At 42.7% G+C, this 288,358-nt stretch overlaps 1 protein-coding gene and 1 non-coding gene across 6 annotated transcripts; both read right to left on the reverse strand.

The window, feature by feature from the left end:
- Positions 1-12,331: 12,331 nt before the first annotated feature.
- On the reverse strand, positions 12,332-12,469 carry LOC119925999. The gene has a single exon (XR_005449918.1). It is a non-coding gene; the product is annotated as a small nucleolar RNA SNORA7 (small nucleolar RNA).
- A 52,119-nt stretch (positions 12,470-64,588) lies between these two features.
- On the reverse strand, positions 64,589-240,089 carry SPEF2 (sperm flagellar 2). 5 transcript variants are annotated; one of them, XM_038744378.1, is made up of 37 exons: positions 240,022-240,089; positions 220,373-220,475; positions 208,532-208,784; positions 207,468-207,638; positions 202,478-202,618; positions 199,561-199,625; positions 196,975-197,164; positions 192,784-192,972; positions 187,152-187,339; positions 184,108-184,276; positions 173,237-173,456; positions 171,882-172,012; positions 166,479-166,515; positions 163,226-163,302; positions 160,926-161,029; positions 155,781-156,037; positions 142,533-142,635; positions 140,562-140,719; positions 135,494-135,646; positions 130,689-130,760; positions 128,895-129,028; positions 128,073-128,200; positions 127,812-127,950; positions 126,830-126,967; positions 121,358-121,509; positions 116,484-116,661; positions 114,030-114,177; positions 111,026-111,154; positions 105,640-105,778; positions 96,945-97,174; positions 85,610-85,716; positions 83,868-84,050; positions 80,796-80,888; positions 77,950-78,135; positions 72,235-72,420; positions 71,884-72,006; positions 64,589-65,224 (listed from the first exon to the last, which is right to left on the reverse strand). In XM_038744378.1, the coding sequence occupies exons 1-37, from the start codon at positions 240,077-240,079 to the stop codon at positions 65,150-65,152; spliced, it is 5,307 nt and encodes a 1,768-aa protein (XP_038600306.1). In that variant the 5' UTR covers positions 240,080-240,089; the 3' UTR covers positions 64,589-65,149. The 5 variants fall into 5 exon arrangements, with proteins under 5 accessions (XP_038600306.1, XP_038600308.1, XP_038600307.1 ...); XM_038744380.1 differs by lacking the exons at positions 64,589-65,224; positions 71,884-72,006 and having other exon boundaries at positions 72,305-72,420; positions 78,036-78,135; XM_038744379.1 differs by lacking the exons at positions 64,589-65,224; positions 71,884-72,006; positions 72,235-72,420 and adding an exon at positions 76,577-76,628.
- Positions 240,090-288,358: the final 48,269 nt, after the last annotated feature.

Genomic DNA, 288,358 nt, shown 5'->3' on the forward strand with positions numbered 1-288,358 from the left:
CACAGTCTCAATCCCCATTTTACAGATGAGGTGACTGAGACACAGAGAAGTGAAGTGATTTGCCCAAGATCACTTAGACAAGATGCGAAGCTGGGATTAGAATTCAGGACCTTCTCACTCCCAGGCCTGTGCTCTATCCATATCGCCAAGTATTCAATGCATATATGCACTATGTAGAGATCTCATATTTATATTTGATTTGATTTAAATGGTAGTAATGATAGTTTAAAGCCCTACTGCCAAGTACTGAACTAAAGCCCTCGAGTAGATACAATCAAAGCAAATTGGACACAGTCCCTGTCCCACATGGGGGCTCACAGTCTAGGGGGAAGGGAGAATGGGTATTTTTATCCCCATTTTCCAGATAAGATAATTGAGGCACAAAGAAGTTACATGATTTACCCAAGGTTACACAGCAGGAGCACTGTTTACATTTTTAAAAATCTTTTTTATCCATCCCTTTACATTTTTGGCTTATCGAATATCAATCAGTAAGTAGCACTTATGCAGTGGCTACTATATGCAGAATGTCAGAGAGGGGAGAAGAGGAAGAGGCTACAATCCCTGCCCTCATAATCTAAAAGGGAAGAAAGGCACTAAATCATTTACAGCTAAAAAGAAGAAGAGAATTCAAAAGGAGGATATGTGGAAAAGTAAATGATTAAATAGTTGGGTGTGCAAATTGATATAGGCCAATATACTGTGAGGGGGAAAAGTGCTGAGGTGATGGCTGGGAAGCTGTGCTCTGGGGAGAAGAAAAATTAAGTGGGAAAATCCCACTTTAATATGAGGAGGGCTGTAGTCTGGGAGATTTGAATGGGATGGGAGTTCCAGGAAGCAGGGAGAGTGGGAGCAAAGGGAGGGAAGTGGAAGCATCAACAAATGATGGGGAGATTTGCTCAGGAGAATGAAAAGTGCTCACTGTGAGCATCATCATCTTTGAACTGAAGGGCAGCTCTAATTACTGATGGGAGAAGGGAATGGATAAGTAAAATGGAAAAGACACAAGAGTATGTCCTCAAGCCAGTGGTCAGGAGTTTCTGGTCGATGCACAGAGGGACCATCCAAGTCTTTTGAGGAGAGGGAGAGAGAATACGCAGAACATCATTCAATTTCTATGCACTTTTCTCTAGTTGATTGTAAACTCTTCTAAGGGCCAAGACTGCATGTTTAACTTTTGTTGTATTATTTCAGCTGCTTGGTATGAAACTCTCCATGGAGTTGGCACTTAATGGATATTGTTAATATCAATATTGTTATATGAGAAGTACTCGGGTTGCCAACTGATAATAATTAGAACCACTGCAGCAAATTCAACAGACATGAGGCATTTTTTGGAACACATAATAATAATAATAATAATAATAATAATGGCATTTATTAAGTGCTTACTATGTGCAAAGCACTGTTCTAAGCGCTGGGGAGGTTACAAGGTGATCAGGTTGTCCCCCGGGGGGCTCACAATCTTAATCCCCATTTTACAGATGAGGGAACTGAGGCACAGAGAAGTTAAGTGACTTGCCCAAAGTCACACAGCTGACAATTGGCAGAGCCGGCATTTGAACCCATGACCTCTGACTCCAAAGCCCGGGCTCTTTCCACTGAGCCACGCTGCTGCTTCTCCTTCTTCTTCTTCACACACGCTTTTTTAGCTCCAGGAAGTTTCCTAGATTCTGTTGGGGGGGTTGAGGAAGGTTATGAAAATGGAAAAGGATATGGTTCCTGCACTCAAGCGGCTAAAATCTAAAGAAGGACATGGAACAAACCCTGGTATGTGAGCATGCTTGTGATGGAGAACAATAGTAGTTGAAGTACAACTCCCGCCCCCAACCCGATAGAAATATAAATTCCAACGGGCTCCTGGGGAAAATGAAGTGAGTGGAGAAAGGTGGGTTAACTGGGCAAAACTTCATATAAGAGGTGGGCTTTTAGCCAGCTGCCGAAGAAGGGGAGTGGTACTAGACTGTAAGCCCACTGTTGGGTAGGGACCATCTCTATATGTTGCCAACTTGTACTTCCCAAGTGCTTAGTACAGTGCTCTGCACAAAGTAAGCACTCAAATACGATTGAATGAATGAATGGTACATGTGGCAGAGGGAATCCGGCGTGGGGGGGAGAAAGCCATCCGAGCAGGGGGCACAGATGAGCATGGCTTGTGGGTGAAGCAGGAAGCAATTTGCTTCCCCATGACCCACACGCTGGGTCCTACCCCTCTCCCTTTCTCAGCTTTCCCTCTGTTCTCTGGCTCCTTTTCCTTCTGCTGGAGACTGGAAGCTCCTTGAGGGCAGGGACCGAGTACTGTACTGTATGCTTAGTCCAGTGCTCTGCACACAGTAAGTGCTCAATAAATTCCACTGATTGATTCATTGACAGATTGAGCAAATAATGTAAGATAAATATTAGTCCTATTGACTTGTTAGATTGTCCTATTGACTTAGATCGTAAGCTCACTATGTGTAATAATAATAGCAATAATAATAGTAATAATAGTAGTACTTCTTCAGCACTTATGTGCCAAGCACTTTACTAAGTGCTGGGGTGGATACAACATGGCTCAATGGAAAGATGCCGGGCTTGGAAGTCAGAGGTTGTGGATTCTAATCCCGGCTCTGCCACAGATCAGCTGTGTGACTTTGGGCAAGACACTTGACTTCTCTGGGCCTCAGTTCCTTCATCTGTAAAATGGGGATTAAGACTGTGAGCCCCCCGTGGGACAACCTAATTACCTTGTGTCTACCCCAGTGCTTAGAACAGTGCTTGACACATCGTAAGTGCTTAACAAATACCATAATTGTTATTATTATGATTATTATTGGACACAATCCCTGCCCCTCATGGGGCTCACGGCCTCAGTCCCCATTTTAAAGATGAAGTAAATGAGGCCCAGAGAAGTGAAGTAACTTGCCCGAGGTCACACAGCAGACCAGTGGCAGACAGGAATAGAACCCATGACTTTCTTACTGCCTGGCCCGTGGTCTGCCTTCCAACTCTGTTATATTGTACTCTCTCAAGAGCTTCGCACAGTGATCTGCACACCAGTTAGCAGTCAATGCATACAATTGATAAATGTGATTGATTGATCGATTGACCCGGTAACCTTGAAATCTGACCGGTAGTGACAACTAGACGGGAGTGACAACTAGATGGCCTAGGTTTGGCAGAAAGAAGACACAGCCTTCCCACCTTGCTCTCATTCTCTGCCCCCTGTAGAGCCTGGGGAGGGCAGGGTGGGCACAGCGGGCACTTATCTAGAGGCTTGGGCGATAGTCATGGGTTCTATTCCTGTCTGCCACTGGTCTGCTGTGTGACCTCGGGCAAGTTACTTCACTTCTCTGGGCCTCATTTACCTCATCTTTAAAATGGGGATTGAGGCTGTGAGCCCCATGGGGGCAGGGATTGTGTTCAATAATAATAATAACAATTATGGTATTTGTTAAGCACTTACTATGTGCCAAGCACTGTTCTAAGCACTGGGGTAGACACAAGGTAATCAGGCTGTCCCGCGTGGGGCTCACAGTCTTAATCCCCATTTTACAGATGAGGGAACTGAGGCCCAGAGAAGTCAAGTCTGACTGTCCCTTCAGAAGGCCATGGCTGCCCAGGCGAAAGGCTGCTGGAAGAAGGGAGGAGATCAGGGAGAGGATGTCTGCTACCTACCCCAGTGCTTAGTACAGTGCTTGGCATGTGGTAAACTCTTAATCAAAACCATTATTACTGTTAATAGAGAATGGGTGGGAGGCGTGCAAACAACCCACAGTATTTACTGAGCACCTACTGTGTAGAGTATTGTACTGGAACTCTGTCTTGTCCAGAGCCCTGAACTGAGCACTTGCTGAGTGTGAAGCACTGTACTGAGCAGTGGGGCGAATACGGTAAAGTAAAAGTAAAAGCTGCCATTCCTAGTCTCTAGAAGTTTACAATCTAGCAGAGTTATTTGCTTCCCTCTCTAAAGCCAGGGGATGGCTGGAGCTGAATTCTGACTGTCACCCTTGGACAGACCCTGACGTGATTGTTTTTAGTCCCAAGATTCACTCTGATCCCACTCACACTGGCTTCCAGATCACAGCTCTCCCCATCTTCAAAGCTCTCCTAAAATTCCCCTTCCTCCAGGAAGCCTGCCCAGATTAATTCACCACACCATTTTTGTGTCTTCCCATAGCCACCATTTGCACTGAAGTGTTTTATTCCTAGTCTTAGTTCTTATACCCATATGCATATAGTTATTTGTGTATTTAATTATTTATTCAGCAAATTCACCTTGACATATTTGTACTCCTTCAATGAAAATCCTTGCTCTTCCTCCTGCTTCCACTATTTGTAAATAATTTGTGTATTTTCTCTCTCCCCTTTCAGATTGGTAGTTGGCAAAGGCATTTTTTTTGTATTGTCTAGTTTTTGTTGTCTTTTCCCAAGTGCTTAGTACAGTATTCTGCATTCTGTAGATGCTCAATAAATACCATGTATTAATTGATTGATAGACCCTGTCCTGTCCCCATGATGGAACTTTTGAGATGGAGAGTCAATAATGATAATAATAATAATAATAATGATAGTATTTGTTGAGCACTGACTATGTGCTGAGCACTGTTCTAAGCATTGGGGTAAGCAGTGAGCCCACTGTTGGGTAGGGACCATCTCTATATGTTGCCAACTTGTACTTCCCAAGCGCTTAGTACAGTGCTCTGCACACAGTAAGCGCTCAATAAATATGATTGATTGATTGATTGGGGTAGATACAAGGTAATCAGGTTGTCCCACGTGGGGCTCACAGTCTTAATCCCCATTTTACAGATGAGGGAACTGAGGCACAGAGAAGTCAAGTGTCTTGCCCAAAGTAACACAGCTGATCAGTGGCGGAGCCGGGATTAGAATCCACAACCTCTGACTCCCAAGCCCGGGCTTTTTCCACTAAGCCACACTGCTTCTCTGAAGGGTGGATACTGGGGGAGGGTATGATGAACTGGTTCCAGCTCCACTCGGAACCAGTTTAGCTTTTCCAGAATTCCCATCTCCTCTCGGGAACCAGTTCAGCTCTCCCAGAATCCTTCAGTGCCTGAAGGGAAGCATGGGGATTCCAATGACACAGTGAAACAAAATCATTCAGGATGCCACTCTATGAGTCCATCAGATCCAGAAAGCACTTTTTTGTTCAACATCTGTGGGGTTTTGTTGCCTGACTTACTCAGATAATTTCCCAACAGTTACCTTTAGCACTATGCACTTTATTCATTTTCCATGCTTCTGTTATTATCAGTTGTAGCTATATGTTTCCTCCTGCTCCTCAAGTACATAAATGATGTCTGCATGCCTGTCTCCCCTATTAGATAATGACTTTAATCAATCAATCAATCAATCGTATTTATTGAGCGCTTACTGTGTGCAGAGCACTGTACTAAGCACTTGGGAAGTACAAGATGGCAACATATAGAGACAGTCCCTACTTTAAGAGCAGTGACCAGGTCTTTTCCTCTGATTCTGATCTAATTCCCCTTCTAGACTGCGAGCCCACTGTTGGATAGGGGCCGTCTCTATATGTTGCCAACTTGTACTTCCCAAGCGCTTAGTACAGTGCTCTGCACACAGTAAGCACTCAATAAATATGATTGATTGATTGATTAGACTCTCCCAAATATCCAGTACAGTGCTCTACACAGAACAGGTGCTCAATAAATACTACTACCGCTGGATTGATGATCTCACCTTTGTAGATTTTTTTTACGGTATTTATTGTTATGAGTCAGGCACTGTAATAAGCATTGGGGTAGAATTACGCTAATCAGATTGGACACAGTTCATGTCCCACATGGGGCTCACAGTCTTAATCCCCATTTTACAGATGAGGTAAAAGAGGCACAGAGAGTTAATTGACTTGCCCAAGGTCACACAGCAGATAAATGTTTAAAGTGCTCTGCACACAGTAAGCACTTAATAAATATGATTGAATGAATGAATAAGTGGTGGAGCCAGGGTTAAACAGCGTGGCTCAATGGAAAGAGCCCGGGCTTTGGAGTCAGAGGTCATGAGTTCTAATCCCGGCTCCTCCAACTGTCAGCTGTGTGACTTTGGGCAAGTCACTTGACTTCTCTGTGCCTCAGTTACTTCATCGGTAAAATGGGGATTAAGACTGTAAGCCCCCCGTGGGACAACCTGATTACCTTGTAACCTCCCCAGCACTTAGAACAGTGCTTTTCACATAGTAAGTGCTTAATAAATGCCATTATTATTATTATTATTATTAGACCCCAGGTCTTCTGATCCCAGGCCCAAGCTCTTTCCACTAGGCAACATGATCTGAATCCAAACAATTCAACTCTCCCAGTTTCATCACTTGCTCCCCTCTCTTTACGTCTTCCAATTTCATCTGTCATCTGATCCCAGGGAATTCCCCCTTTGGACTCGTGACCTCTCTATTCAGCTCCAACTTTGCACACATCTTTTTCTTGTTTATGTTCTTGCTTCATCCCACCAAAACTCTTTGCCTGGTCTTTACATATGCCCTTTTTTAATGGTCAGGGAAGAGAGAGAGGGAAGGACAAAGGGGCGAAAAGAAACAAAAAGAAGGAGAATAATGGAATAGACATTGTATCAGCATTACTTATTCATTTTCAAGAAGAGTACACTGGTGGCTACAGTGGGTTGTGGGCTGTTTCAAAGGAGAAGCTGGTTTGGCTCCGCAAGATGTTTAAGCACAGCACTTGCTGTGAAAGATGGTTAAAGTAGACTGTAAGCTCCTTGATTACTGGGACCATGTCTTCTAGTTTTATTTTTCTCTCTTAAGCACCTTCTATAGTACTCTTTACCCTCTACTGGTGCTCGTACAGTGCTTTATCCTAGTAGGCATGGTGAGGAGAAAGAGATAGAGAAATAAAAAGGACTGGAGAGAAAGACAGAGAGGAAGAGAGAGGGAGAGAGACACAGAAAGATTGAGGCAGAGGGGAGAGAGAGGGGCAAGAGAGAAGAGGAGAGGAAGAGAGAATGAGAGTAAGAGGGAGAGACAGAGAGAAAAAAAGAGACAGGGAAAGAAAAATAGAAAGAGGGAGAAGGAAAGGGAGCCAGAGAGAAATAGGAGAAGGAGGAGAGGAGGAGAGAGAGAAAGGAGGAGAGAGAGGGAGAGGGGAAAATGAGAAGGAGGAGAGAGGAAAGGAGGAGAGAGAAGAGAGACAGACAGGCACACTGGACTAATTAAGGAAAGGCAGATGTATTTTTGGAAGGAATTTCCCAGGGATAGAAATCCAACTGATGGGTTTTGACATGTATCTAGGGCCGTGATAACCATATCTAGGGTTGCTCCTTGCTGATAAAGCTGCTCAAGTCCGCTTCATACTAGGCCTTAAGCTGTGGGTTCACAGGTCAAGTGACTTGGGAAGCCCTGCTAATGAAGGAAAAGAAATAAACCGGCCCTTAAGTGAAAGGAATTATTTCCTGGCTTGAACGAGCCACAGTGGCTCCATTTACGTTGGCCACCTCTCCCTGTGAGTGATCCACTCTTCTGCACTTTGGATAATGGAAACTTGGGGTTTGTGTTTCTCAGATACTCGGCGAGGTAGAGCACAAGAGGGGAGAGAATTGACAGCTTGGTCTGAAGAGCAGAAGCGCCTAAATGCTGGAGACCATTTCTTACGCTGTAGCATAAGGACTCGGGTGCTCAGCCGGGTGTTTACTTATAGGCATGTTAACAAGCCACAGGAACAGAATGAACCTTTCTTCACCTTCCCTTCAGTTTTTTTTTCAGCCTTTTCCACTTGACTCTCACTTTGCCCAACATGTAGGCTCATTTTGATCAGAAACTTGGAGAGGATCCTGAGACAGGGAGGCAGAAGTTAAAACAACCCCAGATGCTGCAATCAGCGGACACGGCAGGTTGTGTGGGTACACAGTGTGGCTAGACCTTGTGGCTCCCAAGTCACCATTTCAGGTACACACGCACGAAGCGTGAATTTCACCATGAGCGGTGTCGTCTTTGAGCCAGAAAGGCAAATAGACGTATAGTTCACTGAATGTTCTGCTGCTTGCTGCTCTGTCCACAGATTAATTTCACTTATCTAGCTCCCTCATTTATTCGCACCTTCCATCTTCAAACTACGACTACTTGCCATTTTCTTCCCTCTTTTTAATCCCTCAGAAAATTTGCTCAAAAGCGACCACCGTTCCTGACACGGTTTGTGCCTTCAAAGGAACAGCAATGTGAGACAGAAAGATTTAGGTGAAGCAGCATGGCCTTGTGGAAAGAGTACAGACTTGGGAGTCCCAGCTCTGTCAGTTGCTTGCTGGGTGACCTTGGGCAAGTCACTTAACTTCTCCGTGCCTCAGTTCTCCCTCCTACTTAGACTGTGAGCCCCACTTGGGACGGGGACTGTGTCCAATCTAATTAACTTGTTTCTGTTCCAGCACTTAGAACAGTTGGTTGAGACATAGTAAACTCTAAGCAAATACCATTTAACAATTTTTTACCTGCTTCAGTCTGCAGTTACTTGCAGTTTTCTTTTTGCTTTGCTCCTTCACTTGCATAGGAATTGAAATTTGGGGTTCCACAGCTGAAATGAACAGATGAATAACTTCACAGGTACAATCCCTGCAGCGATGATTGTCTCACTGTGACCACGTTCACTGCAAAAGGGGGTCACAGCCCCCAACTCCGATTCGTTTTTGTTTGAGCAAACATTTAGTTGTAACCAGTCTATTTCAGCTTGCTTTGGTTTTACAGGGAAGAGATCTCTCATAATAGAAAACACGATGATTAACAATGAAAGAGGTGCGTTTTGCCCCTGCATTTTTATTTCTTCTAACTTTCTAGAAGGACAGTTTACGGTTACAAGAAATGTATGTACACTACAAGGGACAGAGAGGGCACCAACCTCATCAAATGAGAATCAAGCAAATAAGACAAAATGTAATTTGGAAAGAGGTTTGCAAGAGGAGGGTGAGTAATGGGGGAATTAACACCTTCTCAGAGCACGGAATGATAGACCAAAGCTTTTATGCTCCAGAAGGAGCTCCTGGCCATGTCATTAGTCATAAGGAGACGGAAAAGAGCACAGTGCTCTTCTGAGGGAGAAGGGAACTTCAAATGCAATGAAAATGTGATGAAGTATCCAAATGCGATCTGTGTTAAATCTTAGTCCATCAGTCCCAAGGCTATGATGGGATCAGAGAAACAGGGTCAGTGAAAGGGATCTCGGGTGGTCATAATAATAACGAATAGTGCCTTGAGTTTACTGAGCTCTTTAATTTCTCCAAAACGCTTTCATGTCATTTATTTCATCTTGTGCTCCCGGCAGCCATGTGAGAAAGGAGAGGCAGGTATTTATTATTATGAGGACAGTGTTTCCCAGAGAGGTTAAATTGTGTGCCTGAAGTCGCATGGCAGTTCTGTGGGAAAGCTGATCCTAGAAAGCCACAACTTTTGACTCTCAGGCCACTGCTCTTTCCACTAGCCCATGTGGCTGCCTTTCATCTAGCCCCTCCCTCCGCCTTCGGTCAAGACCTTACCTCAACCTCCCCGGAAGACTGCATTTCACACACTCTCCCCTACTGATTCCTAGTCCTGTGGGTTTAAGATCCCTCTTTTAAAGATAAGCTCATTGTGGGTAGGGGATGTATCTGCTTACTGTTATATTATACTCTCCCAAGCCCTTAGTACAGTCTCTGCATGCACAGTAAGCACTCAATAAACAAGATTGAATGAATGAATAGTAAATGTGTGGCATTGATTAATGCTTTCTAGGGACCAAGCCCTAGATCAGACCCAATCCCTGGCTCTTATTAGGTCCTGGAACATTTAAAGGACCTAAGATTATCCAGCCCAGACTACTGGAAAGAGAGGTTGTGAGAAGCCAGTGTTCAAATCCCACCTCTGCCATGGTCTGCTCTGTGAGAACTTGGACAGGTCACTTTACTTTTTTGTGCTTTTGTTTCCTCATCTGTAAAATGATGAGTGCTTATTTCAGTACTTTGCACACAGTAAGCTCTCCATAAATTCGACCGATTGGTTGATTTCTTATTTCCAGGCACCGAATGATTTTCAACATCCTTGTCTGGACTTTTTCCAAAATGCCTAAAGCCATTTCCACTGCAGAGCCCAGAACTGGAGTCATGGCTGAAGTATGAGGGTCTGATCACTGATGAAGATTGTTGACCTCCCCCATCCCCTGCAGCATGCTGAGACCCAGAGAGCCTAGGGCTTGCAGAGATGAGGGAACGGGTTTTCAAAATGGCAGATTTTGTTTTCCAATCCACCACAACTTTTCAAGGGAAGACTGGGGTCAGTTTGTATTTTAGGCAAACCAACTCACTCTTCCCTGGCAGCTCAAATATGACTGTAGAGCCAATGACATGACAAGGACAAATCATTGTACATCTAAACAGGACATAGACCAAAACACTTCTTGTTTTCTCCTTTGCAGGTAAGGCAGAAATGGTCTGCTGAAACTCTTCCAGTTACCTTTGTTATCTTACAGCGGTTTACATTGTCACTGAAGTGGTATTTTAACCATCACACGCAGCATCTGAACCAAAAAATAGGTATTAAGGTAGGAAACTACAGAGACTGTTTTCCTGTTTACACAGTTCAGACAACAGTTCTCTCTTGAAACAGAGACTAGTTTTGAAGCATTAGAAGCTACTTTTGCTGTTAACCCTTTTAAAGACAGAGAGGTTATCAGAGTCTGCCTCCAGGCCCATGTTACCTGCACTGACTTTCCAGAGCTGATAAGTCTGATGACTTGACCTGATAGCAGGGCAAAATTCAAGACCAACAAACCCTTGTTCTCGTTCTGCAGATTGCGTTGAGGGGATCATGTTGGCCATGGCCCAAAGAGATTTCCTCTTGTCCCGTTACTTGCTGAGCTGTTAATATAGCCTGAGTTGTGATGTTGGGCGTTGTGGTTAGCACAGTAGCTGACAGCAGTTTTAGCTCACAGATAAAAAGTGCTTATAAGCACACTGAAGAAGCATGAAGATCGTGCCATCTAGCACTGGCTTGAGGTTCACAGGTGTTGAGACACCATGACCCCTCTGCCCCATGCCCACCTTCAGGACCCTCTGTGACATCTGCAGTTAGCACCTTGGTAATTTTGTGATGAGTGAGTGGACTGTGGTTTTGTCTGCTTAAAAATCTCAGTGGCCCTGACTTGAAAGACTTGCCCCACTTATAATTTCCACTGAATGAACTAGAGGCCTTGTATTTTTTTAGTTATGATATTTGGATTTGGCAAGCACTGAGCTCGGCTCTGGGGTCTATACAAAATAATCAGCTCAGATATGTTCCCTGTTTCACCAGGGTTCATGGTCTACATGGGGCATGGCAGGCACCGAGAGCGGGAATAAGTTACAGACTGTTAATTATGGACAATGGGAGCATATAATAAAAATAATAATTGTGGTATTAAGCACTTTCTATGTTCCAGGCACTGTACTAAAGGCTGGGGTGGATACAAGCAAATTGGGTGGGACAGAGTCCCTGTCGACGTGAGGCTCACTGTCTCAATCCCCATTTTACAAGGAGATAACTGAGGCACAGAGAAGTTTAGCGACCTGCCCAAGGTCACACAGCTGACAAGTGGCGGAGCGGGGATTAGAACCCACGACCTTCTGATTCCCAGGCCCGCGCTGTAGCCACTAGGCCATGCTGCTTCTCATATATGCCGATCAAAAATTAAGAGCCGAGATAGGCAGGTAAGTAGGGATAGAAGTAGGCTTGTCCTGAGATTCTACTCTGCCCTGTGCCACGAAGGTTGGTAACCCATCCCTTTTGGACTGTGAGCCTGTTGTTGGGTAGGGACGGTCTCTATATGTTGCCGACTTGTACTTCCCAAGTGCTTAGTACAGTGCTCTGCACACAGTAAGCTCTCAATAAGTATGAGTGAATGAATGAATGAATGAACATCGCAGCAATCTCTACCAGTTGAGGACAGGCTGTTGTTGGCTCTGGAGTCTGGGGTGAGGGTGGTGCGCCAAGAAGGAGTACGCTTTTTTTTAATAGTATTTGTTTAGCACTTACTAAGTGCCAGGCACTATACCGAACGCTGGGGTAGATAGAAGCTAATCAGGTTGGACACAGCCCCTTTCCCACATGGGGCTCACACTATCACTCCCCATTTTGTGTTGTTGTTGTCTTATGCTGTCGAGTCACGTCTGACCCATAGCGACGCATGGGCACATCTCTCCCCAAATGTTCCACTTCCATCTGCAGTCATTCTGGTAGTGTATCCAGAGAGTTTTCTTGGTAAAAATACAGAAGTGGTTTACCGGACGTTCCTCCTTCTGCACAGTAAACGAGTCTCTGCCCTCCACCGTCTTCCACACCCCTGCTGCCCAGCACAGGTGAGTTTTGACTCATAGCAGATTGCCTTCCACTCACTAGCCACTGCCCAAACTAGCAATGGAATGGGTAGGCCTCTGCTTGACTTTCCCTCCTGTAGTTGAGACTGGTAGAGTCCTGGAAACTCTCCAGGTGCAACCCTGAGAGGGTACTCCCCATTTTACAGATGAGGCAATGGAGGCGCAGAGAAGTTAAGTGACTTGCCCAAGGTCACATAGACAAATGGCAGAGCTGGGATTAGAACCCACCTCAGCCATGTTGGTTACAGTGAAGACTTTCAAGGCACTGGGGAGCCTGAAGGGCATGTTTGGGAATCCCAAGAGATAGGAAATGATGCTTTATGTTCAACAGATTCAATGCCCACACAGTCTATTATTCATTCATTCAATCATATTTATTGAGCGCTTACTGTGTGCAGAGCACTGTACTAAGCACTTGGGAAGTACAAATCGGCAACATATAGAGATGGTCCCTACCCAACAACGGGCTCACAGTCTAGAAGGGGGAGACAGACAACAAAACAAAGCTGTATTACTACAGTAATAGTACTGTAACATAGTAGGTGTTCAATAGATTATAAATTCCTCAGGGACAGGGATTGTTTTTACCTACTCTGTTAAACTCTCTCAAGCACTTGCTAGGGTGTTTTGCACCCGGGAAGTGCTCAATAAATCCCATTGATTGACTGACTCAATACTACTGATTGATTGATTTGTTCAACTCTCCTATTTTTCCCAATCACTTTCACATCTCATTTTAACTCTGAGACATTCTTGTGAGTCAGGGAAAGGCACGCATTAATCATCCCTGTTTAACAACTGAGGAAACTGGGCCACAGAGAACTTAATGACTTGGCCAGAATCACACAGCGTAACGGGGCAGAACTGGGATTAGAACTCTGGTCCCCTGGCTCCCGGAGCCACGATCTCCGCTATGTCTTTGCTGCTTGTACTAGTCGAGAGAAGATGAGTTGCCAGTTCCCCCAGGCACGAGTGAACTTGGAAAGGGAAAAACAAAGTATGGGAACACTTGAAATGCAATGTTAGCATGAGAAATGGCGAGCAGAATGGGATTCTGAAGGAGCAAAGTCTGGAGTGTCTGTTATATTGTTACAGTGTACTCTCCCAAACGTTTAGTGCAGTTCTCTGCACACAGTAAGTGCCTAATAAGTATGATTGACTGTCTAGTGACCTCCTTTTTGCGGATCAAGGAAGCATAATGGGGGTGGGAGGCCATTTCGGATCTCCAGAAGTCATCAGGTGTAAGCACCAACTTGGAGTTGCCTAATTGCAAATAGGTCAGCCTGTGTTTGTGAGGGTTGCAGAATTGAGACATTTTCTAACCAAAGTAGGTCAGTTCACGGTAGCCTAAAAGTAGCCTAGATTTGCCTAAAATCTAAATCCCAGCCAAATAGAAGACTGAAGGAGAGGGAATGGTGTCCCCAGTCGGCAGCTCAATCGGTCAGTCGGTGGTATTGATTGAATGCTTACTGTGTGCTGAACACGCTGTACAAAGTCCTTAGAAGAGTACAGTTGATCCTTGCCTGCAAAGGGTTTACAATCTAGTTGGGGAGATTGCCAAAATAAATTACAGATAGGGAAGGGGCAGAAACTAAGGATATGCACTTAAGCGCTATAGGGCTGGGGGTGGGATGAATATCAAAGTGTTTTGAGAGTCTAGATCCAAGTGCAAAGGTGACACAGAAGGGAGGGAGATTAGGGGTGGGGAGAAGAAAGGTTAATCACAGAAGGCCTCTATGGCAGCATCTCTCCGCCCACCACATGGGCTCTGAGAGCAAGCATCTGTTGGTGCTCCCGTGTGGTGCCTTCTGACCCTTGGATGGCTCCCGGGGTTCCCTTGCCCACTTTCTTTTCCTTCTCCACCCCTCTTCCTGCCCTCTGGCTGACCACAAAGGATGCTCTGCTCTCACTTGCTGGGTTCTAAATCCTGGATCCACCACTTGCCTGCTGAGTGACCTTAAACAAGTCATTTCACTTCTCCGTGCCTTAGTTTCCTCATCTGTAAAATGGGGATTAAATACCCGTTCTCCATTCCTTTGCGCTCCATGTGGCGTGAGGACTGTGTCCGATCTGATTATCTTGTAACTACCCCAGCGCTTAGTACAGTGCCTGGCTCATAGTATGAGCTTATCAAACATCAATCAGTGACATTTATAGAGTGCTTATGGTGTGCAGAGAGCACTGTATTAATACAAACACCTGGAAAGTGCAAGACTTTGATAATAATAATAATAATAATAATAATGTTGGTGTTTGTTAAGCACTTACTATATGCTAAGCACTGTTCTAAGTGCTGGGGGGGGAATACAAGGTAATCAGGTTGTCCCACATGAGACTCACAGTCTTAATCCCCATTGTACAGATGAAGGAACTGAGGAACAGAGAAGTGAAGTGACTTGCCCAAAGTCACACAGCTGACAAGTGGTGAAGCTGGGATTAGAACCCAAAGTCACACAGCTGACAAGTGGTGAAGCCGGGATTAGAACCCATGACTTCTGATTCCCAAGCCCGGGTTCTTGCCACTGAGCCACGCTGCTTCTCCATGCAGATGGACACAATCTGCACCCTCAGTGAGTTTACGATCTATTTTATTGTGTATTATCATTATTATTATTTCCCATAGAGGAAATATGTATTCCCCAGAGGTGGGCATTTTACCCCCAGCATAGCTTGCACAGCCAGGATCTCTTCTCTCTTTCCAAAATGTGTGTTTTGTGCGTGTGATCTTTTCCTTTAGTCACAGTCCATTACAACAGACACACACAAAAACTCTGATAATACACTGTAGAGATTCTGTTAGAAAGTGTAGATGGGGGATGGTGCATTTCTCTTATAAGCCCTCCTCCTCCTTCCCCCACAAAACACAAACAAACACACACTTTTTCACTCAGGGAAGCACTTTATACATTTTTGCACTTACGATTTACCAAACCTTTCAGAAAATCTGAAACTAAACATCTGCCTGAGGAGGGCAGTAGAAATAACTTTCTCCTGACTAGAGGCTGAAAAGGATAATTGACAAACCACTACAGAGAGCTAGGTAAATGAGCAAAATCCTCTTATAAATAGGTACAAGTTTCCAAATAATACCTTGAATTTTCCAAAAGCACTTTCTCATTCTTTACCTCATTCTGTCCTCCTGAGATCCCTGGAGAAAGGCAGAGACAAGATAGTACTGCTCCCATTGTACAAAGCAGAGGTACAGAATAATAATAATAATGAAATTTATTAAGTGCTTACTATGTGCAAAGCACTGTTCTAAGTGCTAGGGAAGTAACAAGGTGATCAGGTTGTCCCACGTGGGGCTCACAGTCTTCATCCCCATTTACAGATGAGGGAACTGAGGCACGGAGAAGTGAAGTGACTTGCCCAAAGTCATACAGCTGACAAGTGGCGGAGCCGGGATTTGAACCCATGACCTCTGACTCCAAAGCCTGGGCTCTTTCTACTGAGCCATGCTGCTTCTCTAGCAGCATTATTATTATTAAAGTAATTAATAATAATAATAATAACATTTGTTAAGTGCTATCTTTGTACTAAGTGCTGGGGTGGATGCAAGCAAATCGGGCTGGTCCCTGTCCCATTTGGGGCTCACGGTCTCAGTCCCCATTTTCCAGATAAGATAACTGAGGCCCAGAGAAGTGAAGTGACTTGCAGACAAGTGGCGGAGCCGGGATTAGAACCCATGACCTCCCGAGTCTTCCCGGGCCCGGGGTCTAACCTACCACTACACCGAGCTGCTCTCGAACTCTCCAACCTGAAGAGTTGAGTGGAAATGCTCAGGAAGCCCAAAGGGTTTTTTTTTTTTTAAAAAATGGCATTTATTAAGCGCTTACTATGTGCAAAGCACTGTTCTAAGCGCTGGGGAGGTTACAGAAGGTTAAATGAGTTACCCAAGGTCACCCAGCAGTCTATTGGCAGAGGTAGGACTAGAAAGAACCCAAGTCCTCTGACATCCAGGCACCTGCGATTCTTCCAGATCATGTTTCCTCTCAGGCATCTGTTTGTGCTGGTAAGTGGAACAGGGGAAAATGGTTTCTCCACCAGATATGGAATCTGTAGTTCCGTGCAAAACTACAGAAACTGTTTGCAGATTCTAGTGAAAGGACACGGGCCTGAGAATCAGGCCTAGTTCCAGTTCTGTCAGTTGTCAGTTCTGAGGACTTGGGCAAATCACTTAACTTCTTTGACCCTCAGTTTCCTTTTCTTTAAAATGGGGATTAAATACCTATTCTCCTTCTTACTTATACTGTAAACCCCATGAGGGAGTTGAATATTGTGCATCAAACTCAGCAACTAGTACAGTGCTTGGTACATAATAAGCATCTAACAAATATCATGCTTATCACTACCAACAAAGTGGGTGTGTTCTGTAAGGAAGAGGTGGAGGAGTTCAGGGGTTTGTAGTAGTGATAGTATTTATAGTATTTATTTATAGTGCTATAAATAGCACTATAGTACTATTGATGAAAAGCAGCATGGCTCAGTGGAAAGAGCCCGGGCTTGGGAGTCAGAGGTCATGGGTTCTAATCCCGGCTCCACCACTTGTCAGCTGTGTGACCTTGGGCAACTTGCTTAACTTCTCAGAGCCTCAGTTACCTCATCTGTAAAATGGGGATGAAGATCGTGAGCCCTATGTGGGACAACCTTGTACCTCCCCCAGTGCTTAGAACAGCGCTTGGCACATAGTAAGCGCTTAATAAATACCAACATTATTATTATAGTATTTAAGTGCTGGGAGAGAATACACAGGTGGGAATTAAGCACTAGATTGTAAACTCATTATGGACAGGGAATGTTATATTGTTTTATGTTATATTGTACTCCCCCAACCACTTAGCACAGTGCTCTGCACACAGTAAGCACTCAGTATATACGATTGACTGACTGACATGGTCCCTGGCCCTCCTGGGACTCACGGTCTAAGAGTTTAAGTGGGGAAAAGGGTTTGGTGACAGACATATCAGGAGCGATGGTACCTTAAAACCCAACACAACACAAACGGACAAAACAGGCTCCAAGTCTCAGCAGAAGATAATAATAATAATTATGGTATTTGTTAAGTGCTTATTATGTGCCAGGCACTGTACGAAGTACTGGGGTGCGTACAATCCTATTGGGTTGGATACAGTCCCTGTCCCACATGAGGCTCACTTGCTAAATTCCCATTTTGCAGGTGAGGTAACTGAGGCCTAGTGAAGTGACTCACCCAAGGTCACACAGCAGACGTGTGGCGGAGCCGGGATTAGAACATCTGACCTTCTCAGTTCCAGGCCTGTGTTCTCTCCACTAAGCCACACTGCTTCTCCTAATGCCTTTGGGGAAGAACAAAGCCCATCAGTAACATTTGAAAAATGTAAGATGTGGATGCTTAATCAATCAACGGTATTTATTGGGCGCTTACTATATGCAGAGCATCGTACTAAACGCTTGGGAGAGTACACTACAACAGGGTTAATAGACAAGTTCCCTGCCCACAACAAGTGAAAAGGGTAGCCCAGTTGCAAATGACCCTAAAGGTGTGGTGACGATGAGGATGGTATTTGTTAAGCGCTTATTGTGAGCCAGGCACTTTTCTACTGGTGTAGAAACAAGCTAATCAGGTTGGACACGGTCTATGTCCCACGTGGGGCTCACAATATTAATCCCCATTTTACAGATGAGGTAACCGAGGTACAGAGAAGTTAAGTAACTTGCCCAACGTCATACAGCAGACACGTGGCGGAGCCGGGATTAGAACCCTTGTCCTTCTGACTCCTGGGCCTGTGCTGCCTTTGAATTAGGACAAAACAGATTTCGAACAAAAAGTGAAACATTCTGAGGAAGGAGGGGGTGAATTTTTACAGACTGATCAATCAATCATATTTATTGAGTGCTTACTGTGGGACCTGGACTTGGACTTGGGAGAGGACAGTGCAGTAGAGTTGGTAGACAAGATCAAAAATAGTATAAATCTAGAGGGGGATTTCTCTTCTCTGTACCTCAGTTTCTCCATCTACAGTAACAATAATTATGATAATTGTTGAGTGCTTACTATGTGCCGAGCACTGTTCTAAGCTCTGGGCAATGTTCTAAGCACTGGATCAAATGGGGATAATAATATCAGCCTCTCTCTGCCTCAGAGGGATATTGTGAGTGCAAAACCTCATCAAGATTTTGACTTGTTCCTGAAGAGTTAAAACTATGTTCTCCAGACCTGAAACATGGACAGCTGCTATCTCGAAATCTCAAAACCAGAAAGTGCGCTTGGCCCGATTCTCCTTGCCTACGCTCTTGTCCTCAAATCTGTGTGTGCGTCCTGAATGTTCAGATGTGGGTAGTGAGGGGGAGGTAGAAATACAATTCTGAGCGCCGAGGACAAAAGTTTCTGCCTCTGAAAGACCTTCCTACCTGACTCCAAATTCTGCAAAATAGTCTCCCTCTAATTCACTTTTTCTTTCATTCATCCATTCAATTGTATTCATTAAGCGCTTACCGTGTTTTTCCCTTAACAGACAGAGGAAAGTGGACACAATCGAGGTGAAAGAGAAACAGCATGGTCTAGCAGAAAGAACACAGACCTGAGAGAGAGGGGACCTGGGCTCTAATCCCTACTCTGTCACTTGTCAATCAATCAATCGTATTTATTGAGCACTTACTGTGTGCGGAGCACTGTACTAAGCGCTTGGGAAGCACAAGTTGGCAACATATAGAGACGGTCCCTACCCAACAGTGGGCTCACAGTCTAAAAGGGGGAGACAGAGAACAAAACCAAACATACTAACAAAATAAAATAAATAGAATAGATATGTACAAGTACAATAAATAAATAAATAGAGTAATAAATATGTACAAACATATATACATATATACAGTTGCTGTGGGGAATGGAAGGAGGTAAAATGTGGGGGTGGAGAGGGGGATTATGTCCATTATGTGACCTTGGGGAAGTCACTTAACTGCTCTGTGTGTCAGTTTCCTCATCTTTAAATGGGGATTTAATCCTACTCTTTTCTATTTAGATGGTGAGCCCCATGTGGGATGGTGACTGTGTCCAACCTGATTATCTTGCATTCACCCTTGTGCCCAGAACAGTGCTTGACACGTAGTAAGTGCTTAACAAGTACTATTATTATCACTATTATTATTATATTATTAGATCCAGAGAGTCATAGAGTTGGGAGGTACCCAGAAAAATAGTCTGGTCCAGTTCCCTGTGTCTGGGAAAAGGAATAACTAAAGCATCAGGATGCCTCTCTGCCTCCCAAACCTGAAACTTTGGTGTTATCTTCTATTTATCTCCCTCGTTCAACCCACATGTTTAATCTAAGACTAAATCCTGTCGGTTCTGCCTTCACAACATCGCTAAAATATGCACTTTCCTCTCCATCCAAACTGCTATTCTAACAATCCAAGTGCTTATCATATCCAATAATCTATTGACTGCTTGCTGTGTGACCTTGGGCAAGTCACTTAACTTCTCTGTATGTAAGTTTCCTCAACTACTAAAATGGGGATTCAAAATCTATTCTCCCTCCTACTTAGACTGTGAGCCCCTTTGTGGGACAGGGACTGACTGTGTCCAACCTAACTAACTTGTATCTACCCCAGTACTTAGAACACAGCTTCATGCATAGTAAGTGTTTAATAATAACAATCTAATAATAATAATGGCAGTAACAATAATAATCCCACCTTGACTACTGCATCAGCCTCCTCACTGACCTCCCTGCCTCCTGTCTCTCCTCACTCCAGTCTTTACTTCACTCTCCTGCACAGATCATTTTTCTAAAAACCATTCAATTCACACCTCCCCTCTCCTTAAAAAGCTCCAAGGCACCAAACAGAAACGTCTTACTAATGGCTTTAGAGCACTCAACCAGCTTGGCCCCCACATTACTTCATTGATTTACTACTACAACACAGCCCACATGTTTCACTTCTCCAACGCCAACCAACTCACTATACTTCGATTTTGTCTATCACTGTCGATCCTTTGCTCACATCCTTCCTCTAACCCAAAACTCCCTCCCCCTTCATGTACAACAGATCATCACCACCACTCCACCTTCAAAGGTTTATTAAAATCACATCTCCTCCAAGGGGGCTTACCTTACCAAATCCTCATTTCTCCTTCTGCATCACTTCTGCATTTGGATCTGTACCCTTTTAGCTCTTGATATTCACCCCACCTTCAGGCCCACAGCATTTATGTGCATATCCTCAGTTTCTTTTAATGTCTGTCTCCCTCTCTAGCCCATAAGATCCCCTCATCCCCCTCTCCATCCCCCCATCTTACCTCCTTCCCTTCCCCGCATCACCTGTATATATGTATATATGTTTGTACATATTTATTATTCTATTTATTTAACTTGTACATATCTATTTTATTATGTTTGTATGTTTGGTTTTGTTCTCTGTCTCCCCCTTCTAGACTGTGAGCCTACTGTTGGGTAGGGACTGTCTCTATATGTTGCCACTTGTATTTCCCAAGCGCTTAGTACAGTGCTCTGCACACAGTAAGCGCTCAATAAATATGATTGATTGATGATTGATGAGCAAGGAATGTTTCTACCTACACTGTAGTATTGTGCTCTCCCAAGCTCTTAGTAATGCCATAGCTACCATTGGTTGATTACTTGTTTGAGTGTTGGTCCAGTTACAGTGACATCGCATGCCCCTTGGTATCCTGACCCAGTAATTATCATCCTGCTAGTGCAGATGTGCTTCATTATGTCCAACTTAGATCTTTCTTGATACAATGCCAAACCATTTTCACTCATCCAGGCCTTGGAAGGCATGAAAATATCTGGTAAAGATTCTCCCAATCAACACTTTTCTTCTTTTTTAATGAGCACCTCCTTCCCCTCACCGCCCCCACCCCAATCCTCAGCCCTCCCTGGACTATGTATCCTCAGATCCTTCACCATTTCCCCCAAAAGCCAATTTTCCAATCATTTGATTATTGCTGCTCCTCTTCCCTGGACTCTCCCTGGTGCTTTTAAATCTCCTTTAAAGGGTAGCTAATAGAACCCAAACCATGCTCCAATACAGGGATGACAAATAGAGAATTACAGAGGTCACGTTACCGCTTGGATTTTGCATGTCATACTCTTGCTGATTCATCCCAGGACCAAGTTGCCTTTTGATCTCAGCCATGTCTTGACAACTCATATTCAGCTCCCTGTCCCCTATGACTCCCAGCTCTGTTTCTGTTGTACTTAGGTCTAGCCACTCTTCTCCCATTCTCTATTTGAGTTTATATTCAGGGCCCATTTGAACTCCCTTATACTTGTCCCAGTTGGGTTTCAGAATGTTTTTACTGGACCATTTTCCCCCAAATGTTTGTTAATTTGAATTTTATTTCCACCTTTCGAAGTGTTAGCCTCTCCTCCCGGTGACAAAGCATCTGTACATTGGCTAGGCATACTCTCAATTCTCTTGCCCACAGTTATAAATAAAGATAGTGAACAGGACTGGTCCCAGTGTTGATACCTCAGAGACCCAACTAGATACACCACCCACATCACCAAGGACCACCCTTAAATTGACCCCTCAAGACTGAAAATTAAAGTGGGATCATAGAATGTGGACAAGTGGAAAGAGCTTGGTGTTATGAGGCAGAAGAGCTGGGTGGTAGTCCTGGATCTGCCACTGACCTACTTGATAACTCGGGTAACTCATTTCTCTTCTCTGTACCTCAGTTTCTCCATCTACAGTAATAATAATTATGATATTTGTTGAGTGCTTACTATGTGCCAAGCACTGTTCTAAGCACTGGGCAATGTTCTAAGCACTGGATCAAACGGGGATAATAATGTCAGCCTCTCTCTTCCTCACAGGGATATTGTGAGTGCAAAATGAGATTACTGATGGGAAGGTGCTTTGGGAAAGTAAAAGTTGTCATTGTTTACCAAAGTATTACCCGTGCCTTAATTGAGAGAGATCTCCAGGAAGCCTCCAAGAGGTTTTAATAGGACTTGTTTGTTAAATACAAAACTAGCCAAACTAAGTTGGGCATTTGGGACCCTCTCTCAAGTTTTGACATGACAGTGCTTCCTGGATTCTGAGGAGGCAGGATGTCCTAGTGAAAAAAGCAGGGGCCTGGGTGTCAGAAGGACCTGAGTTCTAATTCCAACTCTGTCACTTGTCTGCTGTGTGACCTTTGGCAAGTCATTTAATTTCTCTGTTATTCCCTCATCTGTAAAATGCAGATTAAGACTGTGAGCCCTATGTGAGATAGGGACTGTATCCAATTTGATTACCTTGCCTCTATCCCAGAGCTTAGAACAACACATTCTTAACAAATACGCCCTGCAAAAAACCAGGGAATTCTAGCCACTAGAAGGGTGGTTTTTTTTCTACTTTTCAGATGACTGACAAAGCATAGCAGAGGATTGGCTAGGTTTCCTGTATATAGAAATACAGTGAGCTCCTTGTGGATGAGGATCATGTCTACCAATTCTTCTGTATTGTAATAATAATAATTATGGTATTTATTAAGCACTTACTATGTGCCAAGCACTGTTTTAAGCACTAGGGTAGATACAAGGTAATCAGTTTATCCCACGTGAGGCTCACAGTCTTAATCCCCATTTTACAGGTAACTGAGGCACAGAGAAGTTAAGTGACTTGCCCACAGCCACACAGTTGATAAGTGGCAGAGCCAGGATTAGAACCCATGACCTCTGACTCCCAAGAAGCTGCTTCTCTACTTTTGCAAGGGCTTACTATAGTGCTCTGCATACAGTAAGCCCTCAGTAAACCTAACTGATTGGTTGTTTTTTATGGTATTAGTTAAACACTTACTTTGTGTCAAGCCCTGTTCTAAACTCTGGGGTATTTATTTAAGCTCTGGTATTTATTGAGTGCTTACTGTATGCAGAACAAGAGTATAATGGAAGAGTATAATAAAACAGAGTTGGTAAATGTGTTTCCTGCCCACAAGGGGCTTACAGCCTAGAGGGGGAGACAGACATTAATATAAATAAGCATATTAATAAGTACTGTTGGGCTGAGGGTGAGGTAAATAGCAAATGCTTAAGGAGTACAAATCCACATGTAAGGATGGTGCAGCAGGGATATGGAGTAGGGGATAAGAGGGCTTAATGGGGGAAGGCATCTTGTTGGAGATACAATTTTAATAAGTCTTTGAAGGTGAGGAGAGTGATGGTCTGTTGGACCTTAATGGAGACGGAGTTGCAAGCCAGAAGGAGGATAAGAGTCGGGGTTTGGTGGTGAGAGAGATGAGATTGAGGTTCAGTGAGTAAATTAGTGTTAGAGTAGCAAAGTGTGTAGTAGGAAATGCTGACGAAGGAAGGGGAGGAATAATTGATTCCCCTGGAGGCTGCTGGGTATTGCTAGGTCCATTCTCCCAGGGTCCAGCCTGGAATAATGACCAGACTCCCAACTCTGCAGACTCCAAGAATCCTCAGCTCCTAGGGTGAGAGCAATGGTGTCAAGAGGCTGTAATGTTTCAGGTCAGGCATGTGATCTCAATCTCGTTAGCCTTTTTCTTTCATTTTGTCTTTCTTTTCTATCACTTGAAACTTTAGGGCCAGCTGCAACGTCACCATTGTTCACTCTCACACTCCTGCCTTAAAGGACTCACTGAAAAGGTGGATGATGCTCATTGCCTTCTTCCGTGCCTTTCCCTCAAATTGACACCTCTCACCAGTCTCCCTCCCTCCCTCCTCTCCCATCTTCCAATCCACACTTAACTCTGCTGTTTAGATCATCTTTCTATAAATGTCTCAACTCCCCAAAAGCATCCGGTGGTTACCCATTCATCTTCACATCAAATAGAGTCTTCTGACCATTGGTTTGAAGGCACTCCATCAACACTCTCCCTCTTATTTACCCATTCTTTTCTCCTACTTCACCTTAGCTGTTACTCTCCATTTCTTCCTTGCTCACTTTCTCGCTGAGTTTTGTTCTCCACTCTCCTTCTTCCAATCCCTCGCTCATGCCCTTTGTCTTTCCTGCAAATCCCTCCCCCTCTAAATCCACCAGATCACAGCACTTGCCATCTTCAACATCTTTCTGAAATCCTGACTACTCAAGAACATTTTTCTTGATTCATTTCTTCTTTGCCCTGGGTCACATACTTCCTACAGTCATTTTTACTCTCACTACTTCTCACTTGTCCCTATTATTTTATGTCTTCAACTATTAGAGTGCTTCTTCATCCTATTTGTAAATTACTTCACATCTTCACTGTTAAATTGTAAACTCCTTGTGAGCTGGTTAGGGCCTTCTTCCCCTCTATTGTACTTCTCCAAACTGTGCTCTGCACTCAGTAAGTGCTCAATAAATACATTTTTTTTTTGAAGTTTAAATTTGGCTTGTCATCCTCTTCTCCTCCTCCCCTCCCCATCACCCCTAATACCTCCCTCCCTCTGCTCTACCCCCTTCCCCTCCTCACAGCACTTGTTGTATATTTGAACAAATTTATTACTCTATTTTATTAATGATGTGCATATATCTGTAATTTTATTTTTTTTAATGGTACTGACTCCTGTCTACTTGTTTTGTTTTGTTGTCTGTCTCCTCCTTCTAGACTGTGAGCCTGTTGTTGGGTAGGGTGTGTCTCTGTTGCCAAACTGTACTTTCCAAGTGCTTAGTACAGTGCTCTGCACACAGTAAGCACTCAATAGGTATGACTGAATGAATGGATAATTTCGAGTTTCTGAAGCTCTGCTATCCAATACTAATTTATGAGAAAATCATTTTCAATAATGCTTCTTCTGCTAGGGTGTGATTGAAACCATTAAGTAAGGAAGTGAAAATTAAACTGACTGAAGTGCCAACTCTCCAGATATGAACTCAGCAACTTTTCAGCTAATAGACTTAACCTTTCTTGCAGGTATTAGAACTGTTGCTAAATCCAGATTAATATCTCTTCTCTCAGGGAAATTAAGGCAACTAATATAACACCTTAAATTTGTTGAGCGCTTTTATTTTTTCCTTAGGGCTTTCAAGTCCTTGTTTCAGTTTCTCCACATGACTTCTCTCTGAGGTTGGGAGAGGCAGGCAATGTCATCCCCATTTTACAGGTGAGGGAAAGTGAGGACCAGAGAGGTTAGGTGACTTTTCTCAACTCAAGCCCTCAGATTTCCAGACCCGTGTCCTTTCCACTGGACCTTGCTACATCCCAACAAAATCCAGATGTACAATATGAATCTTCCTGAAAACACTAATTTCACTCATTGGCTGTAGATTGATTTTTAGGGGGGCTATGGGTGAAATGTTCAACTCTGGCCAACATTAACTGGTGATTTAATTCATTCATTCAATCATATTCATTGAACACTTACCGTGTGCAGAGCACTGTAGTAAGTGCTTGGAAAGTACAATTCGGCAACAGAGACACCCCCTACCCAAGACTGGGCTCACAAAACAAGTAGACAGGTGTCAATACCATCAGAATAAATAGAATTATAGCTATATACACATCATTAATAAAATAGAGTGATAAATGTGTACAAATATACACAGGTGCTGTGGGGAGGGGAAGGGGTAGAGCAGAGGGAGGGAGTAGGGGCAATGAGGAGGGGAGGAGGAGCAGAGGAGAAGGGGGGCTCAGTCAGGAAAGGCCTCCTGGAGGAGGTGAGCTCTCAGTAGGGCTTTGAAAGGGGGGAAGAGAGCTAGTTTGGCAGATGTGAGGAGGGAGGGCATTCGAGGCCAGAGGTAGGACGTGGGCTAGGAGTGGACTGCGGGACAGGAGAGAACACAGTGAGAAGGTTAGCAGTGGCGGAGGAGCGGATTGTGTGGGCTGGGCTGGAGAAGGAGAGAAGGGAGGTGAGGTAGGAGGGGGCGAGGTGATGGAGAGCTTTGAGGTCAATCATGAGGAGTTTTTGCTTCATGTGAAAGTTGATAGGCAACCACTGGAGATTTTTGAGGAGGGGAGTGACATTCATTGATTAATTCATTCAATCGTATTTATTGAGCACTTACTGTGTGCAGAGCACTGTACTAAGTGCTTGGGAAGTACAAGTTGGCAACATATAGAGATGGTCCCTACTCAACAACAGGCTCACAGTCTAGAAGGGGGAGACAGATAACAAAACAAAACATGTGGACAGGTGTCAATTCATCAGAATAAATGTAAGTAAAGCTAGATGCACATCATTATGAAAATAAATAGAATAGTAAATATGTGCAAGTAAAATAAATAGAGTGATAAATCTGTACAAACATATACAGGTGCTGTGGGGAGGGGAAGGAGGTAGGGCGGGGGTGATGGGGAGGTGGAGAGGAAAAAGGGGGCTCAGTCTAGGAAGGCCTCCTGGAGGAGGTGAGCTCTCAGTAGGGCTTTGAAGGGAGGAAGAGAGCTAGCTTGGCGAATGTGAGGAGGGAGGGCATTCCAGGCCAGGGGGAGGACGTGGGCCTGTTTCGGTAGAAAGATAATCCTGGAAGCAGAGTGAAGAATAGACTGAAGCAGGGAGAGATAGAAGGATGGGAGATCAGAAAGGATGCTGATGCCGTAATCCAGTCGGGATAGGATGAGAGACTGTACCACCAAGGTAGCGATTTGGATGGATTTATGATCATGCAAGCAGGGAATGTGTTTACCTACTCTGCTGCATTGTTTACTCCCAAGCGCTTAGTGCAGCGTGCTGGACACAGTAAGTGCTCAATAAATTTGATTGATGTTACCCTACTAGGCCACATTTTTACCTTGTCCCCTGGGGGTTCCAGTAAAATCAATTAAACAATGGAATTGATTGAGCATCAATTGTGTACAGAGGTCTGTACTTTTATACTCAGGTGAGCCCCCTAACCTGATGATGATATAATAATAATAATAGGTTTGGGGTAGATACAAGATAATTAGGTCCCACATGGGGCTCACAGTCTAAGTAGGAGGGAGAGCAGATGAGGGAAATGAGGCCCAGAGAAGTGAAATGACTTGCCCAAGGTCACACAGCAGGAACAGTATTGAGAAGAGAATTCTAAATAAAGGAAAAATGTTAAGTGAATTAATAGCCTTCAAACATCCAAAAACCTCAACCAAAACAATATAAATACATTTAAAAAATGAATGAAAACACAATACAGGTACGTGATGAATTAGGAATATAAATATGTACCAATAATAAAAGCTTTTGAATTAGATATTATTTCTGTGTACATATGCAAATTTTCGAAGGCTATCTTTCACATCTTAGAAAACAAAAGGGCATCTTTAATTGAAGGAATAGAGATGGCATTATCTGTGCTAAGTAGATTGCCCTTGTTAAATCGAAATGGGCTTTAATCACTCTAATCAAGTAAGTCAAAATGCTTCAAAGGTTGAGGAGCAGCAGAAGGGAAGTATTTAACCCGAGGAAAATATCTTAAAGTGAGAGAGCCCATTAAAAATGACTGCTTTTTTTTTGTCAGTTTCTAGTTAAAAAAAAATGCTAAAAGAAGAGCCTTTAAGAACTTTAAGGGGGATGATTATATTAAACACGATACAAATCAGGTCGATTAATTCTGCTACCTGAAGCTCTTGGGGCTGGAGATGTGAGGTGAAGAAAGGGTCACTCATTGTGAGCAGGGCTTTTTCTCTGAAAATTCTTGGATCCTTAATTTCTGGATCTTGGCTTGATGGAAGGTGATGGGGAGGAAGCCAGTTGGTCCAGAAGGCTAAGCACGGAATAACTACCTGGTGGTGATATCTGGCAAAGTTAAATTTTAATTCGTTCATTCAATCGTATTTCCACTGGACCTTGCTACATTCCAACAAAATCCAGACGTACAATATGAGTCTTCCTGAAAACACTACTTTCATTCATTGGCTATAGATTATTTTTTTGGGGGGGCTATGTGTATTGTCTTTCCTAGTGTCTTTCCCTAGCTGAGGCCCAGGCTGGCATTGTTGCATTTTTTTAAAAAAAAGCATCTTTGCTAAGCGCTTACTATGTATGTGCCAGGCACTGTACTAAGCGCTGGGGTAGATACAAGCTAATCAGGTTGGACACAGTCCATGTCCCACATGGGGTTCACAGTTCAGCGCTTAGAGGGTTCGAATCCTGGCTCCGCCACATGTCTGCTGTGTGACCTTGGGCAAGTCACTTAACTTCTCTGAGCCTCAGTTACCTCATCTGTAAAATGGGGATTAAGACTGTGAGCCCCACGTGGGACAACCTGATCACCTTGTATCCCCCCAGCGCTTAGAACAGTGCTTTGCACATAGTAAGCGCTTAACAAATGTTGTCATTATTACATAGTAAGCGCTTAACAAGTGCCATTATTATTATTATTAATCCTCATTTTAAAGTAGAGGTAACTGAGACACAGAAAAGTTGTTATTTGCCCAAGATCACCTGGCAGACAAGTGGAAGAGCCAGGATTAGAAACTAGGTCTTTTGGACTCCAAAGGACTATGCTCTATGCTTTTGTGGTTGGCTATTAATTGACAAAAATGTCAACATTTCTCCCCTCTCGCTATCTGGGACAGAGAGCTTGGCTGGGTGTCCCCATGGTACTGTGATTTGAATAATAATGACAGTATTTGTTAAGCATATGCTATGTGCAAAGCACTGTTCTAAGCGCTGGGGGGATACAAGGTGATCAGGTTGTCCCTCATGGGGCTCACAGTCTTAATCCCCATTTTACAGATGAGGTAACTGAGGCACAGAGAATAATAATAATAATAATAATAATAATGGCATTTGCTAAGCGCTTGCTATGTGCAAAGCACTGTTCTAAGCGCTGGGGGGGGATACAAGGTGATCAGGCTGTCCCACGTGGGGCTCACAGTCTTGATCCCCATTTTCCAGATGAGGTAACTGAGGCACAGAGAAGTTAAGTGACTTGCCCAAAGTCACACAGCTGATGAGTGGCAGAGCTGGGATTAGAACCCATGACCTCTGGCTCCCAAACTCGGGCTCTTTCCGCTGAGCCACACTATGGCTTGCCCAAGGTCATGCAGCTGACAAGTGGTGGAGCTGGGATTCGAACCCATGACCTATCTGAGTCTCAAGCCCGTGCTCTTTCCACTGAGCCACGCTGCTTCTCCCTCTATATGGATCTACCACACAATACTTATTTTTTCATCTACTTGTTCTTTCTTATTCTTGCTATTACTAATCATATCTTGGTATCTTGGTTATTGTTCCTGGTACCATTATTTGCAATTAATTTCTGTCTGCCTGACTCCCACATTTAAGTGTAAGTGCCTGAAGGGCAGGAACTTCTATTAGAAGTAAAAGACAATCCCTGGCTTTCCAACTGCTTAGTATGGTGCTCAGCCCAAAGTAGGTGCTCAGTAAATACTACTGATGGCATTTGTTAAGTGCTTACTATGTGCAAAGCGCTGTTCCAGCCCAAAGTAGGTGCTCAGTAAAAATAATGATGGCATTTGATAGGCACTTACTATATGCCAAGCACTGTTCTAAGTGCTGGGGGTGGGGGCGAATGCACGGTGATCAGGTTGTCCCACGAAGGGTGCACAGTCTTAATATCCATTTTACAGATGAGGTAACTGAGGCTCAGAGAAGTTAAGTGACTTGCCCAAGGTCACACAGCAGACATGTGGGGGAGTCGGGATTAGAGCCCATGACCTCTGACTCCCAATCCCTGGCTCTTTCCACTGAGCCATGTTGCTTCTCTGAAAATGTTTTATGATAATAGAGGTGGGCCAAATAACACATTCTCAAGATATTATTTATGACTCTTTTTACTGATTGTATGCTTAGTACAGTGCTCTGCACACAGTAAGTGCTCAATAAATACGATTGATTGAATGAATGATTGATCATTAAAAGCAGGACTTAAGAACTGGAGTTTCTTGTTTTCTAAAAGTTCATTTGGTTCAAACTGCACGAAGCCGCTCCTACAGGTAATGCTATTATTTCTCAATTGACACTCAAGCAACGTTATTTCCTGAGTAATGCATGCAGTGCATTGTCTGAATTGCTTGGGAATATATGCTAAAAGTAAAAGCCATGGCTTCTGCTCTCAAGGAATTTACGGTTTAATTAATGTATTTCATTTAGGTTTATTTTGTAAGAGTTGTGCAGGGACACCTCTGACACTTTCATTTGGATTTGCTCCCTTTATTCACCCCTCCCTCAGCCCCAAAGCACTTATGTGCATATTTGTAGTTTCTTTATATTAATGTCTGTCTCCCCATCTAGACTGTAAGCTCACTGTGGGCAGAGGGCATATCTACCGACTCTGTTGTACTCTCCCAAGCGCTTAGTACAGTGCTCTGCACACAGTAAGTGCTCAATAAATGCGATTGATGATGATAGTGCTCTGCACACAGTAAAAGCTCAGTAAATACGATTAATTGATTGAATTGGGGGCCTGGGAACATAGCCCAAGGAAACCTGTCCTTATGACCAGGCTTTGCCCCTCTCACCCTCAAACGACTTGTACTTCCCAAGTGCTTAGTACAGTGCTCTGCCCCCAGTAAGCGCTCAATAAATATGATTGAATGAATGAATGAATGAACTCTCTGGCCTGAGAGGGAATTCTCCTTCCCATTGCTTGGAAAAAAGTATGGATGTGATGTTGGCAGGCTGTACAAGGAATACAGTGGATTTCTCTGCACCAGCCTGCCTCTACAGAGACATGTTGGGGCTGGACAAGGGTTGGGGGGGAGAGTAAAAAGAAGTTGAAACCCTATATCACCTAGGATTTCAATTCTTTCTCTTTGAATCCCCAATTTGCCCTCCTCCATTTTTGTTTACCATGAGAAACTTCAGCTTTGTGTCTATATTGGCCCTTTTCAACCTTAGCCTCGTTAACAAAGAATATCTAGGGGCAGGAAGTGGCTTTTACGTCAGCCACTTTTGCCAGGTAAAATGAAAGTGAGTAAAGCAGAGACCTTTTTTTTTTTTCAGATTACTCTGTGTAATTCTTTTAGAGTTGAATTGTTCAAGATTTCTCCCCACAACAAGGACCTCACGAGGGTAGAACCGTTCGATTTCTCATTTGTCTCTGGCAATCAACTGATCAATTATGGAGTATTCATTCAGTCATATTTATTGAGCACTTACTGTGTGCAGAGCACTGTGCTAAGCGCTTGGGAAGTATTTATTGTGGACCAACTGTATACAGATGCTTTTTTGAGTGCCTGCTGAATAACCTTAAATGGCCACCTATTGTGTACAATACTGCTGGATTGTGCGATATTGCTAGGTGCCTACTGTGAGGGGAGCACTGTACTGAACACCACTGTATTCAGAGCACAATAATAAGTGACTACTGAATATACTCTACTAGGCATCTATTACATCCAGAACACTCTCCTGTGTGCCCACTATATGCACTATACTGGGCATCCAGTGCTTGAAGTATACTCTACTAGGTGACTATTTTATGTAGGTTACTGTACTGGATGCCTATTGAGTGGACAGCAATGCTCTGTGCCTCAGTTTCCTCATCTGTAAATGCTCAGTAGTAGACATGACCCATGCCTTGAAGAGCTTAAACTCAAAAGGAGAGGTCATGGGTTCAAATCCCGGCTCTGCCGCTTGTCAGCTGTGTGACTTTGGGCAAGTCACTTAACTTCTCTGTGCCTCAGTTACCTCATCTGTAAAATGGGGATTAAGATTGTGAGTCCCACATGGGACAACTTGATCATCTTGTATCCTCCCTAGCACTTAAGAACAGTGCTTTACAAATACCAACATTATTAAATTATTATTATTGAAAGGGGAAGAAAGTAAACACAAATTACTTACAATGGGGGAACAAGAGGAAAAGCATAGATTCAATTGATAAATGCAGGAATATGGAAAGATTAAGCAGATGAATAAATAAGTGAAATCCATAGATTGATTTGCATATACCTACTAATGGTGGCTTTTATGCATGGTTGCTAAGGGAGGTTGATGGAATGATACAACCGGGGGTGGTGGAAATGATGATGATAATAATAATAATAATGGCATTTGTTAAATGCTTACTATGTGCCAAGCACGGTTGTAGGCACTGGGGTAGATACAAGGTAATCAGGTAGCCCCACGTGGGGCTCATAGTTTTCATCCCCATTTTACAGATGAGGTAACTGAGGCCCAGAGAAGTTAAGTGGCTTGCCCAAGGTCACAGAGCAGACAAGTGGCAGAGCTGGGATTAGAACCCATGTCCTCTGATTCCCAAGCCCGGGTTCTTGTCGCTAAGCCACCGCCTGTCTCTGGGTTCTGGGAGTCTCCCAAAGGCTTTGCCCACTTGAGATGGGGTACTGAATTTTCCTCCCCCTCTTGCTGCAGAGCTGTGGGACAACCAGGTTTCTCCCAATTCCCCCACAACAGATGCCGCATCCAACTCCTTGAGCAGCTCCTTCAATACACATAAGGGGTATACTTCATCATCATCATCATCATCAATCGTATTTATTGAGCGCTTACTGTGTGCAGAGCACTGTACTAAGCGCTTGGGAAGTACACGTTGGCAACATATAGAGACAGTCCCTACCCAACAGTGGGCTCACAGTCTGAAAGGGGGAGACAGAGAACAAAACCAACCATAGTAACAAAATAAAATAAATAGAATAGATATGTACAAGTAAAATAAATAAATAAATAATACTTAATTCCTACCAGTTGGCAGACTTCATTTCTCAAATTTTGATTTATTCACTCTACCTCCATCTCCTTTATCTCATCACCAACCCCTTTCTCGCATCCTCCCTCTGACCTGGAACTTCTTTTCCCTCCAGTTATGCCAGACCACCACTCTCACCGCCCTCAAAGCCACATGTCCTCCAAGAGGCCCTCCCCTATAAGCCCTCCTTTGCCCGCTCCCTCTCCCTTCTGCATGGTCTATACACTTGGACCTTTGGACATTTGATATACTCCCATCTTCAGCCCCACAGCAGATATGTACGAATCTGTAATTTATTTTGTTTACATTGATTTCTGTCTCCCTTCTAGTCTGTTAGCTCTTTTTTATGGTATTTGCTAAGCGCTTGCTATGTGCCATGCACTGTTCTAAGCGCTGGGGTAGATACAAGCTAATCAGACTCCACACAGTCCACGTCCCACATGGGGCTCATTCCCCATTTTCAGATGAGGTAACTGAGGCACAGGGAACTTAAGTGACTTTCCCAAGGTCATACAGCAGACCAGTGGCAGAGCTGGGACTAGAGCCCAGGTTCTTCCGATTTTCAGGCCCGTGGTCTATCTATTAAGCCATGCTGCAGTTCCTTGTGGACAAGGAGTGTGCCTATCGACTCTGTTGTATTGTACGTGTCCAGGTGCTTAGTACAGTGTAAACCAGCAGTCTATAAATAACACGGATACAGGAAAACCAAGCTCAAATGAGGCTGCATCTCGGCTGAAAATTGGGGGTCAGTTTTTACAGAGAAACCACCCCAGTGCGCTGCAATCCAGAAAGGACTGTATTTCTTTGAGCTGAAGCTCTGTAAGGATCATAAAAAATGAGGCTGAAGCGAAAACAGCATTTGATGCTGAGAACGGCAAATGTAGCATCTTAACAAAAGTGTGTGGTGTTTGTGTGTGTGTGCAGGAGAGCACAGTGTGGTTGGGACTGTGGGTCACGCATGGCCCTTTCGGCCACGTGCACAATTTTCACCGTTAGTAGCGTCTACGAGCATGAAAAGCAGGCTTCTCTATAGATAGCTGTGAGCCCGTTGTTGGGTAGGGACCGTCTCTGTATGTTGCCAACTTGTACTTCCCAAGCACTTAGTACAGTGCTCTGCACACAGTAAGTGCTCAATAAATATGATTGAATGAATGAATGTATCTCCTAAATCTGATGAGCCACAATGCTCACGTCTGCTGGGAAATTGTCTGTGAGACATTTTAGTTGTAAGCCCGATAAATGGGGTTTAAGTTACTAAAACTATCATCATTTGAGATGCTGTCTGTATCTACAGAGGGCCGAGCATAATTTTTGAAGATAAGCTGGTTGTGGGCGGAGAACGTGTACTAACTGCTTGGGAGAGTATAACAGAGTTGGCAGATACATTCTCTGCCAACTCTTTTATCCTCTCCCCAGCTTTTGGTACAGTACGCTGCACAGAGTAAATAATAAACACGACCGATTGGCTGATAAGATGATTTTCAAATAGAAAATTATCTTTCTGGCTTGAATTTGCATAGAGCAAATTCAGAGATCAGCATAAGTGCAAATGCTAATGGGTATAACTCTGCTGATAGGAGCATAAGTGTTAAGGCCTGGTGTTATTAGATCTCCAAACTTTTCTGGATCATTCAGGGCTTTTTTAGAGGCCCCTAGCTCAGACTCTTTCTGAGATACCCTGAGAACTCTTTTGGCAGAGGAGGGCACAGCTCAGCACTCACATAACATAATATAATAATATAATAATAATTCTATTTATTTATTTATTCTATTTATTTATTTATTTATTTTACTTGTACATATCTATTCTATTTATTTTATTTTGTTAGTATGTTTGGTTTTGTTCTCTGTCTCCCCCTTTTAGACTGTGAGCCCACTGCTGGGTAGGGACTGTCTCTATATGTTACCAACTTGTACTTCGCAAGCGCTTAGTACAGTGCTCTGCACACAGTAAGCGCTCAATAAATACAATTGATGATGATGATGATAATATTCATTCATTCATTAAATCGTATTTATTGAGCGCTTACTGTGTGCAGAGCACTGTACTAAGCGCTTGGGAAGTACAATAATTGCATTTTTTAAGCGCTTTCTATGTGCCAGACATCGTACTAAGCGCTGGGGTGGATACAAGCAAATCGTCCCTGTCCCACATGGGGCTCACAGTCTTAATCCCCATTTTACAGACTAGGTAACTGAGGCACAGAGAGGTAAAGTGACTTTCCCAAGGCCACACAGCTGACAAGTGGTGGAGCCAGGAGTAGAACCTGTGACCTTCTGACTCGCAAACCCATGCTGTATTTACTACGTCATGCCAGATCAGCTCCGAGTGAGTCACAGCAGGCCGTTTGGTGGTCAGGCGGGCGAGTAGGGAGACTTGTGTTTCATTCATTCATTCAATCGTATTTATTGAGCGCTTACTGTGTGCAGAGCACTGTACTAAGCACTTGGAAAGTACAAGTTGGCAACATATAGAGACGGCCCCAAACCAACAGTGGGCTCACAGTCTAGAAGGGGGAGACAGAGAACAAAGCAAAACATATTAACCAAATTAAAAAAATAGAATAAATATGTACAAATAAAATAGAGTAATAAATGTGTACAAACATATATACATATATACAGATGCTGTGGGGAGGGGAAGGAGGTAAGGGGGGGAGGGGGAGGAGGAGGAGAGGAAGAAGGGGGCTCAGTCTGGGAAGGCCTCCAATTTGTTGAGCGCTTGTATCTGTTAAGCGCTTACTATGTGCCAAGCACTGTCTTAAGCGCCGGAGTAGACACGAGGTAATCAGGTCCCACATGCGACTCACAGTCTAAGTAAGAGGGAGCACAGGTATGGAATCCCTATTTTGCAGATGAAGGAACGGAGGCACAGAGGAAGCGAAGAGTGTGGTTGAATAGCCCATCTACACAGCCTCCTCCTGGTGCTGTACTAAGTGCCGGGATAGACATGAGATAATTAGGTTGGACATAGTCCCTCTCCACATGGGGATCACAGTCTAAGTGGGAGGAAGTAGACTTCTAGACCGTGAGCCCACTGTTGGGTAGGGACCGTCTCTATATGTTGCCAACTTGTACTTCCCAAGCGCTTAGTGCAGTGCTCTGCACACAGTAAGCGCTCAATAAATACGATTGAATGAATGAAAGTAGAATTCAGTCTGTATTTTACAGATGAGGAAACTGAAACACAGAGAGGTTAAGTGACCTGCCCAAGGTCACATAGCAGACAAATGGCAGAGCTGGGATTAGAACCCAGATGCTCTGACTCCCCATCCTACTCATCATCATCAATCATATTTATTGAGCGCTTACTATGTGCAGAGCACTGTACTAAGCACTTGGGAAGTACAAATTGGCAACATATAGAGACAATCCCTACCCAACAGTGGGCTCACAGTCTAAAAGGGGGCGACAGAGAACAAAACCAAACATACTAACAAAATAAAATAAATAGAATAGATATGTACAAGTAAAATAAATAAATAAATAGAGTAATAAATATGTACAAACATACATATATACAGGTGCTGCGGGGAAGCGAAGGAGGTAAGAAGGGGGGGATGGAGAGGGGAATGAGGGGGAGAGGAAGGAAAGGGCTCAGTCTGGGAAGGCCTCCTGGAAAGGCCTCTCTTTCCTCAGGATCGTCTGGGGTGCAACAGGGATGTTGTCAGCCTTGTAAGCTCCTTGAGCAAAAGTAAGCCCCAAATGAATCAATAAATGGAGTGAATTAACTAATGTGTCAGTAAGTACTAAGCGTGGCTGAGATGATCAGGCCAGGTAGGTGAGGGTTAATCTAGGAAGGCCTCCTGGAGGAGGCAGCTTTCAGTAGACTTTGGAGGCGGGGGTGGGTAGAGAGCAGATAGGCATGGCCTCATGCTGTCATGCGGTGGCTCGGTGGAAAGAGCGCGGGCTTTGGAATCAGAGGCCAAATCCCGGCTCTGCCAATTGTCAGCTGTGTGACTTTGGGCAAGTCACTTAACTTCTCTGTGCCTCAGTTCCCTCATCTGGAAAATGGGGATTAAGACTGTGAGCCCCACGTGGGACAACCTGATCACCTTGTATCCTCCCAGCACTTAGAACAGTGCTTTGCACATAGTAAGCACTTAACAAGTACCATCATCATCATTATTATTATTATTATCCACTAAGCCACGCCGCTTCTAACCTAAATTGGAGATGTCGGGAAATAAACTCGGGACCTCATATATGCAAAGCGTGCACTCTTACCACTGAGCCTACATCCCATTCATTCACTCATTCATTCAATCGTACTTATTCATTCAGTCAGTCATATTTATTGAGCATTTACTGTGTGCAGAGCACTGTACTAAGCGCTTGGAAAGTATAAATAAGCAACATATAAAGATGGTCCCTACCCAACAATGGGCTCACAGTGTAGAAGGGGGAGACAGACAACAAAAGAAAACAAGTAGACAGGTGTCAATACCATCAGAATAGATAAATAGAATTATACCTATATACACATCATTAATAAAATGAATGGAATAATAAATATGTGCAATTATACACAAGTGCTGTGGGGAGGGGAAGGAGGTAGGGCAGAGGGAGGGGGTGGGGGTGATGGGGAGGGGAAGAGGAGCAGAGGAAAGGGGGGCTAGTCTGGGAAGGCCTCCTGGAGGAGGTGAGTACTCAGTAGGGCTTTGAAGGGAGGAAGAGGGCTAATTTGGTGGATGTAAGGAGAAAGGGCATTCCAGGTCAGGGGTAGGATGTGGGCCTGGGGTCAACAGCAGGACAGGTGAGAACGAGGCACAGTGAGGAGCACTTAGTGTGTGCAGAGCACTGTATTAAGCACTTGGGAGAGTACAATACAACAATAAACAGACACATTCCCTGCCCATAGCAAGATTGCAGTCTACAGCAGGGGAGGCAGATTTTAATATAAATACATTACAGATATATACATAAGTGCTGTGGGGCTGGGAGGGGAGATGAACAATGGAAGCAAGTCAGGATGACGCAGAAGGGAGTGGGAGAAGAGGAAAGGGGGGCTTAGGGAAGACTTCTTGGAGGAGATGTGCCTTCAATGAGGCTTTGTAAGGCGGGGAAAGTAATTGTCTGTAGGATCTGAGGAGGGAGGGCATTCCAGCCCAGAGGCAGGATGTGGGCAAGGGGTTGGCGGTGAGATAGATGAGATAAAAGCACAGTGAAGAGGCTACTATTAGAGCAGTGTAGTACGTGGGCTGGGTTGCAGTAGGAGAGTAGTGAGGTAAGGTAGGAGGGAGCAAGGTGATTGAGTGCTTTATAGCCAAATGTGAGGAGTTTTGGTTTTACGCAAGGTGGACAGTCTGCCACGCCAGTGCCCCAGAGGAAAAGGGGTGGGGAACAGGTGGAGAGGAGTCAGGATATTAATTATGCCCTTGTTTGACAGAGAGTTATGCAAATACTATGGAATAATACAGGCTTGGCTTAGCTACCAAAACAGCCTGCCCTGGTCTCGGATTCAAACAGTGCCCACAGGGCCCAGGTTCGTGCCAAGCAGTCCCGCAGAGGCGTGGCTGCCCCTTGGAGTTCCCCTGGGTGTGTGAGCCAGGTCCCATCCCAAGGAAGCCTGCATGTTCCCACATTTCTCTGTGGTAGCTCTGAGCGGTGACTGAGAAGTCAGAGGCCCTCCGAGCGTGGTTTAATCTGAGGAAGAGAAAGCTCTCGCCTCTCCTCTTGAAACCATCCCTGGTTGCAGATCTGAGGGCTCCGGAGAGGGGTCCCACCCAGGGAGAAGGTCTGAGGGAGTCCTTCCATGGATGCAGGTCCCGGAACAGTCCCCGTCCTCCTCCCAGCTGCTCCAGGTCTCCGCTCGCTCGGCGTGAATGCCAAAAAGGGATGTTTGCACAGGGGGAAATGATGAGTCACTGGTAGAAATGTTGGGGACAGGGAACATCAATCTGCGTTTCAAAAGCTCCGGCCAGTGCCTATCCCTGCAGGACGTGGAGCAGAAAGTCAGCGCTGACGTCCTGGGTCATTTGGTTAGTTGGGAGGCGGATGGGAGGGAAGGGCCCAGAGCCAATGACGGAGACGTGTAGCTGTCAAAGCATTGTGGTGTCATTTGGCTCTGAGGGAAGGCCAAAAAAAAACCCCTAAACTTTGAGAAAAGGATTAGATGAATTCTCCAGGGTTTCCCCTCTCTATGTCTGTGTCTGTGTCAGGCTAGTTCTTCCCAGCGAACAGGAATCACAAGTTCACACTGAGCCTAGAACCTGCAGAAGCCTGTAATTTCTCCAAAGTGCTATCACACTACATATCACAGTTTTTGTCCTCTGGCAGCCCTGCCAGATAGACTGAAATGAATATTAGTTAGTCAATCAGTCATATTTACTGAGCACTTTCTGTGTACAGAGCATGCTACTAAGCACTTGGGAGAGTAAAATATACCTATAAACAGACACATTCTTTTTCCACAATGAGCCTACAGTCTAGAGGGAGAGAGACATTAATATAAATAAATTACAGATATGTACGTAAGTGCTGTAGGGGTATATAAGTGCTGTGGGATATCACTCCCCCTATTTTACAAAAGGGCACACTGAGGCACAGACAGATTGAGTCCGTGCCTCCACCACGAAGTCTCTCAACTAAGAAACTCTAACGGGTCTGGCTTTTGAAAAGAGGAGACAGATGGCTTTAGAGACCTCAGTCTAAAAAGGGCTCTAAATCTCAACCTATCAAATACAGACTTGCAATAATTTTCCTCTACTATAGCCCAACCTCTTCATACGACCCTGAGAAGCAGCATGGTATAGTGGATAAAGCATGGGCCTGGAGTCATAAGGTAATAATAATAATAATGGTATTTTTTAAGCGCTTACTACGTGTGAAGTACTGTTCTAAGCGCTGGGGTTGATATAAGGTAATCAGGTTGTCCCACGTGGGGCTTACAGTTTTAATCCCCATTTTACAGAGGAGGTAACTGAGGCACAGAGAAGTCAAGTGATTTGCCCAAAGTCACACAGCTGATAAGTGGCTGAGCCAGAATTAAAACCCACAACCTCTGACTCCAAAGCCCCAGCTCCTTCCATAAAGCCGAGCTGCTTCTCTAGTCATGAGTTCTAACCCCAGCTCCACCACATGTCTTCTGTGTGACCTTGGGCAAGTCACTTCTCTGGTCCTTGGTTACCTCATCTGTAAAAAATGGGAATAAAGAGTGTGACCCCAATCTGGGACAAGGACTGTGTCCAACCTGATTAACTTGCATCCACCTCAGTGGTCAGAACAGTGCTTGGAACATAGTAAGTGCTTAACAAGTACCGTAATTTATTATTATTAAAATTATCGTTATTAAGTGACTTGCCCAAGTTTTCACAGCAGGCCAAGGACAGAACTATATAAAATTCTTTTTATTTATAATACTGCTACTGATGCCTGTTTACTTGTTTTAATGTCTGTCTCCCCCCTTCTAGACTGTGAGCCCACTGTGGGCAGGGATTGTCTCTGTTGCTGAATTGTACTTCCCAAGCGCTTAGTAGGGTCCTTTGCACACAGTAAGGGCTCAGTAAATGTGATTGAATGAACGCATGAATTGGAGGGGCCCTCCGATTCACATTCAATCTTTCCAGTCAGTCCATCAGTGGCATTTATTGAGTGCTTACTCTCTGCAGATCACTATGCTAAGCACTTGGAAGAGTATAGGACAGTAAGCAGATATTATCCCTGTTCTCAAGGAGCTTATGGTCTAGTACAGGAGACAGACATTACAATAAATTGCAGGTAATTTCCACCAGAGCACAGTCCCTCCTTAACTGAATTGGTTGTGTTGACGGAATTTTAGACCGACCTCTCAAACAAGAAACTATAATGGGTCTGGCTTTTGAATGGAGGGGGATGTTGGCTTTGGAGACCTCAGGCTAAGAAGGGTCTTCCCCTTCTAGACTGTGAGCCCGTTGCTGGGTAGGGACCATCTCTATATGTTGCCAACTTGTACTTCCCAAGCACTTAGTACAGTGCTCTGCACACAGTAAGCGCTCAAGAAATACGATTGAATGAATGAATGCAAGGGTACGGACTTGAAATAATTTTTCCTCTACTATGGCCCAACCCCTTCATTTGAGCTTGAAAATGAAAGATACTTTGCCTGTCTCCAACCTCCCAGAGCACACAGGCAAACCAGGCCCGTATTCTTCAACCCCCACGGGTTCTGGGGGCTGTCTTTCCAGCCCCACAGTGGCTGGTGGGAATCTGTTGGAATGTGTTAAGGATGGCTATGGGCTGCTTAAATCCAGATGGGACAGAATGTGGATTCTGAAGGATTCCAAACTGTGAGCCCGTTGTCGGGTAGGGACCGTCTCTATATGTTGCCAGCTTGTACTTCCCAAGCGCTTGGTACAGTGCTCTGCACACAGTAAATGCTCAATAAATACGATTGAATGAATAAAGGCCATGCCCTGGACCCCAAACTCAGCAACTCTGAAGGTCGAGGCAATTTTGTGAATGAAAACACATGCTATTGCGTGGTGAGAGAGGTTTGTTAGAACACCAGAGACTAGGTCTGCTGCACGTATTCACAAAGCAATTTTTATAAACAAGTTTTAAAGAACAGGTCTTGGACACTCTACTCCACCACCTCCCATGGGTGGGAGCCCGGGGTAATGGATAGAACACAGTCCTGGGAGTTAGAAGGTCATGGGTTTTAATCCCGGCTCCACCACTTGTCTGCTGTGTGACCTTGGGTAAGTCACTTCCCTTCTCTGTGCCTCAGTTACCTCAACTGTAAAATGAGGTGTGAGACTGTGAGCCCCACATGGGACAGGGATTGCGTCCAACTCGATTCGCTTGTAACCACCACAGTGCTTAGTACAGTGCCTGGCACGTGACAAATACCACAATTATTATTTTAGTAATTAGAATAATAATGTTGGCATCGAGCTGTCAGGCTCTCTGTATGTGGTAAACTGGGTTGGGGTCTGCTTGAATCCATCCTGGGAGAGGGGCTGGACCCTAAATCCCTTAACTTGGCCCTTTTCCTTCTGCTCCTGAGGCTGGGGGTGATGGGCCTCTGTGCCAGGTGCCAGGCTTCTGCCAACAAAGTCCAGCAGAAGTGAGACTCTAGGTCCTTACCAGATTTCTAATTTACCTTCCGAAGCAGGGACAGGAGAAAAGACCTGGTCTACAGTGTTGAAGGAGGCCTGGGCCTTCCCAGGGAGAGTGGATCATTCTACTCTCTCTATACAACATGGTGTAGTGGATAGAGCACGGGCCTGGAATTCACAAGGTCCTGGGTTCTAATCACAGCTCTGCCGTATGTCTGCTGTGTGACCTTAGACAAGTCACTTCACTTCTCTGGGCCTCAGTTACCTCATCTCTAAAACGGGGATTGAGTCTGTGAGCCCCATGTGGAACAGAGACTGTGTCCAGCCTGATTTGCTTGTATCCACTCCAGTGCTTGGTGCAGTGCCTGGCACAGAGTAAGCGCTTGACAAATACCATAATTATTATTACGGGACAATCTGGGAGGGAAGGGATGGAATCTTCAGGGGACTGGGAAGGGAGAGACGGGGAGAGGTAGGGAAAGCAGAGAGAGGGGTAAAGAGAGAAATAAAGAAGGAGGGGGACAGAGAACGAAGAGCCAACAAAGAAAAATGAGGAAGTGGGGAAGAAAAAAGAGAGGAGACAGAGGAGAGAAAGGAGAGGGTAAATGAGAAAGTGGAGAGACCCAATGGCATGCATGACATAGTCACCCTAGAGGAAGCAAGCAGCAGATGATGGTGAAGAAAGGCAGGAAGGAAGAGGAATAGTTGACAGCCTCCTCCTCCTCATCCACCTCAATTGCCACCACGACTTCTCTGATTGACCCTGCTTCCCTGGGGGTGTTCTTGGGAGGTTCTGGTCTGGGTGGAAGCAGCACCCACAGGTTTTGGTCATATTATGAAACACTGACAACACCACCCTGGAGGCCTGAGAAAGGCCCTGTGGTGGTCCCTTTGACCTCCCTGATTGGGGCAGGGCACTGGGCATCTGTTCCTGCACCCTTGCCCAGGTTTATACCACTTTGAATTTCTCTGATTGACCCCCGCCTTCCCTGGAGGTGTTCATGGGAGGTTCTAGTCCAGCTGGAATCATGTCATTCAGGTCACATCGGGAGCTCCTCCAAAAAGCCTGGGGGGAGTTAGCTCTGTAGCAGTGACACTGGTGGTGGTGAGGCAGTGGAGACATCTACTTCTTCCTTCTCCCCTTCCTCACTCTCCTCCTCCTCCTCATTCATTCATTCATTCAATCGTATTTATTGAGTACTTACTGTGTGCAAAGCACTGTATTAAGTGCTTGACACTGCACCGAGCCCCTCTCTTCTTCTTCATCTTCCTCCTTCTCCTTGTTGTCATCATCATCGTCCTCCACCTCTTCATGATAATAATAATAATAATAATAATGGCATTTATTAAGCACTTACTATGTGCAAAGCACTGTCTAAGCACTGGGGAGGTTACAAGGTGATCAGGTTGTCCCACAGGGGGCTCACAGTCTTAATCCCCATTTTATAGATGAGGGAACTGAGGACAGAGAAGTTAAGTGACTTGCCCAGTCACATAGCTGACAAGGGGCAGAGTCAGGATTTGAACCCATGACCTCAGACTCCAAAACCCGTGCTCTTTCCACTGAGCCACGCTGCTTCATCATCATCGACAGTAGCTATTAAATCCTTCAAAGGGGAAAATAAAGAACGAGAAATGGGAGGAGGAGAAAGCGGAGGAAAAAGTGGTGGAGGAAGAGGAAATAGAGGAAGAAGGGGGAGAGAGTGCAGGAGGAGAAGAAAGTAGAGGATAAGAAAGTCAAGGAGGAAACAGAGCCAGTGGGGGTGGGGAGTTAGAGAAGAAAAGGAGAAAGTGAAAAAGAATCAATCCATCAATCAATCGTATTTATTGAGTGCTTACTGTGTGCAGAGCACTGTATTAAGTGCTTGGGAAGTACAAGTTGGCAACATATAGAGACGGTCCCTACCCAACAGTGGGCTCACAATCTAGAAGGGGGAGACAGAGAACAAAACCAAACATATTAACAAAATAAAATAAATAGAATGGATATGTACAAGGAAGATTAATAAATAAATAGAGTAATAAATATGTACAAACATATATACATATATACAGGTGCTGTGGGGAAGGGAAGGAGGTAAGGCAGGGGGAATAGAGAGGGAGAGTAGGGGGAGAGGAAGGAGGGGGCTCAGTCTGGGAAGGCCTCCTGGAGGAGGTGAGCTCTCAGTAGGGCTTGAAGGGAAGGAGAAGGAGAAAGAGAAGGAGAAAGTAGAGGAAGAAGAGGAAGATGAAAAGATGGAGAAGGAAGAGAGCTGAGGGGAAGGAGAAAGTGATGGAGAATAAGATGGAGAAGGAAGGGGATAGAGGGAAGAAAGAGGGAAAGAAAAAGGAGAAGGAAAGGATGGGGTAATCTCTCCTCCATTCATCCTCTTCCCTGTTGCTGGTCCCCTGTGACAACCATTGAGACTATAGGGGTCCTTCCTATTATCTTGGTTGAAAAAATAAATCCTAATGGGTTGTTTCCCCACCCCCTAAAGTGGGACAATCTCACCTAATGTGAGGGTTCTGATCCCCTAGTTCCAAAGTAGCTGGACAAAGATTGCTGATGTAGACTTGAGTAGGCAACTCAACACTTTCCTCTGATCCCTGGTCTCTGAGCACCCCAAATCTCTGAACATGCACAAATGTCAGACCTACTTGGTCACCCCTGCCATCAGACTGATTTTTTTTAATGCCATGGTTAAAATGACCATTATAACCTGATTTTTAAAATGGTATTAGTTAAGCCCCATGCGCCAGACACTGAACTAAGCACTGTGATAGACACAGGTTGATCAGTTTGGACACAGTCCATGTCCCCCATGGTGCTTACAGCCTTAATCCGCATTTTACAGATGAGGTAACTGAGGCACAGAGAAGCGAAGTGATTTGCCCAAGGTCACACAACTGACAAGTGGCAGGATTAGAACCTGACTCCCGGGTCTGTGCTCTAACCACTGGGCCACGTTGATTCTCATGCTTGATGGGGGCATCTGCCATGTACGCCGTGAACCCTGGCAGCTCACTGCTTTGGCAGTCCCAGCACAGGGCCCGCTGGACTTCTCTAAACTTGTTTGGCTCAAGGAGGGCGTTTGAACCGGTTTGCAGGTATTTGTTAAGGTCTCTTCCCTGGATCTGAGGATGCAGCCCAGCCCCAACGGCTTCAGTATTATGGCCTTTATTCCTCACGGGGCTTGGGCACTCACAGCCCATTCTGGTTCCCAACACGTTCTGGAGGTAGCCTTCGCACAAGCCCCAGCCGGTCCTGGGGCTGACCGTAGCTAACCCCAGGATGGGTTGTGGGTGGCAGCGGCGGAGGCCGTTGTATGATTTCACTTCTTGGCCTTGGCAACTCGCTTTGCCAGCTCCTTGCAGCTTGTTTATTTCCCACAGTGGGGGACACGCCCGTGTTTATCTGCACGCGAGCACTCAAAAAAATCTGATTATTTAGGGGAGAAAATGGTCTGAAAGGACGCTGGGGTGGGCCCCGAATCATGAGAGCCAGAAGAGATGAGGTGGCCCAGGAGTAGGGGCTTCAAGGAACAACAGCAGGGATGGCGGGATGGATTAGGAAAGGAAAGGGAGGAAGACCCAGGTATGGAAGGGAAGAGCTGAGGGCGGGGAAGAGGAAAAAGTGAGGAGGTGAAGACCGTGGCCCTGCTGCAAAGGTAGTGCCTGGCACAAAGTAAGTGCTTAATAATGACCAAAATGATTGATTCTTATTATTAAAGGTAGAAGTGATTCAAGCCTTTCTTTTACTTTATTTGTATTAATGACTGTCTTCCCCTCTAGATTGTATGCTCACTGTGGGCAGGGATTGTGTTTACCATCTTTATGTTGTGATATTGTACTTTGAATATAATAATAATGGTATTAAGCGCTTACTATGCGCCAAGCACTGTTCTAAGCTCTGGGGTAGATACAAGGTAATCAGGTTGGACACAGTCCCTGGCTCTGCTTCAGGCTGCTGGCTGTTTGGAGGGGGGCCAGCTTTCTTTAGCTCTGCACCCTATTCCTGGGAAATCAGTCTCCCACCACAACCAATGGCTCCTTCTCATCTACAGAAGCAGTATGGTTTAGTGGAAAGAGCACGGCCTTGGGAGTCAGAGGTCCTGGGTTCTAATGCCGGGTCCGCCACTTGTCTGCTGTGTGATCTTGGGAAAGCCACTTAACTTCTCTGTACCTCAGTTACCTCATCTGTAAAATAGGGATTAAGACTGTGAGCCCCACACTGGACAACCTGATTACCTTGTATGTACCCCAAGCACTTAGAACAGTGCTTGGCACATTATTCATTCATTCATTCAATCGTATTTATTGAGCGCTTACTGTGTGCAGAGCACTGTACTAAGCGCTTGGGAAGTACAAGTCGGCAACATATAGAGACGGTCCCTACCCAACAGCGGGCTCACAGTCTAGAAGGGGGAGACAGACAACAAAACAAAACATATTAACAAATTAAAATAAATAGAATAAATAAATATAATATAAATATTCAGGACTCAAACACCCAGATTAGGGGCAGTGGTGGCTAAAATCCAAATTTCCCAGGAGAAATTTCATTGGAAATATATATCACTTGTCAAGAATTTTAATTATGAACGAAAGAAACCCCAGTAAATCTAAGAAGAAAGAAATCCAAGTTAATACTGAGTTTAAAATATAGTTACATAGTAAGTATAGTAAGTGCTCAGCAAATACCATTATTATTATTATTCTTATTATCTATAGCTTCCCTTTGTTCTACTCCTCTGGTGCTCCTGTGAGTTTAGTCGAGTTCACTCTCTCCTATTCCTTCCACATCTTTTCAAAAAAATCATCCCTTTTCCGTAGGTTTCTCCACATCCCCTTCCCTCCTTCTGGCCTCCTTAATGACGTCTTCTATGTTGTTCTGATGCTGAGAGATGTAACCCTTCAGTCCAAGGTCTTATAATGCCAGTCGTCTTTCGACCTCTTTCCTGTAAAGAACAACAATCCCTGATCAGGCACAGGCAGTGGAATGAATATACATGGGTTTGGATGTCAAGAATCCTAGTTCCGCCACTTTTCTGTTGGGTAACTTTGGGCAAATTACTTAGCTTCTTTGTATCTCAGTTTCCTCATCTGTAAAATGGGAATTAAATACCTGTTCTCCTCCCTTAGACTGTGAGAGCCTCGTAGAACAGGAACTGGGTCCTACCTGTCTATCTTGTGTTTAACAGAAACCACAATTAATTATTCACTCTAAAGTTTAACTTATCACCTACATTGGCTAATTACCAATGTCCAGGAGGCAAAGTGAAATATTCTTCACAATCCACACACTTACACATCCAAACACATGCACATGCACACAATCAGAAGACTCAACTGATAGGTTCACCACGACAGGTTCATGCATGACCTAAAAGGCAACTGTGCGCACCCAAAAACTGTACCTTGTTGGGGCAGCATTGCTCAGTGGAAAGAGCACGGACTGGGAGTCAGAGGTTATGGGTTCAAATCCTGGCCCCGCCAATTGTCAGCTGTGTGACTTTGGGCAAGTCACTTAACTTCTCTGTGCCTCAGTTAATCTGTAAAATGAGGATCAAGACTGTGAGCCCCCAGTGGGACAACCTGATCACCTTGTAACCTCCCCTATGCTTAGAACAGTGCTTTGCACATAGTAAGCACTTACCGAATGCCATTATAATAATAATAATAATAATAATTATTATTATTATTACTTTGATGTCTGCAGTGTCTGGCACTGTTTTCACTTTCACATGCCTGTCTCTCCATCTTTCTGAAGCTTCCTCTCCAAGACAGTCCCTCCTTTCTTGTTGGCGGTGATGCTTGAAACTGTGGTGCTTTCCAGAGGTGTGGGAACACATTCTTCTCCCTGCATCAGTTGTCTTCATGTTTTCTTCAGGTATCTTGGTTACTAGAATAAAGTAGAACTGGGCTGGGCTCACCGTACATGCCTGCTTTACTCCCCTGACAATGGGGGATGCATTCATTCATTCATTCAATCGTATTTATTGAGTGCTTACTGTGTGCAGAGCACTGTACTAAGCGCTTGGGAAGTACAAGTTGGCAACATATAGAGATGATCCCTACCCGACAGTGGGCTCACAGTCTAGAAGGGGGAGACAGAGAACAAAACCCAACATATTAACAAAATAAAATAAATAGAATAAATATGTACAAATAAAATGTCATCAAGAAGTTATCTCAGATTTTTAACGAAGTTTTCAGAGTAGCCAAGTCTACTAAGCAATCTCCTGGGTGCAGATATGCTGATGATGTTGAATGCTTGGACTCTGAAAGCCTTACAGAGGTCTTGGTTCTACTTCCTGTGCTTTTCCCACATCTGGTGTACCCCAGAGATCGTGTCCTTAGTGCCACACTGTTGCCTGAAGGCCCATTCTGATTCCAGGATCATTCAGCTAATGAGCCCCTTCGGTTACCGATCCGAGAGTTTGCTGGCTATTTTGCCAGCGATGGAAAGTAACTTAAGACATTGATAATAGCCTCAATCTGGATTTTTCACTTTTCCTCTTGAAGATGGTGTTGATGTTGACATCATTGAGATCGCGTGGTATTTCCTCTATGATTCAGCTGTTGAGAAGGCACTTCTCTCAGGGTCTGTGCGGAGTATGCTACCCAATTTTTGGGGTGTCTCTGCAAGAATGCCATTGAGGTCCAGGCTCCTCACCATTGTTCCTGGTTCGGACTGCTGGGGTGACTCCCATAAGAGTTAGGACATATGTCATGTCTTCTCATGTTACAAGATTTTTTTTTCTATGATTTGGAGGATCTCATTTTCAAGAGTAAAAGATGTACTGAGGAAAACACACACACACACACACACACACGTACCCCTCAAACAGTAAATATTTTTATGTTTATCTCCTCCTAAAAATGCATGCTTCTTGTGGTCAGGGAATGTGTCACTTCTCTGTTCCGTAGTTCCCAAGTGCCTACGGAGAAGCAGTGTGGCTCAGTGGAAAGAGCCTGGGCTTTGGAGACAGAGATCATGGGTTCAAATCCCAGCTCTGCCAGTTGTCAGCTGTGTGACTTTGGGCAAATCGCTTAACTTCTCTGTGACTCAGTTCCCTCATCTGTAAAATGGGGATTAAAACTGTGAGCCCCACGTGGGACAACCTGATCACCTTGTATCCCCCCCAGCGCTTAGAACAGTGCTTTGCATATAGTAAGCGCTTAACAAATACCATTATTATTATTATTATTACTACAGTGCACCCACACAAAGTGAGTGTTCAACAATGCTTTTATTATTTCCATTACGATCAATCCATCAATCATATTGTGTGCTTACTGGGTGCAGAGCACTGTACTAAGTGCTTGGGAGAGTACAATAAAACAGAGTTGGTAGACATGTTCCCTGCCCACATCAAGCTTACAGCCTAGAGGGAGTGACACACATTAATATGAATAAATATATTATTATATTATATCACATTATATTACATTATTATATCATATCATATATTATTATATTATATTATATTTCATATTATATAATATCATATTATACTATATATTATTATATTGCATTATTTCATATTATATTATATTACATTATATCATATTATATCATATTATTATATTATATTACATTATAATGTTATGTTATGTTATATTATATTATTGAAAATCAAGGCTGATGCAGAAGGGAGTGGGAGATGAGAGAATGAGGGCCTAGCTGGGGAAAGCCTCTTGAAGGAGATGTGCCTTCATTCAATAAAGCTCTGAAGGTGGAGAGAGTGATCGTCTGTGGGATATGAAGAGGGAAAGTGCTCAAGGCCAGAGGTGGAATGTGGACAAGAGGTCAGCGGTGAGATAGATGAGATTGAGGTGCAGTGAGTAGGTTGGCATTAGCGAAGCAAAGTGCATGGACTGGTTTGTAGTAAGAAATCGAAGATGTAAGGAAGGATGGGACAAGGTGATCAAGTGCCTTTGGTAAGGCGTTTCTGTTTGATGTGGAGGTAGATGGGCAATGACCGGAGGTTCTTGAGGAGTGGGGAAACTTGGATTGAATGGTTTTGCAGAACCATGATCCAGACAACAGAATGAAGTATGGACTGGAGTGGGGAGAGACAGGAGGCAGGGAGGTCAGCAAGGAGGCTGATGCATTCGTCAAGGCATGCTGGGATTAACATGGTAGCAGTTTGGATGGAGAGGAAAGGGTAGATTTTAGCAATGTTGTGAAGATCGAATCAATAGGATTTGGTGATAGATTGAGTATATAGATTGAATGAGGGAGATGAATAGAGGATAACAACAAGGTTATGAATTTGTGAGACAGGGAGGGTGGTGGTGCTGTCTACAGTGATGGGAAAGGCACAGGGAGGTCAGGGTTTAGGTGGTGGGAATATGAGTTGCTGACTTGTAATAATAACGATGGCATTTATTAAGTGCTTACTATGTGCAAAGCACTGTTCTAAGCACTGGGACGGTTACAAGGTGAGCAGGTTGTCCCACAGGGGGCTCACAGTCTTCATCCCCATTTTACAGATGAGGGAACTGAGGCACAGAGAAGCGAAGTGACTTGCACACAGCTGACAATAGGCGGAGCTGGGAATTGAACCCATGACCTCTGACTCCAAAGCCCATTCTCTTTCCACTGAGTCATGCTGACTTGTACTTCCCAAGCACTTAGTACAGTGCTCTGCACACAGTAACTGCTCAATAAATACGATTGAATGAATGAATGAATGAATGAATGGGGAGTTCTGTTTTGGGCATGTTAAGTTAGTGGTGTCTGTGGGACATCCAAATAGAGATATCCTGAATGCGGGAGGAAATACAAGACTGAAGAGAAGGAGAGATACTAGGGCTGGAGATGAAGATTTGAGAATGAGCCACATAGAGATGGTACTTGTAGCCATAGGCATCATCAGTGGTATTTATTGAATGCTTAAATCTATGCACGGCTCTGTACTAAGCGCTTGGGAGAGTACAATGCAAATGTAATGCAATGAAAGAGTTGGTAGGCATATTCACAGCCCACAACAAGCCCATAGTCCAGAGTGGGAGTCAGGCATTAATAATAATAATAATAATAATAATAATAATCATGGTATTTGTTAAGCACTTACTATGTGCCAAGCACTATTCTAAGCACTGGGGTACAAGGTAACAAGTTGTCCCACATGGGGCTCACAGCCTTAATCCCCATTTTATAGATGAGATAACTGAGGCACAGAGAAGTTAAGTGGCTTGCCCAAGGTCACACAGCAGACAAGTGGTGGAAATAGACTGTGGGGCAGGGACTAAACTTAACCTGATTATCTTTTACCTAGCTCTTGGCACAGAGTAAGTCCCCAACAAATATCTCAGTTATTGAATTGATAAGCATTGTCTTCTTTATGTTACCCTCCATTTGATTTCTCCTCAACTCTAGACACTTGGACCACTTTCTCATTGAATTACTTTCCAGGCCTTCCAGCTTTGACCCTGCCACTAACATATGACTCACCACAAAGCAGATTATGGTAATACTCTTTGAAAACAAATTGTATTGTGAAAATGCCCGGAACCTAATGCAAAAATCCCTTTACACCATACCCAAGCAACTCGAAGCATAATTGTCCTCTCAGTTGCCACAATTATAATTTTGTGCCATACGGGGAAAATAAAACTTCCTCATTCAAACGTATAACTTAGTCATAAGGCCAAAACAAGGTTTCAATGTACCCAGAGAACGATAAAGTAACATTTAGTAATGGGCTATCTACCTTGGAGTTCTCTCTTTACCTCTTCAAAAATTTCATGAGTAAAATAGTACAGAGTACTCCTGGAGTGTAGTAACAATAATAATAATGATGGTATTTGTCAAGCACTAACTATGTGCCAAGCACTGTTCTAAGTTCTGGGGTAGATAGGTTGTCCCACGTGAGGCTCACAGACTTAATCCCCATTTTACAGATGAGAAAACTGAGGAACAGAGAAGTGAAGTAACTTGCCCAGAGTCACACAGCCGTTAAGTGGAGGAGCCAGGTTTAGAACCCATGACCTCTGACTCTCAAGCCCGGGCTCTTTCCGCTAAGCCATACTGCTGCTTTGTACACTTCAGCGCAGTTGGTAGACAATTTCCCTGCCCACTAGGGAAAGCCTACAGTCTAGAGGAGGAGCGAACAGTCTAGAGGGTCTAGAGTCTGGAAGATCTGGAGGGTCTAGAGGTTCTAGGACGTTCTAGAGAGATCCAGAAGTTCCAGGGAGTTTCCAGAATTTCCAGAGTTGCCCGAGGTTCTAGAGTTTCCAGAGGCTTTGGAAAATCTAAAGGCTCTATATGTTGCCAACTTGTACTTCCCAAGTGCTTAGTACAGCGCTCTGCACACAGTAAGCGCTCAATAAATACGATTGAATGAATGAATGAATCTAGGGGTTCCAGAGGGTCTAGAAGGTCTGAAGGATATAGAGGATATAGAGTCTGGCAGGTCTAGAGGTTTCAGAGGTTCTTCAGGCTCCACCTGGGAGCAAATGAGTTTTCCAAGGAAGTGGGGTACGGACAGAGACTAGCAGGAAACCCAGAACTGAGCCTTGAGGGGCTCCCACAGTTAGGGATGGGAGCCAGAGGAGGAGTTCTCAAAAGGGACAGAGAATGAGTGGCCAGATGGGAGAACTGGGAGAGGACAGTGGTCAGTGAAGCTGAGGTTAAATAATATTTCCAGGATTAGGGGGTGGTTGATAGTCTCCAAGGTAGCTGAGGGGTTGAGGAGGATTGGGATGGAGTAGAGGCCCTTGGATTTGGCAAGAGGGAATTCGTTGGTGACCTTTGAGAAGGCAGTTTCTATGCACCTGCAAGTACACATGTAGACCCACTTGTATACACAAGTCCACTCTATTAAATGAAAAGGGAACATCAAAAAGGAAAAGGCCTAAATCAAATTCTTTTGCCTTTTGTTTTTCACCCGTTACCTTTTCCAGGACACTTGTTCTGCTGTGGGGTCCCAACATGTATCATTTTGTTGTACTAACATTTTTCTCCCTGACTTGGTGAAATCCCCAACAAACACCTCTCTCCACACTTCATCATTTCTATTTCTCCCCCTCAAAGAAAATTAGCATTCAGGGCAAGGGCAATTAATCAATCGGTGGTATTTATTTAATACATACAATGTGCTGATTACCGTACTTTGTGCTTGAGGTCCCTGTCCTTGGAGAGTTCACAATCTAGTAATCTAGGGCAGAGAGTTGAAAACATTTTCCTCTTGCTGAGGACATCACTTCTGTCAGTGCCTCAAGGTTACTATCGGCAGGATCTCTTATGCCCAAGGGTGTCAGAGACGGGGGAGGGTGCGTGGGTGGGGAGATGCGGTGGCCCCAGGTCCTTTGGGGGTGTTGTAGGATCAACCAGGGCCCCGAGTGCTGCTCATGTCTCAGGACAACATGCCACGGGGGGCCAACTCACTTCCATCCAGGGAAACAAATTTTGGAATGTAGTGAGAAAGATCTCCCACATTGAGAAAGATCCCCCTTAGACTGTAAGCTCCATGTGAAGCACAGGGACTGTGTTGGATCTCATTGAATTGTATCTACCCCAGCACTAATTGCGGTGCTTGGCGCCTAGTTAATGCTTAAAAAATACCCAAATCATTATTATTATTATTATTGTTATTATCATCATCATTATTATTATCCACAGCCCAAGAATTGTCCCCCAGTTTGTGAGCATTCTGGTGTTAAAATGAGGACAAAAAGTCAGGAAAACCAAGGGTTTTAAGGAGACAGTGTGGCACAATGGAAAGGGCAAAGAACTCTGAGTCAGAGGGCCTGGTTTCTAATCCCTGCTCCACCTCTTGTCTGCTGCAGCAACTTGGGCAAGTCATTGACTCAGTCATTAATTAATCATATTTATAGAGCACTGACTGTGTGCAGAACACTGTCCTAAGTGCTTGGCAGAGTACAACATAACAGAGTTAGTAGAAATGAACGTCTCTGGGCCTCAGTTCCCCCAGCTGTAAAATGGGGATTCAATACCCCTTCTCCCTCCCCGTTAGACTGGGAGCCCAATTTGGGACAGGGATTGTGACTGATCCGGTTTTCATGTATGTATCCCAGTGCTTAGTATGGTGATTGGCACATAGTAACCACTTAATTACCACAGTTATTATTATTAGTATTATTTGGCCTGGCCCTAAAGGTGGCTGAAAAATTAAATGGGGCCAAGAAGTTGAAACTTTGATTGAGTTGGCTGTGCTAGGAGTCGAAAAGTTGCTGGGGATGGAATACGAACACTTTAGGGTGCATCGTAGGAGGCGGCTGTCATGTGAGAAGGATGTTGTGGTTTCAGCCTGGTTTGTGGGGGCACAAAAAGGGTATGGCTGTTTCTAAGATAATGCTTAGTTACTTTGCCTCTGTGTGGTTAACATGAAGCGTGTAAAGATGCAACAGCACTTGCCTGGAAATGAAGAGTTTACTGCTCCTGGTTTGAGCACCATGTGTTACATGCCTACAACCTTTGTTTTACAAACCACCGGCTCCAGTTTTTCTTTCAAAATGTGTTTTTTTGACACAAATTTAAGAAATAATGTCATTCTCTCCTTAGATTAGCTGCCTCAAACACAAACAAAAATACCTAGGTTAGAGTGACCCACTTGCTGCTTTGTTTATAGTATGCCTCATAGCAGGGGTTTATACATAGCAAATTTACTATTGTAAAGAAGCTTTGATTTTCCTCCTTCATTCATTCATTCAATGGTAGTTATTGAATGCTTACTGTGTGCAGAGCACTGTACTAAATGCTTGGGAAGTACAAAGTGGCAACATATAGAAATGGTCCCTACCCAACATTGGGCTCACAGTCTAGAAGGGGGAGACAGACAACAAAACAAAACAAGTAGACAGGTGTCAAAATCGGCAGAACAAATAGAATTACAGCTATATGCACATCATTAACAAAATAAATAGAATAGTAAATATGTACAAGTAAAATAAATAGAGTAATAAATCTGTGCAAATATATACACAAGTGCTGTGGGGAGGGGAAGGAGGTAGGTTGGGGGGGATGGGGAGGAGGAGAGGAAAAAGGGGGCTCAGTCTGGGAAGGCCTCCTGGAGGAGGTAAGCTCTCAGTAGGGCTTTGAAGGGAGAAAGAGAGCTAGTTTGGCGGATGTGGGGAGGGAGGGCATTCCAGGCCAGGAGAAGGATGTGGGCCGGGGGTCGACGGGGGACAGGTGAGAACGAGGCCCAGTGAGGAGGTTAGTGGCAGAGGAGAGGAGGGTGCAGGCTGGGCTGGAGAAGGAGAGAAGGGAGGTGAGGTAGGAGGGGGCGAGGTGATGGACAGCCTTGAAACTGAGAGTGAGGAGTTTTTGCTTGATTCATAGGTTGATAGGAAGCCACTGAAGATTTTTGAGAAGAGGAGTAACATGTTCAGAGTGTTTCTGCACAAAGATGATCCAGGCAGCAGAGTGAAGTATAGACTGAAGCAAGGAGAGACAGGAGTTTGGGAGATCAGAAAGGAGGCTGATGCAGGAATCCAGTCAGGATAGGATGAGAGATTGAACCAGCAAGGTAGCGGTTTGGATGGAGATGTATACGCTTGCCTAAATAGCATTATGTGCAACCTTCTCAACATCTAACGGCATCTCAGGGTTACCGATGATGAGGTCATGGGATTCGGTCAACTCATCAGCAGACTCAGTCAGTCAATCATATTGATTGAGAATTTACCGTGGGCAGAGCACTGTACTAAGTGCTTGCGAGAGTACAATACAACAATAACCAGACACATTCTCTGCCCACAACAAGCTTACAGTCTAGAGGGGTAAGAGAGGCAGTGCTCGGCTTCACTGAGCCTTTCTGGGATGGAGCATGAGAAGAGAATGGATTATTATGACATATCCTGCTTAAATTACTGGCACCTGCTTCCTCACTGGCTCCAACCTCCCCCTCTCCAGTACAGACTTTACCTTTATGCTTGGATCATTTACCTTTATGCTTGGATCATTTTCCCAAGACATTCTGCACGTGTCTCTCCACTGCTCACAAAGCCGCAACGACTATTTATTCCTCTCTGAATCCTGCAGAAGCAGCAGAGCATTGGCTTTAGGGAACTCAATCTATCTCTTTCAACTTTCTTCTCCCACCAATCCTTGGGCAAGACACTTCACTTCTCTGTGCCTCAGTTACCTCATCCATAAAATGGGGATTAAGACTACGAGGCCCATGTGGGACAGGGACCGTGCCGAACCTGATTAGCTTGTATCTATCTCAGTGCTTAGTTCAGTGCCCAAGAGGGCTTCTTTCCTGCAAGATCCAGGATACGGCTGAGCCACAGCCGGAGTGGGAGGGGAGAGGCCGGCTTGGCTTCCCCAAGGTCCGGGATTTGGGTGAGAGGTGGAAGGGGACACCGCTGGGCTTGTTTGCTTTGTTTTTATAGGTACTCTTGTAAGCACTGGGGAAGATACAAGGTAAGCAGGTTGGACACTGTCCATGTCCTATATGGGGCTGACAACCTTAGTCCCCATTTTATAGATGAAATAAATGAGGCCCAAAGAAGTGAAGTAATAATAATAATTATGGTCTTTGTTAAGCACTTACTATGTGTCAAGAACTGTACTAAGCACTGGGGTAGATACAAGGTTATCAGGTTGCCCCTTGTGGGGCTCACAGTCTTAATACCATTTTACAGATGAGGGAACTGAAGCACAGAGAAGTTAAGTTGCTTGCCCAAGGTCACACAGCTGACAAGTGGCAGAGATGGGATTAGAACAAACAACCGCTGATTCCCAAGCCCCATGGTCTTGTCACTTGGCTACGCTGCTTCTCTGTGACTTGTGAAGTGAGTTGTCCAAGGTCACACAGCAGACAAGTGGCGGAGTCAGGACTAGAAGCCGGGTCCTTTTGACTGCCGGGCCCATGCTCTCTCCACTAGGCCATGCTGGGTCTGAGATTCATTCATTCAATCGGTATTTATTGAGCACTTACTGTGTGCAGAGAACTGGTGCTACTCTAGCCTGCTTTTGCCCCTGCCTGTTTCTCAGACCCCAGGCCGCCCCACATTTTCTGCAGGAGTCCAGCAGTGGGTGGAGTTCAGCCTGACCCTCCCTCGGTGCCCCTTTCCCTCCTGCTCTCTTGTTCCGACCCCCTGAGCTCTGGATCCCGGCTGAGGGGTGGCAGCGAAGCCAGGGTGGCTGGTCTGAGGGTGTCCTACCAGGAGGAGAAGACTCTGATGTAGGCTACCTCTGATTGACTGTGGGAACAAATTGACTTCCCAGCAACCACTGGAAGTCCATGGTGGAACTGTGTTGGGGTGACTGTCTCCGGGAAAGAATATGCAAGTGGATAAAAAAAATAAAGGCCCAGATCTGCAGGCAACACATAGTCAGCCCCTGGAGCTGCAACCATATCCTGGGGCCTCCCAGCTAGGAGTGGGGAAAAAAGGTGCTTAAGTGATCTTGGATAAGTCACTTAACTTCTCAGTGCCTTCAGTCCCCTCATCCGCAAAATGCGATTTAAGACTGTGAGCCCCATGTGGGACATGGACTGTGTACAACCCGATTATCTTGTATCTACCCCGGCACCTAATATAGTGCCCGAGACATAGTAAGTGCTTAACAGACTGTAGTTATTATTAATAATTATTATTAGTGAGCTGCTGTTAGGGTATTTCCTACTCTACACTTCCCTGGGGAGAAGTAGCAGTCCCTGTGATGAAAAGGCAACCAAATTGGAATGCCTTATCTGAATATGAAATACTATTGTGGTAACTTGCAATTCTCAATCTCCATTGTAAGAATAGCTGGTTAGCTCAGCTGGTCAGAGCATGGTGCTAATAATGCCAAGGTCGCAGATTCGATCTCTGTACACGCCACTTGTCTTTTCATATTAGTATCTGTCTCTCCCTTCTCAGTGCCTTCAGTCCCCTCATCTGCAAAATGTGATTTAAGACTGTGAGCCCCATGTGGGACATGGACTGTATACAATCCAATTATCTTGCATCTACCCCAACACCTAATATAGTGCCCAAGACATAGTAAGTGCTTAAGACTGCAGTTATTATTATTAATTATTATTAGTGAGCTGCTGTTAGGGTATTTCCTACTCTACACTTCTCCGGGGAGAAGTAGCAGTCCCTGTGATGAAAAGGCAACCAAATTGGAATTCCTTATCTGAATATGAAATATTATTGTGGTAACTTGCAATTCTCAATCTCCATTGTGAGAATAGCTGGTTAGCTCAGCTGGTCAGAGCGTGGTGCTAATAATAATAATAATAATGTTGGCATTTGTTAAGCGCTTACTATGTGCAAAGCACTGTTCTAAGCGCTGGGGGGATACAAAGTGATCAGGTTGTCCCATGTGGGGCTCACAGTCTTAATCCCCATTTTACAGATGAGGTAACTGAGGCTCAGAGAAGTTAAGTGACTTGCCCAAGGTCACACAGCAGACATGTGGCGGAGCAGGGATTCGAACCCATGACCTCTGACTCCAAAGCCCGGGCTCTTTCCACTGAGCCACGCTGCTTCTCTAATTAGACCTTGGCTAATAATGCCAAGGTCGCAGATTCGATCTTTGTACACGCCACTTGTCTTTTCATATTAGTATCTGTCTCTCCCTCTAGACTGTAACTCATTATGGGCAGGGGATGTTTCTGCTAATACTGTTATGTTGTACCCTCCCAAGTGGTTAGAACAATGCTCTGCACATAGTAAGTGCTCAATACCATTATTATCTTTCTATCTAATCTCTGTTGGGGGCAAGATGAAGACAAAATGAATTATGGCAAATGGAATTGAATTTATGCCCAAAGGAATGAATTTGCTAATGATCGGTGGTTTTACATCAGGTTTGCTCTGAGCCACCATTCTGGGGAGAGATGGCAGGAAAATAACGCTTTCTCCCCTACTGGCTTTTCCTTTTCAGATGAAAGAATATGTTCAATAATTAAACTGACCAATCAATCAATCACTCATATTTATTGAGTGCTTAGTACAGTGCTCTGCACACAGTAAGCACTCAATAAATATGATTGAATGAATGAATACTGTGTGCAGAGCACTGTACTAAGCACTTGGGAGAGTACAATATAACAGAACTGGTAGACATGTTCTGTGCCCACAAAGGGCTTACTATCTAGATGGGCCAAACATACCAGTTAAGATGGGATAGTCCTGGAATGCTGTTGGCTACTTGAGGCCATTTTAAGAAAATGGACCAAAGTCTTGGAATTAGGCCTGCTCTGGTTAACTGGTCAGCCACTTTGTATTGGAATCTAGCTTCTAGCTTGTTGAGAAGCAGCATGGCTCAGTGGAAAGAGCCCGGGCTTTGGAGTCAGAGTTCATGGGTTCAAATCCCAGCTCCGCCAGTTGTCAGGTGTGTGACTTTGGGCAAGTCACTTAACTTCTCTGTGCCTCAGTTACCTCATCTGTAAAATGGGGATTAAAACTGTGAACCCCACTTTGTAACCTCCCCAGCACTTAGAACAGGCTTTGCAAGTAGTAAGCGCTTAATAAATGCCCTAATAATAATAATAATAATAATTATTATTATTATTATTCCCTCACTCATGCTAAGTGTTTACTTGTCTGTGCCCAGTTTGCTCAGTACTTCACACGGAATGTGATCCAGTTATGCCCCATTAGGTCCCATAGGATCCTGGAACTTGTAGTTTTATTACCCCACAATGTCCTCTCTTCCATCCCCATCCCTGAGACAGAAGACATGCAAACATAGAATGGTGCTCTGATGTGCCAATTGTCATTACAGAAAATGAGATGAGTTGGTATTAAAAGTCAAAGGATATGGGGTAACCTAAATTTTTGGACTAATTTACTAGTTTCAGCCAAGTCTTTTGTCATTTGCCTATTTTATTTTCTTGCCAGCCCTTACTGACCTTTATGTGCTGCTTCAGCCTCCTCGCTGACCTTCCTCCCTCCTGCTTCTCTCCGCTCCAGTCCATGCTTCCCTCTGCTGCATGGATCAGCTTTCTACAAAAACTATACAGGTCAGTGTCTCCCTACTCCTCGGGAGCTTACAGTGGATGCCCATCCGCCTCTACATTGGTCAGAGACTCCTTACCACTGGCCTTGACACTGTCCCCTCCTGCTTTGTTGTTTCACTAATTCAGTCATATTTATTGAGAGCTCCCTGTGAGCAAAGCACTGTCCTAAGCGCTTGGGAGAGTCCCACTGATCTCCTGCTGCAGCCCACCCTGCACGGTTCTCTCCTCTGGCACCAGCTTCTTCGCTGGGGTACAATTTCATCTATCTCACAGCTGACCTCCTTCCCACATCCCTCCTCGCCCCCACACCCTTTCTGGTGCTCCATCCCCCTCCATATATGCCAAACCACTATTTTCCCCACCTTCAAAGCATTACCAAGACCACATGTCTATCAAGAGGCTTTCCCAGATTAAGTCCTCTTTCCCCCCGCTCCCTTGTCCTTCTGAGTCATTTATGGTCTTGGATCTGTGACCTTTGGCATTTAGTAATAATAATATAATGATGGCATTTGCTAAGGGCTTACTATGTGCAAAGCACTGTTCTAACTGCTGGAAGGAATACAAGATGATCAGGTTGTCCCACGTGGGGCTCATAGTCAATCCCCATTTTACAGATGAGGCTCAGAGTAGTTAAGTGACTTGCCCAAGGTCACACAGCAGACATTTGGCAGAGCTGGGATTCGAACCCATGACCCATGACCATGGCATTTGATGTTCATCCCACCCTCAACCCCACAGCACTTATGTACATATCTTTGTATGTTATGGATTATTCGTCTGTATTGCTGTCTGTCTCCTGCTTTAGACTACAGGCTCACAGAGGGCAGGGAGCGTGTCTGTCAAGTCTGTTGTATGTAATCTCCCAATCACTCAGCACAGTGTTCTGCACATAATAAGCTTTCAGTAAATACCTCTGATAGATTGTTTGATTGATGACCATTTCTCCAACTCTTTGAATTTCATTAATTCACTCACATTTATTTAGCACCGAGCTCAGAACCCCAAACTCATTCAATTGTATTTATTGAGCACTTACTGTGTGCAAAGCACTGTACTAAGCACTTGGCAGAGTACAATGTAACAACGGACAACACATTCCTGCCCACAATGAGCTCACAGTGTAGAGATGAGCTGCGTGCAGAGCATTATTTAGGGGTCAGTTGTATACAAGCCCCTGAATTGGGTGTCTGTAGTATGCAGAGCTCTGTCTAGAGATCAACTGTATACAAGCTACTGTCCTGGGTGTCTGTGTGCAAAGCCCTATTTGGAGGTCAACTGTGTACAAGCCGTAGTGTTGGGTGTCTGTTGGCAGAGTGCTGTTCGGAAGCCAACTATGTACAAGCCACGGTACTGGCTGATTGTGTGCAAAGCACTGCTTGGAGGCTGACCATTGGGTGTCTGTGCCCATGGCCCGGACTGGAGGTCAACTGTGAATATGCCACAGTACTGAGTGTTGGTGTGCAGAGTGTTATTCTTGGCACTTAGGAGCTCTGAGAGGAGTTTACAGTCCGACAGTACTTATTTCAAATCTGAATTCTACTTTTTAATATCCCTCTCAACTTCATGAGATTGGTCTCCTACCCAATCAGCTAGGGAACTGATGAAAATGCCCGAGAGCGCTGGTCTGGATAACCCTGGCTCTTGGTATCTTCTTCAGATGGTGGTGCCACCCCAGGCCACAATTTATAGGTGGCTTAGATGATTTTTGACTGGATCCAGCCATGGTTAGGTTCACACAACCAAACACAATCGTGAAAAGTCTGAATTCCCTAACCTGAGGCGGAGGTGGAGGCATGGTTATCCATGCCAGGGAAGACACACACTGTAGTTTCAGGAATATCAGTGCATATGAAGTGATACAAGAGGCATATAAATCCTGTCAGTGCTTTGCATCTGGGCTAGGATGAGTAAGTCATTTGTGAGACCACGTCCCAATTATCAGTCCAGGCAACATTGACTCTCCTGTGAGCTGACCCCACATTGACTCCTGGGAGTTGACCCCACTGCCCATTCCAGTTATCGCCCTATCTCCCTCCTACCCCTTCTTTCCAAACTCCTAGAGTGAGTTATCTACACTCACTGCCTCGAATTCCTAAACTCCAACTCTCTCCTGGACCCCGTCTAATCTGGCTTCCGTCCCCACCACTCCACTGAAACTGCCCTCTCAAAGGTCACCAATGATCTCCTTCCTGCCAAATCCAATGGCTCCTACTCTATCCTAATCTTCCTTGACCTCTCATCTGCCTTTGACACTGTCGACCATACTCTTCTCAACACGTTATCCAACTTTGGCTTCAGGAACTCCATCCTCTCCTGTTGTCCTCTTATCTCTCTGGCTATTCATTCTCAGTTTCCTTCATGGGCTCCTCCTCCCCCACCCAGCCCCGAACTATAGGGGTTCCTCAAGGGTCAGTTCTTGGTCCCCTTCTGCTCTCCATCTATACTCACTCCCTTGGTGAACTCATTCGCTCCCACAGCTTCACCTATCATCTCTACACAGATGACACCCAAATCTACATCTTCTCCCCTGTTCTCTCTCCTTCCCTCCCTTCAGGCTTGTATCTCCTCCTGCCTTCAGTACATCTCCACCTGGATGTCCGCTCACCACCTAAAACTCAACATGTCCAAGACTGAACTCCTTATCTTCCCTCCTAAACCCTGTTCTCTCCCTGACTTTCCCATCACTGTGGATGACACTATCATCCTTCCCATCTCACAAGCCTGCAATCTTGGTGTGATTCTTGACTCCGCTCTCTCACCCAACACATCCAATCCGTCACCAAAACCTGCCGGTCTCACCTTCACAACATCACCAAGATCCGCCCTTTCCTCTCCATCCAAACTGCTACCTTGTTGGTACAATCTGTCATAATAATGATGGCATTTGTTAAGCGCTTACTATGTGCCGAGCACTGTTCTAAGCACTGGGCACTGTTCCTCATCATACCCCGACTGGATTACTGCATCAGCCTCCTTTCTGATCTCCCATCCTCCTGTCTCTCCCTGCTTCACTCTGCTGCCTGGATTATCTTCCTACAGAAACGCTCTGGGCATGTCACTCCCCTCCTCAAAAATCTTCAGTGGTTGCCTATCAACCTTCATATGAAGCAAAAACTCCTCACTGTTGGCTTCAAAGCTCCCCATTACCTTGCCCCCTCCTATCTCACCTCCTTTCTCGCCTTCTACAGCCCAGCCCACACACTCCGCTTCTCTGCCACCGCTAACCTCCTCACTGTGTTCTCTCCTGTTCCGCCATCCATCCCTGACCCACGTCCTACCTCTGGCCTGGAATGCCCTCCCTCCACACACCCGCCAAACTGGCTCTCTTCCCATTTCTAAGCCCTACCGAAAGCTCACCTCCTCCAGGAGGTTTTCCTAGACTGAGGCCCCCTTTTCCTCTGCTCCTACTCCCCTCCCCATTGTCCCTACTCCCTCTCTCTGCTCTACCCCCTTCAATCAATCAATCAATCATATTTATTGAGCGCTTGCTGTGTGCAGAGCACTGTACTAAGTGCTTTGGAAGTACAAATTGGCAACCCCCTTCCCTGCCCCACAACAATTGTGTATATTTGTACATATTTACTACTCTATTTTATTAATGATGTGCCTATATCTATAATTCTATTTATCTATTTTGATGTAATTGATGCCTGTCTACTTGCTTTTTACTGTCTGTCTCCCCCTTCTAGACTGTGAGCCCATTGTTGGGTAGGGATTGTCTCTATCTGTTGCCAAATTGTACTCTCCAAGCATTCAGTACAGTGCTCTGCACACAGTAAGCACTCAGTAGATGTAATTGAATGAATGAATGAGTGGGACTGGTGCCAGACATTCCAGATTCCCTCCTTCCTGGCCCCATTTGAGCAGCTCCAGTGATATTGCCGACGAGGGGAGGGATATAGGCAGATGGCAGCCTTGCTATATTCATTCATTCATTCAATCGTATTTATTGAGCACTTACTGTGTGCAGAGCACTGTACTAAGCGCTTGGGAAGTACAAGTTGGGAACATATAGAGACGGTCCCTACCCAACAGTGGGCTCACAGTCTATATGACAGTGCCTCTGGAGAAGGTGTGGCCTAGTAAAAAGAGCATGGGCCTGGGTTCTTATTCTGACTCTGCCGATTGCTTGCTGTGGGACCCTGGGCAAGCGACTTCTCTATGCCTCAGTTTCCTCAATGGTAAAATGGGGGTTAATTACCTGTTATCCCTCCTACTTAGGCTGTGAGCCCCATGCAGGACAGGGCTTGGGTCCAACCTAATTAAGGTGTTCTTACCCCAGCGCTTAGCACAGTGTTTGACACCTAATAAGCGCTCAACAAATACCATTAAAACAAACAAAAATCTTGACCCTGGAGGGCAGTTCCAGTCAATGCAGAGATTGTGCCTTCTCCAGAAATCAGTGACAAGAGAGAGCCATCCCTCCATCCCACCTTCCCCACAAAATACCCTTCGCAAAGTCTAGGGAATTGAATGAATACTTGAAATAGGAGACGATGAGAGTATTCTTTTCAGGGCAAAGTCACTGAAATGTCACTGAGCAGTTTACCCAATGCTGGCATCAAACAATGAGGTTAAGAAAAATAAGGATGGAATCTGAGGCGACTGAGTAGAGGTGTGGGTGGACTGAAACCCATCAAATTACCTAATCAGAGGAGAGGATAGCATTTACAAGGCTTTGTAACGAAATTTCTATTCCAGTAGATGATGTTAAACTCTTTTCTTTTCCAGTGATTTTTAATTGGTCCTTAATTAAGACAAACACATGTTTAATTTGTGGCTTTGCTTTATTATCTGGAAACTTAGCATACATTGCACACCCACTCTAATATGTAAAGTAAACAAATTAAGGATCAATTATGCATTGTAAGTGAATGTCTTGGGTGTGCTCAATTAGCATTTGAAGAAGGCTGTTTTCACTGGGCTACTGTAATCAAGTCCACCAAAAGGAAAAAAAAAAAGCTATATTGGGTGCAAGATTGTGAATTGTAGTGCATGTGCTACAATTATACTACTATCGTAGATAGAATCTTAGTGCACATTCAAGAATAGTTTCTGTCTGTAAGTATATATAAGTTATTGTGACTTCCTGGATCTATTTAAAGACAAGTTCAAAATCAGATTCATTTTATTTTAAAGCTCCCTGTCATCATCTCCCTTTAATTCAAGTTACATACAGGCCTTAAAGTGTATAAAGATCTCTTTTCTAAATGTTACATAAGCCAGTGAAGGGTCATGTTTCAGTGTAAAATAATGCCATATATGACATTAGTAGGAAATCTTCCGATGATTCATTTCCTCTGTTTACAAAATAGCTTTTCTTTGTTGCACTTCTTTTCTTCATTAATTCTTGAAGCTGGAGTTTTCCCCTTCATTTACTTGATTTTGTTCAACTCTCTGAAGGATCGCTTTAATATCCTATGAAAAAAGTTTAAAAGAAGTAAAAAAGATACCACTTAGCGAATCCTTTAGAATGAAAATAAACATCCATTCTGGCACATGACCCGTCAGGAGATAATAGTTTTTCACAGAGATCTATAGTCAAATACTAATGAACAGAGGAAATGTTTGTAGATTCCACGCTAAATAAAGTCCCAGAGTACAAGATACATAGCGTGGCTCAGTGGAAAGAGCCCGGGCTTTGGAGTCAGAGGTCATGGGTTCAAATCCCGGCTCCACCACTTGTCAGCTGTGTGACTTTGGGCAATTCACTTCACTGTGCCTCAGTTACATCATCTGTAGAATGGAGATTAAGACTGTGAGCCCCCCGTGGGACAACCTGACCACCTTGTAACCTCCCCAGCGCTTATAACAGTGCTTTGCATGTAGTAAGATTTTTTTAAATGGCATTAGTTAAGCACTTACTATGTGCCAAGCACTGTACTAAGGGCTGGGGGTAGATACAAGCTAACCAAGTTGGACACCGTCCAAGTCCCACAAGGGGCTCACAGTCTTAATCCTCATTTTACAGATGAGAGAACTGAGGCCGAAGTAAAGTGAGTTGCCCATGTTGACTCTCCAGTGGGGTTGGGAATTAGAACTGCAAATGACTTTGCATTTTACCATAGTATCTATTTCTGAAAACTAAAGAACAGCACCCAATTGTAGCAGATATGGAAAGAACATTTGTTTCTGCATCATTTTCTTCAACCACACCTGTGGACCTAATAGCGATACTTAAGCAGTGTCCACTTTGTAAGGTACATGAAAGAAAACTGTCGGTATTTTAGGTTTCCGTTGCCTCTGATAGATGTCATGTTTTCTGTGAATACCTCGTTTGGATGGCTTCTTGTCAAGGTACTTTGGTAAACATGTCTCTCAGTACTCGGTTAAGGTGTTGTTAAAATTCCTTGTTCACTGACATAGATGATAAGATTGTGGGATTAATGCTGAGAAGCCATGTGGCCTAGTGGATAGAGCACGGGCCTTTGAGTTAGAAGGACCAGGGTTCCAATTCCTGCTCCACCACTTAGCTGATGTGTGACCCTGGCCAAGTCACTTAACTTCTCTGTGCCTCAGTTACCTCATCTGTAAAATGGGGATTAAGAGACTGTGAGCCCCATGTGGGACAGGGACCGTGTCCAGTCTGATTAGGTTATATCCAACCCAGTGTTTAGTACATTGCCTGGAACACAATAAGCAATTAATAAATTCCATTTTTTAAAAAAACACCAAGTTGTCCAAAAGAACATAAGCCGTTTTCACTATTTTTTTTAGGAAATTTAAAGATTGGGCCATTTTGATCATTTAGACATCTTTGGGCAGAATGAATGTTATGTTGCCAATTATGTTGCCAATATGTTGCCAATTTGTACTTCCCAAGTGCTTAGTACAGTGCTCTGCACATAGTAAGCGCTCAATAAATACGATTGATGATGATGATGATGATGAATATTCCCTGGGGAACTACAGAAGGGGCAGGGAGACTTTGAGACCCTCATGTCTCTTTAGGTTACCCTATGACTATGAAATCACTCTATGCGTATTATTGTTTAGTGACTTTTCCTCACTAGCATTTAATAGTGCTTAAGCCATCAACCTCTTTGGGCATGATCTTAACCTCAACATAACACTTCTCTGTTGAGAGTTAGTATTTGTGCCTTAAATGAGAAGCCTCAGGTACTTTTGGTCTCTGTTCAGAAACTCTTGCAGGGTTCTGGGGGACAGACTCACGGGCCTTTTCGCATTATCTCTAGACTATGAGCTCATTACGGGCAGGGAACATATCTGCTAATTCTGTTATACTGTACTCTCTCAAGCATCTAGTACAGCGCTCTGCACATAGTAAGTGCTCAGGAAATACTACTGATTGATTTAATTGAACTAGGAGGATTTCCACCTTTCACCCAGATTGAGAGATCCCGGCAAAAAGGTCATTATTAAGCACTATCCAGACAACATTTCAGTGGAAGTATGGGAACACTATTTGCCTTATATGACCCAATTCTGGTCTCTCTGTTTGCTGCCGCCATTGTGATTTGACTCAAGTACTCAAGTCAGGCAGTGTTGGGCAAGTACACTCCCTTCCTCCAAAGAGTATTTAGATGATTACTTCGGTTGATCACATGATTAAACACCCAGAGCTGCAATTCTGTTGACACAATAACTACAACCAATTTCCCAGTGCATATAGGGCTGACTTCTTGTCACCAGGCAACGCCCATTATCAGAAACAGAATCCCTCCCAACGTCCAGCCCCTCCCCAACCCATTTTCAAATATTTAGTCTTCCTAAAAGTGTTTTTTGTTCAACTGTTATGGGTTCATTTGTGCAGGTTGCATTTGCCACTATTTATAAAAGGCAAAGTCACAACACTTTAACCTTGAAAACCACACACACTCTCTATTTATCTACTGAAGATCTCAAAATAACTTCACTGTGGTTAAAGTACATTTTATTTTTTTTTAAACACGTGGATATTTGGAGAAAAGTTGATGTGTGTGTGTGGGGGGGGGGGGGTGGACACTACTGTGCTATTTTATGACTCTTTTAGGGAATCTTTGCCAGAAGAGGGACAATATTAGCCTGAGATTGTCACTGGAAGCAAATCTCACGCTCAATAAGTGGAGAATGAACAACTCTTCCAAATGATCATAAACTTGATCACCACTCTGGATTTCACCTTTGGGTAAAACTATCAACACCACGATCATTTTGGTTCTAATTTGGCCCAATCAGTCTGGATGAAGGCCAAAACCGATCTACTTGGTTATGAGGCCAGTGACTGAAAACAGAGGTAGAGAAAGAGAGGCTCCTGCCGTCTGAATAGCTAATGAGGCATTTTGAAAGTTCTGTGATTATTCCTAAAGTAGGTATAACAGATTAGGCTTTCTACAAAAGTGGCTGAAATTGGGAATGGGAAGAAAATGAAACAGAGGACATGATGCCGGTCTAAACCAATTAAATCAATAAATGTGGGAAATTCCAAATTACAAGCTGTCTTTGATGACTTTGGAATTGCCCAGAATTGTAATTTGAATTTATTGGAAGGAATAAATTGAAACATGCCGAATTGGAAGATAGAGATATCATATTTGTATGTAGAAAACTTGGTGAAATCACATTGAATTAGCTATTTCTATAGGCAATAATACATAGTATGCTGCCTATTCCTAGTATATTGGTGGAGATCCATTTTAATTATCGTTAATGAAGATAATGAAAATCATGACTATGCTAGGAACAATTACTGAACTGTGAAGAAATTCACAGTTTAGCACAAATTGGGAGAAGCAGCATGGCATAGTGGAAAGAGCACAGGCTTGTAAATCAGAGGGTCTGGGTTCTAATCCCGGTTCTGTCACCTGTCTGTAGTGTCACCTATGGCAAATCACTTCACTTCTCCATCCCTCAGTTTCCTCTTCTGTAAAATGGAGATTAAATCCTATTCCGACATAGTCCCATGTGTGACAGAGACTGTTTCTGACTTGATTGATTTGTATCTACCCCAGTGCTTAGCACAGGGCTTGACACATAGTAAGTACTTAACAAATACCATTTAAAAAATTGATTCTAGGCACAAAGAAGGTGATAACAAAAAATTTAATAGTTCCATAAAGTGCTGGAAAATGCCAACAGTGGGTAAAGTAATTTAGCAAGGATTAAACAATCAGGGATATAGCCGAATCAGAAAGCCTGCTCGAAGGAGAGATGTGGACACAGACTGCTTTGAGAAGCAATTTCTCTAGTTGAAAAAACAAAAAACAGTCTTTGTACATGGGGCAAGGGGACAGAGGGACACTTGGACAAAAACATAGATTGAAGTTCATTCGATGGTAAACAACTGGAAGGATTATGTCTTTTAATCAATTAGTTCAATTACTGGTATTCATTGCACGCTTGTACTCTCCTAGGTATGCAGTACTGTGCTCTGCACAGCCTAGGCATCCAGTACAGTACACAGAGTAGAAGCTCAAAAAAATGTTATTTAAATAGGAAGGGCAACAAAATCTTAGAGAATTTGTTTAGGAAAATGACTCTCTACATCTAGCTTTGGCTTTAGATCTAACACTGAAAAAAATAAAGAGATTAAGACTCCCAAAGTATAAATTGGTTTTCCCTGTACTTTGAGGAGAGCCATGACAGGTGAGAAATGAGCTCCACAACTGATCTGACTTTTTAAGGTAAAATATAAAAAAGACATAAGACAACAAACAAACCAGCTCAAACTCTCTGTTCACTGCACTTTGAACTTCGGTACCAAAACTAAGACCAAGAAAGATATAAGGCCAAAGGAGATGTTTGTTGAGAAGGCATTTCAAAATTGGTGTTGGAGGGAGGCCTCCAACCCCCGGCCTCCCTTTCTTGCTGCTGGCTCGAGGCGTCTGAGGAGTATGACCTTGGCCAAGTCACTTCTCTGGGCCTCAGTTCCATCATCTGTAAAATGGGGGTCAAGAATGTGAGCCCCAAGTGGGACAGGGACTGTGTCTAACCTGATTAACTTATATCTACCCCAGTGCTTAGAACAGTGCCTGGCACATAGTAAGTGCTTAACAATTACCATTATAATTATTATTATTATTATCATCCAGAATATCCTGGTCCCATTTGACCAATTCTATGAAAATGACCAGTTCCTAAGGAGTCTATGCTAATTTACCAAACAGTTGCCTTAGATGGAGCTGGGTTTTATCACTGAGCCCATGCATCCGATCAACACCTGTTATCTTGCATCTAGCTCAGGGCTGAAGAACTGTCCTTAACACAGTCTTGTCTTCAGGAAGACAAGAATGTATTAATATACACTGGTTAGCTTATGCAGGTAAGAAATTGCTATGGACAATACACCTGGGAAATCAGCCAACACACCTAGTCACAAAAGGAAAATAAAAGCTTGACAGAGAAAGCGGTGTACTTCTCTTATTAAAACATTACATTGTTTCTTTGAATCAATCAATCTATCAATCAGGATTACTAAGCCCCCTATTGTTGTAGAATACTAAATGCTTGGGAGTACAACACAAGCAAATGACACGTCCTCAAGGAGTTTACAATCTAATGGGGGAGATAGGTAGGCAAAAGTTATCTTGAAATGACCGTAGCAGGAGAAAGCACAAAAATGCATGTGGTAGTAAAAATATGATAGATGAATTTGATGATAGAATAAGTGAAAATGAGTAGTGCCATCAATCTATAGGTTGACATATTCATTAATAATAATAATGATGATAAAATAATGAATTCATTCATTCAATCATTTATTGAGTGCCGTGTGCAAAGCACTGTACTAAGTGCTTGGGAGAGTACAGTATATCAATAAGCTCACCTTCTCCAGGAGAACTTCCCAGACTGAGCCCCCTTTTTCCTCTGCTCCTTCTCCCCTCCCCATCACCCCGACTCTCTCCCTCCCTTCCCCACAGCATTTGTATATACATATACATATTTATTATTCTGATTATTTTATTAATGATGTGTATATATCTATAATTATCCTTATATTGGTGCTATTGATGCCTGTCTACTTGTTTTGTTTCGTTTTGTTGTCTGTCTCCCCAGTTCTAGACTGTGAGCCCGTTGTTGGGTAGAGATTATCTCTATTTGTTGGTGAATTGCACTTTCCGAGAGCTTAGTACAGTGCTCTGCACATAGTTAGCGTTCAATAAATACAATTGAATGAATGAATGAATGAACAGACACATTCCCTGCCCACAGAGAGCTTAGTTTGGGAGACGGATGTAATGGGATAAGGGCTGAATTCTAGTTGAGGAAACTTTCCTGGAAGAAGCACTTTCAGAAGGGTTTTGAAGATGGGCAGACTTATGGTCCTGTGAAATGGAAGGGAGAGGGAGTTTGAGGAAGCCAGAACGGTGTGAGGGATTGGAGCCAGGAGAGTCCAGAGCAAGGAGCAAGGTAAAGTTTCAAGGGGAGTTTAGGAATCACAAGGAATATGAGGAGGGGTGTGGCAGGTGAAGAGAGCCAGTTTGTAAGAAAGAGAAGCTCTTCCTCCCCTCACCTTAGGGTCTGTAATCTCCTTGTGGACAGGGTATACGTTGACCTATTCTGTTGTACTTTCCTGATTTGTTCATTTCATTCAATCATATTTTTTGAGTGCTTACTATGTGCAGAACACTGTACTAAGCACTTGGGAGAGTACGAAATAACAGTTAACTGAGACATTCCCTGGCCGCAACGAGCGTACGGTCTAGAGGGGAGACAGACATTAAGATAAATAAATAAATGACAGGTATGGACATAAGTGCTGTGGGGTTGGGAGGGGGGATGAATGAAGGGAGCAAGTCAGGGAGATGTAGAAGGGAGTGGGAGAAGAGGAAAGGAGAGCTTAGTCAGGGAAGAGTGCTTAGTACGCTTAGAACAGTGTTTGGCCCATAGTAAGCGCTTAACAAATACCATCATTATTAGTACCTTGTATTGCATACACTAAGTGCTCAATAAACGCCACTGATCGATTTTCTGTTTACAAAAGTATTAAATACTTTTTTTAAAACGAAGCTTATTTTACACAATCCATTCAGTGGCCCGCATACGTAAATTGAGAGTATTCTTTCCCATTGAATTTACATCTGGGAAGAGTATGGAGACTTTCCGTATTCTGAAAGTGGTTCGCTGATAATACTTACAGGAAGTTTATATTTCTGAGTGCTAGAAATCAAGTCGTGAATGAAAGGATGCTTCAAAAGAACTGCAGCTGAGATTGGTTCCAGGTTGTCAGCGCCTAATTCCTTGTATACTTTAGTGAAGCGCTTCATGAAAAGAATATAAGATCAATTAATTTGAGAAAGAAATGCAAACAAATCCCAAGAAAAGGCACATTTTAGAATGATATGCTTTTATATACTGAATTTGCCTTATGCCATGCACTCTAATCAAAGTTTAAAGTTGTTCCAAAAAACTTTTCACAATGCAATATTTAACTATGACCTTTTATGTCTTGGTTTGTAATTTAAGGATTTATAAAAAAATTAACCGACCTCTTCATAGCTGCCCTCTGCTTTTTGCAGATCACTAAATCTGTGGTTGTCTTCTACTTCATTTCCTCCATGTTGGAACACTCTTAGTAACGTGGCAATGGGAATTTTCTCCTCGTTGGCACCTTCTGGAATTTCTTCTGTTTCGGAATAATTCTCATTTGCCAGTTGATCCGTGGAGGAAAGAGTCTGGGAAGGAACATTGGTAAAACAGTGTTTCAGTTCTTTTTTAAACAATCTAAAATTTAGGTTTCCAAGAAGTACACATATATTTAAGAGGGCCTAAGGACACAAAAATTCCAATCTTTTGCAATGAGAGGATTTTTGTGCTAGAGCAATCACAATATAGATAAGCAATTGGGGTGTACTACAAACTGTGCTGTAGTCAAAACCACAACTTTCAAAACACTGGACACTACAGATTTTTTCTGCTTGTGCTTCTCTTGTAGATTATAACTGATAAATGCTAATTTTATAGGCTTTCTTAGGAGTTTTTACCCTCAATATATGGTATCTGTATATTCCAATGTGTCTTCAGATGTGGAATAAAAAATTGGAAAATATACACACTTGGAGAGACCAAAATCAGTATATTTGGGGAGCAAACTAGGATTTGAGCTGTTCCATAGCTGCCCATAGGCAAATAATCATGTCAGTATGGTCCACTCTAGTAAATGGGAATGATTTCCAGGCAACCTGCAGAACTCTTTCACAAGTTGGTGAGTGTGAAATTTTCACAAGTGTGAGGTGCTAACGGGAAGACTAAACAGAGATGTCCTGGAGGCAAAAGGAAATGGGAGTTTGTGTAGCAGAAGAGCTAATAAATCAATCGATGGTAATTATTGAGCACTTATTGTGTGCAGAGTATGTACTAAGCTCTTGGGAGAGTACAATACAACATTCATTCATTCATTCAATCATATTTATTGAGCGTTTACTTTGTGCAGAGCACTGTACTAAGCGCTTGGGAAGTACAAGTTGGCAACATATAGAGACGTTCCCTACCCAACAGTGGGCTCACAATCTAGAAAGGGGAGACAGAGAACAAAACAAAACAAATTAACAAAATAAAATAAATAGAATAAATATGCACAACTAAGATAAATAAACAACAGCATGGCCTAGTGGATAGAGCATGGGCTTGGAAGTCAGTAGGTCATGGGTTCTAATCCCTGCTCCTCCACTTGTCTGCTGTGTGGCCTTGGGCAAGTTATTTAACTTTTCTGTGTCTCAATTACCTCATCTCTAAAATGGGGATGAAGACTGTGACAGGGATTGTGCCCAACACGATTTGCTTGTATCCACCCCAGTTCTTAATACGGTGCCTGGTACATAGCACTTAACAAATACCATTATTATTAACAAAGTGGGCAGTCCTGTTCTTTGCTTAAAACAAGCTTACAGTCTAGAGAGCCAATGAGAGAAGCAGCGTGGCTCAGTGGAAAGAGCACAGGCTTTGGAGTGAGAGGTCATGGGTTCAAATGCCGCTCCTCCAACTGTCAGCTGTGTGACTTTGGGCATGTCACTTAACTTCTCTGTGCCTCAGTTACCTCATCTGTAAAATGAGGATTAAAACTGTGAGCCCCGGTGGGACAACCTGATTACTTTGTAACCTCCCCATTGCTTAGAACAGTGCTTTGCACATAGTAAGCCCTTAACAAATACCATCATGATTATTCTCTGTGCCTCAGTTAACTCATCTATAAAATGGGGATTAAGACTGTGAGCCCCCCGTGGGACAACCTGATCACCTTGTAACCTCCCCAGCGCTTAGAACAGTGTTTTGTGCATAGTAAGCGCTTAATAAATGCCATCATTATTATTATTAATGAGATAGATTTGGGGGTGAGAGTGGAGGAGGTTCCTAGGAGACCCGCAGCACTCAAGTACATATCCATAATTTATTGATTTATATTAATCTCTCTTGCCCCCTGTACACCATAATCTTGGTGTGGGAAGGCAATGTGTCCACCAACACTGTTATAGTGTACTCTCCCAAGCTCTCAATACAGTGTTCTGCACACAGAACATAGATAATGACGGTTTGAAAAACTGATATTACAGATGATGACACTGAGACTCAGAGAAGTTAAGTGATTTGCCCAGGGTCACACAGCAGGCAAGTGGTGAACCAAGCACTTGAAGCCAAATCTCCTGGTTGCCAGCCTCGTGCTGTTTCTAGGGACAGAAACCCAAGCAAAATTTGTGTTCAGAGTCATAATAATAATAATGATAATTACGGTATTTGTTAAGCGCTTACTATATGCCAAGCATTGTTCTGAGCGCTGGGGTAGATGTGAGGTCATCAGGTTGTCCCACGTGGGGCTCAAAGTCTTAATCCCCATTTTAGAGATGGGGTAACTGAAGCACAGAGAAGTTAAGTGGCTTGCCCAAGGTCACCCAGCAGACAAGTGGCGGAGTCGGGATTAGAACTCATGTCCTGTGACTTCCAAGCCCATTCTCTTTCCACTAAACCACGTTGCTTGTCTGAGTCAGACACATCAGATCCCAGTGCAGCTGGATGATGAATTTCCAATGAGACCAAGGAAGAGAAGAGCTGAGGCTGGGTAAAATGCATGAAAGACTGATGATGAATTAAAAACATCCAGAGCTTGTAAGGGCATTGGAGTGTGTGTGATGGAGGGGGGTGTGTGTGTCATAAAAGGTCAGCCTCAGTCTAGCATAGATCATCAGGAGATAGTGATTTTCAAAAGCCAGAATGTCAGAAATCTAACACCTTGAACTGTGCGAAGAGAATCTAATGCTTCAGCAAAAATAGTAAGCAGAAATGAGTTCAGCAGTAAGTACTCAGAGTACCAGTCACCAAAACTGTTGAATGCGAATATAATGCTCAGTTTCTGGCTGTATCGCAGGAGTCTAAAACAGCTTTCATTCATTCATTCAATTGTATTTTTTGAGCACTTACTGTGTGCAGAGCACTGTACTAAGCGCTTGGGAAGTACAAGTTGGCAACATATAGAGACAGTCCCTACCCAACAGTGGGCTCACAGTCTAGAATGGGGAAGCTTCTGAAGATATGCCAACAAACTTTGTTCAGAAGTTACTTGTCTTGCTGATCAAAACAGAGCAGAAAAACATTTCTAAAACTGCCTGAATCTTGGCAACATGCTACCTACTTAGACATCACAGATGCAAATATGGCCTTCACTACTAAGCATAACTCTTTTCCAAATTCCATTTGTCTAGACGTTCTCCTAATTCCTGGTGTTTTGACTCCTAGGCTTTTCCATTCTTAAAGAATACATTTTGAAGCACATCAAAACGATGTTATGGAGGAGTATCGTAGAGGGGTCGTGTCCTCCCCTGGGAGCGCCCTGCAGTCCGTTGGGATACCGCTCCCCTCATGCCCTCCCAACGACCCCTGCCATCCTAGGGTGGAGTGGGTGGGTCAAGTGGTGACCCCTACAAGGTGATCCCTGGCCTGGGCCCTAACCTCGGGTGCGACAGGGAGTGAGCAAGACCACTCCTAGGTTTTCCCAGGCAACTGGCCCACTGGGCCATGGTGCCTACCCTTAACAAAGGGGAAGACCTCCTGGAGGTAAAAAAAAAACCTTTACCTCTTCACCTTCAAGCTGAACAGATCATCTGTAGGTAGTGTTCATCTAAAGAAGCAGTGTGGTCTAGTGGAAAGAGCTTGGGCCTGGGAATCAGAGGACCTGGATTCTAATCTGAGAAGTAGCGTGGCGTGGTGGCCGGAGCATGGGAGTCCAAAGGTCATGGATTCTAATCCCGGCTCTACCACTTGTCTGCTGTGTGGCCTTGGGCAAGTCATTTCACTTCTCCGTGCCTCAGTTACCTCAACTGGAAAATGGGGATTGAGACTGTGAGCCCCACATGGGACCGGGACTGTGTCCAACCCAATTTTCTTATGTCCACCCCAGAGCTTAGTACAGTGCCTAGCACATAGTAAGTGCTCAACAAATACCATTATTATTATTATTATTATCATGATTATTATTATTAATCTAGGCTCTGTCACCTGCTGGGTGACCCTGGACAAGTCCTTTAACTTCTCTGTGCCTCAGTTCCCTCATCTGCAAAATTGGGGAGTCAATGCTGTCCTCCCTCTTACTCAGACTGTGAGCTCCATGTGGCACCTTATTATCTTGTGTCTACCCTAGCTGTTAGTATAGTGCTCAACATGTAGAGAGCGCTTACTAAATACCACAATTTTTTAAACCCACTGAAATTTCCTTCTCTTTACTCACTTCTTTTGAGAATGAGGTCAGCTCCCTTCTAGAGGTCCAGAGCCCACTCTCCCCTCCCCTGGATGGCGGGTTCTGTGGGCCCTCTTCTTCACTCATCAGGAATGAGATGACCAGGGGTCCAAAGTCCAGAGTTAAATGACCAGGCGCTCTTTAGAAGTTACATGAAGGCTTAGATGGCACATGCATTGAAAGAGCAGTTATTTAATATTTGTTTCATTTAAGTTAATCAATATGGCAGAGAATGTAAGTCCAGTTGTTGGTAACTATCGATGGTAAAATAATTGACTTCAATAGCAGAGTATAAAATACAAATCTGTGGGAGCTCCCCTTTTAGAAAATCCCCTTTTAGACTGTGAGCCCACTGTTGGGTAGGGACTGTCTCTATGTGTTGCCAATTTGTACTTCCCAAGCACTTAGTACAGTGCTCTGCACATAGTAAGCGCTCAATAAATACGATTGATTGATTGATTGATTGTTTACTGTTGTATTGAACACTCCCAAGCATTTTATACAATGTTCTTTACACAGTAAGAGTTCAATAAATACAACTGAATGAATGAATGGAGGAAAAAAAAATAATAATTTTGGTATTTGTTAAATGCTTACTATATGCAAAGCACTGTTCTAAGTGCTGGGGAGGATATAAGGTGATCAGGTTGTCCCATGTGGGGCTCACAGTCTTAATCCCCATTTTGCAGATAAGGTAACTGAGGCACAAAGAAGTTAAGTGACTTGCCCGAAGTCACACAGCCGACAAGTGGCGGAGTTGGGATTTGAACCCCTGACCTCTAACTCCCAAGCCCATGCTCTTTCCATTAAGCCACGCTGAAATGAAAATCGGAAGTGTAAACTGAAGCCATGGCAGTTAATATGCAGATAATTGTTATTGGGTAGCACACTTTATGAATGTTGTTTATGTTTATTGTTCTCTCCCAAGCACTTAGTACAGTGCTCTGCACAGTCAGAGTTCAATAAATACGATTGAAGGAAGGAAGGAAGCAATGGATATCCAAAGCAAGGCTGTGAGACACTGAAATGTAGTTTGAATAATAATGATGGTATTTGTTAAGCGCTCACTATGTGCCTTGTTCGAGTCAAACAAAATAGGACAGGCTTGATTCTAATTGCAGGCACATCTAGATGTACTCCTGGGCAATGTGGGTTCCGTTCAAAGCAAGCAGACTTGGAGTGGCTCACATTCCTAGAGTAAACTATCAGACCCCTCTTACCTGCCAATACTGGATGGAGCCTATTTAGTTCCCTCCAGTAAGAATAATGAGAGATGGCTCCGATTACCAGACCTCAAAATTGCATCAGAATTGCCTTTCCATTTTAAATAATGGTTGGTCTTATGCAAAGACATCTGCATAAGCTGTGGCTTCTTTCATTACAAAACACTACTGGGCTACCTGTGCCATGGAATAGCAGACGTGATTTCTCAAAAGGTAATGACAGGCGTTCCTGGCACACCACTAAAGCTCATTCATACCGTGTATTTTTCAGAAATTGAAGGACTCTCTTCTTTCTTTCGAAAGATGTGCGTTCCAGTAGCAATACTCAGGGCTCTATAGATACCTTCTGTTGCATCAGGGTGACATGCGAAATAAAGAAGCATCTGCATATAGTCCAGTTCTGGGGGGATTTTTTGGGTATTGGCAAACAGAGTAAAGAAAAACTGTAAAAGAAAAAGAACCTCCATTAGTCCTTCCCAAAGTTCACATATCAGAGGCCACATATCTATACTGAACATGTATCAAGCTGAGTGTATCAGCGGTTTGAAAGGAATGATAACTTGGAACTTCTTGAAGACTAGCAGGGGAATAAAAGCAAGGAAGGCGAGGCTTGCTGGTTTGTAAAGCAGAAAGGCATCAGAAAAAATGGCTCTCCCTGCAAACTCTCATCCAGGCAACTTTCATAAAAAAGTCTCTGTAGGGAGGCTTTTCACCAGAAAGACAGCAGTCAGATGGTGGGGGCAAAGAGAGTCACGTGGAGCGGTACAAAATAAGGTGGAAAGCAAGGAGTGAATGGGCATTTGGGTGTCATAGAGGGAAGTAGGCTGCAACTGTCAAAATTAGAGGATGTGAAAGCATGAATGAGGATGTTGGTAGCGGTGACCTATTTTTCATTTTTATTGTTCAACAGTGACCTACTCTCTGGGAAGATGAACTCTGATTTCAGCCCCTGAGAGAGCTGCAGCTGGAAGGTGGGGAGGCGAGATGAGCTGGGTCAGTGGTGAGGCGTTGGCTGAGTGGCGGAGGGGCCCCACACGTGGGAGAAGGAACGCTCTGTAGATCCCCCTGCTTCTGCGGCCAGTGGCTAGTCATCCTCCCCAGCTCAGTTCTCTCAAATAGTCCGGGCTCCTTAGGCCCAGCGGGGCCTCTGACCTCTGTCTTCCTCCCCCCACAGCGGTTGTTGGTTGCTTCACAATTAGTTGATCGGTGGCATTTATTGAGTGCTTACTCCTTACTTCTCCTCCTAGACTGTAAGTTCTTTGTGGGCAGGGAATATGTTTGTTCATTGCTGTATTGTTCTCTCCCAAACGCTTGGCACAGTGCTCTTTCGACACTCAGTAAATATGATTGACTGACTGACTTGCCCAGCATGACATTAACCTCTTTGGAGGGAGCATTGGAGTTAGCTGGTACTATCATTCATTCATTCAATCGTATTTATTGAGCGCTTACTGTGTGCAGAGCACTGTATGAAGCACCCTGCCACCAGATTTCTAGAAAGAGTTAATCTGTCAGTCACTGGTACACCAGTGCCTCTGTGCCTCAGTTACCTCATTTGAAAAAGGAGATTAAGGCTGAGAGCCCCATGTGGGATAGGGATACAATTTCCTTGTATCCACCCAAGCGCTTAATACAGAGCCTGGCAGATAGTAATTGCTTAACAAATACCATAATCATTATTATTACCGGTTTTGCTGCTGGATTTTGGGGCTGCCTCTGACCAAATCCTTTGGGTTGGCTCTTTGTGGCAGCAGACTCTGGGGTTTTTTTAATGGTATTTGTTAAGTGCTTACTATGTGCCAAGCACCTTACTAAATACTGGGGTAGATACAGGGTAGGACATAGTCCATGTCCCACATGGGACTCACATTCTTAATCGCCATGTGGGACATGGACTGCACTTCATACGGTGCCTGGCACAGAGTAAGTACTTAATCCCCATTTTACAGGTGAGGTAATTGAGGCACAGAGAAGTGAAGTGACTTGCCCAAGGTCACAGAGCAGACAAGTGGCAGAGTCAGAACTAGAACCTAGGTCCTTTCAACTCCCAGGCCCATGCTGTAACCACTAGGCTCAGCCCTGAGCGTCACCCATATAAGAACACCCTCAAGGATTCAGGTTCGTTGTGGGAACCCTGAACCTCTGGAACACCATATTGTACCGTAGATAAACTTAACCTCAACCCACAGATTCGAGAGGAATCGGACCAGGTTGGTCCCGATCGGAAGAATTTAATCAGGCAACAGTAATCTTGTCCTTCCTTGCCAGTTCTCAGTTGAGGACCACAGGTGGTAACTTTGCTGAATTCCAATGTTCCCTTCTCTCTCTCTCTCTCCCCCCTCACTTCAGACAGTGGCCAACATGGTGATGGAAAGGTGGCTGAAAAGTCCAGTTGCATAATTCCTTCATTTCAAGTCTTTTGATAAATGGAGTTTCTGAAAACTGGCATTTAGGCTGTTCATCTCAGTAATAATAATAATAATAGTAATGGTATTTGTTAAGCGCTTACTATGTGCAAAGCACTGTTCTAAGCACTGGGGAGGTTACAAGGTGATCATGTTGTCCCATGGGGGGCTCACAGTTTTAATCCCCATTTTACAGGTGAGGTAACAGGCTCAGAGAAGTGAAGTGACTTGCCCAAGGTCACACAGCAGACATGTGGTGGAGCCGGGATTCAAACCCATGACCTCTGACTCCAAAGCCCATACTCTTTCCACTGAGCCACGCTGTTTTGGTGGAGCCGGGATTTGAACCCATGAACTCTGACTCCAAAGCCTGGGCTCTTTCCACTGAGCCCCGCTTCAGTCACCAAGGGATGCCATTTTCTGGTTGGGACTTGAGGTGAACAATTTCTATCAGTAATTCTGAAAGTTGCAGGTCTCATTAAACTTGAAAGATTTCATGCGTAACCACCAGGGTTTTTTTCACAGGTTACACATATCACCAAGGGAAATGAAGAAAAAATGGCTAGGTAAAATCAGAGATAATCAATACTCCACTAAAAGAATAGTCCAAGAGGAAGGAAACAGTAAAACCTAACAACAAACCAAAAAAGAAAGACTTTCCCAACTCTATACATTCTTTGCAGATTCCAAGTCATTACCGTAATCAGGTGCTCCAGTCTGTTAAATGGTAGAGGTTCTGTTGGATCTTCAGGGATTTTTAGGTCTTCCTGGCCTTTAAACCACAGTCCAACCTACATCATAAACAAATGCAGTGAAAAGAGTTCATTTTTCCCCCTGTTTAGGTGAAGTGTCACTGTTCTGTTTTAAAAAACCTAAGTCAATGAATAGGCAGTGTAAAAAGTACATCTTTGGGCAAATCGTTTACAGAGATGTGGGATGAAAAGCAAAGAATTGCCTCTATGAAAGAGAGACAAAGGGCAACTAATCTTCATAAACGCTTGGTTGTAGTTGGTAGACCACGTCATCTTTTCTGCTCTTTCATTATTTGGGTTATTCTGAGCAGGATCAATGATATCCTGAAAGCAGGAATCTTTGGTGAGTCTTCTCTGGGCCAGAACCTAATGTCCCTCCAGAGGTCCTTCTGTAATGCTAGCTTTACAGATTCCAGCTTACTGCGTAACAAGGAAACACAGGTCTTGGCGGGGAAAGAGGGACATGACTGATCGAGCGGCCCTCGCTGGGAGATTGCAGAGTAATCACACAGTTCTCAGGGAACTGGGGGCTGTGGTGGGGATGGAGGAAGTGAAAACTACTGCAGCCCATCTCATCCCGGATTCCAGGGTGGAAACTGCCAATGCCACCAGTCCTGCCCAACTTCAACACTGTTGTTTCACGTCCTGTCCGCAAGTAATGGGAACAAATAACCTGAATGGAAATTCTCCTGATTCTAACTTTTCTTTACAGAACAAACGTGTAAACACAGTAAATGTGTTTTACATCCTGGAACTTCTGACTCACTAATCCCATAACAGACGCTCTGGACAACAAGAGATGAGTCAATAAATCTACATCAAAGAATTCCACGTGAGTGTGACTAAACAGCTACAAATGACAGAGAGAGGATATGAATGTGGTAGAGTAGTTACTTGATCATTTAAATGTAATCTTTCTTGCCACAATTACTTCATTTAGGGCAAAGACATAGCATCCTCTTGCTTGACTTTCAAAGGCCAGCATTTTGCTGCACTTTTGAAATTAGCTGATAATTAGGTGAATCAGTCATATTCTTTAAATAGTGGTTCAGCACACTTCAGGCTACAGTGAAAAAGAAAGAAAAGAAAGAAAGAATACTGAACAGGGCTAGGGTGATGGTGGGTGAAAGCCTTCAGTTTTCCGCAAGAGTGCCTTATTTGGCCAGTGGAAGTTCAACCCTGTGCTATTTGAAAGTGAGTTTTTGACAACTCTGGAGAAGATGTTAGGTGAACATTTCTTGGATAAAATTTGTATTTATCCTTCTTCAGTTTGAAACAATTAGAATGCCTATTCGCTAAGGAGTGAGAAAAGCTTAAAAGGCAATTTGTGGTTTTCCCATAGGATTCAGGAGTCTTTCCCATTTTAATAGACCCTGATTCCCTGAGGCCTTGCATCCTAGTGGGTGTTCATGCCAGAGAGGAAGAAATAGTTTTTCCAGCATTTATCATTCTCAAAGTACTTTCAAAAGTTGTCACCAAGGTAGGTTTGAATGATTATCACTAGATGTATATCAATTTATTGGCACAGCTAAGCTATGGAAAAATGATGATGATGATGATGATGATAATGACATAGACATTTGTTAGGTGCATACTATGTACCAAGCACTGTGCTAGGTGCAGGGCTAGATACGAGATGTTAAGTGTTCTCATCTCAGCATTGTTTTAAGGTTAATGTTCAATGAGAGGTCCACTGGCTAACTCGCTAGAAGTCTACCATTTTACAAAACGAGAGAGGAATTTCCTCAGGAAGACCAAGTTTAAAGAAAAATAGCATTGCTCTTGAGGTGCTATTTTCAGAACACACAAGTCATTGATGAAGTTAGATGCGTTATGCTGATTCCAATTTCACCAATCCCTCTTTGCTTCTTGAAGGCAGCATTCTGTTGTTTTCCTGTGGTTCACCTACACATATAAGACAAGGAAGTACTGTGGGCAAAACTGAGGGTAGGGCAAAGAAACGGAGAGTGGGTTTTGTTTAATAGTTTTGCATGTACACTGTTGCTATATTAAACTGCAGGATCCAACTTTCACCAAGAAATACCCAGTCAGATTAGCAAGAGTTTTGTTTTTCTTCTTCAAAGGCTTGAAACTATACGAACCCATTGCCAACATTTTCCAACCTCATCATGTTTGTGCTTTCTGGTATCCTGTGTAGTGACACACACTGTATGCTGTGTAGGCGGATGTAGTATCTAGAGATATCTTCACGTGTTCACTTTTGACTGCCTTTCTATGCTTTCTCTGGACATGATTTACAAAGTTTCATCTCTCGGAGTGCTTGGAGCGGTAATCCATTTTAGACGTGGCTTTACTTGGGAAACAGTGTGAGTCCAGGGCAAACTTCCAGAGCCAAACTCTTTGGTGCAGTCAAGGGTCATTAAGGGGAGTTTTTCCATGTCTCCCTTACCCAAACCTTGTTCCTCCGCAGCTTTGTCAAGCCACATTTTTCTCCACCTTTTGTGTCCTCCAAGAGGTATTTCTTGATTAATCACCTCACATTCCCAGCCACCTCACCCCTTCAACCTTGTCAGCACCTACATATTGATCAATTTATTATTTTTGATTTTGACAATGATAATCACTTTTGTCTTTAGAGCTACTCTCTCACTCTTAGCTATGGTATATTTGGTCAACATACTTCTATTTCTAAACTCTTTAGGGGCAGGGATTGAATTTTTTAATTCTTTTATATGATTCTCCTATACCTAGTATTGTGTTCTGCTAATGTAAACACTCAGTTTATACTGCTTATCCTGAAACACTGTGGAATTGGTTGTACTTCCCAAGTGCTTAGTACAGTGCTCTGCACACAGTAAGTGCTCAATAAATACGATTGATTGATTGATTGATTATGGTGCCCTGGTGCCTGTTCAGTGCTCTAACTGATTTAAGCTCAGTCGCCTTGACTCATGCGTGTAGATCAGTGCCCAGAGGAGTGAAAAACATTGCATTTACCATCAATTTTTCTCATAAATCTTATATTAAATATCATTATTGAATAGAATGAAATAGAACCTGATTATACTGCTCCTGGGAAACCATGCCGGAAGCAGTTTTGTCAATAATCCTGAATCTTTGCAGTGTGTTGAGGAGCTCCATCTCAGTGGGTAATGGCCAAGGTTGGGCAGCTACTAACAAGAACTTACGCCAGTTTACAGCCTCTGAGCTTGCTGCTAACATGGATGATATCCCTTGTAGCTACAAGGAAACAGAAATCAGTATGAATATATTCGTGTAGACCTATGGCATTCAATGGTACTTTGCTTAGGGAATACCAAATCTCATACGCATTCTTATGAAGAACCTAAGTTTTTGAGTGACAAATATCTTTCTCAATTCATATTGATTATGGTGGGCCTGGCGTTATCCCCTCCTCACCCCCAGGCTATGACTCTTAATTATAATAATGATCATTATTGTGGTATTTGTTAAGCACTTATTACGTGCCAGGCACTGTACTAAGTACTGGGGTGGACTAGCAAATTGGGTTGGACACAGTCTCTGTCCCACGTAGGGGTCACAGCCTCGACCCCCATTTTACAGATGATGTAACTGAGGCACAGAGAAATAAAGTGACTTGCCCAAGGTCACACAGCAGATAAGTGTTCACCTCAAGTCCCAACCAGAAAATGGCATCCCTTGGTGACTACTGAGACGAACAGCCTAAATGCCACTTATAGACTGTGAACCCACTGTTGGGTAGGGACCGTCTCTATATGTTGCCAACTTGTACTTCCCAAGCACTTAGTACAGTGCTCTGCACACAGTAAGCGCTCAATAAATACAATTGAATGAATGAATGAAAATTGGCGGAGCTGGGAGCTGCTGTTATATTGAGCCACTCTTCTATGATGTCTACAAAGTCTGTGCATATGAGGTCACTCCATTTTGTAATTCTCTTACTGACTTTGGTGGTAAACTTCTAAAGACTTTAAGTTGACCGTACTTTTTATAGAGATAAGATTTGCTAATTGTAGAAATGGCCCCTGGTCCTGTAAGCTGACGTAGATGCAGCGTGGCTCAGTGGAAAGAGCGCGGGCTTGGGAATCAGAGGTCAGGGGTTCTAATCCCAGGCTCCGCCACTTATAAGATGTGTGACTTTGGGTAAGTCACTTAGCTTCTCTGGGCCTCAGTTACCTCATCTGTAAAATGGGGATTAAGACTGTGAGCCCCATGTGGGACAACCTGATTACCTTGTATCTCCCCTGGTGCTTAGAACAGTGCTTGGCACATAGTAAGCACTGAACAAATACCAAAATTATTATTATTATGTGTGACAGCACTAAAAACCTTTGATTAACCATATAATCAGGGAAAAATTTGAAAGTATTTATTTACTCATGAGCAATTCAGAGCTCTTCCTATTACTATAATTCCCATTTTTCTGAATTAATTTTGAATTAGACTCAGTTCTCATCACTGTGATCCACTGAGAACTCTGCAACACAATAATTATTTGTTCTAATAACATTTTTGTGGATTTAGAGTATTTAGAATTCTAAAAATGCATCTTGTAAAGTGGCTTTCACCTGAAGACAGCCAGCAATCTGCAGCACTCATTCAGATCTGAAGTCTAATGGGAAATCTGAACTGTGGGATGAATAAGTGCTTTATCTTGGGGTACTCACTGAGACAATAAAAACATCAGGAAATCATTTATTCCCAGTCCTCTTCCTTTACTACCGTCTACGGGCTCGAAGTTTTATTACTCCAACATCAATAACAACAACAAGAACAACAAAAAGATTGAAACCCACTTCATGCATGGTGAAGTGTAGCCAAGCATCAGGAAGGTTGTTTGATCCAAGATTCAAAGTCACCAGGTCCAACAGAAGGTCAGTGAATGTTTTACTTACTATGAGACCTAAACAAACAATGAAAACCACTTTATTAAGGGGGAATGTATTATTGTGTCTCAGTTTTGGTTTTCTGTGATTTCAGAATAAATTCAATTCAATTCAATCGTATTGAGTGCTTCCTGTGTGCAGGGCACTGTACTAAGCACTTGGAAAGTACAATTCATACATATTCATATAATCATAGCATCAGAAAGCTAAACTAGTTCTCAAATGGTCATCGAGTTTAACTCCCAACCTCCATGGAGGTCAGTTCTTACGGCATGAGGGTATCTAATTTTCACCAACACCAATGCTCACTGACTTTTCCTATTTATATCCTCTGCTAACTGGAGCCCCATTCAAAATCTAGAAATTTTCCTGAAAGGTGAAGTTCCAAGAGGCAGCCAAGTGAATGATAGGAAGTCGCAATCAATCAATCAATTGTATTGAGCACTTACTATGTGCAGAACACTGTGCTAAGCTATTGGGAGAGTACAATATACTAATCTGAGTTAACATAAATACAAATCTCTGTATCCCACAGGATAGGCTGCAGGAGGGTTAGCTTTCAGGGTGCACTACAGTTAATACAAAAAATTACCCTTCCTACTTCTTCTATCTTGTTTTAAATCTATATCTAAAAATCAATCATTGATAACGGTATCCTTTAACATTTTAACTGATAAGATGCCAAAGTTTTCTAGGGAAAACCTAAGTAAAAACAATGCAATGTGCATCTTTCTGATTAAGCCCATAGCTAAACCTCCTTTTGCCTTTATTCCTTTCATATGTAAACTAAATAAAAATTAAAGCCCATGAAAGATGAGAAGGAAACCTAAGGACTATGACCTGAAGATGTATTAAAAAATCACAAATTTTATAGTTCTATGACTGCTTCATTTGTTAACTTTTTTTCCTCTCGGTTCCCTTTTCATTAAAACAAAGAACCTCTTTTGAGCATAAGAAGAATATTTAAAAACAAAACATGTCTTGCTTTTTTCTCCCTTTACTGGTAATGTCTGTGAGAATGTTTTAGCAGAATAGAGTACTTCAGCATATGTCAGCTGCTGAAACATCACCAAGTGCTTATAACCTTTTTTTGGACTTGTTCCCAGAATGAGTTATTTCAAAGTGTCAAACACACTACCAAATATTATGTTTTAATTATTGAATCAGTAATGGTTTATTTATTTAGAGAAGCAGCACAGCCTAGTGGATAGAGCACAGTCCTGGGAGTCGGAAGGACCTGGGTTCTAATCCCAGCTCTGCCACTAGTCTGCTGTGTGACCTTGGACAAGTCACTTAACTTCTCTGTGCCTCAGTTATCTCATCTGTAAAATGGGGATTAAGATTGTGAGCCCCATGTGGGACATGGACTGGTTCCAACCTGATTAGCTTATATCTACCCCAACTCTTAGTACAGTGCCTGGAACATAATAATAATAATAATGATGGCATTTATTAAGCATTTACTACATGCAAAGCACTGTTTTAAGCACTGGGGAGGTTACAAGGTGATCAGGTTGTCCCACAGGTACACTTAACAGATACCACTAAAAAAACAAAAATCCTGCAAAAAACTACCTAGGTGTTTCTGTGCTTAGTAGGAAGAGAGAATTGTATGCCTAATTTTTTACACTCTGGACTGATAAGCATGGATCTGCTTTACTCTCTTATTGCCATTCACACCTGGGTGGCCTGAACATATCTTTTTTTATGGTATTTTTTAAGCGCTTATTATGTGTCAGACACTGAACTAAGCTCTGGGATAGATACAAGCTAATCAGGTTGGACACAGTCCATGTCCCACGTGGGGCCTAAGGTATTAAGCAACGTTTTACAGATGAGGTAACTGAGACACCGAGAAGTGACTCACCCAAGGATATATAGAGGACAAGTGGCAGACCTGGGATTAGAACCCAGATCCTTCTGATTGCCAGGACCATGTGCTATCAATTAGGCAACATTTTCCCTCATCTTTTTCAACAAGGGATAACACGAGTCAGTCCGTTCAAACAAAAAATGGCTTAGAACATTTTGGAGAGATACCTTTTGTAACTAGATGCATTCCTTTGTCTATTCGGGTTTCTTCAAGGTCCGAAGTACAGAGACATTTTTCTTGATTTAGATATAAGTAAAGTGATATAGTACTGTTTTTATTTTAATTATATGGTTCAAAATTCTAAAATCCTCGGATAAAACATATCCAAAAGTATTAGTTTGAGGAAATAATCATTTCTTTTCTTCATTCAGTATTTCAAATTGCAGGCCCAGTATCTAGATTCCTTCTTTCTTTGATCTGAAGTGGTTTTGTTGTGGGGAAACTCTCTCTTCTATTTCTTTAGAACAATTCTAAGTGTCCTTTAATGTAGAAATGGCAACAAAATCGTCCCATGGAGGAATATATTCAATAGTATCCATACAGCACAGTTTTCTCAAGTGAATGATTTCTTTTGACCCTATGTGTTTATTGGTGTTTATTACTGGGAGGCAGGAGGAACACAGGACTGGGAATTAGAACCCAGGTCTCCTGATTCCCAGTTCTGATTGGAATCTGAGTTCAATTGCCAGCTCTGCCACTTGCCTGGATGACTATGGTCCAGGCACCTGATTTCTGTGGGCTTCAGTTTCCTCACTTGTAAAATATGGGTAAGATACTTGCCTTGAGAAACAAAGATTACGTCCAATCTGATTATCTTGTCACTACCCCAGTGCTCAATACAGTGATAGGCTAACGAAGAGTACTTAATAAATACTATTCTTATTATTATTCGGTCTGCACAGCTCCCCTAGTAGATTGTAAGGCTAGGGCCATGTCTTCTTTTATTGGATGCTCCCAAGTTTTTCAGTATGCAGTTGGCACTCAAAAGATATTAATGATCCGTCCTCTGAACAGTTGAAATTATCAGCCCATCAATGAATGATATTTATTGAGCACTTTCTGTGTGCAGAGAACTGTTTAAGGGCTTGAAAGAGTACAATACAATAGAGTTAGTAGACTTGATCCCTGCTCTCAAGGAGTTTACAGTCTAGCAGGGAAACAGACACTAAAATAATTTACGTAATCCATGAAGGTGAGTGAACTCTTAACTGAACAGATATCATGACTGTGAAGTGTTATGGGGGATAAAAGAGTAAACATATTTCTTTTTCTGTAAATAAAGTCCAGAAGCATATTAGGATTGCTGGGAGGTGTAGCAAGCAACATTTCTCTGGGACTGTAATTGGATAATATGAACTATTTAAATGATAAAATGCCATTTTTCACTGACTTTAGGAATTTCATCTAAGGGTTTCAGTTTTTAGGCATCTACAATCAATAGGTCAATCAGTGGTATTTATTGGATGCTTACATGTTGCAGAGCACTGTACTAAGTGCTTGGGAGAATACAATACAACAGAGTTGGTGGATACGTTTCCTGCCCTCAATGAGCTTACAGGCTAGACCGTACGGTCTAGAGTCTGTGCAGTGCAAATGGACATTTAGTCACACAATTACTCGATTTCCATTTGTAGACACACATTTAGTAACTAAGACAAATGCACACTTGAATTTGGGACAGGAACTAAAGTTTCCAAGAAGTTGGGGGAAAAGTTTGGCATCATGTATTAATGCCAGACTTTCTGTAACTAAGAATGGCACTGCGACTATATGGGTATTTTCCTTCATCCCCAAAAGATCCCTACATGGATTAATAACAATTTCACTGATATCATTCTATTGCCAAAGAAGGGGGCTCAGTAAAGGAAAGGAAGTACTTTAAGAAAAGGCTGCAAGCAAGTTCCCCAGAAGATACAAAAATTGTTGTCTTTGTCTTTGGGCCATGTTGTCTATTTCTTTGAGAAGGGGGAAAAGAGGAAGAACTAGAGACAAGACATGCCAAAACAAGTTGAAATCTTTCTGCTTTGATGAAATTTGGTTTATACTTTTGCTTTGGAATTTAACCCTGGTAATTTCTCAAGAAATTTTGTCAAAATATCTTCTTTGTGTGAAAAATAAGAAAGATGAGACTGAGGAATCTTTCTCAACTAATCATCACTCTCGCAAATACTATCTGCATCTGAACTTGAGGAGCAGTCTGATTTAGTGAGCTTGTGGTTAGATGGAGACGTGATTTTTCTCTGCCAAGCAGTATTCCACAAGTGGATCGCTTTCTTGGGGTCGAACTTGTTGATGTCTGGTGAGTTCAACTGAATTATCAAGAGATCTGTCATGTTCTCCGGCTTGACTTTAAAATGCATTTGTGACTTGGCAAGCTTCATCTGACTGAAGCCACGTTCTGCTTCAGCTGAACTTGCAGGAAGAGTCAACACCAGGTCTACTAATGTCAAGATATTAGGGTACTTGTGTGAATAAACTGAATTTACTAAATCCCACGTTAATTTCCTGATGTTCTGAAATCTAGAAGACAAAATAAAAACAATTAGAATCATTGGCTGGGAGCGGGGGTCATAGGCCTACACACACTCATTTATAGGCATCTCTAATCGATTCAAACAGCCTTTTTACTTACCTCTCATAAATCTCTAATTTCAACATGCTCCATTCTGTGTCCACCTCCTCCACCTTCACACTGGCCCCCTCCAATACAGATTCGTAATGCTTAGTAAGAATTGATACTTCGCGTTCACCAAATTCTACAACAAAGACAAAAGACAATTCTCAAAGTATGAAAGAATAGGGCTTCAAATCCCCCCCAAAACACTGCCTACCTCTGATTTACACACCTTACCTTGTTTGATCTTGCCTGGCCACAGTTTAAAACTTCCAATAGAGGTTGCTCCTACAACATCTTGGCTAGCATCCCTGAAACAATCTTGTAGCCTCTTCATAAGATTCGCTAACACTTTGCTTCGTACAGCAACGATGTTTCCATTTCCAATGAGGTGGTTGCCATGAAGATGCGTGATTGAATCCACCGAACGCTCCTTCGGACCCAATCTAAAAAAAAAAAAAAAGAAGAAAAATATCTGCCTGTGCCTTTGATAACATGGAAGCATGTCTGGTTTGATCGACCTCTGTTATATGAAATATCCTACCTCGATCGATACATGTTGAGGGTCTCTAGTGTTGACTGCAAGGTTGCGAATACATCGGCTATGGATGAGTTCCTGTCATGATTAACCCGGGAAAGAATGCCGAGGACATTAATGACATCCAGCAAAAAGTGAGCAAACCTGAAAATCTCGGCATTGAGAAGGAGCTTTAGAAGTCCTTTGGCTTTCTGGTCACCGGACACACTTCCACCATCTTGGATCTGCAACAGCAGTGAGACGAAAGCAGCTTACTTCATGACACCAAGGACCGAAGTCCTCTTAAAAGAAGTCACGGAATAAGGCAGCATTTCAATTCCTTACCTTCCTTAAGTGCAGGACGATTGCTGAGTAGCCCTTAAGGAGGACTTGGAGGGCAGTCTGCAGGCGAGGGAGCCATCTGTCACCTCCAACTCGAGAAGGAATCGTGGGGCTGAGCTTAAGGTCTTCAAAGATGGATATCAGAGAACTCTTATTTAGAGGCGAATTGTGGTAAAAGTAATGGATCTTTTGGAGAAGGTCATTCACGCTGTTGTACAGTGGAATGCTTTGTAAAACTCCTTTGTAGGCCAGCTCAAGGAGGTGGGCAAAACAATAGACTGTTTGCACACAAGGCTGGATTTCCTTTAACAGCACGACTATCCCATTGTCCTCCCCTAAAGCTGCTCCATCACTTCCAAATCCAACCAGCTTCTTGGACCAGTCTGTGCTTGACAGATTGAGCTGAAGGTTTACTTCCAGTGTCTTGACAATAGCGTTCTTTACAGTTGAAGGATCGGTCTTGTCCAGAGTTTGAACCCCCACAATTTGACAGTGGACTTTGCCTGCATAAGCAAACTGTACATAAACGACTTCGGCCTCTTTGACCGTGTTGTCGGTGGCTCCGACGCTAATGAGGGAAAAGAACTTGCTTTTTTCGAGTTTCTCTCTCAGAATCCTGCGTTCCACTTCGGCGATGAAATATATGAAGGTTTTGGCTGATCTGTTCGTTCGGAACACCGGGCCGATGTCCACGCCTTTCATGTCGTCCAGTTTACACATCCAGACGAAGTCTCTGAGGGGGCGTCCCGTCTTGGCAAGGGCATGGCATGACCGAAAGAGATTCTCTATTCTTCCCAGAGTTACTCGGCTCAAACGCTTTATCATCTGCTCTGAGGCTGCTTCGCTCGGGTTGGAGATTTCTGTTGCCTCCATCCGCAAAGCCTTAGCGTGCGCTTCGCTGTTGTTATGTGCATTTAAGAATTCCGTTCGGAAGTTGTCGGTGCCATAAAAAAAGCTGACTCGGTGCCCCCCCCGAGTTCACTCCGTGTTTGCGACATAGGCCACAGAACATCATGTCTGTGTCGTCATCGTACACTAGCCAGGGGTATTTTTTTAACCAGATTTTCAGAAATTGAAAATTCCTCTTCGGTAAGTAGTATTCAAGGTTTTTCTGCCTTTCTCGTTCTTCTGTGAATTTTCTTATGTCAACTGGTGTACCGTTGCCTTGAAAATACCTCCATGGTGTTAAGGCTACAGTTTTCAAAAAGTACATTAACGAAACATACAATTCCCCCACCCCCATGAGTCTTTATAAACATTCTATCCTTTTATTCCCTTTCCTTTGCTTTTCTCTCATTTTATATTCACTAGGGATATCAGTTAGTCTCCACATTTCTGCAGCTTATTTTGCCCACTCTTCTCCTAGTCTCTCACTCAACTTCAAAATTTTATCCTGTATTTAATCTGTTTCCCATCAAGCATTACTTATTTCTGTTATTTAATTTCTATGTTAAATCTTATTTTCCCTCTAAATCATCCTCTAAATTTTCCTTTCCATGCTGTTTAGTTTGGAAACTTTTTTGTTTAATTTGGGAACATTTTTTTTTTTTATTATTCCTAGGTGTTATTGAAATTTTTGTTTTCTTGCTAGTCCCATGTGATTTTTAAGGTCAGATTTCACAGTGGTATCCGCTTGGACACTGGGTGTACAATTTTCTTTGGATTAAATCTCAATGTGGGCAGGGAATGGGTCTGCCAATTCTATTGTACTGAATTCTCCCAAGTGCTTAGTCCAGTGCTCTGCATACAGTGAATGCTCAATAAATACCATTGATTGATTGATCGATTGGTTGATTGATTGATTGGTTGACTGATCTCATGTAACCTTTTGTGCTCCATGAAAGCTGATACCCAACTGGCACACAACTCAGGAACACCTGAGGTAGACACACTGTGACGCACTGCATAGAATTCCAAGTATTCTATCAAAATGACATGAAAAAAAATGATCTGCATAAATCTGACTTCATCAAATGGAAATATAATTGCTCCTATGTCCTAAACAAGTACAATTCCTAGAAAAAAATGTGTAACACCAGTGTTCTGAGAGAAGCCACAGTCCTTTTGCAGAACTGGGAATTCAGAGGAAAGATGGATGTAGAATGAATATATAAGAAAGGATATTCCCAGCTGAAATTTAGTTCTTGTTTGGAGCAGACTGAGGGCACTTCATGCATTTTTATTCTAAAAGGTCGATGGGGATTGAGAACATGGGGATGCAAGTGGGGAAAGGCACACAGTTGCTGCTTTGGACACTAACCGTCATCCTTGTTCATCCTCTCTGCTTAGCTGGGCATCAGGAGCATGGAAAACCAGCAGTGATAGCTGGAGAAAGGAAGGGGGATTTTCTGCCCAAATTTCAAAAAATGCTTCCTTTTGCATGTGCAATGTTGTGGGTTACCTAAGGGGAATAACCTGTCCAGACACAGAATCTTGGAAGGACAGCAAATTGCATTCTTCTATGTGTTGTCAACTTGTACTTCCCAAGTGCTTAGTACAGAGCTCTGCACACAGTGAGCGCTCAATAAATATGATTGATTGATTCTAATCTTAAACTGTATCAATCAGTCGATCAACCACTTGTCTCTTGTATGACTTTGAACAAGTCACTCAACTTCTCTGTGCCTCAGTTGCCTCCACTGTAAAAAGGGGATTAAGACTGTGAGTTCTATGTGGGACGAGGACTGTATCCAACTTGACTAGCTTATATAAAAGAGCATGGGCTTTGGAGTCAGAGGTCAAGGGTTCAAATCCCAGCTCTGCCAATTGTCAGCTGTGTGACTTTGGGCAAGTCACTTAACTTCTCTGTGCCTCAGTTACCTCATCTGTAGAATTGGGATTAAGACTGTGAGCCCCACCGTGGGACAACCTGATCACCTTGTAACCTCACCAGCACTTAGAATAGTGCTTTTCACATAGTAAGAGCTTAATAAATGCCATCATTACTCACTTTGTAACCTCCCCAGCGCTTAGAACAGTGCTTTGCACATAGTAAGCACTTAATAAATACCTTATTATTATTATCTACCCCATCACTTAATACAGTGCCTGGCACATAGTAAGTACTTAACAACTACTATACTACAGAGCACTTTACTAAATTTTCAGGAGCCTATGATGCAATAGAGTTGGTAGATATGATCCCTGCCCTCAAGGAATTTATAGCTTAGTAGGAGAGACAGGCACTAAAATACATTTCAGAGAGGGGAAATGTCAGAGTGTAAGGATATGCGCACAAGTGTTGTGAGGCTTGGGGTGGGGTGGATATCAAGTACTTAAAGGGTACAGATCCAAATACACTGGCAATGCAGAAGGGAGGGCTTAAGATAGGGAAGATCATTTCTTTCAGTCAGGGAAGGCTCCTTGGAGGAGATTTGATTTTAGCTGGGCTTTGAAGGTGGCGAGAAATTGCTGGTCTGCCAGATACGAAAGGGGAGGGAGTTACAGGCTAGAAGGAGAAGATGGTCAAGGGGTCAGTGGTGAGACAGAAGAGATGAAGGAAAAGTGAGTAGGTTGGTGTTAGGGGAGCAGGGACCGTGGGCTGGGCTGCAGTAGATCAGTGAGGAGAGGTAAGAAGGAGAGAGCTGATTGAATGTCTCAAAGCCAATAGCAAGGAGTTTCTCTTTGATGGGGAGATGGACAGGAAATCATTAGAGATTTCTGAAGAGTGGGGAAACATGGACTGAATGTTTTTTAGAAACAATGATCCAGGCTGCAGAGTGAAGTATGGAGTGGAGAAGGGAGAGACTGGATGCAGGGAGGTCAACGAGAAGGCTCACACAGTAATAAAGGTGAGATATGATAAGTACTTGTACTTCCCAAGCGCTTAGTACTGTGCTCTGCACACAGTAAGAGCTTAATAAATACGATTGAATGAATGAATGAAGTACTTGGTTAAACAGATTAGCAGTTTGGATGGAATGGAAAGGGTAGATTTTAGCAATGTTATGAAGTTAGAACTGACTGGATTTCATGACAGATTGAACATGCGGGTATAATAGTAGTAATAATAATAATAATGATAATAGGGACATTTGTTATGCACTTTCTGCGTGCCAAGCACTGTACTATGTGCTGGGGTAGATACAAGATAATGAGGTCCCACATGGGACTCATAATCTAAGTAGGAGGGAGAACAGGCATTGAATCCCCATTCTGCATATGCGGGAACTGAGGTACAGAGAAGTGATCTGACCAAGATGAGTCGAAGATAATGCTAAGGTTATAGGTTTGTGATTCAGAGAGTATGGTGTTTTTTTCTACGACGATAGAAAAGTCAGTGAGCTCAGTTTTGTTCATGAGGTGTTGGTGGGACATCCAAGTAGAGATGGCTGAGGGTTGGAGGAAATGTGAGACTGCAGAGAAGGAAAAAGATTGGGCCTGGAGAGATAGGTTTGGAAGTCATTCATTAGAGATGGTCGTTGAAGCCATGGGAGCCAATGTGTTCTTTAGAGTAGTGGGTGTAGCTGGAAAATAGAATTATTGTGATAACTGTGGTATTTGCTAAGGGCTTGCTATGTGCCAGGCCCTAGACTAAGCGCTGGGGTGGATACAAGCAAACTGGGTAGCATACAGTTCCTGTCACGCATGGGACTCACAGTCTTAATCCCCATTTTACAGATGAGGTAACTGAGGCACAGAGAAGTGAAGTGACCTACCCAAGGTAATACAGCAAAGTGGTTGAGCTGGGAATAGAACCAAGGTCCTTCCGACTCCCATTCCCGTGCTCTATGCACTAGGCCATGCTGTTAGAACTGAGGCTTAAATGAACTCTACTTTGTAGAAAATTACTCTTGCTGTAGATTAATTTTCCTCAGAAACACTAGGTCTTTTTGCCCAGACTAGTACTTTCTATATTTTGCAAATATGAGTCTCCTCATATACTTGTAAAATACTTAGGGAGCAATGTGACTATAGTGGAAATAGCACTGGCCTAAGAATCAGAGGATCTAGATTTTAAGCCCACCTCTGCCACTTGTCTGCTGTGTGATTTGGGGTGTCAGTTAACTTCTCTGTGCCTCAGTTTCCTCATTTGTAAAATGGGGATTAAATCCTACTCCCTCCTACTGAGACTGTGCCACTGTCCCCATGTGGGACAGGGACTTTGTCTGATCTGATTATCACTCCTACTCACTGATTATCATTGCTATTACTACCACTATTACTACTAATAATAGTTGGATTTTGAATTAGACAGGTCAATGAGAACTGAATGCCAAGGCTCTTCTTTTGGAAATAGCCTGAGAATCCCAGTAGAGATAAATATAAATATAAATAAACAAGTAATAATATTATCCTCAATAAATCCATCATAAAAGTATGGATCTAGCTCTTTTTCTAGAGGCATCTTTTTCTATTTTGGGCAATTTTAAGAGAAATGTTTTTTCCATTTTGAGTAAGCAATGTGTTTGTGTAAAAGGGAATCGAGAAATGTTTTCCCTACATCACAGGGCCAGGGATTGGTGGTGAGACAGGTGAGATCAAGACACAGTGAGAAGGTCAGCACCAGAGGAACAGAGTGTGCAGGCTGGGATGTAGAAGGAGAGAAGGGAGGTGAGGTAAGAAGGGGCAAGGTGATGGAAAGCATTAAAGCCAATACTGAGGAGTTTTTGTTTGATATGGAGGTTGATAGACAACCACGGGAGATTTTTGAGGAGGGGGGTGACATACCCTGAACGTTTCTGTAGAAAGATAACCTGGGCAGCGGAGTGAAGTATGGACTGAAGTTGGGAAAGGCAGGAGGTTGGAAGGTCAGAAAAGAGGCTGATGCAGTAATCCAATCAGGGCAGGATGAGAGTTGTAAAATGCCAAAGTCAATAGTCACTCTGCTATTCGAATTTTACATTCACATTGTTTCTTTTATGATTTGACATAAAATATATGGAATGAATTTACCTACCTTTAGGTGCCACCTGTATAAACTGCTTTTGAAGAGTGTTGAGCTGAGATATGGTTAGCTTTCCATCGACCTCTTTCTCTACAGGTGGAGGGCGGGGAGGAGGACTTGGATCTGGGATGACTTTCACATCTTTACTAATGAAGAAGCCAGCTTCATTTAAGATGAATTCAGGTTGAATATTTATAGAGGTTTCAATATGATGGTGAGCAACTTCAGTTAATTTTTTGATACTGCAAAATGGAAACAGACATTTAGCTTCACTAAAATGCCATGCTGAAATAATGCTGTGCACATATATACCCACGTGCAGCATAAAAATAGATTTTAAAATTAAATCATTAGGAAATATAAATTTTCAATTCCCTGGAAATTTACATAGTCTTTAGTATTGAGTGTCTGAAACAATATCACTGGCACATCTTCTATACTGTGAGCCTGTTGTTAGGTAGGGACCGTCTCTATATGTTGCCAATTTGTACTTCCTAAGCGCTTAGTACCGTGCTCTGCACATAGTAAGCCTCAATAAATATGAATGAATGAATCTTCATATTATTTATTTAATAGCTTAGAAGATCTTCTTTCATTGATTCATTCACCTGTATTTTTATTAAGCACTTACTTGTGTAGAGCACTGTACTAAGCACTTGGGAGAGTACAATATAACCATAAATAGGCACATTCCCTGCCCACAGAAAGCTTGCAGTCTGGAGGGGAGACAGACATTAGTATAAATAAATAAATTGCAGATATGTATGGAAGTGCTGTGGGGCTGGGAGGGGGGATGAAAAAAGGGAGCAAGTCCGGGAGATGCAGAAGGGAAAGGGAGAAGGAGGCCTTCCCAGACTGAGCCCCCTCCTTCCTCTCCCCCTCTTCCTCTTCCCTATCCCCCCCAACTTACCTCCTTCCCCTCCCCACAGCACCTGTATATATGTATATATGTTTGTATGTATTTATTACTCTATTTATTTATTTATTTATTTTATTTGTACATATTTATTCAATTTTATTTTAATATGTTTTGTTTTGTTGTCTGTCTCCCCCTTCTAGACTGTGATCCCACTGTTGGGTAGGGACAGTCTCTATATGTTGCCAACTTGTACTTCCCAAGTGCTTAGTACAGTGCTCTGCACACAGTAAGTGCTCAATAAATACGAATGAATGAATGAGAAGAGGAAAGGGGGGCTTAGGGAAAGCCTCTTGGAGGAGATCATAATAATGATGATAATAATAATGGTATTTTTTAAACACTTATTATGTGCCAGGCACTGTACTAAGGGCTGGGGTAGATACAAGATTATCAGGTTGGACAAATTCTCTATCCTACATGGGGATCACAAACTTGATCCACATTTTACAGATGAGGTAACCGAGGCACAGAGATGTTAAGTAAATTGTCCAAGGCCACCCAGCAGACAAGCTGCAGAACTGGTATTAGAGCACTTGACCTTCTGAAGCTCAGACTGGTGCTCTATCCATTACACCATGCTACTGAAGAAGATATGCCTTTAATAAGGCTTTGAAGTTGGGGGAGAGTAATTGTCTGTTGATTTTGAGGAGGGAGGGCATTCAGGGCCAGAAGGAGGACATGGGTGAGAGGTCGGTGGTGAGATAGATGATATAGAGGCACAGTGTTAGCATTAGAGGAGTGAAGAGTGTGGGCTGGGTTGTAATAGGAGAGTAGTGAGGTGAGGTAGGAGGGGGCAAGGTGACGGAGGACTTTAAAGCCAATTATGAGGAGTTTTTGTTTGCTGCAGAGGTGGATGGGCAAACCCTGGAGTGTCTTGTGGAGTGGGGAAACATATCCTAACCATTTTTGTAGAAAAATAGTCTGGACATTAGAGTGAAGTATATAGAGTGGGGTGGGGAGAGACAGGAAGCTGGGAGGTAAGCAAGGAGACAGTCTTGTTAGCTTAACATGTCAGATTCCTAATACCACTGAATAAGGAAGAAATTAACAGAGAAAAATTGCATGTTTTTTTCAGAAGTAACTTCTCCTACTACTTGTGTGAAAAAAGTGTCAAAATCTTCTATTACTCATCTAGTGCACAGTATTTATTGACTTAGACTGTGAGCCATGTGGGTCAGGAACTGAGTCCAACCTGATTCTTTCATATTCATTCATTCATTCATATTTATTGAGTGCTTACTGTGTGCAGAGCACTGTGCTAAGTGCTTGGGAAGTACAAGTCAGCAACATATAGAGATAGTCCCTACCCAACAATGGGCTCACAGTCTAGAAGGGGGAGACAGACAACAAAACAAAACATGTGGACAGGTGTCAAGTCACCAGAATAAATAAAAATAAAGCTAGATACACATCATTAACAAAGTAAATAGAATAGTAAATATGTACAAGATATTTCTTGTATCTACCCCTGCACTTCATACAGTGCTTAGCACTTATTAAGTGCTTAGCGGATACCATCATTATTATTGAGCATCTACTGTGGGCAGATCATGACATTCAAAGGTGGGGGAGTATAAAAGAATAAGTAAATATGGTTCTAACCCTACAGGAGCTTACAATCCCACAGGGGAGCTAGACACTAAAGTGAATTACAGGTAGGAGGAAGAAATAAGAGTATAAAGGTGTATTTCTAAGTTCTGTGATTGGGGAAGGAAGAACAGAGTAGCCAAGTAGTTAGATGGTGCTAATAATAATAACGACATTTATTAAGCACTTACTATGTGCAAAGCACTGTTCTAAGCGCTGGGGAGGTTAAAAGGTGATCAGGTTGTCCCACGGGGGGCTCACAGTTTTAATCCCCATTTTACAAATGAGGTCACTGAGGCCCAGAGAAGTTGAGTGACTTGCCCAAAGTCACACAGCTGACAGTTGGCGGAGTCGGGATTTGAACCCATGACCTCTGACTCCAAAGCCCGGGCTCCTCCTAAGCACTTAGTATAGTGTTCTGCACACAGTAAATGCTCAGTAAATATGACTGACTGATTGATTGATTGAACGTTCACTGGAAATCTAATACATCTACGGTCAAGAGCTGAAGAAGGTAGAGGAACAGCTATTGGGTTGATACGACTTGTAATGTGGATAATTAATTGGGGATGATTGCTGGAAGAGGTGGGATTTTAGGAGGGCTTTGAAGGTGGGGAGGGATGAGGGCAGTAGGATCTGTGGGGGCAGGAAATGCCTGACAGGCTGGGGAGAAATTTTATTCCATTTCATTCATTCAATCACATCTAATGTTGAGAAGCAGCATGGCTCAGTGGAAAGAGCCTGGGCTTGGGAGTCAGAGGTCATGGGTTCTAATCCCTTCTCTGACGCTTGTCAGCTGTATGACCTTGGGCAAGTCACTTGACTTCTCTGTGCCTCAGTTACCTCATCTGTCAAATGGGGATGAAGACTGTGAGCCCCACGTGGGACAACCTGATAATCTTGTATCCTCCCTAGCACTTAGAACAGTGCTTTGCACATAGTAAGCACTTAATAAATGCCATCATTAATTAATTAATTAATGTCCTGAAGTGGTAGATGTAAGGGAGGATATAGGGTGGGATGATGAGAAGTTAATCAGGGAAAGTCTCCTGGAGGAAGCGTGATTTCATAAGTGCTAAGGAGATGGAGAAAGCAGTGGTCAGCTGGATGTTAAGGGCATGGTGGAGCGGGGGATAAGGGGTGAGGGAATGTTCCAAGAATGAGGGATTTTGTGAGTACGAGCTTGGTGGAAAGAGAGAAAAGAATTAGGCACAGTAAGTAGGTTGGTTTGGGATGAACAAAGATTATGAACTGGGGTGCGGTGGGAGAAAAATCTGGATAAGTAGGAGGAGAGAGCTGCTTAAGTGCTTTCAGTCTGCTTGAATCAGAGAGAAATGGTCAACCATTTGGAGTTCTGAGAGGTGAGGAGGCATGGGCAAAGTGATGTTATTTAAAAAATGATCTGGGCAGCAAAGTGAAGTATAGACTGGAGGCAGGGAAGTCAGACAGAAGACTGATGCAGCGTGGCTTAATGGATAGAGCGTGGGCTCTGGAGTAAGAAGGAACTGGCTTCTAATCCCGGCTCTGCCACTTGCCTGCTGTGAGACCTTTGGCAAGTCACTTCGCTTCTCTGTGCCTCAGGTTCCTCATCTGTAAAATGGGGATTAAGACTACGAGCCCTATGTGGGACAAGAACTGTGTCTGATCCAACTGCTTTGATTCTACCCCAGCACTCAGTATGGTGCCTGGCACATAGTAAGTGCTTAACAATTCCTATAATTAATAATTATTATTATTATGATTCAGTAATCAAGCTATAGGATATTGCAAGAGCCTGGGTCAACATGGTGGCCATTTGGATGGAGAGGAAGGGACAGATTCTGGAAATGGTGTGGAGGAAGAAGAATTGACAGGATTTGGTGACAGGCTGAATATGGGGGTGAAATAATAATAATAATAATGATGGAATTTATTAAGCACTTACTATGTGCAAAGCACTAAGTGCTGTGGAGGTTATAGGGTTATCAGGTTGTCCCACGGGGGGCTCACAGTCTTAATCCCCATTTTACAGATGAGGTAACTGAGGCCCAGAGAAGTTAAGTGACTTGCCCAAATTCACACAGCTGACAATTGACAGAACCGGGACTTGAACCTATGACCTCTGTCTCCAAAGCCCGTGCTTTTTCCACTGAGCCACGCTGCTTCTGAAAGAGAGGGAGGGGTCAAGGATAATGTCAAGAATCCTGGCTTCAGAGTTGGAGAGGATGGTGGTGTTTTCAACTGTAAAGGGAAAGGTAGTTGGAGGAGAGGATTTGGGATGGAAGATAAGGAGTTAGTTCAGTTTTGGATATTGATCTTGAGGTGCCAATAGGTTTATCCTGGATGCAGAAGGAAAGGTGAAATTGCAGAGCAGGAGAGAGGTGAGGTAGATATAGACTGTAAGTTTGTCGTGGGCAGGGAATGTGTCTATTAACTCTGTTATAGTGTACTCTCCCCTGCACATGGTTAAGCGCTCAATGAATGATTAATTGATTGATCATCATCAACAGGAAAGGTGAAATTGCAGAGCAGGAGAGAGGTGAGGTAGATATAGACTGTAAGGTTGTCGTGGACAGGGAATGTGTCTATTAACTCTGTTATAGTGCACTCTCCCCTGCACATGGTTAAGCGCTCAATGAATGATTAATTGATTGATTGTCATCAACAGAAATGGTAGTTGAAGGGTTTCATGATGGCTTGACAGAATTTGCTCTACTGCATGTAAATCGAGCGCACCAAGTGACACGATAGAATCGCCCAACTGGGTCTCTGCAAACTTTAAATGATAAAATTGCCGGGTTTTCTGAGAAAGGGGAAGAGGGAGGCGGGACTTTGATCTGGAAGTCACATCATCATCATCATCAATCGTATTTATTGAGCGCTTACTGTGTGCAGAGCACTGTACTAAGCGCTTGGGAAGTACAAGCTGGCAACATATAGAGACAGTCCCTACCCAACAGTGGGCTCACAGTCTAGAAGGGGGAGACAGAGAACAAAACCAAACATACTAACAAATTAAAATAAATAGAATAGATAGGTACAGATACATCTCAGGTTGCAGGCAGAGGAAGGTGTCTTGACTATGCCTTTCAGTGCAGTCCTGCTGCCCAACCAGGACAAAATGGAGGCTGGTGTTTAATGAGACAGGCTACAACCCCGGAGAAAGAGTTTAACTCCGGAGATGAGATGGAGGTGGAGAAAGGGGGAATGGGGGCAGACAGGCAGAGGAGAGAATTCACAAATATTTGAAGTAAACTCTTCTCCCACTCTCAACTATTTCGACTCTGCCTTTCGTCTCTCTCTTTGAAGCAAGAGTCAGTCAATCATCAGTTTGTGTTGAATACTGTTCTGGGAGATGGAGAAGGGGGGATGCAAATTTTAATATCCATCTAAAACAGAATAAATTAAAGCAGTCCTTTTTTTTTTTGATCTGTTCATTATTCTGACCGTCCACTCTCATGCCTGACCTGACGGGAGCTGATGAGCTCCCGGAGGGAGTTAGTGTAGACTGAGATGAGAAGGAGACCCAGAACAAGGAGACCTCCACAGTTAGATAGTGGAGGACAGCAGAGCAGCAGGTTTAAGAGACTGAGATGGTTCAGTCAGTGATAGGACAAGAACATAATAATAATAATAATGAGGGTATTTACTAAGTGCTTACTATGTGTGGAGCACTGTTCTAAGCACTGGGGGGGGATACAAGGTGATCAGGTTGCCCCACAGGGGGCTCACAGTCTTAATCTCCATTTTCCAGATGAGGTAACTGAGGCACAGAGAAGTTAAGTGGCTTGCCCGAGGTCACACAGCTGACAAGTGGCGGAGCCAGGATTCAAACCCATGACCTCTGACTCCCAAGCTCTTTCCACTGAGCCATGTCGCTTCTCACAGAAGGATGACTGCCAGAAAATCCAAGGTTAGCTAGTTTTTCCGGGAGAGTCCACAGGGTCAAAGGTAGTTGAGAGGTTTAGTCCATAAATCTAAAACTTGTATATTGATTCAGGAATGTAACTGTGAGGCCACTGTTGGGTAGGGACCGTCTCTATATGTTGCCAACTTGTACTTCCCAAGCGCTTAGTACAGTGTTCTGCACACAGTAAGCGCTCAATAAATATGATTGAATGAATGGACTGCTACTGATAATTAAAGGATTGATGCGACAAATATGTTTTTGTACTGAAATTTTAAAATTTCACAGTTATTTCCGAAAGGAAATTTTGTTTCTTCTTAAATTAATTAATCAAGTATTATGCAACTTCAATATCATGCATCTAGATTGAGTCTACTTCTCACCTGTGCATCCTTTGCCTGTGTTTAGGACAGCGCTCTACAAGCAGTAAGCACTTACTAAATAGCATTACTATTAATACAACTACTACATAGTGAGAACTCATTAAATATCTGTTGACTGTCTGAGGCTGGAAGGTTTGGAGGGTTGTGTGTTGCTGGAGTTGCCCAGTCACTAAAGAGAACTTAAGATCTTCCACATTTAGACTGAAGAATGGTTCTGAACACAATTTTTTTTTTTTACTAAAAAAGGGGAGCACCATCTAGTGGGAGGTCTTTTCGTTGCTCAAATAATTCCAAAATTTCCCAGTCTATCAGCTCTGATATCTTTTTTCCCCCAGAGAATAGGGAAGATAGGAAGGTGAATGTGCCTCCAATGTGGAAAACACAAACACATCTATTTTTTCTCCCATATTTGGCATGAATGATATCAGTAACTGCACTTTCAATCAATCAATCAATCAATCAATCGTATTTATTGAGCGCTTACTGTGTGCAGAGCACTGTACTAAGCCCTTAATAATGGCATTTATTAAGTGCTTACTATGTGCAAAGCACTGTTCTAAGCACTGGGGAGGTTACAAGGTGACCAGGTTGTCCCACGGGGAGCTCACAGTCTTAATCCCCATTTTACAGATGAGGTAACTGAGGCACAGAGAAGTGAAGTGACTTGCCCAAAGTCATACAGCTGACAATTGGCGGAACCGGGATTTGAACCCAAGAACTCTGACTCCAAAGCCTGTGCTCTTTCTACTGAGCCACGCTGACTTTCAAATGCTAAGGACACAAGAAAAAAGAAATAGAGGGATTCATTTAATATGGACAGGATTCCTGTGACGGGGGAAAATGGTGACGATGATATTCTTTTTTTCAGAATGTAGTAGCAATGCATAGTGCTGAGTCAATAAGGTGATGATAATGCCTCAGTTACCTCATCTGTAAAATGGGGATTAAGACTGTGAGCCCCCCATGGGACAACCAGATCACCTTGTAACCTCCCCAGAGCTTAGAACAGTGCTTTGCACATAGTAAGTGCTTAATAAATGCCATCATTATTATCATTATTATTATCTGAGTGCAATCATACATTGCAGCTAGTGAGCTAAAGCAAACAGGACATGGAGAAATGACCACTTAATATTTTTCAGGACTGATCATCTACTCTCTACTGAATAGAAAGCATTTTAAAAAACGTATTTCCTAAAGTTTGCAGGGACATTTTCCCTGAAGACCTAAAGGTTAAACGTTAAAGAGAAAGAAGAACATTGACTCTGTAGAGAAAAATAGACACTCCAGAGGATAACTAGAAATTTAGATACAAGTGAAATTACAATTTGTTGTTTAGAAAGTTAAAATCAAATTCTGATGTCAGATTTTCTCTGAAAAATGTCAAATACCTAATCTGGATATATTGCTTAACCTGACAACCACCCCCAGGCTTTGCTGAAGTCTCTGTTCCTGAAGAACGAGGAGCGTGGGATCCTAGGAATTTGCTTTATAGGACAGAAATATTAGAGTCATGCAAGATCCACCAAGTAGTTCAGTTTTAGCTGGGGTTTCCCTAAACTTTAATTTCCTTGGACTGTAGTTGTAATACAGTTAAATGGCATTCCAAATACTCTGAACTTTTTCTAACCTTTGAAAACCTGAAAGAAATTTAACATGTTGCCTTGGGTCTGAGCATTTCTACTGAAGCTTTGAGTAACAGGAGCAAATACACCAATATTAGGTAAAAATTGATTTTGAAAAACAACAAATTGCCATTTGAAAAAATTGAATACATCTTCGAGACTACACGGTTACCTGAAGATTGACCCGTTCAACTGAATTATTTAGAAAAAAGATTCCAATCTTGGCATTACCTTTCACGTCATTTTTCTTATGGATTTTCCCTTTGGGTGAATGGTTGGGGATTTTTAAAAGCTAGTTTTATATTACCTAGACATTTCAGCCAAATATTGGGCTCCAAGCCACTTCTCCATATCTCTGTAAGTATCTTCTGATTTTGCTATCAGTTCCTCAAGACATGCTATTGTTTTTATCTTTATCAGCTCAAGGCGAAATTTTGTAGTTTCCTCTGTTTCAAAAGTGAGTCAAGAAATGAATAATTATTAATAACAGTTATAGCAATCTTTATGAATAATAGAACAACAGCGTGAATCTTCACACCAAGGATTCAAACATTATCATTAGGAAGAACCACAGAACAAAACTTTTATAGAGCAAAATGTTGTAATTTAACTATCTGGATGCAGGAAATCCACAACGAATGATGTCGATTTCCCATGGTATGTTTCCACTTAATAAAAACGTAGCAGTTCAGGTTTTATTCAATTGCTGTTAACTTCAATTTCTCCTGTAAGATTTCAATATCTTGCCAACTTGTACTTCCCAAGCGCTTAGTACAGTGCTCTGCACACAGTAAGCGCTCAATAAATACGATTGAATGAATGAATGAATGAATATCAATTTAACAATCTAGACATAGAGTGCAGCTTGCAGTGTGAATAGGATCACATTCGCTGCTGAGCTGTAGTAAACTGTGAGCTGGTTGTGGGCAGGGAACGTTTCTGTTATATTGTACTCTCCCAAGTGCTTAGTACAGTGCTCTGCACATAACAAATGCTCAGTAAATATGATGGACTGACTGAAAGACTAGTGCACACAACAGTAGGAAGTGGCAGCTACCAATTCATTCATTTAACCGTATTTATTGAGTGCTTACTGTGTGTGGAGCACTGTACTTAGTGCTTGGAAAATGAGGGCTGTCCTCTGCTTGCAATTGCCTTTCCCAGCTTATCAGCCCCCAGGCTGCTTCCTGGATCCACTCCCCAAGTGAGTGGGATCTAGTGGGAAGACTGGGTTCAAATGCTAACTCCACTACTTGCCTGCTGGGTGACTTTCTGCGGACCTCCGTTTCTTCATCTGTAAAGTGGGGATAAGACTGTGAGCACTGCGGGGGAAAGGGCCCGTGTCCGACACGATTAACTTGTATCTACTCCAGTGCTTAGTACAGTGGTGGGCACTTTGAAGAACTAAACACATATCATCCAACTTGTACTTCCCAAGCACTTAGTACAGCGCTCTGCACACAGTAAAAGCTCAATAAATATGATTGAATGAATGAATATCATAATTATTGAGTGAACCGTGCCGAGGGAGCTATAGTCGGACAAGGAACGAAGTTAGAAGTATAATGGTGGTTGAGGTAGAGGCAGTGTGCTCACTAAAACAGTGTATATGTGTTCCCTTTCCCCCTCACCAGTGAGGTTAGGCACCCCTCCTTGGAGGGGTTTGGGGTGACTGAATGCCCTCAGCTTTTTGATTCACGGACTTTCTTATCTGAGAGCTCCTTCAGTCAGGTCTAAAAGATGGAAAATGATGACCCTCTGGGTTATTGGCTCTCTGAAGACTTTCCCCTCCCACCTAAGAACCATGCCCTCTCTTTGCCCCTACTCTCAAAATGAAAAAAAAAATGGCATCTCTGCCAGCAAGGTGGAAAATGGGCAGAATCTACTGCTTGAATAAATACTATCACGTCCTAGTCACTGCTAAACTGTGAGGGCAGTGCCTCTTTGCACTGAAAACCTCCCCCCCATCAGATCCCAACTTTATGCAGATGATTTCTGGGTTATCAATCACATTTATTGAATATATGCTGTGCGCAGACCACTGTACTAAGCACTTGGAAGAGTACGATATAACAGAATTGGTTGACACGTTCCCTGCCTACAGCGAACTTATAGTCTAGAGGGGGAGACAGACATTAATATAAATAAATAAATGACAGATATGTATATAAGTGCTGCTGGTTCGGAGGGAGGGGTGAGTAAAGGGCGCATATCTAAGTGCAAGGGTGACGCAGAAGAGGAAATGTGGGCCTATTTGAAGAAGGCCTCTTGGAGGAGATGTGCCTTCAGTGAGGCTTTGAAGGTGGGGAGAGTAACTGAATGTCGGATGGGAAAAGGGAGGGTGTTCCAGACCAGAAGTAGGACGCGGGTGAGAGGTTGGTGGTGAGATAGATGCGATCAAGGCACAGTGAGTAGATTAGCATTAGAAGGGTGAAATGCGTGGGCTGCATTACAGTAGAAAGCAGCAAGGCAGGGTAATAATAATAAAAAATGATGGCATTTATTAAGCACTTACTGTGTGCAAGACACTGTTCTAATTATAATAATGGCATTTATTAAGCACTTACTATGTGCAGAGCACTGTTCTAAGTGCTGGGGAGGTTACAAGGTGATCAGGTTGTCCCATGGAGGGCTCACAGTCTTCCCCTCCATTTTCTGGATGAGGTAACTGAGGCACAGAGAAGTTAAGTGACTTGCCCAGAGGGAAGGAGAGGGGGGAGGTGATTGAGTGCTTTAAGGCAAATGGTAAGGAGTTTTGGTTTGCTGTGGACATGGATGGACAACCACCGGAGGTTCTTGAGGCGCGGGAAACACGGACTGAACGTTTCGGCAGAAAAATGAGCCTGTCAAGGACGGGCTGGAGTGGGAAGAGATAGAAGGCAGGGAGGTCAGCAAGGAAGCTGATCCCGTAACCAAGGCAGGATAGGATAAGCGCTTGGTTACGGAGAGCTGGTTTCACCTTCTGAAGCTTAGGTGACCTCTACCTAACCCAGGATTCTCCAATTTCACCTTGACTCTGGTAGCCCACGGGGCCTCTTACCACTAACTTCCTCAAGCCCCATCACATGCCTCCTGGAGCCATCAGACACTTGCCTTCTAGACTGCAATAATAATAATAATAATAATGACGATGGCATTTATTAAGCACTTACTATGTGCAAAGCACTGTTCTAAGCGCTGGGGAGGTTACAAGGCGATCAGGTTGTCCCACGGGGGGCTCGCAGTCTTAATCTTCTAGACTGTGAGCCCACTGTTGGGTAGGGACCATCTCTATATGTTGCCAACTTGTACTTCCCAAGCGCTTAGTACAGTGCTCTGCACACAGTAAGCGCTCAATAAATACGATTGATTGATTGATTAATCCCCATTTTTACAGATGAGGGAACTGAGGCCCAGAGAAGTGAAGTGACTTGCCCAAAGTCACACAGACGACCATTGGCAGAGCTGGGATTTGAACCCATGACCTCTGACTCCAAAGCCCGTGCTCTTTCCACTGAGCCACGCTGCTCATTCATTCATTCAATCGTATTTATTGAGTGCTTACTGTGTGCACAGCACTGGACTAAGCGCTTGGGAAGTACAAGTTGGCAACACACAGAGTCAGTCCCTACACAACAGCAGGCTCACAGTCTAGAAGGGGGAGACAGACAACGAAACATATTAACAAAATAAAATAAATAGTATAACTACGTACAAATAAAATGAATGAATGAATCATTCATTCATTCAATTGTATTTATTGCTCAGTGAAGTGTAGCTCACTGTGGGCAGGGGACACGTCTACCAACTCTGCTATATTGTTATACTGCACTCCCCCAGGTGCTTAGTATAGTGCTTTCACACAGTAAGCGCTCAATAAGTATTACTGAGTGATTTTTGATTGCCTGTTACAACTGCCTGTTAGTGAGAAACAGTGTGGCTCAATGGAAAGAACAAGGGCTTTGGAGTCAGAGGTCATGGGTTCAAATCCCGGCTCTGCCAACTGTCAGCTGTGTGACTTTGGGCAAGTCACTTCACTTCTCTGTGCCTCAGTTCCCTCATCTGTAAAATGGGGATTAAAACTGTGAGCCTCCTGTGGGACAACCTGATCACCTTGTAACCTCCCCTGTGCTTAGAACAGTGCTTGGCACATAGTAAGTGCTTAACAAATACCAGTATTATTATTATTATTATTACTAATTTTACTGTGAGCCCCCTGTGGGACAACCTGATCACCTTGTAACCTTCCCAGTGCTTAGAACAGTGCATGGTACATAGTAAGCGCTTAACAAATACCATTATTATTATTAATAATAATAATTTTGCTTATTATTACTACTACTACTAATAATAATAAAGATGGTATTTGTTAAGCACTTACGATGTGCCAAGCACTGTTCTTAATGCTGGGAACAGCATGGCTTAGTGGAAAGAGCCTGGGCTTGGGAGTTAGAGGTCACGGGTTCTAATCCCAGCTCCACCACTGATCAGCTGTGTGACTTTGGGCAAGTCGCTTGCCTTCTCTGTGCCTCAGTTACCTCATCTGTAAAATGGGGATTAAGACTGTGAGTCCCGCGTGGGACAACCCGATTACCTTGTATCTCTCCAAGCGCTTAGAACAGTGCTTGGCACATAGTAAGCACTTCACAAATGCTATTATTATTATTATTATTATTGTTATTATTATTATTATTATTATTATTATTATTCTAAGGGTTGGGTACTATTCTAAGCTTCCCTGCCCCCTCTCCACTGAGCTGTCCCCACAGTGCTGAGCCTACTTCCTCGTGGCCCCTGCCACCACAAACCCGCTTGTTTATCTGTGGGCTTCCGCCTTTGATAAGCACTCAGTGTTTTGACTAATAAGGGGAAAAATTAGGGGAAATTCTTCCGACAACACAAGCCTGTTTGGATTCAGTGCGGATGGTATTAGATGACACAGTGGGCTACAATGCCCCAGTGCTGCACAAGTGGCCACTACAAATAAAGTTTTCATTATCACGGGGTTCTGCAAGAGAAGCAGTGTGGCCTAAGGGATAGAACCGGACTCAGAAGGAACTGGGTTCTAATTCCGACTCCGCCACTTGTCTGCTATGTGGCCTTGGGCGAGTCACTTCACTTCTCCGTGCCTCAGTTCCCTCATCTGGAAAATGGGTATTTAGAGTGTGAGCTCCACGTGGGACAGGGACTGTGTCCAACCTGATTAGGCTTTTTCTACCCCTGTGCTTAGTACAGTGCCTGGCACATAGTAAGTGCTTAACAAATACCTTAAAAAAAAGGGAGAACAGGGTACTTCTGGATAGGGAAGTGTGATGTTTTCTGTGGATGGGGATGGGGTGATTTGTCTGAGCCCACTGTTGGGTAGAGACTGTCTCTATATGTTGCCAACTTGTACTTTCCAAGCACTTAGTACAGTGCTCTGCACACAGTAAGCGCTCAATAAATACAATTGATGATGATTTCTAGACTGTGAGCCCACTGTTGGGTAGGGACCGTCTCTATATGTTGCCAACTTGTACTTCCCAAGCGCTTAGTACAGTGCTCTGCACACAGTAAGCGCTCAATAAATACGATTGATTGATTTGCATTTTAACCTCTTCCACTTTGTATCATTTATTCACTCAATCATATCCAGCCTCCTTGAATGAAGGGGAGGGAGAAAAGTTGTCATGAGTGTGAACAGCTCTCAACTAGGCCATCCCTGATTGACTCACCTTCGACCTGAAGGGCTGTGAGATGCTCCTGCTTTAACTTAAATTTGAAATCTCGCTTTTTCAATTGCTCTGCTATTTCCTCTGGAGTTAGAAGTACAGGGGAGACCTCAACCGCAGGTGCTGGTGAACCTGGAAAGAAAACAAGCAAACATCCTTCCTTCTTTACACTGTCAATTCTGAGGATAACCAGTTAATGGCACAGTTTGCTAGCCTTTAAGAGCCCTTTGTAGTGACCTCAAGTGACCATTTCTCCTTGGACACACCAACATGGTAGTGGAGATCAGCCGAGATCCTCTGTCCTGACAGTTCCTTTCACACCACCATAGAAGTAGGAGGTCATGGAATTGAAGTTCATGCATGACAAAGGGGGCAGTTTTATACTCTAAATAATAAATGAATGAATAGTCCAAATAGACCCTATAGGAGACCAAGAGCTACTCTGAGCCTTTTTTTCCAAATCCCATTAGGATAACTCTACTTTCGAGTTAACAGTTTTTGAATGATCTCGTGGTGAATTTGTGGTATGAAGCCACAGATTAACAGTGAGTGATGTAATTGGGCTGTAATGTGGGTTTGGTCTCTTTTGAAACAGTAAGATGGCACCAAGGGAAGCAAAAAGCAAGGCAGTATTTGTAGGAAACACTGATATAGACAAGCATCTCATTTCATTCGGTATTATTTTTTGAGCACTCACTGTGTGCAAAGCACTGTATTAAGTACTTTTTTATGGCAGGCAGGGCACCTACAGATTTGCATTTCAGGTATTAAAGTAAAACTGAAAGATTGATGCAGTTTTTTTATTATGGAAATGATTTAATTTATCTAAGAAATTCAAACAAGAGCATCACCTCACTGCTTCTACTTCCAAGTTACTCAGATGCCGGAAGATTTGCTTCACTTAAAATAATCCCATTTCAAAGAATAATAAAAATTCAGAGGGCTCCTCAATCAATCAATCAGTGGTATTTATTGAGCACTTACTATGTGTAGAGCACTATATAAAGCTCTTGGGCAGTGTGGCTCAGTGGAAAGGGCATGGGCTTTGGAGTCAGAGGTTATAGGTTCAAATTCGGGCTCCGCCAATTGTCAGCTGTGTGACTTTGGGCAAGTCACCTAGCTTTTCTCGGCCTCAGTTACCTCATCTGTGAGATGGGGATTAAGACGGTGAGGAGATTAGCGGCAGAGGAGCAGAGGGTGCAGGCTGGGCTGGAGAAGGAGAGAAGGGAGGTGAGGTAGGAGGGGGCGAGGTGATGGACAGCCTTGAAGCCCAGGGTGAGGAGTTTCTGCCTGATGCGTAGGTTGATTGGTAGCCACTGGAGATTTTTGAGGAGGGGAGTAACATGCCCAGAGCGTTTCTGTACAAGGACAATCCGGACAGCAGCGTGAAGTATGGATTGGAGTGGGGAGAGACAGGAGGATGGGAGATCAGAGAGGAAGCTGATACAGTAGTCCAGATGGGATAGGATGAGAACTTGAACGAGCAGGGTAGCAGTTTGGATGGAGAGGAAAGGGCGGATCTTGGCAATGTTGCGGAGCTGAGACCAGCAGGTTTTGGTGACGGCTTGGATGTGAGGGGTGAACCAGAGAGCGGAGTTGAGGATGACACCAAGGTTGCGGGCTTGTGAGACGGGAAGGATGGTAGTGCCGTCCACAGTGATGGGAAAGTCAGGGAGAGGGCAGGGTTTGGGAGGGAAGACAAGGAGTTCAGTCTTGGACATGTTGAGTTTTAGGTGGCGGGCAGACATCCAGATGGAGATGTCCTGAAGGCAGGAGGAGATGCGAGCCTGGAGGGAGGGGGAGAGAGCAGGGGCAGAGATGTAGATCTGGGTGTCATCAGCGTAGAGATGATAGTTGAAGCCGTGGGAACGAATGAGGTCACCAAGGGAGTGAGTGTAGATTGAGAACAGAAGGGGACCAAGAACTGAACCTTGAGGAACCCCCACAGTAAGGGGATGGGAGGGGGAGGAGGAGCCTGCAAAAGAGACTGAGAATGAACGACCAGAAAGATAAGAGGAGAACCAGGAGAGGACAGAGTCTGTGAAGCCAAGGTCGGATAGCTTGTTGAGGAGAAGGGGGTGGTCCACAGTGTTGAAAGCAGCTGAGAGGTCGAGGAGGATTAGGATAGAGTATGAGCCATTGGATTTGGCAAGCAGGAGGTCATTGGTGAGCTTTGAGTACCCACCTGAGCTCTTAGTACAGTGCCTGGCACATAGTATGTGCTTAACAAATATCACAGTTATTATAATTTGAACCCTCTGTTCCCCCTCCTTCAGCCCTACAGCACTTCTGTCTATATCCATAATTTACTTATTTACATTAATAATAATAATAATAATAATGAAGGCATTTGTTAAGCGCTTTCTATGTGTGAAGCACTGTTCTAAGCACTGGGGGGATACCAGGTGATAAGGCTGTCCCATGGGGGGGCTCACAGTCTTAATCCCCATTTTACAGATGAGGTAACTGAGGCCCAGAGAAGTTAAGTGACTTCACCAAAGTCACACAGCTGACAAGTGGCAGAGTTGGGATTAGAACCCATGACCTCTGGCTCCCAAGCCCGTGCTCTTTCCACTGAACCATGCTGTATTAATGTCTGCCTTCCCCTCTAGACTGTAAGCTCATTGTAGGCAGGGAACGTGTCCATCAACTTAGTAATATTGCACAAGCCCTTAATACAGTGCTCTGCATATGCTACAACTCATTGTTTGATTGATTAATTGATTCTCAGGCAGGAGGAAGTCACCCAGAGGGTCTGGAGTATTCCTCAGAGGGACCCAATTTCTCCTGGCTGCCTGGTGGGTTTCTTAGGTTCTTATTGGGATGGATGGACTCCTTCAAGGCATGAGGGGATTTTTGAGGGCAGAGCTGCCTCTTGCCCATTTGACAGCACTCTACAGAACCCAGAAAGCTCAAGTTCCTGGTCCTACCTAACCCCCCATTTCTAGGGAGACACTTTGAGTCCAGGTTACTCCTTTAGCAGCCTACAGTCATCCATACCAAATACCTTTCTTTTTGTTGGATGCATGAGTCTTTTTCTTGGAATCCTTCCCCGGACTTTTAGCTCCCCCAGCCTGAGGGGATTTTTCTTTGGATTCAGTTTGCTGGTTTTCCTTTTCATCCTCTATGTCCCTCAGCTGGATCTCAGCAGCCACCTCGAGAGGAACAGTGATAGCTTAGTGCATTCAGCATTCATGAGGTTTGCAGTTCACTAGACACATAAAGGTAATTAGGGAGGCATCTTGCTCTAGCAACTCAGCTTGGTGTTCTCCTCCAAGGAATTCTATGTTTAAGGCAGTCATCACCAGATGGAACTGAGGCCTCTCCAAGAGAGGAGAGAAGCAGCACATATGCCAGCCTAAAATAATGTATTCAAAGGCTAACAACAGGTTCTGCAGACATCCTATCCAAAAGACCTCTAAAAACCCCTTGGTCAAAAGACCTCTACTGGGGAAATGTCAATGGCTGCTTTGTGTATGCACAGCCTTTTAGGAATGGGAAACCACGGGGAGATTGACCTTTAGATCATGGAAATGACACTGTTCTTGGAGAGGGTATTGTAATCTAAATGAAGTGGACAAAACAATGGACAAAGAAATGGAGAAAGGGAGCCATAGGAAATATGTCTGGGGCAAGAAATTGAGCATCTCTTTCAGAAACTGTATTTTGCAGATTCAATGTTAGCTACTTCCTTCTCAGCAGAGGGTCAAGGGAGGGCTTCGTGAAATGAGCGAGTGCACCAAGTGCATTTTTGTTAGAAATAGATTTTATTCTACATTCCGTACTTTCAAATTCTTGGTAAAGCTTAAAGGGGCCTTTTCAGTGTTCCTTTCAGAGCTTGTGAGCAATTCGTCTTTCAATCTTTCATCTTTCAAAGAATAACAAGCTAGCAATTTAGTTTTAAATTTGGTATTTCTACTTTGTAAACATCTTTGGATGATGATAATAATGATTAACATCATCTTCCTTTTCTGTGGTGCTTGCCCTAAGGACTCTTGGTACCTTAAAAATTAAAATAAGAAAGCAACATACCTAACGATATACCTGGTGGATTTGGAGAAAGCGCTCTTTTAAAAAACAATAACAACAACAAAACTAGGGCAAAACTAGAATGAAATTTGACTTACTAATTTCACCCTGGTTAATGCAAGGAAGGCATTTTTTGAAGAAAATCAAGATACTATCCCGAATATGTGGTTCCTGATGAAATTGCTATATGTAGCATGTTTTAAAATTACTGTGACTTGGACAGCATTGACCAAAATTGGCACTGGTTTCCTGTCACAATTAGCAAAGAACAAGTTTGTCCAATCTAGGGCTGTTACTGTTCGGGTACTGTTTCTGTTTCCATTGGCACCTGTGCACCCCTTTGCCCTCATAAGTCACCCAATAGTGGAGGAATCCTGGCATGGGAATCTGCTCTCTCCGTCTTGCATCCAACCCGAGTTGGTAGGGCTCCAGTTGCAGTTCAGTTCCCTAGTGAACCTTCAGAGTCTCCTTTAAGGGAACTGGTGCTGATAGAGCAGAGAAGAACCAATACATCTTTCCCAGTGTCCACCAATTCCCTTTAACCCTTTTAGTGTTATCTCTGCTCGGTAACTTCAAGTCGGACTCTAAATTAAATTTCTTAAGGAAAATAAAACCTAGATAAAGTCAGCTATTTGTAAGAGAGAAGCAGGGAGAAGAAGAATAATAATGATGGCATTTGTTAAGCGCTTACTATGTGCAAAGCACTGTTCTAAGCGCCGGGGAGGATACAAGGTGATCAGGTTGTCCCACGTGGGGTTCGCAGTCTTAATCCCCATTTTAAAGATAAGGTAACTGAGGCACAGAGAAGTTAAGTGACTTGCCCAAAGTCACACAGCTGACAAGCGGCAGAGCCGGAATTTGAACCCATGATCTCTGACTCCCAAGCTCGTGCTCTTTCCACTGAGCCACGCCGCTTCTTTAAAATAATAAAAACAGCAAAGAGCAAAGCAAGAGAGAAGACAGAGGGTGAAAGGGACAAAAAGAGAGAATCTTCTTCTCCTTCTTCTCCCCAATCCCTAACAGAGACTATAAAGCTGCACGTATTTATTAGGACCACAGGGTAAATAACACGCTCTAGGTATTTCAAGTAAATATGAACAGAGAGACTTAGCCTCGGTTCTCAAGGAGTTTTCAGCCACGCTTACCCTCCAACCTAATCGTTGTTGTGGTTTTTTCTCTCTCCCATCTCCCCTCACTCTGCTCAGGGTGGAAAGAGAGTTTCTGTGTCTCTTTTCCTGAGAGTAAATCGCTTCACTGAATAATTATCTCCTTAGAGATTTCCCCACTTTGGTCCTAGGCATGTTTTTATTTTACCCTACCTCATTAGAAAAAAAAAAATCTAGGGGGCAAACCGCAAATCTGTTCCTGTTACTTGCAGGGTGTACAGCTATTGATCAAAAGTAAAACAAATCAAAGGTAAGCGAGTTCATACCATACTGGATATTGCTGCAACTGCATTTTGCCAAGTTTCTATTATGGTCTTCTCATCCGCCTCGTAGTTCAACACCAGGTTTTCAAACGAATGTTCTTCCTTGCCTTTCAGGGGTTTGCTTTTTAGTTTGGATGCGTTTCCTTCTGGAGAAGCATCTCTGCGTGCCACTAGAGGGATCCTTAAGGAAAAACAAAACTTTCTTTTCAAAACTGGGGTTGCGATTTCAACTTAATTTTGTTTAACTTGCTAATTTTACATCTAATTAATCAAGTAAGATAAATTTAATCCTTGAAGGTTTATTTGATTCTTCCAGGGGATTATACTTACCCTGAATTAATGGCAGCTGAGCAAAGGTTTTGACCTTAAAGGTGTCAATGAGGTAAAAGACCCTAGAAACCATGGAAAAGAAAGAGAGAAAACACACCCCACCACCCCCTACCCCAGTCCACCACCAGATCTGCCTGCTGAATTTGATGTATTTCCTGAGAATTGGTTGACCCCACCTCTACTGGCACTGAAGCATCTGATGCATTTTAAACAGATGTGCCTGAAAGCACCGAAATAGCCACTTGCCCCTTGAAGTTTGGCTATAAGACACAGCTGCCGGGCCACCCTGAGGTCAGGTTGTCCTCAATCATGCCTACAGGATATGCATTCAGACCTGGATTACCTCTTGGCTCAGAATCGCTGGGTCAGTCAGTCAATCATATTTACTGAGTGCTTACTGTGTGCAGAGCACTGTATTAAGTGCTTGGGGGAGTACAACATAATAATAAACAGACACAATCCCTGCCCCAAACGATTTTATAGTCTAGAGGGGAAGACAGACATCAATATAAATAATATGTACGTAAGTGTTGTGGGGCTGAGAGGTGGGTTGAATAATGGGAGGAAGTCAGGGCAACCCAGAAGGGAGTGGGAGAAGAGGAAAGGAGGACTTAGTCTCTTGGAGAAGATGTGCCCTCAGTACGGCTTTGAATGGGAGGAGGTTAATTGTCTGTTGTCCATATGTTTTGTTTTGTTGTTTGTCTCCCCCTTCTAGACTGTGAGCCCTTTGTTGGGTAGGGACCGTCTCTAAATGTTGCCAACTTGTGCTTCCCAAGTACTTAATACAGTGCTCTGCACACAGTAAGCGCTCAATAAATACAATGGAAAGAATGAATATGAGGAGGGAGGGTGTTCCAGGCCAGAGGCAGGACGTAGGCAAGGGGTCGGCAGCGGTGAGATATGATCGAGATACAGGTCCAATCTGATTTCCGGCCTGCTAGATAGCAGAAAGAAATTCTCCCCCCTCCTCTATGCCAGAGTGTCTTCTTTACTCCATGGGCATCAGGGTGGGGAAAAAGGAGCTCAGTGCAATTGAACCTGGTTTCCCCAAAGCTTCAGCTTCTTCTTTCGAGTGCAATCTGTCCTTTTTGGTAACCTGCATTAATCCTTTCAGAGCCTAGGGTCCCATTCGGCGAAGGAAGTGCTCAAGGCCTTTCTAGTACGGTGCATTTTGGGGGCAACCATTGACTTTCCCAACTTGGCTCTGACCACCAGTATCACCTGTGAATGCAGTTCATTCATTCATTCAATCGTATTTCATTCATTCATTCAATCGTATTTATTGAGCGCTTACTGTGTGCAGAGCACTGTACTAAGAGCTTGGGAAGTACAAGTTGGCAACATATAGAGACGGTCCCTACCCAACAGTGGGCTCACAGTCTGCCCACAAGTGGGCAGTTCATAAGAAGGTGGACTAATTATACATCAACACCTAACGAGAGCAGGAAAAACCACCTCATCAGTGAATCAGGTCCTTCTCTGGCAGGAAGTCAGTCTCTTTTGGAAGCTGTACTGCATTTTCTCCGATGTCAGATTTGGTCTAAGTTTCAGGACTGGCATCCAGAGATTGAGCCGCTGTAACTCCAGCATGATAATTGTTCTGCAGCAACCTGAGTATGGGAGCATCAATCTCGATGCGACTGTCACAGATGCACCAGTGCGGGTGGAGTCTGGGGCCAGCTTTGTTGGCAAACTCCGCCCTGTAATACTTGCCCCAGAAGCTCTGATGGCTGGAGCCCCAGCTGAGTTATCTGGCCTCAGAATCAATGATGTGTTGGTAATGGGGCCTGGGAGTGGCCCATGTGATTTCAAAGCATCCCAGCTTTGGCAGAATCTCCGTTGTGTAAATATTTAAGAAGAACTGGGCCAAGAGAGAATGAAGGAGGAGAAGGAGACCTATTTTTGTAACCTTCTTCTTCCTGGGAGCTCCGTTTCCCAGGATTCTGAATGACTCTAGTTCCTAGAATCCTCTAGGACATTGGAGCTTTCCGGATGAGGTGGGTCTGGCCAACAGGAGCCTAGGAGATACTTGGCCAATGAAGTGTCAGAAGAGCTTTTAAATTCAAGAGAGGATGGGCTGGGGCATGTGTGTTCTCTCTCACTCTCACCCTCCCTCTTGCATCTAGGTTCTTGCTTGCTTGTGGCTAGACTAGAAATACCCCCAAAACCTCACAAAATTATTCAAGAATTTGAATTTAACTTTCTTTTTCCTACACTCTCTTTCTAGGTATTGACACTAAACGATAAAGCGTATGGATCTGGTGAGTGAACTGGGATTGGAGGAACATATTCCTCTATCTCTCCTATAAATAAGAGCTTCTGTCCAGGTATTGGTCCAGTTTCTTGTCCTATACTGGCTGGACAATGCCAGTAACTGCCTCCGGCCTCTCCCACCTCCAAGCTGTGACTCACTCAGCTGCTTAGATCATTTTTCTAAAATGTCGTTCTGCACTTATCTTCAGATCGTGAGTCCCTTGAGGGCCAGGGACTGTGTCTTATTTCCTCTTGTGTATTTTCTCCCAGTACTTAATCCAGTGTTCTGCAAACAGTGAGCATTTAATAAATGCTATTACTACCACTTGGCCCCTCAGAAGCGTCTCATAATAATAATCGCCGTATTTTTAAGTACTTACCATGCACAGAGCATGAAGAGCAGGGTGGTATAATGGAAAGAGCACAGGCTTGAGAGTCAAAACCTGGGCTCTAATCCTGGCTCTGCCACTTAACTGCTGTGACCTTGGGCAAGTCACTTAATAATAATAATGATGGTATTTGTTAAGTGCTTACTATGTGTCAAGCACTGTTCTAATCGCTGGGGTTAGACAGATGATAATCAGGTTGTCCCAGGTGGCACTCACAGTCTTAATCCCCATTTTACAGATGAGGTAACTGAGGCACAGATAAATTAAGTGACTTGCCCAGAGTCACACAGCTGATAAGTGGCAGAGTTGGGATTTGAACCCACAACCTCTGACTCCCAAGCCCAGGGCTCTTTCCACTAAGCCATGCTGCTTCTCTAATTTAACTTCTCAGTGCTTCAGTTTCCTTATCTGTAAAATGAGGCTTAAATTCTACTCTCTCCTACTTAGGCTGTGTTCCAACCTGATTAACTTGTATCTAGCCCAGCGCTAGAACAGTGTTTACATATAGTAAGTACTTAATACTTTTTAAAAAAAGCACTGAACTAAACACTAGGATTGATACAGGATAATCAAATCAGACCAAGTCCCTGTCCCATGTGGGGTTTGCAGCCTAAATTGGAGGGAGAAAAGATACTGAATTCCTATTTTACAAGTGAGGAAACTGAGGGACAGAGAAGTGGAGTGATTTTTCCAAGTTTACACAGAGGGCATGTTGCAGAGCTGGGATTGGAACCCAGGTTCTTTGACTCCCAGCCCTGTGCTCTTTCCACTAGGCCAAGCTGCTTCTAATAGCTACTGATTAATCTTTGAATCAATCAATCATTGGTTTTTATTTAGCACTTACTATGTGTAGAGCACTGAACTAGGCACTTGGGAGAGGACAATACAAAGGAACTAGCGGACATGTTCCCTGCCCATAATGAATTTGTAGTCTAGAGGAGAGAGGGAGGGGAAATCAAACAGAAGCCCCTGACAGTTGACTTTTATGCATTCTATCAACCCTCTCTCTCTTACCCTCTTCTCTTACTATACTCCCTTTTGCAGTTTCCATCCCCCCTGTAGATTTTCAGCTCCTTCTGGGCAGGGATCGCATTCCCATCTCTGTTGTATGAAATGTACAGTACTCGGCCCCGAGTTGTCATGCACTAAACATCATCTGTTGATTGCTTGATCTTAAACTCAATTTCTCCCTTTACCTACTTCTTGACTCTTCCATCTTCAAGCCCTGAATCACTCCCTTCCTCTTGCCTAAAACTCCATCCTATTTCCAATCTGCCAAACTACAACTCTCCCCATCTTTTAGTTGCACTTGTGTCCTATTGTTCTTTGTGCTCTACCATCTGGCCACTTTTTCCTTCTGTTTACAGATTATTTCATGTCTATCTCCCCCACTAGATTGTAAGCTCCATGTCTTATAATGGTACTTGTTAAGTGTATGGGTCAAACACTATTCTAAGCACTGGGGTTGATACAAATTAATCAGGTCGGACACAGTCTCTTTCCCCCTTGAGACTCACAGTCTGTCTCCCAAGTGCTTATTACAGTGCTCTGCACATGGTTGGTATTCAGTGCATGCTATTGATTGGTTGATGGATTGATTGTGTTGGGACATGAGAAGAAGCGTGATACTGAAGGGAAAATTTTAAAAGAAACCTGCACAGTTTATCTGTTGTGGGGTGAGGAGTGGCACTTCTGCATATTAACTTGGGGAGATACTGGTTTGAAACCTAGGACTACTGTTCCAGCTGAATGGCCTTTTGCTTGGTAGGAACAATCAGACATCAATTATAAAGTGCTTTGAGTTTCTCATATAAAGATAAATATAGCATCACTGACTTCAGATTTGTAAGTGAGGAATTTGGTAAGCATTTTATTTAACTGTAAAATTCACCATTTTATATTTACCTTTTTGATTTCCCCGACTTTTCTCCTCCAAAAAGATCTAGCAATGGAACGCGAGTAAATTTCTTACTCTCTTCTGATGGGATTTTGCCTTCCATTCCCTTGTAGTAGTCTTGAAGCAGTCTCTTTGTATCTTGGAAGCGATCTACTTCCACCTTGAAAAATAAGTAAGAAGCTTGTCTCCAAAGAAGAGAGAACAAGATAAAACCTTTTTTAAATGGTTTTTGTTAAACACTTACCATGGCCAGGCACTGTTCTAAGATTGGGGTACGATACAAACAAATAATAATAATAATTACAATAATGGCATTTGTTAAGCACTTACTATGTGCAAAGCACTGTTCTAAGCGCTGGGGGGATACAAGGTGATCAGGTTGTCCCGCATGGGGCTCACAGTCATCATCCCCATTTTACAGATGAGGTAACTGAGGCTCTGAGAAGTTAAATGACTTGCCCAAGGTCACAAATCAGGTTGGGCATAGTCCCTGTCCCACATGAGGCTCACAGTCTTAACCCCCATTTTGCAGATGACGTCACTGAGTCACAGAGACTTTAAGAACCTTAAAGAACCTTAAAATAACTTAACTTTTTTGCCACCCCCCACCCCCGAATCTCTCTGAAAACTTGGAATTATATAATTCTGTTCTTGTTTAGTATTGGTAATGACAATTTTTGAGCCGTATTTTGTCCCCTCTGGATGAGTTGTTTTACGTCTACAGATGGGGTGCCCAACAACTTTAATAACAGGGTTGAAGGGGTGAGAAGGATTGTTGTCCCAGTTGTAGAGCAAGGCCGTTGAGTGTGATACCTGGGGTGATGCCCCCCTAGAGACAGCAAGGAGCATTATTAGGGGGCTTGGCAGGAGCAGAGCCATTGGGCTGTCTTCTGTAGATAGCCATCCACTCCCCTTTACATGCTTCCAAGGGAGGAGCAAAATAGAATCGGGTAGCAGAGAGCAAGGCCAATGGCAGATGCCTTACGTGCTCTTATGCTTTTATATGATCTTCAATGTTGGTGAGTCACTAGGAGATTTGCTAATAATTCTTTCTCGTTCTCACCTGTCCCACCGTCGACCCCTGGCCCACGTCCTCCCCCTGGCCTGGAATGCCCTTCCTCTGCACATCCGCCAAGCTAGCTCTCTTCCTCCCTTCAAAGCCCTACTGAGAGCTCACCTCCTCCAGGAGGCCTTCCCAGACTGAGCCCCCTTTTTCCTCTCCTCCTCCCCATCCCCCCTGCCCTACCTCCTTCCCCTCCCCACAGCACCTGTATATATGTTTGTACAGATTTATCGCTAGATTTTACTTGTACATATTTACTATTCTATTTATTTTGTTAATGATGTGCATCTAGCTGTATTTCTATTTATTCTGATGACTTGACACCTGTCCACATGTTTTTTTTGTTGTCTGTCTCCCCCTCCTAGACTGTGAGCCCATTGTTGGGTAGGGACCACCTCTGTATGTTGTCAACTTGTACTTCCCAAGTGCTTAGTACAGTGCTCTGCACACAGTAAGTGCTCAATAAATACTATAGATTGAATGAATGTGGCAATTAACTGTGATGGTACTCAAAAACAATACGTTGAGCTGATTTGAGGCAGAGGATTTTGCCCTGGGCTTTGTTCAGGTCCCTGTACTCTTCTTTACCTTCATCTACAATCTGTAAGCTTGTTGTGGGCAGGGAAAGTGTCTGCTAATTCTGTTATATTGCACTCTCTCAAGTGCTTCTGCACACAGTGCTCAATAAATATGATTGATCTACTTCCTTTTGCATCTCATTAGGTTTCATAGTTTCGCTTTTGCAAATGTCTCTAGGTCCAGATAACTGGGCACCTGTTCAGCTCTGCTGTGGTTCACTAGAATGGTCTAGTTGCAAGAGAATGGGCTTTGGGGTCAGAGGACATGGGTTCTAATCCAGCTCCACCACTTGCCTGCTGTTTGAGCTTGGACAAGTCACTTTGCTTATCTGTGCCTTAGTTAACTCACCTGTAAAATGGGGATTAAGATGGTGAGCCCCATGTGGGACAACCTGATCACCTTGTATCTATCCCAGCACTTAGAATAGTGCTTGGCACATAATAAGAGCTTAACAAATATCATTATTATTATTACCAGCTAGATGCTTTGCTCCCATCTCAAGATAACATTGGCAAAGACACAGATCTTCACCTCTCATCCAAAGTCCTCCTTCTGACCCTCCTATACCAAGATGATCACTTATCTTAGTACAGTGCTCTGCACACAGTATGTGCTCAATGAATATGACTGAATGAATGAATGAATTTTACCATGTGGCTGCCCAAGAAGCCCGTTTGTGCATTTGGTGCTCTTTTTGATTTTACCATTGTTCATTCATTCAATCGTATTTATTGAGTGCTTACTGTGTGCAGAACACTGTACTACGCGCTTGGAAAGTACAATTCCGCAACATATAGAGACAGTCCCTACCCAACAATGGGCTCACAGTTTAGAAGGGGGAGACAGACAGCAAAACAGAACAAGTAGACAGGTGTCAATACCATCAAAATAAATAGAATTATAGATATATATACATCATTAATAAAATAGAGTAATAAATAAGTATAAATATACACAAGTGTTGTGGGAAGGGGGTAGGGCAGAGGGAGGGAGTGGGGGTGATGGGAAGGGGAGGAGGAACAGAGGATAAGGGGGGGCTCAGTCTGGGAAAGCCTCCTGGAGGAGGTGAGCTCTCAGTTGGGCATCTTGTAATGAGGAGGTTTTGAATTCAGAAGATGAGCCTGATTCCTTCCTGGTTATGTGCTCTCCTAGAAGCATAACAATAATAATAATAATAATAATGGCATTTATTAAGTGCTTACTATGTGCAAAGCACTGTTCATAAGGGAGAAGGGCATCCTCAACTCCTACATATTTTTAATAAGGTTGTTTCTCCTATCTTTAATTTATTTTAACGTCTGCCTCCCTGCTAGACTGTAAGTTCTTTGGGAGCAGGGGTGGTGTCTTCCTACTCTATTATACTCTCCCAAGCACTCAGTACAGAGTTCTGCACACAGTAAGCACTCAATAAATAATAATTTCTAATCATTTTGACAATATGTAAGTGTAGAACACTGTACTAAGTACTTGGAAAGTTCAATTCAGCAACATACAGAGACAGTCCCTACCCAACAACGGGCTCACAGTTTAGAAGGGGGAGACAGACAGCAAAATAGAACAAGTAGACAGGTGTCAATACCATCAAAATGAATAGAATTATAGATATAATAATAATAATAATTATAATTATAATAATGATAACCATGTATGAAGTAAGGGAAGATTCAGGATGATCAGGTCATACAGACACAGTCCCTGTCCCTCACGTGGCTCACACCTTAAGTAGGACAGTGGATAGGTGTAGAATAAATAGCACTGATAGAGTGACAACAAATGAAGTGTCAAAATGGAGAAGAGAATGGCCATTAGGATAATAATTCTGCAATCTCCATTTATCATTGACTGTTGCTTAAATCAAATATTTCAGGTCTGAGAGGTGGAAGCTCCTGGTCTTTGTCCAATGGTCTCTTGGGAAATACAGCCCATTCAATTACACCCCAGAGGCCTAAGATTTTCAGTCAATAACTATAAGCCATTGCTATCAGATTTAGTTGAACCAAATCCTTGAAATGAAAAAAAGGATTTATCAAGGCCACACTAAGTCCTTGCAGGGATTTTTATTAATAGCTACTAAGCCAATGCCACACAATTAATGTGCAGTTCACTCCGCTAAACCTCAAAAATTCAGTGCTTGCTAATAGTTACACGGCTTCTTTATCACTGAAAAAAAAGCACACAAACCAATCCAAATGATTTCATATAAAGGATGTCTTTGGACTCCCAATGAACATTTCAAAAAGTTGGTTTTGTGAGATGCAAAGGTGTAAGTCAAATCTCTCAATCGATCAATTGTATTTATTGAGTGCTTACTGAGTGCAGACCACCATACTAAGCACGTGGAGAGCATAATATAGCAGAATTGGTAGACACATTCCCTTGTCTACATTGAGACTGTAAACTCTCTTGAAGCTCTCTCAGATAAGATGGTTCTCTTGAGAAGTTTTGCATCAGCACTGCATTTTCATGTGTGAGCAGTAATCTCTCCAATAAGGCAAAAAAGTTTAGTTCCTTTTCATTCATGCAAGTCTTTCAGTCCTTGCTTTTCGAAGCTGAAAATTACAAGATAAAATTACCATTCACAAAGAGACTTCACTTTACTGGCCCTTTTGAACGAATCCCATTGGATAATAAATATGGGAAGTCCTTTTGCTTTTTAGACTTGAATATACATGGACTAAATGACTATGGAAAGAAGTACTCTATGGGTAGTTTTCTCTTTCTTCTAAAGGAAAGAAAGACGATTCGTAAGTTTTAAAATATCTACTTATCTCAAATCTTAGCAACATGCATTAGCACCTGTCAGGCTTTGATTTATTAGACCAGAGAAGAGAAAAGGAATCTCCAACTGACAAAACTGTAGATTCATGGGAACAGGCACAAAACCACATTCACAATAAGGTGCATAAAAATCTTTTTCTATAAAGCCAACCAGCGATCTTTGCCACTTATTAAGGAATAAAAAGATTGATTTTTTTTTCAGTTTTGGAAGAAAAATCTGCAAACTTTCAGAGATAGGGAAAGCTTCAGAATTACCAGCTCAATCAATCAGTCATATTTATTGAGTGCTTACTGTGTGCAGAGCACTGTACTAAGCACTTGGAAGGTTACAATATGACAGCATTGCTCAACATATCCCCTGCCCAGGAGGAGTTTAATGTCTAGAGGGAAGTTTACAGTCTACAGTCCAACTTGGGTGTAGGCTAGGATAGAAATTGTGAGCATTCTTTTTCCATTAACTTTTTTGGAAGAATATTTCTGAAGGCAATTATCAGAATAATAACGGCGTAACAAATTTAATGAGGTCAACCGATGTTGGGGATTTAACCATTTAACCATCTATACCATTTTGCCCAGCGGCTGCAGTTGATCTGTAGTTGTGCCTTGAACTTGGCTCATGAATCAAACTCTCTGTCTGTTTCAGAAACCAAATCCAAGCTCCAGGCTGCAGTGAACTATCACAAAGCTGGAGATCCTGGCAAGGTGTGGAGGATGCTTGGACTTTGTAGGCATCTTTTGATGAGCCAGATGACAGGGTGAAGAGACACAACCCTGTTTCAGGCTCCATTTTTCACCCCTTCCCACATCTCCAGTCCACCTAAAGTTAGTCTGGAGACCAGCCATTAGGGGAAAATGTCACGGTTCGCTTATGGTTTCTTCTAACTGAAGGGAATCCTATAAGTCCACTTGTCTCGCAGGTTGTGTGACTGTACAGAAAGGCTATTCATATTTATCCTCTAAATGAAGAGATTGTCCATAGATTAGCAGTTATATGAGGGAAATGGTTATAGAGGAAATGAGGTTGGATTAAATAAATGGGTCCTCTGTGGGACTGCCCTACCTGCATCAGTGAGAAGAAATGGTTTATTAGAATTCCAATATGATCCTGTAACCAGCTCTCATTAATGATATCATTGCGTTCTTGTTCGGCTTCTTCTTTCCGGGTATCGCAGATATCCCAAAGGCGATCTCTCAGATCCTAAACACCAAGAAAATCCCACAGTTTCACAGACTATGTGGGTTCATTCTCAAAACCATCCGTGGCAGGGAATTTTTTCTACTCCCAAAAGTCTCTGAACGATCCCTTCTGAGTCTCATCTGACTTGGAAATGGTACAGGGGGAAGGTGAACCTGTGAAAGGGGAAAGGATGTTCTTCCAGGTTTGTGGTCCTCTAGTTTAAGCTTAGTGAAGGAAAATGAAGCTCTCCCTCCACATTCTGTATCCTAGCTAAGGACACAGAACACAGGATATATCAGAAAGTGTGATGCGGGAAATAGCCTGCACCACTCTCTCTTCCTGAAAATTTCACCAGCGGAGGGGCTGGAATGCTCCCTGTGCATTCTTGCAGTGGAAAATCCGTCGGGTGTGATATAAATTAAAATTTTTTATTCAAAATGGAAAGTACGAAAGCAGTGGCTCACCTATGTGTTTCTATTTTGCTCTCTGACTCTCTCTGGGAACGTTATGGAAGCACCCAAATTCCATTTCCCTGAAAATTTTGTGAAATTTCACAAATCAAGCTATCCACAATCCTTCCTTGGTCTTTCTTTCAGCCCCAGGACTGGCTTGTGGGCTGTGGATAGGGGCTACTCTGAGGAAGGTGGAGGGTTTATTGATTTGTTTTTTATTTATTTCTGTAGCCCCTCCAATGAAGCTCAGGCCCGAGGTGAAGGGATGAGCCAGACTGCATATTGCTTTTAGTGCAGAATTACACCCTCCAGGCATCAGGCCAACCACACATCTGATTAGCAGCTAGTTTGGGTTAGAGATGGGAGACTGAGTGTTTAAGGTATCCTCAGGCTGATATGCCAATCAGACTTACATTAACTCTTTGGTGGAGCTCAGCTTTGGTTTCCTCATCCTCCCAAATATCATCAGGAAGGGAGTTATAGTCAGATTGCCACTGAGATATAAACTCCTGCTTGTGGTCTGGACGCTTCAGGAATTTCTGGAAATTTCTTCTGTAAGGCATTAATAGAATTATAAAGCTGAAGAAAATATATCTCACTCTTTTCCATCCCCTCTCTTTATCCAGCATAAATATCAGGAATGTAACACACATGCGAAAGTCATTTTTACTCACCTAATGTCGGAGAGGTAATAAATAATAGAGTATTGCTCATCTCTTAGCTGTCTGAGGATCATTTTGATGGTGTTTACGTATGTCCTCTCTACGTCTTCCCAATAAGGTACTAAATACGCAGGCACTTCCTGTCAAGAATCAAGGTATAACAAATCCTGATTTCAGGATGAAAATTCTTCCTCCTGGTCTTTATGTATTTCTGTAATGAGCAGCTCAATCTTCCCTCTTAGAAGAGGCAGTGAGCTGTTGTAAAGGCATCTACGAATTGTCACCAATATTCTTCACCATCCCTAATTTGTGGCCGGGGAAGAGCCCTCTCCTGTTTCTGGCCTGTGCCTTGAGAAGGCCTGGGGAACAGAGGCTTTCTGAACTGCAGCAGGGCTCAGGTACACAGTGTGAAGGATCCTGTTTCCCCACCTATAGCAGCCATTGCTTAGTTGTTTTGAAAAATAACCAGCATGGCCTAGTGGAATGAGCACGGGCTTGAGAGGACCTGGATTCAAATTCTGACTCCGCCACTTGTCTGCTGTGTGACCTTGGGCAAGTCATTTCGCCTCTCTGTGCCTCAGTAACCTCATCTGTAAAATGGGAATTAAGACTATGAGCCCCATGTGGGACAGGGACTGTGTCTAACTTGATTAGCTTGTGTCTGCTCCCGTGCTTAGTAGAGGACGATATAGTACAAATGCCATTAAAAAAAATGAGAAAAGGTAGGATCAGTATTGAAAGTTATTGTTGTAAGAGAAAATCATATCCCCAGTTTCACTAGGATGAGAAAATCAGCTGCTTTTGCTGTTGTTTGATTCTAAGCCACCACCATACCTCAGGAAGAGGTGCATCCACGTAGACCCATTCCTCTGACCCTGGCTTCACTGGCGGTGGTGGTAAGGGCACAGGGGATGGTATCGCTTCCGAGGGAGTGGGTGACTTTTTCGGCGATTTGACTTGGAGAGTACCTTAAACATACAGGTTAACATTAGCCTGGGCTAAAATCCTGACCTGACCCTTTTGGATGAATAAACCTGAGCCCTGGGAGGTGAGAGAGCTCTGATTAGAGGCCAGCGCTGTAAACACATGGAAAAAAAATGTACCTGCCCACAAATTTCTCTCTAAGGTACCCTCCCCTACAAGAAGTAGCTAGCGATATAGACAGTCACTACAATTTAAAGCATTCTTTGCCTTGTTTGACATCAGTTGCTACTCATTCTGGGAAAGCGAACAGGTGGCTCTTCTCACAGTCTCCTTCGAGGACTTTCAGTCACCTCCTTTCAGTCACCTACTCCAGGAGGCCTTCCCAGACTGAGCCCCTTCCTTCCTCTCCCCCTCGTGCCCCTCTCCATCCCCCCCATCTTACCTCCTTCCCTTCCCCACAGCACCTGTATATATGTATATATGTTTGTACATATTTATGACTCTATTTATTTTACTTGTACATATCTATTCTATTTATTTTATTTTGTTAGTATGTTTGGTTTTGTTCTCTGTCTCCCCCTTTTAGACTGTGAGCCCACTGTTGGGTAGGGACTGTCTCTATATGTTGCCAACTTGTACTTCCCAAGCGCTTAGTACAGTGCTCTGCACACAGTAAGCACTCAATAAATACGATTGATGATGAGGACCAATCTGGGCAGTGGCTCTCCCTCTGCCGATTGGAGTGTGACCATCTACTCTTCCTACTTCCGAATGAATAAGTTAAGTATCTATCTGTTGTCGGCTCAGTGTGATTGGTCTGACTCTGGGGCATCGTGCTGAAAACCCATTACAGCCCCTTATTATCCCAAACCTTAAGAAGAACAATGCACAAAGAAAGCGAACCTTCTTCTGATTGCTGTACACCCGGCTGGTCTGTTTGCTGCAGTGGCCTCCCAACACTGATTTAGCTCATTCATGAAACTGGGCCTCACTGCCTCTAGATCCAGGGCTGCTGGGGCAAATCGAGTAATATGAATGAGGCAACTTGGGAGCTGAAATAAGACCCCTAGATTTGCTTAAATCTAAAATGGATTTCTTCCTCCCTCCTCCCCAACTGCTTGCATGCGCTCCCTTTCGCTAACTAAAAAGACAGTTGCTTGGATGACTTGGCCACTCATTTATCTAGAACGTTTCAAGAACGTTGGAGAGAAATATTAAATTTGATGTAGGTGCACCTAAAGTTCAGTGGGTTTTCAGTCGGATATGTTAGGTCTCTTTTCTTTTAAGTGTTGAATTTTATACGACTACAATTTTGAGTTGGTAATTTTTTTAAACCACTGAATCTTTGTGGGACAGCTTGTCTTGTGCCCCTCCCCACCTTTCCCTTCCATAACCTGACTTATTTTGAGGGCCAGGAACTCCATCTTTCTCACCTTCATGTTTAATAAATGGCCATGATTTTATTGGTGGCTAAAAAAATTTCACTGTACATTTTTCCTTTTATAAAGTAGATTGCTGTTATATATTTATGAAGTGTTATCTAAAATGCACATTTTAAAGTGAGCAAATTTGGTGGCATTAAATACTTTTAACAGAAGCTCATAGAATTTAAAAACTAATATGGAGAAAAACTACCAGGTTGAAAACCAAAACTATTCTAACGTGTATAACTACGTGCAAAAAGATTATCCTTATTTCATATACCTTTTCCTTTGGGTGAAGTGTCAGTTTTCTTTCCTTTCTTATCTTTACTGGGTCCTGCATTAGTGGGTACCTCTAAACAAAATTCAAAACAGAGATGTCATTGGAAACCTCTTAGGTTAGAAACTAGGAACACTTAATTGTGCTCAGAGGAATTGTTATTGTATTACACCATGGTAATAATAACGATGGTATTTGTTAAGCACTTACTATGTGCCAAGCACTGTTCTAAGCTCTGGGGTAGTTGCAAGGTAATCAGGTTGTCCCACTTGAGGCTCACACTTTTAATCCGCATCTTACAGATGAGGTAACTGAGGCACAGGGAAGTTAAGTGACATGCCTAAGGTCACCCAGCAGACAAGTGGCGGAGCCAGAACTAAGACACACATCCTCTGACTCCCAAACCTGTGCTCTTTCCACTAAGCCACACTGCTTCTCTAAAACTCCTCGGGGAGCTACTTCTCTGACAAGTCAGGTTAGATTAGAAAAAGAGGCTGGATACACATTTGTTTGGATGGTAGCAGTTCTATTTTGGAAGCAGTGTTGTCTAAAGGAAAGAATACAGTCTTGGGAGTCAGATGACCTGGATTCTCATCCCATATCCACTACGTGTCCTCTGTGTGACCTTGGACAAGTCACTTCTCTGTGGTTCTGTTTCCTCCTTTGTAAAATGAGGTTTCAAAACCTGTTCTCCCTCCTGTGTGGGACAAGGACCATGTCTGACCTGATTATCTTGTATCTACCCCAGAGCTTAGTACAGTCCTCAGCACATAGTGCTTAACAAATACCACAATTATTACTATTATTGTTTCTGTAGAATTGTACCTCCCAACCCCAACTGAACAGACTGTGAGCCCACTGTTGGGTAGGGACCGTCTCTATATGTTGCCAACTTGTACTTCCCAAGTGCTTAGTACAGTGCTCTGCACACAGTAAGTGCTCAATAAATACGATTGAATGAATGAATGAATGAACACAGATACAACACTGAAAATTTTTTTTAAATGTTATTTGTTAAGCACTTACTATATGTCAGACACTATATTAAGCGCTGAGTGAGCCCGCTGTTGGGTAGGGACCGTCTCTATATGTTGCCAACTTGTACTTCCCAAGCGCTTAGTACAGTGCTCTGCACACAGTAAGCGCTCAATAAATACAATTGAATACAAGATAATCAAGTTGGACCCAGTTTGTGTCCCACTTGGGGCTTACAGTCTTAATCTCCATTTTACAGATGAGGTAACTGATGCCCAGGGAAGTGACGCGTCTTGCCCAAGGTCACACAGGAGACAAGTGGCAGAGCTGGATTGACAAATACCACTGATTAATTGATTAATCTGATTTTGAAGGACCAAGGCATCTTGTCCTTCCAGCCCTATAAATCTCCATGTGATGTAATGAAAACTGCATGGTTCAATGACAAGGTTCCAGAATAGATAGCAGGGCGATAGCCACAGAAGGAATTCCTGAATCTTGTTTCCAACCTATTTGCTCCAGGTCCTGCCTGGGGTTAGAAAATGAGGGCCACAGATCTTCTCATCAGTGGTATTTATTGAGATCTTACTGTGTGTAGAGTGCTGTACTAAGCACATGGGAGAGTGTGATACCCCAGAATTGGAAGGTGTGTTTCCTGACCAAAGGAGCTTACAGCCTATCCAGAGCAGAGCCATCCAATCTCTCTTTTCACATAATAATAATAATAATAATAATAATAATAATAATAATAATAATGATGGCATTTGTTAAGCACTTACTATGTGCAGAGCACTGTTCTAAGCGCTGGAGTGGTTCACTTCCCTCCAGGAAGTGAACTTCTAGTCACCGTGGGTCCCATTCTACCACCACTGGCTCTACAGAGGCAGCCACTATTCTGGGTTTCACCAAAGTGGGTAGGACTGAGTTGAGACCATGATTTCTGGCCTGGGCTAGATTCTAAATCCTAAAGCCAATTGAAAACCTTGCATTGCAAAAAAGGAAATTTTCGCCTTAATGATTAATCCAAATTCTCCCCTTAAAAGCTCTTCATTGTTTCCTTGATGGTTACATCATTTGTGACAAGTAGATCAGGTGGCAGTCACCCTTCTGGATGACAGAACAGACTGACTTTCATTCATTCAATCGTATTTATTGAGTGGTTACAGTGTGCAGAGCACTGTACTAAGTGCTTAAAATGGTATTTGCTAAGTGCTTACTATGTGCCAAGCAGTGTTCTAAGCTCTGGAGTAGATACAAGGTAATCAGGTTGTCCCACGTGGGGCTCACAGTCCTAATCCTGCTTTTACAGATGAGGTAACTGAGGCACAGAGAAGTTAAGTGACTTGCCCAAGGTCACACAGCAGACAAGTGGCAGAGCTGAGATCAGAACCCACGTCCTCTGACTCTCAAGCCTGTGCTCTTTCCATTCAGCCATGTTGCTTCCCTGAAACATATTTCCTGGACAGCCTGTCTTTCAGGCTAAAAAACACTGCTCATGTCTGTATGCACTGAATTATTCCTTCCTTTTAGCAAGAGTGGTCTCTTATGGCTATGGGTGTGCACATAGTGATTTGATGGTAGTTTTGCCTAAATTTGTTTTCAGATAAAAAAAATAGATAGACACAGTTGTTCTTTGAAGAAATTATAGCTTTATTGGGCCTGGTCTCGATAAGTCAAAAATGCACTTTTGAAGGTTTTGAAGCTTTAAACAAACATATCTTTTAAGTTCATGTTTATGTTTATCAGATAAATTTAGACATTTTTAGGGATTTATTTCTGCCAGGATTTATGAGAGCAGCACACTTCTTCCTTGAAGAGTTGGGCAGGCTGTTTCTCATGGGGGCTCATTTGGCTTTGTTTGGGGCCCCCTGAGAGACAGGGGTCATGTCTAAATCCCACATGTTTTCTCGCCTAACGCTTGGTTCAATGCTCTGCATACAGTAAGTGCTTAATAAATACCATTACTACTTTTCTGCTACAACTACTACTACTACTGTATTTGCCCTCAGTGTAACTGGGCTAGTCAATAACCCTCCATGGCTCAGGTATTCTACCAGTAAAATGGGGATTAAAGTATCAATCACACCCTACATCCTCTTGTAAAGACAAATGAAGATAGTGAACTTGAGGCAACTAAATTTTGAAAGCATGTGGGATTAATGTGGAGTCAAGGTGCAGGAATCAAATGAGCTCCATGTGTCAAAGCATTTTGAATTCTTAGGGAGAAAGCAACTGGACAACCCCAGGGAGGAGTAATAATAATAGTAGCAGCATGGCCTAGTGGATAGAGCTCAGGCTGGGTGTCAGGACCTAGGGTCTAATCCTGATTTCACCACTTGTCTGCTGGTGACCATGGGCCAATTAAGCACTTCAATTCTCTGGGTCTCATTTACCTCATCTGTAAAATGGGGATTAAGACTGTGAACCCCATGTGGGACACGGACTGTGTCCAGCGCAATTTGCTTATATCCACCCCAGGGCTTAGTTCTTTGCCTGGTACCTAATAAGCACTTACCAAATGCAACAGTCATTATTATTAGTAGTAGTAGTAGTAGAGGTCGTATTTTAGTAGGGGTAGTAAAATTAGTATTATTCCTGATTCTTTCACCTGTGTAGCGGGCAGTATGCTGACAATGTGACTGTAGGATTGAGGGGAGAAAAATTTATATTTTCCCTTTGATGTTGGACCCACAAAGTTATATCATATTCTGGGGAGGGGCACCCTGAAAGAGCACTCAGCACTATCTGGATTGGGGTTGCGTGCAGGCTGAATGGTGGGGACAGGTTGTTGACAATTCTGCTGCCAGTATGGGCCCGGCTACTCTGGCTTCCCTATATCTCCACGTCCCTGTTCTGAAAGCCACAGAGAGAGCGAGAGAGGAAGGGAGGGAGTGGAGTGAACAGCAGGATAGCTAGATGCTGAACCTCAACATCAATTATTTTTCATTTCTCAGAATACGCTCGTCTTGTTATATAGTATAACAATGCAGCCATTATAAGTAGCCATTTATGACATACAAATTTCCTGGCTATGCCAAGCATCAATATTATAATCATTACATCCTTACAATAGTATAATTATAACCTAGACAAGTTAGAAGCAGTATGATCAAGATAAAGCCTTGGGTCATAAGTATGGTGACTATCATGAATAAATGAATTCTTAGGATACTTTGGTGATGTAAAAATTGGCAACTCACTTTTAAATCTCCGTATCATTTTACAACTTTCTCCTTAATGATTTCTGAACAGCCTTAGCCATATGATTTATAGTCAGAAAGTGCCAAAATGGAGAAAAGGTGCGTTTTCTTCGTATTGAGAGATGAGCAATGTTACCCACAATTAGCCAAACAGGACACAGCTATTCGTGCCTGTAATTGTTTCAGTGCAACTGAGAGTTGACACTGTAAGGAGGGAGCCAGCAGTAGGGTGACTTCCAAATGAAGTTAGCGAGCTGAAGAAATGGTCCATCTCTCCGGAGGGTGAGGTTAGAATCACCTGGGAGTCTGTCTGCATGACCAAATGTGATAAATTCAGCTGAGAAAAAAGTGGTAATATGGGTTGCACTTGGAATGCCATGCATGTGACTGATTCAGACCCATGTTCACTGGCACTGCACACACTGTTGGAAAACCAAGTGTGGTTGCCAATCTTTCTTGTTCTGATTTAACACACCCATCCCTAGTTACCCTCAAATAAAAACAACCCCCAGTGGAAATACTTTGTTCTGGCGTGTATGCTACTTGCTTAGCAGTAATTTACATTTCGTTTCTCCCTCCCCAGACATCTGTAAGAAACAAACCAGCAGGATTCGGAATCATTCCACTAATCACCTTTGGATGGCTTCCCTTTGGCAGCTTTCTTTTTTGGAGGCTCTTTAAGTGGTGGAACTTCCTTCTTTTTTTCTACTTCAGGGCCAACTGGGAGTTCTATGATGGGAACTTCTTCCTTTTTTTCTGATTCCTTTTTTTCTGCTTTCCTTTTACCTTCAAATCAAGGGGAAGAATACCTTTCTGTCACACAGGGAAGCTGAGACTATGTGAATCAAGGTGCTCTAATAATGACAAGCAGGAAATGAGCTTGAAAGGGCTGTGATCAAGAGATGTGTGTAAATTCCCTTCTAGAATGTAAACTCACTGTGGGCAGTGATCATGTCTACCAATTCTATTGTTTTGCATTCTCCCAAGTGCTTAGTACAGTGATTTGCATGCAGTAAGTGCTAAGTCAATACCACTGATTGATTGATTAATTGTTATGGGCAAGGGATGTGTCTGCTGATTCTGTTGTACTCTGTTGTAGAGAAGTAGCATGGCTCAGTGGAAAGAGCCCGGGATTGGGAGTCAGAGGTCATGGGTTCTAATCCTGGCTCCGCTGTGTGACTTTGGACGAATCACTTAAATTCTCTGGGTCTGTTACCTCAACTGTAAAATGGGGATAAAGACTGTGAGCCCCATGTGGGGCAACCTGATTACCTTGTATCCCCCCCCAGTGCTTAGAACAGTGCTTGGCACATAGTAACTGCATAATAAATGCCATTATTATTGTTATTATTTTTATTATTCTCCCAAATGCTTGGTACAGTGCTCTGCACACAGTAAGTGCTCAATAAATAGCATTGATTGACTGACTGACTGAGAGTTTAGGAGAAAGAAATGAAACTCACTTTGGTCCTGATTTTTGTCAGCTTTGCCAAACTGTCAGTTTTGACTCATGTTCTCTTTACTGATTTTTTTTCTATAACTCATAATTTTCACCGTTACTGTGTCACTTCCTGCTAATTTTTGTGTTTGCCCAAGTGAATACCTTGCTGCCTAAGCCTACTCTTAAACCAGAAATCAACTAGAAGTTGGGTGAAAGAAGAGGAGGGACGTTGCACTCTCCCAAGCGCTTAGTACAGTGTTTTGCACACAGTAACCGTTCAATAAATACGATCGAATGAATAGGAGGAAAAGAGAAAAATGTGAGAAGAAAGAGCTACATAGCTATGATCCATCTGTCAATCCATTATTCACTTGGACTCCTCAGACAGTATAAGAAGTGGCAGCAATCTCAGGAGAGAATTCTTATCCCATGTATCATTACATCATCATCAATCGTATTTATTGAGCGCTTACTGTGTGCAGAGCACTGTACTAAACGCTTGGGAAGTACAAGTTGGCAACATATACAACAGCATTACACAGGAAACAGAAATTAGGGATGAGGCAAAAAATAAATGGAACGTTTTGCCTACAATCTCTTTTTTCTTGGCCAAAAGAAGGAGCATCATCCTATTGGATAGAGTATGGATCAGGAGTCAGAAGGACTTGGATTCTAATACTGGCTCCGCCAGTTGTCTGCTGTGTGATCTTGGGCAACTCACTTCACATCTCTGTGCCTCAGTTACCTCCACTGTAAAATGGGGGTCAAGACTGCGAGCCCCATGGGGGTCATGGAGTGTGTCCAACTGATTTAGTGGTACCTACTCCAGTGCTTAGCAATGTGCCTGACACTTAGTAATCACATAACAAAGACTATAAAAGTAATCATTCTGTTCACTGGACAGTCATTTCAGTAGTAGGAGCAGAGCCAAATGGAGCTCATTTCTGGGCAAGGAATGATGCTACACTATCAGGGTGTCAGGACCGTGAGAGCAATGTTAAGACTGGATCAGACCATTGGTCCAACCAGCCTAGTACTCTGTCTATGAGAAACAGAAAAGCAGCATGGCTCAGTGGAAAGAGCCCGGGCTTTGGAGTCAGTGATCATGAGTTCTAATCCCGGCTCCACCACTTGTCAGCTGTGTGACTTTGGGCAAGTCACTTCACTTCTCTGTGCCTCAGTTCCCTCATCTGGAAAATGGGGATGAAGACTGAGCCCCCCGTGGGACAACATGATCACCTGGTATCCCCCCCAGCGCTTAGAACAGTGCTTTGCACATAGTAAGCACTTAATAAATGCCATCATTATTGTTATTATGATAATTCTTAGAGGGAGTGAATGAAGGTTTCCCGAACTCTCAAACATGAATTTTTCCAAACCCACTTGAACCTGCAGATATTTTCTGCCGGTACAATTTCCTGTGCTAATAAAAGCCACTTGGTTAGTGGCAGCAGCATGGCAGAGAAGCAGCGTGGCTCAGTGGAAAGAGCCCGGGCTATGGAGTCGGAGGTCACGGGTTCGAATTCCGGCTCCGCCACATGTCTGCTCTACCTTGGGCAAGTCACTTAACTTCTCTGAGCCTCAGTTACCTCATCTGTAAAATGGGGATTAAGACTGTGAGCCCCACGTGGGACAACCTGATCACCTTGTATCCCCCTCAGCACTTAGAACAGTGCTTTGCACATAGTAAGCACTTAATAAATGCCATCATTATTATTATTATGATAATGCTTAGAGGGAGTGAATGAAGGTTCCCCGAACTCTCAAACATGAATTTTTCCAAACCCACTTGAACCTGCAGATATTTTCTGCCTGTACAATTTCCTGTGCTAATAAAAGCCACTTGGTTATTCACTCCCTTCTGGCAATAGGTAAAGAAATGCTTCCTTTGCTCGATCCCAGAGCTCTGGAGAGGAGTTAAGTCTCTCTCTGAGCTCTGAGCCCCCATGACCACTTCTGCAGATGGCTTCAGCCAGGTGGAAGTGGGGAAGGAGGGCTGCTTGGAGGCAGCTGGAGGAGGGGGATAACAAAGCCAGATGTTCTGCAAGGCTGGAGCCGGCATCGGTGCTGTGCTGTGCTGCGGCTGGGGCAGCCCCTACATCACTGAAACTGCTCGGGCTGGGCCAGGGCTGCTTCTATGCCACTAGGCACCCCAAAAAACACTTCCCTTCTCTGTCTCCAACTCTCCACCGCCTTCCTTCCTCCCCACCCCCTACCAGGCCTTTGAAAGCATCGTTCCATGGCAGGAAAACTTGCCCAGCCCAGGCAGTGGGGACTAGTAGCAGGGTGTGGCTGGCAGCAGGACACTCTTGAGCTACCCAGTCTCCTTCTGCAGCCTGGGCCCTTTTATGAATTTTTTTCTTATGGTATTTGTTAAGAGCTTTCTATGTGCCAGGCACCATATTAAACACTGGGGTAGATTCAAGATAATCAGGTTGGACACAGCCCCTGTCCCGCCTGCGACTCACAGTCTTAGTTACCATTTTACAAATGAGGTCACTGAGGCATAGAGAAGTGAAGTAACTTGCCTAAAGTCACAGAACCGACAAGTGGCCGAGCTGGGATTAGAACCCAGATCCTTCAGCTTCCCAGGCCTATAGTCTATCCACTAGGCAACGTTGCTTCTCAGGCTTTTCTTGGTAGAGGCCAAGGGCTGCCACTCTCTTCTCATCTTCCAGCCCACATGGGGCTCTCAGTCTTAATCCTCATTTTACAGATGAGGTAACTGAAGCAAAGAGAAGTTAAGTGACTTGTCCGAGGTCACACAGCAAACAAGTAATGGAGTGGCAGACTACAGTGCTTTACACACAGTAAACCCTCCATAAATATGATTTAATGAACATATTCTTGGAAGCAGGATGGCTTAGTGGAAAGAGCCCAGGCCTGGGAGCCAGAGGACCTGGATTTTTGTCCGGGCTCTTCCGCTTGCCTGTTGTGTGACCATGGGGATGTCACTTAATTTTTCTGGGCCTCAGTTCCCTCATCTTTAAAATGAGGATTCAATATCTATTATAATAATGATGGCATTTGTTAAGCGCTTACTATGTGCAAAGCACTGTTCTAAGCGCTGGAGGGATACAATGTGATCAAGTTGTCCCACGTAGGGCTCACAGCCTTAATCCCCATTTTTACAGATGAGGTAACTGAGGCTCAGAGAAGTTAAGTGACTTGCCCAAGGTCACACAGCAGACTTGTGGTGGAGCCAGGATTCGAACCCACGACTTTTGACTCCAAAGCCCGTGCTCTTCCCACTGAGCCACGCTGCTTCTCTGAGGCTTTGATTCAATATCTATTCTTCCTCCTACTTACAGTGTGAACCCCATATAGGACTTGGTGATTTTGTACCTACCCCAGTGCTTAGTATAGTGCTTGACACATAGTAAGCATTTAACAAAAACCACAGTTCTTCTTATTATAAGTGTCTAAAGTATGGAAAACAATTCAATTCTTGTGATAATATTGGAAATACTGATGACTCCCTTTTTCTGCATTAAGAATTCCTGAGCTACAGCAAGGGAGGCAGAGAAGCAGTGTAGCTCAGTGGAAAGAGCACGGGCTTTGGAGTCAGAGGTCATGAGTTCAAATCCCGGCTCCACCAATTGTCAGCTGTGTGACTTTGGACAAGTCACTTAACTTCTCTGTGCCTCAGTTACCTCATCTGTAAAGTGGGGATTAAGACTGTGAGCCCCCCGTGGGACACCTGATCATCTTGTAACCTCCCCAGAACTTAGAACAGTGCTTTGCACGTAGTAAGTGCTTAATAAATGCCATAAAAAAAATAAGAGGTGGCAGCCAAAACTCCAAAGCCATAACAGTCAAGACCCAAAGGAAGGGGCTTGACAGTTGATAATAAAATTTCCTAACTCAATCAATCAATCAATCACATTCATTGAGTGCTTACTGTGTCCAGGGCACCGTACTCACCGATTTGTCCTGGCCCCTCTGCATTCTTTGGTCCTCCTGAAATTACCTCTCCTTTCTTTAATAAGGTGATTTTATAAAATTTAGAAAACTTAACCTGAATACTGCTGGGCAGACAAGTTTCTCTGTTAAAGGTTGGACTTTCTTAGAATACAGAAACATTTGAGAGGCAAACTAAAGTTGCTAAATGGTACCTTTTAAATTCTGAAAAAAATGTATCTATAATTTTTTAGAAAAATTTCCATTTTTTTAAAACCACACATTTTAGGTTACTCAACAATAAATATTTTTGGAAGCAATTTTAAATTTTCTAGCAAGGGGAGAAATTACATCAATTACCTTTCCTCTGTTTTTTCAGCATTTCAGCCATAAATGTTTCTTTCACTTTATGGCACAGTGACTCTTTATCTATCTCGGCATTAATTTTTATTAGAATATTTTGCCGATCTGAAAACCATTTTTCCAAACTAGGCCAAGTATCCATGAAACCTGAAATTCTATAAAATTAAAAGGAACAATGAGTCACTCACTTTGGAAGTGTTTAAATCAGATTAGTAAGGTTTTCTGAAAAAATATTCAAATATATCAGTGTAATACAATTTGTATCAATTTCAAAAAAGTCAGCCATCCTGTACTTGTCAATTCCCTAAAATTCTTTGCTTCAGACTTTTCTAAAATGCCATTATGCACTCATTTTCCCACTATTTTGGGGAAAGTGTAGAGATATGTGCAAAATCTGCCACTTGGATCATTTGAGAAAAATGATCCAAGCAGCAGAATAAAGCATGGGATGCAGAGGTTGGGAGACCAGTGAAGACGCAGTGGTCTTGATGGGCTACAAGTGACTGGACCAGGGTGGTGGCCATTTAGGTGGAGAAAAAGGAGAAAATCTTGGAAATACTGTGGAAGAAATCTAGACAGGATTTGGCGGCAGACATCGCAGGAGTTGACAGAAAGTCAGGAATCCAGGCTTGGGAGATAAGGTGTTGTTGACTGTAAAGCTAAGCAAAGGAATGGATTGGGGAGAGAAGACGAGGAGTTCAATTTTAGTCATTACTGAGGTTAAAGTTAACACACGTGCAAGTGTTCATCCTGGAGACAAGAGAAAATATGAGCTTGAAGAAGAGGAGAGAGGTAAGGTCTTGCAATATAGGTTTGGAGGTAATCTGTATTGAAGTGAGAGAGGAAGTGTTGGGAGTAGATCAATCAATCAATCAATCGTATTTATTGAGCACTTACTGTGTGCAGAGCACTGTACTAAGTGCTTGGGAAGTACAAGTTGGCAACATATAGAGACAGTCCCTACCCAACAGTGGGCTCACAGTCTAGAAGGGGGAAACAGAGAACAAAACCAAACATATTAACAAAATAAAATAAATAGAATAGATATGTAAAAGTAAAATAAATAAATAGATAGAGTAATAAATATGTACAAACATATATACATATATACAGGTGCTGTGGGGAAGGGAAGGAGGTTAGACGGGGGGGATGGAGAGGGGGACGAGGGGGAGAGGAAGTAGAGTAGATAATCTCCTCCGAGAGTGAGCGTCAAGGCAGAAGACCCAATACAAGGTGGCTGACCACTTGAGAGCAAAGGAGTTGGAGAAGCAGGGAGATGGGCTTCTAATCCCTGGGGGACTACTAAATACCTTAATGATTAGCTAATTTACTTAGTACTATCAACACCATTTTCTGTTTAAAGAAATATTTATGTGGAAAATCAGACATTTAAATATGTTGAGAAGTGGCTCATATACAGAATAACTTATTCATTTAGATGTTCACAGAAAAATAACCCTTTGGATTTTGGTTAAATAGATTCCATTTTACATAAATTTATTATTCAAAATATTGAACTATTGTTAGTTACAAGTACACTTGAAAAGTAAGCACTTCAACTCACTACCTGTCAAAAAGGAGTCCACTTTTAGACATGCTTCTGAAAATTCAAGCACTTATTAGGATTATGAAGCCCTGTTGGTGGCCACTATATATTGAATTTACTCAGAGCAACAGATATATTGCGACAAATTCAAGTAACAAATATTTTTCTCTCAACCTGTAGCCACAGGTACAGTTGTGGATGACTTTGCGTTCTCTGTGCAGTTGGTGTCAAAGTCACCAGTCCTGAGATATTAAAATCAGAGACAGGCCCAGTGTGCATTTCTAAGGTGACTTTGTGAGGCAGTAACATTGACACCAACTGCACACCGGGCCTGTCCCTGATTTTAATATCTCAGAACTGGTTCAAGTTAAGTGTAAGGTTCCATAATAAGCCTTGAACAGGGAATTCTGTTTCAAACTGACCTGTGTTGTATTTGATCCTTCAGTACTTCCCTTCTTTCTTTGACTTGAACATCTGCATTTTCCTTAGTACTTTCTTGGAGCATTTCCACCTCTCCCATTTCATCTATTAAATGAAAAACATTCACTCAGGGAATATGTATATAAAAACATCTAGAAATCTGTTGCAGGCTAGAACCTCAATGAACGGATTTGGTAGATCTGAATTGAATCCAGGATTTTGTGATATTTTAAGATCCAGTGGACGGGGAACGTGTCTGCCAACTCTATGGTATCGTATTTTCCCAAGTGCTTAGTTCAGTGCTCTGCTCAAAGTCAGGGCATGTCACCTTGCTCCTCAAAACACTCCAGTGGTTGCCCATCTACCTCTACATCAAATAAAAAGTCCTCACCACTGGCTTTAAAGCACCTTGCCTCCTCCTAACTCACCTCCCTTCTCTCCTTCTACAAACCAGACTGCACACTTTGCTCCTTTAGGGTTAACCTTCTCAATGTGCTACTATCTTACCTGTCTCACCCCCAACCTCTCACACATTTCCTGCCTCTGGCCTGAAATACCCTCCCTCCTCAAATCCGACAATTACTCTCCCCCACTTCAAATCCTTATTGAAGGCCCATCTCCTCCAAGAGGCCTTCCCTGACTAAGCCCTCCTTTCCTCTTCTCCCACTCCCTTTTGTGTCGCCCTGCCTTAATCCCTTTATTCATCCCCCCTCCCAACCTCACAGCACCTATGTACATATCTGTAATTTTATTTATTTGTATTGATGTCTATCTCCCCGACTCTAGACAGTAAGCTCATTGTGATCAGGGAGTGTCACTGTTTATTGTTGCATTTTACTTTCTCAAGTGCTCTTTACAGTGCTCTGCACACAGTAGGTGCTCAATAAATATGACTGAATAAATGAATGACATACCATTGATTGATTGAGTCTGCCTTAGAGCAAATGGGCTAGGGAATGCTCAAAAGTAATAGTTATGATATCAAGGATTCCAGCCAAGGCGCTGGTCTGCAAATCCAGTCAGTCAAATTATTGAGTGTCAACTGAGTGCAGAACACAGAACTGGGCATTTGGAAGAGTACAAAAGAAATAAGGGATATGGTCCCTGTCCTCCAATTATGTACAGTCTAGTATTCAAAGATAAATGGATCAGAATTCAAAAGTACAGAGATTGAACTGAAGTGCCAGCGTGTTTATCTGAATGTGAGAATTTACGTGTGGTTTCCATTTGTGTCAGCATGGGGTTGTGCGTCAATTTGAGTCTGTGCGGGCCTGCCAAAACCTATGTGCCTGTGTTTGTCCTAAGGCTTGTGGCGTTTTTGGCCGTGGCTATGTCCACTCTGTGTTTCGAGTGGAGAAATCAGAAAGAATAGCATCCAAATACTTGCAAAGAAAAATTTCCAAGTAATACAGAGTTTTATCCTCACAAGTCTCACTGAAATTAATGAGAACTACACAATTTAAATTTTACACCACTTTACATGGTTCCAGTGAGATTATACCTAACATATTCAGTTCAATTCCTTGTTCAGATCTCTGTCATTCATTGTTGGAAAAGTACAGGCAAATTGAATACAATTTGAAGAAAAGCATCCAAAAATCTAAGTGCTTGAAAGGACTAATTTATGATGCATAATTGCATTAAATGACATAGATTCTAGAACAGTCTGCTAGCCAAAAAATACATTTGCATAGAACAGTAGAAAGATGGTAATTTAACTGTAAATTACAATACTAAAGGACTGAAATTAAGAAATGAACAGTTTAGGCTGAATATGAATAATAACTAGATGCAATGTCCAGATCCTCTTTGTATAATTTCAGAGAATTCCAAAATCAATCACAATTGAAATGACTCTGATTCACAGAAATAGATTATGCAGCATTCTTGCAAGAAAGGTATCATAAACCTTGAGGCTTGAGAAACTTAAAATTAAGCCAGAAAGAAAAAACATCCAGAGATTATAATGATTATAATTAGAGGACACTCTTTCAATAATGGGAATTATCTTCTTTCATGAGCATGTTTTTTGTTGAGCGAGGCAGAAACTTTTTAGCTGAATCATCTTTTCATTACCAATGAATTTGGCTGAAGAATGTTTATCAACAGTATAAAATACATAGTTATCTGGAAAGTTGGAAGAATAGTGGCTGCCAGTAAACAAAAACATTTTGGTTAACCGAAGTGAGAATGCATTGTTTAAGTAGATTAACAGAACACTTTTCTGCTTACTTGCTCAAAAAAACCACAGCAACCCTGCTATCAAGGTTTACTATTGCAGCACACTGTACAGAGCACTTAAAGATCATTCCAAAGAAGTTAAAGATTGAGCCCTGTCTTCAAGGAAGTTAGAATCTAATAAGGGGCTAATGGGAAAGACAATAGATGTAAATGGTTAAATAGATAATATACTGGAAGGCAGCATGTCCTAATGGAAAGTGCACAGGACCGAGAGTCAGAAAACCCGAGTTTTCGTCCTAATAATAATGGTACTTGTTAAGCGCTTACTATGTGCCAAGCACTATACTAAGCGCTGGGGTGGATGCAAGCAAATTGCATTGGACACAGTCTCTGTCCCATATGGGGCTCAAAGTCTCAATCCCCATTTTACAGATGAGGTAATGGAGGGCTAGAGAAGTTGAGTGACTTACCCATGGTCACACAGCAGACAAATCGTGGAGCCGGGATTAGAACCCAGATCCTTCTTACTCCCAGGACTGTGCTCTATCTACTAGACCATGCTGTTGGCTCTGCCATTTATCTGCCATGCTACTTTGGGAAGGCCACTTCACTTCTCTGTGGCTCAGTTTCCTCATCAGTAAAATGGGGACAAAATACCTTTCTTCTCTCCCTCCTAGTCTAGGAGTCCAATGTGGGACAGGGAGTGTGTCTGATCTGATCTTCCCCTATGCTTTGTACAATGATTGGCACATAGCACGTCATACTATTATTCTTATTATTATAGTTTAGTGTGAAAATAGATAAAGTATTTGATGGTTGGATGGAGTCTCCCAGTAGGAATGGTAGTTGAATCTTGGTCCTGAGATTCAGATCTGAGATCTGTAAGAAAGGGATTATAATGCTAATAGCGTCTTGCTCAATATCACTTGTATTCCTTCTTCCCAGTTTGCTGTGGCCATGATGCAAGCAAGTGGGCAGGGACTCAATCACATTTTTTTTTTAATGGCATTAAGTGCTTACTGAGTGCCAGGCACTGTACTAAGCGCCGGGGTAGATACACACTAATCAGGTTGGAGAGTGTCCATGTCTATGTGGGGCTGATAGGCTTAATCCCCATTTTACAGATGAGGTGACTGAGGCCCAGAGAACTGAAGAGATATGCCCAAGGTAGCACTGCAGAGATGTGGCGGAGCAAATTGCACATGAAGGCTTTTATGTGCAGGACCTTTGTGGGCCAAAGTAACCCTAGTATAGTATAGTGCTGATTCTATGCTGTGATAAATTCATTATGGGCAGGAAATGTATCTGTTATATTGTCTTCTTCCAAGCACTTACTACAGTGCTCTGCACACAGTAAGTGCTCAATAAATACGATTGAATGAATGAATGATCAATAAATATGATTGACTGACTGTATGATCCAGCAGCCAGTTTAGTAGCTGCTTTAGTTTTTGTCTCTCATGTTAGCCAGTTATTTTCAGGGTTGCCGCTGGGCCTGTCTACCTCAAGGAATCTCCTAGAGTGGTGGCTCTTAATGTTTGTCTCCCCCTCTAGACTGTAAGCTCATTGTGGGCAGGGAATGTGTCTGTTATATCACGTTCTTCCAAGCACTTAGTATAGTTCTCTGCACATAGTAAGTGCTCAATAAACACAATTGATTGATTCTTCAGTCAGAAACCTTTTCCAATGATGGCCTAACCCACAGTAGTTGTCCTGATTGCGGGTGCAGTGCTCTTTCCTCTGTTCCAGTGTGTATCTAGCCAAGTGATGAGGTGGATAATGGGATGGCATTCACCAGGGACTGGCTCTCGGGGTACTGGACTTTGGAAGAAGCTTTGGAGGAGGTTGGAGATGTAGTTTAGTGAAGTAGGGGTAGATGGGGAACAGTGTGAGCCGTGGGTTAGAGGCTGAGAGCTGAGAGCGAGAGACAGTTTTGAAGTTTGCTTGGGAAGACCAGAGCCCACGTTGCGGATCAATGGGAGAAGAGAGCAGAGAAGTAAGATGGAAGCAATCGGGAAGTTCATTGAAGCTGAGTTTGCATTTTACGAGAAGCAGTGGGGAAGACTCTAGGAGCAGTCTACCCAGCTTAATTATGTGAGCCCCTTCCCTAGTCAGTCAGTTAACTGTATTTATTGTGCACTTACTGTGTGCAGAGCACTGTACTAAGCCCTTGTGAGGTGCTTATAAGGACAAACAGACAAACACATTCCCGCCCACAAGGCGTTTGCGGTCTAGAGGGGGAGACAAACACTGCTATAAATAAAGAAATTACAGATTTGTAAATAAGTGCTGGGAGGCTGGGAGGGGGTGATGAATAAAGGGAGAAAGTCAGGGAGATGTAGAAAATCAGCAAACGTGTTCTGATCACTGCAAATTCATCCTGCTGAATGGGGGCATTTCCTACAGCGGAAAAGTCAGCTGCAATTGTAGTAAGTTTTCAGTTGTCGCTAGGTAAAGTCCCTATAAAACAGTGTTTTACCTATTATTTTCATAGTTTTCCCTCACGATCAAAAGTAACACAATTATTGGTCACTGCTTCCACACGCCCCATTAAATCTTTCACAGACTACGTAGATGTAAAGATATTTACAATTTGAAGTGTTCGGTATTGTTTCAATTCTGCCTTTTAATATCATTATCTTCTAGAAATCATTGGTCATAAACAACCATCCCATCTCTGATTGTCTAATACAGTTACTTCTATTTCAGCTGGGAATGTGTCTACCAACTCTATTATAATTCTCCCAAGTACTTAGTACAGTGTTCTACAAACAGTAGGTGCTCAATAATTATCATTGATTGATTGATTGTTCACTTGTGTGTTCATTGGCTTCTATCAATTGAATGGTCACTAGGAGTAGACCATGGTCTCCCATCACGGCCCATTGCTCTGGTCTGTTTATGATGGTGCTTCACCATTGCTTTGCTTATACTGCTTCTTCCCTATCAGTCAGTGGCATTTATCGAGTGCTGGCTATGTATGGGAGAGTGATGACCTTTCAGATGTGAAGCAGGAGGACGTTCTAGGCCAGAGAGAGGATGTGGGCAGGGGGTCAGTGGCGGGGTAGATGAGATCGAGGTGCAGTGAGTAGGTTGGTGTTTGAAGAATGAAACTTGCTGGCTGAGTTGTAGTGGGAGGTCAATAACGTAAGGTAGGATAGGGGATTAACTGATTGAGTGCCTTAAAGCCAACGGTAAGGACTTTCTATTTGGTAGGGGGCATAGGTGGACTACCACTGGAGATTTTTGATGGGTGGGTAGATGGGGACCGAAGGATTTTTTTAGAAAAATGATCTGGGCAGCAGGGTGAAATATGGACTGGTGAGGAGGGGAGAATGGAGACACAGAGGTCAGCAAGAAGGCTGATGCAGGTGTCACGGCAGGACCAGTGTGGAAGAAATTTGGACGGGGATGAAGAGGTGAATTCTAGAGATTCTGAGAAGGTAGAACCGACAGAATTTGGTGTCAAGCTATATATGCAGGTTGAATGAGAGGGATAAGTCAAAGATAATGCCAAGATTATGGGCTTGCGAATCAGAGAGGGTGTTAGTTTGATTTACAGTGTGGGAAGAAGAGGGCTTGGGTGGGAAGATGAGGAGTTCTCTTTTGAACATGTTCAGTCTGAGGCGTTGGCGGACTTGTCCTGAAGGTAGAAGGAAATGTAAGAAATTAGAGGAAGAAAGAGGTCAGGGCTGGAGATGTTAATTGGGGAATTATCTTCACAGAGATGGTAGTTGAAGCCATGAAAACAAATGAATTATCCCAAGGGAGTGGGTGTAGACAGAGAATAGAGGGGGATCTAGAACTGAGCTGTGAGGGACACCCCGCTTCCCCCCACCAAAAACACACACAGTTAGATGGTGGGAGGCAGAGGAGGAGCCTGTGAAAAAGACTGAGAAAGAGTGGTGGAGAGATTGGAGGTGGTGCGCTTAGAACAGTGCTGTGCACATAGTAAGTGCTTAAGAAATGCCATCATTATTAAACCAAGTAAACAACTCACTCTGTGATCACCTTATTTTAGTGCATTATAGAGGAGTTACTATCAGTCTTCCTCCTCATAGCAGGGCACAGCAAATCTGTGCTCTGATAAACAGAGCTTCATTGCTGGTAAAGGCTGTGAAACTGGACCTCACTGTGTGTGACACTGATGGAATTGACATGTAAGCTAGGTCAAGAGCCTGCAGCTCGACCAAACACTGGACCTGGCTGCTGTTCTTCGGATCTTCAATTTAGTCTGAAGCTTGATGGCATTTTATTGCTACTCTCACTCTGTCCACCTCCAAAAAGACATTCCTGATTTCCTTTTCTGTTTCTTTTTCTTGTTTTGTGTGTCGCATTGCCTAGGTAACACAATCAGAGACAGCCTTCAGTTCTATATTGTGGCGAAAATTTTCTATTGTGTGTCAGGATTCCCAGGTACAAGCTCCTACCAAAACTCAGTCCTCTTCTGGTTTATTTTCAGCTTAAGCACGGCAATGACTTTACAAGGGGCTTCATAATCATTTCTATTTCCTTTTCTATGTGTGCTTACGGAGTAAGCATTGGAGTAGGGTGGTTTTGGGATATCTGATTCAAGGGGTAAGAGTCGTTGTCAGCTGTTCTATCAAATGATGATCAATCAATAAATCAATTGTATTTAGTGAGTGCTTATTGTACTCAGAGCACTGTACTAAGCACTTGGGAGAGTACACTATAACAATACAACTGAGTTGGTGGATTCATTTCCTGCCCACAGTTTAGAGTGGGAGACAGACATTAATATAAATGTATAAATTATGGATATGTACATAAGTGCTGTGGGCCTGAGGTGGGGGAGGGTGAATAAATAGAACAAATCAGAGCGATGCAGAAGAGGGTGGGAGAGGAGAAAATGAGGGCTTAGTCAGGGAAGGCCTATTGAGGACGAGTGCCTTCATTAAGGCTCTCTGGGGGTTGTGTAATTATTGATTCAAAGTGGAAGCAGATGAAAAAAGGCGAACCAAATATCACCGGGGGGAGTTGGAAAACAAAGCAAAGGCTTAGTTTGCTAGCTTATGAAACTGTGGGATTTCCGCAACAGGAATATTGCTTGCAGATCTGATCCCTGCATCTTGGAAAGGACATAATAGATCTGGAAAAAGGATGGAAGAGAGAAACCAGATGATCAGATGATGGCAAAGCTTCTGAATGAAGTTACATATAAAGGATTGGATGATTCAGTTTGGGAAGATGATAGCTGCTGAAGACTGCAGAATTCTCAAATGTGTGGACATGGTGAACGAGGAATTCAATGCCACAGTAAATGTCAGCCAAAATATTAGTTCATTCAAGAGACACCTAGATAAATTCAAGGATGAGGGGTACGTAATATAGACTTCAAGCTCACTGTGGGCAGGGGATGCGTCTGTTTTACTGTAGCTTTCAGTACAGCGCTTTGCACACAATAAGCTCTCAATAAATGCTGCTGACTGATGGACTATTCAGGGTAAATTCAGGGATGGAGGGGAAAAGTAAGGGATGTTAGGTGATCCATCCCTAATGATTAAGTTGGATACCAAGAAGAGCCACCAATACCATGGACCATCAAAAATCCTGTTGTCAGTGTGGACCATTGGCTTGTTCCGGTCATAGCGATTCTTATACTATTATGCGCTTGCCTTCTTTATTTCCATTGTCTTGTTTAATAATAATAATTATAATAATGGTATTTGTTAAGGGCTTACTATGTGCAAAGCACTGTTCTAAGCACTGGGGGGTTACAAGGTGATCAGGTTGTCCCACGTGGGGCTCACAGTCTTAATCCCCATTTTACAGATGAGGTAACTGAGGCACAGAAAAGTTAAGTGACTTGCCCAAAGTCACACAGCTGACAACTGGTGGAGCCGGGATTTGAACCCGTGACCTCTGACTCCAAAGCCTGAGCTCTTTTCCACTGAGCCACGCTGCTCTTCTCTGTTTATGTCCTTTCCATCGACTTCTTGTCTTCCCTCCCAAACCTTGTCCTCTCCCTGACTTTCCCATCTCTGTTGACGGCACTACCATCCTTCCCGTCTCACAAGCCCGCAACCTTGGAGTCATCCTCGACTCTGCTTTCTCATTAACCCCTCACATCCAAGCCGTCACCAAAACCTGCCGGTCTCAGCTCCGCAACATTGCCAAGATCCGCCCTTTCCTCTCCATCCAAACCGCTACCCTGCTCATTCAAGCTCTCATCCTATCCCGTCTGGACTACTGCACCAGCCTTCTCTCTGATCTCCCATCCTCGTGTCTCTCTCCACTTCAATCCATACTTCATGCTGCTGCCCGGATTATCTTTGTCCAGAAACGCTCTGGGCATGTTACTCCCCTCCTCAATAATCTCCAGTGGCTACCAATCAATCTGCGCATCAGGCAGAAACTCCTCACCCTGGGCTTCAAGGCTGTCCATCACCTCGCCCCCTCCTACCTCACCTCCCTTCTCTCCTTCTCCAGCCCAGCCCGCACCCTCCGCTCCTCCACCACTAATCTCCTCACTGTACCTCGCTCTCGCCTGTCCCGCCATCGACCCCCGGCCCATGTCATCCCCCGGGCCTGGAATGCCCTCCCTCTGCCCATCCGCCAAGCTAGCTCTCTTCCTCCCTTCAAGGCCCTGCTGAGAGCTCACCTCCTCCAGGAGGCCTTCCCAGACTGAGCCCCTTCCTTCCTCTCCGCCTCGTCCCCCTTTCCATCCCCCCATCTTACCTCCCCCACAGCACCTGTATATATGTATGTTTGTACATATTTATTACTCTATTTATTTATTTATTTATTTATTTATTTTACTTGTACATATCTATTCTATTTATTTTATTTTGTTAGTATGTTTGGTTTTGTTCTCTGTCTCCCCCTTTTAGACTGTGAGCCCACTGTTGGGTAGGGACTGTCTCTATATGTTGCCAATTTGTACTTCCCAAGCGTTTAGTACAGTGCTCTGCACACAGTAAGCTCTCAATAAATACGATTGATGACGATGATGATGATGACGACTCATCTCTCTCAACTCACATATTCAATCTGTCACCAAATCCTGTCAGTTCTGCCTTCAGAACATTGCTAAAATCCATCCTTTCCTCTCCATCCAAACACTTATCGTATCCCACCTTCACTATGCATCAACCTCCTTACTGACCTCCCTCTTCCTATCTCTCCTCACTCCAGTCAATACTTTCTTTTATTGTCCAGATCATTATTCTAAAATAATAATAACTACGGGATTTGTTTAGCGCTTACTATGTGCCGAGCACCGTTCTAATCGCTGGGGTAGATACAAGGTAATCAGGTTTTCCCCCGCGGGGCTCACATTTGTAATCCCCATTTTACAGATGAGGTGACTGAGGCACAGCGAAGTTAAGTGGCTTGCCCAAGGTCACACAGCAGACAAGCGGGCGAGCCGGAATTATAACTCACGTCCTCTGATTCCCAAACCCGTGCTCTTTTTCCCCACTCCTCAGAACCTCCAGTGTTGTCTATACAGCTCTGCATCAAGCAGCTTCCTATCATCTTTAAAGTACTCATTCAGCTTTCCCCTCCTATCTTACCTCACTGATTCCCTACTACAGCCAGTCTGCACACTTTACTCATCTTTGGCCAATTTATCCATTGTACCTCAATCTCATCTATTTTGCTGCCAACCCCTTGCCACCTCCTCCCTCTGACTTGGAACTCCCTCCCCTTTCATATTCAACAAACCACCACTCTCTCCACCTTCAAAGTCTTATTAAAATCACGTCTCCTCCAAGGGGCCTTCCTCAATTAAACCCTCTTTCCCCTACTCCCTCTTCCTTCTGTGTCGCCCTTGCACTTCGATCTGCCCTTTAAGCATTCTATAGTCTCCTCGTCCACAGCCCCACAGCACTTATGGACATATCTGGAATTTATTTATTTATACTAATGTCTGACTCCTCCACTAGACTGTAATCTCGTTGTGGCCAGAGAGCATGTTTACCAACTCTGTTGTATTGTTACTTCGACTGTGAGCTCGATGTGGGACGGGACTGTGTCCAACCGGATTAACTTGTGTCTGCCCCAGTGCTTAGAACAGTCCTTGACATATAGTAAGGGCTTAATAAATGGCAATATTATCTTCATCATTGTACTCTCCCAAGAGCTTAGTACAGTGCTCTGCACACAGTAAACTCTCTGTAGCAATTACACATTTCCATACTCACACCCATTGTTAGCACTTCTGTACACATCTACTATTGGTGGATTAATGTAGCCAGATATACGTTCTAGACCACAACTGGTATGGTATAGCAGCCCAGAGAGTTCTTTATGGCAAGGAAGTGGCTAGCAAGTAAAGCCATTCATATCATGTAAATTGGAGGTTGACAGAGATTTTCTCTACCAACTTCAGATATAGCATATTTGGGAAGTAGAGCTATACCACACAGAGGCAGCCATGACATTTTGTTTCCTGATGTGGTAGAGTGTCATAAATCTAAAACGGCACCAGAGAGGGGCACCATGTTCTAGGGATAATTACCAACAAGCGAGCGAGCAACAACAAGGAAGCGAGTCAGTAAATTGACTAATGAGATTGTGGGACATTTGCCATCTGACCGTTGCTCTATTTAACTGTTCTTGTGAAATAAAAATACAGCTCCGGCCATTCCTAAGTGCTTCAGAGCTGGCACGTGCTTCGATTTCCGTCTGTGAAGTGTAGAATAAAGATTGTGGGCCCAAGGGGCAGTGTGTTGAAAGGCAACATCTGCCACCATTTTTATTTTTTGGCGTTTAAGTACCTACTATATGCCAGGAACTGTACTAAGAGCTGGCATAGCTACAAGCCAATCAGGTTGGACACAGTCCATGTCCCACGGGGGGCTCACAAGGTGAACCCCATTTTATGGATGAGATAACTGAGGCACAGAGAGGTTAAGTGACTTGTCCAAGGTCACACTTCAGACAAGTGGAGGAGTGGGATTAGAACTCAGATCCTTTCAACTCCCGGGTCCATGCACTATCCGCTAGGCCACGTTGCTTCTCTTGCTTGGCCAGTTTACCGAGAGTGAACAGCTTGATCAGTTCAATCTGTACAACATTTGTGTGTTTCAGAGGGGCCCTGGTCAACAAAACGGACACCCCGAATAATCGTTAAATACTTGATTCTTTGGAAATCAGTCAGTGGTATTTATTGAGCACTTACTGTGTGCAGAGCACTGTATTAAGCACTGAGGACAGAACAGTACAACATAACAGATGAAAGTCCAACCCTTCTGGCCTAAACAGTTGTAATAAAGCAGAAAACTCTGGGCTACTGGAAAATTCAGGCTGGTCACTGTGAATTAGCTGTGGTGAGGGGATCTTTGGTGAGCATCCAGTCCTTATTTAATCAATGGTATTTATTGAATGCTTACTAAGCACCATGCTAAGTGATTAGAAAAATACAATACAACAGTTAGAAGATGAGATCCCGGCCCATGAGGAGCTTACAGTCTACAGGGGAGACGGACATCAAAATAATCAAGCAATCAATCATATTTATTGAGCACCTACTGTGGAGAGCACTCTACTAAGTGCTTGGGAGAGTATAATATAACAATATAAGAAGATTTGGTAGACACATTCCCTGTCCACAGTGATCTTACAGTCAGACTAGGGATAGGGAAAGTGGTAGAGTAATAGGGGAAATAGTGGATCATGTATATACGCTTCTCACTATGCCTCATTCTCTCCTGTCCCGCTGTCGACCCCTGGCCCACATCCTACCTCTGGCCTGGAATGCCCTTCCTCCTCAAATCCACCCAACAATCACACATCCCCCCTTCAAAGCCCTACTGAAGGCTCACCTCCTCCAAGAGGGCTTCCCAGACTAAGCCCCCCTTTTCCTCAGCTCCCCCTTCCCTCTGGGTCGCCCTGACTTGCTCTTCTTGCTCTACTCCCCTCTCCCCACCCTACAGCACTTGTGTATATATGTACATATCTATAATTATATTCATTGATATTCGTTTCTGTTTGTTTTGTTGTGTATTTATCTATAATTCTATTTATTTATATTAATGCCTGTTTACTTGTTTAGATGTCTGTCTTCCCCCTTCTAGACTGTAAACCCGGTGTGAGCAGGGATAGTGTCTCTTTATTGCTTAATTGTACTAAGCGCTTGGTACAGTGCTCTGCACACAGTAAAAACTCAATAAATACGATTGAATGAATGAATATGTTGCCATTTCCAACATTAGCCTGGGGTTCTTGACCCCCACATCAATAATTCTGTGAAAATTAAGTTGAAAATGACCTCCACCTGCAGTGGTGACCGCTGCCTTCTCTCCCTCCACTTCTAGACTGTAAGCTCATTGTGGACAGGGAATGTGTTGTTGTATTGTACTCTCCCCAGAGTTTAGTACTGTGATCTGTACAAGGTGAGCGCTCAATAAATACGACTGACTGACAGAGGGTAACTGCTCCCATCATATTCCATGCATGCTGGAGATAAAACCTGCTCCCTTGCAAGCTGGGATGCCTCCATCCCTGCCAAGAAAAGGAGCCGGGGTAACCGCTGCCAGGCACACCCACAGCGGGAGGTCTCCACAAAATCCTGGGAACACTGAGGGATGCCGGAGTTATTGCTGTGCTACAGCAGTGCCCTGAAACTTGACCCCATTTTGCCTATTTGTGTGTGTTGCGTTTCAATGTTTCATCATCCCTGAAGTGTCAGCCTCCAATCCCTTTTCCCCATTTGTGCTCTTAGATTGTGAGCCATCCCCAGTCCCACCCCACCCACCCTTTGGGGCGGGAACTGTTATCTAATTCCCATCTCAGTATTCTCTCCCAGTAGTAAAAATACTATTTCTACTCTTACTAATCAATCTAGGAAACCCAAAATTACCATCCCTATAGATATCGTGGAAATGCAAGTGAATGGAGAGAAGGGGCTGGATTTCAAAAAAACAAAAATAGCATCAGTATACTCCACTCATTTCTTCGGAGAGGCAGTTGCATGGAACAGTTTGGTGGAAAACCTTTAAAAATGTTTAGACCCTGGAATAAAGCAAGTCAGTCATCCCATAAAAGTAACATTCTTTCATTCATTAACTACCCCAATTCATTGCTTCAGCAATGATCAAACTTACCCATCAGGTCTTTCATGCGATTTAGTATGATGGTATCTGAAATATCTAGTAACATAACAAAATCAAATGCAGGCGGAGGTAAAGGTGCTTCTTTTGGTGCAGTGGGATCGATAGCCAATGAAGATTTTTTGAACTCCGTGCTCTCGTGTCCTTTTTTATCTGGATCAGACCCCGTAAGAGCTTTCTCAAGTAGTTTTGCTTGATATACTGTCATTGGAAAACCATCCATGATCCATCCTTTTTCTGGTTGAACTTGACTGAAAAAACAAAAACAAAACAAACCAGCAGCCAATATCTACAAACTGCATTTTAAACCAGGACCCTTAAACTCCTCAGAGATAAGGATCATGTCTCTCACTCTTCTTGTATGCTCCCAAATGCCTTAGCCCGGTATTCATCACAAAGTGGGTGCTCTTTAAATATTGATGAATAAATGAAACAAATATAATCTTCTTCTTTATCTCCCTTTAAGGTGTACCGGTCCCATCACTGACTTTGAGTATTGTAGGACTTTTGCCTGAAATAATTTTCTCCTAAAAATGGAAGGAGGAGGATAGAAATACACTGGGCTCTTATTAGGCCTATCATCCCAGTCCTGAGGGTATGTGTCTGGCTGCTGGTGTCAGACAGGAAAATTGTTATAGCTGCATTGGTTACTGCCCAGCCCTGCTCCTGATATGAGAGATACAGAGAAGCAGCATGACTTAGTGGAAAGAGTTCGGGCTTGGGAGTCAGAGGATGTGGGTTCTAATTCTGGCTACGCCACTTGTCAGCTGTGTGACCTTGGGCAAGCCACTTAACTTCTCTGTGCCTCAGTTACCTCAGCTGTAAAATGGGGATTAAGTGTGAGCCCCACGTGGGACAACCTCATTACCTTGTATGAAAACCCCCATGCTTAGAACAGAACTTGGCACATAGTAAGCACTTAACAAATACCATTATTATTATTATTATTATTATTATTATTATTATTATATGGCCTTGTATTCGTCAGAAGGCATTACAGTCTCCCTTTTCCCTGAGGATGCATGGGAATCCTGGGTAAGACTGCACTGGGAGCCTTAAGGCAGATGTCTTATATACCGAGGGAAAGATAGCTTTGCTATTCATCTCTAGTTGTAGCTCCTTCTTCCATTGAGCCCTGACTTTCTAGGGTTCTCTTATCTCTTACTCTCCCCGGTTGCCAGTTTCGGTTTTTCTAGACTGTAAGCTCTTTGTGGGCAGGGAATGTATCTACAACTCTTTTATATTGTACTCTCCCAAGCGCTTCATGCACTGCTCTGCAGACAGGAAGTGCTCAATAAATAGTACTGAGTGATTCATTACCAGACAAACCTCCTTGAGATCTTCCCTGTCTTTTCCAAGCCATCTCTCAAGTCTGGAAATCTGCCCCTATGTTTCTCTACCAAAACAAGTACTTTCTCCCTTTCATTCATTCATTCAATCATATTTATTGAGCACTTACTGTATGCAGAACACTGCACAAAGTCCTTGGAAGAGTACAATATAACAAAAGACAAACACATTCCCTTCTCACAACAAGCTTACAGTTTAGAGGGGGAGATAGACATTAATATAAATAAGTAGATTACAGATATGTACATAAGGGCTGTGGGGTTGAAAGCGGGGATGAATAAAGGGAGCAAGTCGGGGCAACGCAGATGGGAGTGGAAGAAGATTAAAGGAGGGCTTGGTCAGGGAAGGCCTCTTGGAGGAGATAAGGTTATGAGGTGGGGGATAGTACTTGTCTGAGGATGGAGGATGTTCCAGACCAGAGGCAGGACATGGACAAGGGGTAGGCAGCAAGACAGATGATCTTCAGGTACAATGACTAAGTGAGCTTTAGAGGAGCGAAGTGTGCGGGCAAAATCACGATCAAGATTCACCTTTTACCCAAAGTCATCCTATCTTAGTTTTCTCTAGTTAAGTTCCTTGTGGGCAGGGAACATGTCAATCAAGTCTGTTATACTCTGCTCTCCCAAGCTCTTAGTACGGTGCTCTGCATACAATAAGTGCCCTTTCCTCTCCATCCAAACTGCTACATTGCTAGTTCAATCTCTTATCCTATCCCAACTGAATTACTGCAACAGCCTCCTCTCTGATCTCCCATCCTCCTGTCTCTCCCCACTTCAGTTTACACTTCATGCTGCTGCCCAGATCATCTTTGTGTAGAAAAGCTCTGGGCATGTTACTCCTCTCCTCAAAAATCTCCAGTGGCTTCCAGTCAACCTACACATCAAGCAAAAACTCCTCACTCTCGGCTTTAAGGCTCTGCATCACCTCACCCCCTCCTACCTCAGCTCCCTTCTCTCCTTCTCCAGCCCAGCCCGCACCCTCCACTCCTCTGCTACAGCTCACCTCCTCACTGTGCCTCATTCTCGCCTGTCCCACCATCGACCACCAGCCCACATCCTCCCCCTGGCCTGGAATGCCCTCCCTCCGCACATCCGCCAAGCTAGCTCTCTTCCTCCCTTCAAAGCCCTACTGAGAGCTCACCTCCTCCAGGAGGCCTTCCCACACTGAGCCCCCTTTTTCCTCTCCTCCTCCCCATTCCCCCCGCCCTACCTCCTTCCCCTCCCCATAGCACCTGCATATATGTTTGTACAGATTTATTTCTCTATTTATCTTACTTGCACATATTTACTATTCTATTTATTTTGTTAATGATGTGCATCTAGCTTTATTTCTATTTATTCTGATATCTTGACACCTGTCCACATGTTTGGTTTTGTTGTCTGTCTCCCCCTTCTAGACTGTAAGCCCACTGTTGGGTAGGGACTGTCTCTATATGTTGCCAACTTGTACTTCGCAAGCACTTAGTACAGTGCTCTGCACACAGTAAGTGCTCAATAAATACGATTGATTGATTGATTGATTGATTGATTAAGTACGACTGAATGAATGAATGTAGGAATGATGTGCCCGATAAATATGATTGATTTGTTTATTGATCAGGTAACTCCAACACTTGAATAACTACTTAACCTTCTTCCCTTATGACCTCAGATGGCTAAGTATGATGGGATATAACAGAAAAGGTACCAGCGATTTTGTATTTTCATTGATCATGTATGCCTTTATAATGGAATAAAAAGAAAATACAAAAATATCCCAAGGTAAGTTTCTTGGGGGTGGGGGCTGTGTCACTTTGGGAATTTCTCAGTTTTTAATACACCTCTCTTCACGCAGAAGGTGTCTGATAAATATCGTTATTGTTGACTTGCTGGCAAATTATTATAGCCCTTTGTTTTCATTTAAAACCACTTTTTATCGAAAAATGTTCAGGTTTTTACCAAACTTGTTGGCATTTGCTTTTGATGATTTTCAATCGTGTTTTGTATTTGTCAAATTCAGCCAAAGTTCTCGAGTTCTAGGTCACTGGGCCAATCTGTTAGGGATCCCTGAATGACTGTGAGCTCACTGTGGTCAGGGAATGTGTCTACCGATTCTGTTATATTGATATACTGTCTTCTCTCAAGCGTTTAGTACATGTTCTGCACCCAGTAAGCGCTCAATAAGTACGATTGATTGATTAACTGGGAGGGAAGCTGGGGCCACCCAGCCCCTATTCAGACCCAGACATGGGAGTGAGGGAGGCGCCCTGGACACTATCCAGGCTCTGAATGAAAACTTTGTAGTTCCTTCTGCCAGAGGTGCCGGACTTGGAAATGGGGTGCAGGGTATTTGGAGCTGGTCCCTCTGCTTTACATCCAGAGCTGCTGGTAACAGAGAGATGTCCTCATTTTCCTTATTCCCTCTCATTCGTTCATTCATTCAGTCATATTTATTGAGTGCTTACTGTGTGCAGAGCACTGTACTAAGCTCTTGGAAAGTACAAAATATCAAATAGAGAAAATCCCTGCCCTTCTGTGTCACCTATGCCCTTGGTTCTGTATCTTTTAGGCATTAATATTCACCCCACCCTCAGTCCCACAACACTTATGATGGTATTTGTTAAGCACTTACTATGTACCAGGTCCAGCGCTTAGAACAGTGCTTTGCACATAGTAAGCGCTTAATAAATGCCATCATTATTATTACTGTACTAAGTGCTGGAATGGATACAAGCAAATTGAGTTTGACACAGCCCCTGAACCTTAAGGAGCTCACAGTCTCACTCCCCATTTTACAGATGAGGTAACTGAAGCACAGAGGAGTGAAGTGACTTGCCCAAGTTCACAGAGCAGACAAGTGACAGAGTCTGAATTAGAACCCATGACCTTCTGACTCCCAGGTCTGAGCTCTATCCACTAAGCAAGGATCTTTAATTAATTTGTATTAATGTCCGTCTCTCCTTCTAGTCTGTAAGCTCTTGGTGGGCAACTTTGTAGAATTAAACTTTCCCAAGTGCTTAGCACCGTGCTCTGCATAGAGTAAGCACACAATAAATACCACTGAATGATCAATCAATCAATTGTATTTATTGAGCGCTTACTGTGTGCAGAGCACTGTAATAAGCGCTTGGGAAGTATAAGTTGGCAACATATAGAGATGGTCCCTACCCAACAGTGGGCTCACAGTCTAGAAGGGGGAGAATGATGCTCAGCTCCTATTCATGAACAAAAAACAAATGCTAATAGGACCTTAGAAATACTTCAGGCACTTTTTTACAACAATTTATTGTTGAAGCAATACATATCAACAAATCCCAGCACTTAGAACAGTGCTTGGTGCATAGTAAGTGCTTAACAAATCCCATCATCATCCCAGTGAACAAAGAAGGACAAAAACCAAAGATGCAGAACACTATAAAGGAAAGGAAAGGTCATTCCCCCAACCCTCAACCATATGTTGTAAAAACAGAACCTATAGAAGAAGTGGAGAGTTTAAGAAGCTTCCTCGGGATCTGCTACTCATTTGCACCTTTATTTCCTCCTCTTCTAGCACACCTGACTCCCCTCCCCACTGTGCTTCCTGCCCACTAAATTTCTAAGCTTCCAAGTGCACTCTCCCTGCCTGATCTCCTCTCTAAAGAGGATAAAGAGAGGCTGAAGTCCAGGAGCCCTTCCCTAGTTTACGTTCTTCAAGGATATCGTTTTCCAATATTCGTTATGTGACATTTTCTAAATGTTACGCAGTTTGAGCCATGATAGACACTTATTTCTTGTTAATTATCAGTGCTAAAAAAGACCGGTTTATGCATACTTGATGGCGTTCACCAGGATGTCAACTAACAGTTCATCGGGAATACTTTTTCCCAGCTTCAGCAGTTTTTCTGAATTTGCACCAAGAAGAGCGCGTGAAGTTAACTGTAGGGAGAAAAAAAAGTTATAGTCTACATGTTTAAAACAGAAAGACTTCTTTCTGTGTCACCCAAGCACTCGTATACCAATTCTCACTCTTTTCTGCCCCTTTCCCCGGATCCAACAAGTTCAAATCTCTACTATTGAAACACCTATTTCTTGACCCTATCACTCCCTTCAGCTATCACATCTTTCTGTTCCTGTTCGTGTTTTAAGTCTTCAGTTGGTCTTTAGAAACCCACTGCTTTATCGTCCTTTGTAACTCTGTTCTTGACCTCCTGCATTCTAGGTTTAGTTCTCTTCACCGTACTGAGATTATGCTCCCTGAAGTTTCCATTGACTTCCTTCTGGTTAGGTCAAATGGGCTCTACGCTCATCTAAAATTCCTTGGTCTATCTATGATATTTGACCACTTCCTCCTCCTCCGAGAAACTGTCTCTAGCTTGGTTTCACCATCTCAATGCCCTCTTGGTTTTCTTCTTACTTTTCTGATGCTTCTGTTGGTCTCCACTGCTGACTCTTCATTGTGCCTTCTCTCACTCACTGTGGTTGTCCTACAGTGCTCAGTTTGGGGCCATCTACTCTCATAAATCAACATTCACCCCTTGGAGACTTCCTCCACTCATTTGGTTTCAGCTACCCATCTATGCAATGGATAATCAATCATATCAACCTCATCAACCCTAATCTCTCACCTGCTTTACAGTATCACATCTCCTCCTGCCAATAGGCTATTTCGACTTGGATGACCCCCTAGCACTATAAAATCAATAGGTCCAAAATTAAACCCACCTTCCCTCCCAAACTTTTCCTCCTAACGTTCCCAACTCTATTATATGATTTATGAATTCTTTTCTAGAAAAATAAAGGGTATATGTGGGGAGGCCAAGGAGGAGCACAGCCATTATGGACTAGTGAGTTCAACCATAGCCAAGAGTTCCAACTTCACTGTTTATTGAAGCCTTCATACTTCGGTAGATATTTTATAGGGGAAATATCCAATTTTAGGGGGAACAAGCTGTAAAAGCTGAATTTAGAATTATTCTGAGTTGGCTTTAGGCTGTCTTGGGCAAAACTCAAATCCTCATGAATTTCATTCTGCCTTTTAAAAAAAGTAATAATTTAAGTCTCTCAAATACATGAAAGACTGCAAAAAGAAAGAAGCTTATAATTTTAAGGGAACTCTGCACAGTATATACTTTTCTCAACCATAATTTAATCAGGCAATTTCCCCATAAGAGGGCTAATGAATATGTTACAGTAACTGTAATTCTATTACACACGATTATCTTGGAATTCTAATGAGAGACTTATTTTCCCATTCCATTCATATTATCACATTGAGTAGATGGTAAAATTTAAAACAATACTTTTAGAAAAAGCCAATTACAAGTAAAAAATAAAGAAGGAAGTTTTAGAGTGGCACTGAACAGAAAATAAAATCTAGATGGATAACACAAGTGAGCAATTCATCGTTCTCTATAGAACTATAAGAAAAAAAAGAAGTACAGAAAATTAGTTCATAAGTAGCTGGATGATGGATCCCAGTAACCAAGAGAACTGGGAGCTTCTGAAGGATTTGAAATCCAGGAGAAAATGATTCAAAAATCTATTTTGTGATAAATAGGGTAATGCAATGAAACGAGGTAAAGAGAAGAACTGGAACTCTTCTGGATTGCTTTGAATTTGCTGTTTGAAATCCATGAGCTAGAGACAGATTTAATAATGCAATAAAACAGGAAAGGACTGTAGTAAAACAAAATTATAGTACAAATAAAAATTGATAGCGGAGTCAGAGTTATATGTAAAGGAGATGTGGAACAAAATAATGATTCCAAGTAGAACTTATGTTGGAACATTTTCACAATTCTAGAATCAACAATCAAAGCTTTACAAATGGCCACTTGTCCAATCACCGGCAGTTGGGCAATAAGTTTATTGAATAAATAGTAAAGGATGCTGATATTTATTTAATTATCTTTGAAATTCTTAGTAAACATATTCTAATCAAAGATCTCTGTGGGCTAGGAATCCATTTTACTTCCCTACTAATGCATTTTCGTTTGAAAAATGTAGACCAGGAAGTATATTACCTTAATCCAAGAGACAGGGGCATTGTTAATTTATTCCGTGTCAGCTAAACACCATGCTTGATAATACACCCCAACAAGGTAAAAGTCAAAATCAGATTACCGTACATACATTGGCTAGTTTATCTTCACTCGTGCTTGAATTCACTTCCTGATGTTGAGATGTTTTTTTTTTACTAAGCTCAGTACCTAGGAACAGAAAAAGTAGTATGAACAAATTTCTTGGTATTTACCATCCTGTGCTCTTGAGAATGCGGAACAAATTGTACTGGATAGAGTAGGGCATTCCTGAATGAATGTGCATCTGATTGTGGATTTAATATGCCAATCTGTAGCAATCATTTGACCTGCCGAGAATGTGAATTTTGCCACATTTGGGCTATTTCTCCACAAAGTGGAGAACTGAAGAAATAACTGGCAGATGGGCATCCCGGCAGGACTGTTGAACCCAGAGTTGTGCTGAGGACATGTTAGAGTGGTGAGGAAAGGGTGCGTCCTTCCACCTCACCTTGCTAGAGAGAAGCAGCCTGGCATAGCGGGTGGAGCACAGGTCTGCGAGTCAGAAGGTCATGAGTTCTAATCTGTGTTCCACCGCTTGTCTACTGTGTGACCTTGTGCAAGTCACTTCACTTCTCTGTGCCTCATCTGTAAAATTGGAATTGAGACTGAGCTCCACATGGGAGAGGGACTGTGTCCGACTATATTTGCTTGTATCCACCCCCAGTACTTCATACAGTGCCTGGCACAAAGTATTTAACAAATACCACAATTATTATTATTATTATTAGGATGATGGAGGCAAGAGAAGGGCACTTTGCCTGAGGGGATTTCAACTGAGACCCTTCCAGGGACTCAGTACCCCTCAGTACCTTGAATGTTCCAGTGCCCAGAGCGGGGACAAGGATCCAATTGACATCTGTGTCTTTCCCACACTGCTATCCTCATTGAGCTGGCCGGCTGACTCTCCAGGTGGCAGCTAAACCCAGCTTCCAACAATGGCTGCAGGAAGACCCAAACTTCCTAACTGTCCTAACTGGACAACTGAAACAGAGGCATATTTGCAGGTTTTTCTCATTGTGAGCCACAAAAACCCAAGTTCATCATTCATGGCTCCCTTTGGTGCCAGTGTTTGGTGTTTTCAAGATCTGTAAAGATAATAGTAGCAATAATAATAATGAGGGCATTTGTTAAGCGCTTACTATGTGCAAAGCACTGTTCTAAGCGCTGGGGAGGTTACAAGGTGATCAGGTTGTCCCACGGGGGGCTCACAGTCTTCATCCCCATTTTACAGATGATGTAACTGAGGCACAGAGAAGTTAAGTGACTTGCCCAAGGTCACACAGCTGACAAGTGGCAGAGCCGGGATTTGAACCCATGACCTCTGACTCCCAAGCCCGTGCTCTTTCCATTGAGCCACGCCGCTTCTCTGGGATGGGATTCACTGATTAGATGAGGAGATCCAGCTACCCACATACACGGTTTTTATATTTGAAAATGTCACTTCTGGGGGTGAGAACCTAACTATGCCTGTAGATGTGATTGAAAAGCTACGGAAACCTTTTGATCCCATTGATCTGTTTAACCCTAGGTGCACAGAAAGAGAAAACATATTTTGTGCTTTCAGTTATTAAAAGACAGATAATCAATCATATTGATTGAGTGCTAACTTTGTGAAGAGCCCTGTAGTACGCACATGGGAGACATAAGATTTCATTCTCCCAGCCTGGGACAGACCGTCAAGACATGTGGGGCTCAGAGAAGCTCATTTGATGGGCTCTTCTGTTTTTTCACCTGAAATTTGTTCATTGCTTACTATATACCAGGCACTGCATTAAGCACTGGTGTAATAATAATAATAATGGCATTTATTAAGCACTTACTATGTGCAAAGCACTGTTCTATGCGCTGGGGAGGTTACAAGGTGATCAGGTTGTCCCATGGGGGGGCTTGCAGTCTTAATCCCCATTTTACAGATGAGGGAACTGAGGCCCAGAGAAGTGAAGTGACTTGCCCAAAGACACACAGCTGACAAGTGGCGGAGCTGGCATTTGAACCCATGACCTCTGACTCCAAAGCCCGTACTCTTTCCAATGAGCCATGCTGCTTCTATGCCGGTGTAGATACAAGTTAATTAGGTAGGATTAAGTCCATGGCCCACGTAGGGCTCAAAGTCTTAATTCCCATTTTACAGGTGAGGAAACTGAGGCACAGAGAAGTTGTGACTTGCTCAAGGTCACACAGAAGACCTGTGGTGAGGCTGGATTTAGAATCCAGGTCCTCTGACGCCAAGGCTAGTGCTCTTTCCACTAAGACACGCTGCTTCTAGATTGCACTCCACTGTAGTCTTCTTCCCCAACTACAAGAGGAACCAGTTATTTCCTAAGTGAATCACAACATAAAGTGGTCAAACATGCAGCATTTCCTACACTAACAATTTATAATCTAAAAATTCCCAACAGATGACTCCTTTAGTTTATCCAACCAAACAGCATTGCCTTCATGTAACAATTTTTAATCTAAAAATCCCAAACAAATGACATCGTTAGCTTATCCAACCGAACAGTTCAACAGATAAGTCAGGAAGCGTATCTAAAATGAAATAAAATCAAGAATTGAGCACTTGCTTTTTACTGGGCAGTTTCCAATAAGGTAAAATAATATGAAAAAATATTGCCCTTACAAACAACAACTGCGGCTAACTCACTTTCCATGTCAAGAAGGTCATTCTTGGGTGAAAGGTGATCATGGAAGAACCACTGTCTCATTAATTTCCTCTAGTTCACTCAATTCTCCCACATCCCCCAGGTTGCTCAGACAGAAGCTCATTTATTGCCGTTGGCTCTCAGATAAACAGTCTGCAGTTTAAACAATGTACAGCTTTGTAATCTGTCTGCAGAGAATCAATAGACTCCACATTGTGGCATGGGTTAGAGCAAGCAAATACCTCTGCCTGAGTACAATGAGCAAGGAAGCAAAGATTAAAAACCCCTACAGTTCTGTAAGAATAAATGGAAAAAATCCTAAAACTTTCTCCCTCTAAAACATTCTCCCCAAGCCAGGTAAAAGAAATATGGGTGATGAAATTTCGAGTTTCTTTGTGTTAACTCAAAAAATCTTTTCTCTTCTCCCTGCCTCAACCCCTCATCCCGCCTCTTCCAGCCACTAAGTTCTCTTCATTATTTTTACTCTCAGGAGACTGCAGAGATGCAGAGAAGACTAAAGCTAGCATCCCACCCCACATAACGCGGAGGGTCCATGAGGAAATCTTCTTGATAACTCAATAATAACAATAACCAATTGTCTGCCAATCGTCACCAAATTAATACCATCTTTAATTGGCTAAATTGATACAACTGCACACGTACCTGCTGTCTTTGACAATGAAGGCTTGCTCTTTATGACCTGTGAAAGAGGTCACAAAGAGATATGATTTTTCTTTTGCTAGATCTTTGTAATGGAATTATTTTTCGCACGTTAAGGATTGGGTGGCAAAAACATATATATTCAAATGGATTAAATTAATTTCTCCCTCCCTCCATTTCCGATATGCCGCAGAACGTCATCATGGGATCAGAAATCAGGGAAGGGATCCTGGCTACTTGCAGTTTGCAGAAGATGGGGAGGGCAAGGGGGAAGTTTCTTTCATTCATTCATTCAATCATATGTATTGAGTGCTTACTGTGTGCAGAGCACTGTACTAAGCGCTTGGAAAGTACAATTCAAGAATCATAGCCTGCTGGCCTTCTCTCCCTTCCTCTATGACCTCAATTAATCAATTAGTGACCTCTATTAAGGACTTACTGCCCACAGAGTCCTGACTCACTGGTCAGATCATAATAAATTATGCACGATAGCTGTCCTTCAGTAGTTTTACAGCCTAGCAGGAGAGGCGAGCATTAAAATAAATTACAGGTCAGGAAAGCAACCTGGTATAACATACAAAATTTCTGAGGGGGAGGAGGGGGAAATGATAATAATAATAATAATAATAATAATAATAATAATATTTATTAAGCGCTTACTATGTGCAAGGCACTGTTCTAAGCGCTGGGGGTATACAAGGTGATCACGTTGTTCCACAGGGGGCTCACAGTCTTCATCCCCATTTTACAGATGAGGTAACTGAGGCCCAGAGAAGTGAAGTGACTTGCCCAAAGTCACACAGCTGACAAGTGGCAGAGCCAGGATTCGAACCCATGACCTCTGACTCCAAAGTCCGTGCTCTTTCCACTCGAGCCACGCTGCTTCTCCCAGGGCTGGGAGTCAGAGGACCAGGGTTCTAATCCCAGCTCCAATATGTGACCTTGGACAAATCACTTTACTCTTCTGTGCCTCAGTTATCTCTTCTGCAAAATGGGGATTAAAACTGTGAGCTCGACATGGGACATGGATTCTGTCCAATCTTGCATCTATCTCAGAGCTATATATAGTGTCTGGCACACAGTAAGTGCTTAACAAATACCATTCATTCAATTCATTCAATCGTATTTATTGAGCGCTTACTGTGTGCAGAGCACTGTACTAAGTGCTTGGGAAGTACAGGTTGGCAACGTATAGAGACGGTCCCTACCCACCAGTGCGCTCACAGTCTAGAAGACTGTACCATACCATAGAAGACTATACAATAAACTGTATAGTACCATATGCCATATAACTGTACCATATAGAAGACTGTACCATATAGAAGACTGTGAGCCCACTATTGGGTAGGGACCATCTCTATATGTTACCAACTTGTACTTCCCAAGCGTTTAGCACAGTGTTCTGCACACAGTAAGTGCTCAATAAATACGATTGAATGAATATTTGGCGTGGGTGAGTACTTACCTGCTTAAGTGATTCAGTATTTACACAGTGTATAGGTGAAATAGCATAGAGGGAAAATGGGAAGAGGAGATGACAAATGTATTGGAAGATGGGTAGAGTGGTGTTTGTCAGTCACCAAGTAGGAGGGAGTTTTTTTTTTATGGTATTTGCTAAGCATGTACTGTGTACCAGACACTGGGCAAGTGCTGGGTAGATACAAGGTAATCAGGTTAGACAGAGTCCATGTCCTCTGTCCCACATGTGGCTCACAGTTTTAATCCCATTTTACAGATAAGGTAACTGAGGTCCAAGATCACACAGCAGATCAATGGCAGAGCTGGGATTAAAACCCAGGTCCTTCTCACTCCCAGGCCCATCCTCTACGCACTAGGCCATGTTTTTTTTTTTTTTTTAATGGAATTTATTAAGCTCTCACTATGTGCAAAGCACTGAGTCCCAGGCAGTAGAGGGGGAAGGAACAAGGGTTTGACAGTGAGATAAATGAGACTGAGGCCCAGTGAGGCACAGCTGACACTTCAAACTTAATATTTTGAAAACAGAACTCCGAATTATCCCACCCAAACCTTGTTCTCCCTGTGATTTTGATTTTCCCATCACTGTAGACGCCCCCCCTTCCTGTCTCTCAAGCCCATAAACCTAGCATTATCCTTGACTCTTCTCTCATTCAACCCATATTTCAATCTATAATAATAATGATGGCATTTGTTAAGTGCTTACTACGTGTGAAGCACTGTTCTAAGCGCTGGGGGGGATCCAAGGTGTTCAGGTTGTCGCAAGTGGGGCTCACAGCCTTCATCCCCATTTTACAGATGAGGTAACTGAGGCTCGGGGAAGTTAAGTGACTTGCCCAAGGTCACACAGCAGAAATGTGGCGGAGCCGAAATTAGAAGCCACGACCTTCTGACTCCCAAGCCCGGGCTCTTTCCACTGATCCTCACTGCTTCTCTAATCTATCACTAAATCCTGTGAGTTCAACCTTGACGACATGGCTAAAATCCTCCCTCTCCTCTCGATCTAAACTGTTACCATGCTAAACCAAGCACTTATTCTAGTTTGCCTTGATTACCGTGTCAGCCTCCTTGCTGACCTCCAAGCCTCCTCTCTCTTCCTACTACAGTCCATACTTCACTCTACTTCCCGGATCATTTTTCTACAGAAATGTTCAGGCCATGTTCCCCATTCCTCAGGAACTTCCAGTGATTGCCCAACCACCTCTGCATCAAAGTACTCAATCATTTGGCCCCTTTCTATGTTATCTCACTACTCTTCTACTACAACTCAGCTTGCACAGTTTGTTCCTTTAATGCCAACCTACTGACTATGCCCGATCTCATCTATCTTGCCACCGACCTCTCACCCAGTTCCTGCCTCTGGCTAGGAACACCCTCCCTCTTCAAATCTAACAGACAACTACTGTCTCCACCTTCAAAGCCTTATTGAAGGCACATCTTCTCCAAGAGACTTTCCCTCACTGAGCCCTCATTTCCTCTTTTCCCGCTCCATTCTGCATTTCTCTGATTTGCTCCCTTTATTCACCTTTCCGCCAGCCTCACAGCACCTATATACATATCTGTAATTTAATCATTTATATCAAGGTCTGTCTCTCCCTCTAAACTGTGAGCTCATTGTGTGCAGAAAGTGTGTCTACCAACTCTGTTATGTTGTAATAATAACAATAATGATGGCATTTATTAAGTGCTTACTATGTGCAAAGCACCATTCTAAGCACTGGGGAGGTTACAAGGTGATCAGGTTGTCCCATGGGGGGCTCACAGTCTTAATCCCTATTTTACAGATGAGGTAACTGAGGCACAGAGAAGTGAAGTGACTTGCCCAAAGTCACACAGCTGGCAATGGGCGGAGCTGGGATTTGAATCCCTGACCTCTGACTCCAAAGCCCGGGGTCTTTCCACTGAGCCACACTGTACTCTCCCAAGTACTTAGTACAGTGCTGTGCACACAGTAAGCACTCAATAAATACTGTCAATCGATTGACTGATTCATAATGAGCTGGTATTAGAGGAGGGAAGTGTGTGGGCTGAGTTGCAGTAGGAGGAAGGTTAGAGGCAGTGTGGCTCAGTGGAAAGAGCACTGGCTTTGGAGTCAGAGGTCATGGGTTCAAATCCCGGCTCCGGCAATTGTCAGCTGTGTGACTTTGGGCAAGTCACTTCACTTCTCTGGGCATCAGTTACCTCATCTGTAAAATGGGGATTAAGACTGTGAGCCCCCCCGTGGGACAACCTGATCACCTTGTAACCTCCCCAGGTGCTTAGCACAGTGCTTTGCACATAGTAAGCACTTAATAAATGCCATCATTATTATTATAGTAAGCACTTAATAAATGCCATTAATAATATTATTATTATTAGTGGGGAGAGAACTGATCGAGTGCCTTAAAAAAGATGGTTGGGAATTTCTGTTTGATGTGGAGGTGGCTGGGAAACCCATGAAAGTTTTTTTTGGCACACAATAATCATTCAGTAGCAGACACCTCTCCAAGCCATCCAAATCTCAGGAAGCCAGAGATGTCTTCACATCTCCCCTCCCATTCCGGTCTCCCTAGTTTCTCCTACTGCTTGTGGTCAGTGTTGCAAGAAAAAGCTACAATGCTGGTGATATGATTTGTGAGCGAACCTCAGGAAATCAGGGAGTCTTATTCTCCTTCCCAGTTGGGATAAGGTGTGTAATCATGTAGAGACCCCAAAGAGGTCATTACAGGGTCAGCAAAATGGTCCATCCCGTCTAGTATTCTGTCTCTGTCTGGGACGTTGGGATAATAGGAGGAAGTGTGTGATGTTTTTCCTCCTGAGTGCCCTTTGAATGGTAACACACAGGGAAAAAGGACACTCCTATACATAATAATTGTGGAATTTGTTTAATGATTACTATGTGCCAAGCACTTTAGTAAGCTCTGGGATAGATACTAGATAATCAAGTCAGACACAGTTCCTGCAAGGGACACTAGCACTTTAGTACAGTGCCTGACATATAGTAAGCACTTAACAAATAGCATAATAATTATTATTAATAAAACACTCTCCCATGAGAATAGAGCATCCCCCTGTTTACCCCAAGTGATGTGCAAGACTTTTTTGTTTTTGTGGAATAGGGCTGTTTGGTATTGGGGAGCTCTTCTGGGCTAGTGGCAATCCAGATGCTTTTGAATTTTCCACAGGGTTCTTTGAGATGCACTGAAAAGGGTGAAAGATCCCAGAGCTATTGAGCAGTGTGGTGTCTGAGGTGCCATAATTTTCTCAGGCTGTCAAGGAGTCAGTCAGTCAACTGCATTTATTAAATGCTTGCTGTGTGCAGACCACTGTACTAAGCACAAGAGAGAGTACAATGCAACAATGAACAGACACATTCCCTGTCCACAATTAGTTTACAGTCTAGAGTGGGGGAGACATACATTAATATAAATACATAAATTACAGCTTGGTTAGGCCTCGCCTCTCCTGGGCACCAGGTAGATAGTGTCCCTCCAGGAGGCCGGAGAGGAGCAGGAGGCAATTTGTCTGCCCTTTGCAGTTCTGGAAGAGGCTGGGCCTCAGGGGAGTTGGGCTGAGTTTAACCCTAGTTCTTGCCACTCACCCAGGAGTTTGGGGAGGTCTTGGGTTGAGGAAGGGAGAATTTAACCTGAGTGGTAGGTAGGTAGGTGGTATTTCACTTAGTTTGGAGAATGCTACTTTTCCCCCGGTCCTGACCAAAGGCTTAATGCTTCAGTCCTCGATATTTAACTTCTACAGGATTAAACGAAGAAATGTGCAATTTGCTAACTATAATAGAACGCTTATAAGGTTGTCTGGAAAATCCGGAAAGAGGGGTTAAAAAAAGACTAGATACCATCTGAACACCCTCTAGGAGAACTTGAAAAATGAATTCAAAGTATTTTCCCCCTCCCCATTTTACAGGCATTAAAGCAAATATAAAATTAGATTTACCTTGATTTCTTTTTCAGAATCCTCTGCTTCTGGGGGAATCAAGGAATTTACACTTGTCATTTCATTATTATGGAAAGCCTGGATAGCTTCTTGCACCAGTGTGTCGACCGAAAGTATCTGAATCTGAAAGGCTAAAGCGGATGTAACAGAAGATTTTAAGGAGGAATTTTCATTATGGAAAAAGACAACACTCCATGTAAATTCATTGTTAACTACAGTGGGCTTCAGATGGTCTTATACCCTTTCAGGGATTTTGCTTCTGACTGAAAGCTAGCATAGAAAGAGCCTTTGGCTTGTAAAAACCAAAGGATCCCAGAGTTAATCAGTGAAAAACTCAGTTAAGAAGGGCTTTCTTCTTGAGCTCAATTTCCCCCCATTGTCCAAGTTTTTCCATAATTAAGCTCTTGGGGAGGAGAATTCCCTCTTTCAGGCCAGCAGGGAACCATTTACTGTTTTATGGATGCACTGCGTGAATGGTTGTCTTTTGGCCTGGAAAAAATGAATCTGCCTCCACAAGCAACTAATATTCCCAGAGCGATTTAGCCGTGAGGGAGAATGAACCATTAGGGATAAGTCAGCCGGTTTCCATGTGACCTCACAAAATTTCAAAGTGGACTTTGAGCCTTGCAAAATTGCCAGATTTTTTGGCAAGGTTTCTGGGCTGGCCCTGCTCAGTGTGAACCAGTTTGGCTCTGGTGTCACCCAACCCCAGCCAAACCAAGGGACTGTGTGCCCTTGACCTAACCAGAAAAGACATTTCCTCTTTCTTCCCAGAGAATGGAACCTCACCAGCTCAGCCCAGCCCAGCCCATTCATATATAGGAGTTGTCTTTTTTGCTGCTCCCAACATTAGCCCTATAGAGCCACCACTATTCATTGATCAATCAATGATACTTACTGTACATTCACCGTATGCAAAGCACTGTACTACTACACGCATAGGAGAGTACAATTCATTCATTCAATCGTACTTATTGAGCGCTTACTGTGTGCAGAGCACTGTACTAAGCGCTTGGGAAGTACAAGTTGGCAACATATAGAGACGGTCCCTACCCAACCTCACAGCCTAGAAGGTGTCATAGAGTTGGTAGACAAGATACCTGCCCTTAAAAAACTTATGATCTAGAAGGGAAAACTGATTTGGGGTTTGCAACACACTAACTTTCTACTTTTTTTCTTGTATTACAGATCTATGTCATGATTTTGCCCTTTTGAAGTCAACTGGTCAGTCAACAGTGTTCTGTAGCTTGTGAGTACTTAAAGCATTGAAAGAGGCATGTGGCATTTTATATTCAAATGCAATCTTATTAAGAGCTACCATTAACACAGGTAAGAAAATCAAAGCCAAATTTTACCTTCTTCCAAATACTTTGAACACACGGTTTTACCACTAAGCATTTTTCCCAGGATGCATCCCTTGATAGCAAATGGGGGAAATGGTGGTGAAGAATATTCCGACGTTGGAGTGGAAGCATCGTGCATAAGTCTGTGAAGCACGTGGCCCAGTATGTTATTGTTGGAGGAAGGTAAGTTTACATTCAACTCTTCAGGCACACTCCAGTCCTCTATCATGGTCTGCAGCAAAAGCAAATGTGAAACTTTGACAAAATGATAAAATATCAGAATTTTTTTTATTCTAAAACAACTAGCACTGTATGAAAACATGTATTTTAAATGAACCTAAATGCCATTATTTTAATTACAGTGATGAAACATTTCCCTAAACTAGAAAGGCCAGGTGCGACCACCTGATATAAATCGTCAATCGTATTTATTGAGCGCTTTCAAATACCTTTCTAACTCTACAAAAAAACGTTTCAATACCTTTTTCATTTAACACAAAGGTGCAGATATGGTACTGGATTAGTAAAGGTGATAATGAGTGAGAATGGTCGTTTTAATGTTCTGATGGGTCTTTGGCAATAGAAGCATTTGGAGACCCCTGAGCCAAAATTCTGACTTCCTTCAACCTACTCAAGGCACTGACCCAGGCCTCTTTTTATTAATAAAAATAATAATAATAACTAGTATTTGTTAAGCACTTATTCTGTGTATCTGGGGTGGATACAAGTGAATCCAGTTGGACACAGTCCCTGTCCCACGTGGGGCTCACAGTCTCAATCCCCATTTTACAGATGAGGTAACTGAGGCACAGAGAAGTGAAGTAACTTGCCCAAGGTCACACAGTAAACAAGTGGTGGAGCCAGGACTAGAATCCATGGCCTTCTGACTCTGAGGCCCATGCTCTATGATAATAATAATAATAATGATGGCATTTATTAAGTGCTTACTATGTGCAAAGCACTGTTCCAAGCACTGGGGAGGTTACAAGGTGATCAGGTTGTCCCACAGAGGGCTCACAGTCTTAATCCCCATTTGACAGATGAGGGAACTGAGGCACAGAGAAGTTAAGTGACTTGCCCAAAGTCACACAGCTGAAAATTGGCGGAGCCAGGATTTGAACCCATGACCTCTGACTCCAAAGCCCGTGCTCTTTCCACTGAGCCATGCTGCTTCTCTTCTCTTATATTTTTGACTCAGAGCACTAACTGCAAGGGAGGAAGAAGCAGTGCAGAGAGGAGGCTGTAGTTGTATTGTTGGATTGACAGCTATGGACCCCCTTGCTGACTGTGGCAGAACCCTTTAATAATAATAATAGTGCTGGTATTTGTTAAGCGCTTACTATGTGCCAAGCACTGTTCTAAGCCCTTGGAGGTGGGATACAAGGTAAACCAGGTTGTCCCACGTGGGGCTCATTGTCTTAATCCCCATTTTACAGATGAGGGAACTGAGGCACGGAAAAGTTAAGTGACTTGCCTAAAGTCACACAGCTGACAAGTGGTGCAGTCGGGATTCAAACCCATGACCTCTGACTCCCAAACCTGGGCTCTTTCCATTGAGCCATGCTGCTTCCTTAATGCCATGATACCTCTGAGCATATCTGCCCACCCTGTGGAGGCAATTGGGACAATGCCTCCCACAGCCAAAATAATTGATTTCCAGATTTGCTCATCCTAGATCTCTGACAAGACCTGAGTATTTCCAGTCAGGGCTTAAATGACCCAAAATCCTTGATTTTTGACCATTAACTCAGCCTTTCCAAGCTTTCGTCTCCCCCAAACTCCCTATTCTCTTTTCACCTCTAAATGTCAAATAAAAAGGAAACTGAACTGAATGCTATCTTGGGAATCCCTAGGGAAGCCATAGAGAAGTCATCTCATTTGGGCTGAGGTCTTCAGAATGTGCATCAGAAAACGGGTAGGAATGAAAGAGTAGTAGTTTTTCTGATAAGATGTACACAAATTCTATTTAGTGTGGAATGTGCACTACACCAGCCTGCAATCATCATAGGTTATTTTCCATGTCCAACATTTTTCTGCTTCCCCAAAGTACTAAACTAAGAAAACACAAGCAAGTTCCACCACAATTTTGTTTATAAGCAATTTTGTTTATAAAAATAAAACAGAGAGAATGGGCCAAACAGACTAAGCTCATTTTAGGTTCAGTGACTCATTTCTTTCAAGGCAGCCAGCAACGAATACGTGGGTCGATGCTTCTTTCTGTGTTTGGTCAAAATCAAAGATAATGTTTCCCAACTATTTTAAAACAATTCAATCTTTGATCTCCTTTTCAAGAGTAGAGATCAGTTAGAGCATAGAAAACTAACGATTATAGGTGCAAAGAACGTATGGGATGGATTTGCATCCATCACACATCCATCTTTAGGTTCGCCCACGTTGTGGGAATAGTTGGAAACTGGAAGGACAGCTTTATAAACCAAAACTTGGAATGCCTGATGGCCTCTGGCCTAGAAGCAGTCAATGCAGATGTGGGCCATTTTCAAAATTGTAGCCAAGAATTCAAAGTTTCCATTTTCCATTTGTACTTTTCCTTCCTAGTAACCTGAAGAAAAGTTAGCCCCATAAATATGCTGACCAAAAGTGAACTCCTTATCTCCCTTTCTAAATCACCTCCTCTTCCTATCTTTTCCATCGCTATTCAAAACAACACCCTCTTTCCTGTCACACAAGCTTACGACTTTGGTATCATCTTAGACTCCTCTCTTTCACTTGCCTTGTGCATTCGGTCTCTCTCTAAATCGTTCCAGTTTCTTTTCTATAATATACCATGCATCTGCCCTTTCTCTCTATCCTTCCATGCTCTGATCATTTTATCCACTTGGATTCCAGAAACCATTTCCTTCCTGATCTCTCTTCCTTCAGCCTTTTGACTCTTCAACCTATCGTACGTGATCCCAGGGGAGTAGAGTTGCTTCCAATTAAGTTTAGATGAAACAAGTACAGAGTTTTCAGCTAGGCTGGGCGGCAACAGGACTGATACAAAGCATGAGTACATAATGAATTCAGAAGTGCTTGCTCCCCAAATTCCATCCCAGAATGTGGGCAGCACTCTTTTGGGCTGGAACGTAGTAGATTAAAATATAACAAAACACAAAAAAGGGGACTACACCCAATAGTTCTATTTATTATCCATTAAATCCTCCTCATTCCACTAATTTTTCTCTCTACTCAATTAGTGAAATGAGAAGGTTTAAGAAGGGTTTAGATTCACAGACAATAGATCTATGATTGCTCGCTAGAGAGGAAGCTAAGGGTTTTAGGTTAAGCTTCCCCACTCATGAAGATTGATGTAAAGAGGGCAATCACATTGTTTCTTTGGTGCCACTTTCTCACACAGAAAGTGGCACCAAAGAAAGTGGGTTGAATGGGTCACTGGTCTGAGCTAGAATGGTTTTTCTTATTTTCTCAAAAATTCAACTCCTTCTTGGTGGTTTCTGAGATAAAGGCCACCTGGCTTCAGTCATTCCATTCACTGCAATTATTTGTTTTTTTTTTAAATGACACTGAATGCCAAGTCCTATACCAAAAACTGGAGTAGATACAAGATAATCAGGTTGAACATAGTTCCTGTCCCACATGGAGTTTACAGTTTAAATAGGAGAGAGAGAGTAAGATTTAATCTCCATTTTACAGAGAAGGTAACTGAGGCACAGAGAATTTAAGGGACTTGCCCAAGTCATGCAGCAGACAAGTAGCAGAGCTGGGGCTAGAACCCAGGCCTCTGACTACTAGAATGGGGATTTTCCCACTAGGCCACACTGCTTCCCATTCCCTCATTAAAACTCCATGCTCAGAGAATTTTCCAAACAAAAAGTTGGTATTTTCTTACCTACATTTTTCTGCTTTTTGTATCTTAGGTGTCTGCATCTTAGGGCCTGGTCTATCTGCGGTCCCTTCTCTCATTGCTACTTCTCTCTTCGGGCTCCTGCCAAAGTGGCCAGCCATAGTGCCTTCACGGAAAGTCTTTTCCAACAGACCGGCTAGCCTGACTTTCTCTTGGGACTATGTCCATTTATTGTTGCATTGTGCTCTCCCAAGCGCTTAGTACAGTGTCCACACATAGTTAACACTCCATAAATATGACTGAATGGATGAATGAATGAATGCAGCTACCCTGATGGTTCCAGACTCAGCCTCAAAATCTTCTTTCCCTGCCTTTCGCTTCTCCAGCTCTGGCTCTTGTTTCTCCACTGCCCGCCTTTTTCTATTACACTGTGAGAAGTCTGTGAGGAGGGCAAAGGACTTGGCAGTGACCCAGCAGAGACTATTTCTATTTCACATTGAGATTTTTGGGTTTAGCCTTTCTACCACAAGATTGAAAACTTTTATAAGACAAGGATTGTCTTCCACCTCCTTGTACACTCCAAAGTGCCTATATCAGTGTTCCACACACACTAGTCACTCTGTACACATTATTGACAAACTGATCCATGTCTTAGCAAATGAGACAAATTACAGGCCTGAAGAAAGTATATTAAAGATTGTAAAAGATGGTACCAACAAATTTGAACAGTGTAATGTTAACCATTTTGTCTATGAGAATGGCAAAATGGGATTAACACAAACCCAAAATGGATTTCCATTCTTGTCCTGCCAAAGTCTTGCCTACACAGTGAAGATTGGATATGATTATGCAGCTTTACTTTGAGCTAACTATCCTGCTATTAAATCTAAGACCTGGCTCTTAGGCCATTTTGGCTGCTCAATGAGATAAAAATGTCAGAACATAAATAATGCCATAGAACCTCAGGTCAACAAACTCATTAGACCAATAACCTAGGGTAAGAGAGAAGCAATATGGCCTAGTGGAGAGAGAGTCAGGAGACCTGTTCTAGTTTAGGCTCTGCCACTTGCCTGCCAGTGCTAGTCACTTAACCTCTCTGTGCCTCAGTTGCCTCAGTTTCCCCAATTGTAAAGAAAGGGGTAAGATACCTGTTCTCTTTCCTCCTTTGATTGTCATCCTAAGGGACAGTCACTGTGTCTGATCTGCTTACATTGTATCTATCCAGTGTTTTGTACCAGGCTTAGCACAAAGCATCTTGGTGATTGTTGTCTTTCCTGGAACACAATTGAATGTTTATATGGATACATAATAATAATAATAATAATAATAATGTTGGCATTTATTAAGCGATTACTATGTGCAAAGCACTGTTCTAAGCGCTGGGGGGAACACAAGGAGATGAGGTTGTCCCACGTGGGGCTCACAGTCTTAATCCCCATTTTACGGGTGAGGGAACTGAGGCACAGAGAAGTGAAGTGACTTGCCCAAGGTCACACAGCAGACATGTGGGGGAGGTGGGATTCGAACCCATGACCTCTGCCTCCCAAGCCCGCGCTCTTTCCACTGAGCCACGCTACATCATCTAACGTTCCCAACCTTTCCCTCTAATAAGCTGTTATGGGTTTCTCAGTGGTTCCTTTTTTTCAGTTCCTTCTTGAATCTATTAATATTTCCTCTCTGACCAAATTCCTGTGGTCACAGATTTAATTTTCTTACTACCTATTGTGTGAAAAAGTACTTCCTTTTGTTTTGAACCTCTATCTCTTGCCTAGACTGTGATTCCCATGAGAAGCAGGGTCTGTGTCCAACTTGATTATCTTGTAATAATAATAATAATAATATTGGTATTCGTTATGTGAAGCACTCTTCTAAATGCTAGGGGGATACAAGGTGATCAGGTTGTCCCACGTGGGGCTCACAGTCTTAATGCTCATTTTACAGATGAGGTAACTGCTTCTCTTGTATCTACCCCAGTGGTAGGTACAGTCCTTGGCACATATTAAGTGCTTAATAAATACCAAGATTAGAGTGGATGTCACCTAACTGTGCTCTTGAGAGCAACCATTCAAAGTTGGCACTGCTTGAGCTCTCTATGATCATGTCATGTCTTTCAGGCTAAAGATTTCTCTTTTGCATTTTCCTCTCAAATGAGAGGTACCTCATCTTCTCACCGGCCGCTGTGACTCCTCCCTTTTACTCTTTTCAGTGTTTACTTGAAAATATACTGGCAGGTCAACAAATGAATCAACTGGAAACTTCTCCCCACTTTATAAGACGAAGTGGTTCAAAGGTTATGTTTTAGAAATAGACTGCCAGGAAAGGAAGTCCTGCTGGTAAGTAAGTTTGCCCCAGCTGGTACCTGATATCTGAATATTAATAATTATAATGGCATTTATTAAGTGCTTACTATGTGCAAAGCACTGTTCTAAGCTCTGGGGAGGTACAAGGTCATCAGGTTGTCCCACGGGGCGCTCATGGTCTTCATCCCCATTTTACAGATGAGGGAACTGAGACCCAGAGAAGTGAAGTGACTTGCCCAAAGTCACAGAGCTGACAGTTGGCAGAGCTGCGATTTAAACCCACGATCTCTGACTCCAAAGCCCGTGCTTTTTCCACTGAGCCACGGCTAAACATAGTTTAATTTCTTAAAGATATGAACAAAATGTACCAAAATTATAAATGAAATAAAACTGCATGAATACAAAGCCATGAAAACGGATATCCAGTTTACTCATTGGCATTGAGTTCCGAACTGACTTCCTCATCTGACAATACAAGATCCTCCCTTGGTCATCTAGTAAAGACCAAGTTCTGAAGAGTTTTCATTTGGAACTTTTTTGATTGATTACAGTTTTGCATTTTTTCTTCAGACAAATTGAAATTTCAAATCTATGTAGTCCATCTAAGCTAATAATACCCTGCAGTTGTACATGCCTTAATTTTTTAAATTGATTTTTTAACGATACATAACGTTACATATAGACATTTCCTGTTTCTTCCCTAGAAGAGAATAGTAGCAATGGACCCGTGGGTGGGTCTAATCTGAACCTGTTGTTCTGGGGGTGCTTATACAGGGCGACTGGAATCGGCTCTCATTCCAATTCCTGTTCCTGACAGGGGGCTGCCAATTGAATCGATTAATCAGTGGTATTTATTGAGCACTTATTGTATGCAGAGCCCTGATCTAAGAGCTTAGGAGAGTACACTTCAATAAGAATAAGCTACAATATTTACTGTTTGCAGAACACTGAATTAAGAGCTAGGGAAAGTACATGACGTGGTGGAGAGAGAATGGACCTGGGAATCAGAAAGTCATGGGGTCTAATCCCAGCTCTGCCACTTGTCTGCTATGTGGCCTTGGGCAAGTCACTTAACTTCTCTGGGCCTCAGTTACCTCATCTGTAGAATGGGGATTGAGACTGTGAGACCCACGTAGGCAGGGACTGTGTCCAGCTCGATTTGCTTGTATCCACCTCAGTGCTTAGTACAGGGCCTGGCACACAGTAAGTGCTTAACAAATACCACCATTATTATTATTATTATTTACACTGCAGTAGAGTTGGTAGGCACTCCCTCTCCCCATGACTTACTGGTCTAGAGGGGAAGACAGACAATCCTGTAAATAAAAATAAATTGAAGTGTTTAGAATTAGAAAAACAAGATTCTTTTAGCAGTGTCCTGAAGCAGCATAGTTGGTTTTCCTTTCACTCTATGATAAAGTGCCCATAAATGTTTCCTACATTTAGGCAGATACTGTCTTTCAATGACAGCTTCTGTTCATCATTTTTTTCTATTAAAAAGCTAGATTAGTGATGGTATATACGATACAGTTATCGGATGCTTAATCACAACTCCTTGCTTATAAAGTTGCAGTAGGGATGGTTAAATCTTTAATATTATGAATATTAGTTATAGTAGTAATAATAATTATTGAGAACCCACTGAGTTTAGTATCCTGAAAAAAATGATTGGAAATTATAAAATAAAGAGGTTACTTGTTCCCTGTCCCCCCATAGCTTATTCTCTAACACAGATCCTGATTTAAGAATTGGGTGTCTTTACAAAGCATAACTTAATGATTGTCCACATGACTAATTGGAGAAGCAGCATGGCTCAGTGGAAAGAGCACGGGCTTTGGAGTCAGAGGTCATGGGTTCAAATCCCGGCTCCGCCAATTTTCAGCTCTGGGACTTTGGGCAAGGCACTTCACTTCTTTGTGCCTCAGTTATCTCATCTGTAAAATGAGGATTAAGACTGTGAGCCCTCCATGGGACAACCTGATCACCTTGTAACCTCCCCAGCGCTTAGAACAGTGCTTTGCACATAGTAAGTGCTTAATAAATGCCATTATTATTATTATTATGATTATTATTAAGGAAAAATTTCAGAGTTCATTTCTGACAACAAAATGTGTAAAGACCAAGCTTTGATCTATTAATTGAGGATGATAAAACCCTAGTAGAAAAGCCCATCAAGGCAGCAGTAACTCATTGTTCCTGCAGAATTAGTGAAGTCACAAGTATCAGTTGGTGAAAACTATATTAGAAACAGGCGTTTTCCTCATGCTTGTTTTAAATTTATTCCAAGATAATCTAGCATGCACTAATTGTTGACGGGCTAGTCAAAGGTATGAATTTACCTCATGAAACTAAAAATCATGGGAGTTTAGCCCAAATAAAAGTAAAGAACCAATCTCCCTAGCTTTGCCACAAAGCCCTACCAATATCCTCTTACATGAACACTCATGCTTATCTAGTTCTGATTCTTTTTGCGCCAAGAAGGGGAACTAGGCCAAATCTTAAATCATGCAAGGAGAGAATGAGAGGCAAGTGGAACAACAAAAATCATTCTTGTTTGCCTTGTCAATGAGGATTTAAATCTGGAGCCACCAGAAAACATATATCCAGAAATTAGGGGATTGTTGACCTTCGCCTTGTTTCGTACTTTAAATTGCAACACTATGATGCAATGTACGTATTTGTGTATGCTGTTTTCATAATACACTTTGTTCTTCAGAGTAAAAGGATCGGTAAATGCGGCATGTGTGAAGCTATGATCAGGGTTTTGTTTTTTTTTTTTTAATCATTCCTTTCTACAAAAATATCAAAAGCCAAAAATTAAATTAACAGGGCTGCCAAACATTTATGCACTCCTAACAAAAGTTTACAATTTCCTGCAAAAGTAAATGTAGCAGTTGCTTCAGGATGTGGGTAAAACAACATTTCACTGTGGTAACCATTTCCCAAACAAGAAAAAGTTAGAAAGACAAATTTTACTAAACTGAAACCTAAAAAGTAGTCCAACTTACTACTTAACTGCAAGCCACATGTTTACAACGCTTGCGCTACTTCCAAAATAACTCAAATAAATATGTTCGCTTCTAAAACAGTAGAATTGATGATAATTTAGTCGGATAAAATCCTGCCTAGTTCAAGAAAAAACACTATATACTTTATTCTGGTCAGGATATTTCACCTTCAGTTGTTCAAACCATAAGATTGTTACAATCATTATTCCAAAATTGCAGAAAAGACAATTTTTGCATGTCCCACTTTATCTCAGATAAGTAGATATGTTCAAAAAATGTATCCAATTTATCAAATTTAAAATGTAATGGAAATTTAGCTCCTGTTACTTCTGCATAAACTCTCCCTTCCTTCTCTTTCCTAACTGTAACTCTGAACAACTTTGTCATTTTCTTTGATAATCACATTTAGACAAGATTATGATCAATCAGTGGCACTTATTGAGTGCTTATAGGGTGCACAGTGCTAAGTGCTTGGAGAATACAATACAACAGAGTTGGTGGATGCATTCTTGGCCCACAAGAAGCTTACAGACTAGCGGGGGAGACGGACATTAATATAAATAAGTACATAAGTGCTATGGGGCTGAGGATGGGGTGAATATCAAATGCTCAAAGGGTACAGATCCAACTGCTTAAGTGACACAGAAGGGAGGGGAAGTTGGCAAAAAAAGGGCTTATTCTGGGAAGGCCTCTTGGAGGAGATGTGACCTCTTAGTGTGAAGAGAGTGGTGGTCTGGCGTATATTGGGGATATGGGAGCTCCAGGCCAGAGGGAAGAAGTGGGGAAGGGGCCAGTGTTGAGACAGACGAGATGGAGGGACAGTGAGGACGTTGGAGCTAGAGAAGTGAACTGTGGAGGCTGGGCTATAGTAGGAAATCAATAAGGTAAGGTAGGGAGGGGCGAGCTGATTGAGTGCTGTGAAGCCAATGGTTAGGAATTTCTCTTTGATGTGGATGTGGTTGGGCAACTACTGGAAATTCTTAAGGAATAGGGAGAACTGGACAGAATGGATTTTTCCAAAAATGATCCAGGCAGCAGAGTGACGTGTGGACTGGAAGGGGGAGAGACAGGAGGGAGGGAGGTAAGCAACGAGGCAGGTTCAGTAGTCAAGGTGGGATAGTATAAGTGCTTGGAACAGTGATATTGATCAGCTTGGTCATTACCATTCCCCTTCCACTTTGATGAAGACATGCTATGACTTTGCTTTCTCCTTAAATTCCACATCAAATTTAGATCTGGCCTCATTGACTCATATGTATAATCTATGGAGGTTCTCATGCTTCAAGTCTCCTTTCTATTGTTTCATTCCTGTAGTTTAGCCAAGACCAAGGGTCTGGCTCACTCTTTTTGGATTACCTAATTTCATTCAGTCCTTGACAATTAAGAAGTACCATGCACCAAAGCCCTCTTCTCCTGTCTTACCTATTATGAAATAAAGAAGAGGGAAGAAGAAAATAATGTAATATAGCTGATTTAATAGATCATCCACGGTTGATGCTTTCATGCCGGATAGTTCCTCAATAATTGAGATTGAAACCACCTTGAGAATATTAGCAATATACTAAAATAACACTGTTAGCAGTTCTAAATAACAATGCTGCAATTAACAAATAACAGAGTACGATGAAACTGTAGTCACATTTTATGTTAATTCTCATTTCACAAGCTAAAAATAATGAATACAAAATGCAGCAATAGCAAATTTAACAGGTGCTATTAAAATTATTTATTGGGGTGCATTATTTTAGCTTTTGCCATATCAGCTTGGAATACCTTATATTCATTATAATCTTTCTCATCTAGCAAAGCCATTTTATCCAGTTCTGTTAGTTGCTCTGCAGTGGGCTTAGCTGGCAAAGAGTCAAAAGTTGCTTGTTGATATATTGGTTTCCCATTAAAAAATAATTCCTTCCAATCCCGCATCAATTTAGGTGGAATTAAACTGTAGAAGTAAAACAAAGCAAGGAATTAATTATGTCGAGGGAGCATGAAACATCAACTCTACAAAATTAATTTGAGCTTTGTACTGTCTTGATACTATAATAAGATCAATTTGAATGTGTTTCTATTAAAATGGTGCAATATAAATAAGAAGATATGAGTAACAAACAAAAAGTGAATTCAATTTAAATGGCTGTTAAATTTGTAATTATGGTAAACTTGCATCAAATACAGGAGTTCTAGGTGTTGGGCATTTTTTTTTCCAAGAATCAATTCAACCAATTGAATGGAGACACACTGCAGCAAAGTTCCCACAGTCAGTGGAAATTCTGGGAATAAAATGGGGCTAAATGGCATTAGCCATTAGAATTTATTAGTCTTTACAAATTATGATTTTTAACATGTTTTAATCACATATGCCACTCATTTAATATGTTCTTCCTTTATTTTTGGTGTTGCAATAATAATAATAATAATATAGAATTATTGGAAATGACTCATTTGAATGAAAAATAGCTTTGTAAGAGAAATGTTGTAACTTCCCACTTTGGAGTGAAATTTTTGAGGTCACCATGTTGTAATAACATGAAGATTTACTACTTAGTCTGGAGTTACTACTTAATAGGAGTTATACATCCATTTTTAACTATTTGATAAGCATTACTGGTTTCTTTGCAGACATTCAGGGCTGCCCAAAATGTTCATCTCCAGCATTATCTTTGTAACACATCTTGCACAATGAAATGCATGGAAACACTGACACAAGTTTATCTAAACTCATAGTAGTGCAGGCTGATATTATCTTGGCTCCTATATGTAACTACTTCACAGTATTTCAATCGCCTCCCCACTCAGGTTCTTCTGGGTTTTGTGACATAACCACTATATTTACTTTGCATGCATGTAGCACTCTTTTCCTCTAAGAACTTAAAATGTTTTACCAACTGCGAAAATGTATTACAACATTTTTCATGGCAGCGATAGAGTTAGGCATGCTGTCAATAAATATTTATTGAATATTCATATGGTGCCTAGGTGTCTCTGCCCAAGGAGCCCCCAGACTCAGGAGCAGAGGGTAGGCAAAAACTTTTCCACACTTGACCCTTCCACTACTGAGTGGAGGAAGGTACCCCAGCCCAGGAATGGAGGGATGACCCAGTAGATCTACATTTTGAATACTGAGAAGGGATGAGTTGGACTTGAGACAATTCTACCTATAGTAACGAGATGATGCTTGGGACCCTCGCCACTCCAACCCTGCTCCCTGCCGTAATGAGCTATCAAATTTCCTCCTGCTGAGGGAATTAAATTGTTGGATTTTAACTTGAAGCTGTGAATTTAGAATTGTTACTCATTAACTCTTCTTTATGCCTATCCTTCCCACTTAAGGTTACCATCTTCTTTTGGGCCAGCAACTGGGTCTTAATCACTTTTCACATATTTTCTCCCATGTTTATTTCAATATTTCAGGCACTTACGTACCAACAGTGATGATAATGATTTTGGAGTTCAGCTGGGGCACAGTAATGAAACAATTATATATATATATGTAACAATTAGCAGTGTGACTTAGTGGATAGAGCACAGGCCTGGGAATCAAAAGGACCTGGGTTCTAATCCTGGCTCTGCCACTATTCTGCTATGTGGCTTTGGACAAGTCACTTAACTTCTCTTTGTCTCAGTTACTTCATCTATTAAATGGGAATTAAGACTGTGAGCCCCATGGGGGACAGGGACTGTGTCTGACCTGACAACCTTTTATCTACCCCTGAACTAATAGAGTGCCTGGCACATAGTAAGCAGTAAATAAATGTCATTTTAAAAAACATGCATTTGTAAATGGGTATATAAAAGACCTGTCTCATCTTACTGCTCTGCAGTGCTTAAAACAGTGCTTTGCACATAGTAAGCACTTAAATAATACCATTATTATTATTATTATTATTGTTATTATTATTATTATTATTATTATTTGCAGACTTGCAATCACTACAGTGTTTTTCAAAAATTTTCAAATTTCATAGACTCATAAATATTTGGAAGACAGAGAAGTTCACCAACAGATCCTCAGTCTTAGAGTTGGGCTTCTTTCACAATGCAGAACTCATAAATGTTTGGGGTGCCAGGCCACTGACAGCATGTCCAGGAGTAGGATCTTGCAGAGGTTAGATTTCAGAACTGGAAAACTCAAACCTGCTTTGCAACCAGCTTTCATTCAGCACATCAGGGCACTTATCATTTCTTATAAATTGTAGTGGGCTTGGGGACTGAAATGGCCCCCCCCACCCCCATACCCCAACAACCACACTTTTCTACCATTTCCTTTCACTTCTGCCCAATTGCCCTCCATTATTCATTTCCTTCCAAGAGTTCATGGAGGAAAAGAATCCCATCAAAGAGGATGCATAAAGGAAAACTGTGGAACTAGTGATTCCACTGAATCTCTACGTTTCAGTTACTTCATCTGTAAAATGGGAATTAAGACTGTGAGCCCCATATGGGACAGGGACTGTGTCTTACCTGACAACCTTTTTATCTACCTCAGCACTAATACAGTGCCTGGCACATAGTGAACACTTAATAAATGCCATTTAAAAAGCATGCATTATTATTCATTTCCTTCCAAGAGTTAATGGAGGAAAAAAAATCTCATCATAGGGGATGGATAATTTGTCATGGATCGAGCTGGGAGGAAAACTGTGGAACTAGTGATTCCACTAAATGATTTTGACTCCTTTATGTTGTCTCCTTTATCTAATTATTAAGAATTAAATTTTCTTTTTAAATTTGCAAACCCTAGTGTTTTACATTCTTTTCCATTCTCTTTACCCTAATTTATTATTCCTCCATCATCAGGACCAATAAAATCCACTTACTTGTTTGTCAACATACGGTATTCTCCTATTTTAGTTGATAAATCAATAATGTGAGCCAGTATTTCCCCACATATCGAATAATGTTTTTTATAACGAGACTGAGCTCGTTCAGCAAACAGTTTTTCATGAAGTTCCATTTCTTTCAGGGCTTGTTCTTCATAATCAATTTTTGCTTGTTTAGCAAGAGCCTAGAACACAAAATTGATTGATTTAAGGACCATTTTAAACTTGCTTCAACCAATCTCGACACTAGCAAGAATAACAGAGTTGTTCTTCATGATGGAAGAGGACGTTACTACCAGTGATATTTAATAGGTAATCAATGTATAAAATGCAGTTGAAATAACTGACACACTACTGAAAGTTTCTTAACTTCTCTGGACCTCAGTTACCTCATTAATTCATTCAATCATATTTATTGAGTGCTTACTGTGTGCAGAGCACTGTACTAAGCACTTGGGGAGTAAAAATTGGCAACATACCTCATCTGTAAAATGGGGATTAAGACTGTGAGCCTCGTGTGGGACATGGACTCTGTCCAACCTGATTAACTTAGTACACTGCCTGTCACATAGCAAATACTTAACAAATACAATAAAATATAACCCTTTGGAATTCTGATGTAGTTACTCTTAAATCCAGGGGTAATTTCCAATTCTGGAACTTCCTAACCCATAACCTTGGCTATGAAATAGACATTCCATTCCAGCCTGATGTGTACCACCTGTTTTCTTCAGCAGCCGTCAGTTAATCTTCATCACCTAAAGTTGAATTTCAAGGTACTTTTAACTTTTTTCTTCTGGTCACTTCACTTAGAGTTCCATTTTTGCTATTCATATAGTAGCTGCTGGAGTATTCTGTTTTCATTTATTCTCCTCCCAAACCCCATCAGCAAAGCTATGTAATAAGCATCGATTGCTTTCATGCAGTAGAATTACACAGACTGTATTTTTGGACTGTGTTGCCCTTCCTTGTTATGGAACAAGGACTGCATATGCAGTTTTGTAAAATTATCATCTGATCTCCAAAAACCCTTCCAATGGAAAGATCATGAAAACGGAATCTGAAGCATATTTTTGAGGCCTTAGTAATCCAAAGAATTGGAATGCGTGAACCGTCCACACTGTATTGCTTTAATGTAGAGAAACAAATCAACTTCAATGATTATTGAGTAATTGTTATACATACTCAAGCAGGGCATGTGTGAAATTCCACATCATGTCATTTGGAGGAATCGTAATTCCCTAATGTTTTGTTTAGCTCACCACTTGCAAAATCCAGCCATCTTGTGGAACTCCTCTTCGCTCCACCCTACCAATCTAAACCGGCTGAGTTCTCTAGACATGAAAGCCCCTTTCCTAATTTATTTCAAGGCCTGTCTCAATCAATCAATCAATCAATGGTATTTATTGAATACTTACTATGTGCAGAATACTATAATAAGCACTTGGGGGAATACAATATAATAGAATTAGCAGACACTTTCCCTGCCCATAATGAGCTTACAGTCTAGAGGACACCCCCTGTAGACTGTAAGCTCCTTATGGAGTTGTTGAATTTACTTCCCCATGCACTTAGAACAGTAGCCCCAGCATATAGGTGCTCAATATTGTACCATTGATTGAATAAAGTTCTCCTTTTCTCGTTTGGGTGAAATGGCTTTGGAAGCCTACATACGGTGTCATAAGAGATCTGCAAATTCAAATGATGCACTTAAAAACAACTATCATTACATCTCAAGTTTTTTTTTCCAAGTTCTGAGAAGATTGACTCCCATCGAGTACCCCTCCGGCTACTAAGGTAAAATGAAGAGGAAGGTTTAGTAAATTATCCAGAGGATCAGGCAAAAAATAAGCTGAGGAAAACTGAAGGGAAAGTGTTCTTTTGTCTAAATGATTCAGATTGGCTATTAGCACAGACCAAATTGAAGCTCTCTATTGCACGATTCCTGTGTCTGTGAGACAGAAATGTTTATTCATTCATTCATTCCATTGTTTTATTGAGTGCTTACTGTGTGCAGAGTACTGTACTAAGCGCTTGGGAAGTACAAGATGGCAACATATAGAGACGGTTCCTACCCAACAACGGGCTCACAGTCTAGAAGGGGGAGACAGACAACAAAACAAAACATGTGGACAGGTGTCAAGTCATCAGAACAAATAGAATTAAAGCTAAATGAACATCATTAACAAAATAGAATAGTAAATATGTACAAATAAAATAGAGTAATAAATTTGCACAAACATATATACAGGTACTGTGGGGAGGAGAGGGAGGCGGGGCGGGGAGATGGGGAGGAGGAGGGGAAAAGGGGGCTCAGCCTGGGAAGGCCTCGTGGAGGGGGTGAGTTTATAGATCCTTTTTTTGTTTTTTGGAAATACTCACTTTGCACCTGAATCTGAGTAGAACAACTCTAACCCATGGTGCCAAATAAATATTCACATGGACATGAGGGGGCAAACATGGGAAATGATTTTGCAAAGATCACTGCTACTACTTCAGAGTTCATCTCAGGACTCTACCATCCTCAAATTGGACAAAGAACATTATGGGCCTTCTTGGCCTCCAGGATGGTCATTTTCCCTAGCAATCTTATCCTGGGGTTCTAATGATTATGTCTGGAATTCAGGCAGACTTTCAATGGGATGTGGAATTCCAGTCATTGTCACAAAAAACACCAGAATGGTGCACGGGAACAGTGGAAGATACAGCCACCCAGGCATCTGCATGGCTCTAAACCAGTTGCCTTTCAGGGTGATCCATACAAATAGTATCTCTGTTTCCCACGTTAAATTGTTTTTCATCTCAGAATTAGATGATAGAGATGGAAAAGTTTCAAGGTTCTGAACACCCATATGTTAAGAAATGTAGGATTTTGGGTTTTTTTTTTTCCAAAATATGTGTTTTTTTCTAAAGTTTTGGCAAATATAGTAAACTCTTGTCAAAAGAAGGATTGCATATTCTGGAGTTTTTGAAAAAACACTATCAGGTAATAGTTGGTTTTGTTCATTATAGTCTTCAATATTCAAACAGTCCAATTCGACAGAGTAACAGTAGTATTCTAAATGCCATCTATATATATCTCATACTATATAGTATTAAGAAAACCCAACTATTTCAATCAACAAATAAGAATTCAGAATGTTAATTTAAAAAGCCAAATGTGATTTGCTAGAATCCATCTCTGCTCTGGATAGACGAAATCTCTTTAGGCAAAGGAAAGTACCTCCTTCCCCTCCCCACAGCACCTGTATATATGTATATATGTTTGTACATATTTATTACTTTATTTATTTATTTTATTTGTACATATTTATTCTAATTATTTTATTTTGTTAATATGTTTTCTTTTGTTCTCTGTCTCCCCTTTCTAGACTGTGAGCCCACTGTTGGGTAGGGACCATCTCTATATGTTGCCAACTTGTACTTCCTAAGCGCTTAGTACAGTGCTCTCCAAACAGTAAGCGCTCAATAAATATGATTGAATGAATGAATGAATGAATTGAGGCAATTATTTGATTCATTTAAGGAGAAGGTTTCATATGCCAAGTACTGGTCACAGAGTATCTCATTCATTCATTCATATTTACTGAGCACTTACTGTGATCAATCAATCAATCAATCATATTTATTGAGCGCTTACTGTGTGCAGAGCACTGTACTAAGCGCTTGGGAAGTACAAGTTGGCAACATATAGAGACGGTCCCTACCCAGCAGTGGCCTCACAGTCTAAAAGGGGGAGACAGAGAACAAAACCAAACATACTAACAAAATAAAATAAATAGAATAGATATGTACAAGTAAAATAAATAAATAAATAGAGTAATAAATATGTACAAACATATATACATATATACAGGTGCTGTGGGGAAGGGAAGGAGGTAAGATGTGATGAAATCAATGTCAGGCTTCCACAAGCACGGTAATTCAAGTAACCCTTACCAAGTAATTAATAAGTATTAAAGGAACTAGTGATTTATAAGATGCCTATAAGTATACTTTATGGCATTTGTTAAACATTTTCTACATGCCAGGCACTGTACTAAGTGCTGGGGAAGATATAAGCTAATCAGATTGGACACAGCAGCATGGCTTTATGGCTAGACCTCGGGCCTGAGAGTCAGAAGAACCTGGATTCTAATCCCAGCTCTGCCTCTTGTCTGCTGTGTGACCTTGGGCAAATCACTAAACTTCTCTGTGCCTTAGTTACCTCATCTGTAAAATAGGAATTAAGACTGTGAGCCCCATGTGGGCACACAGTAAGCACTTAACAAATATAATAGAAAAACCCAAAAACTACATGGGGTTCACAGTCTCAATCCCCATTTTACAGTTGAGGTAACTGAGGCATAGAAAAGTTAAGTGGCTCAGTGGAAACAGCACAGGCTTGGGAGCCAGAGGTCATGGGTTCTAATCTCAGCTCTGCCACTTGTTAGCTGTGTGACTTTGGGCAAGACACTTAACCTCTCTGTGCCTCAGTTACCTCATCTGTAAAATGGGGATTAAGACTGTGAGACCCACGTGGGGCAACCTGATCACCTTATATCCCCCCTTCCACCAGAGCTTAGAACAGTGCTTTACACATAGTAAGTGCTTAACAAACATTATTATTATCATTATTATTATTATTATTATTATTATTATTATTTGGCTCCTGCAAGGTCACAAAGCAGATAAATGGCAGAGCTGGGATTAGAACCCAGGTCATCTGACTCCCTCTCCCATAGTCTTTCCACTAAGTCATGGTGTTTCTAATACTGCTTTAGAAACTGTGTGGTTTTTGAGATTTTAATGATGACTAAGACTGTCCCTGGATCAGGCAGGTAGTCAGGGGAAGATGTTTTTCTGTCTTTAACAGGTTAGAAATTTGAGAAATTCCAAGTTTTATTCGTTCATTCAATCGTATTTATTGAGCGCTTACTGTGTGCAGAGCACTGTACTAAGCACTTGGGAAGTACAAGTTAGCAACATATAGAGATAGTCCCTACCCAACAGCGGGCTCACAGTCTAGAAGGACTAGAAGGAAACATCTAGAAGAAGTTTTATGGAGCATGCACAAAGGAGTTAGGAGAGAACCAAATTTCCTAAATTCCATCCCAGTCACTTTAGTCATATGGTCACATTGCTAAAATTAATCTCATGTCACCAAGCCCTAAGTCTAAATCATATCTTTCAAAGTCTGAGAAAATCTATTCCACACTGTGCATAGGATACCTGTTTGCCCTCCTACTTAGACTGTGAGCCCTATGAGGGATGGGAAGTAGGTTCAACGTAATTATCTTGTATCCACCCAGTGCTTACTACAGAGCTTGATACACTGTGTTCCCTCTATACTGCAAGCTCACTGTGGGCAGGGAATGTGTCAGTTTATTGTTGTACTCTCCCAAGCACTTAATATAGTGTTCTATGCACTTAGTACTGTGTTCTGCACACAGTAAGCACTCAATAAATACGATTGAATGAATGAATGAATGTTCTGCATACAGTAAGCACTCAATAAATATGATCGAATGATTGAATGAATCGTAAGCACTTAACAAATATCATATTATTATTATTATTGTTGTCCACAATGGTTTGGAAAAAGAGATTAGAAGTTGCCTCAAAAGTTTTTCAGTTAACCATCTTTTACCGCTTCTCGGTCAAGGGCATCCTGAAAATCTTTCAGTCGTCTTTCTTCATATTGTTTTTCTCTGAAAATTCTGTTTTGCCATAGAACTTCTTTTTCATGCCGAACATGCATGAGCTGGACAGCTATTCTGCGCTCCTGCTGGGATTGCCTCATTAGTCGGTTAATAAGCTGTTCCTCTCTGTAAGCTTCCTGAAACAAAAAAACAGTGATAGATATAAAAATTGTAGGCAATTCACTAAAACTTCATGAGCAAAATATTACATCAGGGAAACATAATTTATTTTTAAATTGCTCTAATATTACATGAAGTTTACAGTCCCTCCAGACTGGAAACTTGTCGTGGGCAGGGAAAGTGCCTACCAACTCTATTATATTGTACTCTCCGGAGAGCTTAGTATCGTGCTCTGCACACAATAAGCACTCAATAAATACAATTTATTGATTGATTAAAGTTGAATACATTATATAGTGCAAATTCTAAAATGGCCACCTAGTTATCACAGCGAGAATCAGGAACTGCTCGCTGGACATTGTGATTAATTTAAAGTACTTTGGATATAATGTTGTTCTGCGACACAAAATTTCTCAATTTAACTTTATAATTGAATTTGCATTTTAATTTACGTTTGACTTCATAAAAAACGCCCCCAAAGTATTGGAACAGTTTTAATATCAGCTCTTCAATGGCAGTTAGAAATCTCTATTGTAGAAATGTGCTATAGCTAAAAGTGCCACTGGGAAAATGAAACAGATTCAATTGTCCCCATTAGGAGTACAGTGATTCTACCATGAATAGATAGTTTGTACAGATTTATTACTCTATTTATTTTACTTGTACATATTTACTATTCTATTTGTTTTATTTTGTTAATGATGTGCATCCAGCTTTACTTCTATTTATTCTGATGACTTGACACATGTTCACATGTTTTGTTTTGTTGTCTGTCTCCTCCTTCGAGACTGTGAGCCCGTTGTTGGGTAGGAACCGTCTCTATCTGTTGCCAACTTGTACTTTCCAAGCGCTTAGTACAGTGCTCTGCACACAATTAGTGCTCAACAAATACGATTGAGTGAATGAATAAATGAATAGAGACACCATGTGGAACAGGGTGATAACTTCCTCTTCACTCAGAGTTCATGAGGGGACACTAAGTGGGAGAAATCCTGAAAACTATGTAAAAACTTGAAGGCCTCTGCTAGGGGCCTTCTTCCTGCCACCGCCACCTCTGATAGTGAATCCTGGGACAACAGCCTCCCTCGGGTAATAATAATAATAATAATGGCATTTATTAAGCCTTTACTATGTGCAAAGCACTGTTCTAAGTGCTGGGAAGGTTACAAGGTGATCAGGTTGTCCCACGGGGGGCTCACAGTCATAATCCCCGTTTTACAGATGAGGTAACTGAGGCACAGAGAAGTGAAGTGACTTGCCCAAAGTCACACAGCTGACAATTGGTGGAGCCAGGATTTGAACCCATGACCTCTGACTCCCAAATCCGGGCTATTTTCCACTGAGCCATGCTGCTGCTCTTTGGCCCAAGCTGCTGAGATATCTCATCACATACCAATTGCACCATTAAGATGTGTCATTTAGAACCTCTTCGATTACTTTGCCCTTCCTCAGGATCTTTTTGTTTCACCTTGGACTAGAGCATCTACCAAGTTACTGAAATTTAGCAACTCTTTCTATTCCAGGGACAGTGTCGTCATCAGTAACTCAGTGTTCGTCCCTTTTCTGCGATGTTTTAAAACGTGTGTCCTAAATCCAGGGAAGCGGGAGGCCCAGGGAAGAGATGATGTAAGAATTTAAGACCTTGGGCATGTAGTCTTTGGAGGTCACACTGTGGCCCTTAAGTTAAGTTAAATGGAAAAGCAGTGTGGCCTAGTGGAAAGAACATGCGCCTGGGAGTCCAAAGGACCTGGGTTCTAATCCCAACTTCGCATCTTGTCTGCTGGGTGACCTTGGGCAAATCACTTCACTTCTCTATGCCTCAGTTACCTCATCTGTGAAATGGGGATTAAGACTGCGAGCCCCATGTGGGACATGGCATGGACTGCATCCAACATGATTAGCTTGTAACTACTCCAGCACTTGGTACAGTGCCTGACAAGTGCCTGGTAAGTGCTTCACACATATCATTAAGAAAAAATGTTAAAAGAATTTTCCAACAGCTCTGAGTCTTACCTCCATTGTAATTTCTTCCCTTTTCTAATTTATCTACATAACTATCCATAACAAAATAGGAAAATGAAAAATCATTATAGTTCAAATATTAAGCATATTGTAAAAAAAGTCTTACATGGGCTATGAGAACAAAATATAGTGATTAAAATGTGAAACAAATGTAGTTTTTTGGGTTTTTAAGAATACTTTTCCAATTACTTCAGTTTCAAATTTACAATTTCTATGATAGATTTACTTTCCTCCACTGAGGAAAAGTAAGGAATACCCCTTTAGTATTGAGAGCTGTGGCAAATATCTTTTGTACAGCTTCTCTTTAGGGCAACAGTGGCATCCTGTGGCTAAATAGGTTCCCCTACAGTAGCAACTTGAAGAAATTCCTTTTTCTCCCTTAATGAACAGAATCACCCTTTCCCTCCTGTAGGGTTTTTGAAGTCCCATCAGCAAAATAATAATAATAATAATGATGGAATTTATTAAGCGCTTATTATGTGCAAAGCACTGTTCTAAGGTGATCAGGTTGTCCCATGGGGGGCTCACAGTCTTCATCCCCATTTTCCAGATGAGGTCACCGAGGCCCAGAGAAGTTAAGTGACTTGCCCAAAGTCACACAGCTGACAAGTGGCGGAGCCAGGATTTGAACCCATGACCTCTGACTCCAAAGCCCGTGCTCTTTCCACTGTCACGCTGCTTCTCCTCTACTAGGCAAACAAAGAACATCTTCATGTGTTTAAAAATGTATAATTGCCATTTTGAATACATTCCAACTAGCTGAAAAGCATATGAAGGAAACATAGGATTGCATCTCCCTTGCTTCCTCCCTCTTTTTCTTCCTCCCACCCTCCCTTCCTCATCGGAGGCAGGGGACGGAAGCAGGTAGGAGGGGTAGGGAAGCAGGTGAGAGGGGAAACAGAGGAAGGAAAGTCCTTTCTTTGCTCTCCTCATAAGTTCCTCAGCCTCCCAACCAAAGAGGCTCTCAATACCCTCCTTTTCATTTTGATTTTCCATTGCAGGAATTAACCTATGCTCTCTGGCTACCATGGGGTTTTCTCCACCTTCCCACCCAATCCAAATCTTTTCATGGCTACTGTTTCTCTCATCCATAATGTTTTTAACCAGAGATGATTTTCCTGTCAGCCTTCCCTGCCTCCCAGTAGTGGCTTCAGCTCTTTCAGGGTCCCACCTGACCTCGGCTCCCAAATTTTCTGATTGCCCCCCATCTTTTGATACTTCATTTTGCTTCCTGCCAATATTTTTGCTGTTTACCTGTATTTCCTCTAAATTTTACTTTCATTTCCCACCCTCAGTTGTATGCTATAGAAGCATTCAGTTTGATCTTAGCGCTCTGATTCCAATTCCCCACAAGATTTAGATTTGTATTTTCCACATCAACCTGATGCTTTAACCTCACTTATTAACTTTCATTTCATTTGAATTTTCTGAAAATCAGAGCTCCAGTTTAAGTATCTGCCTCATGTCCCTTCCACTATGCCTTGGCAAGGAACCCTCACATGGGTATGGAAGCTCTTCATCCATGGACAGCAGACATATAAACTCACTTCCTGGATTGGATGCATTAAGAAGATACTTCAATGTTTTTTTTATATTGTTTTCAACAGAGGCCTTTCTTATCCTTCAAAAGTCATAACTTTTATATTCTCGATTACCCACCTACATTATTGATAGAGTAAAACATTTTGAAAACAATATATCTATATATCTATATATGCACACACAAATACATTCAGCTACTTACAGCTGTGTATATATAGCTTATGTATATATATATATATACATCTCTAAATAGCTGTATATATATATATATATACATCTCTAAATAGCTGTATATATATATATACATCTCTAAATAGCTGTATATAACTGCACTTAATGCACCACATTAAAGAAAAATGTTCCTTGAGATTTTTCTACTCAAAGTAGCAAAAAGAAGAAAACATAAGTATTTTTTTAGACACTTTAGGCATTACTACTGAGTCTAGTCAGCTCACCTCCTGTGCTTCATGGGCCATTAACTGTTCCAGTAGCAATTTTCGACGTCTCTTCTCCCTTCGTTCTCGTGCCAAAGTGTCCTCCTCCAGACGTTTTTGAATTTTTCTTATATACTCATCATCTGAATAAGTGTTTAACAGTTCAGCAGCAGACACCTGGCCTGGAGCATCTAATACTGTTTTTGAACCACTAAGGAAAATATTTTGCATTTTAGGGCTTTTTTATAAGGCAAGATAAAACTCCACATGTATATTTATAAACAGGAAGGAACGCTACAGGAAAGTAACGGGAGCTCTTCTGGGGAGGAACTGTAGCTTCTGGAGGCTTTTGAAAATATCATATGTGGTTAGCTATATCACTCTCCTCTCTGCTCCAACTCCCAACTCTGGTCCTCACACCCTTAATTAATTTCTCAGCCCAGTGTTTCTGATGTTTTGCTAACTTTCACTCCCTGTGCCCTTCTTTTGATGGCTTCCCTCTCCCATCCCCTGCCTCAAGTGAACTCTTTCTCTGTTTGGGCTGACTCTTTCACTCCTATTATCTTCACCTCTTCTTCTCCTCCTCTCCCTCTCACCACTCCCTCCATTTGACTTAATAATGATAATGATTATGGTATCTGTTAATTGCATACTATGTGCCAGGCACTGTTCTAAGCACTGGTGTGGGAACAAGCAAATTGAGTTGGACACAGTCCCTGTCCCACGTGGGGCTCACAATCTCAATCCCCATTTTACAGATGAGGTAACTGAGGCAGGGAGAAATGAAGTGACTTGCTCAAGGTCACACAATAGATGAGTGGAAGAGCCGGGATTAGAACCCATGACCTTCCAACTCCTAGGCCCGTACTTTATCCACTATCTTAAATAACGTTCAGTCTTTTTCTGAGTGACCTACTCTGTAGTCTTCTGTGCTTTGGGAAAGAGCAGAGAACAGTCAATGTTGAATTCCAACCTCTGCCTGAGGCCTAAATTTGTTCACTAACGTAACAATTCCCTCTCTACAGGCTCTTGATAGCTAAATTTAGTGATCTGGAACGTGGTGCCCTGATTGATGAGCGTTTGTCATTTTATCCTGTGAACCCTGCCAAGTTGTCTCCTGAATAGATAATCATTCAATCAATCAATGGTATTTATTGAGCGCTTACTATACCCAGAGCACTATACTGAGTGCTTGGGAGAGTATAATACAGCAGAGTTAGGAATTGCGTTCCCTGCCCACCCAAGCTTACAGTCTAGGGGAAGTGTTGGATAAGCGGATCACTGTTCCACATCTTATCAGAAACAGAATTTTAAAATATTTTGGGCTGTTCTGGGTAAGAATACTCCGAGTTAAAATAATAATAAATAGAAAACAAGAGAAATACTGATATCTAAAGATGAGGTGAATAGAGAAAGTCCACTTAAAATGGGTAAAAGTGTTTCAAAAAATGTTTTAATTGGCTTTTTCATTTTATGATTTAAATTTATTGGGTTCCAAAAATTCCTGGATTGTGAATATTGTAAATGAATTATGCCTTGAAATAAGCATAATAAAATCTCAGTTTCCTATTATGGCAAAGGAGTAGGATGAAAAGTAAGAGAAAGGTTATGTGCAACCTACAGATAATGCCATATCTTTGTTTAAACATTTGCTTTATATCACTACTGACCTATGACCTCAAAATGATGACTCATGCGCTACGTGAATTTTTCTCTAATTCTCTCTCACATAAGTCACCATCATAAAGTGTGAAATATCCAAATGGTAAGAAGAAAGAGGAGGAAAAAGGGGGCAGTTTAAAGGGAAGGGCAGGAGAGAGATGAAGAAGAGGGCTTTAAAGAAGAATCTAGGCACTCCACAACCTAAAGTAGCTTGTAGATGATTGAATGTTGCCCACACCCTTCCTCTGGCTTGGAACTCTTTTTCCATCACTGTACTTCAGAGAAACAGCCTAGCCTAATGGAAAGAGCACAGGCCTGGGAGTCGGAAGGACCTGGGTTCTAATTCCGGCCCAGCCACCTGTCTGCTGTGTGACCCTGGGCAAGTCACTTCATTTCTCTGTGCCTCAGTTACCTCATCTGAGAAATGGGAATTAAGACTGTGAGCCCAGTGTGAGAGTGGGACTGTGTGCAACTTGATTTGCTTGTATCTACCCCAGTGCTTAGTATAAATACTGCAATTATTACTATTACTGTTATTTTCTTACAGTCTACCATACTCCCCACCTTTAAAATCCTCCTAAAATCACATATCCTCCCCAAGGCCTTCCCTAAGCCCTCATTTCCCCTGCATCACCTAAACATTTGGATGTCTATCCCCTAAGCATTTTAATACTCACTCCAACCCCACAGTGCTTATGTACATAACCCGATACTCTAATTTCATCTCTCTCTGTAGTTTATTTTAATGTCTGTCTCCCCTGTAGACTGCAAGCTCTTCGTGGGCAGGATCATATCTACCAACTCTTTTGTATTGTACTTTCCCAAATGCTTAGCACAGTGCTCTGCAAACCATAAGTACTCAAAATGCCACTGATTGATGGATTGACCATAAAATCATTTAGAGTAAATGCAGCTTCATCAATGTAAATCTAGTGCACATCTTACCTGTATTTAGCCTTATTATCTTTTTTTAATAAAGCTTCAAATTTCTTGATCTCATTGGACACATCCTGGAGAGATGAAAAACATAAGTTTCCTACTTTTCAAGCAATGGATTAAGGATTTAACTGACATAAAACACAAGGTAAACTGAAGAACACAGTAGGCTAGGCAGGAGGAAAGGAAAATGACAGCTTTCACTGAGTTGGACTCAAAAAATGAAATCCTATTACTGGGAAAAAGTCAGGGTCCAAGAGCTGGTTGTATTTAAGTTACATATCTACTGAGAGCTCACCTCCTCCAGGAGGCCTTCCCAGACTGAGCACCCCTTTTCCTCTGCTCCTCCTTCCCTCCTCATCACCCCCTTCCCCTCCCCACAGCACTGGTGTATATTTGTATATATTTATTACTCTATTTTATTAATGATGTGGGTATAGCTACAATTCTATTTATTTATTCTGATGGTATTGACACCTGTCTACCTGTTTTGTTTTGTTGTCTGTCTCCCCCTTCTAGACTGTGAGCCTGTTGTTGGGTAGGGACCATCTCTATATGTTGCCGAGTTGTACTTCCCAAGTGCTTAGTACAGTGCTCTGCACACAGTAAGCGCTCAATAAATACGATTGAATGAATGAATGAACATTATTAAAAGTTCCCTTAGGGGTTAAGTGGGAGTTCTTTATGCAAAGCAAAGGCATGCAATAAAACAACCCAGCCTAGAGTTAATTACATTATACTCCATTTTGTGCAACGATTGACAAAGAACACAGTAACCAAAAGTGATTTCCTCCACACCTACTGAAATACAGGTATATTGTTTCTTAAGGTTGTGGAGAAATGTTACACTTGAGTCATGAAATCTAGGTCAGCATTTCAGAGGAGCTTACTCTATTTGAATTGAGTAAAATAATGGTTAATACCCCAATTCTCCAAGCAAATATAATGGCATTTACATTAGAGCTGAATTCCTCTTTATGGTGGCTAATTCTTGTCTTTTCAGGTATGCCCACATAGCTACTTAAGTATATATTTCTTCCTGACTCCTAAGGGACTATGGCACTCATATCAGTTTCGTTGTTACATAAATTGAGGAAAAAAACATTAAATTTTATCAACTATAATCTGCTGGAATATTCCTGCTAAAGTCAAGTATCTGAATAATTTGAGGGAGTAGTGAGAGACCTGGGTTCTGATCCCAGCTATGCCACTGATATGCTGTGTGACCTAGGGTAAGTCTCTTAAACTCTCTGGGCCTTAGTTTCTTTATCTGTAAACTGAGGATAAGAAATTTACTATCCCCGCTTCTTAGATTATGAATGCTGTGTGGGGCAGGGACTGGGTCCAATCTGATTATTTTGAATCTTCCCTGATCTTGATGAATAATAATTGTTTAATACATACCATAATTACAATTAAAATTGTTACCTAAATGAATTTTCTCCTTCTCTTGATTCCGCCATGGGACAGGTTGGTAAATGATAGAGAACTGGGGACAGAAGACTTTGGATAAATATAGGGACAGACTTCTGAGAAGTTGGGTTGCTACAGGAAATTAGGGGATCTATTACAGCTGTTATGTCTGATGTCTTAGTCCAGTTACAGTTGCCCTTCCACACCTGAACAAATTACCATTCAGCACCAAAATCTTTAAGACCCTCAAATTTCCAAATACACCGACTTGTCTTACAAGAAGGGTCTGTGTTCTTGAAGAACCCCATGTTTCAGAAAGCTCATTTTTTAGTTCTCATGTTTTCCATGAACGTGCACAACACCATTTCTTCCAGACAGGGTAACATGTTGGAAGAATGTTCCTCAATTCTGCTGTCAGACTTTAGATAAAATGTGTAGTGAAAATATATGTTATGGGAGAAGTGAATATATTTAGGGAGATTCCCATTTGAATGGCTTTATAACTCGAAGGAATGAAAAAGTTTTCAAAATTGAAAAAAAAATTGAGGCGTTGTAGCTATGAGCATCGTGTACGTCAGCTGTAATCAAGAGGGTCAATTGACTGTGAGACCCCTAAGGGGTAGGGACTGTATCTAATTCCCAACTGTATCTAATTCCCACCTGTTCATTTTTTCCCATTGCTTAGTAGATACTCTGAAACAAGTAAGTGCTTAATTAATGCCATTGCTAACTACTAGTGATACTAATTGTATTGTCTCAGATGTATGTGGGTGAAATGAAAGCTCACCTCTAATTGTGCAGCTTAAATCATGGGCATAAAATAATGATAATGATAATAACTGTAGTATTTGTTAAGCATTTACTATGTGCCAAGCATTGTTGAACAGAACTTGAGTCCTCTGTGTTCCAAGGATGTATTCTTTCCACTAAATCATGCTGCTTCCCCCTTTTTTTTAAAAAAAATGGTATTTGTTAAGCACTTACTACATGCCAGACACTGTTCTAAGTCCTGGGGTAGATTTAGAAGTAATCAGGGTAGACACAGTTCATGTCCCACATGGGGCTCACAGTCTTAATCCCCATTTTACAGATGAGGTAACTGAGGAACAGAGAAGTGAAGTGGCTTGTCCAACATCACTCAGTAGGCGAGTGGTGAAGCAGGGATTAGTTCCCAGGTCTTTCTGATTCCTAGGCCTGTACTCTTTCCACTAGGCCTATGCTGTTACAACTCTTGGAATAATAGTTGTTAAATTCCAATTTTGCCAGAAGCAAGCTCTCTTAAAATTAATAAGTAGGCACTGGGGAGGGACTTGTAAATATGGAAACTATAGCTAGGTATATGAGTGAGTGTCCATGGCAAGGGGTGGAATTAACATTTGAAAATGTTGATGGAGCAAGCAAAACATGGGCAGCCATTTAAAGTTCTTTTGTAGGTATCAACTTGATATCTAAAATATCAACTTGAAAAGCTGCCCCATTCAACCCCCCACGTCAAAAATAAATCATCACTTACCTCTGCCTCTTTTTTCTTTTTCAACATTTTTTGGGTTTCAACGGCTTTTGGGTTACAGTTGGGTGACTGTTTGGGGATCTGGATAATAGCTGCTTGAATTCTGGCCATTATTTCATTTTGTCTTCTTCTGCCTGTGCGATGCTGAATGTCCAGTATAAAATCAGATGAGTTATTTGAGTCTTTAGAGAGATCATCAATTAAACACAGTTCATTCTCAAAGCCTCAAATATAAATGAACAAAATAAATTAACCAGTGCTCTGAAAGAATTTCATATGGAATATGATACATTCTACTGAAAAAGTTTCACACAGCAAGATATTAAAATAAATTATTGAAATACATTATCCTGTAGTAGTAGTAATATTCACTTATTAATATTTATTTAACACCCATTCGGTGCAATGCACTGTACAAACCCTGCATTATCCCAAATGTTATCCTGCCCCCTTATATGGGATTGTACAGGAAGAAAGGAATTTTTCTCACCCCTTCAGCAGGCTCAGGAATATCAATCAATCTCTCAATGGTATTTATTTAATTAATCATAAATAATAATAATAATAATAATAATAATAATAATAATAATAATGGTATTTGTTAAGCACATTTTACATGCCAAGCACTGAATGCTTTCTCTGTGGAGAATGCTATACTAAATGCTTGGGAAAGTACTATATAACAGACTTGGTAGACACGCTGCCCACAATGAGCTTACAGTCTAGAGGAAGCTTCAGATGTAAATATAAATAAATACATCACGACTATGTACGTGAGTACTGTGGGGCTGAGGGAGGAGTGAGTAAAGGGTGCAATTCCAACTAAAAGAGTGACACAGAAGGGAGTGGAAGAAGAGGAAATGAAGAGTTATAAGTGTCAGGGACATGCCCTAAATGGCCTACTTGTATATATCTGTAAATATCTTTAATTTATTTATTTATTTATATATTCATAATAATAATAATAACAATGGCATTTATTAAGTACTTACTATGTGCAGAGCACTGTTCTAAGCGCTGGGGAGGTTACAAGGTAATCAGGTTGTCCCACATGGGGCTCACAGTCTTAATCCCCATTTTACAGATGAGGTAACTGAGGCACAGAGAAGTTAAGTGACTTGCCCAAAGTCACACAGCTGACAACTGGTGGAGCAGGGATTTGAACCCATAATCTCTGACTCTAAAGCCCGTGCTCTTTCCACTGAGCCACGCTGCTTCTCTTAATTAACGCCTGTCTCCCCCTCTAGACCGTGAGCTCACTGTGGGCAGGAATATGTCTGTTTGTTATATTGTACTCTACCAAGTGCTTAGAACAGTGCTTTGCACACAGTAAGTGCTCAATAAATACAATTGAATGAATGAATGAATGAATGAATGAATGGAAGGCCTCTTGGAAGAACTGTCCTTTTAACAAGGCTTTGAAAATGGAGAGAATGATCAGCTTTTGGATGTGAAGAGGGAATGCATTCCCAGACCAAAGACAGGACATGGATGAGAAGTTGGTGATGCGATAGATGAGATTGAGGTACAGTGAGCAGCTTGGCATCAGAGAAGCAGAGTGTGCAGGCTCTGTTATAGTAGGAAAGCAGGGAGGCAAGCTAGGAGGGGGTAAGATCATTGAGATGGAATTTCTGTTTGATGTGGAGGTTCTTGAGTGAGGAAGCATGGACCGAATGATGTTGCAGAAAAATGATCCAGGCAGCAGAGTGAAATGTGGACTGGAGTGGGGAGAGGCAGGAAGCAGGAAGGTCAGCGAGGAAGTTGATGCAGTAATCAAGCTGGCATAGTGATTGGATTAACATGGTAGCAGTTTGGATGGAGGGGAAAGGGAGGATTTTGGCAACGTTGTGACGGTTAAACTGAGAGGATTTGGTGACATGTGAGAGATGAGTCGAGGATAACACCAAGGCTATGGGCTTGTGAGATGGAGAGGGTGGTGGTGCTGTCTACAGTGTTGGTCAAGTCAAGGGGAAAAACAGGGTTTGGGTGGGAAGTTAAAAATTTCTGTTTTGAATGAGTTAAATTTGAGGTTCCAGTGGGACATCTAAATAGAGATGTCCTAAAGGCCGGACAACATGTGAGACTGTAGAGAAGGAGAGAGATCAGGGCTGAAGATATAGATTTGGAAATCACACGCATAGGGATGGTACTTGGAGCCTTGGGAGAGAATGAGGTCTCCAAAACAGTGAGTGTAGATGTATAATGGAAGGTGACCCAGAATTGAGCTTTGAGGGACTCCCACACTTAAGGGGTGGGAGACAGAGGAGGATCCCGCAAAAGAGACTGAGAATGAGCAACCAGAGAGACAGGAGGAGAACTGGAAGAAGACAGTGCCAGTGAAGCCAATGTTGGATAATATTTCCAAGAGAAGGGGATGGTCGACTGCGTTCAAGGCAAATGAGAAGTCGAGAAGGATTAGGATGGAGTACAGGCAAAATTTTGCAAGAAGGAGATCATTGGTGACCTTAGAGAGGGCAGTTTCAGTGGAGTGAAGGGGGTGGAAACCAAATGGGAGGGGTTCAAGGAGAGAGTTGGAGGAGAGGAAGTGGAGACAGTGGGTGTAGACAACTCGCCCAAGGAGTTTGGAGTGGAATTTATTGTGCTCTTACTGTGTGCAGAGCATGGTACTAAACTCTTGGGAAAGTACAACAGAATTGAAAGGCACATTCTCTGTCCACAAGAACCTTATAGTCTAGAGGGCATTTGCTTGAGTCCCTGCTAGGCAAGGGACTTTTCTAGTCACCTGCCTAAAGTTATAGCACCATTTTGGTGTAGGGTTACTCTGCAATGGCAGCAACCATCCTGCCAGAATAGACAAGACAAGTCTCTGACTGCAGATTCTTGCCCTTTCTTATTCCATAAGGAATGGTACAAGGGTCTCCAGAGTATCCCAGTTCAGTGGTGGCATTGGAATCCCATCCCTCAAGGCAGCTTGACCCAAAGAGTCAGACAGCTCTCAATATAGTCACTGTGGACCCAACCCCCCTGAATTGGGGAGCCTTCAGAAAGCCTGGAATTTCCACTGCTTCCGACAGATGGGGTGTCAGTCAGTCAGTCAATCGTATTTATTGAGCGCTTACTGTGTGCAGAGCACTGTACTAAGCACTATGGAGAGTCTTGTCTTATGCCTTCGAGTCGTCTGCGACACAATGGACACATCTCTCCCTGAATTCTCTACCTCCATCTGCAATTGTTCTGGTAGTGTATCTACAGAGTTTTCTTGGTAAAAATATGGAAGTGGTTTACCACTGCCTTCTTCCACACAGTAAACTTGAGTCTCCGTTCTCAACTCTCTCCCAAGCCGCTGCTGCCCGGTACAGGTGAGTTTTGACTTGTAGCAGATTGCCTTCCACTCACTAGCCACTGCTCTAGCTAGGAATGGGTAGGCCTTTGCTTGACTCTCCTTCCCATAGTCAAGACTGGTAGAGTACTGAGTGGAAACTCTCCAGGTGTGACCCTGAGAGGGAACTTGGGAGAGTACAATACAGTAATAGACACATTCCCCACCCACAATGAGCTTACAGTTTAGAGGGGGAGACAGACATTAATACAAATAAATAAATTACAGATATGTACATAAGTGCTGGGGGGCTGGGAGAGGGGATGAATAAAGGGAGCAAGTCAGGGTGACAGAAGGGAGTGGGAGAAGAGGAAAGGAGTCTTTGGTCAAGGAAGGCCTCTTGGAGATAATACTAATAATAATTTTGGTATTTCAATCAATCAATCATATTTATTGAGTGCTTACTGTGTGCAGAGCACTGTACTAAGTGCTTGGGAAGTACAAGTTGGCAACATATAGAGGCAGTCCCTACTCAACAGTGGTCTCACATTGTTAAGCACTTACTATGTGCCAAGCACTGTTCTAAGCGCTGGTGTGGCTTCAATAAGGTTTTGAAGTATGGGGAGAGTACTGCTCCTAGACTGTGGGATGGTTTCTAGAATATGTTTGTGCGTATTTATTACTCTATTTATTTTACTTGTACATATTTATTCTACTTATTTTATTTTGTTAATATGTTTTGTTTTGTTCTCTGTCTCCCCCTTCTAGACTGTGAGCCCACTGTTGGGTAGGGACTGTCTCTATATGTTGCCAACTTGTACTTCCCAAGCACTTAGTACAGTGCTCTGCATACAGTAAGCGCTCAATAAATATGATTGAATGAATGAATGAATGAATGGTTTTAGGGACAAATGGTTTTAGGGACAAAATGGCCACTCACTAAGGCAGATCCCCCCATTGTGGATTACTGGAGACTCGGGCCAGGATTGGGAATGAGCTCAAGGACTTTGGCCCAGTGAAAATGCTGCCTTCTGTAGAACAGTACAGAGTACCATACCCTTCCAGCTGTCCAGAGATTGAGAGACCAAAATGGCCATGAGCAGCTGTATATCCATGTATAAAAATCACTACTTCACTACCGGCCTCTAATATAAAACTGAAGCAAGTGTTTTGTGAAAATTGAAAGCAAGAAGAGCATGTAACAAAAGGCATTAAATGAACACATAAAACCTTTTTTTTTTTGTCAAATTAGAATATTCATACAGTTCTCCTAGAATGTGAGAAATAAAAGCCATAAATGCATGGTGCTGAAAGAGACTTGCACTGTCAGGAGTCTCACTGATTCTGCCACCGCATCTGAGCCAGAAGAGGTAACAGTCCTACATTTGTTTCTTCTCTAATAAGAGGAACAGTAGTAGTAGTAGCCGCAGCCAAAACAGAAGCGTGTATATCCAGCTTGAGAAAAAATGATCCGCAATCCCAACCAGTCATCTACCCTTAGAGAAAAGTGTTTAGCTAGAAGCAGGAAGGGACTACGCAATTGAGGTACAGGGTCAAATTGGCATTTTCTACATTAACAAGTCCATATTCATCTTAACATTAACATTCTTTGTAAGCATTAGTGGAGAGGCAAGAAATCATGGCAGATGATGCAGTGGGAACAAGGTTAATACCGGAGAAAATGAACATTTGGGAAAATTTGTTTTACAATACCTTTTCAATATCTTGAACTCTTTGTTCCTCCTTTATTTTTTGCATTTTTTGGAGTTTTTCAAAATGCATGCGAGTAACTTTTTCTTCCATGTGTTTACATTTCTGTTCAAACTCTACTGAAACCTGCTTCAGACTCAAATCAGTCTCGCGAGGCATCAAGTTTTTAAGTCGCTAAATAAATATTTCAAAATACACCTCAGTTGAAAACAGATTGGTTTAAAGTGACTTTCACCACAAACAAAATTTTACATTAAAGTTAAAATGGGACTCTGCAGTGATACATTTGAAGTATGCTTATCCATCTTACTAGAGAAGCAGCATGGATCAGTGGAAAGAGCACAGGCTTTGGAGTCGGGTCATGGGTTCGAATCCCGGCTCTGCCAATTGTCAGCTGTGTGACTTTGGACAAGTCATTTAACTTCTCTGTGCCTCAGTTCCCTCATCTGTAAAATGGAGAGTAAGACTCTGAGCCGCCCGGTGGGACAACCTGATCTCCTTGTAACCTCCCCAGCACTTAGAACAGTGCTTTGCACATAGTAAGTGCTTAATAAATGCCATCATTATTATTATTATTATTGATATTATTAGTCACTTGATAACAGTTTTAAAATATTGATTATTTATCAACAGAAAATAAATCTAAAATAAATAAAATCTACTCAGATGTGGTTTCTGGTCCACAAAATATTTTTCTCCTATAGATATTATGGCTATATTCCGGACTTTGGCCTGCTTTTCACGTAAGGGTACTGAGGTGATTTTACATTCATTTTTGTATGGTAAAATTGGCAAATGCTTTTTTCTGTTCTTTCTATAAACACTTCATATTTCAAAATTTTAAAAATGCACTAGATTTTATTTTCAAAATTACCTAGATCAGAAAGAAAAAAAGAAGAATCCACATAACGAGAAAGCTGGTCAATAGAAAGATCTCCGGTTCCTCACCTGGATGGGATCTCAGCTATAGAACTGCCAAAGTTTTTTTCCCATTACCTTTCGTATCACATTCAGCAGCACCATTTTCCACGAGAAAGGAACAAATCATGACCTTCTCAGGTACCTACCTCTCGATACAACTCACTTCTAATGCCTTGGAGTTTGGCAGGTCCCGCAGGTCTCATTGTTTGCATAGCTACCCCCGTTAGCCCAGATTTTTTCTTTTTTTGGAGCGCAATGTACATTTGGTAAAGGAGCTTGGTGGCCGACCCGTGTTTTTCTGTCATGATGTTTTGGGCCACATTCTCATCAAACTGCACGCCCAAGAGTTGAAGTGTGGGTTCCAAGCGAGTAAAATTATTCAGTTTTGAATGTGTAACCCTAGGTGTTAAAAAACATTATTGTCACCTGTGTACCTTTTCAGTGTACAAATACTCAAAAGAGACTATTAGTGATTACAACTTTGAGTTTCAATCCAAAACTTATTCAAGCTCAAAAAGCATAAGTATTTTCATAATATTACATATTATCTTACAGTCTTTGAAAGATTCTATTTCTTCCTGAACCCACTCATAATTTAAAATGCCACTTGGGGCTTATATTTTCCATATCTACTTCACTCTAGCAAGAGTTTTCTCTTGAAGCCTTGATATTAAAAGTATTAGTTTCACACAGAGTAGGTTAAAAAATGCACCCATTTTTAAAGTGTGATTTAGAGTAATTTCTATGAAAAGGGAGCACAGAAATGTGAATGTGCTCTTCAGTAAGGTGACAGCCATAATTTTAGTTTAAAATAAAAATCAACACACAAGTGATGAAAAATTGCTGTTGAAATGCCCATCATCTTTAAAGAATGCCCATTAACTTTAAAGAAATATAACAAGGCAAATTGCTATAGAGCTTTAGAAAAGTCTCTACATAGGCTCTGCCAAATGTGATGGCTAGCCTTACTTTGAAAACTCAACTCTGAACCTTTCAAACTTTAACAGGGTCAAAATGCATTCTTAATTCTTTAAGAACAGATGATTTCATTCAATACTTCACTTCCATTAATAGGCTCAATTTGACCCTGTACGACTGGGAAACAAATGATATTACGTTCTGGATTTAGGGGAATAAAAACTTTCCCTAATGCTCGATAGTATTCTCTCCAACGGTCAATAAGGAAAAATCTCTCCCCAGTGACGTTCCTCTGTTCAATTGTTTCTGGAACAGGAAGGGTCCTATTCTCTTTCAGTCAGTCAATCAGTCAGTGGTATTTACTGAGAACTTCCTGTGTGCAGGGCACTGTACTAAACGCTTGGGAGAGTATAATGCAATAGATAGACACATTCCCTGCCCTTGAGGAGGTTACTTCCAAAGCAGCGTGGTAAAATTCTGAAAGCAGAGCAGAGAGGCATCTATGTGGGGAGGAATTTTGTCTTGAATGTGTCTACCCCAAGTAAAACTATAGAGGGGATCACCAGGCCTCCTTTTCAAGCTTTCCATTTAATTAACTGCAAATAATCTTCCTTTCCAATTCCAAATGATATTTTTAAGAGACATTGGGAACTCACTAATAATCATTCTCATTTATGATTTACCAAACTTTCACATCAGCTATTTCTCAATGAGGAAAGCACATTGTGTTATTTGCTTGTATAGTTCCTAGCTAGATGAAAAATATATACAAAAAAACCCTCGTTCCATGGGACTCTGTTTCATGTCCATGAGGGCAACCTTAAAAACGGTTTCTCCAAGAACCTCGATGCCCCTGTTGGAGACAGAATATTAGCATGGATGCACTACTCACTGGACTGATCCAGTAATGGCCCAGCATCTGTTCCTGGCCTCATTTGATTAGCATTCAGTTTAAAGGGTTGAAACCAGGGCTTAAAAGTGACATGTTTGTATCCCGGGCCACCTGATTGACTCAGGATACAGACATGCCATTTTAAGCCCTGGTTTCAACCTTTCAGAACCTATGGTTCAAAAGAAAGAAAAATGAGGAAAATGGTTGCTGTGGACAAAAGGGAAGTTTGACGTAGAGTTTCTCTAAGTGCTCTCTCCCTGCCTGTCCCGACCCCCTCTCTTCAGACTCAATTCTAGGACTGATGCAATCTCCTCCCTCTCTTTTCCTCCTCATTTACCTCCTCTAAAGACTGAAATAACCAGCAGGACTATTCATCAGTACTTGACAAGTTCAGAGTCAGGGTGACTTGAGCTCACATGAAGCAGCTGTGGCAAGTAACTGGTTTCAGGGGCAGTGAGTCAATCAACGTAATTTATTTGCTTACTGTGTGCAAAGCACAGTATTATGTGCGTGGAAGAGTACAATACAAAAGAGCAGGGATAGACAAATGCTGTCCGTAAGGAACTTTCGGAGTGGAGGGGGAGACAGACATTAAAATAAATTACAGATGGATCTGTACTTAAATGCTGTGGAGCTGGATGCGGGGCAGGGGGTGAATATCAGAGTACTTCAGGGAACAGACCCAAGTGCATGAGTGATGTAGAAAGTAGGGTTAAGACAAGGAAGTTCAATCCTTCAATTGCATTTATTGAGCACTTACTGTGTGCAGAGCACGGTACTAAGCACTTGGGAGAGTACAATACAACAATAATAACAATAGACAGGCACATTTCCTGCCCACAGTGAGCTTACTGTGGCCTTAGTCGGGAAAGACCTTTGGAGCAGATATACTTTTAGTAAGCCTTTGAAAATGGGGGAGAGAAATGGTCCACAGGATATGAAAGGAGAAGGAGTTCCAACCCAGAGGGTAATAGGTCAGAGGGAGGGCAAGAATGCTTTCTGAAAATAATATTTCCCGAGAAGCAGCTTGGCCTAATGGATAGATCATGGGACTGGGAGTCAAAAGGACCTGGGTTCTAATTCCGGCTCCACCCCCTCTGTGCCTCAGTTCCCTCGTCATTAAAATGGGAATTAAGACTCTGAGTCCTATATGGGACAAGGACTGTGGCCAACCTGATTAGCTTGTATCTACTCCAGCACTTAGTACAATGCCTGGCAAATAGTAAGGGCTTAACAAATACTATTAAAAAAAAGAGGTCACCCTTTGGGAAACAAATCTCTTTTTATGCCTTAGTTCTACACAGACAGGCCTAAAAGTTGAGCGGGGATTGTACCATTCAGTTATAACCAATGATTTAAAAGTCTACGTATTGCTTATTCTGTGGAATACAGCCACCTGATTGACAATTGGCAATCAAGTGGCTTTTTCTTTTAATTTTTTATAGACTCCTTCCTCCCTTGATGTAAAATGGCTTTAGGGGAGTTCCATCATTTTCATCGATACTTATTGGGTATCTCCCCTGTGTGCATGGCATTGTACTCGACACTTACTCTGTGCAAAGCCCTGTACCAAGTTCCTACAATGCGTGAAGCACTGTATTGTCAGCCTATTCTATATGTGGAGACCTGTATTGGGCACCTGCCTTGGGTGGAAAACTATAACAGTCCCCAAGTCCAGGCAAGATGTCCGGAAGATTGAGGGAAACTGAGGACTGCAAGTGTCCAGAGCCAGATCCTAGTGGGGGCAGATTTCCAATCCAATTCAGAATCTTGCCTGGAGATTCTGTTTTACTGCTAAAAAAAAACTGCTACAAGATTTCTAGCTCTTACTTTTCAGTCTTTCCATTATGTAAAAAGTGCTACTCACAAACTCCTCTTACTTTATGTAAGCTAATTGTTTTAACCTCTCACTAGATGTGTCCCATTCAGAAATGGCCAATATCCCTCACTCCCTTATTATTATAATTAATGGTATTTTATTATTATTATCATATTTGTTAAGCACTTTCTATGTGCCAGGCACTGTACTAAGCACTGGGGTGGGTACGAGCAAGTCAGGCTGGACACAGTCCCTGTCCCAAGCTGTGCTCACAGTCTCAATCACCATTTTATAGATGAGGTAACTGAGGCAGAGAGAAGTAAAGTGATTTGCCCAAGGTCACACAGCAGAGAAGTGGCAAAGCTACGATTATTTGTTAGGCACTGGTATTATAAGCAGTGATATTTTTGTAATGGTATTTGTTAAGCACTTGCTATATGCCAAGCATTCATTCATTCATTCAATCGTATTTATTGAGTGCTTACTGTGTGCAGAGCACTGTACTAAGCGCTTGGGAAGTACAAGTCAGCAACATATAGAGCAGGTCCCTACCCAGCAACGGGCTCACAGTCTAGAAAGGGGAGACAGACAGCAAAACAAAACATGTAGACAGGTGACAAAATCGTCAGAACAAATAGAATTAAAGCTGTGTGCACATCATTAACAAAATAAATAGAATAGTAAATTTGTGCAAGTAAAATAGAGTAATAAATCTATACAAATATGTACAAGGGCTGAGGGGCAGGGAAGGAGATAGGGCAGGGGTGATGGGGAGGAGGAGAGGAAAAAAGGGGGCTCAGTGTGGGAAGGCCTCCTGGAGGAGGTGAGCTCTCAGTAGGGCTTTGAAGGGAGGAAGAGAGCTAGTTTGGCAGATGTGCGGAGGGAGGGCATTCCAGGCCAGGAGAAAGCACTGCACTAGATAGTAGATAGAAGATAATCAGGACTGTCACAGTCCCTGTACCACATGAGGCTCTCAGACTCAGTAGGAGGGATAAGAGTTATTAGAGCCCAATTTTAGAGATGAAAAAGCAGAGGCACAGAGATGATAAGTGACTAACCCAAGGTAATACAGCAGGTACGTGGCAGATCTGGGATTAGAACGCAGGTCCTCTGACTCCCTGTTCTTTCCAATAGACTACGTTGTTTCTCCTTGAAAATATAGTCAGATGCCATTTAACAGCAAGCTGAATGGGAATGTTTTTCTCGGGCAAGCTGCAAGGCACAACCGTGTGCACCTTTCTGTTGCTCAAGGAATCAGAGTGCTGATGTTGTGTAGAAACAGAAAATATGTCTGGCAGTAAACAAAGTATTTCAATACAGGCAGACATGGCACTTTGGCAGGCTGTTATTTGGGCATCCAAGGCTGACACATGTTCAAAAATGGGTACTTAAAATATAATTTTACATCCACTATAGGGAAACAGAGGCTGGGAATAGAAGTCTAATTAAGAGTCAAAATGCTATCATTATTTGAACGGAAGAATGAACTTAGCTGAACATCGGGTTCTCGAACTGAATTATAAAACTAGTTAGGACATTCTGTCCTGAAACTTGACATGCAGGTGCAGTCAAGTCAAACTGACACAAACGGGGGAGATTTCCAGATACGGGTCATAGCTAAAGGGATTGGAGCATGTACGAAAATGAAAATGAACAATCACCAAAGGTGTGACTGTGGATGAGTTGTGAATCAGTGGTTCATTGGGTAAGGACAGAGCAACAGTTAAAAGCACAGAAATTTAAAGAGTTTGGGGCAGAGGATATGTGAAAAAATGCAAATTATACAAACACTTGAAGAAGAATGTACTTGGGGTTTGCTTTTTGTGGGAAAAAAGAGTGTCTTCTTTAGTGTACAACCACTAACCTATCTCATGAATAGGTTAGTGGTTGTACACTAAGGAAGGCTACTTGAAACCAGTCAAATCCCTAAACAGGAGAAAAAGAGGCTTTCTTGAACTAGGAGATAAGTGATGAAGGAACCACTTTAATTTATTCATTCAATCATATTTATTGAGGGCTTACAGTGTGTGGAGCACTGTACTAAGCACTTAATCCCAGGGTTGTTATAGTGACATGGAAGAGAAGAGAGAGAAGAGAAGCAGCGTGGCTCAGTGGAAAGAGCACGGGCTTTGGAGTCAGAGGTAATGGGTTCAAATCCTGGTTCTGCCAATTGTCAGCTGTGTGACTTTGGGCAAGTCACTTACCTTCTCTGTGCCTTGGTTACCTCATCTGTAAAATGGGGATTAAGACTGTGAGCCCCCCATGGGACAACCTGATCACCTTGTAACCTCCCCAGCACTTAGAACAGTGCTTTGCACATAGTAAGTGCTTAATAAATGCCATCATTATTATTATTATTAAGAGGGTTCTCCTCAAGTGAAAGGGATCATGGGAATAAGAGGGCTTCTAGTCTTCTTTGGGAAACAAAGTATATCCTGAATGCTTACTATGTGCACCAACACTATTGCACTGTACACTCCCAGGGCTTAAGGTACAGTGCTCTACATGTAATAAAGGCTCAAGAAAGACCACTGATGAATGCTTTTTGCTGGTATTTGTTAGGTGCATACCATGCATCAGGCACTGCATTCTAGACTGTGAGCCCACTGTTGCGTAGGGACCGTCTCTATGTGTTGCCAACTTGTACTTCCCAAGCGCTTAGTACAGTGCTCTGCACACAGTAAGCGCTCAATAAATACAATTGAATGAATGAATGAATTTAACGCTGGGGTAGATAAAGGCTAGTCATGTTGGTTACAGTCCATGTCCCATGAGGGGTTCACAGTCTTAACCCTCATTTTACAGCTGAAGTAACTGAGGCACAGAGAAGTGACTTGCCCAAGTCAACAGCAGACAAGTGGCAGAGATGGGATTAGAACCCAGGTCCTTCTAACTCCTAGGCTTGTGCTATATCCACTAGGCCAAGCTGCTTCTCTATTAACTGATGGATTGATTGACTGATACTGTATACTGTATACGTGCTGCTAGAGATAGAAGACATGATCCCTGCCCTCAAGGAGTTTACAATTTAGTTGGGAAGTCAGGGACATAATAATTTGAAAAGAGGGGGAAGATTGTTTAAATAGCATAGTTTGTAAATGTATGTGTATAAAACTGTTACAGGAGGTAGTTCAAAGGTGCTGAGTTATTAAAGCCCTACTAAAGGCTCACCTCCTCCAAAAGGCCTTCCCAGACTAAGCCCCCCTCTTCTTCAGCTCCCTCTCCCCTCCCCATCGCCCTGACTCGCTCCCTTTGCAATAGAGACAATCCCTGCCCACAACAGGCTTACAGTCTAGAAGGGGGGAGACAGATATCAAAAGAAGTAAACAGGAATCAATAGCACCAATACAAATAAATAGAATATGTATGTACACATCTTATTATTATCCTATTTATTTATATTGATGCTACTGATTCCTGTTTACTTCTTTTGATATCTGTCTCCCCCCTTCTAGACTGTAAGCCTGTTGTGGGCAGGGATTTTCTCTGTTGCTGAATTACACTTTCCAAGTGCTCAGTACAGTGCCCTGCGCACAGTAAGTGCTCAATAAATACTCAATAAATACTACTGAACGAATGAATTAATGAAATGGGAGAAGGTGACTTGGGGGTCAAGGAAAATCAGTTGGGGAAATCTTCCTGGAAGAGGTGGGGTTTCTGAAAGATTTTGACGATGGAAAGAGCTGCGGTCTGGAAGATTTGAAGGAGGAAGGAGCTATAGGCGGGAAGAAGGAAGGAAGATAGGGATCAGAGGCAGGAGAATTGAGACCAAATTCATCGAGTCCTAAGGAAATAGTAAATCAAATTGAATAGTGAATCACTGGGAGAACTAGGTGTTTATCCCCATTGTGAGAATATTGGAGCCAGGATTTCCATAAATTTAAAGTTTGGAAGAGGATAACCTGAAAAGTATGAAAAGGATTCCTTTCCATTCTATCTTATATCTCCAGGGTTGATCCTGTATGCTATTTTTGAGTGGGTAAGAATTCTGGGCTTTTATCCATTTTGGCAGAGAATACAGTCAAGACCTTCCAGAAGGATATGCCAGGTAATGCCCACATGGAAGACCTGCTGATCTTCAAACAGTGAATGAGGCAGTAGGTTTGATGCTTATTTATCCTCTGCTGCTGAGAGTAACCAAGTAATTCCACTTTTGGATTGATGACAACAACCCTAATTGTGTAGGATGTAACTGGTCTTCTGGGATATCATGACCTCCTTAAAAAAAAAGGTAGGTAATTGCCTACTTCAGTACTGCCCTCATTCAAACATTTAACAATCCTAAAATATTCTAGAAGTTTGGAGTAGCTTCACTAGGCCCCGTGGGCCGTCTTAAACAGTTGTTTATGAACAAGTGAAACCTTTGAGATTTCTTTACTCTAGAGAGAGAGTCTATGATGCAAATGATGACCTCTCAAGGAGTGTATAATACTCCCTGAGAAATGGATGTCAGCTCCTGATTTACCATGGGAATAAATCTCTCTCCCTTGATCTCCAAGGGGCAGCAAAAAAACTCTTCATTCAAGCGTTGTGGTATCAGTGGCATTTACTGAGCACTTACTGTGTGCAGAGCTCTGTACTAAGCACTTGGAGGAGTACGATATAACCAAGTTAGTATTAGTAGGCTCTTCCCATCTAGATACATTTTATCTTCATTTTGTTTATAAGCTGCCCTCTTTCCACCCTCAAAAGGAGTATCTTCAAAAGGAGAATTCTGTGACTAGGAATTCAATAATTCAAACTGCAGATGAAGATAGTGATGTAGTGATGATTAATTTTCACTGATGAATGAAAGTCACCTTCAGCATGAAGAGTTCTAAGTCCAGAGCAATGAAAGATTCCCTAAACAGGTACCCAGGCCAATCACGTGAATAAAGCTGCCAAAAAACTGATGGAATCTAAAAATGGTTTCCTCAAATTTACAGCATTTATGTACCTATCTGTAATTTATTTATTTTAATGTCTGTCTACCCTTCTAGACTCTAAGCTCATTATAGGCAGGGAATGCATCTGTTTATTGTTATTGTGTATCCTCCCAAGCATTCAGTACAGTGCTCTCCACAAAGTGCTCAAAAAATGCAATTGAATTAATGAATGAATGAATGGGATACTTTATGAAGTTAAAGAAATGGGGACAGGGTCCTTGTCTAATTCCCATCTACATATTCTCTACCAGGACTTAGTACAGTGTTCTGCACACAGTAAACACATAAGAAATACTCTCACTATTACAAAAGATTAGCCCCGCTATCCCTGAGGAACAGAAGGGGTTACTCTTTTTCCATGGGGGACTGCCTTTGTTGACATTTAGGGGAAGAGAGAGAATGTATTCTCCTTACTCTGGCTTGCAGACAATGGCACAAAATTTCATATGAGGGGAAGAAGAAGGCCAAGGATGGAGTCACTGGCACAGAGCAGTCTGTAGAGGACTGAGATGGTCCAGGGGGCCCCAAGCCAGTGTCATCAGGGAAGGTGGTTACCGGGTTGAATGGGCACAAGCCAAGTTGTGTGGGGTTTAAACAATCTACAGCTTTTCCCACTGCTCGGCTCCCACGGAGGCAAAGAAGGTGAAGGAGGGAGGGAGCAAAATGCACATTTACATGTTTTGGGGATCTTTATCTCCCATTTCAAAAACCTAAACAAAGAGTATGTAAATATGTATTTCACCTTGCATCTTACCCAGTGAATCTCATGGCTGCTTCTGTTGGAATATGAACACTACGCCGTGCTTATTGAGTGTTTGCTGTGTGCTGATCACTTTACTAGGCTCTTGGGGGAATGTAATAGATACAAAGCAGGGACCAGTGTCATAACTATCCTGTCATGCTGGCAGCACTTAAAATTCAGGGTTCGGGTGACCCAATCCTTCAAATTGGTCAAACCTATCAGATGCAGGGTGAGAAAGGCATGGGCCGAGCCAGATCAGACCCCCCAAATTGAATCTGCATAAATCTCTAGGCTGGAACACTGTCCCTACAATTTTTTCACAGTACAGAGGCCATTGGTCCCCTCCCACAAGTATCCTCTGTTAGATATCAGAAAGATCTGGGTATGGGCAATGCATTGCAAATGGCAGCCCATGGCACCATCTTCTAGGGAACAATTCTATTCTCCCAAGGTATAACCTCATTTGAAACCTAGAATCCTGAAGAAGAGAGGAAGACTTTCCTTCCCTCTGCTCTTATGAGAAAGGAGAGGACATGTTGTTGCATATCTCAGAGTTGACCTGGGAGAATTAATTTAATAAGCCTGACTCTAATAGACTGGGATATTATAAAATAGGGGCATGAAATTATCTTCACAGGGAAGTGAGGACAGTGAGGACTAGCCCTTCCTCGAAGCAGAAATACTCCCCAGTGCTGTGACTTCCATACATTTCCAAGGCCAAGCTAGAGAGGAGTGTACCTTGAAGGGAAGAGAAGCCAGCAGGTTCAAAAAAACTTGTTTCTCTAGATTTGACTCCCCAGTGCTTCTTGGAATGAGCACAGTCATGTTCCCTTTTGTGAACCATTATTTGGCACTGCATAGCAAAATCCAAATGGCATCCTGGAATCATCTGGGGGAAAAGGCTGCTTAAAACATTTTTTCTGTGGTACCTGGTAAGCGCTTACTATGTGCCAAGTACTGTACGAAAAGCTGGAATAGATACAAGCTAAGATTGGACACAATCTGTGTCTCACATGGTGCGCAGAGTCTTAATTCCCATTTTAAAGATGAGAGAACTGAGGCTAACCCCTCCCACCCCCACACCCTCATGCCAAAGAGGGTCCTGAAAACCACCCTGTCCAAAGCCAAGCCCAGAGTGAAATACCTATAGAAAAACCAAAGAGGAAAAGTGGTGCCATTACTGGGGCAGAATTCTAATCCACCAAGTCAATATTGAGCCCCCAAAATGGCAACCATGTCATGGTGTCCCTCCTAGGCAGTTCTGGGCTAGATAAATTTACATCAAATCCATAGAGATGATCCGTACTCCCAGAGCAGCCCCACCAACTCTGGAATCAATCAATCACTTAACCAATCATTCTTACTGAGCCCTTACTGTGGGCAGAGCACCGTACTAAACGCTTGGAAAAGTACAATATAACAGAGTTGGTAGACACATTCCCTGTCCACAGGGAACTTGGTCTAGATGGGGAGATGGACATTATTATAAATGAATAAATTATGGATACATTCATAAGTGCAGCAGGTATTAGTCCTGAAGATAGAGGTGTTGGCCAGCTATTTACATAGTTTGGCAAATAGTTTGGCAAACGAGAAGTGCTAGCTGTACAGCGCTAACTGTACTAAGCGCTTGGGAAGTACAAGTCGGCAACTTATGGAGACGGTCCCTACCCAACAATGAACTTGCAGTCTAGAAGGGGGAGACAGACAACAAAACAAAACAAAACAAAAGCATATTAGAAAGCCTACCTGCCAAACCCTGAATGCCACATGGCCTCGAACTGGTGCTGGGGCAAAATCTCACTTTTGCTCTCAAGTGAAGAGAACAAAATTTTCCTCCCTCCAACATTCCTTCCAAATGGATTTGCTAGCAGTTCTACCCTTATCCTGAATAGAGGGGAGGCTGTGAAAGAGGGTGAAGGGAGTCTCTCCCTCTAGAGTGTAAGCTTGTCGAGAGCAGAGAACACGTCTACCAACTCTGCTACACTCTACTCTCCCAAGCATTTAGTACAGTGCTCTGCACAAAGAAAAAACCCAATAAATATGACTGATTGATCAATTGAGGCTTCTGACACTCTGGGCTTAAAGGTGAGAATTGAGCTCAGTAATTAGAAGCTGATTGTTACTGCGTAAATTTCCTCTCTTGTGATTTTGCTGTCACCATGCTTGCAAATAAGTCATCTAACACTGGCCAGTCTTCTTTCCCTCACATGTCAAAATCTTCTTATTAGAGGTAGGTACCAAAAAGGTTTATTGGGGGATGTACAAAGAACGCTTTACCAGGTCAAATTATGAACCCACTGAGGGTGAGGGACCAAGTCTAATTCCCTCCTGCAAATTCTCTCTCAGTGCTTAACACAGTGCTCTGAACACAGTAAGTGTTTATCAAATACTATTGCTACTTCTACTACCCAGGAGAGCTGGCAGCACAAAATAACATAGATGGTAGCGCAAATGACAAAAGAAAAAGCTAGGCTGGCAAGAGCTAGGCTCCATCTCCTTTAGGTTTTGAAAAGGCTCTTAGAGTTGGGTAGGGAGCGTCTTTATATGTTGCCGACTTGTACTTCCCAAACGCTTAGTACAGTGCTCTGCACACAGTAAGCGCTCAAGAAATATGATTGAATGAATGAATGAGTGATGGTTATATTTGGAGGCTAAACCTATCTTTTTGAGAGTGAAAAATCCACCTACCTGCTTTCTGAAAACTGTTTAAAGTCTTCCTGAAGGCCATATTTATTCAGAACTTCTCCAATTAGATAGCCCGTGGAAAAGTCCTTTTCAAATGACTTTGAATCTGAAATGACAGAGAAACAAATATTTGAACTCGATGTCATATAAAGAGATAAAAATCTTTCCTTTTATTTTCTTTATTTCACTTGAAACTGTTGAGCAATAACCCAACTTGGATTTTATGTGTTTGCTGAGGATATGAAAAACAATCCATGGACAAGAACTAATCTTTGATAGCCAGGAGCAAAACTGAATTTTCCATGCAACTGCTAGTAGTGTAATCTTACCTGTTCAGCTTCCAAACTAGCATGAGGAATGCAAAATAGCTCCAAGGAGCTTTGGGAAGAGAACAGCTGTTTCAGACCAATTGAATACAATTTAAACACAAAATGCAACCCTCCCCCCTGCAAAAAAAGTCATTCTTCAGGTTAAAATAAGAGGCTGGATACTGTGGGTATTTTGAGAGGCTTTCCTTTTGAGTAAATATTAATATTACTTGAAATTGAGAAGCAATTTAAAAAGTATGTTAATGTAAAATGCTGTTTTAATGTTTTTCAAAATTCATATATTATTGAAAAATCCATAAAACCCATATATCCATTAAAGTACATTACTTATATCTCAAACTGGGAAACAGAAATTCATGAAATTGCCAAAGTAACATTTTCTGGTAAAGCGAAGGACAATTTTTATAACTGAAAAGTATTCACGTTCTACATCAGGTATCAGGAAGCTATGGCTTGGGAGCTACACATGGTTCTTATAATGATGAAGATGATGATAATGATAATAATAACAATAACAGAATAATATTTGTTCAGCCCTTATTATGTGCTAAGGACTATACTAACTGCTGGGGTAAAGAAAAGATATTCAAGTCAAACACAGTCCCTATCCCATGGGCTTGGGAGTCAGTGGACCTGGGTTCTAATCTAAGCTTTGCTGGTTTACTTACTGTGTGCCTTTGGGGAAGTCACTTAACTTCTCTGTGCCTCAGTTTCCTCAACTGTAAAATGGGGATTCAATACCTATTCTCCGTCCTACTTAGCCTGGGAGTCCCATGTGGGACAGAGACTATGTCCAACCCGATTAACTTGCATCAACCTCAGTGCTTAGAATGGTGTTTGAAACATGTAACAAAGAGATATAATCATCATCATCATCATAGGGAAGGAGAAAGTGTATTTAATCCATAGTCCATAGATGAGGAGTGGCACAAAAGAGTTAAGTGACTTGCCCAAGGTCACCCAGCAGGCAAGTGGGTGGAGCCCTGGTCACCTAACCCCTAGGCTCTGGCCATTTAATAATAATAATGATGGCATTTATTAAGTGCTTACTATGTGCAAAGCACTGTTCTAAGCTCTGGGGAGGATACAAGGTGATCAGGGTGACCCACAGGGGGCTCCCAGTCTTCATCCCCATTTTATAGATGAGGTAACTGAGGCACAGAGAAGTTAAGTGCTGGGATTAGAGAAGCAGCGTGGCTCAGTGGAAAGAGCCCGGGCTTGGGAGTCAGAGGTCATGGGTTCAAATCCCTGCTCCACCAATTGTCAGCTGTGTGACTTTGGGCAAGTCACCTAACTTCTCTGTGCCTCAGTTATCTCATCTGTAAAATGGGGATTAAGACTGTACTTCCCAAGCGCTTAGTACAGTGCTCTGCACACAGTGCTCAATAAATACGATTGATTGATTGATTGATTGAGAGAGGGTGATTGGGTGATTGTCTTACTTCTTGCTAACCACTACAGGTGGAAACTCCCGCTTTAATGGAACAGAGTGAAAACTGCCCAGTCAGAGCAGTTTCAAGGGGGGGAATCCCCTCTCAGAAGCTGGGGACCAAAAGCATGACCTTTTGGGGGTCAGTCCCACCCACCCTTGTCTGACAAAGGTCCCCAGGTGGAGTAGCCGTTGTTGACTCCTCCCCTTGCCTTCCCTCCTTTCCCCCACCCTAATTTTCCTCTCTTCCTTTCCTCTACTCCCTTCTTTTCCATCTCCAGCAAATGTTATCTTCCCTTTCCTTTTCCTTTCTCTTCCCCACTTCTCTACTACTCCTCTACACTATGAACTCATCCTCTAGTTTGTTATGGGTGGGGAAGGTGCTCCTTAAATTCTGTTGGATTGTACATTCCTAAGTGTTTAGTACAATGTTCTGCACATAGCAAGCACTTAAAACCATGGAATGATTTATTAATTCTCTTTCCTTTACTTCCTTTACCTTTCTCCCCTTTCCTTTCCTTCCTCCAGCCCCATCATATCCGTCTTCTTTGTTTCTCCTCCTTACCCTCATTTCCTGTCTTCCCATCTCTTTAATAAAAATAATAATAATAATTCTGGTATTCATTAAGAACTTACTGTGTGCCAGGCACGGTACTAAGTGCTCGGGTAGATTACAAGCAAATTGGGTTAGACCCAGTCCCTACCCCACGTGGGGCTCATAGTCTCAATCTCCATTTTACAGACGAGGTAACTGAGGCACAGAGAAGTGAAGTGACTTGCTCAAGGTCACACAGCAGACAAGAGGTGGAGCCAGGAATAGAACCCATGACCATCTGATTCCCGGGCTCATGCGCTATCCACTCTGCCATTTCTACCCTTTCCCTTTCCCATCTTAATTGGCAGCAATTGCTGTTGCTATAAAGCAGCTTTGTGGAATCGTGATGTCATCACATTGCATCACACTCCATATCCGCTAGCGTCACGTGGGTCATCGTAAGTTGTATGGGGCTTTATGCACTACCTGTTTTGTGGTTTTATTTTGTTTGGTTCTTCTGTTGCTGATCCATCCTAGACCTGCCTATCAAACACATACACCCCACTTTTACTTAATTACTTGAGCAACTTGTGTAAAAATCTTTTTGGGGGTCTGGATCATCCATAAGAAACACCTGGTAGGCAGGGAAGATGTCTACCAACTCTGTTATTTTTCTACTTTCCCAAGTGCTTAGTACAGTGCTCTAGACTTCTAGACTGTGAGCCCACTGTTGGGTAGGGACCGTCTCTATATGTTGCCAACTTGTACTTCCCAAGCGCTTAGTACAGTGCTCTGCACACAGTAAGCGCTCAATAAATACAATTGAATGAATGAATGCTCTGAACACAGTAAGTTCTCAATAAATAGATAAATAGAGAAGCAGCATGGCTCAGTGGAAAAGAGCCCGGGCTTTGGAGTCAGAGGTCGTGGGTTCAAACCCGGGCTCCGCCAATTGTCAGCTGTGTGACTTTGGGCAAGTCACTTCACTTCTCTGTGCCTCAGTTACCTCATCTGTAAAATGGGGACTAAGACTGTGAGCCCCACGTGGGACAACCTGATCACCTTGTAATCTCCCCAGCGCTTAGAACAGTGCTTTGCACATAGTAAGCACTTAATAAATGCCATTATAAAAAAAATACAATTGAATGACTGATCTTTAGACTGTGACCCCGTTGTTGGGTAGGGATTTTCTCTATCTGTTGCCAAATTGCAATAATAATAATGATGGCATTTGTTAAGCACTTATTATGTGCAAAGCACTGTTCTAAGCGCTGGGGAGGTTACAAGGTGATCAGGTTGCCCCACAGGGGGCTCACAGTTTTAATCCCCATTTTACAGATGAGGTAACTGAGGCACAGAGAAGTTTAGTGACTTGCCCAGAGTCACTCTGCTGACAATTGGCGGAGCCGGGATTTGAACCCCTGACCTCTGACTCCAAAGCCCGGGCTATTTCCACTGAGCCATGCTGTGTACTTTCCATGCACTTAGTAAAGTGCTCTGCACACAGTGAGCGCTCATTAGATACGACTGAATGAATGAATTTAGGTTACCAACGGATTTTACTCCCTCATGGAAACTGCACAAAAGTTTAAAACTATTAGAACTATTAAAAAATATCAGGAATATGAGCGGATTCGTTCTGCTGCCCTATCAATCACTGAGCTCTTACTGTGTGTAATGCCCCATCCCAAGCACTTGGGAGAGGTCCAATACAAAAAAATAGGTGTAGATGATTCCCATTACAGCCTAGCCTGCACATTCACTCCTCTAGTGCCAGTTTACTCTCTGGGCCCCGATCTCAGCTATATTGCCGCCGACCACTTTCCCAAATCCTCCCGCGAGCCGGGAACTCCGTCCTCCTCCATATACACTAGACCACCACTCTCTCCACCTTCAAAGCATTATTAAAGTTACAACTCCTCCAAAAGGCCTTCCCTGAGAAGCTTTCTTTTCCCTGGCTCACTCTCCCTTCTGAGTCGTCTATGCACTCGGATCTCTGACCTTAGGACATTCGGTATTCACCCCAGTCCCAACCCCGCAGCATTCATTCATCCATTCAATCGTATTTATTGAGCACCGACTGTGTGCAGAGCACTGTACTAAGCGCTTGGGAAGTACAAGTTGCACCTATGGACAGATGGCTGGGAGGCCTTGGGGAGGGAGGGGGCAGAGGACGACAAGGCCAAGGATTGTGACTGGTTGTCACAGTCATGATTATTGATATTCATTGCATCTCCACAATCCAACAACTGCTAGTGTTATTTTGGCATTTAGTCACAGGTTTGCACACACTAGAATTATGGTTTCCTGAGAAATTCAATGAGGAAAAATAGACATTTTCTGTCTTAGATATAATATTTGAGTCTGCGCTGGCAGGCTACAGTGCGGGATGAGGGCCAAATTTCTGGTCTATCCCTAGTGTTTGGGGAAGCAGCATGGCTCAGTGGAAAAAGCACAGGCTTTGGAGTCAGAGATCAGGGGTTCAAATCCCAGCTCTGCCAAATGTCGAGTGTGTGACTTTGGGCAAGTCACTTAACTTCTCTGTGCCTCAGTTACCTCATCTGTAAAATGGGGATTAAGACTGTGAGCCCCCCGTGGGACAACCTGATCACCTTGTAACCTTCCCAGAGCTGTGCACATAATAAGCACTTAATAAATGCCATTATTATTATTATCTATTAAAAATATTCAAGCGGTGATCATGGGGTAGGTTACACTACCATTCAGCTGTACTCATCAAACCCAATTCAACACTACACTTCAGAACATTCGCAAAGGTTTTTCCATATAGGAGGTGCTACTTAGGGAGAAGGGAAATTAGCAGTATACTATCACAATCGTTTCCCTTGAAATTAATGAGAATATTTTGATGTTGCCGAGATACAGAGAATTTACAAAAAGGTAGCTTAATGAAAGAAATGGGATAGTAACACTTGGCATTTTTAGCTCCTTCATTGTTCATTCATTCATTCAATCGTATTTATTGAGCGCTTACTGTGTGCAGAGCACTGTACTAAGCGCTTGGGAAGTACAGTGATGTACACGTGAGCTATTTGAAATATACATTTTCTCTGGATAAACTTCGGACAACTTTAATATAGTAGATCAAATGTGTGTGGATGGTGATAAAACTGGAGAGAGGAAAATGTAGAGGATGAGGGTTGGCCGTAGGAGGAAAGAGAAATGGGAAAAAAAGAACAGAATAAAAACGAAAACAGAATGACACCTAATCACAGGCCTGGGAGTCTTAGGACCCAGATGCTAATTCCACCTCTGCCACTTGCCTACTGTGTGACCTTGTTAAACTCTACCATGCCTCAGTTTCCCCAACTGTAAAATAGGGATTCAAAATGTGTTCTCCCCCCTACTTAGACTATGTGTGCCTTATGAGACAGGAACTGTGTCCGACCTAATTAACTTTTATCTACCACAGTACTTGCAACATTGCTTGACACATAGTAAGTGCTTAACAATTACCACTTGAAAAGGGGGAAATCGAGAAAAGGAAAAGACATAAAAAAGATTAGAATACTTGTTGATTTACCAGAAACCTCTGACCCATAAACATCCATCTGGCCACCCGTTCATTTATTCAGTAGATTTTACTGAGGATAGTCTAATAATAATAATAATAATTATGGTATTTGTTAAGTGCTTACTATGTGCCAGGCATTGATACAAGCAAATTGGGTTGGACACAGTCTCTGTCCCATGTGGGACTCACAATCTCAATCCCCATTTTAAAGATGAGGTGACTGAGGCCCAGAGAAGTTAAGTGACTTGTCCAAGGTCCACAACAGACAAGTGGTGGAGCCAGGATTAGAGCCCATGACATTCTGATCCCAGGCCTATGTTCTATCCACTATGCCATGTTGCTTCTCTAAAATAGTATTAGTTACTCATTTACTATGGGCCAAGTACTGTACTAAGCGCTGGGGTGGATACAAGCAAATCTGGTTGGACACAGTCCCTTATCCTATGTGGGGCTCACAGCCTCAATCTACATTTTACAGATGAGGTAACTGAGGCCCAGAGAAGTGAAGTGACTTGCCCAAGGTCACCACACAGCAAACATTTGGCACAGTCAGGATTAGAACCCATGACTTTCTGATTCCCAAGCCTGATTCTGATTCTGATTCTACTACGTCATGCTGCCTTTGTGTGTAGAGCAATGTAGTAGGGTCTGGAGAGAGTACAATCGAAGTAAAAGACACATTCTCTGCCCTGGGACCGGCCAAGGGAAGCTTTGCAGAGAAGTGCTGGGGGGATGGGGTGGCTGTGGTACAGAATCCGCTCACTTTTTCCTTATTCCAATTCAGCACCCAGTTACCCTGGTGAAAATCAGAGAATCGGAAGACTGGGTGACTTGAAAATGCTGCCATGTGTGTGAATAACAGCTCTTATCTTGTCTTATGCCATTGAATTGTCTCCAAACCATAGTGATGCCACGGACATATCTCTCCCAGAATTCCCCACCTCCATCTGCAATTGGTCTGGAAGTGTATCCATAGGATTTTCTTAGTAAAAATATGGAAGTGGTTTACCACTGCCTCCTTCCATGCAGTAAACCTGGGTCTCCGCCCTCGACTCTCTCCTGGGCCGCTGCTGCCCAGCACAGGTGAGTTTTGACTTGCAACAGATTGCCTTCCACCCTCTAGCCATTGTCCAAGCTAGGAATGGAATGGATTTGCCTCTGCTTGACTCTCCCTCTCGTCGTCAAGACTCGTAGAGTACTGGAAACTCTCCAGTTGTGACTTTGTGAGGAGCTAACAACTCTACTGTGTTGTATTCTCCAAGAGCTCAGTATAGAGCTCTGCACACAGTTAAGTGTTCAGAAAATACCATGGACTGGCTGATTGATTGATTGGTGATGATGATGATGGCGATTTATTAAGTGCTTAGCACTGGGGAGGTTACAAGGTGATCAGGTTGTCCCACGAGGGGCTCACAGTCTTAATCTCCATTTTACAGATGAGGTAACTGAGGCACAGAGAAGCTAAGTGACTTGCCCAAAGTCACACAGCTGAGATTTGAACCCATGAACTCTGACTCCAAAGCCCGTGCTCTTTCTGCTGAGCCATGATTGAAAGGGGTAACTATCCCCAAGCAGTATGCCCATGAATTGTTAGTTCAATTAAGATTAGGCTTGGCTGAATAGGTAAAAAATCAATGAGAAACATAGTCCCAAAAGCCAAAAGGATGATAGAGCTTCCTTAGTGAAGAGCTCATTGTCCAACGAGAGAGGTACCAGACCCAATACTTGCATTCATTCATTCATTCAGTCAGTCAGTCGTATTTATTGAGCGCTTACTGTGTGCAGAGCACTACTAAGCACTTGGAAAGTACAATTCGGCAACAGATAGAGACAGTTCCTACCCAACAAACTCAGAGACTAAATTAAAAGGTAATTCATTATGTCCCACAGAATGGTTTTAACTCAGCTCTATAATTTGGATAGGTTTCTACCCAGATGGCATTCAACAAGTTAAAGCGAACCAGGAATTCCAGGCACACTTGGAAAATCAGAATAATTTACCTTTGCTTCTATGTTTTCTCTAGTTTAAAGTTGGAGCCTTCAGCAGAGACAATAATCTCTTTTGAAACACTTCACATGACTTTCAAAATGACTTCAAAATGCTTAGTGCCTGTCACACTCTCCATTCCACTGTTTCTTGGAAATTCAAAATTTTTAAAACAGAAGATATTAAATGCCTTGGGTGCACTGGCATATTGAACTATTTGCCCATTGAGACTGGATTTGAATCTTAAATGCTGTCCAGGCTTGTTGACTCACCCCTCTTCAAATAGGACCAAGTGGTAAGTAACAAAAGTTATAACTTCATCAAAAAGCTACTGTATTATGAGAAAATCCAATTTGTAACAAAAGCTATAACTTAGTAAAAAAAATAGTGTATTATGAGACAATCCAATTTCAGAAAGCAGTGAGGATGGAAATCTGTGGAGAATATAGTAGTCTGGGGAAATTAAATCAATCTATATTGGGATCTGAAAATAATGAAGAATTGTAGGTACATTCAAAGGTTTAGGCCCTAATTTGAATACATTTCTCAAACATTAGGCTTAAGAAACCCAATGATGAATACTAGACCTTTATTCAATATTCATTCATTAGTATCTATTAAGTGTGTAATATATGTAGAATACCAAAGTGGGCACTTACAGTGGGCGAAATACTCCAGTAAATGCTGGGGAAAGTACAAAAATGATACCATCTTGCCCTTAGATTTGCACCTTTTATTTGCTCCAACTTCAGCTTCACAGTACTTATGTACATATCCACAATTTATTTATATATTTTAACATCTGTCTCCCCCTCTAGAGAGTAAGTTCCTTCAATCAATCAATCAACAATAATAATAATAATTATGGCAATCGTTAAGCACTTACTAGTCACTGTTCTAAACACCGGGGTAGATACAAGTTAATCATAGTGGACACAGTCCCCATCCTGAGGGTTCGCAATCTTAATCTCCATTTTACAGATGAGGCAACTGAGGTCCAGAGAAGTTAAGTGACTTGCCCAAGATCACACAGCAAGACATGTGGTGGACCTGGGATTAGAACCCAGGCCCTTCTGACTCTTAGGCTCATGTTCTGTCCACTAAGCCGCGTATTAAGCACTTGGGAAAGTACAATACAACTGAGTTGGTAGACACGTTTCCTGACCACAGTGGGCTTACAGTTTAGAGGGGGAGATAGACATTAAAGTAAATTTAAGCAAAGAAGCAAAGTGGCTCAGTGGCAAGAGCCTGGGCTTGGGAATCAGAGGTCGTGGGTTCTAATCCTGCCTCTGCTGCTTGTCAGCTGTGTGACTTTGGGCAAGTCACTTCACTTCCCTGGGCCTCAGTTCCCTCATCTGTAAAATGGGGATTAAGACTGTGAGCTCCATGTGGGACAACCTGATACCTTGTAACCCCCCAGTGTTTAGAACAGTGCTTCACACACTTAAAAAATACCATTATTATTATTATTATTATTATTATTATTGTTATCCATATGCACATAACTGCTGCAGGGCTATTTGTGGGGTAGGTATCGATACGTATCAAATGCTCCAAGGGTATTCAGATCCAGGTGCATAGGAGACACAGAAGGGAGAGGGATTAGGGAAAATGAGGGTTTAATAGGGGAAAGGCTTATAGAAGAAGTGTGATTTTAATAAGAGAAGCAGAATGGCCTAGTGGTTAGAGCACAGGCCTTGGAGTCATAAAGGCCTAGGTTCTAATTCTGACTCTGCCACTAACTAATAATAATTAGGGTATTTGTTAAGCGTTTACTATGTGCCGGTCACTGTACTAACTGCTGGGGTGGAATCAAGCAAATCAGGTTGGACACAGTCCCTGTCCCACGTAGGGCTCACAGTCTTCATCTCTCCCTCCCTCCAGGCTCGTATCTCCTCCTGCCTTCAAGACATCTCCATCTGGATGTCTCCCCGCCACCTAAAACTCAACATGTCCAAGACTGAACTCCTTGTCTTCCCTCCCAAACCCTGCCCTCTCCCTGACTTTCCCATCACTGTAGACGGCACTACCATCCTTCCCGTCTCACGAGCCCGCAACCTTGGTGTCATCCTTGACTCTGCTCTCTCATTCACCCCACACATCCAATCCATTACCAAAACCTGCCGGTCTCACCTCCACAACATCGCCAAGATCCGCCCTCTCCTCTCCATCCAAACTGCTACCTTGCTGTTCAATCTCTCATCCTATCCCGACTGGATTACTACATCAGCCTCCTTTCTGATCTCCCATCCTCCTGTCACTCCCCGCTTCAGTATATACTTCACTCTGCTGCCCGGATTATCTTTGTACAGAAAAGCTCTGGGCATGTCACTCCCCTCCTCAAAAATCTCTAGTGGTTGCCTATCAACCTTCAAATCAAGCAAAAACTCCTCACTCCCTTCCCCTCCCCACAGCACTTGAGTATATTTGTATATATTTATTACTCTATTTTATTAATGATGCATATACAGCTATAATTATATTTATTCTGGTGGTATTGACACCTGTCTACTTGGGTTTTTTTGTTGTCTGTCTCCTCCTTCTAGACTGTGAGCCTGTTTTTGGGCAGGGACTGCCTCTATCTGTTGCCTATTTGTACTTCTCAAGTGCTTAGTACAGTGCTCTGCACACAGTAAGTGCTCAATAAATACAATTGAATGAATGAATGAATGAGGTATCTAAGGCACAGAGAAGTGAAGTGGCTTGTAAGTTATTTACTTTCTCTATGCCTCAGTTACCTCATCTGTAAAATGGAGATTGTACTTTGAGCCCCTTGAGGGACATGGACTGTGTCCAACCTGAGTAGCTTGTATCTACCCCAGCACTTAGTATAGCATCTGGCACATCGTAAGCCTTGAACCAATACCATAAAAAATAAATAAGGTTTTGAAAGTGGGGTGGTGGTGTTCTGTGATAGATGATGATGTGGGCAAGAGGTCTCCGGTGAGATAGATGAAATCGAGGTAGAGTGAGTAAGTGAGTGTTAGGAGTCTAGTTTGAGGGTTGGGTTGTAGTAGAAAATCACTGAGGTAAGGTAAGAGGGGGAGAGATGATTGAGGGGTTTGAAAATGGGGGTAAGGAGCTTCTTTTTGATGCAGAGGTGGATGGGCAACCAGTGGGGTTCTTGAGGAGTGAGGAGATGTGGACTGAACGTTGTTTTAGAAAAAATGGTTTGGGCAGTATAAACTGGAGTGGGGAAAGACAGGAGGCAAAGAAATCAGTGAGAAGGCTAATGCAGTTTTCAAGCTGGAATATAAATCCTTGGATGAGTGTGGTAGCAGTTTGGGTAGAGAGGAAAGGGTGGATTTTAGCACTATTATGAAGGTAGAACCAACAGGATTTGGTGATAGATGGAATATGTGGGTTGAGTGAGAGAGATAAATTGAGGATAACACCAAGGTTACAGGCTTGGGAGACAGGAAGGGTAGTGGTGTCATCTATAATGATGGGAAGGACAGACCAAGGACAGCTTGGGTTGGAAGATGATGAGTTTTGTTTTGGGCATGTTAAGTTTAAGGTATTGGCAGGACATCCAAGTGGATATATCCTGAAGGTAAGAGGAAATAGACTGCAGAGAGGGAGATAGGTCAGCACTGCAGAGATAGATTTGGGAATCATTCGTAGAGATGGTAGCCGAAGTCATCGGAGGGAATGAGTTCTCTAAAGAAGCATGTGCAGGTGGAGAATAGAAGGGGGCCCAAAATTGAGCCTTGAGAGAGTCAACAGTAAGTGGGAGGGAGCGAATGAGACGGAGAAGCCAGAGAAATAGATAGAGAACTAGAAGAGGGCAGTGTCAGTGAATCTTAAACTGGATTTTGCCAGAAGAGAGTGGTCCCCAGTGTTGAAAGCAACTGAGAGGTTGAGGAGGATTAGGAGGGAGTAGAGGTCATTTGATTTGACAAGAAGGAGATCACTGGTGACCTTAGAGAGGGAAGTTTCCATCCGGCCCATAATTTTATCTCTGAGTCTCTGAATGTGGTACTGTGGTATTTGACATCCATCCTATTGATAAGGGATGCATCATCTAACATCCCTAATTTTCCGTTTGCGAATATTTTCCCTCTAGCAGATATGACTGCTTGATCCATAAATGTAACCCCTCTGGAAACTGATATTTTCTGACTGAGCAACTAGAGGAATAGGGTGGTCTATGGGAAAGAGCCCAGGCCTAAGAGTCAGGAGACCTGAGTTCTAATCCTGGCTCCAAAATTTGTCTAACTCAACTTGACTTAGCTTCTCTCTGCCTCAGCTTCTTGGGAATTAAATACCTGTTTTTTCTCTCTGCTAAACTGTGAGCCTTATGTGGGAAAGAGACTGGGTACATTCTGATTATCCTGAATCTACCCCAGTACTTAAAATAGGTCTTGGCACAAAGTAATCATTTAATAGATGCCACAACTTCTTATAATCAATGCCATGCGTTTACTCCCTGCTGTGTGACGAAGGCTGGTTGAAGAAGAAATAATCAAATTTTTCCTAAGGACTCTCAGATGCACTTTAATACTGTCTCCTTTTGGGTTAATTTCTATTTGTCTTTTATGTTTTAGTGCTTTGTTATTTCATCTTTCCTTATGCATCTCTCACCAGCCCCCTCATCCCAATTTTATCCTTAGAGTTTGAACTTCTTGAGGGGCCAAAGACTATGTCTAATTTTTGCCCTAGTATTCTTTCTCAGACCATAGCTCAGTGCTCTTCACAAAATATGCAGCTAATTAATACCATCACTACTAATTATTATGTCCCCAGTCTTTTTTTTCATTCCAATGAAGAGGGCATTGGTAACAAGTGGTTTTCACAACAGTAATCACTGGGGTATTTTTTAAGCGCTTACCGAGTGCTGAGACACAAGATAATCTGGTTGGACACAGACCTGTCCCACATGGGGCTCACAGTCCAAGTAGGTGGGAGAACAGGTTTAGGACCCCCATTTTACAGATGAGGAAACTGAGGCACAGAGAAGTTCAGTGACTTGTTCAAGGTTAAATAGCAGACAAGTGGCAGTTCCAGGACCAGAACCCACATCTTCTGACTTCTAGCCCCATATTCTTTCCACTAGGACATTGACTTTCTCCCTTTACTCTTCCCCAGCCCCAGCTCCACAGCACTTATATATATATCTGTAATTTTATTTATTCATATTGATGTCTGTCTCCCCCACTGTAGACTGTGAGCTCGTGGTGGGCAGGGAATGTCACTGTTTACTGTTGTACTTTCCCAAGAGCATAGGACAGTGCACTGCCCAGTAAGCTTATTAAATACAATTGAACGAAAGAATTAATGTTTGTCTACCAATGGAATAGGCTCTACCCTGAGCATGTTAAGCTGGACTCATGGAGATAAAGCAGTTGTTTTAACATTTTCTTATGGGCTTCCTGACATGGCCAGGAGAACTGTGTGACAGAGAGATGATGTCTGGGAACTGGTGGCATTCTTGTCCTTTCACCACACCACTTCCCTATTTGGACTTCAGGGTCTGTCCTGTGGCTACTTGGGCTAACAGTTTGGCCACTTGGGCTAACAGAGGGGATGGGTGAACAGGGCTAGGGGATGGAATGGTCTGAGATGGTCCCTGTCATTCTTGTTGACATGCTGCTGGCAGATGTCACTCTAACAATATACAGAAGCAGTGTGGCCTAGTGAAAAATAAGTTGATGGATCAATCACATTTAGTAAGCACTCAATAAGTACGATTGAATGAAATGAATGAATTGAGAAGTTACTGTGTGCAGAGTATTGTCCTCTTGGGAGAGTACAGTATAGTTAGTAGACATGTTTCCTGCCCCCAAGGAGATTACAGTCTAGAGGAAAGAGAATGGGCCTGAGAGTCAGAGGACTTGGGTTCTAATCCCACCTCTGCCAATTACTTGCTGTGTAACTTCAGGTAAGTCACTTAACCTCTCAATGCCTTGGCTTCCTTAACTGTAAAATGGGAATTAAATACCTTTTCTCCCTTCTACTTGGACTGTGAGCCCCAAGTGGGACAGGGATGGTGTCCATCTGATTAAGTTATATCCATTCATTCATTCAATCGTATTTCTTGAATGCTTACTGTGTGCAGAGCACTGTACTAAGTGCTTGGGAAGTACAAGTTGGCAACATATAGAGACGGTCCGTACCCAACAGTGGGCTCACAGTCTAGAAGGGGGAGACAGAGAACAAAACAAAGCATATTAACAGAATAAAATAAATGGAATAAATATGTACAAATTAAATATATAGAGTAATAAATACATACAAAGATATATACATATATACAGGTGTTGTGGGGAGGGGAAGAAGGCAAGGTGGGGGGGATGGGGAGGGGGAGAGAGGGAGAGGAAGGAGGAGGCTCAGTCTGGGAAGGCCTACTTCAATTGTATTTATCAGTGCTTGGAACACACAGTACACACACAACAATAGCAATAATAAAAACAATTATAGTAGCATTAAGGGCATACTCTGTTCAGAGCACTGCACTCGGCACTAGGAAATGGGAGCTGACAATGTTTGGGGCATCTAAGTGATCCAACCATTGCTAAATTTGTTAAATGCCAAGCATCGGCTCGCCCTGTGGGATCTTACCGCCAAAGCAGCACTTTGTACTCAAAGTTTTGCCGGCTGAGATACAGTATAATTTTTCATAAAGTTCTCACTTTCAAAGCTTTGAATAGATTTGATCCTAGGGTAACTGATACTTTTCTCTTCCGCTAGACCTCTTGGTTCAGTGGGTATTTACTGAGGTAGAACACATAAGGGGAGGCGGGGGGAGAAGACAGAAGAAGGAGAAGCGGGAAAGTAGGGAGTGGAAAACATTGGGAAGCAGAGGGGAAAGATTGCTAGGAAAATAAAGGGTGTTAGGATAAAGAATTACTTCTAACTATTAATATCTAGTCCAGTCAGACACTGAAACCCAGAAACAACTGTTGTTGTTCCAAACAACAGTATCTATTTGGGATTTACTGTGGACAAAGCACTGTACTTGGAACAGAGCAATAGAGTGGTAGACCTGATCCCTGCCCTTAAGGATCTTACAATCTCAATAGTAGTACTTTTTTTCCCATTTGACTTGGAATAAAGCAGATCCATGATGAGCATAATACTCTCTCCATGATTCGATCCCTGTAATTCTGGACAGGGAATTACTTTGAACAGCACTGTAGACCAATCTATGTAAATGTCGAACTGGATTATAGCAGTAAATACTCTAAATAGTCATAATAATAATAAACAAGGAAAGCATCTAGTAGAACAGTTTTATATATATTTTCTGATTATAATCATTAACAAATTATTATGTTTTGTTTTCTTGTCTGTCTCCCCTTTCTAGATTGTGAGCCCGTTGTTGGGTAGGAACCGTCTCTATATGTTGCCGACTTGTACTTCCCAAGTGCTTAGTACAGTGCTCTGCACACAGTAAGTGCTCAATAAATACGCTTGAATGAAATGAATGAATGGCATCATGCAGATAAAGAACATTTGAAAAAGCCCTTCTTGGATACCCTTCTTGAATACCTTTAAAACCTTACACTTCCTATTAGGAAGATGCTTCATTCTGATTCTGAGTTTCTTTCTCAGATTCATTCCCTAACAACATTCAAATGTTTAAGTTTATGGCTCATGTAATTATGAGTGGCAAGCAATGCATTACACCAGTGCTCAATAATCTGCAGTTGTGGCTACCAATTCATCCCTATATGTAGTGCAAAAAAAAACTGACTTAAGACTGATAGCCTTAGTAATCTCATTACCTTAGAGGTGCCCTTTTTTACCTTTGAGAGTCTCATTGTAATTGAGGTCAAAAATTAATAGTCATGAAAAGCCACTCTGCGAATGACAGCACTAGGGCAGAGAACTTCTGCTAACAGCTTCCAGATTTATACATTTTTTTAAAAAAATGGTTTTTGTTGAGCGCTTACTACACGACAGGCACTATCCTAAACTCTGGGACAGGCTAATCAGTTGGACATAGTCCATGTCCTATGTGAGGCTTACAGTTTTAATCCCCATTTTATAGATAAGGTAACAACTTTTGTTATGCTGACGATAAAACCCTATTAGCAGAAAGTCAAGAAAGACTTGAAGGCCTTATTATTAAAAGTTAAGGAACAGAGCAAAAGATGGGCCTATATTTGAATGTAAAGAAAACAAAGATCATGACAACTGAAAGTTTTAACACATTTGTAGTGGACGGGGAGATGATTGAAATAGTTGACAATTTTTCTCTCTTGGGATCGATAATCAATAATAAAGGAACTAGTAGCCAAGAATATGCCAAAGATTAATGTTAGGAAGACTTGCTATGAAGAGCCTGGAAAAAGTCATGAAATGTGGTGATGCAACAGTTGCCACAAAAATACAAATTTTCAACTCTACGGTGTTTCCAGTGACAATGTATGGATCTGAAAGCTGAACAGTGAAAAAACAGGATAGAAAGATCACAGATTCTTTTGAAATGTGGTGTTGGAGAAGGCTTTGGTGAATACCACGGACTGCATGACAAACAAATAAGTGGATTTTGGAGCAAATTAAATCAAAGTGGTTTTTGGAAGGCCAAATGACTCGACTTGGCATATTTTGAACACATAATCAGGAGGACTGATTCTCTGGAGAAGACACTAATGAAAGGATAAGTCCAGGGAAAATGTGGAAGAGGCAGGCCAGCAGCTAGATGGATAGAGACCATAACAACGATAACGGAAGAACCATTAGAAAGGCTGTGGATTATGGCAGAGGACAGGACGTTCTGGAGAAAATATATCCATGGAGTCATTATGAATAGGAAATGACTTGATGGCACTTAATAATAATAATAGTTGAGGCACAGAGAAGTTTAGTGACTTGCCCAAGGTCACGCAGCAGACAAGTGTCAGAGCAGAGATTAGAGCCCAGGACACATTCTCCATTCAAGACCCAGAATTTTAAAACATTTACTTGACCTGATAAGTTTCTCATCAGAGCAGGGAATAACCCCCTCTCCCGCTGCCCCATTTTACAGGCCATCATTTCCAAAGTTGTTGTGGTGTCTGGTTTTCATTACACTTTTTAAAAATACATTTTCATGGGCACTTGAGACCCAGAAGCACTTGGCCAAAGGGTGTGGTTCTTACAGATCTATGAAAAAATAAAATCAAACAATACGTATTCTGGTTTAGATTATCATAAACCCTTTAGAGTGTGCAGATGTGCTGAGTAGGGAGGGAGTAGTTTCGCTGGGTGTGAAAAGAGGACACTAGTCATTGGCCTTCAAAATCCATGTCATATTCTGGAGAAAGACAGTAAAACCCAAAGGCAAATCACAAAAGTAGTCCGGGAGACAGTTTTACAGCAGTCTTTGCAATGTGTGGGCTTCAGTTTTGGCAAAAACACGGTGGATTTAATGAGGTTAGGCCCATCTGAATGTAATTTGAGTTGTGAGAAGATTCTAAAATTGTATTGTTCTGGGATCACTGCAGTTTAAAGGCATCTCACCTGAACTGGGATTCTGTCACTGCCCACAAAATAGTCAATTTGGGGACGAGCACCTCAGGATTTTTTATGGCCTTTGTTAAATGTTCAGTATGTGTCAAGCATTATATGAAGCACTGGGATAGATATAAGACAATCAGGTTGGACTCAGTCATTGTCCCATATAGGGCTCGTGGTCTAAGGAGGGAGTAGGATTTAATCCCCATTTTACAGATGAGGAAACTGAGAAGGTAAGTGACTTCCGCAGACAAATGGCGGAGCCTGGATTAGAAGCCAGGTTCATTTACTCTCAGGCCCATGCTTTCTCCATTAGGCCATACTGCAATTACACCACAACTACAGTAACATTTAAAAGAATATACACAGGCCTCAAGAGAGTTGCCGACCTCATGATAGCAGCTTGAAATGAGGGGTGTTGCTAGGAGACAGGATCAAAAGCCAGTGCAAATTTGCGTTCAGGGATGTGATGGAGAGAGGGCACACTGTTTGAACGTATTAGACTGGCATGATGGTTTGTCATGTGAGCTAGCACATGCGTGAGATTGGCTGTGGGATCATGGTCAGTAACACTGGTCATGTGTTACTGGGCAGGTCGCGGAGTCCTGCCAGGGAGACAGGCCGGGACTGGATCAGAGGAGCAAGTTGATGCAAGGGGGCAACGTCTGAGAGTAGATGACTGAAAGAATTGAGAAGGGTAAGGTCTCCCTTCTCCCTGGTCACCTTGGAACGCCTTGGGGGTCAAAATGTTGGCATATCCTGCTTACGCATGAAGGTGGAAGGAGGGTAAGGGATGGGGGCGGTTCATTCATTTATTCATTTAATCATATTTATTGAGCGCTTACTGTTGCAGAGCACTATACTAAGCACTTGGAAAGTACAAGTTGGCAACATATAGAGACGGGCCCTACCCAACAGCGGGCTCACAGTCTAGAAGGGGAAGACAGACAACAAAACAAAACATATTAACAAAATAAAATAAATAGAATCAATATGTACAAATAAGCGGTTGTGTGCCTTGGGGCAGAGGTGGCAGGATGGATGTCAGTGAGCCTGCTGTTGGGTAGGGACCATCTCTATATGTTGCCAGCTTGTACTTCCCAAGCACTTAGTACAGTGCTGTGCACACAGTAAGTGCTCAATAAATACGATTGAATGAATGAGTAAGCGCTCAATAAATACGATTGAATGAATGAATGAATGAATCCTCCAGACTGTAAGCTCACTATTTAATGTTAGAGTGTACTCACCCAAGCATTTATTCTTTCATTCATTCAGTCGTATTTATTGAGCGCTTACTGTGTGCAGAACACTGTACTAAGCGCTTGGGAAGTACAAGTTGGCAACATATAGAGACGGTCCCTCCCCAACAGTGGGCTCACAGTCTAGAAGCAGCATGGCTCAGTGGAAAGAGCCCGGGCTTTGGAGTCAGAGGTCATGGGTTCAAATCCCGGCTCCGCCCATTGTCAATTGTGTGACTTTGGGCAAGTCACTTCACTTCTCTGGGCCTCGGTTCCCTCACCTGGAAAATGGAGATGAAGACTGTGAGCCCCCCGGGGGACAACCTGATCGCCTTGTATCCCCCCAGCCCTTGCACATAGTAAGTGCTTAATAAATGCCATCATTAATTAATGAGAAGTAAGTGCTCAGTAACTACGATTGAATGGACGTAGGAAATCATTTCTTTTCTGGCATTTGTTAAGCACTTACCAAGTGTCAAGCATTGTACTAAGTGCTGGATAGATGCACTTACTAAGTGTCAAGCATTGTACTAAGTGCTGGATAGATACAAGTTAATCAGGTCAGACACAGTCCCTGTCCCAAGTGTCTAAGTAGGAGAGAGAACGGGTATTGAACCCTCTTTTGGCAGATGAAGAAACAGAGGCACAGGGAAGTTAAGTGACTTGTCCAAGGTCACCCAGCAGACCAGTGCAGAGCTGGGATTAGAAGCAGGGGTCTAGATTAGACCAGGGGATTTGAACAGGGGCAGGGGTTACTGAGAGGCTTTAGGCCCTGGGGGGTGAGGGGGCAGGCAGCCCCCCGCGTTTGCTCATTCATCCAATCAATCAATCAATCAATCAATCAATCGTATTTATTGAGCGCTTACTATGTGCAGAGCACTGTACTAAGCGCTTGGGAAGCACAAATTGGCATCACATAGAGACGGTCCCTACCCAACAGTGGGCTCACAGTCTAAAAGGGGGAGACAGAGAACAGAACCAAACATACCAACAAAATAAAATAAGTAGGATAGAAATGTACAAGTAAAATAAATAAATAAATAAATAAATAGAGTAATAAATAAATCTGAGTTTTTAACTGCTCGCAGAGCCCCGTACGAAGCGACAATAAAGCTGTGCCAGGCTGTGACGGTTCCCGACCGCGGGCACACTCACCCACAGCCCGGGACAGCTGCAGCTCCTGGTTGAGCCAACGACAGAGGATGTCCGACATGGTCCGGCCGCCCGGCTGTCCTCCGCCAGCGGGATCGCGTCCTCCCGTCGCCAGGGGCAACCGGTTGCTAAGGGAGGACTTCCAGGATGGGAAATCCTCCCGTTGCCAGGGGCAACCGGTTGCTAAGGGCGGGTTTCCAGGGTGGGCGTGTCTGAAGCGGTGCGGACCGGCGCTGGGAGATAATAGTGATAATAATGGCATTCATTTAATACCAATGATAATAATGACATTTATTAAGCGCTTACTATGTGCAAAGCACTGTTCTAAGCGCTGGGGAGGTTACGAAGTGATCAGGTTGTCCCACAGTCTTAATCCCCATTTTACAGATGAGGTAACGGAGGCACAGAGAATAATAATAATAAATATGGTATTTGTTAAGCGCTTACTATGTGCAAAGCACTGTTCTAAGCGCTGGGGTGGTTACGAAGTGATCAGGATGTCCCACGGGGGGCTCACAGTCCTCATCCCCATTTTACAGATGAGGTAACGGAGGCACAGAGAAGAATAATAATAACAATGACGGTATTTGTTAAGCGCTTACTATGTGCAAAGCACTGTTCTAAGCGCTGGGGTGGTTACGAAGTGATCAGGATGTCCCACGGGGGGCTCACAGTCCTCATCCCCATTTTACAGATGAGGTAACGGAGGCACAGAGAAGAATAATAATAACAATGACGGTATTTGTTAAGCGCTTACTATGTGCAAAGCACTGTTCTAAGCGCTGGGGTGGTTACGAAGTGATCAGGATGTCCCACGGGGGGCTCACAGTCCTCATCCCCATTTTACAGATGAGGTAACGGAGGCACAGAGAAGAATAATAATAACAATGACGGTATTTGTTAAGCGCTTACTATGTGCAAAGCACTGTTCTAAGCGCTGGGGTGGTTACGAAGTGATCAGGATGTCCCACGGGGGGCTCACAGTCCTCATCCCCATTTTACAGATGAGGTAATGGAGGCACAGAGAATAATAATAATAATAATGACGGTATTTGCTAAGCGCTTACTATGTGCAAAGCACTGTTCTAAGCGCTGGGGGGGTTACGAAGTGATCAGGTTGTCCCACGGTGGCTCACAGTCCTCATCCCCATTTTACAGATGAGGTAACAGAGACACAGAGAATAATAATAATAATGACGGTATTTGTTAAGCGCTTCCTAAATGCAAAGCGCTGTTCTAAGCGCTGGGGAGGTTACAAGGTGATCAGGTTGTCCCACGGGGGGCTCACGGTCTTAATCCCCATTTTACAGATGCGGGAACTGAGGCCCGAGAAGCAGCGTGGCTCAGTGGAAAGAGCCCGGGCTTTGGAGTCAGCGGTCATGGTTTCAAATCCCGACTCCACCACTAATCAGCTGTGTGACTTTGGGTAAGTCACTACACTTCTCTGGGCCTCAGTTACCTCATCTGTAAAATGGGGACTGTGAGCCCCCCATGGGACAACCTGATCACTTTGTACCCTCCCCAGCACTTAGAACAGTGCTTTGCACATAGTAAGCGCTTAATAAATGTCATTATTATTATTAAGTGACGTGCCCAAAGTCACACAGCTGACAATTGGCAGAGTCGGAATTTGAACTCAAGACCTCTGACTCCAAAGCCCATGCTCTTTCAACTGAGCCACGCTGCTTCTCTAATGATACAGATGAGGTAACTGAGGCACAGAGAATAATAATAATAATAATAATAATGGCATTTATTGAGCACTTACTATGTACAAAGCACTGTTCTAAGCACTGGGGAGGTTACAAGATGATCAGATTTTCCCACGGGGCTTCAGAGTTTTAATCCCCATTTTACAGATGAGGTAACTGAAGCACAGAGAAGTTAAGTGACTTGCCCAAAGTCACACAGCTGACAGTTGGTGGAGCTGGGATTTGAACCCATGACCTCTGACTCCAAAGCCCGTGCGCTTTCCACTGAGCCACACTGCTTCTCAAGAAGTTAAGAGAAGCGAAGTGACTTGCCCAAAGTCACACAGCTGACAGTTGGAGGAGTCGGGATTTGAACCCATGACCTCTGACTCCAAAGCCCGTGCACTTTCCACTAGCCACGCTGCTTCTCAAGAAGTTGAGAATAATAATAAAGGCATTTATTAAGTGCTTACTATGTACAAAGCACTGTTCTAAGTGCTGGGGAGGTTACAAGCTGATCTGGTTGTCCCACGGGGGGCTCACAGTCTTAATCCCCATTTTACAGATGAGGTAACTGAGGCACAGAGAAGTTAAGTGACTTACCCAAAGTCACACAGCTGACATGTGGCGGAGCTGGGATTTGAACCCATGATCTCTGAGAACTGAAGTGACTTGCCCAAAGTCACACAGCTGACAATTGGCGGAGCCGGGATTGTCCAATTCAGAAGTGGGAATTCTGGCCCTGTTCATTTTGCATGTGGTAAATGCAGTAGTCTCAGACCACTTTCAAATTTAAAATTAAGGAATGATCATTGATATCTCTTGTCTTTCCCTGCCTCTCCTCTCCCAGAAATGTATAGCAGAGGAGATGCTCTTAAACATATAGTTCTGCCCTCCTGTTTCTCTGGGCCTTCCTTTGGGAGGAGGGAAGGAGCGGACCCCCAGGACGGGGCGGAGAGAGGGTGGGGACGCCCCGTGGCCTCCGAAGACGTGAAATAGTAATCAGAATTAATTCACTGATTCATTCAGTCGGATGGATTGAGCGCTTACTGGGTGCAGAGCACTGGGCTAAGCCTTTGAGAAGCGGCATGGTTTAGTGGAAAGAGCCCGGCCTTGGGAGTCAGAGGTCGTGGGTTCGACTCCCCACTCTGCCACTTGTCAGCTGTGTGACCTTGGGCAAGTCACTTCACTTCTCTGTGCCTCAGGTCCCTCATCTGTAAAATGGGGATGAAGACTGCGAGCCCCACGTGGGACAACCTTGATTACCTTGTATCTCCCCCAGTGCTTTGAACAGTGCTTGGCACATAGTAAGTGCTTAACAAATACTATTATTATTAACAGATAAAGACAACTATCGTATTTGTTAAGCACTTGCTAGGTGCCAGGCGCTGTACTAAGAGCTGGGGTGGGTAGTAAATCTATAATTCTATTTATATTGATCCTTGTTTTCTTGTTTTGACGATTTTGACACCTGTCTACATGTTTTGTTGTCTGTCTCTCCCTTCTAGACTATGAGCCCCTCCCGACTGTAAGCGCATTGTGGGCAGGGATTGTCTGTCTTTAATTCTGTATTGTGCTTTCCAAGTGTTTAGTACAATGGTCTGCACACATTAAGCGCTCAATAAATATGATTGAATGAATGACTAATATCGATGATGTCCGTTTACTTGTATTGATGTCTGTCTCCCCCCCCACTAAACTGGGAGCTAGCTGTGGGCAGGGATTGCCTCTCTTTATTGCTGTATTGTACTTTCCAAGGGCTTAGTACAGTGCTCTGCACACAGTAAGCATTCAGTGTGATTGAAAGAATACAAGCAAATTGGGTTGGGAATAGAACTTGGTCCACATGGGGCTCACAGCTTCAATCCCCTTTTTCCAGATGAGGGAACTGAGGCCCAGAGAAGTGAAGTGACTTGGCCAAGGTCACACAGCAGAGAAGTGGCAGAGCTGGAATTAGAACCCATGATTTTCTGATTCCCTGTGCTCTATCCACTATGCACGCTGCTTCTTGAAAGCAGGGGGAAAGATGCAATGTGGTCTGGGCTGAAAGCAGTAGGGTCGATGAGATGCTGGCCAGTGGTTCCCAACTTGTACTTCCCAAGCGCTTAGTACAGTGCTCTGCACACGGTAAGCGCTCAATAAATACAATTGAATGAATGGTTCTGGCAGAAAGAGAGAGAAGCCAGTGAAGGACAAAGAAGCTGAAGAGCTAGCAGCCCAAATTCATTCAATTGTATTTATTGAGCGCTTACTATGTGTAGAGGACTGTACTAACTACTTGGGAGAGTATACTATAGCAATAAAGAGACACATTCCCTGCCCACCACGAGCTTACAGTCCAGGAAGGGCAGGGACTCTCCAAGGAGGAAAGTGAGAAATAATCACTGTGAATTTGGGTTCTAATCCCTGCTAATAACAATAATTAACAATCCTGAAATATAAGTGCTCACGACGTGCTATACACTGCACTAAACACCAAGGTAGATACACTATCAACAGTTCAGTCACAGTTCCTGTCCCAAATGGGACTCACACAGTCTAAGAGGGTGGTAGAAAGAGGGTTTAATCCCTATTGTACAGATGAAGAAACTGAGGCAACAGAGAAGAGACTAGTCCAAGTCACACAGGAGGCCTGTGACAGAGCCAGAATTAAAACTAAGGACCCATGACTCCCCATCCTGTGCTTTTTCCATTAGGCTACGCTGTCACACCTCTATTATAACTTTTAGACTGTGAGCCCACTGTTGGGTAGGGACTTTCTCTATATGTTGCCAATTTGTACTTCCCAAGCGCTTAGTACAGTGCTCTGCACACAGTAAGTGCTCAAGAAATACGATTGATGATGATAACTAAGGGCTGTAGCTGATTGAAAATGAAAATGTCACGCTAGAGATGGGCAGAAGTGTTACCTGTGCTTGACAGGGCGCAAACCAGATGAAAACTAGACTGGCATAAACTCACACAGGGCTGAGGACAGTGGGGTATTTAGACTGTAAGCTCATTTTGGTAAGGGACTGTGTCTATTTCTGTATTGTACTCTCCCAGAAGCTTAGTACAGTACTCCGCGTACAGTAAGTGCTCAATAAATGCGATCGTATTGAATAAAACTTGCATATTTTAGCACTTCAGCAGGGCCAAGTCTGGCCCTTCCAGAGACTATGTCTAGGTGGATTTTCTAGACTTTACCCCAACTTTTAGTACAGTGCTGGCACAAGGTAAATGCTTAATAAACATTAATAATAACAGTAATATAATAAAGGCATTTATTAAGCGCTTACTATGTGCCAAGCACTGTTCTAAGCACTGGGGTAGATACAAGGTAATCAGGTTGTCCCACGTGGGGCTCACAGTCTTCATCCCCATTTTACAGACGAGATAACTGAGGCACAGAGAAGGTAAGTGACTTGCTCGGAGTCACTCAGCTGACAAGTGGCGGAGCCGGAATTTGAACCCATGACCTCTGACTCCAAAGCCCAGGCTCTTTCCACTGAGCCACGCTGCTTCTCCATACATAGATTACATACATTACAACTGTAATACATACAGTTGTGAATTTATTCCCTTTTAAAGAAACCAATATTCTTTCATTCACTTGTATTTGTTGAGCACTGATCGTGTGCAAAGCGCTGTACTATCTGCGTAAACTAAAGCCAGATATTTCATTTTCAGGGGATTAGTTTGTCTTTTAGTATTTATTTGTGAGCTCATGAGGGGATTGGAGAGTGGCAGCACTGCATCACCTCTCATTATTTTATAAATATGGTCAACTTTCTCCAGAAAAAAGCTCGTTAGAGTGTCCAATGTAGGACTGCCAGTTCTAGGTCTGCTTCCTGCAAACCTGATAACTCACCCCTAATGAACAGGGATTATGTGACTGAGCCAAGAATATTCTTTAACACGCACAGGCTGAATCATTTGGGTGATTGCCAGTAGATTCAGTAGAATCAGGCTGTTCCATTGAATATTTTGCTGTTTCTAATATGAAAAGATTGCAAAAGTCCCCAAAATGTCTCTATTTTTTGTGGAGGAAAAGTATTTCGGTTGTTTCTGCAGCACCCAGATCGTTTTTGAAAATGCTGCTAATTGAGGGATCGAATAGATGAATGAATACATAAATCCCAACAATCTGGGGCCATTTGAAATAAGGTGATTGCTCTCTTTGGCTTGTAAAGTAGTTTCCTGCTTTAATTTTAGAGGACAGAACCTCAGGAGTAAAGTCAAACTACCTAGGTTCTTGAGAAAATTGTTTTTTTTGGAGAAAAATACAAGTATCGCAGGTTCAATCTGAGCAGGGCAGTCCAAACAGTGGGTTACATGGTAGAACATTTCATTGGTCCAACTCACATCTAGTTGAGCCCAGATTGCATTTACTTTCTTCAGTTTGCAAAGTTCACAGTGACAAGGAGTTCTGGATTTTAATTTGAAGTCTTTGCCTTGAAGTGACTTTCAAAATCATGTGAAACTGACTCAGAAATCCTCACAGTGAAATCCTGGAATGAGCACTTGATAATGGATGGGACAGTGTGGGGGTTCATTCATTCATTCAATCGTATTTATTGAGCGCTTAAAAGTGCAGAGCACTGTACTAAGCACTTGGGAAGTACAAGCTGGCAACATATAGAGACGGTCCAGTGAAGGACAGAAGCAATAAATGAGATTTGTCTCATTTATTTGTCTCATTTATTTGTCTAGAACAGTGCTTTGCACACAGTAAGAGCTTAACAAATATCATCATTATTATTATTATTATGTGTGGCCTAATGGAAAGAGTCAGAGGACCTAGGTTCTAATCCCAGCTCTGCCACATGGCTTCTGGGTGACCTTGGGCAAGTCATTTATATTCTCTGTGCTCAGTTTCCTCATCTGTAAAATAGGGATTCCTTCATTCATTCAATTGTATTTATTGAGCACTTACTGTGTGCAGAGAACTGTACTAAGCACTTGGGAAGTACAAGTCGGCAACTTGTAGAGATGGTCCCTACCCAACAAGGGGCTCATAGTCTAAAAGGGGGAGACAGACAACAAAACAAAACATGTAGACAGGTGTCAAAATCGTCAGAACAAATAGACTTAAAGCTATATGCACATCATTAACAAAATAAATAGTAAATATGTACAAGTAAAATAAATAGAGTAATAAATCTGTACAAATATATATATATATATATATATACAGGGGCTGAGGGGAGGGGAAGGAGGTAGGGTGGGGGGGATGGGGAGGAGGAGAGGAAAAGGGGGGTTCAGTCTGGGAAGGCCTCCTGGAGGAGGTGAGCTCTCAGTAGGGCTTTGAAGGGAGGAAGAGAGCTAGCTTGGCAGATGTGCGGAGGGAGGGAAATCCAGGCCAGGGGGAGGACGTGGGCCGGGGATCGACAGCGGGACAGGCGAGAACGAGTTACATTCATTCATTCAATCGTATTTATTGAGCGCTTACTATGTGCAGAGCACTGTACTAAGCGCTTGGTACAGTGAGGAGGTTTGCGGCAGTGGAGCGTAGGGTGCAGTCAGGGCTGCAGGATTCAATCCTACTCGCTCCTATTTGGACTGTAGGCCTCATGTAGGACAGGGACTGTGTTCAACCTGATTATCTTGTATCTACCTCAGGGCTTAGAACAGTGCTTGGAATGTAATAAGCACTGAACAAGTACCATAGTTACCCTTATGATTACTGGATGTAAAATGCTGTACTAAGCACTTACAAGGGAAGTCTTTAGATAAAAGGAAGCACGATGAAATGAGCATGGAGTAACGAGACCCAGGTTCTAATCTCAGCTCTGCCACTAGCCTGCTGTGTAACCCTGGGTAAGTAAGTCAACATCGTGGCTTAGGGGAAAGAGCTTGGGAGTCAGAGGTCATGGGTTCTAATACTAATTTTACTTGTACATATCTATTCGATTTATTTTATTTTGTTAATATATTTTGTTTTGTTCTCTGTCTCCCCCTTCTAGACTGTGAGCCCACTGTTGGGTAGGGACCCGTCTCTATATGTTAACAACTTGTACTTCCTAAGCGCTTAGTACAGTGCTCTGCACACAGTAAGCGCTCAATAATAGTAATAATAATAATGATAGCATTTAAGCGCTTACTATGTGCAAAGCACTTTACTAAGCGCTGGAGAGGTTACAAGGTGATGAGATTGTCCCACGGGGGGCTCACAGTCTTCATTCCCATTTTACAGAGGAGGGAACTGAGGCCCAGAGAAGGTTAGTAACTTGCCCAAAGTCACACAGCTGACAAGTGGTGGAGCCGGGATTTGAACCCATGACCTCTGACTCCAAAGCCCGGGCTCTTTCCACTGAGCCACACTGCTTCTCAATAAATACGATTGATTGATTGACTGATTAATATCCGGCTCTGCCACTTATCAGCTGTGATGATGATGATGATGATGGCATTTATTAAGCGCTTACTATGGGCAAAGCACTGTTCTAAGCATTGGGGGGATACAAGGTGATCAGGTTTTCCCACATGGGGCTCACAGTCTTAATCCTTATTTTCCAGATGAGGGAACTGAGGCCCAGAGAAGTTAAGTGACTTGCCCAAAATCACACAGCTGACAAGTGGCGGAGCTGGGATTTGAACCCATGACCTCTGACTCCAAAGCCCGTGCTCTTTCCACTGAGCCATGCTGCTTCTCTCTGTGTGTGACTTTGGGCCACTTCACTTCTCTGTGCCTCGGTTTCCTCATCCATAAAATGGGGATTAAGGCTATAAGCCCCACGTGGGACAACCTGATTACCTTGTATCTACCCCAGTGCTTACAACAGTGCTTGGCACATAGTAAGTGCTTAACAAGTACCATTATTATTGTTATTATTATCTATTTCTGTCTCATTTACCTCATCTGTAAAATGGGCATTAATCTGCTGTTCTACCTCCCCCTTAGACTGTTATTCCCCCTGTGTCCAATCTGATTAATTTGTATTTACTGCTGCACTTAAAATCAGTGCCTGGGACATGGTAAGCATTTAACAAAAACAACAATAATAATAACAATAATAATAATAAAAACCATTCCTTCTCTCAGAGGTGACATTGAGACAGACAGACAGATAATCAATGTGCCCAATCTGATTAATTTGTATTTACTGCTGCACCTAAAGTCAGTGCCTGGGACATGGAAAGCATTTAACAACAACAACAATAATAATAACAGTAATAATAATAAAATCCATTCCTGCTCTCAAAGAGGTGACAATGAGGGAGACAGACAGAGAATGACTGTGCCCAATCGGATTAATTTGTATTTACTGCTGCACTTAAAGTCAGTGCCTGGGACATGGTAAGCATTTAACAACAACAACAACAATAATAACAATAATAATAATAAAAACCATTCCTGCTCTCAGAGGTGGCATTGAGACAGACAGATAAGGAATGTGCCCAATCTGATTAATTTGTATTTACTGCTGCACTTAAAGTCAGTGCCTGGGACATGGAAAGCATTTAACAACAACAACAATAATAATAACAGTAATAATAATAAAATCCATTCCTGCTCTCAAAGAGGTGACAGTGAGGGAGACAGAGAATGACTGTGCCCAATCGGATTAATTTGTATTTACTGCTGCACTTAAAGTCAGTGCCTGGGACATGGTAAGCATTTAACAACAACAACAACAATAATAACAATAATAATAATAAAAACCATTCCTGCTCTCAGAGGTGACATTGAGACAGACAGACAGCTAATGACTGTGCCCAATCTGATTAATTTGTATTTACTGCTGCACTTAAAGTCAGTGCCTGGGACATGGCAAGCATTTAACAACAACAACAATAATAATAACAGTAATAATAATAAAATCCATTCCTGCTCTCAAAGAGGTGACAGTGAGGGAGACAGAGAATGACTGTGCCCAATCGGATTAATTTGTATTTACTGCTGCACTTAAAGTCAGTGCCTGGGACATGGTAAGCATTTAACAACAACAACAACAATAATAACAATAATAATAATAAAAACCATTCCTGCTCTCAGAGGTGACATTGAGACAGACAGACAGCTAATGACTGTGCCCAATCTGATTAATTTGTATTTACTGCTGCACTTAAAGTCAGTGCCTGGGACATGGCAAGCATTTAACAACAACAACAATAATAATAACAATAATAATAATAAAAACTATTCCTGCTGTCAAAGAGGTGACAGTGAGGGAGACAGAGAATGATTTACATTTAGGAATAATAATAATAATGATGATGGTATTTGTTAAGCGCTTACTATCTACAAAGCACTGTTCTAAGCGCTGAGCACTGTTCTAAGCGCTGATAAAGATAAATAAGGAATAAAGATAAATAAGGAAATAAATAAGTGCTTAGATGTAAACTGTAGAAATGAATTGTGTACATAAGTATTAGTAGTGACAAATGATAATATTTGTGGTACTTGTTAAATGCTTACTAAGAGCCAAGTATTGTATTAAGCACTGGGGGAGATGCAAAATGATCCAGCCACACACAATTCCTCTCCCACGTGGGACTCACAGTCTATGTACAAAGGGGTAGGATCCAACTTGTACTTCCCAAGCGCTTAGTACAGTGCTCCACACACAGTAAGTGCTCAATAAATATGATTGAATGAATGAATGAATGAATTTAACCCAAGGATGAGCGATGTGGGGAAGACTGTAGCGGGGATTGCTGGCATCCTGGCTCCGAGGGGAATATCCAAGGAGCAGCAATCGGGGAGGTTCGATTAATGGGGAAGTTTGAATCTGATCTACCATCCCCCTGACCCTCCCCCTGGAGTGTTTGTTTGCTTGTTTGTTTTTTTACACTGGTATGTACAATTCATAGGATATTTGTTACTCATTGACTAGGTAGAGGTTATCTGTCTACAAGGCTTTCTCCAAACAATGAAATTCTCCAATGCCCAGCTATGGGGCAAGGAAGATTCAGATGCTGGTGGTATCAAATATTTCTTTCTGCATCAGATATTTGAGAGACATTTATAAGACTGTGTTGAAAATACAACTGAGATTTTTTCCTCTTGGCTGGATCATCACAACACTATATTAGGAAATATTTGGACAGTGTTAACAGCCATTGGAAAACGTTTAGTACTTATTTACTATTCTCTTTATTTTGTTAATGATGTGCATATAGCTTTAATTCTATTTGTTCTGACAATTTTGACACCTGTCTCCATGTTTTGTTTTGTTGTTCTTGTCCCCCTTCTAGACTGTGAGCCCGTTGTTGGGTAGGAACCATCTCTATATGTTGCCTACTTGTATTCATTCATTCATTCAATCGTATTTATTGAGCGCTTACTGTGTGCAGAGCACTGTACTAAGCGCTTGGAGAGTACAAGTTGGCAACATATAGAAACGGTCCCTACCCAACAGCGGGCTCACAGTCTAGAAGGGGGAGACAGACAACAAAACAAAACATATTAACAAAATAAACTAAATAGAATAGTAAATATGTACAAGTAAAATAAATACCAGAAATCAACCCTCTCTGGAGTCGATCCAGAGGAATTCAATACCATTCAGAAAGAAACCTTGCCCTTCTGAACTCCCGCTCATACTTTGGGTGAGCCGGGACCCTCAGGCCATCCCAAGCGTTTAGTACAGTGCTCTGCACACAGTAAGCGCTCAATAAATACGATTGAATGAATGAATGAATGAACCCCCATTTTACAGTTGAGGTAACTGAGTCTCAGAGAAGTGAAGTGACGTCTAACAACACACAGCAGGCAAGTGTCAGAGCTGGGATTAGAACCCAGATCCCCTGACTCACAGGACCATGGTCTTTCACTAGAATACACAGCTTCTTAAGCTGACCAAAGTAATAGTTGTGAAGATATGACCCAGCTGGCGAATAAATGACAAGGACAGAGTAAACTCATTAATTCAATCATTCATTCATTTAGTTGGATTTATTGAACACTTACTGTGTGCAGAACACTGTACTAAGCACTTGGGAGAGTACAACAGCAAACAGATATTCCCTGCCCACAACAAGTCTACAGTCTAGAGGGTAGGGGGAGGAACAGACACTAATATAACCAAATCAATGACAGATATGTACAGAAATGCTGTGGGGTTGGGAGGAGGGTAGAAAAAAAGGAGCAAATCGGAGTGACACAGAATGGAGTGGGAGAAATGGAAAGGTGTAGCTTTGTTAGGGAAGGCCTCCTGGAGGAGATAATAATAATAATAATAATAATTATATTTGTAAAGCGCTTACTATGTGCAAAGCACTGTTCTAAGCGCTGGGGTGGTTACAAGGAGATCAGGTTGTCCCAAGGGGGCTCACAGTCTTAATCCCCATTTTACAGATGAGGTAACTGAGGCCCAGAGAAGTTAAATGACTCGCTCAAAGTCACACAGCTGACAAGTGGCGGAGCTGGGATTTGAACCCATGACCTCTGACTCCAAAGCCCGGGCTCTTTCCATTGATCCACGTTGCTTCAAGAGATGTGTCTTCAATAACGCTTTGAAGGTCGGGAGAGTAGTTGTCTGTCCGATTTGAGGAGGGAGGGCTTTCCAGGCCAGAGGCAGGATGTGGGAGAGGGTAGGTGGCGAGAAAGGCAAGAATGAGTCACTGTGAGAAGGTCTCTGTTTTTCCCACTAGGTCTATTTATTGAACGTTTTTGTGCAGAGCACTGTACTAAGTGCTTGGGAGAATGCAGTACAACAAAATTAGCAGGGGCATTCCCTGCCCATGAAGAGCTTTCAGTCTACTCCTACTTCTATTACCACTACAACTATTACTACTACTATCATCACTACTACAGAAAAGGACACCACAATAAAAAACTACACTGCCAGATTACAGATACAATAATTACAAAACAACATTCTTCTCCAGTGCTTAACATGGTGCTCAGCGCATAGTAAGTTACTGGTAATAAAAATGACGATGATTATGATGGTATTTGTTAAGTGCTTATGTGCCAAGCACTGTTCTAAGCACTGAAAAATATGGCATTTGTTAAGTGCTTACTACACACCAAGCACTGTTCAAAGCGCTGGGGTAGATTCAAGGTAATCAGTTGTCCCACGTGGGGCTCACAGTCTTAATCCCCATTTTACAGATGAAGTAACTGAGGCCCAGAGAGGTGAAGTGACTTGCCCACAGTCACATAGCAGACAAGTGGCAGAGCCGAGATTAGAACCCATGACTTTCTGACTCACAAGCCCGGGATCTAGCCATTATACCATGCTGCTTTACCACTATCAATATTATCATTATATTGATTTCTCTATAGTGATATGTCTGGCTGTACTGGACTGAGATTTAAGAGAGGGATGTTTGATATTTAAAAGTTGCTTATTTTTACGTGCTTGACTCTCACTTAGATTGTGATCTCCTTTCGTGTGGGTACTGTCTTCAAATGTATAATTATGTGTGTGGTTCCCAAGCCCTCAGTATAGAACTTCACATAGAGAGTGGACTTTCCAAATATCAATAATAATATAACCCTTTAATATCCCTAATTGCTTTGATTCATTTACCAATGTCTTCATTTTGGCAAGGCCATTCTTCAGGACAACCAGAGAGCTGGATGAGGTTTCACCAAGATTAAGGATTTGGATCAATTCACGGACAGAGCAAAGTGAGTCTGGCTGCTATCTCTTGATGTTAAATGTTTTCAACTGAAAAATCGATAGCAGGCACAGTGTTAGTCTAACCTTCCTCTGATGTTAAATTAATCACCTGGTACATAAATTTAAATTATATATTATAAATGATTTATTTATATTAATGCCTGTCTCTTCCTCTAAACCTTAAACTGTTTGTGGACAGGGAACATGTTTGCATCTCTGTTGTACTCACAAGTGCTTAGTACAGTGCTCTGTACCTAGTAAGTACCCAGTAAATACCACTGATCGACTGATTGAACTGGTAGAAAAGGCAACAGACTTATTCAAGATCACTGGGAATCCTTTTCTCAGATGAGTTGGAGAAGGAGAGGAATTGCCTATTGTTTTATTCTATTTGGGGCACTGGAGATTACGGTTTGTCTACCTTTTGGGACAGAAACACATTTTCTTAAGCATCTGTGGCTGGCCTGCTTCCTTTAGTGTGAGTATCTGTCCTTTAAACCTCTACATTCAAAGACGATACCAGTAATACAGCGTTGCTCAGTGGAGAGACCCCCAGCTTGGGAGTCAGACTGGGTCATGGGTTCTAATCCAGCTCTGCCGCTTGTCAGCTGTGTGACCTTGGGCAAGTCACTTAACTTCTCTGTGCCTCAGTTACATCATCTGTAAAATGGGGGTTAAGACTGTGAACCCCACGTTGGACAACTTAATTACTTTGTATCTCTTCCAGTGCTTAGAACACATAGTAAGTGGCACACAGTAAGTGCTTAACAAATACCATTATTATTATTATTATTATTATTAATGGTAAAATCCCATTCTGGGAGCATGTGAGACTGAAAAGGGCACCAAGGAACCCACAGCCCCAGCCACAATTTCCACATTCAAAGACTGGAATTTGAATGTGTGCTAATTCTGTTCTATGATACTCTCCCAAGTGTACTCTCCTTAGTACAGTGCTCTGCATAGAGTAAGCACTCAATACATACCATTGATTGATTGACTACTGTGTTATGTTTGTACCACCTGGCCCTATTTAGATTTTGCCTCCTTGTCTGATGAATCAATTAATACTATTTATTTATTGGCATCAAAAGGAGAGACAGACATTAATATAAAGGGATAATTTATAATAGATAATTCATAGATAAGGATGTAAGTGCTGTGGGGTTTAGGTTGGGTCAAATATCAATTGCCCAGAGGCCTCATGATCATCATCATCATCATAATGATGATATTTGTTAAGGGCTTACTACGTTTCCAGGTGTCAAGCACTGTTCTGAGTGCTGGAGCAGGTATAAGTTTATCAGATCAGGTAGAGTTCTTGCTCCAGAGGGGGCTCACAGTCTAGGTAGATGGAGAAAACAGGTATTGAATCCCCATTTTACAGATGAGGAAACTGAGGCACAGAGAAATTGAGTGACTTGCCCAAAGTCACACAGCAGACAAGCAGCACAGTAAGTATTAGAACTCAGGACCTCTGACTCCCAAGCCTGTGTCCTTTCCACGTTACCTATGAAGATTTTTCTCCATAGGTGCTCATCTTTCATCAATTGCAGTGCGCCAGCTGATTTTTTGGTGACAATTGATTCACAGTTTTCAGCTGGGATCAAGTATTTTCTGTGGTCTTGTTTGATCATTTCCCCTGTTTCTTCAGTTTCCCAATTACTCAGCTCTGATCAGTAGCTGCCTTGCCTTCTCCTCTCACTCGGGGCAGCTGGGCGGTGAGCTAGTTTCAATGGCAGGAGGCTGACCTCCTTTTAGGACTGGGTGCTTTGTTATCCTGCCGTTTGATTTGCTGTTGAGTAGAGCCAGTAACTGACAATTGTGACAGAATGGTTTAAGGGGTCAGATGTGGAATCTGTGGTGAGGCCGTGTCTCACAAGTTTAGAGTACTTCAGCTCCATGAACCTTTAGTTTGGTCTGGAGCCTAATACCACACCGTTTGATAGTCCGCCAAAGGAATTGCTGTCCTTCTACATTCAATTTTCTACCTCCTTGACTAGAGGTGCATCACTGGTTCGTGTGCTTGCCTAGGTAAGAGGAATCCATAGCTGCAATTTGGCTGTGTATGACCAATGTTGGATGTATCTGGTGTATCTTTGGTGAAGGGTGTTACTTTACCTTTTCTTTCCTGTTTGTTTCAGCCCTAGTATGTCACCTGGCTGATTCAGTGATAATTTACAATCATTTGCATATCTTCTGGGACTGTAGGACTCTAAGGGAGCATAATTCTGAGAGCTTTAATCTCTTGGTCTTCAGATAATGCTCAAAGTCTGTGGTTGGAAGACTTATCCAGAGATGTGAAAATATTTCTAATATCTATGACCAGGTTCCTTGATGCAACCTTCAGCTTGACACTGCAGAGAAAATTGAACAGAACGTAGTCCACTAGGCCTCCCTGCTTTACCCTCCGGTGAAAGAGTGCGGTTCAATCAAGGAAGACATAATTCCGACCCAAGTAGCTATGTTGTTATGAAATAATCTCTAACTTTTAATTAACCAGACACCTGACTGACCTTATCCATCTCAAATTTATGCTCACTTGTTTTAATTCTGTCTTCTCCTCTGCCTGACAACAGTACTTCACATCCTATTTTTTTAAAAATGGTATTTGTTAAGCACTTACCATGTGCCAGGCATTGTACTAAGCATGGGGGTAGATACAAGGTCATCACGTTGGACACAGTCCCTGTCCCACAAGGGACTCATAGTTTTAATTCTTATTTTTCAGATGAATTAACTGAGGTACATAGAAGTTAAATTTCTTGTCCAAAGTCACACGGCTGACAAGTGGCAAAGCCAGGATTAGAACCCAGGTCCTTCTGATGCCCGGGTTTATGCTCTATCCACTAGACTGTGCTGCTTTTTTTTGACACCCATGTCTGTTGACATCCTATTGGCACTCATATCCATGGTCCATGCCAGTTGTTTGAGACATTTAACTCCTTTCTCAAAGCCTTTTCCCCACCAGCTCCTAGCTACATCTCTTTCTCTTAGTGACCTGGCCAGGTATTTTATTGATAGATTTGAAGTCTTCAATCAATCAATTATCATTTATTTAATGCTTACCATGTGCAGAGCACTGTATTGAGTGCCCGGGATAGTACAATGTAACAGAGTTGGTAGACACACTCCCTGCTCACAATGGAGGCCTGATCTCCCTAAAATCACCTCAGCTCCTCTCCAATCCCCTGCTCCTTCTTCCCCCTGACTGAATCTCCCATCTTTCCCAGCAGTAATTCAAGAGATTATCTTTCATCTCATCTAAAAGTCCACACCCTCCAACCGGACCTCTCACTCCATCTCTTCACAAATTAACGAAACATTTGTTGCCTTTCTTTTCCCCTCCCTGACTACTATCTTCAACAGTTCATTTTCCAGTGGCTTCTTCCCCTCTGTTTTCATACATGCTTATCGATCCCCATCCTAAGAAAACCCTCTCACAACCTCATAGTTTCCTCCAGGTATCACCCATCTCCCTCCTATCATTTTTCTCCAGACCACTTGATCGAGTTGCCTCCACTTCCTCTCCTCCTATGCTCTCCTTGATGCCCTCCGATCTGATTTCTGCCCTATTCTGCACAGAAACCACCCTCTCTGAAGTCACCAATTACCTTCTTGCCAAATCCAATGGCCTCTATTCCACCATAATCCTCATCAAACTCCCAGCTGCCTTCAACACTATGGGCATCACTTTTCCTTAAATTATTACTCAACCTTGACTTCACTGACACTGCTCTTTCTTGGCTCTCCTCCTATTTCTCAGACTGCTCCATCTCGGTCTCTTTTGCAGGTTCCTCTTCTACCTCCCTTCCTCTAACGGTGAGGGTCAGGGAAGACTCATTTCTGGGTTCCTTCCTGTTCTCCATGTACACTTACTCACTCATTCATTCCCACGGCTTCAACTACCATCTCTACACAGATGATTCTCAAATTGACTTCCCCAGACTGACCTCTCTCTTCTCGAGTTTCACGTTTCCTTCTTGCCTTCAGGATATCTCTACTGAATGTTCCACCTCACGCTAGAAATGTCCAAAACAGAACTCCTCTTCTTCCCACCCCAAACCCTGTCCCTCCCCTGTCTTTCCCATCACTGTAGACAATACCATTATCCTCCTTCTCTCACAAGCCTGCAAACTTGGCACTATCCTAGACTCATCTCTCCATATATTCAATCTGTCACCATATCCCATGTCAGTTCTACCTTCACAACATTACTGTAATCTGCCCTTTCCTCTCTTCTACTTTGCTGATCTAAGTATTTTTCATATGATACATATCTTGATTACTGCATCCATCTCCTTGCTGAGTTCCCTGATTCCCGTCTCTCTCCACTACAGTCCATACTTCCCTCTGCTGCCTGGATCATTTTTCTAAAAAACATTCAGTCCACATCTCCCCAGTCCTCAAGAACCTTCAGGGATTGCTCATCCACCTTCGCATCAAGTAGAACCTCTGAACTATTGGTTTTAAAGTATTCATGTAGTTCTCCTCCTTCTACCTTACCTCTCTGACTTTCTACAACAACCCAGCCAGTGCACATCATTCTTCTTAAGCCAGTGTACTCACTGTACCTTGATCTCATCTAACTAGTTGTCTACCCCTCATCCACTTCCTGCATCTGATCTGAAACACCCTCCCCCTTCATATCCAAAAGATTATCACCCTCCCCACCTTCAAAGCCTTATAAAAAGTACATCTCCTCCAAGAAGCCTTCCCTTATTAAGCTCTCTTTTCCCCTACTCAATCAATCAATCAATCAATCAATCGTATTTATTGAGCGCTTACTATGTGCAGAGCACTGTACTAAGCACTTGGGAAGTACAAATTGGCATCACATAGAGACAGTCCCTACCCAACAGTGGGCTCACAGTCTAAAAGGGGGAGACAGAGAACAGAACCAAACATACCAACAAAATAAAATAAGTAGGATAGAAATGTACAAGTAAAATAAATAAATAAATAAATAGAGTAATAAATATGTACTCCTTGTGCATTGCCCTTGAACTTGGATTTATACCCTTTATTCATCCCACCCTCAGCTCCACAGATCTGATGTACATATCTTTAATTGCTTTGAAGGTTTGTCTTCCCCTTTAGACTGTAAGTTCCTTGTGGTCGAGGATTATGTCTATCGGCTCTGTAGATACTCTCCAAGTGTTTAGTACAAGTGCTCTGCACTAACGATTGATTGATTGACTGATTCTTCTTAAAGCTAGTGATAATACTTTGGAGAATACTACATTAGCCAGTTGTCTCCATTTCTGAATAGCCCGGGTAATTGAGGACTTTGAAAAAAAACATTAAAGTTGAGTTGCTAAAAAAAAAACAACCATATCTGTGTACACATCCTTTGGAAATTCAGAATTTTAATTTCCTTTTACTTGATTGTGCAGCTATTTTGGGAAGAGTCCTGTCTTTTCAGTTTTAAGGCCTGAAAAATTAACTTGTTTTCACAATCTACCACTCGAAGATGCACTACAACTAGGCCAAGCAGAATGAATGGTTTCTAAATTACCAAATGTCAAGAAGTGACATCAGAAGAACAAATCACCCCTTATCTACTCCAGATTAATGATATTTTTTATAGCAAGTGAGCAGATGGATTAGGGTAGGAATCAGTGTAACCAATGGTCTGGAAGAAGTGGTGGAGTTTGTGGTGAGGGACAAAGCTATAATTGAAGCAAGTAGCTGTCTTCAATCGATCAACTGATCAATTAGTAATTTTGTTTCGGCTACTTGGTTCGCATAACTTAGATTATTTCATAATGTTAATGTAGGCCAACCAGGTCCATTCCTCTTATAAATCATACCATCTTAAGGGGAGAAAAAACTATTATAAAACTGCACAGCATGTGCTTTTATATTAGTCAGGGATTCTGTAATGCGCTTATGCCTATGGAGTTTTCTTAAAGCAGAGCTGAATGTTCGGCAAAATAGGATCCATATGGATTTCCTTGCACTTTAAATTCCTGCAATATTTATCATGTGATTCCTGCAACCATTTTTCTAAACCAGGCAACAATTTAATATCAACCAGGATAGTAAAGAAGGTAATCCCTATATGTAAAAACTATATCAAGTCCTCTGAGACAATCTGAAAAATCTATATCATCAATAAGGACCTCTCTAACATTTCAAAGGACAATGTGTCTTCAAAAGAAAAGCAGGGAATGTGTCTGTTACATCTTGTACTTCCCAAATGCTTAGTACAGTGCTCTGCACACAGTAAGTGTTCAATAAATATGTTTGAATGAATGAATTATGTTGTACTCTCCCATGTGCTTATTACAGTGCCCAGCACACAGTAAACCCCCGATAATAGCGATCAATTGCAGTCCATTTGGCTTCCTTTTTAAGCTGTGTTCCAGTCAAGGCTTGGTGTGAGCTGTGTGAATTCACTCCATCCAATTAGCATCCTCTTGGAGGTTGGCCTGGAAGTTGTAGTCATAGTGAAAACTACATCTCCCAGTGTGACTCAGTGGAAAGAGCCTGGGCTTTTGAGTCAGAGGTCATGGGTTCAAATCCCGCTCTGCCAATTGTCAGCTGTGTGACTTTGGGCAAGTCACTTCACTTCTCTGTGCTTCAGTTACTTCATCTGTAAAATGGGGATTAAGACTGTGAGCCCCACGTGGGGCAACCTGATCACCTTGTATCCCCCCAGTGCTTAGAACAGTGCTAACAGTGCTTTGCACATAGTAAATGCTTAACAAATGCCATTATTATTATTATTATTATTATTATTATTATTATTATTATTATTATTATTATTATTATTATCTCCCAGTAGTTAAAGGGACAGATTGCCTCTATTCCTCACCTGGCACAGGGGCTTTCTCACTTCTAAGGGGAGCCAAGCCATTATAAGGGACTGCACAAGCCCATTTGCTGCCTCTTCGACCTTCTGATTTTCTCTTGGGGATTATTCACTCTTGCTTGGCTCCCATTCTGACCCTAGGGCATGGGGTGAGGTTTATCAGCTGGTGCCATCAGGATTCATGAGAAACTAGGCCAGACAAATAGGGATTGGTGACTGACTTGAGTTTTAAGGTCTTGGTCTCAGTCTTTTCTTCCCCATCTCTTAAAAACACAGATGCTTAAACCTCAAGGTGTCCCTGCTCTGGAATCTAGCTAGGGAGCACCTTCATTTCCTTATGTGTAAGGTGAAACAAGCAGGAAGAGGTTGATCTTTAGACTTTGATAGTTTCTAAGTTTGTGGTTTCCAACTGAATCTCCCATTACATTAATTTCAGTTGAATCTATGATTAAAATGTTAGTTGCAAGCCGTCCTTGTCAGTCAGTCAGTGGTATTTACTGAGTGCTTACTAAGCAGAACACTGTACTGCACATTTGGGAGAGTACAACAGAATTAGTTGGCACATTCTCTGCCTATAAATAGGTTTTTTTGGAAAAATCATTTTACAGTCACGTATTTAGGCTTTTGTAGTGTTCCAGCTCCCTTATTCACAGACTCCGTCCTCTCCTGGTTCTCCTCTTATCTCTCCGGTCCTTCTTTCTCAGTCTCTTTTGCAGGCTCCTCCTCCCCCTCCCATCCTCTTACTGTGGGGGTTCCCCAAGTTTCAGTGCTTGGTCCCCTTCTGTTCTCAATATACACTCACTCCCTTGGTGACCTCATTCGCTCCCACGGCTTCAACTATCACCTCTATGCTGATGACACCCAGATCTACATCTCTGCCCCTGCTCTCTCCCCCTCCCTCCAGGCTCGCATCTCCTCCTGCCTTCAGGACATCTCCATCTGGATGTCCGCCCGCCACCTAAAGCTCAACATGTCGAAGACTGAGCTCCTTGTCTTCCCTCCCAAACCTTGTCCTCTCCCTGACTTTCCCATCTCTGTTGACGGCACTACCATCCTTCCCGTCTCACAAGCCCGCAACCTTGGTGTCATCCTCGACTCCGCTCTCTCATTCACCCCTCACATCCAAGCCGTCACCAAAACCTGCCGGTCTCAGCTCCGCAACATTGCCAAGATCCGCCCTTTCCTCTCCATCCAAACCGCTACCCTGCTCATTCAAGCTCTCATCCTATCCCGTCTGGACTGCTGCACTAGCCTTCTCTCTGATCTCCCATCCTCGTGTCTCTCTCCACTTCAATCCATGCTTCATGCTGCTGCCCGGATTATCTTTGTCCAGAAACGCTCTGGACATATCACTCCCCTCCTCAAAAACCTCCAATGGCTACCGATCAATCTGCGCATCAGGCAGAAACTCCTCACCCTGGGCTTCAAGGCTGTCCATCACCTCGCCCCCCTCCTACCTCACCTCCCTTCTCTCCTTCTACTGCCCAGCCCGCACCCTCCGCTCCTCCACCACTAATCTCCTCACTGTACCTCGCTCTCGCCTGTCCCGCCATCGACCCCCGGCCCACGTCATCCCCCGGGCCTGGAATGCCCTCCCTCTGCCCATCCGCCAAGCTAGCTCTCTTCCTCCCTTCAAGGCCCTGCTGAGAGCTCACCTCCTCCAGGAGGCCTTCCCAGACTGAGCCCCTTCTTTCCTCTCCCCCTCGTCCCCCTCTCCATCCCCGTCTTACCTCCTTCCCTTCCCCACAACACCTGTATATATGTATATATGGTTGTACATATTTATTACTCTGTTTATTTATTTATTTATTTATTTTACTTGTACATTTCTATCCTACTTATTTTATTTTGTTGGTATGTTTGGTTCTGTTCTCTGTCTCCCCCTTTTAGACTGTGAGCCCACTGTTGGGTAGGGACTGTCTCTATGTGATGCCAATTTGTACTTCCCAAGCGCTTAGTACAGTGCTCTGCACATAGTAAGCGCTCAATAAATACGATTGATTGATTGATTATTTCTTTAACTCAATCACCCTTATTGCATCTGATTGTCCTTTGTCTAGTATCTACTCCCTCATTATCAGTTGTGAGCCCCTGGTCTATAGGGACTGTGTTCATTCACATAACCTTATATCTGTCCCAGTGCCTAACGCATAGTAAACCCTTAACAGAGCCATAATTCATTCAATTGTATTTATTGAGCACTTACTGTGTGCAGAACACTGTACTAAGTGCTTGGAAAGTAAAATTTGGCCACAAATAGAGACAATACCTACCCAACAACGGGCTCACAGTCTAGAATATTCATCAGCAGCAGCCAAAGTGGGTAGATAGAGCACTAGCCTGGGAATCAGAAGGAACTCGGTTCTAATCCCAGTTCCACCACTTGTCTGCCATGTGACCCTGGGCAAGTCACTTAACTTCCCTCACCTGCAAAATGGGGATTGATTAATAATAATAACTATGGTATTTTTTAAGCACTTACTATGTGCCAAACACTGTTCTAAGCGCAGGGGTAGATACAAGGTAATCACATTGTCCCACATGGGGCTCATAGTCTTAATCTCCATTTTACAGATGAAGTAACTGAGGCACAGAGAAGTTAAGTGAATTACCCAAGGTCACACAGCAGAGAAGTGGCAGAGCTGGGATTAGAACCCAGGTCCTCTGATTCCCAAGCCCGGGTTCTTGGCACTTAGCCCATGCTGCTTCTTTGATTAAGGCCATAAAACTATGTGGGACACAGACCGTGTCCAACCTGATTATTTTGTGTCAACTGCATTGCTTAGTAGAGTCCCTGGCACATAGTAAGTACCTAATAAATCACACAAAAAAAGAGGAGAGACTGATGGATAGCTGGTTTTTATTGCAAGGATTGAAAGAACGAAGACTCTCTCAATGCATAAATTTGACAGAAATCAATTGACATCAAATGCAGAAACTAAACCGCCAAATCTAGGACTGTAAGGAAACATAGATCGACTGTTGCCATTGCATGCATGGACAACCAGAACCTTTTGGTCACATCTAGTGGCTAATTTAGCCAAAGAATCTGACCCCAAAGCAGCTGCTAACTGCTACTTGATGGTAAAGATGAACCGTTTTGGAAAGTGCATGCTGTTTACATTACACAAAATTGGAGAAGAAAATGCCATGTCGGAACTATTGAATTTTTTTTTTTGGTGTGGCTGTTGGTTTATTTTTATAATATTGGCTAATTCAGTGCACTTATTATGTTCCAGGTACTGTTCTAAATGATAGATACAAGGTAATCAGGTTGGGCACAGTCCATGCCCCACATGGAGCTCACAGTCTTAATCCACATTTTACAGATAAAGTAACTGAGGCACAGAGAAGTGAAGTGACTTGCTCAAGGTCACACAGCAGACAAGTAGACAGAACAGTGATTAGAACCCAGGTCCTTCTGAACTCCAGGCTGGTTCTCTATCCATTAGGCCTCACGGCTTTCAGTTTCTATCATGTGCTTTTATTGTCAAAGTACCTTAATATTTTAATTTTCTGTGTGTTACTAGGGCCCACCTCTGGAGCTGGGCCTCTGTCTCTGAGACTTAGGGGAGGGAATGTGTCAGTTTATTGTTGTATTGCATTTTCCCAAGCGCTTATTACAGTGTTCTGCACACAGTAAGTGCTGAATAAATACGATTGAATGAATGAATGACTACAGACTGGGCATATTGAAGCCTTCAGCAGTCCCAAGGTATTTTCCATTCCCTTGGAGCTGGACAGGCAGAAGGGACAGCAAACCTATAGCGACTTGTTGGGAACATTGTGACTTGGATTTGGGGTAGCCCAATTCAGTGTCCATCCATCTCCTTTACCCTAGTCCTCAGAACAGGGCTGTGCACAGAATAAAGGTTTAAATGCAATAATACAATAATACTGATTGTAAGAGCCCTCCTAGTGTGCCTTTGGGAATGGGGAATAGTATTTGGTATTTACTATCTATGTTGTGTGGAAGAACTAATTAATGAAAATATACTTAAAGGAAATGGCTATTGTTTGATTATGCCAAACATAGAAGTCTTGAATTTGCAACTTATTTTTGTTGTTCAAATGTATTCATTCATTCAAATGCATTTATTGAGTTCTTACTGTATGCAGAGCACTGTTCTAAACACTTGGGAGAATACGATACAACAATAAGCAGACACATTTCTTGCCCACAGCAAGAAATACAACAATAAACTGACACATTCCCTCCCCTAAATCTGAGACAGAGACCCAGCTCCAGAGGTGGGCCCTACCTAGTAACACACAGAAAATTAAAATATTAAGGTACTTTGACAATGAAAGCACGTGATAGAAACTGAAAACAGTGAGGCCTAATGGATAGAGGACCAGCCTGGAGGTCGGAAGGACCTGGGTTCTAATCACTGTTCTGTCTACTTGTCCTCTGTGTGACCTTGAGCAAGTCACTTCACTTCTCTGTGTCTCAGTTATTTTATCTTTAAAATATGGATTAGCACTGTGAGCTCCATGTGGGACATGGACTGTGTCCAACCTGATTACCTTGCATCTGTCATTTAGAACAGTGCCTGGCACATAAGTGCACTGAATTAACCAATATTATAAAAATAAACCTACAGCCACACACAAAAAAAATTCAACGGTTCCGACACGGCATTTTCTTCTCCAATTTTGTGTAATGTAAACAGCACATGCTTTCCAAAATGGTTCATCTTTATATTTCTTGCACGCTTATAGTCTAGAGGTCGGGGGGGGTTCAATTATGTCACCATGATGACATAATTTTAAGCAGCAAAATATTTAGACCTGTTTCCTGATGATGGACACTATTTCATGCGACCCCTTAACATTGGCTTCAAAGCACTCCATTCATTCATTCAATTGTATTTATTGTGTGCTTACTGTGTGCAGAGCACTGTACTAAGCGCTTGGGAAGTACAAGTTGGCAACATATAGAGACGGTCCCTACCCAACAGCGGGCTCACAGTCTAGAAGGGGGAGACAGACGGAACAAAACATATTAACAAAATGAATAGAATAAATATGTACAAGTAAAATAAACAAATAGCATAATAAATATGCACAAACATATATACACATATACAGGTTTCCCCCTCCCCTGATCTCACTTCATTGACCTCCTACTACAGCCCAGCCCACATACTTGGCTCCGCTAGTGCCAGCTTACTCACCATGCCCCGATCACATCTGTCTTGTCACCGACCCCTTTCCCACATCCTCCCTCTGGCCTGGAACCCCCTCCCCATCTTTATACTCCAGACCACCACTCTCCCCACCTTCAAAACCTTATTGAAGTCACAGCTCCTCCAAGAGGCTTTCCCCAATTAAGCCTTCTTTCCCGGCTCCCTCTCGTTGCTGCGTCATCTATGTGCTTGGATCTGTGACCTTTGGCAATTTTATATTTGCCCCACCTTCAGCTCCAGCGCATTTCATTCATTCATTCAATCATATTTATTGAGCACTTATTGAGTGCAGAGCACTGTACTAAGCGCTTGGGAAGTACAAGTTGGCAACATATATGTTGCATTTATGAACATAATTACGAATTACGTATCATAGATCATCTATTTATATTAATATCTATCCCCCCTCTAGACTATATGCTCACTGTGGCCAGGGAGCATGTCTACCTACTTAAGTCGCTAGCCCTGACCTCTTTCCAGATACATGACCTTGTTGTTTCATAATCTCCCAAGCGATTAGTACAGTGCCCTGACCTCTTTCCAGATATACGACATTGTTGTTTCATAATCTGCACACAGTAAATACTATGATGATGATGCCACTTCTTGCTCACATGCAGGTTCATATTTTAGGTCATTATGAAGGGTCTTTTTTTTGGCTAATATGTACTTCATTTGCCCGACTTACATGTTTTCCAGCCCTTTCCAAATGTTTGGAAGAAAAAAAAACATTCAAACCCGGTTTTGCAACAAAGACACTTACCACATTTCACATGGGAAGCTTGATTATTCAGGTTAAAATAATTTTTATAACATCCATGACACTAATACATTTGTACTAATCCCTTTGACTAATCCAAACTGGGTTGCCAAAAAACCCTTACCACATCCTTTTTAGAAGGGAGGTTTAATAACATGCATTCAAAGATATGTTAGCCCTCTCTGCCTACTGAGTTCCCACAATATAAGTCCTTGTTAACAGGCACCAGGATATTGGATTTTTTTTTCTCCATGGATTGGCACATTGCTGGATAGTGGCTGCTCCACAATAGGGGATAATTTTAACAAGTACATTTTTCAGAAGTGCATAACGGATTTAATTTTTTAAGTCAGGTAAAATGCACTTTAATTTTCTGTAGCTAAACATGTCCCAGTGGTTTTGAAAAGATATTGAAGGAATAGAAACTTCAGACTTAGCAACCGAAATTCCAAAGCTTTCAACTGATTTTAGGCTTCAGGTTATCAAGGCACTTCTCAGTCTGAGGCCGAGGAGGGCTGAAGGTCAGGATTTGCTGTCTTCGGGAATGATGGATCTTGCAGGCCTTGGGGGCAAGGGGAAATGCGATGTCGTATATCTGGAAAGAGGTCAGGGCTAGCTAAGTGGGTTTGGGTGTTGTTTGTATACACACGAGAGCTGAAATCACCAGACTGAGAAGCAGCGATGGGAGTGCCACTTGGGCAAGATCAAGGTCAGATAGCATTTTGAGAAACAGCAGTTGGTCAATGGTGTCAAAGGTGGCTAAAAGGTTGAGGAGGACTATGACAGAGTGCATTGGACCAGGCAGTGTGGAGGTCATTGGAGAGCTTAGAGTGTGATCTCTCAGTGAAGGGAAGGAAACCCGATTGTAGCAGGTCAACAGCATGGCATAGTGGACAGAGCATGGGTTCTAATCCTGGCTCCGCCACTTGTCTGCTGTGTAATCTTGCATAAGTCACATCACTTCTCTGTGCCTCAGTTACCTCATCTGTGAAATGGGGATGAAGACTGTGAGCCCCACATGGGACAACCTGATGACCTTGTGTCCACCCCAGCGCTTCGAACAATGCTTAGCACATAGTAAACGCTTAACAAGTGCCATAATAATTACTATTAAGTAAAGGCAATGAAGTAAATGGCAATGGGTATATGAAGTGCATTCAAGGAGTTTGGACAGGGTTGGGAGTTGGAGGAAGTAGTGTGGGTCAGAGAAGGTGAGTGAAGAACGAGTGACAGCTCTTGGAAACATATATGGGTGATAATTCTGATTTGCGTGGAGCATGTCGTCGGTGGTACTGTCACTATCACAGGAAGCGGCTTGGCCTAGTGGATAGAGCACAGGCCTGGGAATCAGAGGACCTGGGTTCTAATTCCGGCTCTGCCACTTGTCTGCTGTGTGACCTTAGGCAAGTCACTTAACTTCCCTGAGCTTCAGTTACCTCATCTGTAAAGTGGGGATTAAGACGGTGAGCCCCACAGGGGTGGATCATCTTGTACCCACTCCAGTGATTAGAATAGTGCTTGACATATAGTAAGCACTTAACCAATGCCATCATCAATATTATAATTGAGGAACATGCACTAGAAACACAAGACATACAACAAACCCTGTTAGATTATACTCTCCTAAACGCTTAGCACAGTAAAGTAAGCGCTCAATAAATACGATTGAATGAATGAATGAATGAATACTCTGCTCACAGTATGAGCTCAATATATACCCCTGATTAACAGAAGCAGCTGTAGATTTGTCTGTGTGTCTTCATATCTCCAAAGAACTTGCTTTCTGGCACCGCTGCCTCATGGCCAATTTACTTCAGGGTTCGCTTTTCCCCCGAACTTCCAGTCTGTAGCAGGAATTTCCCAGCAGATTGGATCGATTAAATGTGTTTGGAGAGTGGATGTCAGAGAATCTCTGCCTTGCTTGAGTGCTTGGTGTCACTGCCATTAGCCATCCATAAAACACAGCTATTGGCCACCAGCCATTTGGCATTTATATTTAAACCCTTGACACAGAGAAGCTGAGCCTTGAGAAAATAAGAGTAAATGCTGAAGAAGTTGCAGCATTTGGTCATTTCAGTATTTGAACACTTTTGTTTTAGAAATTCTACCCATGCACCATATATAAAATTAGTCCATTTTTCTCACCTCAGAGGTACCCCCAAACAGCTATGTGCTTATTTTTGGCATAGCAAAGGACAGCATTTTCCAGAAATACTTGGGAACACAAATGCCCCCTTTGCTCCCAATTAGTGGTATTTAAGTGCTTACTACGTGCACAGCACTGTTCTTAGAACTTGGGAGAGTACAGTATGGAATTAGCAGACGTGTTCCCTGCCCATAAAGAACTTACAGTCTAGATGGAGACACAGACGCTGATGTGAATAAAATTAAAAATCTATCTACACCGGGGACCCCAACCCTGATGTTCCCCAAGGTTCCCCAAGGTTCAGTGCTTGGTCCCCTTCTGTTCTCGATCTATACGCACTCCCTTGGTGACCTCATTCGCTCCCACGGCTTCAACTATCATCTCTACGCTGATGACACTCAGATCTACATCTCTGCCCCTGCTCTCTCCCCCTCCCTCCAGGCTTGCATCTCCTCCTGCCTTCAGGACATCTCCATCTGGATGTCTGCCCGCCACCTAAAGCTCAACATGTCGAAGACTGAACTCCTTGTCTTCCCTCCCAAACCTTGTCCTCTCCCTGACTTTCCCATCTCTGTTGACGGCACTACCATCCTTCCCGTCTCACAAGCCCGCAACCTTGGTGTCATCCTCGACTCCGCTCTCTCATTCACCCCTCACATCCAAGCCGTGACCAAAACCTGCCAGTCTCAGCTCCACAACATTGCCAAGATCCGCCCTTTCCTCTCCATCCCAACCGCTACCCTGCTCATTCAAGCTCTCATCCTATCCCGTCTGGACTACTGCATCAGCCTTCTCTCTGATCTCCCATCCTCATGTCTCTCTCCACTTCAATCCATACTTCATGTTGCTGCCCGGATTATCTTTGTCCAGGAACGCTCTGGGCATATCACTCCCCTCCTCAAAAATCTCCAGTGGCTACCAATCAATCTGCGCATCAGGCAGAAACTCCTCACCCTGGGCTTCAAGGCTGTCCATCACCTCGCCCCCTCCTACCTCACCTCCCTTCTCTCCTTCTACAGCCCAGTCCGCACCCTCCGCTCCTCCACCGCTGATCTCCTCACCGTACCTCGCTCTCGCCTGTCCCGCCATCGACCCCCGGCCCACGTCATCCCCCGGGCCTGGAATGCCCTCCCTCTGCCCATCCGCCGAGCTAGCTCTCTTCCTCCCTTCAAGGCCCTACTGAGAGCTCACCTCCTCCAGGAGGCCTTCCCAGACTGAGCCCCTTCTTTCCTCTCCCCCTCCTCCCCCTCTCCATCCCCCCCATCTTACCTCCTTCCCTTCCCCACAGCACCTGTATATATGTATATATGCTTGTACATATTTATTACTCTATTTATTTATTTATTTATTGTATTTGTACATATCTATTCTATTTATTTTATTTTGTTAATATGTTTGGTTTTGTTCTCTGTCTCCCCCTTTTAGACTGTGAGCCCACTGTTGGGTGGGGACTGTCTCTATACGTTGCCAATTTGTACTTCCCAAGCGCTTAGTACAGTGCTCTACACATAGTAAGCACTCAATAAATACGATTGATGATGATGATGATGATGTGGCAGGGGCAGCCTTCTACCTCTCATTCTTTTAGACCCTTGGGAGACATAGTTGTTGGTGGGGAACAGCAGGCAGAAATCTCATGTATAGGTCTCCGGATGGTGTTTCAGTTAGAGCGAGATTTAAACAGAGACAAATGGCCCACTGGCCATCTAAAGCGATTGCCTGATGGCTCCTCTCCCACCACTGAAAGCTGTGGAAATCACCGACAAACAGACAGACCAACAGACAAGTAACGACCACTCAATTAAGACAGGAAATGACCTAACTAGAAGCGCCTCTCTTCAGCTCTGGGCCTCGGGGGGGATGGCCCACTTTTAGACTGATGCCTGAGCGTCCTGGCTCAAACGCCTCTCTCTGTGAACCATAGCAGCCGCAGATCTCCACGCCACGTTGTCTTGAGGTCTGGCTCCTTCCCCAGTTGCTGGAGAGCAACAGAACAGGTGTCAGATGGGATGGGCCCGGTCTTGTTTTCCCATGCAAAGAGAGGAAACCAGCCTCTCCACTGGTTTGCAGAAACAAAGACGATGTCTAGTCAGAGTTTCTCTAAAAGGTGTTCCGTCTCTTGGGAGAATCCATTGACACACAAAGTTGTGCTGCTGAGTACACAACTGTGCAAACTGGATTTCTTCATGGAAGAAGGGGAGTGGCCTAAACTACTACCGACTCCAAATCCCTCCCAATGGTATGGTGACTGAGGACAGCTCGTCGCTCTTCCTGGCCCTACTTTCTCCGGCCCCATATTCGTTCTTGTTGACGTGCCCATTTCCCCGATCCACAGTCTACCTTCCGGACCCTTTCTGAATTGTGACCACTGCCGTGCCCTGTCTTGGCCTGCACCATTTTTCTGAATTTACAGATGGCCTGATCCCAACTCTTTGTCCTCCCAAGGGTAAGTCACCTTAGACCGTCTCCCCACCTAGACTGTAAGCTCCTTGTGGGCAGGGAAACTGTGTCTAGTTCTGTGGTACTCTTCCAAATACTTTCCTCTGCCCGAAGTAGGTTTCTGTTCCCGTCCGAGATGGTGGCCTAGAAATTCTACATCGTGCAGCGATCAATCACTCCTGGCCGGACTTGGAGGGTCCTGCCCTCTCCCTCCCACCTGTCACCTGCTCCTCCTTCCCCAACCAACCACCCAGCCATCAGCACACCTTCCGTTCCCGGCATCTTCTCAGCCAACCTTCCAAGTTCCTTCCCAGTGACCATGGTGGAGAAGTAGACTAACCACATGCTTTAAGGTACCTGTACACCGGGCATCTTTTCACCATTAAACTGAGGTCTGCCTCTTATTCTTTCCACTCTTCTGTTCCCTGAAGAGAGATGAATATTTCCTGAAACAAGAAGCCCAGGCATTCTAAAGTTGAACATCTCTTTCATTGCATAGCCAGACAGTGAGCCTTCAGAATAGTTCAATGTTTTTGGAAGTCTTTGGTATAAGCTCCTCCTTGGTTAAATATCCTGCTATTCATTCATTCAATCATTTATTGAGTGCTTACTGTGTGCAGAGCCTGAACTAAGCACTTGGAAAGTACAATTCAGCAATAGAGACAATCCCTGCCCATAATGGGCTTACAGTCTAGAAGACTATAGTAGTAATATGTTTGACATGACAAAATTCATCTATGAGGAGTTATGGTATTGGCAGGTGGCATAATAATAATGTGCTGAGTGTCAGAATTAACCAATTAATTTGATCATATTTATTGAGCGCTTACTGTGTGCAGAGCACTGTACTAAACCAATGACAGCTATTTACTGTCTGCAGACTAAGCACTTGGAAGAGCACAGTACAAGAGAGTTAGTAGACCTGTTTCCTGTCCATAAGAAGTTTACAGTCTAAAGGGATATAATTGAGGATTACCATTTTCTTGATAAAGATTGGAAGACTGAAAGGGGTTGTTAATTAGTCAGTCAATCAATGGTATTTATTGAGCACTTACTGTATGCAGAGCACTGTACTATGTTCTTGGGAGAGTTCAATACAATAGAGTTGGAAGACAATCTCTGCCATCAAAGAGAAGCGGCATGCCTAGTGGAAAGAGGATGGGCCTGGGCGTCAGAGGACCTGGGTTCTCTTTCGGGTTCTGCCACTTGCCTGCCGTGTGACCTTAGGCAAGTCACTTATCTTCACAGTGCCTCAGTTCTCTCATCTGTAAAATGAGGATTAAGACTGTGAGCCCCATGTGGGATAGGGACTGGGTCAAACCTGATTGTCCGATATCTATCCCAGCACTTAGTGCGGTGCCTGGCACATAGTAGGTGCTTAGCAAATGCCATTTAAAGACAAGCAAAAGCAAACCAGGAGCAGCGTGGCCAACTGGAAAGAGTACAGGCCTGATAGAGGACCTGGGTTCTAATTCTGGTTGCCTGCTGTGTGACCTTGGGTAAGTCACTTAACGTCTCAGTTTCCTCATCTGTAAAATGAGGATTTGAAGTCTGATCGCCCTCCTACTTAGCCTCTGAGCCCCATGTAGGGCAGGGATTATGTCTGACCTGATTAACTTGATTAACTGATTAACCTGATTAACTGATTAACCTGAGAAGCAGCGTGGTTCAGTGGAAAGAGCACGGGCTTGGGAGTCACAGGTCATGGGTTCAAATTCCGTCTCCCCCACGTGTCTGCTGTGTGACTTTGGGCAAGTCACTTCACTTCTCTGTGCCTCAGTTCCCTCATCTGTAAAATGGGGATCAAGACCGTGAGCCCCACATGGGACAACCTCATCTCCTTGTATTCCCCCCAGCGCTTAGAACAGTGCTTTGCACATAGTAAGTGCTTAACAAATACCAACATTATTATTATTATTATTATCATTAACTTGTATGTACCCTACACTTAGAACAGTGCTTGGGACAGAGTAGGCAGTTAACAAATACCACAAAATTAAATACCGTAAAATGAATAAGGAGCTTACAAACTAATTTCTCAAGGGAAAGAGTCCATGACCACCTGAGCCTCTTCTGAAGGAGGGTAGATAACACTTGGCTATCTACAGACAATTGATTAGGTACCAGAAGCTTAATAATACTGATCTTTTCAGGCTGATGCTGCAGTTTGAAAATGTCCACACCTACAGGAAGTTGCCACTTGTTCTAAATGGAACAATATCAGCATTCTGCTTAAGATCCATTGAGCATGAGCGGTGGAAGAACCCAGACCTCATTAGCAATGGCTCGAAATAGTAAACGGTTCTGATAACATTCTGAAATCAGTCAACCTGGCAGGCATTCTGCCCTGAAATGATTGGATGATCCTGACATATCTGTACAGACAGCTAGACTTGTCTCAGAACTGGTCCAAGCCATCTGGAGGGACTGTGCCAAAAAGCCTTGTACAGATCAATAAAAACAAAATGTGGATCATTACTTTTCCTCTGGCATCTTCCTTGGTTTTGTCTGCCTGGAAGTCACATTGCCATCCCAAAAAAGACCTTCATCAGTGAGATTACACCGGACCCCCTGCCAGCTCTCCACCAGAAGTGCCCTAGAAGTTCGTTGCCAGAATGATTGCCGTGGTCTACACAAACACCATTGTGTTGTTACAGGTAAAAGATGTGCACATCTTTAAACTCATTTGGGCACAGACAACTTCTCCCATTTCATTTGCATTGATTTAATTGCAAATCTCTGATGACCCTATTTCAATCAGGATGCCATGGCAATCCAGTGATTTACCACTGAGTAGTCAGTTGGCGGGTTTGAAGGTGTCCATGGATTGGAAGAGAGGCTAATTCCCTCTGCATTGAACCTGGAGACATTAGTTAAATGCCTCATTGTGGATTGCATGAGTGATTTAGCAGATTGCTGAAGTACTTGGCCAGACATCTTAATATGCCATTTTGGATTAGCTGAATCTGTCTGGGCTAATGGATGTCAAGGCATTGTTCACACGGGTCCTCCCAGCGTCCTTTGTGCTATTGTTGAAGACAGACCGGTCTGACCCAATTTATGTTCTTCTGCCCACCTTCAGTTCAAAGAGAATTAGAATAACAGTCTGAGAGCTCTAGAGATTGTCTGGTCCAAGCCTGCCTCTGGGCAGATGACTGTCTAACCCACCCAGGTCATATTTAAGAAAAGAACAGAAAATGATAGCTTGTAAAACTGGGACTCCACTATTTCCTTGGATGTCTATTCCAGCATTTCATTACCCTGATAAGTGAGTAGTTCTTTAAATTCAACTATAAGCTCTTGTCCTCTGCAGACTTTAGGAGATATGACCATAAACAGGTCAGCATCTTCCTTCAAACAAGAAATGATTTTAACCTATCCAAAAAGCTACTTGGGACCTCTTCCTTACACATATACTATACTTCCTGGGGTGTCTGACACTATTTGAGTCATTCTTTTGCTCTTCCTCTCCACCCTCCAGTTACTCCATAGCCTTTTCAAAATGTGGTGACTGAAACTGTATAAAACATTTTAAGATCCGGACAAAGCAGACTAGCATGAAGCATTAAATCCAAACAAAACATGTCGTAGTTGCAGTAGTGTCAACCTTTGGTCCAGAAACTGATTCGAGTCCAACAAAAGAAGGATTTTCAACTTTGCTTCTCCTCCTCCTTATCATCATCGTAATGGTGGTATTTCTTAAACACTTATGTGCCGAGCACTGTACTAAGTGCTGGGGTAGAAACGAGATAATCAGGTACCTCATGGGGCTCAGTGTCTAAGTAGGAGGGAGAATGAGTATTGAATTTCCATTTTGCAGATGAGGGAATTAAAGCTCAGGGAAGTTAAGTGAGTTGCCCAAGGTCACACAATAGGCAAGTAGAAGGGCTGGAATTAGAACCCAGGTCCTCTGACCGCCCCCACCCCCACCTCGAGGCCCATGTTCTTTCCATTAAGCCATGCTGCTCCCCTAGGGCATGGGCTATGCTGCCTTGGCCGTTCACCATTTGGTTTTAATTGTTTAGATCTTTTTTCTCATTTTCTCTTTGGTTATAAATGAGGTTTTCTTGTGTGATGAGCTTCTGTTGCATTTGTTGTGAGCTTCGTTCATGGATGACAACAAATCTTTAATGGTAGAGTGATTGTCAGCAACTCAGTCCTGATGTTGGCTTTGCTTTCAACACAATTAAGGCATGGGAAGACCTGTACTCATGAAATCTGGCACCTTAAAGTATCAGCAAGAGAAGGAGGAGCTGTGGTCTTCTGTCTAGTCTTTGGAAAGACCCTAAAGAGAGATAAGGAGATGATGAAATGTAGGATTTCCCTGAGACTGGGATTCTTCCATCCTTCTACCAATTCTCACCCTGTTCTGTCCAAATTTTACCAAGTTAAACATTCAATCATATTTTTTGAGCACTTACTATGTTCAGAGCACTGTAATAAGCACTGTACTAATCAATCAGTCAATCAATGATATTTGTTTGAGTTATTACTCTGTACAGAGCACGGTACTAAGTGCTTATTAAGTTTCTGCCCAGTCTTTCTCGGACGATGCCAGGCAGCATTTAAAGGGCAGGGCCTCTCCTTAGGTACAAGTTGCATTTACTCAAAGCAACGTTGATATAAATAATAATAATAATAATGATGGCATTTGTTAAGCACTTACTATGTGCAAAGCACTGTTCTAAGCGCTGGAGGGATACGAGGTGATCAGGTTGTCCCACGTGGGGCTCACAGTCTTCATTCCCGTTTTACAGATGAGGTAACTGAGGCTCAGAGAAGTTAAGTGACTTGCCCAAGGTCACACAGCAGACATGTGGAGGAGCCAGGATTAGAACCCATGACCTCTTACTCTCAAGCCCATGCTCTTTCCACTGAGCCACACTGCTTCTCAATATTCTCAGTATTACTGGCTGACACAGCCACGTGTGGGTGTCGCACTGTAAGTCATCATCATCATCAATCGTATTTATTGAGCGCTTACTATGTGCAGAGCACCGTACTAAGCGCTTGGGAAGTACAAATTGGCAACATATAGAGACAGTCCCTACCCAACAGTGGGCTCACAGTCTAAAAGTCAGGCAACAGCACGTTGAACTAGCCTTTTGTTTCTCTAATGGCAAGTTTCCTAAATTGCCATGATCCAGTAGACACTACTTGTGGCTGAAGTGACCCCGCCATAGTGGAGATATGATGAAGTCAGTGAGGGGCCAGACTTTTAAGCAACAATGCCTCTGGGTAATTTCATGTCTACTTGGTATTGGAAGACGACGTGGATATCAAATTACTGATTCTCACTGAACAACAAGACTACAGCCAGACTCTTAAATTTTTTTTCTAGCTCCTTGTCAGCCAAGTACTTTTTTACAACCCAATCATGCATTTGAAATTACTCGTTCATAATAATCTGGCTTTTTGTGCTTCTGATTGGATGACATCATTCACCAATGAGTCACTCAACAACTGCTCTTTGTTTGCTTCTGGATTTGTGATAATTGATGCTTACACCCTAATGATGATTCTAAATTTAGAAGGAGGATGAGAAGCTCCACAATCCCATTGTAAATATTCTGTGGCGGTGATTCAAGTCTGTTTTCATGGTGAGTGCATGGCAAGGCCCATCAGACTGATAATTGGTAGACCAATTCAACTCGTGGGCAGGGAATGTGTCTATCAACTTAGTTATAGTGTACTCTCCCAAGCGCTTAGTACAGTGCTCAGCAAACAATAAGTGTTCAATAAATGATTGGTTGATTGGTTCAAATAAAAGTGGAGGTAGCACTAATTTCTTCAAGTGGAGATTCATTTATGGGACAGTCTCCGTAAGCGAAGCAGTGTCAGTGTCAGAAGAGCCATGTTCTTGGCCAATACGTAAGAATTCCATTTGGGTTTTAGGGACCCCCTATCAGCAGTGTGCAAAGGTTTCAAGATACAAGTCACTTTCATTGTAATTGATGCCCTTCTTTGTCCAAGGCAAACTTTATTTTCCAGGCTGCCATGGAAAGCCAAAATAATGGGAGCGAGCACCTTTTTACCAGCCATTTTCCCTGCCTCCGCCCCAAATTTCAAGCTTTGCCAACTCCAAGTATATCTACTCTGCTCTTTGAAAGGAATCAAATCTTCTATTTTTCCGAGTGGGTGATGAACAACCGTAATTTCCCAACTGCTTCCATCTCTCAAGCACTTAGTACGGTGCTCTGCACACAAGAGGAACCCAATAAATACGACTGAATAGAATTGAATGTCAGTTTGTGGTGAAGGGCCTTTGTCAGCAAATCTCCCGCTCCGGTCCTACTTAAGAGTGTGAGGGGAAAGGCTCCCAAAGTGCTGAGGACAGACAGCAAAGCTAGTAGATTAGAGGGAGCGGAAACTTGTGTGGCATCATTTCCATTCTCTTGTCCAATATTGCACTTTTCCCCAAAGGTACATTACACAGCAGCAGATGGAAGCCAACCACGTCAGAGTTTATGCACTCAGCCTTTGGGACCAAGCCCACCCACGAGGCAGGGGTGGCGGGGGCATTTAACCCAGAGCTAAAACCAGAGTTACTGCTGGGCAATTTCATGTGAATTTGCAGGTTGACCTGCTCTCATTAACTCTGGAGGTGTTGCGGCCCAAGATTCTCTGAAATCTGCCTTGGTTGTCACGAAGCCTTCAATTACCAGGTATTCTTCAGGGAGGCAATGCAACAGCTTAACTTCCACCAGAAGCCATTTGTCAGCAGGTGGTGTCTCTGTCTTGAATCACATGCTGTTAACCTGTGTCATGCCTTTATGAAGGATAGAGCCTCTGATCATAAATGATAGGTGAGCCCTGAACCAGTTACAAAGACTTCAGGACCACAGTCCTAGTGGTTTCCCAGAGTCCCTCACCCCTGCCGTTGAATTTCCCATTGGGGCAGTGGGTGCAATGAGTGAGTAAGTCGGCAATAAGGCAATACAATATAAAGCGAACCCAAGAATCTCATGTACAAAGCACAGTTATGGCCAGTGTGCCGACGCCTTCTCATAACATCACAAATGAGCTGGCTGTTGCCAAGGTAGCTGCTTCTGTAACCGACATGGTCTTTTCTGCCCGTGTCAACCAGCTATTTTCAGGATTCCCGCTGATCCTGTCCATCACACTAAAGTCCCTGCGTGGTTAGCCACTCAGAAATCTCCCCTTTTATGACATAGTCCCAGCAGGCAATCCCCAATTTCTGGCTGTTTCACTTCCCCTGCCCCACAAGAGTGGTGAGGTGTGGGAACTAGCTCCAGAGAGCATCATGATTCCTACAGATCTTGTCGCTTATTTATCTTTGTCGGGAACTTCATGACTCTAAACCTGTAAACCGAGAAAAGCACTAGTTCTGAAGCTATGCACTCTAAATACCCATTCAAAGCATTTGTTATATAGTCAAAGTACATTTGCATTGTTAATAAGAATAATAATAACATTGAAATGATCATCATACTTGCTACAAACACTGGAGTAGATACAAGATTATCTGATTGGACACAATCTCCCCCTCCCCCCATTCAAGGGGCTCACAATCTAAGTAGGAGGGTGAAGAGGTATTTAATTCCTATTTTGCAGATAAGGAAACTGGCACAGAGAAGTTAATTGATTTGCCCAAGGTAACTTAGCAGGTAAATGGCAGAGGCAGGATTAGAACCCAGATCTTTGGACTCTCAGGCCTGTGCTTTTTCTAGTAGACCACACTGCTCATTGATTGACATCAACCCAGATTGTGTAGCAGATATGAAAACCATCATCAGGATCTCCAGTCTCTTATGATTAATCAATGGTATTTACTGAGTGCTTACTATAAATAGAGCACTGTACTAAACACCTGGGAGAGGTCAATACAACAGAATCCAGCACTTGGTACAGTGCCTGACACACAGTAAGTGCTTAACAAATACCATAAAAAATAAATTAGCAGATATGTCCCCTGCCCATAATGAGCTTCCGGTCTAGAGGGACATTCCGTTGCAGAAGAAGAACAGTTCAGTTCCAGGTGGAGTGAATTGCACCGCCATTTGCCGATTTGTATTTCCCAAGCACTTAGTACAGTGCTCTGCACGCGGTAAGTGCTCAATAAATACGATTGAATGAATGAATGAATGAACCACCACTGCTAGCCCATCCGGGGTTCTCTGAACTCAGAGGAAGAAGTCTCGTTCAGAGCAGGAGCCACTGGGGCATTTTTTTTTAATGGCACTTGTTAAACACTTTCTATATGTCAAACACTGTTCCAAGCACTGGGGTAGGTACAAGTTAATTGTCGGACACCATCCCTGTCCTGCATGAGGCTCACAGTCTAAGTAGGAGGGAGAACAGGTATTTTATCCCCATTTTACAGTTGAGGGAACTAAGAGAAGTTAAGTAATTGGCCTCAGTCACACAGCAACAGTTGGCAGAACATTGTGGTTCAGAGCTGATCTCACTAAGGAACTTGTCTGTTTATTGTTGTAGTGTACTCTCCCAAGTGCTTAGTACAGTGCTCTGCATACAGTAATCCTCAGAGAAGCAGCATGGCTCAGTGGAAAGAACACGGGCTTTGGAGTCAGAGGTCATGTGTTCAAATCCCGGCTCCACCACATGTCTGCTGTGTGACCTTGGGCAAGTCACTTAACTTCTCTGAGCCTCAGTTACCTCATCTGTAAAATGTGGATTAAGACTGTGAGCCCCACGTGGGACAACTTGATCATCTTGTATCCCCCCCCCAGTGCATAGAACAGTGCTTTGCACATAGTAAGCACTTAAGAAATGCCATCATTATTAATAAATATAATTGAATGCCTGAATTCATTCATTCATTCAATCATATTTATTGAGAGCTTACTGTGTGCAGAGCACTGTACTAAGCGCTTGGGAAGTACAGGTCGGCAACACATAGAGATGGTCCCTACCCAACAGCAGGCTCACAGTCTAGAAGATGAATGGCAGCTGAGCTTTGACTCCCATGCAGCTCCTGCTCTCCTCCAGTAACATTTTTCAGTCACAAGAAGGGATTGTCAAGCCATCCTGCTGCCAAGATATGGCAACAAAGAGGAGATCCCAATGGACCTTGGACCGAAGTGTAAGGGAATCCTACTGACGCTTTCTACGCTAGTAAATTGTTTATCGTTCATCTAGTAAAATCTCACGTTGTATTGCTCCCAAACAGGGGGTTTCCTTTAGGTTGTTTTGTTCCCCGCACTCCATACAACCCCTCCTTCAAAAAAGGAAAGTCCATAGTTCCCCTCCCACCGGTCTTCAAGAGAGCATGTGTCTACCAACGCTATAATATGGTTATGTTATCTTCTCCCAAACACTTGATAAATATGACCGATTGATTGATTGAAAGGCAAAGAGAGAGGGTGGGTAGGGTCTTGGGCTGGTGATCCCAATAAATTGAAGGATACCCTTCCTAAAGCCCGCAGGTGACTTGTTCCCCCCAAAATGTTCTTCAGGGCTCTGACTGGCTGTGGGACCCCTTTCTTCCTCCCTCTCCGGGAGTCCTTGACTAGTTCAAGAAGCTCTGCATAGGCGTGAATAAGATATTGCTCTGAATCGGTTAACATCCTAATCTGTCCCATAGAAGAACTTCTAGTTGGCAGCTTGAACTTGAATAGAGATTCTTTCCTATATTAATGAGATAATTATCTGGAATACTGTTTCTATTGTTGATGTCATATTCTTCTCTGGGAGACTGGTGCTCTTGGCTGAATTGCGGTGGTAAGTGTTTTTCCTCGCTGGACTCTGCCACAATTATGAACTGCTAGTACAATGTTGTACATTCTATGCTAGGAGGAGACAGGAGGCAAGAATGGGAATTCTCCCTCCCGCCTCCAACCTCTTTGGAGCAACCCGTGACTCTATAATTAGGATTAACAAGGCTGAAAAACAAAACTAAAAAGTACCCCAGCCTTTTCTCCAATAGAGATAATATCATTATTTCTACACCGCAATTTCTGCCTGTGGGAAAACAAACACAAATCTCAAAGGGGAACTCTGTTTCATTTCCTGAGATGACGACAGTCAATCAATGAATGGCATTTATTCAGTGCTTACCGTGTGCAACACAAATAGTTGGGAAAGTACAGGACAAGAAAGTTGGTAGACATGATCCCTGACCACATAAAGCTTACAGTCTCCCCCTCTAGACTGTAAGCTTGCTGTGGCCAGGAAATGAGTCTACAAACTCTGTTCTATTTGGAACTAAGTTGCACGTAACATATAGTTATATAGTTATATGTAAAGAGTTTCTGTTTGTAGAGGTGGATGGGCCACTCACTGGCAGTTTTTGGGGAGTGGGGAGATTGCCAGCTTGTACTTCCCAAGAGCTTAGTACAGTGCTCTGCACACAGTAAGCGCTCAATAAATACAACTGAATGAATGAATGAATATGGGTTGAATTTTTTTTCAGAAAAATGATCTGCGAAGCATTGGACTGTGCTTCTAGACTGTGAGCCCACTGTTGGGTAGGGACCATCTCTACATGTTGCCAACTTGTACTTCCCAAGCGCTTAGTACAGTGCTCTGCACACAGTAAGCACTCAATAAATATGATTGGTTGATTGATTGGAGGGAACCTGGAAGCTGTCCATGGCCCCTCAGTGGAGTTCTGCTGTGAGGAATGAGGTCAAATCTCTCAGCGCAAAGGCTGCGATTCAGGCGCGAAGAAGCTAACACTGAGAATGTCAGTGGCACCAACTCTTTCAGGCCAGTAATCAATCGATCAATCAATGGTATTTATTTAGTACTTACTACGTGCAGAGCACTGTAATATGTACTTGTCTTATGCCATCGAGTCGTTTCCAACCCATAGTGACACCACGGACGCATCTCTCCCAGAACGCCCTGCTCTCCATCTGCAATTGTTCTGGTAGTGTAGCCATAGAGTTTTCTTGGTAAAAATATGGAAGTGGTTTACCATTTTTCCCTTTCACGCAGTCAACTCGAGTCTCCGCCCTCGACTGTCTCTGATGCCGCTGCTGCCCAGCATGGGTGAGGTTTGCCTCGTAGCAGAACGCCTTCCACTTGCTAGCCACTGCCCGAGCTACGAATGGAATGGGTAGGCCTCTGCTTGACTCTCCCTCCCGTAGTCGAGACTGGTAGAGTATTGGAAACTCTCCAAGTGCGACACTGAGAGAGGGTAAATATGTACTTGGGAGAGTACAATGCATTCAATCATATTGAGGGCTTATTGTGTACTGAGCACTAAGCTAAGTGCTTGGAAGAGAACAATATAACAGAGTAGATAGACATGTTCCCTACCCACAAGGAGCTTACAGGCTGGAGTGGGAGATAGACATTAAAATAAATTATGGATATGCACATTAGTGCTGTTGGGCTGAGGGTGGGATGAATAAAAGGTGCAAGGACAATGTAGAAGGGAGAGGGAGTAGGGGAATCAAAGATTTGGTCAGGGAAGCCCTCTCGGTGATGGGATTTTAGTAAGACCTTGAAGGTGTGGAGACCGACTGTGGCTTTGAAGGTGGGGAGAGGAGTCGTTTATTGGCTATAAAGGGGAAGGGAGTTCCAAGCTAGAGACCGGATGTGGGCGAGGGGTCGGTGGGGAGGTAGACAAGTTTGTGGTAAAGTTAGTAGCTTGGTATTAGAGGAACAAGTCAGTGGGCTGGATTGCAATAGGAAATCAGAGAAGTAAAATAGGAGGGGGCAAATAAATTTAGTGCTTTAAAGCCAATACGACGGAATTGGTAGACGTGTTCCCTGCCCACAGTGAGCTTATAGTCTAGAGAGACTGAGAAGCAGCATGGCTCAGTGGAGAAAGCACGGGCTTGGGAGTCAGAGGTCATGGGTTCTAATTCTGGCTCCGCCACATCAGCTGTGTGACTTTGGGAAAGTCACTTAACTTCTCTGTGCCTCAGTTACCTCATCTATAAAATAGGGATTAAGATTGTGAACCCCACGTGGGACTACCTGATCACCTTGTATCCCCCCAGCGCTTAGAACAGTGCTTTGCACATAGTAAACTCTTAACAAACACCATCATTATTATTATTGTTACATTGCATTTCTTCAGTCATAGAGAAGCAGCATGGCTCAGCGGAAAGAGCCTGGGCTTGGGAGTCAGAGGTCATGGGTTCAAATCCCACCTCCACCACTTGTCAGCTGTGTGACCTTGGACAAGCCACTTAACTTCTCTGGGCCTCAGTTCCCTCACTTGTAAAATGGGGATTAAGACTGTGAGACCCACATGGGATGACCTGATTACCTTGTATCTCCCAAGCGCTTAGAACAGTGCTTTGCACATAGTAAGTGCTTAACAAATGTCATCATTATTATTATTATTATTATTTCTTGAGCACTTACTGTGCACAAAGCACTGCACTATGTGTTTGGGAGAGTACGGTATAACAAAGTGGTAGACATGTTCTCTGCTCATGGCAAGCAACAAAATACATTTATTCCTGTTGAAAGAGGTTAAGTGACTTGCCTAAGGTCACAAGGTCACACAATACATCAGTGGTGATATTGGGACCCCAGGCTGTGCTCTTTCACAGTTGTGCTCCAGTCATTAATGCTGAGAAGCAGCATGGCCTAGTAGATAGAATCTGGAAGTCAGAAGGACCTGGGTTCTAATCCCTGCTCCACCACTTGTCTGCTGGGAGACCTTGGGCAAGTCACTTAACTTCTCTGTGCCTCATCTGTAAAATGAGAGTTAAGACTGTGAGCTCCATGCGGGGCATGGACGATGTCCAACCTAATTAGCTTGTATCTTCGCCAGCATTTAGTATAGTATCTGGTATTTAATAAGCACTTAAGAAATACCATAAAAAACAAACAAAACAAAACAAACCTCCAGATCATGGTGAGGTCGAGGGTGGTTGTTTCAAAAGGGCAGTCCAACATCATTTTGCAGTCACTTCTGTCCTCAGATGATTTGGAAGGCCTGATTCCAGCAAATGTGTGATTGTGAAACCACCCCAAACACCTCAATAAGAAAATAACGTTTTTTTTCTTCTGCTGTGTACTTCAAGTTACATGATACTTTCTGGGTCCTGACTGTTTTCATCATCACTTAGCACTCGTATCAGAAGGGGCACTAGATGGAATAGGAGCTTTTAGATAGCGAAGGAGCGAGATAGAAAAGGTTCAAAACCTAATAAAAATTAAAACCTACGCTCTATACCACTCCAGGGAACAACCCAGTAAAATCAATCAATCAATTAATGTATTTATTGAGCTCTTATAGTGTGCAGAGCACTGCAATCAATCAATCAATCAATCAATCATATTTATTGAGCGCTTACTATGTGCAGAGCACTGTACTAAGCGCTTGGGAAGTACAAATTGCGCTAAGCGCTTGGGGGAGTACCATGTAAGCAGAGTTGGTAGACATGTTCCCTGTCTACAATGAGCTTGTCTAGAGGATGAGCTTACGGTTTAGAGGAAAAGGGGAATTCTATAGGCATAGAAGCCATCTTTCAGACTGCAGAAGGAACTGTAGAAATAAGGAATGCCTTCCTCTCAGGACTGGCTTCAGACATCACTCTGATGTGAAAGGCCAACTGACCACCCCCTCCTTTGGAACTGGTGATGTCGCATGTTGTGTCCTGTGACGTCAAATAAACAGTGTGTGGCTGGAGATCAAGTGGTTGTGAGAGGTGTTTGAACGTTTTACTATCGCCCTAGAATAGTCAGACAGGCCCTATTTATTATGATTAGCATATGAAGAATCTGAGCAAATTTTAGGGTGTAAGTTGTTCCTGTTTTGGAAGACTCCCCCCGCATCTAGAAAGAAAGATATCTGAATTCATTCCATTCATTCATATTTATTGAGTCCTTAGTGTACACAAAGCACCATACTATGTGCTTGAGAGAGTACAATATGTAGGGGAGAATGAGTCCCTTTACCCTCTTTTGAACTGGAATTATGAGATCTGGCTTCAGCCTTCCTTTTATGGGGAGATTTTAATGATACGATTTGTAATCTGATGCTTTGTGGTAGAGTATAATATCAATGATAATTTAGCAGAAGTATTTGTATTGTGCAGTGTTGTATTGTCAGTTGTAAGGTTTATATTATGATACGATTTGTTGCCTTGTGGTAGAGTATAATATCAATGATAATTTAGCAGAAGTACTTGTATTGTGCAGTAGTGTATTGTCAGTTGTAAGGTTTATATTATTTTTTCCAGTCTCTACAACACCTGGGATGTTGTTCTTGTATTTTATAATTATCATCTATTGCTATCATTTCATATCTCCTTTTATCACCTGGGATGTTATTCTTGTATTTTATAATTATCGTGTATTGCTATCATTTCATATCTCTTCTTATTAAAGTCCCTTGAATCAATCAATCCATCGTATTTATTAAGTGCTTACTGTGTGCAGAGCACTGTACTAAGCACTTGGGAAGGGCAGGGATTGTGTCAACCAACTGTATTATGCGTTCCCAAGTGCTTGCACACAGTAAATACTCAATAGATACCACTGATAAGTTTTCATAACTTGTGATCCCTGTTCACTGGCTCCTGAAATAGTTGTCCTGTTGCTCATGTGCAACTGAAAATGTCCTCAAGGCTATAAGGAAATATTGTCTCTAAGACCACATAATAAGGTTAAGGTTGCTGCCCTCAGGGCTGAAAGGCCCCTCTGAAATTCATGCAATGCAGGGAATCATTGTGGTCCATCCATCTGGATTCTAATCCTGGCTCTGCCACTAGTCTGCTGTGTGACCTTGGGCAAGTCCCTTCACTTCTCTGGCCATCACTTACCAATACAATATATAGGGACTCATTCAGTTACCAATACTCAATAGATACCATTGATAAGTTTTCATAACTCGTGATCACTGTTCACTGACTCCTGAAATAGTTGTCCTGTTGCTCATGTGCAACTGAAAATGGCCTCAAGGCTATAAGGAAATATTGTCTCTCAGACCACATAATAAGGTTAAGGTTGCTGCCCTCGGGGCTGACAGGCCCCTCTGAAATTCACTGACCTTGATCATGACACATTTGTCCCGTGTGTAAATCAGTCACCACTGTCTCTCATTCTCACCCTGCCAGCCTTGGCCTAGGGAACACAAGGCAAACGTGCCTCTATAGCCTTGAAACTCCCTCCCCAGTAAATTCCCCCATTATTCACTGCTCTCCCCATCCTCAAAGCCCTTCAGAAATCCCACCTCCTCCCAGACATTTCTCCAGACTAATTTCCACCCTGCAAATTGGGTCATCCCAAACAGCCTCAACTCAGATACTCTGTTCATTTTTCCAATTTGTTCTATCATCATTCATACCTATATTTTTCCAGCTGGTTCCACTGTTTAGGTACAGTATATGTCTTTTTGCCTCCCCCATTAGATGATAAGCTCCTTTTGGGCATAGGCCAGGCCTTTCAATTTTATTTTACTCTCCCAGGTGTCTGGGATAGTGCTGTTCCTGGAGTAGGTACCCAGTTCAGATCTCCACACCCAATGTTATAATAATGATAATAACATTTATTAAGTGCTTATTATGTGCGAAGCACTGCTTTAAGTACTGGGGAGGTTACAAGGTGATCAGGTTGTCCCACTGGGGGCTCACAGTTTTAATCTCCATTTTACAGATGAGGTAACTGAGGCACAGAGAAGTTAAGTGATTTGCCCAAAGTCACACAGCTGACAATTGGTGGAGCCGGGATTTGAACCCCTGACCTCTGACTCCAAAGCCTGGACTCTTTCCACTGAGCCATGCTGCTTCTCTGTTTTTATTATTATTATTATCATTATTATTATTGTAGTTATTATTGTTATATTTGTTGAACTCTTTCTATGTGTCAAGCACTGTTCGAAGTGCTGGAGTACATAGTTTGGGGACAGTCCCTGTCCCACATGGGGCTCACAGTTTAAATAAGGGGGGAAACAGGGACAACCTATTGTAATCCTCTGTACACAGTACGTACTTATTATAATGTTCTGAATATACTAGGTACGTAATGAAAACCGGTGATTGAATGAGTAAATTCAGTGGGAAGATACAAAATATTTTATTCTTGAAAATAAGCCATGCAGTCAGTGCACAAAGGAGCAAGTCTGGTGAGAAACAAAGCTTTTTTTTTTTTTTTTCCAGAAATCCTATGGGGGCATATATTGTTCTGCGTATACTAGGTACGTAATGAAAACCAGTGATTGAATGAGTAAATTCAGTGGGAAGTTCCAAAATATTTTATTCTTGAAAATAAGCCATGCACTCAGTGAGTGCACAAAGGAGCAAGTCTGATGAGAAACAAACCTTTTTTTTTTTTCCAGAAATCCTATGGGGGCATATATTGTTCTGCTGTTTCTCACAGGACTAAAGTCATTCTAGAAAATTAAAATCTTCCTCAGAGCCAGGTTCATTGACAACCAGTTCTTCAGTGTTCCTGTCAAAACCAGGGGTATTAGTCTGAAGACACAACTCCCTCTATTTACACATCAGAACGCTTCAAACAAAAGCGGGGCAGGGTGTCTGACAGAAGAAATTGCTCCATTAGAGTTGACAAATGACTTTGTTCTGGCAGGAATTTCATGTCGAGTTCAATTCAGTGAGCAATTTTCTCTACTTATGAAGCATACCTTTTTGTAAATGTCACGTTTTTTAATCAGTTTAAACTTCCCGACAAGCAAACTTTATTTTAGTTCCACTTCAGAGATTAGCTATTTCTAAAATTGCTTGGAAGATTAACTTATAGTAACACACTTCCTTTCAAAAGGCTTCTAAACAATCTCATAAGTAAGAACTAAGCGGCTTCTCTCTCTCTCCCTTGGGTGTACGCATTAGTAGGAAATAGAATGATACCGGCTTTAGTATTTTGCTTACAATCATAGGTATTGATCACTTACTGTACGCAGAGCACTAAACTTAGCCCTTGGGAGAGGCCAATATAATAGAATTGGGAAACACAAACACTACACTCAAAGGAGCTTATAGTCTAGTGCTCATTGTGGGCAGGGAATGTGTCTACCAACTTAGTTATATTATACTCTCCCAAAAGCTTAGGTCAGTGCTCCGCACATAGAAAGTGCTCAATAAATGCAATTGATGGATTGGTTGATAGTATCTGGAATAATCATGCATTGCTGCCAATCTTGAAGGAAGAGTAGATAAATATCCTGATCTATGTATCTATGTATGGGTCACCGTGTATGCCAAGTATAGATTGACCCCAATTTTTAGGAATAACATTTGGGATTTAAAAGAAGATTTATTCATCTCTTGCTGCTACCAGTTTATCATTGTTTTCCCTCCAATTGTAAATAACTCATGCCTAATTCATGTCTATCTGAGTTTTTGGAGGGCAGGAATCACATCTTTGATCTCTCCCAGGTGCTTAGTACAGTACCCTGTACAGTCGGTGTTCAATCACTTCTAATCACTGCTTGACATTACTAGCAGCATGAGAAGCAGGAGAAGCAGCATGGCTCAGTGGAAAGAGCCCGGGCTTTGGAGTCAGAGGTCATGGGTTCAAATCCCAGGTCTGCCAATTGTCGGCTGTGTGACTTTGGACCAGTCACTTACCTTCTCTGTGCCTCAGTTACCTCAATTGTAAAATGGGGATTAATACTGTGAGCCCCCTGTGGGACAACCTGATCACCTTGTAACCTCCCCAGTGCTTAGAACAGTGCTTTGCACATAGTAAGTGCTTAATAAATGCCATTATTATTATTATTATTATTACTACTACTACCAGGTGCCTAGTAGTGGTGCAGAAAAATACACTTGAGTGTTTACTCTGTGATTGCCGAGTTGTATTTTTGAGTCCTTAGCACTATACTAAGCACTTG

The sequence above is a fragment of the Tachyglossus aculeatus genome, chromosome 3, assembly GCF_015852505.1.
Source record: "Tachyglossus aculeatus isolate mTacAcu1 chromosome 3, mTacAcu1.pri, whole genome shotgun sequence".
In the NCBI taxonomy this organism is placed as follows: domain Eukaryota; kingdom Metazoa; phylum Chordata; class Mammalia; order Monotremata; family Tachyglossidae; genus Tachyglossus; species Tachyglossus aculeatus.

Coding starts and splice junctions, on each gene's coding strand:
- SPEF2 (XM_038744378.1), bottom strand. CDS start 240,079: ATGTCGGACATCCTCTGTCGTTGGCTCAACCAGGAGCTGCAGCTGTCC. Junction 184,277..187,151: donor TACCGTATGTTGACAAACAA/GTAAGTGGATTT, acceptor TTACTTCTACAG/TTTAATTCCACCTAAATTGA. Junction 72,421..77,949: donor CAATTTCTGAAAAATACACG/GTATGAATGAGC, acceptor GTTCCTTCCCAG/ACTCTTTCCTCCACGGATCA.